At 36.3% G+C, this 273,735-nt stretch overlaps 35 protein-coding genes and 2 pseudogenes across 55 annotated transcripts; 24 read left to right on the forward strand and 13 right to left on the reverse strand.

Moving 5' to 3' along the window:
* Positions 1-27,929: 27,929 nt before the first annotated feature.
* LOC111788444 (Tetratricopeptide repeat (TPR)-like superfamily protein) lies at positions 27,930-36,861 on the forward strand. The gene is made up of 14 exons (XM_087121636.1): positions 27,930-28,205; positions 28,276-28,551; positions 28,637-28,788; positions 28,926-29,067; positions 30,717-30,833; positions 30,967-31,468; positions 31,924-31,962; positions 32,721-32,842; positions 33,627-33,773; positions 33,884-33,973; positions 34,973-35,097; positions 35,872-36,077; positions 36,369-36,493; positions 36,572-36,861. Exons 2-14 carry the CDS (start codon positions 28,339-28,341, stop codon positions 36,755-36,757), a joined length of 2,166 nt encoding a protein of 721 aa, XP_086977762.1. The 5' UTR covers positions 27,930-28,205; positions 28,276-28,338; the 3' UTR covers positions 36,758-36,861.
* Positions 36,862-38,727: 1,866 nt separating this feature from the next.
* On the reverse strand, positions 38,728-40,017 carry LOC111787033 (Late embryogenesis abundant (LEA) hydroxyproline-rich glycoprotein family). Its single transcript, XM_023667201.2, has one exon. It carries the CDS (start codon positions 39,603-39,605, stop codon positions 38,883-38,885), a length of 723 nt encoding a protein of 240 aa, XP_023522969.2. The 5' UTR covers positions 39,606-40,017; the 3' UTR covers positions 38,728-38,882.
* Positions 40,018-40,678: 661 nt separating this feature from the next.
* OTP51 (endonuclease) lies at positions 40,679-44,715 on the reverse strand. Of its 2 annotated transcripts, XR_002813606.2 has the most exons (4): positions 44,123-44,715; positions 41,950-43,914; positions 41,581-41,754; positions 40,679-41,179 (listed from the first exon to the last, which is right to left on the reverse strand). XR_002813606.2 is itself a non-coding variant. In XM_023665451.2 (2 exons), exons 1-2 carry the CDS (start codon positions 44,702-44,704, stop codon positions 42,058-42,060), a joined length of 2,439 nt encoding a protein of 812 aa, XP_023521219.2. In that variant the 5' UTR covers positions 44,705-44,715; the 3' UTR covers positions 41,907-42,057. The 2 variants fall into 2 exon arrangements, 1 of the variants encoding a protein (XP_023521219.2); XM_023665451.2 differs by lacking the exons at positions 40,679-41,179; positions 41,581-41,754 and having other exon boundaries at positions 41,907-43,914.
* Positions 44,716-45,655: 940 nt separating this feature from the next.
* RPT2 (Phototropic-responsive NPH3 family protein) lies at positions 45,656-48,043 on the reverse strand. Its single transcript, XM_023665445.2, has 5 exons — positions 47,903-48,043; positions 47,760-47,829; positions 47,295-47,672; positions 46,473-47,198; positions 45,656-46,391 (listed from the first exon to the last, which is right to left on the reverse strand). The coding sequence occupies exons 1-5, from the start codon at positions 47,965-47,967 to the stop codon at positions 45,912-45,914; spliced, it is 1,719 nt and encodes a 572-aa protein (XP_023521213.2). The 5' UTR covers positions 47,968-48,043; the 3' UTR covers positions 45,656-45,911.
* An 8,146-nt stretch (positions 48,044-56,189) lies between these two features.
* On the forward strand, positions 56,190-72,457 carry LOC111788446 (putative LRR receptor-like serine/threonine-protein kinase At1g06840). Of its 2 annotated transcripts, XM_087121379.1 has the most exons (20): positions 56,191-56,516; positions 56,800-56,950; positions 57,305-57,376; positions 57,517-57,588; positions 57,828-57,971; positions 58,068-58,139; positions 58,322-58,393; positions 59,276-59,350; positions 64,287-64,355; positions 64,481-64,549; positions 64,680-64,751; positions 65,199-65,285; positions 65,391-65,459; positions 65,820-66,325; positions 66,979-67,137; positions 68,727-69,010; positions 69,570-69,621; positions 69,832-70,082; positions 71,579-71,713; positions 71,880-72,457. In XM_087121379.1, the coding sequence occupies exons 1-20, from the start codon at positions 56,411-56,413 to the stop codon at positions 72,219-72,221; spliced, it is 2,859 nt and encodes a 952-aa protein (XP_086977505.1). In that variant the 5' UTR covers positions 56,191-56,410; the 3' UTR covers positions 72,222-72,457. The 2 variants fall into 2 exon arrangements, with proteins under 2 accessions (XP_086977506.1, XP_086977505.1); XM_087121380.1 differs by lacking the exon at positions 58,322-58,393 and having other exon boundaries at positions 56,190-56,516.
* Positions 72,458-73,266: 809 nt separating this feature from the next.
* Positions 73,267-81,188, forward strand: LOC111788447 (eukaryotic translation initiation factor 2 subunit beta-like). The gene is made up of 10 exons (XM_087121661.1): positions 73,267-73,431; positions 73,799-73,848; positions 74,705-74,813; positions 74,916-74,974; positions 75,047-75,101; positions 75,825-75,916; positions 78,067-78,212; positions 79,192-79,334; positions 80,087-80,172; positions 80,896-81,188. Exons 2-10 carry the CDS (start codon positions 73,804-73,806, stop codon positions 80,971-80,973), a joined length of 813 nt encoding a protein of 270 aa, XP_086977787.1. The 5' UTR covers positions 73,267-73,431; positions 73,799-73,803; the 3' UTR covers positions 80,974-81,188.
* A 2,019-nt stretch (positions 81,189-83,207) lies between these two features.
* Positions 83,208-88,866, forward strand: LOC111784867 (protein NETWORKED 4A-like). 6 transcript variants are annotated; one of them, XR_015419802.1, is made up of 6 exons: positions 83,208-83,368; positions 83,516-83,627; positions 84,875-86,212; positions 86,743-86,886; positions 86,997-87,058; positions 88,272-88,866. XR_015419802.1 is itself a non-coding variant. In XM_087121201.1 (4 exons), exons 1-4 carry the CDS (start codon positions 83,354-83,356, stop codon positions 86,766-86,768), a joined length of 1,491 nt encoding a protein of 496 aa, XP_086977327.1. In that variant the 5' UTR covers positions 83,208-83,353; the 3' UTR covers positions 86,769-88,866. The 6 variants fall into 6 exon arrangements, 1 of the variants encoding a protein (XP_086977327.1); XR_015419803.1 differs by having other exon boundaries at positions 87,006-87,058; XR_015419799.1 differs by having other exon boundaries at positions 86,743-87,058.
* An 871-nt stretch (positions 88,867-89,737) lies between these two features.
* LOC111784861 (protein NETWORKED 4A-like) lies at positions 89,738-93,537 on the forward strand. The gene is made up of 3 exons (XM_023665406.2): positions 89,738-90,074; positions 90,254-90,365; positions 91,191-93,537. Exons 1-3 carry the CDS (start codon positions 90,060-90,062, stop codon positions 92,915-92,917), a joined length of 1,854 nt encoding a protein of 617 aa, XP_023521174.2. The 5' UTR covers positions 89,738-90,059; the 3' UTR covers positions 92,918-93,537.
* A 136-nt stretch (positions 93,538-93,673) lies between these two features.
* LOC111784863 (trans-cinnamate 4-monooxygenase-like) lies at positions 93,674-96,251 on the forward strand. The gene is made up of 3 exons (XM_023665407.2): positions 93,674-95,113; positions 95,199-95,332; positions 95,421-96,251. Exons 1-3 carry the CDS (start codon positions 94,329-94,331, stop codon positions 96,017-96,019), a joined length of 1,518 nt encoding a protein of 505 aa, XP_023521175.2. The 5' UTR covers positions 93,674-94,328; the 3' UTR covers positions 96,020-96,251.
* Positions 96,252-99,112: 2,861 nt separating this feature from the next.
* HSI2 (B3 domain-containing transcription repressor VAL1) lies at positions 99,113-108,889 on the forward strand. Of its 4 annotated transcripts, XM_087121386.1 has the most exons (14): positions 99,113-99,255; positions 99,567-99,668; positions 100,872-100,953; positions 101,103-101,204; positions 101,862-102,526; positions 102,654-102,750; positions 102,879-103,053; positions 105,921-105,997; positions 106,091-106,175; positions 106,490-106,740; positions 106,855-106,904; positions 107,164-107,277; positions 107,392-107,459; positions 108,063-108,889. In XM_087121386.1, exons 2-14 carry the CDS (start codon positions 99,574-99,576, stop codon positions 108,764-108,766), a joined length of 2,565 nt encoding a protein of 854 aa, XP_086977512.1. In that variant the 5' UTR covers positions 99,113-99,255; positions 99,567-99,573; the 3' UTR covers positions 108,767-108,889. The 4 variants fall into 4 exon arrangements, with proteins under 4 accessions (XP_086977512.1, XP_086977511.1, XP_086977514.1 ...); XM_087121385.1 differs by having other exon boundaries at positions 99,123-99,668; XM_087121388.1 differs by lacking the exons at positions 99,113-99,255; positions 99,567-99,668; positions 100,872-100,953 and having other exon boundaries at positions 101,899-102,526.
* A 210-nt stretch (positions 108,890-109,099) lies between these two features.
* LOC111784864 (uncharacterized) lies at positions 109,100-110,955 on the forward strand. The gene is made up of 4 exons (XM_087121389.1): positions 109,100-109,254; positions 109,407-110,072; positions 110,162-110,265; positions 110,519-110,955. The coding sequence occupies exons 2-4, from the start codon at positions 109,527-109,529 to the stop codon at positions 110,814-110,816; spliced, it is 948 nt and encodes a 315-aa protein (XP_086977515.1). The 5' UTR covers positions 109,100-109,254; positions 109,407-109,526; the 3' UTR covers positions 110,817-110,955.
* Positions 110,956-112,248: 1,293 nt separating this feature from the next.
* Positions 112,249-116,080, forward strand: LOC111789408 (transcription factor RF2b). Its single transcript, XM_023670172.2, has 4 exons — positions 112,249-112,965; positions 114,346-114,478; positions 115,194-115,278; positions 115,391-116,080. Exons 1-4 carry the CDS (start codon positions 112,505-112,507, stop codon positions 115,765-115,767), a joined length of 1,056 nt encoding a protein of 351 aa, XP_023525940.2. The 5' UTR covers positions 112,249-112,504; the 3' UTR covers positions 115,768-116,080.
* A 3,905-nt stretch (positions 116,081-119,985) lies between these two features.
* On the forward strand, positions 119,986-126,602 carry LOC111788864 (UDP-xylose transporter 3). Its single transcript, XM_023669421.2, has 8 exons — positions 119,986-120,191; positions 120,502-120,663; positions 121,621-121,805; positions 122,055-122,122; positions 124,940-125,072; positions 125,477-125,638; positions 125,745-126,020; positions 126,127-126,602. Exons 2-8 carry the CDS (start codon positions 120,543-120,545, stop codon positions 126,241-126,243), a joined length of 1,062 nt encoding a protein of 353 aa, XP_023525189.2. The 5' UTR covers positions 119,986-120,191; positions 120,502-120,542; the 3' UTR covers positions 126,244-126,602.
* Positions 126,603-127,923: 1,321 nt separating this feature from the next.
* Positions 127,924-130,632, forward strand: LOC111787750 (superoxide dismutase [Mn], mitochondrial). Its single transcript, XM_087121245.1, has 6 exons — positions 127,924-128,323; positions 128,503-128,549; positions 128,649-128,774; positions 128,872-128,928; positions 129,187-129,264; positions 130,322-130,632. Exons 1-6 carry the CDS (start codon positions 128,032-128,034, stop codon positions 130,427-130,429), a joined length of 708 nt encoding a protein of 235 aa, XP_086977371.1. The 5' UTR covers positions 127,924-128,031; the 3' UTR covers positions 130,430-130,632.
* Positions 130,633-130,766: 134 nt separating this feature from the next.
* LOC111787748 (uncharacterized) lies at positions 130,767-139,949 on the forward strand. 3 transcript variants are annotated; one of them, XM_023667793.2, is made up of 10 exons: positions 130,767-131,004; positions 131,106-131,995; positions 132,229-132,414; positions 133,562-133,654; positions 133,759-133,941; positions 134,028-134,130; positions 134,202-134,387; positions 137,867-138,735; positions 138,880-139,364; positions 139,450-139,949. In XM_023667793.2, exons 2-10 carry the CDS (start codon positions 131,735-131,737, stop codon positions 139,520-139,522), a joined length of 2,439 nt encoding a protein of 812 aa, XP_023523561.2. In that variant the 5' UTR covers positions 130,767-131,004; positions 131,106-131,734; the 3' UTR covers positions 139,523-139,949. The 3 variants fall into 3 exon arrangements, with proteins under 3 accessions (XP_023523561.2, XP_086977370.1, XP_086977369.1); XM_087121243.1 differs by lacking the exon at positions 130,767-131,004 and having other exon boundaries at positions 131,080-131,995; XM_087121244.1 differs by lacking the exons at positions 133,562-133,654; positions 133,759-133,941.
* A 2,454-nt stretch (positions 139,950-142,403) lies between these two features.
* OFP4 (ovate family protein 4) lies at positions 142,404-143,780 on the reverse strand. Its single transcript, XM_087121006.1, has one exon. It carries the CDS (start codon positions 143,778-143,780, stop codon positions 142,623-142,625), a length of 1,158 nt encoding a protein of 385 aa, XP_086977132.1. The 3' UTR covers positions 142,404-142,622.
* A 3,535-nt stretch (positions 143,781-147,315) lies between these two features.
* Positions 147,316-149,560, reverse strand: LOC111785824 (protein GRAVITROPIC IN THE LIGHT 1). The gene is given in 1 exon segment (XM_023666205.2): positions 147,316-149,560. A coding segment is annotated over 1 exon segment (1,581 nt). The 5' UTR covers positions 149,201-149,560; the 3' UTR covers positions 147,316-147,619.
* A 3,155-nt stretch (positions 149,561-152,715) lies between these two features.
* CHAL (allergen-like protein) lies at positions 152,716-155,329 on the forward strand. 2 transcript variants are annotated; one of them, XM_023669578.2, is made up of 3 exons: positions 152,716-153,150; positions 153,237-153,283; positions 154,844-155,329. In XM_023669578.2, exons 1-3 carry the CDS (start codon positions 153,030-153,032, stop codon positions 155,132-155,134), a joined length of 459 nt encoding a protein of 152 aa, XP_023525346.2. In that variant the 5' UTR covers positions 152,716-153,029; the 3' UTR covers positions 155,135-155,329. The 2 variants fall into 2 exon arrangements, with proteins under 2 accessions (XP_023525346.2, XP_023525345.2); XM_023669577.2 differs by having other exon boundaries at positions 152,734-153,156.
* A 1,876-nt stretch (positions 155,330-157,205) lies between these two features.
* Positions 157,206-158,055, forward strand: LOC111789199 (Methyltransferase-related protein). Its single transcript, XM_023669893.2, has 2 exons — positions 157,206-157,569; positions 157,671-158,055. Exons 1-2 carry the CDS (start codon positions 157,414-157,416, stop codon positions 157,773-157,775), a joined length of 261 nt encoding a protein of 86 aa, XP_023525661.1. The 5' UTR covers positions 157,206-157,413; the 3' UTR covers positions 157,776-158,055.
* A 384-nt stretch (positions 158,056-158,439) lies between these two features.
* On the forward strand, positions 158,440-160,798 carry LOC111789200 (uncharacterized; annotated as a pseudogene). Its single transcript, XR_015420057.1, has 4 exons — positions 158,440-158,636; positions 159,276-159,412; positions 159,581-159,714; positions 160,166-160,798. The product of XR_015420057.1 is annotated as an uncharacterized LOC111789200 (transcript).
* A 1,443-nt stretch (positions 160,799-162,241) lies between these two features.
* On the forward strand, positions 162,242-163,274 carry LOC147793716 (uncharacterized). Its single transcript, XM_087121760.1, has 2 exons — positions 162,242-162,301; positions 162,407-163,274. The coding sequence occupies exon 2, from the start codon at positions 162,434-162,436 to the stop codon at positions 163,034-163,036; it is 603 nt and encodes a 200-aa protein (XP_086977886.1). The 5' UTR covers positions 162,242-162,301; positions 162,407-162,433; the 3' UTR covers positions 163,037-163,274.
* Positions 163,275-163,729: 455 nt separating this feature from the next.
* On the reverse strand, positions 163,730-165,084 carry LOC111789030 (peroxidase P7-like). Its single transcript, XM_023669645.2, has 4 exons — positions 164,862-165,084; positions 164,575-164,766; positions 164,346-164,514; positions 163,730-164,267 (listed from the first exon to the last, which is right to left on the reverse strand). The coding sequence occupies exons 1-4, from the start codon at positions 165,075-165,077 to the stop codon at positions 163,876-163,878; spliced, it is 969 nt and encodes a 322-aa protein (XP_023525413.2). The 5' UTR covers positions 165,078-165,084; the 3' UTR covers positions 163,730-163,875.
* Positions 165,085-169,143: 4,059 nt separating this feature from the next.
* Positions 169,144-171,664, reverse strand: LOC111787915 (cationic peroxidase 1-like). Its single transcript, XM_023668010.2, has 4 exons — positions 171,413-171,664; positions 170,412-170,603; positions 170,170-170,335; positions 169,144-169,706 (listed from the first exon to the last, which is right to left on the reverse strand). Exons 1-4 carry the CDS (start codon positions 171,620-171,622, stop codon positions 169,318-169,320), a joined length of 957 nt encoding a protein of 318 aa, XP_023523778.2. The 5' UTR covers positions 171,623-171,664; the 3' UTR covers positions 169,144-169,317.
* A 1,785-nt stretch (positions 171,665-173,449) lies between these two features.
* Positions 173,450-181,947, reverse strand: TIC110 (translocon at the inner envelope membrane of chloroplasts 110). Its single transcript, XM_023668009.2, has 15 exons — positions 181,282-181,947; positions 180,936-180,995; positions 179,754-179,877; positions 179,568-179,636; positions 179,362-179,460; positions 179,149-179,215; positions 178,556-178,620; positions 178,380-178,474; positions 177,662-177,789; positions 177,479-177,579; positions 175,819-176,035; positions 175,462-175,616; positions 175,135-175,260; positions 174,064-175,044; positions 173,450-173,956 (listed from the first exon to the last, which is right to left on the reverse strand). The coding sequence occupies exons 1-15, from the start codon at positions 181,797-181,799 to the stop codon at positions 173,714-173,716; spliced, it is 3,048 nt and encodes a 1,015-aa protein (XP_023523777.2). The 5' UTR covers positions 181,800-181,947; the 3' UTR covers positions 173,450-173,713.
* Positions 181,948-183,939: 1,992 nt separating this feature from the next.
* On the reverse strand, positions 183,940-185,831 carry LOC111789045 (protein NUCLEAR FUSION DEFECTIVE 4). Its single transcript, XM_023669668.2, has one exon. It carries the CDS (start codon positions 185,577-185,579, stop codon positions 184,059-184,061), a length of 1,521 nt encoding a protein of 506 aa, XP_023525436.2. The 5' UTR covers positions 185,580-185,831; the 3' UTR covers positions 183,940-184,058.
* A 2,333-nt stretch (positions 185,832-188,164) lies between these two features.
* On the forward strand, positions 188,165-192,118 carry LOC111785923 (RNA-directed DNA methylation 4). Of its 3 annotated transcripts, none has more exons than XR_002813725.2 (11): positions 188,165-188,367; positions 188,564-188,644; positions 189,083-189,171; positions 189,251-189,325; positions 189,412-189,456; positions 189,654-189,805; positions 189,903-190,024; positions 190,293-190,380; positions 190,476-190,546; positions 190,627-190,974; positions 191,847-192,118. XR_002813725.2 is itself a non-coding variant. In XM_023666301.2 (10 exons), the coding sequence occupies exons 1-10, from the start codon at positions 188,259-188,261 to the stop codon at positions 190,899-190,901; spliced, it is 1,107 nt and encodes a 368-aa protein (XP_023522069.2). In that variant the 5' UTR covers positions 188,165-188,258; the 3' UTR covers positions 190,902-191,232. The 3 variants fall into 3 exon arrangements, 1 of the variants encoding a protein (XP_023522069.2); XR_002813726.2 differs by having other exon boundaries at positions 191,853-192,118; XM_023666301.2 differs by lacking the exon at positions 191,847-192,118 and having other exon boundaries at positions 190,627-191,232.
* Positions 192,119-192,830: 712 nt separating this feature from the next.
* On the forward strand, positions 192,831-194,891 carry LOC111787677 (LURP-one-like protein (DUF567)). Its single transcript, XM_087121162.1, has 3 exons — positions 192,831-193,155; positions 193,736-193,945; positions 194,484-194,891. Exons 1-3 carry the CDS (start codon positions 192,931-192,933, stop codon positions 194,613-194,615), a joined length of 567 nt encoding a protein of 188 aa, XP_086977288.1. The 5' UTR covers positions 192,831-192,930; the 3' UTR covers positions 194,616-194,891.
* A 1,225-nt stretch (positions 194,892-196,116) lies between these two features.
* LOC111787844 (HEAT/U-box domain-containing protein) lies at positions 196,117-213,084 on the forward strand. Of its 2 annotated transcripts, XM_087121324.1 has the most exons (16): positions 196,117-196,591; positions 196,710-196,827; positions 196,944-197,006; positions 197,721-197,798; positions 199,909-200,000; positions 200,465-200,567; positions 200,741-200,893; positions 202,398-203,056; positions 203,240-203,708; positions 204,417-204,946; positions 205,677-206,400; positions 206,934-207,627; positions 209,211-210,256; positions 210,389-210,841; positions 211,932-212,162; positions 212,377-213,084. In XM_087121324.1, exons 1-16 carry the CDS (start codon positions 196,536-196,538, stop codon positions 212,602-212,604), a joined length of 5,697 nt encoding a protein of 1,898 aa, XP_086977450.1. In that variant the 5' UTR covers positions 196,117-196,535; the 3' UTR covers positions 212,605-213,084. The 2 variants fall into 2 exon arrangements, with proteins under 2 accessions (XP_086977450.1, XP_086977451.1); XM_087121325.1 differs by lacking the exon at positions 196,117-196,591 and having other exon boundaries at positions 196,768-196,827; positions 197,710-197,798.
* Positions 213,085-213,271: 187 nt separating this feature from the next.
* On the reverse strand, positions 213,272-218,774 carry LOC111789228 (mitochondrial 28S ribosomal protein S29-like protein). Its single transcript, XM_023669927.2, has 7 exons — positions 218,350-218,774; positions 218,115-218,275; positions 217,809-218,020; positions 217,191-217,445; positions 217,010-217,096; positions 215,099-215,271; positions 213,272-213,826 (listed from the first exon to the last, which is right to left on the reverse strand). The coding sequence occupies exons 1-7, from the start codon at positions 218,721-218,723 to the stop codon at positions 213,715-213,717; spliced, it is 1,374 nt and encodes a 457-aa protein (XP_023525695.2). The 5' UTR covers positions 218,724-218,774; the 3' UTR covers positions 213,272-213,714.
* Positions 218,775-221,862: 3,088 nt separating this feature from the next.
* LOC111788450 (senescence associated gene 20 pseudogene) lies at positions 221,863-222,599 on the forward strand (annotated as a pseudogene).
* A 2,516-nt stretch (positions 222,600-225,115) lies between these two features.
* On the forward strand, positions 225,116-228,264 carry LOC111789235 (U2 small nuclear ribonucleoprotein B'' 2). Its single transcript, XM_087121523.1, has 5 exons — positions 225,116-225,291; positions 226,082-226,254; positions 226,906-226,999; positions 227,216-227,295; positions 227,621-228,264. Exons 1-5 carry the CDS (start codon positions 225,219-225,221, stop codon positions 227,894-227,896), a joined length of 696 nt encoding a protein of 231 aa, XP_086977649.1. The 5' UTR covers positions 225,116-225,218; the 3' UTR covers positions 227,897-228,264.
* Positions 228,265-231,218: 2,954 nt separating this feature from the next.
* LOC111787621 (putative WRKY transcription factor 26) lies at positions 231,219-233,535 on the forward strand. 2 transcript variants are annotated; one of them, XM_023667639.2, is made up of 5 exons: positions 231,219-231,602; positions 231,719-231,886; positions 231,981-232,513; positions 232,607-232,771; positions 232,871-233,535. In XM_023667639.2, exons 1-5 carry the CDS (start codon positions 231,291-231,293, stop codon positions 233,340-233,342), a joined length of 1,650 nt encoding a protein of 549 aa, XP_023523407.2. In that variant the 5' UTR covers positions 231,219-231,290; the 3' UTR covers positions 233,343-233,535. The 2 variants fall into 2 exon arrangements, with proteins under 2 accessions (XP_023523407.2, XP_023523406.2); XM_023667638.2 differs by having other exon boundaries at positions 231,222-231,602; positions 231,981-232,516.
* A 1,702-nt stretch (positions 233,536-235,237) lies between these two features.
* Positions 235,238-237,952, forward strand: LOC111787716 (cation/H(+) antiporter 15-like). Its single transcript, XM_023667748.2, has 4 exons — positions 235,238-235,444; positions 235,510-236,514; positions 236,597-236,992; positions 237,092-237,952. The coding sequence occupies exons 1-4, from the start codon at positions 235,238-235,240 to the stop codon at positions 237,890-237,892; spliced, it is 2,409 nt and encodes an 802-aa protein (XP_023523516.2). The 3' UTR covers positions 237,893-237,952.
* A 5,247-nt stretch (positions 237,953-243,199) lies between these two features.
* LOC111788660 (exocyst complex component EXO70B1-like) lies at positions 243,200-245,602 on the reverse strand. Its single transcript, XM_023669088.2, has 2 exons — positions 243,438-245,602; positions 243,200-243,364 (listed from the first exon to the last, which is right to left on the reverse strand). Exon 1 carries the CDS (start codon positions 245,328-245,330, stop codon positions 243,441-243,443), a length of 1,890 nt encoding a protein of 629 aa, XP_023524856.1. The 5' UTR covers positions 245,331-245,602; the 3' UTR covers positions 243,200-243,364; positions 243,438-243,440.
* A 1,527-nt stretch (positions 245,603-247,129) lies between these two features.
* On the reverse strand, positions 247,130-254,600 carry LOC111788876 (sorting nexin 2A). Of its 3 annotated transcripts, none has more exons than XR_015419871.1 (6): positions 253,237-254,553; positions 252,931-253,140; positions 252,408-252,668; positions 248,442-248,528; positions 247,405-247,728; positions 247,130-247,277 (listed from the first exon to the last, which is right to left on the reverse strand). XR_015419871.1 is itself a non-coding variant. In XM_087121313.1 (6 exons), the coding sequence occupies exons 2-6, from the start codon at positions 254,290-254,292 to the stop codon at positions 247,648-247,650; spliced, it is 1,695 nt and encodes a 564-aa protein (XP_086977439.1). In that variant the 5' UTR covers positions 254,293-254,374; positions 254,446-254,600; the 3' UTR covers positions 247,372-247,647. The 3 variants fall into 3 exon arrangements, 2 of the variants coding, with proteins under 2 accessions (XP_086977439.1, XP_086977440.1); XM_087121313.1 differs by lacking the exon at positions 247,130-247,277 and having other exon boundaries at positions 247,372-247,728; positions 253,237-254,374; positions 254,446-254,600; XM_087121314.1 differs by lacking the exon at positions 247,130-247,277 and having other exon boundaries at positions 247,372-247,540; positions 247,670-247,728; positions 253,237-254,554.
* A 1,871-nt stretch (positions 254,601-256,471) lies between these two features.
* Positions 256,472-259,889, forward strand: LOC111789289 (laccase-13-like). Its single transcript, XM_023670008.2, has 5 exons — positions 256,472-256,602; positions 256,685-256,836; positions 256,918-257,162; positions 257,237-257,365; positions 258,740-259,889. Exons 1-5 carry the CDS (start codon positions 256,498-256,500, stop codon positions 259,810-259,812), a joined length of 1,704 nt encoding a protein of 567 aa, XP_023525776.1. The 5' UTR covers positions 256,472-256,497; the 3' UTR covers positions 259,813-259,889.
* An 896-nt stretch (positions 259,890-260,785) lies between these two features.
* Positions 260,786-266,882, reverse strand: CHX25 (cation/H+ exchanger 25). The gene is made up of 4 exons (XM_023668786.2): positions 266,456-266,882; positions 264,695-265,702; positions 262,907-263,412; positions 260,786-261,695 (listed from the first exon to the last, which is right to left on the reverse strand). The coding sequence occupies exons 1-4, from the start codon at positions 266,777-266,779 to the stop codon at positions 261,050-261,052; spliced, it is 2,484 nt and encodes an 827-aa protein (XP_023524554.1). The 5' UTR covers positions 266,780-266,882; the 3' UTR covers positions 260,786-261,049.
* Between the last annotated feature and the right edge of the window lie 6,853 nt (positions 266,883-273,735).

Genomic DNA, 273,735 nt, shown 5'->3' on the forward strand with positions numbered 1-273,735 from the left:
TTTTAAATTTTTAAATATATTCATTATTACTTTTTAATAAAACTTAAAATTAATTATTATCATGGCGAATTTTACAAAAATAAATTATTCTTTGAGTGTATTTCATGATTATTTAACTAATTTTAATAAATTCAGATATTAAAATACAAACAAATAAAATGAGTTCATTAAAATAATAATATATTTATAATAAAAAAATAGTCTCTCAAGAAAAGTCAGAAAAATGTTAAATAAAAGTAAAACGGAGACGACAAAGACGCGTGGGGCCGTTATACTTGGTCTTCGACGTGCAACCGACGCGTCTCGTGGACCGTGAAAGAATCATTGCGGGATTCAGGTTGAAGCCCGTGGGCGTGTGTTAAGCCACTGCGACGGCGCCTTGGCTTTGAAACCACAACCACTCGCGCCATCCGTACGCGCTTCCAACTGTTTTTTAAAATATATAAAATTAAAATATTTGACTTTGTATTAATTAAATGATTCATATATTAAAATATTTTATTTATATCAATATATCCATATAATTAAAATATTAATCTTTATATTTTAATCCTGATATGCTTTCTTAATATTGTCATAAAGTTCACGTAGCTATCGGGTGTCAAAGTCGCACTCTTACACTAGCGGGACAGCGATTGTGCGACACTTGTTCTAACCCAACGTACAAGTCAATCGTGAGAAATTCGGACTTTGTAGGCGTATGTTCGAGTCTCGAGTCATTTTTGAGAGAAATGCTTTAAAAACGTGCGCGAGGAAATACGTTGAAAACAAATTGAAAGAAAAAAAATGTTATAAGCTAAAAACAAATTATAGCATATAACTCGGGTAGGAAGAAGTGACAACTAGTCATATCCCATATAGTACATTTTGAGCGTTTTAGCCCTGACTAGTGTAGACATGATTTTGGTGAACAATCATACACTCCCGTTTTGATATAACATGAGATAGTTGTTGGCTTTTTGACCGTTAATCTCATTTTAATTAATTTTAATCAATTAATTAATTGATGTTTTAATGATAACAAACCTACCTTCAATTATTAACAATTTTCAGTATTTTGAACTATACACAATATAAGGTTGAGAATAAGGGTTTCAATGACTTTTCAATCACTTCAATCAGAGTTAAAATGAAGATATTATAGTTGAGACAACATACTCGATGTGATGATATGACAGCTAAATCAAAATGATGGCAAATCAAAGTACGACAGAGTAATAAATGGTAGAGTTTTTCTTTTTATTATATTTTTAAATAAAAAATTATTTTTATATAATATGATTTTGAATCTAACAAGTATCCAATTATTATTATTATTATATTATTATATTAAAAAAATATGAAATAAATGAATTTGAAAAATTTTCTTTTTTAATCTCCGCTTCCATTTCACTTCTATCCAATGGTCAATATTAATTTTTACTTTTTACCGCTTTTCTTCTCTATATAAATTTATCAATTTTCTCACATTTTTTTAATTACACAATTAGTGAATCCTCAATGGTTAAAAGCCTCAATTGTTTATTCCTCAAGCTTTCAATTTTATTTCTATCTTATTATTGAGAGGGATTTTTATTGTATTGTGAGTAAATAGTTGTGAGTGCTCCAAATTGTAAATCGTTGTGGTATGTCCCTACCAAATTCAAATACTTGTACTGGTTTGATCCGTGGAAAGGATTGAGTTTGCTCTTGAACTCGTAAAAAGAGCGGTGTTGCGGTTGGACTCTGATCCGTGGAAAGAGTTGAGAAAGTTTTTTTATTTAAATTCCCAAGAGACGATTGGGGAGTGGAGTACGTTGAATTTGACCGAACCACAGTAAAATTACGGTGTCATATTTTCTAACTCTTTAGGGTTTAATTTCAAAATTATTATTGTGATTTATTGCATGTTTTAAGTGTTATTGTTTTGACTTGAATTATTTTGTATGTATCAATTATCATTTTCTACCTATCTTTACAAAGTTTGTAACGCTTAAATATTTTTATCGTTAAAACCCTATTCACCCTTCTAGGGTTGTCATACCGATCCAACAATAGTAAAGGCCTATCTAAGATGAAAGCATGTAAAAGGGGTTTGGAATGGGCATGAGGTCATGGATAACACGTCCTGGACAAGCATGATCGGGACATCCGACATGCGGACATGGACAACACGTCTTGGACAAGCATGACCGTGACACCAAGGACTGTTTTTTTTCTCCCTAAATAAATATCCATAATAAAAAAAAAAACTCCACTTTTCGAGTGATTGAAATTATACGTATTATAATTAAGGAAAAGAACACAACTGATTCATGAAATTACGATGAGATTTGAGATTCAGTTCCTAGACGAGCTACCTATTCACCTGGTCAACCAACTTAGACGTTCGACGTATAAATTTTTATAATATAATTTAGATAAAAAAGATTATCAAACCAAAACATCGAAGACCGATCGAACTTAGCTATTATTTAATTTAGTTCAATTAGTACACTGTGATAACTGTGATAACGATCGATTTAACGGTCAAGTTGGACAAGGGTAGGTACAAAGACAATGACGAGGACCATCGCAAACGCCGTCAACTTCGATTCCCAATTTCTCCTTGCAATATGTCTGCCAATTAGGTGGCAGAGTGTTGTGGCAGGTTCCCGGTTTGAACATTGGCAACTGCCTCTGGCAATACCTTTGTCCTCCCACATTTTTAACCATAATTTCTTCTCCTACAACATAATCCAACACTTTTATTTTTAGTTATGCATAACAAATATTTGGAACGACTTACACTCTAGCAAATATTGTCTTCTTTGGGCTTTCCTTTTAGGAGAATGTAACGACTCAGACCCACCGCTAGCAGATATTGGGCTTTCCCTTTCGGGCTTCCCCTCCCTTTCGGGCTTCCCCTTAATGCTTCAAAACGTGTTTGTTAGGGGAAGGTTTCCACACCCAAAGACCGTTTTGTTCTCCTCCCCAACCAATGTGACACATCACACTTCAGATCTTCAATCTGACCTCTCTCAACTGAACTATCCACGCCCTTATAAGGGGTGTTTTGTTCTCCTCCACAACCAATGTAGGGACATTACATGCAGTTTTGTCGACGGGTATTTATAGGTTGGGTTGGGTCGGATCGGGTTGAGACTATTGGATGATGAAAATCCCACATCTACTAATTTAGATAATGATCATGTGTTTATATAATCAAGGAATACTATCTCTATTGGTATGGGGTCTTTTGGGAAGCCTAAAGCAAAGCCATGAGAGCTGAACAATATCATAAACAGATACATTTTTTATAAGTTTGAATAAAATAACTTTTAGTTATTTGAAAAAATTAAGTTGGATTAAAAGAGATTCTTAACACTAAGAATGAGGAGAACGATAAGGAACAAGGACTGAAAGAGAGCTCGAGACATTTTTCTTCTTTTAGGATCTTGCAAATTCTACTTCTTAACGTTCACAACTATGAATTTTTATGTTTATCGTGTGTGTATATATATATAAATAAAGGCATCATAAATTTGGTAACCTAATTAAGATACCTCGATCTATGTAATACTCTCTTAACTTATCATCCTTAATATCACATATTGTTGAAAAAATGTATTTTTTTTTTTATCTCATGTTAAAATCTAAATTATTTTATTTAGTCGGTATACTTTAAACTTTATTGTATTTTAATTTGTATAATTTAAAATATCTAAACTTAGTTTGGTTCGTACTATTATTTTAAAGTTCACTTTTAGAAGTGTTTATATGATTCGATAACTCAACTAATTCATATTATCAATCTCAGACCATTCAAGATTGGGTTAGGTTTCTCGAGTTTAGGTTGAGTTAGTTTTGTTTCCAGCTTGGTTGAGTTAATTTTTTTGGTTCGACTTAGAGTTTGACATTTTTTCAATTGGGTCAACTCGACCAACCCGGAAATAGAGTTATAACTTAACCTTTGACAACCTAACCCAACTAGAAAATAGAGAGTTGGGTTAGGTTAAGAACTCTATTTGGGGTGCTCGGATCACCAACCTACCCAACTCGAAATTTTTTATTAGTCTAATTTATTTTTCAACTCAACATAATAGGTTATAGGTTAAGGGAACTATTTTTTTTTTTTAAATAACAATAAATTAATGTAAGACCAATGTTAAAATTTATTAAAGTGAAATTAAAAAGGAATATTATAACCTAATCTTAACGTTTCATGAACGTATTTTACTCCTATCGTTACATTTCGTTTTGTGCATCCTTCTCGTATCCTATCTCAAACATATCCTTGAACACATCGTACCGGAATTATTATCATACAATTCACATATTATAACATATACATAACATATATGAACCATATCGATCCACAGACAATTCACACATATCAATATATATGACACGTGCAAAACTATGGGGCACGTGTCAATATCAAATATAATCATGCCGATAGTAAGGTCACTTACTTGACTAGCTTAAGTCGTTGTCACGAATATATTTTTAATGAAAGTTCGATTTCGTCCTTTGAAATCCGAGTCAACCTATATGAGCCCATGACATTAGTTTGAGGTTTAAACTCTACGACATTATTTCACTAATTTACATTGGTTCATTGTTAAAAGTCTTGGAATGTTATATATCTATAATTATATTTTTATTTAAAATCTTATTTTTCTTGGTACTGTTGTATTAAGAGAGTAGATACAGCTATTTCAAGTTATTCTCGGCTTTACTACTCTGTGTATTTACCCTCTCTATTTACCTTTCTCTCCATTAGTTTGTGGTTTTTAATTCCCTAATCTTTTTTTTTTTTTTTTTTTTTATCTGTTGCCTTTTTCTCATGTATTCCAAATTTTTAGTGGATCCTATTTCCAAAAATCTTTCATTATCTCAGTGTTTCCTAAGTTTTCTTCGCTCTTCTATCTTTAATCTATTCATTTGGCTACTCATGAAAATTTAATCTAATATTACTAATCTGGCGTGATTTACTAGAATCGTATAAATGATTGACATTTAGTTTCTAACTCATAGCTAGACCAGGGTAATAATTCAATGAAGATCTAACTATAACTGTTAGTGATTTCTTCAAAAAGTAGGATAAAAGAAAATGAAGATTTAATATATACCTTATATTATTGATCAGATGTATCTTCACGTAAATCTCCGGTGAATGGTAAAAAGTAATTGTTACTTTTTGACGTAAGGATGTGTAACGACCCAGATCCACCGCTAGCAGATATTGTCCTCTTTGGGCTTTCCCTTTCGGGCTTCCCCTCAAGGCTTTAAAACGCGTCTGCTAGGGGAAGGTTTCCACACTCTTATAAAGGGTGATTTGTTCTCCTCCCCAACCAATGTGGGACATCACAATCCACCCTCCTTCGGGGCCCAGCGTCCTCGCTGGCACTCGTTCCTTTATCCAATCGATGTGGGACCGCCCCCAAATCCACCCCCCTTTGGGGTCCAGCGTCCTTACTGGCACACCGCCTCGTGTCTACCCCCCTTCGGGGAACAGCGAGAAGGCCGGCACATCGTCCGGTGACTGGCTCTGATACCATTTGTAACGACCCAGATCCACCGCTAGCAGATATTGTCCTCTTTGGGCTTTCCCTTTCGGGCTTCCCCTCAAGGCTTTAAAACGCGTCTGCTAGGGGAAGGTTTCCACACTCTTATAAAGGGTGATTTGTTCTCTTTGGGCTTTCTTTCTTTCCCGGGTCGTTACAGGATGAGTTGAGGAGAGATAATTATGAGAAGGAATGAGAGGCTAGTGGAGAGAAGTAGGGGAAATTTTGTTTTTTTGTTTATTTATTTTTTTTATTATTATTTTTATTGTTTTATTTCATTATTTATTATTTTATTTTATTTTTATGTTTTTGGGCTATTACAAGCTGTCTCATCATAAACCCCGTTGTAGCTTAAACATTCTTCCCCGTTCCTTATTCCATAACCCGAGTTCAGAGAAAAAGACACGAGAGGGACCTACAGAGAATGTGGTCATAAATTCATACCATAAATTATAACTTATTAATCGATCACTGAGTTTTATCCAACTAAAAACTCCAGATTGAAGTGATAAACTTAAAATCACTATCGGAAAAATGACCGTAAGAAGATTTAGAAGTCCTTTACGATGTAAGCGAAGAGTGAATAACAGCGGGACAACGATTAAATGATTCATATATTAAAAAATATTATTTATATAAATATATGTTATCTCAATATATCCATAGAATTAAAATATTTGATCTTTATATGCTTTGTTAATATTGTCATAAAGTTTACGTAGCTATCGGGTGTCAAAGTCGCACTCTTATACCAGCGGGACAACGATTGTGCGATACTTGTTCTAACCCAATGAACAAGTCAATCGTGAGAAATTCGGACTTTGCAGGCATATGTTCAAGCCTCGAGTCACGTTTGAGAGAAATTCTTTAAAAACGTGCGCGAAGAAATATGTTGAAAACAAATTGAAAAAAAAAAATGTTATAAGCTAAAAACAAATTATAGCATATAGCTCGGGTACGAAGAAGTGACGACTAGTCATATCCCATATAGTACATTTTGAGTGTTTTAGCCCTCATAAGTGTAGACATGATTGTGGTGAACGATCATACACTCTCATATTGATATAACATAAGATAGTAAAGGCCTATCTAAGATGAAGGGTTCGGAACGAGCATGAGGTCATGGACAACACGTTCTAGACAAGCATGACCAAAGTATATGTAATAGCCCAAAATAAAAATAAATAAATAAATACGTCAAAAAAAATAACTAAAAAGATTACTTAAAAAAAAACCGACCCACCTCTCTCCACTGACCTTTCATCCCAACCCGGTTCTCTCTTCTCAACCCATAGCACAATATAACCGTACGTCCAAAAGTAAATAGAAAAAAATGTCATATTTGAGAAAAGAGTAAAATAGCTTTCAGCATGGTGATATGATGCAGATTTAATTGGGGGATGATTTTGGTCTGTTATTAGGTAAATCCTAACTCATATTTAATTAAGTTAGAAACAAATCTTTTTTTTTCTTTTATCATTTTTTCCATATCCCATTAATTAGATTTTGGTTAGCAATAATGTTAGAATACAATTTTATAAATATGTAAGGGATCAGTAGCATTAAAATGGGCCAATAATATCGGTTTACAAAATGAAAATAAATACAGAGTGAGAGGCCAATAATATCGGTTAACAAATAAATACAGAGTGAGAGGCCAATAATATCGGTTAACAAATAAATACAGAGTGAGAGTAATATCGGTTTAGGATTGAGGAAAGATTTGGTGAACAAAATTTAAAAATAATCCGTTAAATTTTTTCTAGTAACAATATATTTCCTACAACGGTAAGAATAGAAAAATAAGATATTTAGTGAAAATAACATATTATATATATATATATATATTATATATATATATATATATATATATATATATATATATATATATATAAATAAAAGACTTGTAACCCTGACCAATGTAAATTAGAGAAATAATTTGATAGAGTTCAAACTTGAAACTAATGTCATGGGCTCACATAGGTTGACTTGGATTTCAAATGACAAAATCGAACTTTCATTAAGGATAGTTTCGAGACATCAACCTAAGATAATCAGGTAAGTGACCTTACTATTGACATGGTTATATTTGATGTTGACACGTGCTTGTAGTTTTGCACGTGTCATATATACTAATATGTGTGAATTAACTGTGAATCGGTATACTTATATTATGTTTGTGTTATGTTATAATATGTGAATTGTATGATAATAATTATGGTACGACGTGTTCAAGGATAAGAAAAGGATGCACAAAACGAAATGTAACGATAAGAGTAAGATACGTTCATAAAACGTTAAAGTTAGGTTACATACCGAAGTGCTATAGATAGGGGAGATTGATTTGTGATAGATTGATAGAATGATAGCGTTAGGATACGTTTCTGTGATGATATGACTAAGATACGTTCACGTAATGATATGACTATGATAGGTATAAGAACGTTGAGGCTATAATAAGTTACGGAACGATATGACATTATTCTTATTATTATATTATTATATTTCCAATGAATTTTGAAATTTTAATTTAATCATTAGCCACATCACTTATTATTATTATATTTATAATAAATTTTGAATTTGTTACCTCTCACATAGAGTTTTATTATTTTTATATTATATTATTATTATATTTAAAATAAATAAATAAATGAAATTGAAAAATTTTCTTTCTTATTTAATCTCCACCTTCCATTTCCCTTCTAACACAATTCAATGGTCAATATTAATTCATACTTTTTGCTACCTTTCTTCCCGGTATAAACTCATCAACTCCCCACATTTTTAATACACAACTGATATAATTCTTCCATTCTTAATTGTTCAAAGCCTCCATTGTTTGTTATTCTCTCCAAACTTCCAATTTTATTTATATTTTATTATTGAGAGAGATTTTTATTGTATCGTGAGTAAATAGTGTCAGTTCCAAATTATAAATCTAAAGAGTTGTGGCGTGTTCCCACCAAATTCAAATAATTGTACCCGTTTGATCCATAAAAAGGGTTGAGTTTGTTCTTAAACTCGTAAAAAGAGCGGTGTTGCGGTTGGACTCTAATCCGTGGAAAGAGTCGATTTTTTTTTTTTATTCAAATTTCCAAGAGGTGCTTGGGGAGTAGAGTAGGTCGAGTTGACTGAACCACTCTAAAACTACGATATCATATTTTCTAACTCCTTACTAATTCATTTCAAAATTATTATTGTGATTTATTGCATGTTTTAAGTGTTTATTGTTTTGACTTGAATTATTTTGTTGTATCAATTATCATTTTCTACCTATCTTTGAAAAGTTTGTAACCCTTAAATACTTTTATCGTTAAAACCCTATTCATTTCTTCTAGGGTTGCCATATCGATCCAACAATAGTAAAGACCTACCTAAGATGAAAGCATGTAAAAGGGGTTTGGAATGGGCATGAGGTCATGGACAACACACGTCTTGGACAAGCATGATCGGGACATTCGACATGCGGCCATGGACAACACGTCTTGGATAAGCATGACCGTAACACCAAGGACTGTTTTTTTTTTTTTTTTCCTAAATAAATATCCATAATAAAAAAAGCTCCACTTTCGAGTCATTGAAATTGTACGTATCATAATTAAGGAGGAGAAAACAACTGAGTCATGAAATTAGGATGGAATTTGAGATTTAGTTCCTAGACGAATAAGCTATTCACCTAGTCAACCAACTTAGGTGTTCGACGTATAAATTTTTATAAGATAATTTAGATTAAAAAGATTATTGAACCGAACCATCGAAGACCGATCGAACTTAGCTATTATTTAATTTAGTCAATCAGTACAATGTGATAACTGTGATAACGACCGATTTAACAGTCAAGTTGCACAAGGTAGGTTATGGAGTCTGCTGCTTATTTATAGTCGGTTATATACTGTACTATATTTTGTAAAGCTTGGTAAATAGCTATATAGTATATGGTTAAATCGGGTAAAGCTATATATAGTAATAAAGAGAAAATCCTTTTAGCCACATCTCCTCGAACTTTTCTCTATCCTGTTTTTTGTGTTCATCTAGATCGAGCGTGTGCGTTGTTGTGTGATCCTAACAAGGTACAAAGACAATGACGAGGACCATCGCAAACGCCATCAACTTCGATTCCCACTTTCTCCTTGCAGTATGTCTGGCAGTTAGGTGGCAGAGTGTTGTGGCAGTGTCCCGGTTTGAACATTCGCAACTCCCTCTAGCAAAGCCTTTGTCCTCCCACATTTTTAACCATCATTTCTTCCCCTACAACATAATCCAACACTTTTATTTTTAATCATGCATAACAAATAATTGGAACGACTCGTCGAGATCGATATGTTAATATTGCAATTTTGTCGACGGGTATTTATAAGTTGGGTTGGGTCGGATCGGGTTGAGACTGTTGGAGGATGAAAATCTCATATCTGCTAATTTAGGGAATGATCATGAGTTTATAATCAATGAATACTATCTCCATTGGTATGTGTTGGCTTTTTGGCCTTGATCTCACTTAAATTAATTTCAATCAATTAATTGATGTTTTGATGATAACAAACCTACTTTTTAATTATTAATTATTTTCAGTATTTTGAACTGTCCACAGTATAAGGTCGGGAATAACAATTTCAACGACTTTTCAATTACTCAAATCAGAGCTAAAACGAAGAAATTACAGTCGAGACAACATACCCGACGTGATGATGTGGCAGCAAAATCAAAATGATGGACAAATCAAAATATATCAAAGAATGACATTTATGATTTTGGGAGAGTAACAAATGGTGGAGTTTTTCTTATTACTATATTTTTAAATAAAGTTATTTTTACAAAATATAAATTTGAATCTAACCGTTACTCACATCGATTTTTATTATTACAATATTATATTATTATATTATTATATTTTAAAATTTTGGTGGTTACTCACATAGTTTTTATTATTATTATATTATTATATTTATAATAAATTTTGAATTTCATTTGACCGTTACTCACATAACTTTTTATTATTATTATATTATATTACTATTATATTAAAATTTTGAAATAAATGAATTTAGAAAAATTTCTTATTTATTTACTTTTAATCTCCACCTTCCATTATTCCTAACACAATCCAATGGTCAATATTCAATCCTACATTTTGCCACTTTTCTCCTCTATATAAACTCATCTTCCCCACATTTTAAAATACACAACTTACATACATTCTCCAATCCTCATTTGTTCAAAGTCTTCATTGTTTGTTGCTCTCTCCAAGCTTACAAGTTTATTTCTTTTTATCTTATTCTTGAGAGGGATTATTTTTGTATTGTGAGGAAATAGTTGTGAGTATCCCAAATTGTAAATCTACTCTTTGAGAGAGTTGTGGTGTGTTATTATCAAACTCAAATACTTGTATCGGTTTGATCCTGCGTCGTGGAAAGGATTGAGTTTGCTCTTGAACTCGTAAAAAAAGCGGTGTAGCGGTTTGGCTCAGATCCGTGGAAAGAGTCGAGAAAGTTCTTTATTCAAATTCCCAAGAGGCGCTTGGGGAGTGGAGTAGGTCGAGTTTGACCGAACCACTATAAAACTACGGTGTCATTTTCTCTGACTCTTTTCTATTTAATTTCAAAATTATTATTGTGATTTATTGCATGTTCTACTTGATTATTGTTTTGACCTGAATTACTTTGTTATAGTAATTATCATCTTTTACTTATTTGTAAAAAGTTTCATCATTAGAAAAATTAATCACGTTTAAACACTTTTATCGTTAAAACCCTATTCACCCCCCCTCTAGGGTTGCCATACCGATCCAACAATTGGTATCAGAGCAGGTTGCTTTTATATATTTTTCATATAAACTTTATTGTTTGAGCATATGGCAAACCTACGTGTTAATAGTTGTTTTTGTGAAGGACAATCAATCTCTAGGCCCCCTTATTTTGATGGAACAAATTATATATATTGGAAAGCTAGGATGAAAATTTATTTGCAATATATTGATTATCAATTGTGGTTAAATGTTAGTAAAGGTCCTTACATACCAATAAAAATTGTTAATAATATTGAGGTGCCTAAAATAGAAGAGGAATTTGATGAGCATGATAAAAAAAAATGTTCTCTTAATGCTAGTGCTATAAATGTTCTCTATTGTGCCCTAAGTAATGATGAGTTTAATAGAATATCTATGTGTTGTTCGGCATATGAAATATGGAAAACTTTTGAAGTAACTCATGAGGGAACAAACCAAGTTAAAGAAACAAAAAGTAGCATGTTAGTTCATAATTATGAACTATTTAAAATGGATGATAGTGATGAAAGTGCAAGTGGAAGTGATAAAGAAGTAGCAAATTTTTGCTTCATGGCTCATAGTGACAAAGATGATGAACAAGAAGATGAACAAGAAGATGAGGTAACTCTTGAATCTCTTTCTTATCATGAATTATTTAAACTTGTTGATGAGATGACAATTGATTTAGAAAAACTTAGTTCAAAGTATGTTGTGCTTAAAAAGAAATATAAGACTTCAATTATTGAAAATAAGTCTTTACTGAATGAAATTTCTTGCTTAAAAGAGAAGGATCATAATATTGTTAAAATTGATGTACCTTGTGAAAAGCATGTATTTGATTGTGATGAGAAAAATGCATTAATTGATAAAGTCAAGTCTCTTGAGCATGATTGTTGTGAAAAAGATAAATCAATTAAATTGCTCAAAGAAAATGAATCAAATAATTTGCAAGAACTTGGTAGGGCTAAGGAGTCTATTAAAATGTTAACGATAGGTGCTCAAAAATTAGATAAAATACTTGAAGGAGGTAAGTCATATGGTGATAAAAGAGGATTAGGCTATATTGATGAATGCTCTACACCTTCAAATTCTAAAACAATATTTGTTAAAGCATCCCCTATCTTGTCTAAATCTAAAAGTAAATTTGTATCTAAGTATGATAAATCTAGATTTGTGCCTATATGTCATTATTGTGGTGTTGAAGGTCATATTAGACCTAAGTGCTTTAAATTGAAAAATTCTCAAAACATCCCTTTAGCAAGAAAAGTTTCTCAAAATACAAAATTTAACAATGTTTTAGAAAATAATTTTTCGAATAAAAATAGAATACACAAATTTAGTCTAAGAAATAAATTATTGCATAATGTTGTTTGTTTTTCATGTGGTAAGTTTGGACATAAAGATTATTCTTGTTACTTATCCAAATACAATATCTTTAATATGAATGCAAATATGAAATGGATTCCTAAATTTGTGAACACTAACTTTCTAGGACCCAAACAAGTATGGGTACCAAAATGTCAATTTTGAATATCTTTGTTTTTAGGTTTGTTTGAAAGCCTCCAAGAAAAATAAGTGGTACTTGGATAGTGGTTGCTCAAGACACATGACGGGTAATCCATCCAAGTTTGTGAATTTTTCCAAGAAGGATGGTGGCTTAGTAACTTTTGGTGATAACAAGAAGGGTAAAATAATTGGTAAGGGTACTATAGGTAATGACTCTTGTACTCTCATTGAAAATGTATTATTAGTTGATGGTTTAAAGCATGACTTACTTAGCATTAGTCAATTATGTGATAAAGGTTTTAGAGTTGTATTTGATAAGAATAATTGCATAATTGAAAATGCTAGTGATAGAAAAGTTTTGTTTGTAGGAAATAGAGATGATAACGTGTATACTATTGATTTGAATGATTGTCCTACAAATGATAAATGTCTTTCGGTTTTGCTTGATAACTCTTGGTTATGGCATAGAAGACTAGAACATGCTAGTATGTACTTGATTTCAAATATTTCAAAAAATTCATTAGTTAGAGGTCTTCCTCAACTCAAATTTGAAAAAGATAAAATTTGTGACGCTTGTCAAATGGGTAAGCAAACTAAGTCTTCTTTCAAATCTAAAAATATGATTTCTACTGTTAGACCTCTTCAACTACTCCATATGGACTTATTTGGCCCTTCTAAAATAGCTAGTTATGGAGGAAATTATTATGCTTTTGTTATAGTGGATGATTTTTCAAGATTTACTTGGGTTTTGATGATAAAACATAAGAATGATGTTTTGAAAAGATTTGCTAGTTTTGTAAAAAGAGTTCAAAATGAAAAAGGATTTTTAATTACTAAAATTAGGAGTGACCATGGAGGAGAATTTGATAGTGTTGCCTTTGAAAAATTTTGTGAAGATAATGGTCTTTCTCATGACTTCTCTTCTCCGAGGACTCCTCAACAAAACGGTGTGGTTGAAAGAAAAAATCGTACTTTACAAGAATTTGCTAGATCAATGTTAAATGAGTATGATTTACCTAAATATTTTTGGGCGGAAGCCGTTAATACCGCTTGTTATATTTTAAATAGAGTTTTAATTAGACCTTCATTAAATAAAACTCCTTATGAACTTTGGCATAACAAAATTCCGAATGTTGGGTATTTCAAAGTTTTTGGTTGTAAATGTTTTATTTTGAACAACAAAGAAAAGCTTGGAAAGTTTGATTAAAAAACGGATATTGGTATTTTTCTTGGCTATTCATCTGCTAGTAAAGCTTATAGAATTTTCAATAAGAGAACTCTAGTTATTGAAGAATCTATGCATGTGGTATTTGATGAATCTTGCAATAATATTTCTAATGAGTCTATTTGTAGTGATGATTTAGAAAGAAATTTTGGAGATTTACTCGTTAGTGACAACGGCAAAGAAATGGTTACGAGTAAAGAAGAGGTGAGCTTAAAGGAAGAAGGTTCTTCATCAATGCCAAAAGAATGGAGGTATGCCTTGTCTCATCCCAAAGACTTGATTCTTGGTGATCTCGAATAAGGTGTGAAAACTCGCTCTTCTATTAATTTATTTAATAATCTTGCTTTTGTTTCTCAAATTGAACCAAAAAGTCTTAAGGATGCCGAAAATGATGAGTTTTGGATTTTAGCCATGCAAGAAGAGCTAAATCAATTTGAAAGGAACAAAGTTTGGGAATTATTGCCGAGGCCATCTAATACTTCTATTATTGGAACCAAATGGGTTTTTAGAAATAAAATGGATGAAAATGGGAATATCATTAGAAATAAAGCTAGGCTTGTAGCTCAAGGTTATTGTCAAGAGGAAGGCATAGATTATGAAGAAACTTTTGCACCCGTTGCTAGATTAGAAGCTATTAGAATGTTACTTGCTTTTGTTTCTTACAAAAATTTTGTATTATATCAAATGGATGTGAAAAGTGCATTTTTGAATGGTTATATTATGGAGGAAGTTTATGTAGAACAACCTCCCGGATTTGAAAATGTAGAATTTCCTCATCATGTCTATAAGTTGAAAAAGGCTCTTTATGGCTTAAAACAAGCTCCAAGAGCTTGGTATGATAGACTTAGTAATTTTCTTATCGGGAATGATTTTAAAATGGGCAAACTCGACACTACACTCTTTATTAAGATTAAAGAAAATGATATGCTATTAGTGCAAATATATGTGGATGATATCATATTTGGTTCTACTAATCCTTCTTTATGTGAAGAATTTGCTAAATGTATGCATAATGAGTTTGAGATAAGTATGATGGGAGAACTTAGTTTCTTTCTTGGACTTCAAATCAAACAACTCAATGATGGTATCTTCATCAATCAAGAGAAATACACTAAAGATTTGCTCAAAAGATTCAAGTTCAATGGAGGTAAGATTGCAAGAACTCCCATGAGCACATCCACTAAGCTTGACAATGATGAAAAAGGTAAAAGTGTGGATATTAAAACTTATCGAGGTATGATTGGATCTTTACTTTACTTGACCGCTAGTAGACCCGATATTATGTTTAGTGTGTGTCTTTGTGCTAGATTTCAATCTTCTCCTAAGGAATCTCATTTACATGCGGTTAAGAGAATATTTAAATATTTGCTTGGAACTATTGATTTAGGATTGTGATATCCTAGAAATGTTGAATTTAAATTGGTAGGATATTCTGATGCGGATTTTGCCGGAAGCTTACTTGATCGTAAAAGTACTAGTGGAACTTGTCAATTTCTTGGTAGTTCCTTAGTTTCTTGGTTTAGTAAAAAGCAAAATTCGGTTGCCTTATCTACTACCGAAGCGGAATATATTGCGGTTGCTAGTTGTTGTGCTCAAATTCTTTGGATGAAACAAACTCTTTGTGATTTTGGATTAAAATTTCATAGTGTGCCTATATTTTGTGATAATACAAGTGCTATTAATTTAACTAAAAATCCTATTCATCATTCTAGAACTAAACATATTGACATTAGACATCATTTTATTAGAGAGCATGTGCAAAATGAACATATTGTTCTTGATTTTGTAAACTCTAATAATCAACTAGCCGATATTTTTACCAAGCCATTAAATGAAGAAAATTTTTGCAAAAATAGGCTTGAGCTTGGTATTATTCGTTGTGATATATCTTGAATTTTATAAATTTTTAATGCATGTTTTTAGGGGGAGCCATTACGTCTTTCTTAAATGTATTCTCTTTCAATTGTTGTTTTTGATGATTACAAAGGGGGAGAAAATTAAGAAAAATATGCTCTAAGTTTGTTGTTTTATTTATGAATCATTTACTTGTTTGATGTTTCATAATTTCTTGAGGTTGAGGCATTAATATAGGGGGAGAATATGCTTGAGTAAAATTTATGATAATATATTAGCATGTATTAGTATTATTACATGGATGGTGTATTACCTTGGTTTTTATGAATTTTTCTTGAAATGGTTTGTCATCATAAAAAAGGGGGAGATTGTTGGCTTTTTGGCCTTGATCTCACTTAAATTAATTTCAATCAATTAATTGATGTTTTGATGATAACAAACCTACTTTTTAATTATTAATTATTTTCAGTATTTTGAACTGTCCACAGTATAAGGTCGGGAATAACAATTTCAACGACTTTTCAATTACTCAAATCAGAGCTAAAACGAAGAAATTACAGTCGAGACAACATACCCGACGTGATGATGTGGCAGCAAAATCAAAATGATGGACAAATCAAAATATATCAAAGTATGACATTTATGATTTTGGGAGAGTAACAAATGGTGGAGTTTTTCTTATTACTATATTTTTAAATAAAGTTATTTTTACAAAATATAAATTTGAATCTAACCGTTACTCACATCGATTTTTATTATTACAATATTATATTATTATATTATTATATTTTAAAATTTTGGTGGTTACTCACATAGTTTTTATTATTATTATATTATTATATTTATAATAAATTTTGAATTTCATTTGACCGTTACTCACATAACTTTTTATTATTATTATATTATATTACTATTATATTAAAATTTTGAAATAAATGAATTTAGAAAAATTTCTTATTTATTTACTTTTAATCTACACCTTCCATTATTCCTAACACAATCCAATGGTCAATATTCAATCCTACATTTTGCCACTTTTCTCCTCTATATAAACTCATCTTCCCCACATTTTAAAATACACAACTTACATACATTCTCCAATCCTCATTTGTTCAAAGTCTTCATTGTTTGTTGCTCTCTCCAAGCTTACAAGTTTATTTCTTTTTATCTTATTCTTGAGAGGGATTATTTTTGTATTGTGAGGAAATAGTTGTGAGTATCCCAAATTGTAAATCTACTCTTTGAGAGAGTTGTGGTGTGTTATTATCAAACTCAAATACTTGTATCGGTTTGATCCTGCGCCGTGGAAAGGATTGAGTTTGCTCTTGAACTCGTAAAAAAAGCGGTGTAGCGGTTTGGCTCAGATCCGTGGAAAGAGTCGAGAAAGTTCTTTATTCAAATTCCCAAGAGGCGCTTGGGGAGTGGAGTAGGTCGAGTTTGACCGAACCACTATAAAACTACGGTGTCATTTTCTCTAACTCTTTTCTATTTAATTTCAAAATTATTATTGTGATTTATTGCATGTTCTACTTGATTATTGTTTTGACCTGAATTACTTTGTTATAGTAATTATCATCTTTTACTTATTTGTAAAAAGTTTCATCATTAGAAAAATTAATCACGTTTAAACACTTTTATCGTTAAAACCCTATTCACCCCCCCTCTAGGGTTGCCATACCGATCCAACAGTATGAAGCTTAAAGCAAAGTCACGAGAGCTTACGCTCAAAGTGAACAATATCATACCATTGTGGAGAGTCGTGTTCATCAAACAGAGACATTTTAACAGTAAAAAATTAAGTTGGATTAAAAGAGATTCTTTCCATTGAGAATGAGGAGAACGATAAGGAACAAGGACTGAAAGAGAGCTCGAGACATTTTTCTTCTTTTAGGATCTTGCAAATTCTACTTCTTAACGTTCACAACTTAGTTCGGTTCGTACTATTATTTTGAAGTTAAATTTTAGGAGTGTTTATATGATTCGATAACTCGACGAATTCATGCTATCCATCCCAGACCATTCAAGATTGGGTTAGGTTTCTCGAGTTTAGGTTGAGTTAGTTTTGTTTCCAGCTTGGTTGAGTTAATTTTTTTGGTTCGACTTAGAGTTTGACATTTTTTCAATTGGGTCAACTCGACCAACCCGAAAATAGAGTTACAACTTAACCTTACCTTACCCTACTTTTAAAAATATTTAGTGTTTGTAAAGAATATTAGTAATGCAGTGTGACTTCTAAATGTCTGATATTTGAATTTTATGATATTTTAATTATTAATATAACTTGCATGGTGAATAATTTTTTTTTTAAATAATTAAAAAAATAACAATCTGACAACCTAACCCAATCCGAAAATAATACATTGTAAGACCAATTTTAAAATTTATTAAAAGTGAAATTAAAAAGGTAAAAAATAACATATTTATTTTGTTTCCAATATTCCTAATTATTGGTAATATTCTCAATAAATATATATATAAAAAAATATCTAAATTAAATATTTTGTTATTAAAATTAAAATAGAACTTATACTATTAATAAATTTTGAATATGTATAATTTTTTTTTTTTTTTTTTTTTGTTATCCCAATAAATATTAATGAGTTATGAAGTGAAATTAGAGGACTAAAAAAACAAAACAAGGACATAAAATGAAAACCTAGTACATCCTCGAACAGACAACTTTACAAGTGAAGAACGAATATTGGGTGGAATAATGACGTTTTTCTTTTCTTTTCGGAGGTTAATTCAATATTAAATATTGATATCGAACAAAGTTACTCTATATAAATCCAGTATTTAGCAAAAAAAATTGAGCTGTCGAGGAATATATTAAAAATATTTAACTAACGAGAATTGATAAAATCAAAGAATTAGAATACCAAATGAACTCGAAAGGGACATGAGGCAACATCGGGACGTAACGAAATGACGTTGCAATGCTGAAAACCTAGAAAATTACACATCTTGCTTTGGTCGAGGTGCTATCAATTTTAAGGTAACTTCAATCATATTTCAAATAACCGAAGATCGATGATGTTGTGTGAATTTTGCTCGGCGAACCATCCTAATTACAACAATGTACGACCGTGAAAAAAATCACTTTTCCAAATTATTTATAACCTTTAAAATAAATAAAAAAATGCTCAAATTTTGATGAATAAATAATTTGCTCTTTAATATGATTCTCCAGTTACTAATAAGAAATATGGTGAAAAAAAAATTTATCCACGTGATTTTTTCTACAATTTAATCTTATTTTATGTTTCTAGTAAATATTTATGATTCTTCTAGAAGAAATGAAACAAGAGATACAGTAGAACGATGACGGTTATTGTACGAGATTTATCCAATACTAGATGCAAAAGTACCTAGTAGATCCATACGAACATCACGAGCTGTCTCATCATAAACCCTGTTGTTGCTTCAACTTTCTTCCGAGATCCTTATTCCATAACCTGAGCTCATAGGAGAAAGACACGAGAGGGTCCTACAGAGAATGGGGTCATAAATTCATAATAGAGTCCATAAAAAATTATAACTTATTAATCGATCACTCAGTTTTATCCAACTAAAAACTCCAGATTGAAGTGATAAACTTAGAATCACTAGCGAAAAAATGACCGTAAGAAGGTTTAGAAGTCGTTTTAATGATTCATAGATTAAAAAATATTATTTGTATCAATATATGTTATATCAATATATCCATAGAATTAAAATATTTGATCTTCATATTTTAATCTTTATATGCTTATCTTCATAAAGTTCACGTAGCTATCGGGTGTCAAAGTCGCACTCTTACACCAGCAGGATAGCGATTGTGCGACACTTATTCTAACCCAACGAACAAGTCAATCATGAGAAATTCGGACTTTGCAGGCGTATGTTTGAGCCTCGAGTCATGTTTAAGAGAAATGCTTGTTATAAGCTAAAAACAAATTAAAGCATATAACTCGGGTGGAAAGAAGTGACGACTAGTCATATCCCATATAGTACATTTTGAGTGTTTTAGCCCTGACAAGTGTAGACATGATTTTGGTGAACGATCATACACTCCTGTATTGATATAACATAAGATAGTAAGGCCTATCTAAGATGAAAGCATGTAAAAGGGGTTTGAAACGAGCATGAGGTCATAGACAACACGTCCTGGACAGTATATGTAATAGCCCAAAATAAAAATAAATAAATAAATACCTAAAAAAAAAAATCAATAAATAGATAACTAAAAAGATTACTTAAAAAACACTTACCCACCTCTCTCCACTAACCTCTCATCCCCTCTTCTTAACCCACGTCAGATATGATGCAGATTTACTCGGGAAGAGATTTTGGTCTGTTATTAAGTAAATCTTATCTCAGTCGGATCTCATTTTTTCCACATCCAATTAGTTAGATTTTGGTTAGCAATAATGTTATAATACAATTTTATAATTTAAGGAATCAGTAGCATTAAAATTGGTCAATAATATCCGTTACAGAATGAAAATAAATAGAGTGAGAGTAATATCGGTTTAAATGGGATTGATAAAAGATTTGGTGAACAAAATTTATAAATAAAACCGGAGATATCGAGCAAGGAACTTCGTTAAATTTTGTCTAGTAACAATGTATTTCCTACCATAGTCACTACAACAAACAATAAGTACGATAGCTTACGAAAAATGCTATCGTAGACTTTTTATAGCGTTTTTTTTTATGTCGTGACAGCCCATGTTATTAAAAGTCCGAGACTTTTTATAGCATTTTTTTATAGCTATAATGGATGTTATAATATAGTACGAATCTATAGCTTATATTAGTTGTCATGAAAACATTTTATAGAGATTTTTATTAAACAAATATGTTTAATATAGCTAAAATAGTATGTTATCTCAATAATTATTTTAATTATATGCATATTAATAACATTTATTTTTTCTATAATGAAAAAATTATTTCATTAATTTAAATAAATAAACTTTAAAAATTACATACCGATAATCACTCTGTCGGATGCCCAAGCAACTGTGCTACCTACAGCTTCTTCAATACATGTCATTTCTGATGTAGGCCATCACAAATAGGCATTGCATTTCCTTGGTATATCAACCCATACTCTAATAGCATGCGGTCCAATAGGGATGTGATGAACAAGAGCAGCTGGATCATTAGAAGACCATTGTCCTTCTGCAACAATCTCTCCTGAGTCATGCGAATCTAGTAACTTGCACTTAATTTGAGTATTGTTGTTGATGCTCTACAAGAAAAATAAAAGCATTGATACTTATATTCTCATATCGATTCAAATACAACCAACCTTTGTTGAACATTTTGAAAGCTCTCATATGCTTAATAGGATGACTAATTGGACCGTCGATAACTTGGTTCACAATCACTATTTAAGAAAAGAAGATATCGATAACTCTGGTATATTTGTGTTATCTTTAAATTTGGAGCATAAGATATATATATATATATATATATATATATATATATATATATATATATATTTTTTTTTTTTTTTTTCTTTCCTTCTGTATAATTGCATTAAATAGAAAATGCTATCTTCTATCAAAAGCCTCCATTCTTGTAGTGAGTAAGAATAGAAAAATAAAATATTTAGTGAAATAACATTTTATATATATAAAACTTTTAACTCTAGATCAATGTAAATTAGAGAAATAATTTTATAGAATTCAAACTTGAAACAAATGTCATGGGCTCACATACGTTGACTTGGATATCAAAGGACAAAATCGAACTTTCGTTAAGGATAGCTTCAAGACATCAACCTAAGCTAATCAGGTAAGTGGCCTTACTATCGGCATGGTTATATTTGATGTTGACACTTGTCTGTGGTTTTGCACGTGTCATATATACTGATATGTGTGAATTATCTGTGAATCGGTATGCTTATATTATGTTTGTGTTATGTTATAATATGTGAATTGTATGATAATAATTGTGGTACGATGTGTTCAAGGATATGTTTGAAATAGGATACGAGAAGGATGCACAAAACGAAATGTAATGATAGGAGTAAGATACGTTCATAAAACGTTAAGGTTAGGTTACATACCAAAGTGCTATGGATAGGGGAGATTGATGAAAGAATATGGTTAGAATATGGGTAGAAAGAGATAGGTTTGTGATAGATTGATAGAATGATAGCGTTAGGATACGTTTCTGTGATGATATGACTAAGGTACGTTCACGTAACGATATGACTGTGGTAGGTATAAGAACGTTGATGCTATATAAGTTAGGGAACGATATGACATGTTTATGATACGATATATTGTGATGTGATATGTTATTTTTAGATTATTTCATGTGATCATTGAGGTAATTGTTGTATGAATTGCACGTTATGAAACGACATGTTAAAAGCATGAAGTGTTATGTTATGTTTTCTAAATTGTATGTATACAACATGATATGAATGACATGATATCACGATAAACAAAATGAAATGTAACCCCGTTAGGATTATGTATGATACGTAGACTGAAAAATGAGAAATGACATGTTAAGCATGAAAGATGATAGCGAGGTTATATTCATTAATGATAAAAGTAGAAATGTTGGGGACCTCATGCATTATGTGTGCTCATGCATTTAGGGGATACTCCTATTCCATCACAAGGGTACGGATGCGTACATTCAATGGCAGGACAACGATCGTTATGTTTTGCATAGCGCTGTCGTGACGGTTACTAATTCTAACGGGTGTCCGACCTAGGGAGCGTCCCAGTGTATGCTCGCCCGACAAGTAAGGTGGCCCAGCGGTGTGCGAACTGACTGGTGAGCCCATACCCGCACGTATGGGCTGTGTGTAGAGTATATGGTACACGTCCAAAATTACTCGTTAGAACAGCACCGTAGGAAGACAAATTGACAGATAGGTCTCATCATCTCATTTGCATGTGATTGTTGCATTTAACCCCAACAGTGGGGTCACTTATTGAGTATTTCTTTAACTACGGAAGCCATGTGCTACTACATTTTTTTTTTCAGGGTAAGGCAAGACATTCATGTACGGTTGACGACGGCATCGCAACTCGAGACCATGGTACATGCATAGGATAGTGATATTTATTTTCTTAGACTTAGGCTAGAATATGATGTTTTTAACTTAAACGATTATTTATTTTATTTCAAGTCTTTTGTTGTGTCGTTTTAAAAATGTTTTCAAAACACGTAAGTCCATGACTCTATTTTAAGATAAATGATATATTTTATGAAATTTAAATGAAGTCTTCCGCATCCAATATTTAGGATATGTATACAATAGCGACCTTAAATTAAGTAGAAAATTTCGGGTCGTTATAGTATAAAGTTGGATATAGCGATTTCAATATTTTAATTATTAATAATTTTCAGTATTTTGAATTGTCCACTGTATAAGGTTGGGAATAACGATTTCAACGACTTTTCAATCACTCCAATCAGAACTAAAACAAAGATATTATAATCGAGACAAATCAAAATAATGGACAAATCAAAGTATGACATTTATAATTTTGAAAGAGTAACAAATAGTAGAATTTTTATTATTATTATATTATATTTTAAAAGTGTAGTGTTACTCACGTCCTTTTAATTATTATTATATTATTATATTTATAACAAATTTTGAAATTTTAATTTTAGTCCCTCGCTTTTATAATTATTATTATATTATTATATTTATAATAAATTTTGAATTTGTTATCTCACCTGAATTTTTATTATTTTTATATTATATGATTTTATATTTTTAAAATTTTAAATAAATGAATTTTTAAAAATTTCTTACTTATTTAATCCCATTCACTTCTCGCACAATCCAATGGTCAATATTAATTATTACTTTTTGCTACATTTCTTCCCCTACATTTTTAATACACAACTTCTATAATTCTTCCATTCTCAATTGTTCAAAGCCTCCATTGTTTATTGCTCTCTCCAAATTTCCAATTTTATTTCTATCTTATTATTGAAAGGGATTTTTATCGTATTGTAAGTAAATAGCTGTGAGTGCTCTAAATTGTAAATCTAAATACTTGTGGTGTGTTCCCACCAAATTCAAATACTTGTACCAGTTTGATCTGTGGAAAGGATTGAGTTTGTTCTTGAACTCGTAAAAAGAGTGGTGTTACGGTCGGACTCTCATTCGTGGAAAGAGTCGAGAAATTTTTTTATTCAAATTTTCAAGAGGCGCTTGAAGAGTGGAGTAAGTCGAGTTTGACCGAACCACTCTAAAACTATTTACTAATTAATTTTAAAATTATTATTGTGATTTATTGCATGTTCTAAGTTTTTATTGTTTTGACTTCAATTATTTTGTTGTATCAATTATCATTTTCTACTTATCTTTATAAAGTTTGTAAAGCTTAAATATTTTTATCGTTAAAACCCTATTCAACCCTTTAGGGTTGCCATACCGATCCAACAATAGTAAAGGTCTATCTAAGATGAAAGCATGTAAAGAGGTTTGGAACGGGCATGAGGTCATGGACAACACGTCCTGGACAAGCATGATCGGGACATCCGACATGCGGCCATGGACAACACGTCTTGGACAAGCATGACCGTGACACCAAGGACTGTTTTTTTTTTCCTAAATAAATATCCATAATAAAAAAAACTCCACTTTCGAGTGATTGAAATTGTACGTATCATAATTAAGGAAAAGAAAACAACTGATTCATGAAATTAGATAGGATTTGAGATTCAGTTCCTAGACGAGCTAGCTATTCACCTGGTCAACCAACTTAGACGTTCAACGTATAAATTTTTATAATATAATTTAGATAAAAAAGATTATCAAACCAAAACATCAAAGACCGATCGAACTTAGCTATTATTTAATTTAGTTCAATTAGTACACTGTGATAACTATGATAACGATCGATTTAACGGTCAAGTTGGACAAGGGTAGGTACAAAGACAATGACTAGGACCATCGCAAACGCCGTCAGCTTCGATTCCCACTTTCTCCTTGCAATATGTCTGGCAGTTAGGTGGCAGAGTGTTGTGGCAGGTTCCCGGTTTGAACATTGGCAACTGCCTCTGGCAATACGTTTGTCCTCCCACATTTTTAACCATCATTTCTTCCCCTACAACATAATCCAACACTTTTATTTTTAATTATGCATAACAAATATTTGGAACGACTCGTCGAGATCAATACTTTAATATTGCAATGTAACGACTCAAGCCCACCGCTAGCAAATATTGTCCTTTTTGGGCTTTCACTCGAGGGGAATGTAACGACCCAGGCCCACCGTTAGTAGATATTGTCCTCTTTGGACTTTCCTTGAGGGGAATGTAAGGACCTAGACCCACGTAGATATTGTCGTTTTGTGCTTCCCCTCAAGGCTTTAAAACGCGTTACGGGAAAGTCTCCACACCCAAAGAGTGTTTTGTTCTCCTCCCCAACCAGTGTTAGACATCACACTTCAGATCTTCAATCTGACCTCTCTCAATTGAACTATCCACGACCTTATAAGGGGTGTTTTGTTCTCTTCCCCAACCAATGTGAGACATTCCATGCAATTTTGTCGACGGGTATTTATAGGTTGGGTTGGGTCGAATCGGGTTGAGATTGTTGGACGATGAAAATCCCACATCTGCTAATTTAGGAAATGATCATGAGTTTATAATCAAGAAATACTATCTCCAGGTACGAGGTCTTTTGGGAAGCCTAAACCAAAATCATGAGAGCTTATACTCAAAGTGGACAATATCATACCATTGTAGAGAGTCGTGTTCATCAAACAGAGACATTTTAACAGTAAAAAATTAAGTTAGATTAAAAGAGATTCTTACCACTAAGAATGAGGAGAACGATAAGGAACAAGGACTGAAAGAGAGCTCGAGACATTTTTCTTCTTTTAGGATCTTGCAAATTCTACTTCTTAACGTTCACAACTATGAATTTTTATGTTTATCGTGTGTGTATATATATATATATATAAATAAAGGCATCATAATTTTGGTAACCTAATTAAGATACCTCCATCTAGGTAATACTCTCTTAAATTCTCATCCTTAATATCAATATATATATATATATATATATATCTTAATATCAATATATATATATATATATATATATATATATATATATATATATATATATTTTTTTTTTTTTTTTTTTTTTTTTTTTTTTTTTTTTTTTGTCTCGCGTTAAAATCTAAATTATTTTATTTAGTCGATATGCTTTGAACTTTATTATATTTTAATTTTTATATTTTAAAATACCTAAACTTAGTTCGTGTACTTTCAATGATTTAAAATCGGGTTACGAACTCTATTGGGATTGCTCGAATCACCAACTTATCCAACTCGAAATTTTTTATTAGTCTAATTTATTTTAATTTAGGTTAAGGGAACTATTTTTTTTTTTTTAAATAACAATAAATTAATGTAAGACCAATTTTAAATTTTATTAAAAGTGAAATTAAAAAGGTAAAAATAACATATTTATTTTGTTTCCAATTGTAGGAATATTATATTCCTTTCGGATTTAATGATTTAACGGAAGAAAATTATTTGTAATATTCTCAACAAATAATAATAATAATAATATATATATATATATATATATATATATATATATATATTAAAAGTGAAATTAAAAAGGTAAAAATATCATATTTATTTTGTTTCCAATTGTAGGAATATTATATTCCTTTCAGATTTAATGATTTAACGGAAGAAAATTATTTGTAATATTCTCAACAAATAATAATAATAATATATAATATATATATAATATTCTAAAAAAAGTATGTAAATTAAATATTTTGTTATTAAAATTAAAATAGAACTTATAATAATTATTTTTATTTTTTTTTTCGTGTTATACCAATAAATATTAATGAGTTATCCAATGAAATTATAGGACTAAAAAAAACAAAACAAGGACATGGAATGAAAACCTAGTACATTCTCGAAGAGACAACTTTACAAGTGAAGAACGAATATTGGGTGGGATAATGGCGTTTTTTTTTTCTTTTCGGAGGTTAATTCAATATTAAATATTGATATCGAACAAAGCTACTCAGTATAAATCCAATACTTGGAAAAAAAAATTGAGCGGTTGAGGAATATATTAAAAATATTTAATTAACGAGAATCGATAAAATAAAGGAATTAGAATACCAAATGAACTCGAAAGGGACATGAGGCAGCATCGGGACGTAATGAAATGACATTGCAATGCTGAAAACCCACAAAATTACACATCTTGCTTTGGTCGAGGTGATATCAATTTTAAGTTATCGTCAATCATATTTCAAATGACCAAAGATCGATGATGTGTGAATTTTGCATGACGAACCATCCTAATTACAACAATATACGACGGTTATAAAACCATATTTTTTAGAAAAAAAAAATCAATTTTTCAAATTATTTATAACCTTTAAAATAAATAAAAAAAATGCTCGTGTAATGTAAAAAGGGAACATGAAATTCATTTTATTCCGTCCAAATTTGATAAATAAATAATTTGCTATGGTTCTCCGATTACTAACCAGAATATGGTTAAAAAAATATTTACCCACTAAATTTTTTTTACAATTTAATCTTATTTTATGTTTCTCGTAAGGGTTTATGGTTGTTCCAGAAGAAATGAAACAAGAGATACAGTAGAACGATAACAGTTTTTGTACGAGATTTACCCAATACTAGATGCAAAAGTACCTAATAGATCGATATGAACATCACGAGCTGTCTCATCATAAACCCTATTGTAGCTTAAACTTTCTTCCCGGTTCCTTATTCCATAACCCGAGTTCAGAGAAGAAAGACACAAGAGGGTCCTACCGAGAACGTGGTCAGAAATTCATAATAGAGTCCATAAATTATAACTTATTAATCGATCACTGAGTTTTATCCAACTAAAAACTCCAGATTGAAGTGATAAACTTAGAATCACTAACAATGACCGTAAGAAGGTTTAGAAGTCGTTTTTCGATGTAATTGAACTCGAAGAACAGATCACCCATTTTTGTTTAAAACATTTGTTCTAAGGTTGGAAAAAAAACATATAACCTTAACAAAAAGATTTTAAAAATTTTGTTTTAAAAGACAAAAATCTCATAATTTGGGCTAAATTTTTAGGTCACCGTACAAAAAACCGGAAATTCGTACCGAGCATCATCGGAGTTTCTGTATGTTGGTCAGAATCCTGTGAAGTTGAACAAGGAAAATTCTATTGCAAATTCAAGGGATCCTGGGAGAAGCTGGGAAAAGTGTAGCCATTTCAGTTCCCAACGCGCAATCGAAGCTGAAATTGAAGCAGATTAGTTTGAAGAAGATTCATCGACATAGCCGATGTTCGATTTCCAGTAATTTGGTATGAACAATAGCTTTTGAGATTCTTGTTACTGTAATTAGTTTACTCCGCACCGACGATAAATTAGCAGCGATTTCATTGATGCCGCTGCTGTAAAGAATCTCTTTCGATTTGCGGCGGTTCATTTCATGATATGGAAGCAGTGGCGGAGGGATTGTGGAGGCTAGCAGATTATCACGAGAAGAAAGGGGAATTAGGGAAGGCAATAAAGTGTTTAGAAGCCATATGTCAGAGTTCCGTGTCGTTCTTTCCAGTCGTTGAAGTCAAGACTCGACTTCGAATTGCTACTCTTTTACTCACTCATTCGCACAACGTTAATCATGCCAAATCTCATCTTGAGCGTTCTGTATGTTAACGTTTTCTTTCTTACTCGTAGTTCTTCATACTATAATGATGTAGAGTGATGGTTTTTTGTTTCGTTTTCGCGGCAGCAATTGTTATTGAAGTCTATTCCATCATGCTTTGAATTGAAATGCCGGGCTTATAGCTTGTTAAGTCAGTGTTATCATCTCGTTGGGGCTATTCCTCCCCAGAAACAGATTCTTTATAAGGGTCTTGATCTCACCAATTCTGCTGGCCATGAGTGAGCACTCAGCCTATTTCTGTTCTTTCATTTCTTTCTTAAGTAACATAGCGTTGGTAATAATGGATTATCCTGCTACCTTAGTGTTACTTTATCAATTTTCCTTATTGGTTGTTTTCTTATTGCTTCCATTTAAGGCTGTCAGTGAAGCTATGGTCTTGCAACTTCAATTCACAGCTAGCAAATGCTTTGATCATTGAAGGAGACTATCAAAATTCGATTGCTGCATTGGAGTCGGGATACATATTTTCAGTTGAGATATGCTATCCAGAACTGCAGGTTGGTACCTAAATTTATGTTTTTGTGCTCATTGCCTGTGTTTCTGTGTTCTTCTGGAATCGTATTTTCTTGTCATTTATTCAATTTTTGAGTGGCATTGATTTGGGAATCTTTGGGTTCGTAACAGAATGCTGTTAGCTAAATAGCTTTGGTAGTTCCCTCTCGAGTTTAATTCCCATTGGTGTAGGATCATTGTGAGTTAATATGATCCTCTTTCGTCTGAGTGGTTGTATGGTCGGGTCAAAGGTACTCTTCATAGTCCTTGGAAAGAAATAGTCTTGGAGCTCTCTTCGTTTCTGATTTAATTCAGTATTTTTAGGAATATAAGTAGGTGGGGGATTTTCCCCTCTACTTTATGTTTCTTAGTTTGGTTCGGTGGCCAGTGTTTTGTCTTTTGATGGGTCCCTTTCTTTTTCGTTTGGGTTCCGTCGTGCATTGTCAAATTGCGAGACCACGGATGTTTTGACTCTTCTTTCTTATATTGAAGAGGTCGAGTTCAGGCATGGAAGGAGGAATTTTCGTGGTTGGAGTCTTAGTTCATCTGAGGGCTTTTCTTGTAACTCGTTCTCTCTTTGGATGAATATCTTTATTCGTTGTGAGTTCTTCTCATATGTGGAATGTTAAAAGTATCAAAGAAGGTCAAGTTCTTCACTTGGCATGGAAGAGTGAATACTCTTGATAGACTTATAATGAAGGTGCCTTCATTGGTTGGTTCGTTTTGTTGCATTCTCTATCGGAACACGGAGGAAGATCTGGTTCATATCTTATAGAGATGCGGTTTCATGTGGTCTGTCAGGAATTTTTTTCTTTGAGGTGTTTGTTTATTTGTCTGTCAAACATAGATGTTTTAGGGAGATGATCAAGAAGTTTTTTTTGTGAGAATGGGAGGTTTTTTATGGCAAGCGGGGTTGTGTTCTCAGCTGCGGGAATTTTGGGCTGAGAGGAACAATAGAATCTTTAGGGAGTCGAGAGGGATCCTTTTGAGGTATGGTCTTTAATGAGGTTCAATGTTTCTCTTTGGACGTTGATGACGAAGCTTTTTTGTTATTACTCTCTAGGTCTTATCTTGATTGAAATCTCCTTCTTTAATGGAACTTCCTTTAAAGGGATCTTTTACTCTTGAGGTTTCTGCAAAGTAAAATCTGGGTTCCTTTTCAGTTTCTGTTATTATAAGTTTAAATTTTTTCTTTTAATCTAGGGTAGTCCTTTTTGGTTGGATCTCTTGAATAAATTTCCTTGAATTATCTTTACCTCCATTCACTAGTGAAATTTATTAAAGAAAATTTAGGCTCCGTTTGATAACCATTCCGGTTTTAGTTTTTAGTTTTAAAAACTATGCCTACTTTCTCTCGATTTCTATAGTATGTTTCTCACAATTCTTGCTAACACATTTGAATTCCTAGCTAAACTTTAAAAACAAAAACAAGTTTTTAAAAACTATATATGTTTCTTTAGTTTTCAAAGCTTGGCTTGGTTTTTAAAAACTCGGTAAAAAGTAGACAGGAAAACAAAGAAGCTCATAGGTGGAAGTAGCGTTTGTAAACTTAATTGTCAAAAACCAAAAAACTAAAAGTCAAATGGTTATCAAATGGGGCTTTATTGTCTTGCTTTACACGTCTAACTAGTTGCCTTGTTGTCATGTGTGAAAGATGTTTTTTGCAACTTCGATCCTTCATGTGCACCTTATGCAATGGTACGATGATAATTCTGTTGAACAAGCTGTTAACAAGTGTGATGAGGTCTGGGAATCTATTGAACCCGAGAAAGTAAGTGGATTTCTTCCCTTTTTCTATATTATCTGTCTTCAAAAGTATATTTTTTGTTCTAAATATAATTATTTTTGTACATATTTACTTATTCTTTATTCACTGCTTGTCATGCCTTACTACTGCAATAAAGAGACAACAGTCCGTTGGCTTATTATTTTACAATGAGCTGCTGCACATTTTTTATCGACTTCGGATCTGTGACTACAAGAATGCTGCTCAACATCTAGATAAATTAGATGCTGCTATGAAGGCTGATTTGCAACAAACACAGTACATAGAGGATCTGACTAAAGAAATGAATGCTTTAAATCAGAGTCTATCCAGGTCTGATCTACATTATAAAGATAGGCTGGCTCTCACTGAAAAACATGCTCAGCTTCAGAGTCAGCTTAGAAGTATGACTGAACCAACTTCCGTAAGCAAAGAATCTTTAGAACCTGGGCAGTTTGGAAACATGAGAAGAAAGTCGAGAGACAAGCTTGAGTTGGCACCATACCCTATTGACGGGGAGTGGCTACCAAAAAGTGCTGTTTATGCACTTGTGGACCTTATGGTTGTCATCTTTAGCCGGCCTAAAGGACTTTTCAAGGAGTGTGCAAAACGAATTCAATCTGGAATGCTTACTATCCAAGGTAAATATTTTTGAATGTTCATGCTTTAACTACTACTGAATATAAATTTGTCGTTTGATTAACTCTAATGGGAGAGCTTTTTGTTAAGCTTCCATAGCTATCACAAAGTGGCAGAATTCTCGTCTTACCCTGTGTTAAATTATTTTCAAAGTTAGTGTAGCCTCCTAATTATTAAATTAAGAGATCGTCTTTTTTATTTTTGTAATCTTTTAGATCTTTTCAACTGACTTACGAAAAACCAAGAGAATGAACTGAGGCGGCCCCTCAATTTGCTTCATACCTGATGTTTCCGACATTTCAGTTTTGGAAGTACAATGATTAGACTAAAACTTTTTGTTCTTTTTTTTTTTTTTTTTTTTTTTTTTTCAAATTGAGTTCTTCGGTAACTCTATTATGCTTATAGAAATTTAGTTTAAACTGATTTTGACATTGAAGAAATGATATGTTTCTTGCAGAGGAGTTGGTGAAGCTTGGGATAACTGATGGTATGAGAGGTAAGACTTGGACGTTGGAATATTGTCCATACTTCTGCTTCTTAGTGTTGAACTTTGCTACGTTTTAATTATACTCTTAGACTTCGAAAATTTTCATTTTTACCTTTGAACTTAAGTTTTTCATTAAAATAAGGAAATTGATGCGACGATCAATATGTAAAAATTAGAATGTTCACGTGAATTGACTTGAGCTAACATGTACAAATGGGTTAATGATTTTAATGATTCTTTTGAGTTGAAATAAATGGTAATAATAATTTTAATCTTCTATGTGGCTGTAAATAATATCATGTACATAATTTTTATTCCTATTTCAAAGTTAGTGTAAAATGAAAATTTTCAAAGTTTAGGGGTTTTTAAATGATACGAGTGTAATCGAAACTAATCTCAAAGTTTAGTCATTGCGAATAAGTTAGGCTTGTATTTATCTCATTAAAATTTGATTGGTCTGTTAATTATTTTACTGACAACTTGTCAGGGTTAAATTTTTTTTATTACCAATTTAAGCTTGTTTCAGTGCTACCTGAGGGCTGAGAGAACAATATTTGCCCAATTACTTCATGTCCAAGTTGATTATCGAACTAGCTTTGAAAAATATCTTATCGAAGCAAAATGTTATAATATATTTCTCAACCACCACATAATTCCATATTTTCATCTTTTACTGCTTTTGTTATTTACCGTGCACAGTTTCATATGGTAAAAAGAAAATAATATATATATATAATTAATTAACTCTGAAACTGTGTGCCTAGCAGAAGTCAGTTTGCAACACTCTGCCATATGGATGGCTGGCGTTTATTTAATGCTTCTTATGCAGCTTCTTGAAAACAAAGTAGCCATCGAGCTGACGCGTTCTGAATTTGTTGAGGCACAAGAGGTAAGGACTAGTAAATTTTATTCATCCATTCTTGCACTTCTTTTCAATTGTGTTCCGTGTCAGCTCTGTCTCACTATCCATTTGTGCACGTGTTGAGTTAAGTCTTTGCTTTTGCTTGTGGCCTTATATCACTCTTTCATAAAGCCTAGCATACACTTTTCACTTGTGTTGCAAGAAGTATCTCCAAATGATGTATGCTGATGTTCGTTAGCTGTATTTTGCTTGTGGTTTTGTTGGAGTTTGTTTTGTTAGCTTCAGAATTTGATAACTAGGGTATATAGGAATATCCTTTTCTTTTGCTGATACAAATGTTTAACCAAAATAAAGAAATACGATCACCAGCTCATAAAAATTGGTTCCAGGGCTTTGTTTAGCGCTCATGGCCAGCGTAATGTGCCGATGGCAGCTTTGTGCAAAATTTTCTTTTGCTCAAGAACGCTTGGTCGTTATTGTCAAGTCTCATCTTTCTAAACCATGGTTTGAAAGAAATCTAAAGATCTTCCACGACAAGCGTTTCCCTTAGTTAGATCGTTTCAGTTGGGTTCGTCCCAAGGCTTCTTCTTGCTGTTATCTTTCTCAACAGTTTGCTGGCTATTCTATTCAAGATTTGAGTCTGGACTGGAAAACAGCGGCCTTAATACTGCTGATTTTCTCCAGCAGAAACTTCCAGGCTTTGTTTTAATGCCATCAGTATGTTATTTGTGTGTTTCGAAAATCCGATGTTTGCCTCCTTCTCAGTTGATTGTTGCCTGATTCATCTAAATACCTGTATTGTATTGCGTAGGCCTTGGTACAGATGAAGAATTGGTTCGTGCGCTTCCCTACAATTTTACAGGCATGTGAGAGTATGATTGAGATGCTTAGAGGCCAGTATTCTCATTACGTCGGTTGTTACCATGAAGCAACCTTCCATTATATTGAAGCCGCAAAGGTATTCGTACGTTCTCGCAAGTTTAGTTTCCACGATCGCGATACTGCTCAAGAAGTTTATGGTTTGTTGTTAGTGTCAAATTTTGTTAAGTCTCTTGCATGATTATACAGCTATCAGAGAGCAAATCAATTCAAGCAATGTGCCGAGTTTATGCAGCTGTCTCTTATATCTGCATTGGCGATGCTGAATCATCTACACAGGTAACACCTTTTCTTATTACAGCGTTTATATACGAGATGAAATATACATGCGTCTATGTTTGTTTGTTTTTTTTTTTTTTCGTTCGGACTGCTAAAAGAGATGAAGTACAAGAAAGAAGAGTGCTTAAAGGGTAACAAAAAGAACTACAATAAGAAGATGCTGTTAAAAAAAGAAAACTACATGAAAAACATGCCTATAATATTTAAGTGAATAAAGGCGTAGAAAAGTAAAAAGACGGTAAAAGACAACGTGTCTAAGATATTTACAATAATACAACTTTACTAATATAAGCCCGATAACTCTCCACCTCAAGTTAAAGCATATATGCTAATCATGACCGTGCTATATTTAATGCTTTCATGAAGATATCTCCTAATTGTTCTCCATTCTTCATGTATCATGTGGATATCAAACCTTGCTGTATTTTCTTACGTAGAAAATGGCAGTCGACCTTGGCATACTGTACACACATGATCAAACGCCCCCACTAACCAACTACATACTGCAAAATACCTCTTTTCCCTTCCTAGCATACGTGTGGTCAATCAGGGGTCTAGCATTTGCATATCGAAACATTGGATACTCGTTGAAGATCTAGCTTTTTCCAAGCTTAGCAATGGCAAACAAATCTTTTTTGGTATGCCATATGGTGGGGAAGTTCTCCCTTTAAAATCACTTGTTCATATCTCTATTGGGTGGTTTCACTGCCTAATGGATATGTGTTCAATTATTGGGATGGTTCTCATCGATCCTCGAAAATCGAGACTGAAAGAAATTTCAAGGAAAATGAATTGACGATTTCGGCCAGTATGACTCTGCGTTTATTCATGGAAAAGGAAGATGTTTAAGGCTGTAGAATAGATTCTTTTGAGAATCCTTTCCTTTGGTCAGGCTACACTACACCATCACAACAATTATTGTTAATATAATTAAGTTTTCATTTCTTTAGAGAAAAAAACTCTTATTTATCTATTTATTGATGGTAAGTAGCATTACAGGCGCTCGACTTGATTGGACCAGTTTACAGAATGATGGATTCTTTTGTCGGTGTTCGAGAGAAAACCAGTGTTCTTTTTGCTTATGGCCTCTTACTGATGAAGCAACATGATTTACAAGAAGCAAGGTACTTTCTTTCATTAGATAGGAGAATACAACAATGTTTTTAATCATAGTCTTAAAAAATCACCCTGTCCCAAATGCTCCTCTCCTTTCTCCTCTCTTCACATTTATTTAATTAATTTCAATAATTTGTTATAGTTCTTCCTTCTTTAACCATTTCTTGTATATTTTCTTACCTATTGTCTCTTCTGTTGTAAATCGTTGTCATACTCCTATCTTATCAATGTATTAGGTTCTAGTTAAAGTTAAGATGGTTGTGGCAAAACATTACTTAGGTACATGGTACTATAATTTGGGGCAAAATATGTTTTTGGGCTTATGTTTATTTGGTCCTTGGGTTTCGAAAGGTACGCTTTGATGAGATCCTTGGGTTGCAAAAGGTACACTGTAACAGCATAAGCTCACCGCTAGCAGATATTGTCAACTCAAATAGATCAATAAAGTTAGTGGGAAGATTGTGTGGCAGTTACTTCGAGGCAATAGTTAATTTGGGCCCTAGGACCGCCTTATGACCCCTTTTCAAACCCGAAGGACTAAAGCGTATCTTTTGAAGTCGAGCTTTGTTTCCCAACAATGGCTAGTAAACCCGATCAAAATAACTCAATATTTTTCTTAGGCTCAGAGTAGGCATACAAAAACTATATGTCACCATCTTAGAAATAAAACCAGCCTCACCTACCATATTCCACAATGGGTAGTTAAATATTATGTCGTTCATGTCGGGAAAGAAGCATGCTCGTCGTTAGCTAATGGTGTTGTTTTCTCCCTTCTTCCACAGAAATCGATTGGCGAAAGGATTACAATTGACCCACAATCATTTGGGGAATCTTCAACTCGTTGCACAATATTTGACGATTCTCGGGAGCTTGGCACTTGCTCTACATGACACTGTGCAAGCCAGAGAGATATTGAGATCATCTTTAACGTTGGCAAAGAAGCTCTATGACATCCCAACGCAGATCTGGGTGCTATCAGTTCTAACAAGTATGCATATCATAATTCTTCCTAGTTACTATAAACATTTTGGTAGATTTTCACAAGGCACCTAGACTGAAGAACACATGCTGCGAGCAACTGTCTCAGGACATTTTTTCTTGCATATTTGGATAAAGGTTACGAGCGTAAACGTGGGAATAAGGGAGCGAGTGTGTGAAGGGTTATTATAGGGGTGATGTTTGTGAGAGGAGCATATCATTTTTCTGCATTTTTCTGCACGAACATTCTATTACATTAGTACACATACAAATTTACCTTTTTTTCTTCATATATTTATAGCTTTATACCAAGAATTGGGTGAAAAGGGAAATGAGATGGAGAACGCAGAATATCAATCTAAAAAGGCAGATGATCTGCAAAAGAGACTCGTCGATGCTCATTCATCCATTCATCACATCGATTTAGTAAGCCATTCATGTTGCTCTAATCTTTCTTTCTGTTCTTTTTAAGAGAATGTTGTTCTAATCGTTTGATGAATACAGATTGAAAAAGTACGGCGTGAAATTCAGCAACTTAAGGAGGTCGATATGAAGCGTGCAATAGGTGGCCCGTCGCTTGGGGTTAATCTTGATATCCCAGAATCCATTGGGGTATCAGTTTCATTGCCTACTTCGTCGTTGAAGCTTATGGATATGGACACAGGGAGACGTGGGAAGAGGAAACTTTAGTGTGCTTGCTTGGGACGTTCTTCCAATTAAGCCTCTTGTTGTCATCTTGTTGTAACAACTGTGATTGACTTGTAAATATTAAATTTATTGCCCACTTTAAATTATTGTCCTTTTTTTTTTTTTTTTCCAAGATATTTTCTCTCAATTTAAGCATTTAAGCATAATTTAATTATAATTAAAAAAAAAAAAAGAAAAAAACTGAACCAGATAAATAACTGGATGATACCTTGCAAAGATGGCTAAAAATCTAAATTAATAAAAACTAAAATACCTTTAAAATATCTCTAAACTTTAAAAAAAATTGAATAGAAGTTTAAAAAATGTATTTAAAGTAAAAAATAAAAAAAAATAACATAAAAAATAAAAAAAAATAACATACCTCCTTTAATTTTAAAAAATATTTAAAATTTTTTATTAATATCCTTAAACTTGTTTTAAAAACTTTCATTAATACCCATAAACCTATTTTAAAAACTTAATAAACACAACTTTTTTTAAAAACATCCATAAACTTTTTAAAAAATTCAAAACTCAAACTTTTAAAAGTATATTAAAAAGTTTGAAAATTTTGAAAATAATCTAAAAGTATATTAAAAAGCTTGAAAATTTTGAAAATAATCTAGGAGGTGTCGGATACATTATTTTTGTCAATATATTAACTTTTTTTTAATTATTTTGTTATAAAGGTAAAAGGTCAATATATTAACTTTTTTTTTTTAATTATTTTGGTATAAAGGTAAAAGTCGCATAATACTCATTGTATATGTATTTTTTAAACTTTTCCGAAAGGATAGAATTAATGAAACTTTTTAAAGTTAGTGTTTTTTTAAATATTATAAAAAATTTAAGGGTTGTTGAAATAAAATTCTAACAATTTTCCTTCCAAACTAATTGTACCATATTTTTTAGACATTTTTTAAACAAAATACAAAGTTTAGAGATATTGTGCTTAGACTTAGGTAGATTTTTCACTTTTAACTCAACACAAAGATAGCTTAGGAAAATGGAGAACATGAAGTTGCCATAATAGAAAGTATGAAAACCTCATGCATAACTATATGTTCACGTGCATCGAAATACTTCCACATTATGATGAGTATAGACACTATGAGATTGATTATGACCATCATGTTCACCATGATGATACAACGACCGTCAGCGAGTGCTTAGCCCGACCAACAGGCCTAGAGGGTGTGCAAGTTTGCCTGGTGGTCCACGTTCGCACCTGTAAACCGTGTGTAGAGAAATACTATATATCTAATTTAGTCTGGATTGAAAAGTCACACCTATGAGAATGAAATGATGTTTTAAATGATAGGTCTCACCATGTTGCATGTGTTTGCATTTCACAGCCCCAAGAGTGGATCACTTAAAATACTCAGCCATTTGCTACACTTACATCTCAAATAAAGACAAGACACGTGTATACAGATGACTAAAGGCAAGGCACCCATATACGAATGACGGAAGCGATGCGTGAAGATCATGGAACCATTTTAGTCTTAGATAAAAAAAAAAAAAAAAAAAGTCACATCATGCTTATGATAAAGACTTTATTTCAATAGGATAAATAAGTCTCTTACAATTTAAATAAAATATTTTTATAATAGTTATTAATATTGCCCTACATAAATACTTTAAACTAATTATTTTTTATATTTGTTTATTTTATGATCTATGTTTACAAAACTTAGAACACAAATTAGATAAAAAAAAAAAAAAAAAAAAAAAAAAGGAAAAAAATGATGAAAATAGATGAAGAACAATATCCATAAATGAGAGGAAAAAGAAAGCAATGTGGAAAATGGTTGGAACTAAAAGGAGGATTCAAAATTAAGGCTTCCTCTTCATTGATTGATGAAGCTTCCAATAAGAAGCTGAAAGTGTAGTGTCAAAAAGAGCAGAGGAAAGCCATAAATGTCTCTCTATTAACAAACAAAAAAAAAAAAAAAAAAAAAAAAAAAAGTACAATAACTCAACTCACATTGTTAATCAAACTGTAAAAGAATTTGGAAAAAAGAAGGCAGAGAATTAGAGATCGATTCATGAATGGAAGAAAGAAAGAAAGAAGAAAGAAGAAAGAAATTGTTCTAGCTGAGAAGAATCATAGCTGTTTCGTGTTGAATCACCTGGTAGGAAACATTGTAATACTACACGGCGGCTCCTTGACGCGATAAAGAAGAAGATATTGCTGAAAATTACAGGTCACATGGATCGGCACCTTGTTGAGCTTGAATATACCAAGATGAAATCCAACCGAACCAACCATCGTGATCTTCACAACCACTTGAGCCTTTTTTCTGTCATCTTCAAGCAGCGATATACTGTCTCGATCTATTGAATCTCGATCCACATTCAGCGTTACATTTAACGATGTAGTGTTTCCAGGTTCTTGAGAGAAACTAGGTATCACATTCCTGCCTAATTCGATGTTTTCTGATACTAATTTCATATTAAGATCGCTATAACTCAACTCCAATTTCTCGTTCTTGTTCTTTATATCGATCGCCATACGTACCTTTGTGTTTAGGACGGCGACATTTTGATTTGTGGAGTTTTGAATCTGGATTTTGGAGAGATCGAGCATTTTGACGGTGATTTCAGGCAAACCGGATTGGAGGAATGACACGAAGATTACGCCGAGGATGAGAAGAGTGATGGCGATTCCGAACACGGCGAGGCAAATCCAAGCGCAGAAGGCGAGCAGATGGGAGAAGACGAATTTGGTGGCGCGGAGGGATGTGGAGCGGTGTTTGGGGAGGGAATCGGAGAAGGCGACGCGACGGGCTCCTTTGTCAGTGCTTGGAATTCGATCGAGTTGAATGGCGACATGATTGTTATCAGTCATTGTTCAAATTGGAAGGAGAGATGAAGATGAAGATGAAGATGAAGATGAAGATGAAGATGAAGATGAAGATGAAGATGAAGATGAAGATGAAGATGAAGATCAATCTCTCAGGAACTCTGAATCAGAATTTGTTTGAGCACTGGGAATGATGTTCATGGAGCGAAGAAGGGGCAAGTTATTGTGTCGTCGAAACATGAAACTTGGACAGTTTGAAATATCCATTTATGGTAAATTGATGTTTGTTCAAATCTACTAGTTTGACGGGTTTTCTTTTTTTTTTTTTTTCTTTTTTCTTTTTTTTTGAAACAGTAATCACCATGTTTTACACGTGTGTTCGTGTGCTCGCCAATGATCGTGGTAATATGATAGTTAAGAAAAGCTTGAATTTCGTTAATTACTGCTCATACTAGCTCGTTTACGCTCAAAGGGAGATATATAAGATGAATTGAAACTATATTGAGAACGATCGTGAGAATATGATAGTTAAGAAAGCTTGAAATTCATTAATTACTGCTCATACTAACGAGATGTAATTTTCTTTTCAATGGTTTAATCATAGAAACTTCAAATTTAAATGTGTTTGACTTTTAGCGATTCTATGTTAGCATGTGAATGGAGACAAAATATGTTAAAAGAACTCATGTTGGTGTTCGAGGATTATTGGGAGTGAGTCCCACATTGGTTAATTTAGTGAAAGATCATGAGTTCTCTATTGGAATGAGGCCTTTTTGGAAAACCCAAAGCAAAGGCACGAGAGCTTAGGCTCAAAGTGGACAATATCATACCATCGTGGGAATAATCAAGTAATGTAGTCATGTCGCATGCCCATTTACATTTCTTTAGGACATAAAATACTTTCCCTCGTTCGAATAAAAAGATAGGTACATGAATAAACTTGAGTAACGTGGTCACAACGCATGCCCATTTTACATTATTATAAAACATAATACATAGATAGATTTATACCTGAAAAATACTTACTTATGTGACGCTCAAATAAAATGATATGTATAAGAATGAACAAAGACCAGATTAAAAATAATCCAAAAGATATGATAGTTAAAACAAAAACATTTAAAAGGATCGATAATTACTATATATATACCAATAATACGTACTATACTCAATATCGACAAATGTTTAATAGAATAATTATTCGTCCCACGCATTCTATAGACTATGTCAACGTGTGAAATATTTAATATCTACATAAATAATTCAGTTCTTCTCAGTCTAATAATTATAATATTGCATTCTGAGTACAAAATCTAATGCAATCTAATTCAGTCCAGTGAACTTCACCAATATACCTCAATCAAGCAGCAACAATTTGGTATTAAGAGGTTGCACCTTCCTTCCCGACATTTGTACTCTAGACAGAAGTGAAGGAGCACTGTTTGTTGGATGATGGAAGTCCCACGTCGGCTAATTTAGGGAATGATCATGGGTTTATAAGTGAGGAATACTAACTCCATTGGAATGAGGCCTTTTGGGGAAGCCCAAAGCAAAGCCATGAGAGCTTGTGCTCAAAGTGGACAATATCATACCATTGTGGAGAGTCGTGTTCGTCTATACTGTTCAAGATGAATTTTAAGGTTCAGTTCTTACAGGGAACCCAAAAACAAGGAGGTGTAACAAGATACAAACCTTTAATTGATGTAATGAAAACATTATTACAACAAACATTATGACATGAAGCATTGCATTAATCGAAAAGAACACTATGGTCATGGAAAAACGATTCTTGTGTAAGATAACTCCAAGAGAGGGCATGAACCAAACATGATTAAAATAAATTATTTATAGAAGACTGTTCATCACCACAAAAGAAGTTTCTTTCTAATCAAACAAGTCGTAGTAAAGCTTTAACTGCACAACTCATAAAGGATTTCAGCTTTGCTTTCAATCACCAACAAAAGAACTTCACCAAAATAAGCTTCAATGCTCTTAGTTTTAGGAAGGCAAAGAGACGTACCAAAATGTCCGTGAAGAACAACCCTCTGGCCGCAAATGGATGATCGAGGAAGAGATGATTTGGAGTTTCCCCATCATGGAAAATTTAAGCTCCTGCTAAAGGAAAATTTAAACCTTCTTTGGTAGTTTGCTTTCCCAAACAAGGTTCACATGGAGAGGATTGACGCTGGAACAGCTGTGGTTACAAAATAGATATTAAAAAAGAACAATAATTAACATGAACATTCTGAGAGTTAACAAGAACAAAATATATAAGTGATTTTGTAAGACTTCCGAACCAGCATATAACCTATATTAAAAATAAGAAAAGAATGCTACAACAATACATAATCAGAACATAAGCTCATTTTATATCCATTTAGGTATTTACATCTTCCAAATTGGACAAGGAAGACTCTATTTGATTTACAAAGCCTCCCAAAACCATTCGACGTTGAAGGAATTCATCATTCGGCGAATTAGAGCCAAAATTCTTGTACTATCTAGACGCCTCCTCATCGGAATCAGATTGACTATCAAAGTTGATATTGTAAGTTTCATTTACAGCCTTCTCCATGTTAAGGCTGTCTGCCTGTAAACTATCTTTAAAATCATCCAGAATGAAAGGTTCAATTAGTTTCCAGAACCATGTGGCGTTGCTTCCAAGTAAGCCTATCCAATACACCCTGCCCTTCCTTTTGACCTTGCAAGACATGGACTTTTCTCCCAGAGATTTAACAATCTTCGCAACACCCTCACGACTTCCCTTTAGCTTCAGTACGAAATCCCCTGACGATATCCTGCAGCCTCCATACATATACCAGTAAGCAAGAACACGAGGTGAAAGCCACCGGTGAATTAGATTAGGGATTGCAGGATGGCCTCGTGGCCAAAACTGATCGGCATAGAAACCAAAATATGAATGCGAAACGGTGCAGAATTTATATGGTATATCTGTATCACTATCGCTTGACTTTGAAGCAGGATGTAACCACTCATGATATTGCTCATATATGTGTCTCCTCAAACGAGAGTGGGAGCTACAATCTCCGTGGAATTCAAATTGGATCCTATGATTCTTCCTCCCTTCATCAGATTCGATCTCCAGGCCACCTAATAACAACCCTACTAAAATCTCCCTTTGTTCTTTACTCAACTTCAAGCTTACTGGCTTCTTAATCTCCTTCCTACTCAAGCTTAGGACATAATCAAGTTTCTCCATTAATGGAGGATCAATGTCGTACTTTTTCTGACACATCAAATCATATATTTTTTCAGCCTTCAAATAATCCCCACTTAACAGGTACCCACTTAAAATAATGTTGCATGAACGAGCACTTACACCAATTTCTCCATTTGTTTGCATCTGACTAAATATTTCTTCAGCCCTGTCGAGATTACCAACTTTTACCAAAGAGTTCAAATATATGCTGTAAATAGTACGATTTGGTTTACACTTCTCAAGGCACTGGGAGAAGGTTAACTCTAACTTATCATGTAAGCTTAAATTGAAAAACATATTCATCAAATCAACATAAGCTGGCCTGAGAGGCTTTAAATTACTCTTTATGAAGCCTTCCATGACGGATTCTGCAAGTGTTACCTCTTCAAATTTACATAAAATCCCAATAATTGTCTGATATGCTGCAGCACTTACAGAGTTCAACTGCTCCATCTCCCTAAATATCTCGAAAGCTTTCATCGGATTACCCACCTTTGCATATACTTCCATTTTGTAAACAAAAGCCTGAGATGGCATGCTACCCTCAAAAGACTTAAGTTTAAGCCACGATCTTTCTGCTTCCATCACATCCCCCAATTTCGAGCTCGCTCTCAAGATGGATACAAGGACTTCTCTTTCTTCCTCAATTCCTGCTTGTTGCATTTCTTTCCTTAGTGACATTATCCTTTCTTTGTCTACAGTATCCTGATAACTATGTAGCCAAATTAGACCAGCATATATATCTTTATGCAACTCAAGTCCAGTTGTTACCAGATTGTGATATATGAACTCAGCCTGTTTAAGATGATGCTTTGACAAATCCCCTGGTTTGCTCAAGAGAGCTTTAAAGAGAGAATTGTGCAAGCTAAGACGTGGTTGGTAACCTCCTAACTGAATCATACGATTGTAAATGGTACTTGCTTCCTCTATGCATCCTTGGATAGGTGCACTAAGGTAGGCAACAATCAATATATGAAATGTGGATTCACTTGGCACACATCCCTGATTAATTATATCATCAAATACTTCCCGACACTTTGAGAACTTCCGTTCCTTGCCCATGTAATCAGCAAGCTTAGTAGCTAAAGCATAATCAAATCGGTACCAATGTTGTTGCATCATCCACTTGTACACCTAATCTCAAAAATGAAGAAAATTAAGAAATGGGAAGAAAACAATATCACAAACATAGATTCTAAAGAACAAAGCACAACAATATTCCAGAAATTGCACACTTCCAAATAACTTTCCTATCAATTGCATTCCAAGTAGCTATACTTAAACGAACGTGTATTTTGCGGGTGTTATAGTAGAACATAATAGAATCAAAACGAAAACTAACCCTAAAAGCAGTCTCATTTTCGCGAATACGCAAACAATGCACGATGACATAGGCCGCATCATCCTGCTTCATCCATTTCCTCTGAGCATTAAGCAGTCGTATCAATGTTCCCGGCTTATGTGCCGGCAATTCTTTACAAAGCCAAGCCAATTTGGATCTACGCCATTGCTCCGGCAACTCATCCAGCTCCTTGACTTCAAGCGCAGGCGCTCCCAAGTGTTTCAAATCCGCCGACGCAAACCCCTCAGCGCCAGTACTGTATGGAGAACACAAAGGCTCTTCAGATTCGGCCGGGGAATCCCGGTCATGCACCAACGCTTCAACGGAAGAACTGGAAGCAAAGGCAGGAATCCTCGTAAGTTGTCGTCGTCCTTTCGCTGAATATGTTGGGATAGAGAGAGAACGGATGACGTAGTTCCGGCAACGGAAGTGGTGGTGGCATTGAGGGAAGGAAAGAGTGAGAGAGCGGAGAAGGGTGACGGTGGCGAAGGCAGAGGTTCGAATGGACATGGAGGAACTCGAAGGAGAGTTCAGAAGAACTGTCGATGATGAAACCTTGGGCTTAGGGTTTACAAGGTTCATCTTTTACAGGGACGGCAACCAAGGGGAAACTCGGAAGTTTTACGACACAGATGAACCGGAAAAACCAAACCCTTCGTCGGTTCGGTTCAGCCGGATCAATCCGTTTTGTCTCCATGTAAGAGGAGGCCACGCCGTGCAGTGAAGTGCCGAATCAATTCGGTTTCCGAAGAATCGGGCCGAAATCCAACCGAACTTATCGACTTTTTTTCAAATGTTAAACCGATTTAACTAATAAACCGGACCAAACGGGCGGGGTTTCTCTCTTAATCTATTTTTCATTAATTATTTGTATTTTTATTTTGAATATACTTAATTAGTTAATTAATTATTTCATCTTCCTCTACCAAAATTAATATAGTTAATTATATTAATTAGAATATATCAGTAATGATTTATTACTTATTTACTAAAATTATTAATTAATTCTATGAAATTTAAATATTAAATATTTACAAGTTACAATACATCATTAATATTGATTACAAACTTTAAACGATTTTAATTTTTTTTTAAAGTAGGAATGGATTGTAACTTTATTTTCGAGATTGTCAGGTTAACTCGACCAAAAAAATCTCAATGTTAATTATATATTAATATTTCAAATATAATAAAGTTTTGTTTCCATTAAAGAAGATATTTTTCTTTTCATGGAGTATCTCATACTCAATTAGATAAGTAGGGACATTAAGAATTTTTTAAAATTATCATAATATAAAAAATTTTGTTTTTAATTTATTTATATATATATATATAATATTAAGAGAGAGAATGTTCTCCACGGCACAAAGAATGCAGGTCCATTAACTTAGGGAATGATCATGCAATTATAAACAAAGAATTTGAGGCTTTTGGAGAACACCAACCAGAATTGTTCATAGTTTGGCCAGGAATTCTCAAAGTGCATTGGATCAAAGCAAGAGAATCATTAAAGCAGATCCCAAGAAGAAAAGATTGATAAAATAACAGGAATCTTACTAAACCGTGGCTTTTAATTGCTACAATTTGTATAGTTCACAACACACATTCGAAACATGAACTTGAAAAGAAGCAGAAGGAATCAGCTTTATACAAACGAACAGTGAGCAGAATCAAAGATGAAGAAATCAATCTCACAAATAAGCATAAACGGATTTGTCTTTCCCTAAACAGCATGGGGAATATGTATAATATATATATATATATATAGAGAGAGAGAGAGAGAGATGATTTAGGATATAGAGAACCTTCTTCTTCTGGGCTTGGTAATGTCGACGCCGTCGTCTATGTTAGAAGTGTCTTTGGAGCCATGGCGGAAGGGGTTTAGTTTCCCGAGCGTTTTGGATACAGAGGAGAAGAAAGTGCCCTTGCTTCTGGAGGGTGCCTTCATGGAAGATGTTCCATGAGAATTCTTCTGCATATCGGATATGTAGAGCTTCATCTTCGTCAATTCCGACCTCAAAGCCTCGTTCTCTTTCACCAGAGACACGTCTGCCTGAACTTGAGTCCTTGTCATGGCAGCGTCTTGGGTGCTTCGGTCGTCCATGCCGCTTCTTAGCTTCAGCTGGTCGTAGTAGAGCGCATGGAGGACTATCTGCACTGGCAACCGCTTGTTCTGGGAGGCGTGTACCCGCGCTTCGTAGGACAGCTTCAATGGATCCATCACACTGCATACCTTCTCCCGTTCGATCTCATCAAGATTGGGGTGTGCCTGAGAGTTAATTCATTGATTGATCAAAGAAGAGGAGGTGATTTATTGAATGAATACCAAATTAAATGAATAGAGTAATACCTTGAGATAGATATCAATGGCTCGGTATAGATCATCGTCGACCTTTCGTGCGACTTTGGGGATGATATTGGCTATGCCGTTAAATTTTGATATGATGAGTTCGGGATAGGTGGCGATCTCGCCGAGGTAAGCGTCTACGGTCTTGGCCACTCTCTGGAGGGAAACGGAAGCAACGTCCTTGTAATCGCCGGCGTTGAAGACAGCCACGCTCTTCTCCCTTTCCACAAAACCAGAGATTATCCTCCTTACACTTTCCAGGTCGAAAAGCCTCTCCCCGTCGTAGGTGAATGATAAAACCAGAAGATCGTCTACTGTCACGTGTTCTAGAATCATCGAAATCCTCTTCTCAAGCTCGTTCTTGCAGGGAGATGAGGTTTTAAGGTAAATCGCAGATCGGAGAAGGCAGCAGAGGAAGTGAATAGGGAAAGCGGCTTTCTCAGAGGGCAAAAGACCGACAATCGATTCCAGTAGTTCACGTTGCCTGCTACTTCCGTCAGATTCACTGAAATCGCCCGATCTGACTCCGCTTCCGGAGTGGTCGCGGACTAGATCCCGTAGCGATCTTTCAGCGTATGTAATCAGAGCACCTGAGAGAGTTAACGTTTTCGCACCACGGTTCTTCATCGCAGCCATGATTTTGCCGAAGAATCCGATGTCAAGAACGGATAGCTCCTCAGTCCACCAATTTGGAGGCGACCGACTCGGATAGTTTGCTTCGTTACAGGCCTAAACATTCCAAAACTCAAATTACTCATGATAAACCAGAGCAGACAACATCACAGAAGCACTCAATGATCAATCGCTACTATTAATTTCAATTACCTTAGAACTAATAACTTCCACACATTTCTGAACAATATAAAGATCTTCAGCCATGGGAAGGAGATGGTAACAAGACTTCAGCACCGCTACCGCTCCAGACAGACTTGAGAGAGCCACCTGTGAGAGGAAATCCTCCGTCCGTCCGGCGAGGTTGTTGTCGCAGTACTTATCCGTCATTTGTAGATACTCCGCAGCACATCGTAGAGCTGCAACGTTGTGTACCGTAATTTCGAAGTTCACACCATAACAGAACTTCGCTGCCTTCTCAAAAATCTCAGCACCGCCAGGAATATCCGTCAGATCGATCCGCGTTAGGTCCGCCTCCGTGGATTCCACAATCAATTTCCGTATAAAGTTACTCTTCGCTACCAACATGAACTACAACGGAAACAGAATCGGAAACTTTCACACACACGCACATTCACAAATCAAACAGATAAATCCAAGGAGTTTTCGTTCTCATACCTTGTGAAGAGAAAAATGAGCTTCGCCGACTGCAACCACGACATCCGTCGGAATATCTTGAGAAAAAACCCTGAAAGAAGAGAGTTCAGAATCAGAAAATCTCAAAGCATCCGCTAGTCCCTGCGAAAGAGATGAACACATACCATTGTCCAGTTCTCTCCATGGCAATGGACAGCCTGGTGTTTCCCTTGACGGAGGAAGAAGCCATGCTTTAGTGGAGGGAGCTCTGTGTCTAAGGTTTTAACTAAATTCTTCTATAAAATGGCCACGCCGTTGGCTACAGTCTTGAGACCCAAATGACAATTATACCCCATCATCCACTGTTTCGGATCGACGTGGACCAATCAGCTTTAAGTTTAATCATCAACGAGGGAATGAGAAATTCCTCACTTTTGATTGGACAATTCTGTCGACAATTATAACAATAATATTCCTCATAATTATGTATTTTATCTTTACTCACGTACTTTTTAGTGGTTTCAGCCCAAGTTGAGGTCGAGCAGATGTTGTCATCTTTACGAGCAGATATTGTCTTTTTAGGGCTTCTCCAACCAATGTGAGACATCACAATCCACCCCCTTCAGGGCTCAACGTCTTTACGAGCAGATATTGTCTTCTTTGGGCTTCTCCAACCAATGTGAGACATCAAAATCCACCCTCTTCAGGGCTCAGCGTTTTTACGAGCAGATATTGTCTCAGATATTGTCTTCTTTGGGCTTCTCTAACCAATGTGAGACATCAAAATCCACCCTCTTCAGGGCTCAGCGTTTTTACGAGCAGATATTGTCTTCTTTGGGCTTCTCTAACCAATGTGAGACATCACAATCCACCCCCTTTAGGACTCAGCGTATTCATTAGGACTCTTTCCTTTACAATCTGAGACATCACAATCCACCCTCTTCAGGGCCCAGTGTTTTCACTGACACTCTTTCCTTTACAATCCACCCCTTTGAGGGCCCAACGTCGACACTCTTTCCTTTACAATCCACCCCCTTCAGGGCCCAACGTCCTTACTAACACTCTTTCCTTTACAATCCACCCCTTTCAAGGCCTAGTGTCCTCACTAGTACGCTCTTTCCTTTACAATTCACCCCCTTCAGGGCTCATGTCTTCACTGGCACTCTTTCCTTTACAATCCACCCTCTTCAGGGCCTAGTGTCCTCACTGGCACTCTTTCCTCAGGGCCTAGTGTCCTCACTGGCACTCTTTCCTTTCTCCAATCGAAGTGGGACCCCTGCCAAATCGATCTCCTTTAGAGCCAGTATCCTTACTCGCACCCCTTTAGGACCAGCATCCTTACTCACACACTGTCTCGTGTCTACCCCTTTAGGGAACAGCTCCTCGTTGGCACATAGTCCGGTGTCTGCCTCTGATACTATTAGCAGATATTGTCCTCTTTGGGCTTTCCCTTTCAAGATTCCCCTCAAGGGTTTAAAACATGTCTGATAGGGGAAGGTTTTCACACCCTTATAAAGTGTGTTTTGTTCTCCTCCCCAACCAATGTGGGACATCACACCATCTCATCGAGAGTTCGGTATTATTTCATCAAATGGATCAACCTTTTACGTAGAAAGAAAATGAGAGCCGTTTTCTTCTCATACTTAGGGTTCGATGAATGAATCGTTGTTATTCAATGTATTTAATAATATACTAGTGGGATCCACCAACTTGAGAATGTCTAAAGAAGAGTAATGTCTTTTATCATTGTAGGCTGAGATTTGCTTTGTTGGATCTAGAGTCTAGTAATAACTTTCGCATTATTAATTATTTTACAAAAAAAATTCTTTTATTTACATATTATTGTATTTTAATAATAAATAAAAAAAATCATACTGGTTTATTATTTTATTACATATACTTAAAATATATATATATATATATATATTATATATATATATATATTTTTTTTTTTTTAATTTATTTGGTTAAATAACTACTTGTGATTAGTAACTATATTCAAATCCTTGTGTACGGAAAACGAGTAAAAAAAAATATTTTAATAATAAACTTAAATTAAAATGAAATAAATATTAAAAAAACTATTATTTTATTGCAATGATCCAAAATCATAATAATTGATATTGTTTAGTCATAAATATTGACGAAATAAATATAAAAAATACAATTTTTTTTTTAATTAATTTGCTACATTTATTTATTTGAGAAAAAAAACTAATAAAAAAACGTGGGATTTAAATAAATAAAATATTGATTATTTTAAATTTCACTATTTTAATCTGGAAAAACGCATAATATTGAATAAAAACAAAATCTACAATTAGTCATTTAATAAATAAGATTAAATTATTAAATTTATTTTCAAATTTATTATTTTCTTAACTAAACAATTAGTCATTTAACAAAAAAAAAAAAAAAAAAAAAACTACATAATTAATGTTTTTATTATCAACAGAAAATTAAAAAATTAAAAAAGAAAAGGAAATAACAGTGATGGTGAAAGTAAATAAATAGATTAATGATTGTAAAATGGGGTAAAAAAAAAAAAATTTATCCACGTAATCATTGTGGGTCCCACTAATTGATTAGGGTTTGACGGAGATGTAATATTCTTGTGGGTCCCACAATGTCCTAAGCCAGCTTTGGATTGGATGAGATGGATATGGGTGCCAGCAGACATGATTGCGAGACCCGGCCCATTTTCCGGTCTCCAAAAATTTCTGGACCACAAAAACCAGTGGCTCTCCTTCTTCCACCTATTGGGCCCCTCGCTTCTTGGCCCTTCTTCTGCCACGTCATTTCACCTCTGATTTGACACGTTATCTCAATCTTACTCACATCTACAACCCGGGCTCCACTCTTTGTGTTATAATCAAATGGTTTTCTCACACGTGGCAGGTAATCACCTCACCCTCACCCACCATACCATGGTCAAAATTTCCTTTTGACCTGGTCGGGTTGGAATCCTTCTCGAATGAGGTGAAAATTTTATAGAAAATGAAGGATAATGTGGAAGATGTTTTTCTCGGTTAGCTTAATCGAACTGGAAACAGAGATTATATTCTATAATAAGATGTCTATTTAGTCTATGGAATCGGATTCTCGGACTTTGCATGAAAACTCCGAGAATCAAGAGAATGAGCTAAATAGGGTCGGAGATGGAGATCACGTTCCCTTGTCCGTTCTTATCTATGACTCTCTGTCAAATCTTCATCCCGCTCTACTCACTTTCAATATATTTTTTTCCTTTGTTTGTAAATAAATAAATAACGGTGTGAAATATACTTGATAAATAATATATATTTATATTACACGTAAAAATCCTCTCTTATAATATTAAAATTTTAATTTTTAGAAATTAGGTAATTGAATTTTTTTTTTATTTTTTTTATTTTTAACCGAACTTTCTACATATAGGAATTTGAAATAGGGACGTGAAAAGCTTTCCCGTCCTCATGACTCTCCACAATGGTATGATATTGTCCACGTTGAGGGATTATTCCCCTAAATTAGCTGATACGGGACTTTCATCATCCAACACCTCCCCTTAACCAATGCTCGACTTCTTTCCACTTTGAGCACAAGCTGTCATGGCTTTACTTTGGGCTTCCCTAAAATGCCTTATACCGTAGAAAGTATTCCTTGATTATAAACCTGTGATCGTTACCTAAACTAGCTGAGGTAAGATTTTCATCATCCAACACTCATAAACTTGCAAATAAATAAATAAATAAAAATAAAAATTTATCAAAACTATATTCTAACGTTCTTGTAACCACGAAAATTTCAACATTTTCTAATTAAAAATAGGATAAACCCTAAGTGAAACCGACCCGACATATCATATAAATAAGTCGTTTTCGATTTTCATGGTTAGAAAAAGTAAACCGAAACCGAACCAAGCCAAGGAAACATATCCATATAAGTAAATTTGAAAACCAAGCAATGAAGCACCATTGTTAACCGGGTCATAGAGTGGGACATATGCACGTGGATGATTGAGCCATGTTGGTGGCCACTAGGCAGGCAATAGCCTTTAGTGTTTCATGTCCCACATCCACCTAATCCATCTAACCTTTTTTACTCTTCTTTTTCCTCCTAAACCCCTATTCATACCTAATATCGTGTCGTAACGTGCAGCGATTCCTGACCATAGAATGATCGAAGACAGCAAAAGAATCTTAATTGAATGTAAGTCTTTATGCTCGATTTTTTTTATTAGCGTCGAGAACTCGAAAATACCTTTATTTATAGTAGAGATATCTATTCACCTTACGAGAATACTCAGTTTTTTTTTTTTTTTTTTTTTTTTTTGCTCGATTTTCTTACTAGGGTCGAGAACTCGAGAGAACACCTTTATTTATAGTAGAAATATCTATTCTTCACCTCGAGAAGTTGCTCAATTATTATTATTATTTTTTTGCTCGGTTTTCTTTTTTACTAGGGTCGAGATCTTAAAAACACCTTTATTTATAATCAGGGGCAAGGACAAGAATGGAAAAGGCTTCCTCGTCACTACTCTGTAGATATCTTTAATTTATAAGTATTTTAAAACAATTCAAGCTACCCAATTAATGTCGATTGAAATAATTGGTTTGAAATCAGGAAAATTACAAGTAAACTTCATCCGCCGCTCTTAATTTATGATTTTCAATAGCTTCTTCAACTTCCCGATCTTATTCGATGTTACGTCTTGTAATAACATGTTCAACTTTCATTGTGATGCTAATGGTGCATTAGTCTCATTAAAGTGAATGCCAGGCTGTTCGAAATAATCTTTAGCCAATATGCGAGCTTTACGCTTAATATGAACCAAGACATCAATCATGCAATATAAACTTCAAGAAAGATGAAAAGAAAATGTTGTTCAAATTATCACAAGATGTTGCAATTCAGTCAAATTAAAGAAGAATAACTTCATTATTCTTCGATGGTTACAAATTTTAGATGAATGATAATTTAGAGTTATTATATTTCTTTAATGTATTTTAAGACTTTTATTTACTTTTATTTATTTACTCTTAAAATGTCGGGCGTAAGGTCAAGCTTGAAGCTATATAAAGTCATAAAAGGTTCTATCTAGTTTAAGTTGTATGTTTATAATCATTCAAGCTAGACATGATCGATGTTACTTGTGGAGTGATTTGAATTTCAAACAAGTGTTTTTGCTTCGAGATATTCGATCAACAAGATAATCTGAATCTTACTTCCCTTGTAGTGATTCCTTATCAATGCTTCTCATAACAAATTGCAGACATCATTTCTTGGTCTGTCGAAACGAAACTGATTCGATCGATTGATAGACTCATTTCCGTTCTCGTTGGAATATCTTCTTCTAATTTAGACATGGAAGATCCATTTCAAGTCAATGTCATTCTTTTCCTCGATCATCAAAATCTTGTGGTTCACAAGCAAACATGGTCAACTCTTCCCTTCAAGCAAAAAAAAAAAAAAAAAAAAAAAAAATTATATATATATATATATATATTTTTTGCAAATATCTTTGACACTCAGTGTTGGTCGTATTTTCTTTACGAGCTCGATATCAAAAGTTTAGTTCAATAAATTAGCTTCGAGAATTGAGCAAGTTTCAATATTGTCCACTAGACACGTCTTTAGACTCGTCAATTGACATAACGAAATGATGATGGTACTACAGACTGTGAATGGGTTCGCCTCTAGCCTCTAGCCTCTGAGCCCTCCTCATCTTGACTGGGCTGACTCTCAAAGTCGATCTCCTTCGATTTGTGCTTGTAGGCTAGGGGGAATATCATAGACCAATGATTTGGTGGTCAATAATTGTTCGTGGACGAACGTTTCAGAAGAACCCTTAAGTTTCCAAATCATAGAATTGGGAGATATGTACCAAATAAGGTAGAAAATCGAAGCTACTAGAGGAAAAATTGTTAGTTTTAGAGAAATTTTAACCGTGTTTCGATAATTTTTTTTAAAAATTGTTACAATTAAATTTTTGTATAATTTTATTAACATTATTTATTTGAGAATAATTATTAATATTGACGACTAAACATATTATTTATAATATATTTATTAATAAATGAAAATTAAATTAAAATTGAAGTTCAAACTATTATTTTATTAATAAATTATTATAATAATATAAGATTTATAAGTATAAATCATTATATTATTAAACGAGCAGTAAAATTATTAAAAATACTCTATTTATATGAAATTTAATAACACAATTTCTTTTTTAATTTGATTTTATTTTGGCCTTTTATTTTGATTTTATTGATGGGAATCACTTGGAATGCCCAAAAAGGATGGATGACAAGAAAAATATCTTCCATTTTCAATTCTCGACTTTTATAAAGGTATCATAAATTTCATTAGAATAACGTTGGGTTCTGTATGTATAGGGGGCGGTAAACGGGAAACCTAACTCTACGAACTCGAAGAAATACTTTTATCCGTTGAGCGACGACCCTTCCACTCAGTATCATCGAACGTGTAGGCAGATCGACTCTTCAAATTCTCGTTGAAATAGGATCTACACAAGAAAAAATCACTCGACATTCATTGGTTATTAGGGACATCCCGAAAACGTCTGGGTCAAAATATGACTTTAAAATTCAGTTCCGAATTAGTGGAATGAGGACCGCCTTGAATTATTGGACTTACTTCATAGCCCAGATGGGAATAGAACTTTAATTATATAATTAAAAATTTTACACATCCTTCATTAAAATTAAATTTAATATAATTATTAGTTTATGATTTTAATTAATACAATTTTCAAATTAATTTAATGGTATAATTATTTTATTTTTATAAAAGAAAATTTATAATTATCAAATTAGTCGAATTAAATATTGTAATTTTTACTGTATATTCCTTTTTTTCACAATTTAAATACAAAAAGAAACAAAATAATTTTTTTAATGTAAAAATTAGTTTTATTTTTTCAATTTTTATTTGTAAATAATTAATTCCATTCAATACATTATTATAAAATAATTTTAATATAATTTGGTTAATTATAAAAATTAATTTTAATATAAGAAGTTAATATTATTCAAAAGAAGACATTGTTTTCACGCACACGTGTAGGTAAAATTCTAGAATCAATTATTTTATTATAAAGTAAAAATGGTTGAACCGTTCAATTATTTATTATGAAGATAAATTGGTTGAACCATTCCAAAAAAATACAAGTTATTTTTAATCAATATTTCAAAGTTACCCAAATTTATAATTTTTTTAACAATAAAATCAACCTTGTTTAGTTGAATAGTTGTGTTAGATGGAAATTTCGACAATTAGGTTAAGTTCCGAGGCTAGGGCTGATTAGGTATCAGTCTAGGCCCGAGATGAAATTAGACTCAAATAATTAAGCAAGAGGGCCCTAAAAAAAAAAAAAACCCACCTAATAACCGAGCATATGTGAGAGGGCTTTGTCCATAACCTAATTATTACTGGTCGAACCCGATTCACTCTCGAGCTAATTCTATTGAAAAAATAGAGGAAATCTAAATCATCCTAGACTGGGGTGACTTTTATGGAGCGGTTTGCTAGCTAATCTTCTGTGGATGATATTCAGATTAGCGACACTGTACTATCGCACTATAATATTATGAGGTAGCACCTCAACCCAGGACGCCGATTATTCATTGTGTAGACGAAACAAGCTACCTAAGTCGATGAATATCAATGTTGGAAAGTCTGTATAGATGCTTAAGGAGGTAGCACCTCAACCCAGGACGCCGATTATTCATTGTGTAGACGAAACAAGCTACCTAAGTCGATGAATATAAATGTTGGAAAGTCTGTATAGATGCTTAAGGGTATGCTCGAAACTTCGAGCCTCCTGAGATGCTTAGGTAGTAGTAGAGACTAGAGATCCAAACTTCTTAGAGCCCGAACATAAACCCGTGGATACCTAATGGGTCAAGAGATGCGATAAAAGCTTACAAGTAGGTTACTTATGTTTCAAGACCACGTCACAGATTCCTTATACATATTTTATCTGCACTCACATGCTTCTTAGAAAACTACTCGAGCAAAACCCACATGATCCAAGATCATTCGGTTCATTCGAGCAAAACCCACATGATCCAAGATCATTCGGTTCATTCATATACCTATTCTTTTACTCGAATAAGGTCCGGTTTGAACTCGTGTAAAGTTATTCACTAACTTTTCAAACTCACAAGGGAGCCGAACGAGCGAATATGAATGTTTGACGGTCTATAAATTTTATAATTTAATTAGTGAAAATTCAAACGTTATAACTACCCAACATTAAATAAAGGATGTTTTAAAAATTGACTATTAAACAAATTAACCACTCGCCCTCATGGATAAAAATGTCAACTAAAATTGATAAAAACAAGTGAAATACCCACTTTGACCTTCTAGTTGTTATCTTTTATCTTTGTATGACTTTGACGGAGTGCATGAAAAGGATGGCTTTAGTCGTCATCAGCTACGCGTTAAAAATGTCTACAACTATTGCTTTGGTGATCTGTACATCCACCGCCGCCACCGCCGCCGCCACCACCACCACCACCACCACCACCACCACCACCACCACCACCGGCTACCTTTCCTTCATCGCCTTTTCGTCTACTGAAACTCCGACGTCTCTTTTCAACTGTTATCTTCCTCTGCAAGCTATTTTTCATCCTCCCTAAATCTCTCAGTGCTTCCACTTAACGCGCACTCCGGGAATGTGTCGAGCACAGGAGTGGGCTTATGCAGCCCTTCTGCTCCTGTGCTTCTCGTCCTCCGTACTACTGGTCGGTGCAGCAAAGGCGGTAACTCGCCCCTCCGAAGGTAATTCTTCTTCTTCTCTCTGGCCTGAATTTTTCGTTAAACATTCCGTTCCCGCGCACAATTTCTTGGTTCATTTCGTGTACAGTTATGTTCTAATGCAATAGATGCTGTAGTTTAGTATTTATGGCTAATTCTTCCTACTATGTTGTGGATCCCGGTTCAATTCCCGTCAATTTCTGGATATACAGTCAATTTTTAGTAGAACTCAGAAGCTCATGGACCAATTATGATCTAACACTATCTCTTCGTTTAAATTTCGATCATCCTTTCTTTTTATTTTCAGTGGACGCTCTGCTCGAGATCAAGAGAAGTTTGTTGGATCCTAATGGGAATTTGAGCAACTGGAACAGAGGAGACCCTTGCATTTCGAAATGGACTGGTGTTCTGTGCTATAGTTCCACATTGGATGATAACTATCTACATGTTGCTGAATTGTATGATTTCTAGTATTTATGGACTCTTATAACCTATGCTGAGACGTATCTGCATCCATACTTGGATACCAGTTCAAAATAACAATTTGTAATTGTTACTATGAACAATCTGAGACTCATAATTTTATTATTCAGCCCCGGACGCGACGTAACTTGGGGCTTGACATGTATATGAAAGGGGTTATTGTGTAATTGATCAACTGCATACTCCAAAATTTTTAATTATTGCCTATCATGGTCATTTGTACTCCTCATTTTTTTGGTCAGTCTCATATATAAGGTGTAGATTATATCTTTCTCCTTATGCCTTTTCCTGAACAAGACTTAACGCTCCACCCTTATGATCCTTTGCAGGCGACTTCTAAATATGAGTTTATCAGGAAATTTATCACCTGCGCTTGGTCGTTTATCTTACCTGCAAGTTTTGTAAGTAACTAAAGGAGAGTAAATGAAACTTTTATTCAATTAACACTTAATAGGTTGATTTAGAATTTGATTTCTCCATATTGTGGGTGCCTGTGATTTCGTCTCTCTGCTAATGCAATTTTTTTGTATTTTGTGAAAAGGGACTTCATGTGGAATGAGATAACTGGGGGAATACCAGGAGAGATAGGCAATATAACGTCCTTAAAACTGTTGTAAGTCAATCTACTTTCTTGCTGGTTTACTTATTCTCTTTGATAAAGGTTGGCTGATTTTTCTAAAAATACATCATCCTACCTCCATTAGAATTTTCATTATGTTCGTAGTCCACGAATAAGTTTTCGAAGTGTTAGAAAATATAAACCACTTGATGTGTCTGAATATTTATTATTACAACTGAATAGTTGTAATATGAATCTGTCACTTCCTATTTACTCTATAAGTTGTTTTACAGGCTTCTAAACGGGAACCAGTTGTCAGGTTCATTGCCAGAAAATCTTGGGAATCTTGTACATTTAGACAGAATACAGATTGACCAGAACCATATATCAGGACCAATACCTAAGACATTTGCAAACTTAAAAGCAATAAGGCATTTGTAAGCACGTTTCTGATTCTGACACGAGAACAATATTCCTGCAACTTCCTTTTCTTCTTATAGGTGTTTTATTTCTCGTTTGCCCTTTACACTCAGCCACATGAACAACAACTCTATCAGTGGTGAAATCCCATCTGAGCTATCTGAATTGTCCAGTCTTATCCACATGTAAGTTGCTCTCCACCCTCACCACCACCAAACGCATATAATTTTTGATGCAAGCTATGTTTCCTGCAAGTTTGTTGTTTCTTGTGGCATTTCTATTGTACGTTTACACTGTTCTTTTTAATGTAAGAACTATTTAGATGCTTATACTTTTGGCTAATTACACAAAATTTTACACTTTGCAGCCTCCTTGACAATAACAACATATCAGGGAAACTTCCACCCGAGTTGTTTCAATTGCGAAACTTAGAAATACTGTATGCACTCATTTCCTGCGTTCATTCTTCTAACAAGTTTTCTTCTTCTATTTTTCCCTGCATTTTTTCTGATGCTAGATACTTTTTTTGAAGAATAAACTAGGATTTCTAAGCACTCAATCTTAGGTTACTTCTGTTAGTATTTCAATCTGTTCCTCCTGGGTATAAAACCATATTCAAACTCATTAATAGGCAACAGCTTCATTTAAGAGAGAACTGTGATAGTATGAATGATATACACTTTGGTCACAAAACCTCTGCCACCTTTGTCTGACGCTAAGATTCGAACTCATCCATTTTCATCATTTTAGAATCACAATGTGTCCAAGAAAATCTTCTTCTTGCTTTCAGCCTTGGGATCTGTTCTCTTTTAGCTTGCGTGCTTTTGGGAGATGAGCATTGTTTTTGGCTTTGGCTTTTTGCTTGGTCAAATTATGAGCTTCTTTGACGTTTCAGTGTGCTTTTATGGGTGTTGTTGTAGAGTTTGTTGTTATGCTCAAACCAAATAGCCCTAGAAGCAATTAACATGTTAAATTTTTTTCATAAAATTAGTCAATTCTTCTAGGGGCATAATCTCTAGCACACTTGTCTCTGTTTGCATTTCATGGGGCTTTTTGCCCAAGAGGATGAGTAGGAAGAAGGGTGGATAGGTCTCGGGAAAATGTTCGATCTCTTGTTAGGTTTAGTACTTCTCTTTCGGCATCAGGTTTCAAGGAGTTTTGTAATGTTAGTTTTATTTTATTATCTGAATGGCTGTTCATCTTCCTTCCCAGTTTCATTCATATGCTTTTCATTGTAGAATTTATTCTGCACAAGTAATCTTTCTGCATTTCTGCTTTTCAAATAATTTTGAGTTTCTTAAAAGCCTCATTTGATTTACAGTCAACTTGACAACAACAACTTCAGCGGGTCCACAATACCAGATTCTTATGGGAATATGATTACATTGCTGAAATTGTAAGTTATATTTAAATTATTGGTTTCAGTTGGACAATCAAACGGTGGTCACAAACTTGTGTTTTAGTTGTGAACTCGATGTGGTTATTTATATGTTTAAATAGCCTAACCAGCTTTCATTAATTAACACACATGCAGGCTAGACGAATCTAATTTCCAATTCAGTTAAAGTTAGAATGATAGGAATGGTGTTACAATAGCCAGCATCCTTAGAACAAGTTAGAAATTTGTGTCTGAGGAGAACTCAATTAACCTAAATAAATAGCATAATTTTGAATTGGTACTTTTATTTACTTAAAAGAGATGTGATTAAGGTGGCAAGTGGAGCTCTATTAAATAGGATGATTCCCAATCATAAAAGGATCTTATTCCGTTTTATAGTTGGCTATCTTATTCTTCAATCATGGGATTATTGTGGTTAAAGAAGCTATATTAAAAAAATGAAGATGTTTGGAATTCTTTTTGATGATATACAACTAATAATACACTAAGTTAAATACAATAGAGAAAACCTCACAGAAAGGTAAAAATAATCTATCCTAATCAAATCCCGACTTTTAGTCCTAAAAGATCACCAAACAAAAAGTAAGATAATTTTCAAATGGGCAAAAATGAATTTATACCCCTAAACTTTGAGTGGTATAATCAATTAAAATACCAAACTAAAAACTGTATTAATTTAAACTCTCAACTTTTGCAAGTGAACCAATTTATTTTGAACAAGAAACGAAACTTTTCATGGATGAAATGAAAAGAAACTAATGCTCAAAAGACACGAACTTAAAGGGAGTGAAAAAGAAAATAACAGAACTTACAAAGGAAAATTAAATGCATCCTAACTCAAGTAAATATCCGGTAAAGAAAAAATATCAACAAGCTTGGAGAGAGAGACACCATGAAGAAACTTTCGTTCTTTTGGAATTCAACTGATCACACCAAGGAAGTTGTTTGTTTTAGAAAAATCTCAAAATTTTCTCCATCCACAATTCCGAATGAAGAGACTTGATCATATTCATCCATAAAAGATGAGGTTTAATCTTGAAATAAGGCCCGATGATAATCAGTTGAAGGTTATCTTCCAAGATATATGAATACAAGTAAACTGAACAACTTTATTGAATATGAGCACCCAATGAATAACTTGTAACAACTTTAATCCAAGAAATATGTAATAACTTCAACAGTTTGTACCAATACTAAAATGAATATGAGCACTCAAAAAATATATGATTAAGGTAATCCCTGTTCTTACAACAAATGGGGCAAACCGAGTACAAAAAAAGGAAGTTTCCTTTGCAAGATCTCTGATGTATTAAGTCTACCATTTAATAAAATCCAAAGAAAAAGGTTGGATTATTGGAGTCACCATAACCCCTTTAGATTATTGGACTTCCAATTCTTTTGAAGCCATTGGAGTATACTTTGGAGGTTTAGTGAGTGTTTCTCCTGATACGCTTAGCTTGATTAATTGTCCTAAAGCTTGAATTAAGGTCTGACATGATTTATGTGGTTTCTTGCCAGCTACCATTGAAATAAAAGACAAATTTTAGAAACTATTTTTCTCATTTTAGGGATGCACCGGATTCTCATAATATTATTCACTCTCCTCCTAATATTAACCATCAAATCTAGAACTTCTTTCTATTTCCAGGCATCCGTTAATTGGTTTGAAGTGTTTTCATTCAAAGCCAGAGGCTAATCAGTCCAGGGTGTTTTCGGACTGTTGAAATCGTGATGAATTTTTTAATAACAATACTAATGTTTTAAGTATCCTCGTATGAGGAGTGTGGAAGGAAAAGAAGGAAAAAACGATTTTGTGGTGCAACTTCCTTTATGCTTTTTTCTAAAATCTTGGGCTCGAAAGGAATGCTTGTATCTTCTCAGATAATCTTTATTGAGTCTACTTCTTACATTGCTTTATCTTGGAGTCATCTTTTGCCTCCTTTTTGTAATTATAGTTTATCTACCCCACTATCTCAATGGAGATGTGTTTTGTGATTATCTCATACCGGATTATCTTTTTTTTTTTTTTTTTCTATTTCATACATCATTGTAATGGTTTCTCTTTCCTATAAAAAAACAGAGGAGGTTTGTGGAAAGTTTGGTGTGAACAGCCCATTGGTTTCAAAGGAGAAAAAAGTTATCGAGTGTGAGAATGTGACTTTAATTTCGGGTCTCGTGCTTGAGAAAGGAATTATTTCTGCCTCAGAATTTTTTTTCCCAAGACAACGATAATTGAGGAATTAGAATGTAATGTTCAATTTTACATTAAGACAAGGAAAGCTAATGAGGAATTAGGAATTGTGCAAGAGAAAGAGACTTTAAATGATGATGTCTTGCATGAAAAGGGAATTTATTCAAACTTTGTTCTACCTCCCAAGACCTTGATTATTGAGGAATTAGAAGTTAATGCCCAAACTGATATTAATACAGGGTTTATAGTAACTGTCGTTTCCAAGGAATCTTTTTTAGAGGAAGATACTCTTATTAAACCAGGTCTCCTTGATTCCTCGGAAGTCTTCTGAAAATCCAGAACATTCTTTGACAAGTTCTGATGCTTTAAATCAGAATCGGCCAAACCTTATGACTTCGACAGTTAGGTTTGATGAATTAAGAAATGGTGGCAAATTCAAGAAATTTTGCGGAGATTGAATTAAATGAGGCGATCAATGTTCCCAATGATTGTATTGGCAGATCTGCTGACAAGCTAGGTATTCTGAGTGTGAAGGCAGTGAAGGATAATTTTATGGTTGCATTTTCTAAATTTTATACAAGGAAAAATCCACATGACCCCTCATCCTCAAAAGTTCAAGATATATCTACTTTTAATAAAGATGTCATTGAAGAGGCTGCTAGATGTATTTTGATATCAGTTGATCAGCAAGAAAATGTTCAAATTAGTAGAGCAATTGATTCGTCTCTGTCAGTTATTCTTAAATGTCATATTGGTACCGGAGGTTTGGAATTTGTGCAAACTTAGGTACAGCCAAATGATATTATCTGTTCAGATCCATAAATTGACTCTGATTGATGATTCAGTGGTGAGTGTGAGCAGTGTTTTGTTAGATATCCAGCCTCTAAATAACTCTTCAAATGATGCTTTAAATGAAGACCGGTTTGCCCCAAAGTAAACCATCTGTTTCAGGATTCAGAAAAGACTCATTCAATTCCCAATGCAAAGCAAATTCCCTTCTCTTATTGAGCTTAGCGGTCTTCAAATGTGCGAAATTCATTTGCTTATCTCTCAAAGGAATTGATAATTATTGTTTGCAGTGAAATTTCTTGTGATTCAATGAAGATTTTATCTTGGAATGCTAGAGGTTTGGGGGATGCCTAAAAAAGAACTAGTTTGAAGAAATTTAAGCATAATCTTTGCTCGGATGTTGTCCTCATACATGAAACAAAGACGGGGTCTTTCAACCAAAGTTTCATTAAGTCAATGTGGAGCTCTAATGAGGTCAACTGAGTGCATATTGAATCTTTTGGTAGATCTGGAGGTATGCTTATTATGTGGGATGAAAGCTAGGGAAGGTCTTGGAAGTTCTTAAAGGAGGATACACACTGTCACTCGGAATATCTTTTCAAAATGAGAAGAGGTGTTGGATCTCAAATGTGTGGACCTAATGATTATCGGGAAAGGAAGCATTTGTAGAGTGAATGGAGTTCTTTTTATACATATTGTGACATTCCTTGGTGTACGGTGGGGACTTAAATATTACATGTTGGATCCATGAGAGTGTACCAGGTGGAAGATAAACTAAAGGTATGCGGTTTTTCAATAAATTTATTGAAAAATCTGGAGTTTACTTGGTCGAGACTTGGTGATGATAATCTTAAAGCTTTGCTGGACTGTTTCTTTGTTTCTAAAGCTTGGGAATAAGATTTTTGATGGCACAAGGGCTTTAAAATGTGTCTTTTTGGATCATTTTCTGATACTCTTGGAAGTCGGTAGTTTTGTTTGGGTCCATTTCAGTTTTTCAATTCCTAGATGAGCATGTCTGATTGTGTTAGCGTTATATATATTTTATAAGAGATAATATCATTGATGTTTGAAATTTACCAAGGGGTTGTGTTATCCATGATGCCTACAAAACAACTTCCCAATTTACAATGAGGGAGGTATGACTATAGGAAGTAAAAGCATTAGACAATTTAATGAGGTCTCTGTCTTCTCTATGAATACTCTTTGATTTCTTTCTTTCCATAGATTCCAAAAGAAAGCTGTAATGATGTTTGTCCATAGTAGAGCTTTTGCATTCTTGGAGAGGTGGTACGTTAAAGTCATATTCAGTTTGTGTGTAACTAATGGCTGAAATGAAACATGTGGTAGTGTTTCATATAGTTCCTCTTTCATCAAAGATCATGGAGCATAAGTTAAGTGACTCCAATTATTATGATTGCAGTCAGACGATTCGGTTTTATCTTATGAAGTACTAAGATGGATGATAACATTAATTAGGATATGCTTGAAGATGACACAAAGAAGGCTTGGCTTCACGATGATGCTCGATTGTACATTCAAATCAATAATTCAAGAAACAAAATGTGGTTTTAAATGGAGCAAGACTAAATTATATTTGCAACAAGCTAGACATGGTTGACGTATTTGCTTCATCTCCATCTCGATGGGTAGTGTTATAATATATATGTTATTATGTATGGTTGTTCTTTATTTTAATTGTTCATTCTTTACACAACTTATAAGCTCGTCACTAGAGTTACTGTGCAGTAACAATAGCCATATGTTTAGTGAAGACTAAATATTTAAAAATCAATCCGCCCGTTTTCCTACATCTGATGTATGATATGTACCAAAACCTTGTATGTATACTTGTGTATAAGCTTTATATGCTCTTATATTTGAAATAGCAGTTTGGACATGTACTATTTTTTATAAAACAATGCATTGGTTGTCTTTGTGATTGATTTTGCGCAGGAGTCTAAGGAACTGTAGTTTGCAAGGACCAATTCCTAATCTGAGCAGGATAAAGAACCTGGGTTATCTGTAAGGCTAAATTAGGTTTATTGAGATTGCAACATCTGGGCTATGCTGGCTTCATGATTATAAATTTGTGCATTCCTTCAAAATTGACCCTAGTTCGTGTTCTTTTCTGTTTCTTCGTATTTCAGGGATCTAAGTAACAATCAACTAAGTGGATTCATACCACGAGACAAGTTTTCTGAGAATATCACTACCATGTAAGAGTCTCATCTTTTGCAAATAAAACTTCAGTGTTTGATTAAAGAACTTTAAAGATTAAAAACCTGCCATAAAAATATGATGTTGAATGGTATGTTTGACATTTTCTTGTCTTTACATTAAATGCAGCATTTTATCGGACAATCGTCTTACTGGCACCATACCATCCAGTCTTTCGGATCTACCACTTCTTCAGAAATTGTGAGTGAATTTTTTTCACCAATTCTTTGTTGTTGGGTGGTGGTGCTGGATTTAGCTTGATAGCGTATATCATGTTTGTACATTTCCGAGAAGACAAACGTAATGTTATAGGGAACCTAATTATACAGAGAATGACAGAAAAAGGTTAGAACTTTAAAGGAAAAATAAAAAAATTAATTCTTGTTGTGCTCGGTCGTTACAATATATGCGTCATTTGTTTGAGGAGGAGTATTCAATTGTTTGTCTATTTAATTTGATACGGAATCTAACTGAACTATTTCAAATAGAAGATTTTAATTTATAAACTAATATCCTTACTGCTATTACTTCCCTTAGGATGTACATGAATTTTTCTCCAAACATTCACTTAGGTTTGAAGTTACTGATTAATCTATTATACAACTCAATGTACAAAGTAATGGTTAGTTTGTCAGTTTCACATGGCAGGTCAATTGCAAATAATTCATTGAACGGCTCAGTTCCATCCTCCATATGGCAAAACAGGACGCTCAAATTTTTGGACAGCCTTACAGTGTAAGACGTGAAGTAACTAAATTGCTATGTTGAGGGGTTGAAGGATTATAGACTGCTCTGCACTTCCTTTACCAAATATTTATTCTTGCCTCTTCTGTACTGCAGAGAGCTGCAGAACAATAAATTTTCAAATATTTTGGGAAGCATCGATCTCCCTCAGAACGTCACTGTCTGGTTTGCTTCTTCCTCTTAACTCTGATGTATCAAAATTAGTACAATATGGCTTTAATGAAGTTCTTTATCTTCAATCGGCATAATGCATGTGCACTACTCGATCCATTTGTGCAGAGTGAACCATCCCTTACATTACCTTTTTAAATCTGATGTTTGTCTTTTGTATAAATTTCTTTATGATAGGATATTTTGTATACATTTCACCATATGAATGAAATGGCTTTCTTTCCAATAAAAAAAATTGATGTTTGTCCTTTTGAATTTCTGGCTTAAAGTATATTTGTGCACAGAGTACAACCAAACTTGACAAATTGATGTTATATTCTTTTTTATGGATGTTTTTTTCCCCTTAAATTTCAGGCTTCATGGAAATCCTGCTTGTTCTAATAACAGCCTGGTGCACTTCTGTGGATCTGAGCGTGAGGATATAATTGACATTCCAACAAATAAAAGTCTTGGCTGTTCTGATTCAATATGCCCACCTCCTTATGAATGTTACTCGGCAAAATGTCCCTCATTTTGTGTCTGTTCTGCACCTCTTCTTATTGGATATCGTTTGAAAAGTCCTGGATTCTCACGTTTTAGTCCATATCAAAAAATGTTCGAGGAGTACCTGACCAATGGTCTTACATTACGTCTTGAACAATTGGACATTGGTTTTACTGTGTGGCAAAAGGGGCCTCGTTTAAGAATGAACCTGAAGCTTTTCCCTCTACATGTTGCCGATAACAATAGTTCTCACGTGTTCAATGACAGCGAGGTTGTAAGAATTGTTTCCAAGTTTACAAGTTGGAACATTTCAGATAGCGACATATTTGGACCGTACGAACTTCTCAGCTTGACAATATCCGATATTTATAAGAATGGTTGGTCTTTAAAACTTTTCTGATGAGTTTTTTTAGGATACTATCTCTTATATTAAATTGTCAGAGACTGAAGATTGTTGTGAAAGCTCACTTTTACCTTTGGTTTTCATGTTACCTGTTGAAGCAATTGGAAAAAGGCTTCCTATACTTGTACTTCCTAATTATTATCTATTGATAGAAACCCTGTCTGTGGCATAGTGGTAACCTTTTATGCGCGTTTATTGGGTCATTGCTACATAAATGCATGTTTTGATTATCTTTGCGAAATACTTTTTCATCAATGTTTATTTATATTATTTTCTCTTTATAATGATGATTTTTTCCTCCTTATGATGCTTCTATATTTGTGGTTTCGTTTGCATTTTTAGTTAATGAGGCTTATGTCAATTAGTTATTTACAATAGAAAATATTCCTGATGACATGACATGATATGTTCTATGATATCAACCCTGCTGACTAGTTAAATGTTTCCATTTTGGCACCATCATACCCGATACTGAGCAGATGACTGCACTTATTTTACTTATAACTGGAAGACTATAATCAACAATTAATGTTATTTTTGGTTGGAGACCTACATGTTTAGCTATTATGATTATCACAATCCTTCAAATTTGATTTTTAGCTTAATTTTTTTTTTCTCGTATTGCAGTATCTATTCCACCACCATCTGATTCTACTATGAGTAAAGGGGCATTGGCTGGAATAATATTAGGAGCAATTGCTGGTGGAGCAACGCTATCTGCAATTATTTTTATTTTTATCGTAAGATTACGTGTGAGGGGCCACCACATCTCAAGAAGGCATCGTCGTAAGTAGTTTATTCCTTAAAAATTAGGATGTAGTATTTTATGTGCCTCCTCTCTTGCAATGCCCAATTCTTAATAAGTGAACGATTATATGGGTGTGCTTATAGCTTCCCTGCAGAACCACATATGAGAGCTAAGGTTTCGATGCTAGTTTGTGGCCGAATATAAATCATTTTATGTTAAACCACCCATGAACCCAAGAGCTTAAGTTGATGAGTTATGATGAATTTACTCTTATATCACTACTTTAACACTTTTCCTCACATATTGGCTTGCATATTTATAGAAGGACAAAAGGTTGAAATCAATATTAATTGGAGAGGATTTTTGGGTTTCGAACATTGGACCTCCTACTCTGATACAATGTTAAATCACTAATCAACCCAAAAGCCTAAGTTTATGGGTTTTGGTGAATATAATCTTAAATCAATACTTTAATACGCTTTAATATGTTATATGCTACAAATGATGATACCTTAGTTTTGAAACCTCATGGTCATGAGTAATAAATGCCAAAGTTTTAAAAGAAACTCTTAGTGGATGCTGGTTCATAGGTTTGGAGGTCTGAATCTATATAAACTATGTTTGGAGGATTGAGTATCAGAGGCTTGTCCTAATCTGTACATTTGTAATCTGTAAAAGTCAGTATGTAACGTAGGAGATGATTTACAAATATGTTACCCATATAGTAAGTTCATATATCAAGTGTCTTGAGATACAAACTCAACTTGGATGTGTTAGTAGAAGTTAAAGGTGTACCCTTTTTTTTTTTTTTTTTTTTTTTTTTGTATTTATGAAGATTGTTTGACAGAAATGCATTGGGTAAAGTGGTTGATTGGCATGATGATCTTATTGCAAGATTAAGCAAGTTTACTTGGATATGTTAGATATTTTCATTCAGCTAACTTTTTGGTTTGCAGCATATTGTAAACTTGTAATGCATTTATTGATGCCATGTGGTAATAGCAGTTTCATACTATCTGTGGCTGTGTTTTTCCTGTGCAAATAATTCGAGATTATCCATCCATCAATCAAATTTTTGGTTCCCTTACATGAACCGATAATTTGATAGAATTTCCTATCTTATAATTGTGTATTAGTTGTCGATATTTAGTACTTATCGTTTTTTTTAATGCTGTACAAGGTCTTTCTCCTATATAAGAAGACCTAGGATGTGCAAATTTGAAGATAAAATAGAATTACCATTCACCCTAATTTAAGATCATCCATCATGTCTTGATTGAATGGCCTTGTACTTGATCATCAGGCATCTTAAAATAAATTTCAGTTAATTAGCTTTATCTCCATTTCCTTTAAATTCTTATGCTTGTATAATTGAGGCTATTACTTCTTCATTCTTTGTTAGAATTATAGTACATTATGGCTCATTACATGACATGCTATAATAATTTTGTCAGCCTTCATTTTTATTTCAGGCTTTATTATTCGAAAAATCAAACTTTCATAACTAGGTGACTGGAATATGATTAATCTCAGAGTTCTCTTGGTCACTTTAAATAATAAGAAAAGATCATATATTGTTCTTTAAGTATTGTGATTATATTTAACATTTGATCTTCATTTATACCAGTGTCAAAAACCTCCATACATATTGAGGGCGTAAAGGAGTTTGGTTACCGTGAAATGGCTCTAGCTACAAACAATTTTCACGAGTCCACGGTAGTTGGTCAAGGTGGTTATGGAAAGGTGTACAAAGGAATTCTAGCAGATGGCACTGCTGTTGCTATCAAACGTGCACAGGAGGGCTCACTACAGGGTGAAAAGGAGTTCCTAACTGAAATACAATTATTGTCAAGATTACACCACCGAAATCTTGTGGCTTTGATTGGATATTGTGATGAAGAAGACGAACAGGTAGTTTGAGGAATTCTTTATTTATTTATCATTTTCATAAAAAAAATTGCAAAAACACCCCTGAATTTGGTCTGGTATTTTATTGAAGTTCCAATATAGTCCATGCACTTAGGTTACACTTTAGTCCTTGTTATTTAAATTTGTGACGATTTAGTCAAAAGATTTTTAATGACAAACATCTTCTTGGAATGGTCATTTTGATTCAGCTCATCAAAAGACTTCTTCATGGCATTCTCTTTTTAAACCATTGTGGCTTATTCTATTCAAGATTTATGTCTAAACTAGAATGCATTAATCTTTGTTTTGTTCTCTTTCTCCCTCCCTTTTGGAGGTTGTTTCTTTTCATCATAAGTTTCTTTATATTATTTCACTGAAAAGTTTTGTTTCTTGTAAAAGCTCGAATTTTTAGGTGATACATTACAATATATTTAAATTAAAGTTTCTGTTTGTGATAGCTACTAATTTTATCAGCTCGCTGGACATTACTTTTTTGTTAATTCCTTGCACTGCCTTGAAATTTGGCCTTGAGCAGACTTCTTGATTTTTAATTTCCATGCAGATGTTGGTTTATGAGTTTATGTCAAATGGCACGCTGAGGGATCACCTTTCTGGTACATTTCAGCAACTTTCCTATAAATTATTTTTCGAAGATTCGGTTTCAGTTATGCAAATTGTGAGATGGTTTTTTATACGTTCCAGGGTTCTTATTCCTTCATATTTATGTCAACTGAAGAATAAGCTTTTTATTTATTTATTTGAGTTGTTGTTTTCATGTCTCTCTTTTGAGCATTGACTTGTTATGTTTCCTTGTGTTATCACAGTACGTTCTGCAAAACCTTTGAGTTTTACCACAAGATTAAGAGCTGCCCTGGGTGCAGCTAAGGGAATTCTGTACCTTCACACGGAAGCTGATCCCCCAATATTCCACAGGGACATCAAGTCCAGCAACATATTATTAGACTCCAAATATTTAGCAAAGGTTGCTGATTTCGGACTTTCACGACTTGCACCTCTACCAGATACAGAAGGCGATGTGCCAAATCATGTATCGACGGTAGTAAAAGGGACACCGGTAAAATTCTATCTATATTTCTTAAACTTTTAGAAATTTAATGAAAGAGTTCAATTTTTGCTTACAATCTCGTCACGATTTTAGTAGATTCTAGGATGTCTACTAGGTTATAGAAGGTAGGTATCCTTTTTTATAACTTATAATTGATCTATTAGGTTTTATAAAGGAAAGATCCTTTGTAACACTAATAAACAGAGGCGTCTATGGTGGGAATCTAAAGGTTTTATAGGATTATATTTCATGGGTGTGACGAACAATAGTAAAAGCAAAAACAAAAGAGATGAGGGGATTTCCATTTAGACGACGCCCTGTTTTCATAGACGCTACAAGTTCTACTATAATGGTAAATATGATAGCAAAAGGAAAATAGAGGAATACCCTTACTTTCATAAGCATCTCTTGCCTTTCAGAAAATGATAGAAAGGATTTCTCCTTTATTTGATTGATGTTAGAGATAAATGGCATTCTGCATTTCTTACAACTTTCTACAACCCTAATAGTCATGGATTGCTAGATCACGCAGGGAAATTATGGCCTATAAGGAAGCTAATCTTCGAAAGAAGGAAATACAAAAGTATTACAACAGATTGGAGCTCAGATGGAGTGTATGTGAAAGAAACTTAAGGATCACAATCAAGATTTTAAAGTGATTAGAAATTCAGACTAAATTCAAAATCCTAAAAGATTAGGGACCTAAGATAGAAATAGAAAAAAAAACATGAAAATTAGGGGCATTACCAAGCATGCATGGAGTGACGTCACTAAATAGTCTAAGAAAATTAGGGGTGTTACATTTGGTATCAGAGCTAGACATCGGACGATGTGCTAACGAGGAGGCTGAGCCTTGAAGGGGATGACACGAGGCGGTGTGCCATCAAGGACGCTGGCCCCAAAAGGGGTGGATTGGGGGGTCCCACATCGATTGGAGAGGGAAACAAAACATTCTTTATAAGGGTGTGGAAACCTCTCTCTAGCAGACGCATTTTAAAACCTTAAGGGGAAGCCCAAAAGGGAAAGCCCAAAGAGGACAATATCTGCTAGCGGTGGGCTTGGACCATTACACCATTAGATGAGAAACTAAGATATATGATAGTATGATCTAAATGTGGATAAACCTTGTCAAAGAGGTACTTCAGATCTGATAAGCTCTAGAGAAAGCCCGTTAAAGCGCTTGCACTCGGTGATGGGGCTGATCGCAACACTTAAGCTAGCACAAATATTTCAACATTTTCATGGTAAAATGGATTTGCATATTCAAAACCACTTTTAAAATTGTCCTATTGGGATAATTGAGATGGGATGTTGGGACACAAATGGAAATGTCAAACCTTTGCTCATTATACCATGGTACATGATATAGAGAAAGTGAATCTTCTGTACTAAAAATATTTCCTTTGTTTATTCTCAATGTTACTGTTTTTGGTTAGATAACTGTTACACTTCCTGGATTGAGTTTAGTTTATGTGCCTTTAAATTTGCATGCTTCCATTTTCCAGGGTTATCTCGATCCAGAGTACTTCCTGACTCGTAAATTGACAGACAAAAGTGATGTTTATAGTCTTGGTGTCGTGTTTTTGGAGATTTTAACTGGGCGCCACCCGATCTCACACGGCAAGAACATCGTTAGAGAGGTATTACATCCAAATAGCATTTGTTATGGCCTCTTTATTTTGGAATAGCACAACACCAAGTGCATGAACTGGATATCATAGTCGTATGCATAATTTGATTACAAAGGCCTTCTCTGTACTGCACTGGTATCTCTTTTAAATACTTGTATCGTTCATATGTCAACAGGTCGACCGTGCATATCAGTCTGGAAAAATTTTCTCGATTATTGATGGTCAACTCGGATCTTATCCCCTTGAAAGTGTTGAAAGATTTGTGACTTTGGCTCTGAAATGTTGCCAAAATGAAACAGATGCACGCCCTTCAATGGCAGAAGTCGTTCGAACACTCGAAACTATCTGGCTTATGCTGCCCGAGTCTGATACGAAAGTTGCAGAGCCTCCAGTGACGAACGTCGTAAAAATGACCAGTCCTCCATCTTCATCATCCAACATGAATAACTATTACACATCAGAAGTCTCTGGCAGCGACCTTGTAAGTGGAGTAGCTCCCACCATCACACCCAGATAGACAACATTATTTCCTTAATCGACACTTAATTAACAAGCTTAATCTCAGTTTGTATATAGTTTTGCAGACACGATTGTTCTTCAAATACATTAAATTATTGTATCTTCAGAGCATAATTTTTGGTTCACTATTAGGAAGTACTTTTCATGTGGTTCATCCACTTGCTAATGTAACTAGTGTGGTTAGATCTATTTACTTCTTGTTGTTATAAAGTTAATAAGATTGATTGAATGTAATCTTGTGTTTTTTAGGGGTAATTTTATAATTTTTTTTAACTTTTTTTTATATATATTATATTAATATTACGGTGAAAGCTCGTGTATTTTTTTAAATGTAGTACGTACAATTCCATCTATATACTAGCCGTAAGAGTATTTTGAAATTTTTAAGAACGTTTCTAAGAAAATTTGAATAAAACATTTAAAAGCTCTAATGATATATATATATATATATTTTAACTATTTTGAAAGTTAAAAAAATATTTTTATAAATAAAATATTAGCCGTTTTTTTTTTATCTAGAATTATTTTTAAATGTTTGAGGGTATATTTAAATTTTTAAATTAAATGTAAAATTTAAAAGTATTTTTATTAATTTAACACAATTTTATTAATAATTTAAAATTTATCCATGCATTAATTAATTTTTGAAAATCTAAACCTTCTATAAAAAAAATCACACCAATTATTATTTAAAGTTTTATGAACTTAATTAATATATTATAAGTTTGTGAAAGGTATGAATTGATATAGAAGGTTTAAATTAATACAAAGTTTAACATTTTTATTGACATAATTATATATTTTTTTTTTCAATTTTTTAAATTTAGATTTTAATTTAACATTAAAAAATTAATTTAAAAATTGATGATATTTATATATATCTCAAAATTTCGGAAAAAACTAATTATCTCTAGAATTTTCTTACATAAGTCATTATAAATAAATAAATAAATAAAAATAAATAAAAATAAATAAAAAAGAAAAAAAAAAAAAAGAAAAAAAAGAAAAAGAAAAAAGCTAAACCCTAGGTTCTTACCTGTTTTCTTTCTTCTCTGATTCTAACCCTCTCCCATTTCTGTTGAAGCAGCACAGCCCCACCGGCTCACCCCCTTCTTTCTTCTCCTCCTCCTATCTACCTTTCTCCTGCGACCCTACGCTCCCCCGTCTTCTGCCGCAGCCCCTCTATCTCTCAGGCGCCCTTAGTTCAGGTCCGGTTGGATCAATTGTTTTTCTGTTCTTTTTTTCTTTTCTTTCGGTTTCTTTGGTTCTTCCATCTTCAAAATAGGGTCAATCTTCGATTAGGTTAATTTTAATTTGAAGATTTTTTTTTTTTTTTTTTTTTTTTTTTTTTTTTTGTATCAATACAGGATTTCAAGTTAGATTGTATTTCATATATATGAAATCGGATTTTTTTTTTATTATTATTTTTTTTTGGCGAGCGGTGGGTTGAATTTTATCGCCGATCATTTGTTCGTGACCCCAATTTTGATATTTCCACTTGTATTACTAATTGGTTGCTTGCTGGTGTTAATGCTTTAACTCGGTTAAATTAAATCATTTTCTGCCTTATTGCAGGAATCATGGCGGACGAAGCTCAGCATGATGTGAACGATCAGGTGGCAGATGTGAGTTTTTGTCTTTTGCATCTGTTGTCTCCAAGCACATAGCTATTGTTTTTTCCTTACCTAAATCTGTGGGTTGGAACTCGACGGACCATGCACTTCTGTGTTTCAATACCCGGAAGGGAGGGTAATTCATTTCTAGCATGTATATCTGAGGAAGTCAATTGTACTATTACTATAATTCGTTTCTATAATTACAGGAAAGGTTTACAAACTGCGGCCCATAGATATTATTCGAAGTTAAATGAGAAAATCGTGAACCGTTGAATATAGTATACCAAATCGAACCAACAGAGCACCCAAAATCTAGTTACTTTAGGATGTAAACATAGCAATATAATTAAGTAGTAAAAAAACACTGATTCAGAACTCAAATGTCTAGACCTGGCTAAAATGCATCGAATGTAACCAGAACAGTTAGTGTATAAAATAGCTTTGTTGTCTAGCCATGCCCACAACTAGCAACTAACTTTGATGTAAGGGTTAATTTAACTCACTCCTTGAATTCCCAGCAAAATTGGAAGAAACATTTTCTAGGTTCGGATTAGGTTGTTGCCTCTGGGCCTTGTGTTCCAGTCATCAATGATTCCTCCAGTTTACTTAAATGTTATTCTAGTGGCTGTATGATCTTGTTTTGATAACAGTCGAATTCAGTTCTCGAGGATTTTTTCTATTTGATTGTTTACTGGTGCTATGGATAAAAGCTGCATTTTTCTTGGAGTTTCTTTGGCTGGTATCTTACCATGTGTCTTTATCCAAACATTTAAGTAATTGTAATCTAGTGCAGTTTCTGAACCATTGTTCATGTGCAAGTATTGGTGCAACACCATGATGAATGTGTATGGTTTATTCCTTGCAGATTGCACCCTTTGATCCAACTAAGAAGAAGAAGAAGAAGAAGGTTGTAATTCAGGATCCGGCTGACGAGTCTGTTGACAAGTTAGCAGAGAAAACTGAAAGTTTGTCAGGTATGAAAAGTTGACATTGCATGGTTGTTTTTTGATATTTTTATTTTGTTTGTATATAAGGATTATTGGTTGATGGTTCTATTTAAATATTTTGTCCTGCAGTTTCTGATGGCTTGGAGCCTACCACATTTTCTGGACTTAAGAAGAAGAAGAAGAAACCAGTATGTTCTTATATTTTTCTCTGTCTAAATGAAGCTCTATTTGGTGACTGATATCATTTGTTTCAATTGCAGGTAGAGGCCATCTCCTTGAACGACGACGGTGCAGATGCCACAGAGGATTTGGACGGTTAGCATTGCATATGTGAACTTTGTTATGTTTTATTATTTTCTTTTTCTGTTTCATTTTATTACTTTTTTTTTTTTTTTTTTTAATAACTTTCCCTATAAGCAGTAGGGACACTTTATCATTATAGTCATGTGTGACTTGTGCATGAGCTGCAAACGAAATGGAAATACATTTTTTTTTTGTGGAAGAAAATGGAAGGCTTTTTTTTCTGTTAGTTTTTTTTTTGGGGGAAGGGTTCTCTCCATCCCTTGCCTTTATGTTGTCTTCCTTTTGCTGTTTTGATATACTAGTTTCTGTTTCACATAAAAAAAATAAAATAGTATTATGAATCATAAGATAAGTAAAAAATAAGGGATTAGAGCTTTTACAAGAGTTTGTGGAGAAAAATGAACATTTTTAGAATATGTCTGAATTTCTTTCTAAAAGATTAAAAAAATGAAAAAAGGGTTTGAGATGGCTCTACATGCGCCTCAAGCCCGCTTCATTAAGGGAACCTTGCTTCAGAAGCAAGGCACCTAGGTGAGGCACACTTTTTAAATCACTGTGCGTAAGTGGGCATGTATTTGTACAAAGTTTCTAATTAAAAAAGGTTGTGTATGTAATCTGAAGCTAGTATAGGACATACTTTTCTGTTCAGCATTGCCTTCTCTCACCAATATTTTTCAGTTTCTTTGTCGATTGACTTTTTTCTTCAATTGAAAAGTGATTATCATGGCCTTCCAGATCAATCAGGGGAGAATGAGGATCGAGAGGGAATTGTTCTACAGTATCGTTTTCCTTGGGAGGGAAGTGATCGCGATTATGAGTACGAGGAGGTATTGCTATGCTTCACAATTGTCAGATTTTTCCATTATTTTATGCTCTCAATTAGTATATCATTTTGTATTGTAGGAAATTGATTTTTTGTTTGATTTCTTATTTAGTCATTCTTACAGTTGGTGTATGGCTATCTTTTTGCTGTTATTATGTAGTTTGTTATCTGTGGCCTTATACATTGATTTTTATAAGAAACTAAACTATGTCAATGATATCAAAAGGTGGGTTTGTTCTTAGGTTATGCCTTGGGGTGACTACGTCCATTTGGATTTAATGTAAAGCTGTGCATGTGCCATTAACAAGAATCCAAATTCTAATGTTAATTATTAGTCTAGCTTGTGTGTCTGTGTGAGTCATGAAGATATTAATAGTAGGCTATGTGAAATGTTCCCCATGATGCATGTTATGATAATCAAAATATGAATAATCTGACGTGGTTATGCTTTTTTCCTTCCAAGGTGTGGGGTTGCCTTTTTTAAGGAACAATTTCGTTTATATATGAAATTTACAGAAGGGATGTTTGATTCATGGTGATTACAAAAGACCATCCCAATTAATTAAGAGGGAGACATAGCTATGGGAAGTAATAACATTAGACAATTTACATGAGGAAATTGCACGGTAAATAGCAAGATCAAAGAGCTTAGCATGGGATTGTTCCTTATCTAGGTAGACCCTTCAATTGTGTTCTTGCCTAAGAATCCAGAAAAAAGGCCTTCTTCCATAGCAAAGCTTTAGCATCCTTGAAGGGGTCGTGCTACAGAGATATGCAGAGGAAATCTTTGACCTTCCAAGGAAAAGTTAAATACAACCAAAGGCTTTGAGAGTCCTATTCCAGAAATGAACAAATGATTATGTGATTCATCATTAGTTTTGCCCACAAGGCACCAACTTGGGGACAAAGCCAATAAGGTTTTCTTAGGTTTTCTTTGGTGTTTATGGATTTATGTGGAACTTCCAAGCAGAAAAATAATATATTTTCGGTTACCTCCCTTTTTCAGATTTCACAGGACAACAAGGATCCAAAATCGTATTTTTTTCTCCCATATTGGACCTTAAGTCTTTTATGGAGAAGGATCCATCCGCATTAGGAAGCCATTTCAAAGAATCGTCTCTTGTTGGGAAGACTATTGGAGCGAGGTCTTGGCTCAATTCAACCCATTCAATAACTTCCTTGTCCTTTAAATTCTTCTAAGATGTAAATCCCAGAAACTGTTCTCATTCCATATTTTGTTGACCAAAGCCAACTTGCAATGCTCATGCGATTAACCTTGGTGTTGGCTTTCATAAGATCAACTCGAGAAGATGTATTCTTTGCAACCTTGGCAAAGCCTCCACAAGCATCTTAGATTTTCTTCAGTGTTTCATTATTCCATTGGTTTAAGGGGAGATTTTTTATTTTAATCCAGCTACCATAAGATGGAATCACTGAATTTCACGAATGTGTTTCCTCTTTCCAATCTTCAAGTTTGATCTGTCAATCCCCCAAGTCTTGCCAATCTGAGGTGTGGAGTTGCTTTTGGTTTCTTTATTATTGATTACTTTGGTTTGTGAGCTGTGTTGTTATGTTGGGTCCTCCTTCTTAAGATAAAAACTGTTTCTGTGGAAAATTGTTTTTGTTGTTGACGTTCTTGTGTGGAATTATGTTTAGAAGATATAAGAGTATTGTTTCTTGTTGCCCCTATATTGGAAAATTCTTTTTGTGTGTATGTGTATGTGGTTTACTTTCTTCTTTAGAAACGTTGCTTCCTTTAGAAACAAATCATCTTGCAAAATGTAAAAAGCGGTAAGAACAATCTGATTACTGTTTTTGGTTTTGAAACAAATGGAGGCCTTCAAAGTTTCTAGACCCTCAAACAAAACTCTCGTATTTTGGAATTTCTTTGGTTTGTTGTTTCATCTCAAATGAGTTTAAAAATGTCAGATTTATATTGTTGTTTTATTAATATTCTCGTATGCATGGTATTCAGTAAATGTTGTATTGCTATGAATTCACGTTATTCTTTGCTTGGTACTAATAGTAATTGTAAAGATTGCTGGAGATTTGTTTGGTTTTATATTTTTTTTGGTAATTTTATTTGCTACAGATGTGTCGTAGATCTTGGTTAACATTTGATAACTGATGCCTTTTTGTTGTCTTGCTGTGCAGCTTCTTGGACGGGTATTTAACATTCTTAGAGAGAATAATCCAGAGCTTGCAGGTGATAGGCGTAGAACAGTTATGAGGCCTCCTCAAGTTCTTCGTGAAGGCACAAAGAAAACTGTTTTCGTCAATTTCATGGATCTATGTAAAACGTATGTATTCATTAGCCATATAACCATGCATTATTCTTACCAGATTTTTATCATATACAACTATAGGCTTTTTGCACTTCAGATTTTTTTTATTCATTGTTTTGTGTTATTCAATTCAACAAGTAAGTTTATATGATTATTTTATCATATGCGTTATGTTAATTGAACTCTTGTTTGCTGCATGCTTGCAATCTATAGTTTGATGTGATCTTTAGTACTCTTCTGTCTGTATATTCATCCAAAAAAAAAGCTATCTTTCTGTCTATAGTGGTTTTTTTTTATTTTCTTCTTGATTTTTTGAATGCTCCACGACATAAAAAGTACTGGCATGTTAGGTTCATATGTTGATTTCGTGCCCCAGAATCTGCCTTGTGATCTATATATTTTTGTAAGAGAGAGTTTGGGTTGTTATTGCATTAAGCACATTCTCTGCTAGTACAGATTGGAAAACACATTTCAAGTGCTTTTTTTTTTCAAAGCAATTTTTTATATTCAATCAAAGGATATGAAAATTTTGAAGTATTTCTATTATTTATTTTCTTATAAGAAACTGGACAAGTTGAAGTATTTTAGCTAGTTACATGCTTTTAAGATGCTACGAAAAAATGGCATGCTAATTGCCATTTGGAGTGGAAAGTTGCTTGTTTATCATTATGGCAAATGAATTTATAAGTTATCACTGTGATCATCGTATCTGTGTGCAGCGCTGAGTTTAGCTCTTTCGACAATGGTTTTGTGTACAATTTCTATCCATCAGTAGATCTACAATTTTTTTAAATTTTAAGTCCATCTAAGATCATCTATTGCAAAAATAGTCTAGAGCATTTATGTTTTCCTATAAAGGTGCAGCAATATGTATTTCTTCTATCTTCCCCGGCCCCTTGCTCTTTCTTTTTCTATGGTAGATCCTTGATGGTTTAAATTGAACTATTTGCTTATCTTTTGAACTTGACTCTCTCTACAAATGAAAATCAAATAGGATGCATCGTCAGCCAGACCATGTTATGGCTTTCTTATTGGCGGAACTGGGAACCAGTGGATCTCTTGATGGACAGCAGAGATTGGTTGTTAAAGGAAGGTTTGCACCAAAGAACTTTGAAGGAATTCTGCGAAGATATGTCAGTAAGTGGCCTCATTGACTTACTTCATTGTCTTCTGCTGCTAAACGAGACCTAAATTCAGACTTGATGTTTTCTCTTTATCCAATTTATTTTACTAAGTTAAAAAAATTTCTAGAAGGGAAACGAAATTGAAATAGAATGACCTCCAGCCCTTAAAGGTGTATAAAAGAGATATCTAATTGGAAATCAAAGAAAATAAACTATCATATATGACATGAAAATGTGTTTGTTCTAAAGAAGTAGCAAAGGTGGAGAAAGAGTCCTTGAATAGTCTTCCATTCATTTTGCTCGAAAGAAAAAAAAAAAAAGAAAATACATGGGCAGAAAGAGTCCTTGGATATGGATTATGAACATATCCTTTAGTTTTGCCTTTTCCCTCCATTTTATCGTTATCATCTTTGACATGTAACTTGATTTGTTTAACCCTTTACAATACATGGGCAGAACTTCTTTGTGACAATATAGGAGAGGGAATGCAAGGACTTATTTCTAGATGAGATAGGAAAAAAAAAATGTGAATGATTGTATAGCATTGAGAAAGTCAGTGGCAACTATGCAAATTCTTTATATACCGGGGGAAGGGGTTGGAATCAACTTATAAAAGATGGACTTATTTCAATTTCCACTGATGAATATGCTGATGTTTGTTAAGTAATTACGTTGGCAAACCTTCTGCTATTTACTGTCGTTACTAAATATGAGTGATTTTATTCACATTTTCCTCCCGATCCTCCCCTTGTGTTGTTCTTTCAGATGAGTATGTTATTTGCATTGGGTGCAAGAGTCCAGACACTATCCTTTCAAAGGAGAATAGACTGTTCTTTCTCAGATGCGAGAAGGTAAGTTATATATATATATATTTGCGTGTTTTAATTTTTATTTAACTAAGCTGTTTTCTTTCATTCATATAACTATCTGATTTAGTTCATTAATCCGAATAATAAATATAAAAATGAAGATATCTGTTCATCACCCTTTTTCTTCAAAGAACAAAGAAAAAGGGGGAGAAGTTTACGTCTCAATGAATCACACGTAGAGATATTGATAATACGTAGAGATATCCATCATGTTTATTGAAAAGTTGTGATTTATGCTTAAAGTTAGTTTGGCACTTGCGAATGGGTGCAATGGCCACACTCCCAGCATTAAGAAAGCTGGAGCATGATGGACTACCTTACCTCTTTATAAATTTTCGACAGTTCTTTCTTTTGCAATCAGTGTGATTTTCCATTGGTGGGGACATGATCATGGACCGGATATTTTCCTTCATTGTTAAATGAGATAGGATTTGACTTTTGCATGTGTTCGAAAAACAATTAATTAATTATTTAGTTCATTTTCACATTCAGGAATATGAGAAGACTTTCGTTATTCCATCCCATTTTTCAAGCTTTCCTCATTCTTTCTTTTGTTCATGGTTTAAGGCAATTAGTCAATTATTTATTTCATTTTCACATTAAGGAATATGAGAAGACTTCCAGTATTCTATTCCATTTTACAACCTTTCTCAATCTTCTTTGTGTTCATGGTTTAAGGCTTATGGCGTTTCGTGTGATTTACAGTGTGGTTCTGGACGATCGGTTGCTCCAATCAAAGCCGGTTTTGTTGCTCGTGTTGGCCGTAGGAACGCTGGAACATGATTTTTACTTGTTATATCGAAGCTTGGTGTTTTTTCGAGTTACCTCTTTTTTAAAACGTAGTTGACTATCGAATGATCGTTGGTGAATTTTGAAGTGAATGTGGTATTGTAATTCGGGTTGTTCTAGTAGCATTTAAATTTGTGAGGATTTACGAAGTTTGCTATTTTACTCGCATTTCAAGTGGCATGCTTATATAATATTGAGGCTTCCAACAATTCCACTGGATTGATCTGAACTAAATAATGGTCGTACAGAACATGTTTTGTTCTTTTATCTCACAATTTGGTAACTCATGACACGTGGCAGCCGTTATTGTTGTTGGCTCTATTTTTAGAATTTTTTCTATTTATTTTTCTGAGATTAAATTTCTTGTAAAAGAAAATCTGTTTTATTTTTTATTTTTTTCATAAAATATTTGTTTTAAATTCTTTTCATGGATGATTTTCAATTTTTATTTAAAAAGGCAAAATATTTTAATAAATCTGATAACACTTCATAAGCGAATATATATATTATAAAGTTTTAATATATATATATATATATATATATATATATATATATATATATATATATATATATATATATATATAAAAAGGGGATGGGGATGGGGATGAGGATGAGGATAAGAAATTTAATTTGTCATCGGAATTATTTAGCTAATTGAGAAAAATCTTTTCACTCCCTATTCTCGATAAAACAAAGGGGTAGTGTCAAAAAGTCCCGTGTAATTGACGGGAAGCTCCTACTCTCTTTTACGTTCTTAGTTTATGTGAGAATTCTATGTTCTTTAACTAATCTATTATAATAATTTTGTCGGTTATTAATTTAATTTATTGTTTGTATTTAAAATAATATATAGAAAATGTGTGTTTTTATAGTGAGGAAAACCACATTTTTCGTAAGGGTGGACGAAAAGCTTTAAAAAAACAAAACATAATTGTGTGTTCTGCATGTTCCATTTATATAATACTCACAATCCTAGTTTCGTGGAATGACAGCATGTAAAGTCAACATCCCAAGGGTATTATCGTCATTTAAGCTTCTTCTCCCCCCCACCTTCTCTCCTAGTTTTCTAGTTTAAATTAAATAAAAATACCCTCCTTCATATCAACTTTCTAAAATTTCAATAATACCCTTCAATTTTAAATCTCTCTCGGTCTCATAGTTTTTTTTAGTTTAAATTAAATAAAAATACCCTCATTCTAAATATTACTCGCATTCATTTTTTAAAATTCCAATAATACCCTTCAACTTAAAAAAAATATCCATAAACTTCTAAAAAAATTAAAAAGTAATTATAGATAAAAACCATCTATCTACACCTTAATATTATTTTTGGAAATATTCATATTTATATTTTTATAGTGTATGAACAGTTCCTTGTATATACTAAAATATATCTAATTTTAAAGCCATTAATGAAATTAACCATTTTTTAAACAATTTTAAGGATTTTTTTTTTTAACAAAAACTATATATTTATTTTAAGAATAGTATTTGAAAGTTGACAAAATTATTTATTTTTATTAATTTAGCTTAGTTTGTGATTATTGTTTGTATTTCATTTCCAATTATACCCTTCTGGCTTCAAATCCATGATCACATTAGGAAGGTTGGATGATGAAAATCACACCTAGCCTAATTTAGAGAATGATCATGAGTTTATAAGTGTGACGAATACTAATTCCATTCGAGATGAAGCACCATGAGAGCTTATGCTCAGAGTGGACAATATCATACCATTGTGGAGAGTTGTGTTCGTCTAATATGGTATTAGAGCCATGCCCTAAACTTAGTCGTACCAATATATTGGTAAATCCTCAAATATCGAACAAAGAACTCTAAAAGAAAAAGAAGTCAAGTCCCAATCCTCAAATATCGAACAAATAACTCTAAAAGAAGAAGGAGTCAAGCCTACTCGAAGGCAGTAAAAAATGACTAAGACTCCAAAGGGGTTGGGCCTCGATTAAGGGGAGACCCACTTTGTTCGAGGGGAGGTGTTGGATGATGAAAGTCTCACATAGGCTAATTTAGGGAATGATCATGGGTTTATAAGTGATGAATACTAACTCTATTGGTACAAAGCCGTGAGAGTTCATGCCAATAACATACCATTGTGGAGAGTCGTGTAACAAGGAAATGATAATTAATTAATTAATTAATTAATACCGTTATTATTAAAGGAGAAGACGAGGGAAGGTTGCAATGTGGACCAGAGTTGTACCAGTCGAATCCTCGCCCCGCCCCACTGCTTGCACCAACACCCTGCACTGCCGCTGCCGCCTCGATTTCTGATCGTATTTTTTCAGTTTCAGTTTCAGATTGCAGCGATCCTCTCTCCGAGTGAAGGAACGCCCAACTCCAGGCTTTCTACGGCTCCATGGCTAACCCTACGGTACGATTTCCTGTCGCCATTTCTCTTCTCCGACTGAAATTCGCACTTAAACGACCTAATTTTAGATTCTATTCCATGGCCTGCGATTGCCTCATTCGAGCGCTTCTATCTCATTGTGCTGCGTGTGTGCGTTTTTGTTGTTCTCAGCCTCCGAGCAATGGTGAGTTGACGAAGGCGGAGTCGAGGAAGTCTCATTCATGGTGGTGGGAAGGTCACATCAGCCCCAAAAATTCTAGATGGCTCCGGGAGAATCTCGAGGGTTAGTTACTTCTTTTCTCTTCTCTACTCAATTCTGTTTTAGGTCATTCGATCCATGCGTTTCATAACTTTACAGCATTTCAATTTGTTTCGTAATATTATGTTTATAATCTTAGATGAATGCATCTCTCCACCCTATAAGTACTCGTGACTTTGTTTCAGGCTTTTCTAAAAGTCTCATACCAATAGAGAGTGTATTATTTAATTATAAATTCATGAACATTCCATAATTTAACTGATAGGCCTTGGGGAGGCACAAAACAAAGGTACGAGAGAGCTTATGCTCAAAGCGAACAATATCATACCATTGTGAAGAGTCGTATTCATCTAATATATAATATTGTTTATTTATATTTAGAAAATGAGAACTAAATTAATAAAAAAATACCTTTAAAATTTATTTAAATTTTTTTAAAAAATAATATAACTGATAACCCATGTTTAAAAAATATTCATTGATATCCTTTAAATTTTTCAAAAAAAATTCATTTTTTTCTTTGAGAGTGCTAAAAATGACGAAGGTATTATTAGGGGTTTTCTTTCGGCTAAATTAATTAAAATACCCCTAATCTTCATAATTTAGTTCAAAAATACCTCTAAACTTAAAAAAAAAAAAAAAAAAAAAATACCATTGTCATTAATTGACAATTTTAAATGGAAACAGTTAAGAACTTTAAAAAGTTCCATTAATATTCTTGAGCTTTTTAAAATGTTCAAAAATACTCTTCCATATAGTACCATGTTTAAAAAGATATCTATGAAATTTTAAAAGTACACCTTTAATCTTTATGAAAAAAAGTTCAAAAGAAACCCTCTATGTATACTTCCAAACTTTTTAATCATAAGTATTTTTTAAGCATGGTACTAATAGTTTCGTAATAATGTGGATATTTTTTAACTATTTAAAAAAATTGGTGTTTTTGAAGCTTTAAAAAAGTTTAGGTATTAATTTTGAAAGCTCAATAGTGTTTTTGAAACACTTTTTGAAAATTAAAAGGTATTTTTGATGTGATTCAACCGTTCTCTCCATTTTCAATTCATATTTCAAAAGGGGTGGGGTTAAATCTGGGAAGATGGGGAGCAGTTGCAAAAATTTAGCTTCTTCCTTCTATCTACACGAATTTTATTTCGTTAGTTTTACAATCTCCATTTTTTATTATTGCAACTCAATGATTGGCGAAAGCCCATGTAAATTTTTCATCAAAATGCTAAGCAAAAAATTGACAAAACGATCATTATTGATGTTAGACATGGACCGCAGCATCAAACATATGTTGAGGCTAATAGAAGAGGATGCAGATTCATTTGCCAAGAAGGCTGAGATGTATTATCAGAAGAGGCCAATGATGATCTCTTACATTTGGGAGTTCTACACCACATACCGTTCCCTTGTTGAGCGTTATGATCATGTAACAGGAGAGCTCCGAAGAAATCTCCCTTCAGATCTACAATCCCACGGCTCTGATATCTGTGATCTTATCTCTGAGCCACGAGCTGCTGGCTTTGATGTCTTCCTTGGATCTGGTGGCAGCAACTCTGATACTTGCCAAAAGGAAGGATATGATTCATCTTTTTTCACAGATTCTGAACCTGGTTCTGATGATTCCTCGGTGTACAATTATTCAGATGGTGATCAAGGACTGAACAGGAAGATGATGGAATTGGAGAATGAGCTGAGAGAGGCTAAAGAACAGCTCCACATGAAGGAGGATAATGCAGAAGAATGCTCATTTCCATTCAAAGCGGCAACAGATGAAAATTCAGACATTCAAATTATGAGGTTGAAAAGTGAGCACCAGAAGAATGTGCTATCAGAATTGACCAAGGATTTGCAGGCTGAGTCAGTGTCCGCTACAATGGCAGATACTCAGAAGCATGAGGATGGGATTCTAGTGGAAGAGCTAAGAATTACAAAGGAAAAACTTGAGAACTCGCAGAAAGAACATTCTAAATTAAAATTTGAACTTGAGAACAATAAAGCACCAGAGAAAATCTGCCATTTGCCGGATGAGCTTGAAGCTGCTCGAAAAGATACTGACACATGGAAGGACAAGGTGAGTGCAGATAGAAGAGCGGTCGCCGAGCTCCAAGAAAGAATTTCAAGGTTGAAAGCTAGAGATCTTAAACTTGCAATATCTAATGCTGAGCATAAAATTTTTCCTGAGAATGTAACGATTACGGCTGAAATATCTCAGCCACTTAAGGAACAAGCTCTGTTGGAGGATGAGATCAGAAAAGTCAAGACAGAAAAGGAGGATCTGAAGGAGAGACTTAACCGCGAGATTGAGAATCTTAAAAGTGGCCACAACGGCTTCCAATCTGAAAGAGATCAGCTCCACGCAGAACTTGTTACTTTAAAAGAGAATTTGAGCTCTAAAGGCAAGCTTGTGCAAAAATTGGAAAGGGAACGTGTGGAACTAGAAGGGAAGGTGGAGAGGCAAAGAGTAGTGATAATGGAAGGAGCAGAGGAAAAAAGAGAGGCTATAAGGCAACTATGTTTTTCAATTGAGCATTACAGGAGTGGATATCATATGCTTAGAGAAGTTTTTATCAGTCAAAAGCGGGATCTCGGGTTCGCATCTCAAGGCAAGTCATGACTCTAGTATTTGATTTTGAAATTGTTAAATTCCAATCTTGAAAAGTCTGTTAATATAGAGTCTGCAACAGTCAACTGTATATTGGATCATGATAGGTTATCTGTTTGTTAAAAAATTATGTGTATGTAGTTGTTTAGAGTAACAATAAATGGGTGCTTGTCCAATGGCTAGCTGTAGATGGTCACCCTAGAAAGAAAGTGCATAATAGCTCACTGATCGCCCTTGCGCCGAATGTCCTACGTTTTGTTTTCACATGGTCCAGTGTCAAGAGTCGAACTCCTTACTTTAGAGCTCTACAAGCTGAGTTATAGACTCAAGCATTTTAACTGGCAGCATTGTTGGTTATTGAAGCTTTGTCCAACGCCTTCCTGTTGCTCTTTTATCTTTATTTAAAGCAGAATTATGAATATGGTATTCCATGCTTTGAAAAACAACGTTGTCTTGTTCAAGTATTGGTTTAAATTGAACTATTTGCTTATCTGTGGAACTGGACTCTCTCTACAAATGAAAATCAAATAGGATGCATCGGCAGCCAGACCATGTAATGGCTTTCTTATTGGCCTAACTGGGAACCAGTGGATCTCTTGATGGACAGCAGAGATTAGTTGTTAAAAGGAAGGGTTGCACCAAAGAACTTTGAATGAATTCTGCGTCGATATGTCAGTAAGTGCCCTCATGATAAACTATACATATTTAATATCCACATTTGTACAACAAAAATAAATAAATAACAGAAGAGAAGAAGAAGAAACTGACATGATTCATGAATGGAGGAACTTCAGGAAATTTTGAATTTTCTGAAGACTGTAATCGAGCTCGGGAAGTCGACATCCAAGTAAGTTGTCACATGGATTATTTTTCAAGCAATACTTCTAAAGGTCGATTAGGATATTAGGCTACTAATTAGAAGGCATGCTTTTAGGCCTAATTAACCAATAAATATGTTAGCTAAGCCTAGGAACTTGGTAATTTTTCAGTTTAGCACGATATTATGTTTTACAGCTTCTGCTTCACGTTTGAGAACTCTGATTAGTCCTGACGATATTTTTAGGATTTTGACATGTATTGCATGATTGTTAATCGTTTGATTGAGTATGTTAGACATCAACATATGTATTCATAGATGCATGTTATAGGGGTTAGACACCCACGTATGCCCTGTTAATGCTTTGGATATTCACTATGTGCCCTAGGAAGTTTGGAATGATATATGGATGAACATGAGCTGCTGTTTTACATTTCCTTAGTCATAGACTTTACGTTTAGGCCTCACACGCATTTTGGGTTGACTAAGTATCAAGTAGGGACGATTGGAAAGTAACCTCTAACTGTGAACTTTCCTAGAGGTCTACGTGGTACAAAGAGTTTAGTGGTCACTGATAGAGGGTCGCAGAAGTCGTATTTGGTATATTATTGGGGAGTACCCAGTAGACAGATACATATGGGGGACATACGGTCTCAGTACTTGTCTGTTTATAGAGCACAACTTACTCCATACAGACGAGACTTACCCCAAAGCCAGTTACAAGGGCAATTTGACTCACGCTCAAAACAAAATGTTGATGATAAACTTTGAAAAACGAAAAACATGGAGCTAAACATATCTGAAAAACCCTACATTATGGCCTTGAGGGGTTTAAGTATACACCCTAGAGTGGAGTGTATGGGGTTAAGATATGCATGAGCCTTGTAGGGCTAGCACAGACTACATCTCATGATATTGCCTAACATTAACGTTAGTACATGAGTATATAACTTACGAAACCGTCGTAAGGATTAAGTCTGATGAAAGCCTACAAATCTCCTTAAATTATTTTATATCTTTATTGACCTTGCGCTTCTTCGTGAAAGACAGCAGAAGATTTGACTTTTGCATGTTCTCGAAATTGACTTTTGCATGTTCTCGAAAGACAATTAGCTAATTATTTAGTTCCTTTTCACATTCAGGAATATGAGAAGACTTTTGGTGTTCTATTCCATCTTACAAGCTTTCTCATTCTTTCTTGTGTTCATGGTTTAAGGCTTATGGTGCTTTGTGTGATTTACAGTGTGGTTCTGGACGACCAGTTGCTCCAAGCTGGTTTTGTTGCTCCTGTTAGCCGGAGGAACGCTGGGACATGATTTTTACTTGCTATATCGTAGCATGATGTTTTTGACACTAACATGTGACAGCCCAAGTTTAACGTTAGTAGATATTGTCCGCTTTGGCCCATTACGTATCGCCGTCAGCCTCACGATTTTAAAACGTGTCTACTAGGAAGAAGTTTTCGCACCTTTATAAGGAATGTTTCATTCTTCTCTCCACTAAATGTGAGATCTCACAATTCACTCATTTGAAGACCCAGCGTCCTTGTTGGCATATCATTCAGTGTCTGGCTCTGATACCATTTGTAATAGCCCAAGTTCACTGCAAATATTGTTCGTTTTGGACTGTTACATATCGTCGATAGCTTCTGTTACATATCGTCGATAGCTTCACGGTTTTAAAACGCATCTACTAAGGAGAGGTTTTCACAATGTTTCTTTCTCCTTTCCAACTAACGTAAGATCTCACCTAACCTCTAATTAAAAACTTAATTGTGATATTGTAATTGGGATCTCACATAATGAATGTTCTTTTACTTTACCGTTTACATCCCTTAATAATGAGTTTAGTTGACAATATGGTAATTGCTGACACATGGAGCCAAGCATTGAATATGACACCTGATTAGATTTTTATTTCCCATGCCTGAGTTTTATAGATGACTTTTCTATTTTTATTTAAAATAATCTTGTCGAGATAAAACCCACGTCGACGTCTTTAGTGAACTTTTGATTGGATTTAGTGTTGAAAAGATCTTTTTAATCTGCTCGAACTTTTGAATTTATTGGATTAGTGATCTAAGCAATTCAAATAGAGTTTACTACTCAACCTTCTATTGTTGAGCTGAGTTATCGGGTTATTCTTTTCTTTTTTAATTGTTTCAAAGAATCTATCACTAACATCGATTACAAGCTGGGTTGGGTTGTAAACTTTATTTTGAGTTTGTCTTATTGACCCGACCAAAAAATATCGACTCGAAAATCGAACCAAATTTTTATTTTCAATTCAACCAACTCAAATTAGTTTAGGTTGGGTAGTTCGGATCCGTCCCCTTAATAAGAAAACTATTTAATTGACTCAAGCCCATTGATACATAGATATCAACGATCCTACGTTCTTCTCTAGACGATACTCAATCTACGAGTTACTTTGTGTTTTACTAGGATGATATGTGACCGAAAAACTTAACCAAAAACGAAATTATTCGATAAATTATTACGAACTCGTATTTAATTCGACAATAAGTGAAGTTAACTCAAGCTCATAAATTCATAAATAACCATCACCCAATGTTCATCCTTGACTTGACATTATTGATTCCGAGTTAAATCCCGGTTGCGTGGAATCCTGGTTTCGTGGAAAGAAAGCATGTGATGTGAATAAGGGAAGGGCAATATGGTCATTTAACCTTGTTCAAAGCCGCGCCCAGCCCCACCGACTACACCAACACACCACTGCGAACTGCTGAAACTGATCATATTTGTTACTTTCAAACCTCCATTTCCGCGCCTCGATTTTGAATCCCCGTCGCTAACAAACAAACCAAATTCCTGTTTAATGCGCCTAAAATCCCTTTTCTTTCTACCTGCATTCCTCCATCGATGGTCGATTTCGTTTCGTTTTTGTTCGGAATGTAAATTGGCTGTGTTCTGATCGTAGTTTTTAAAGTTTGAGTTTCGATTTCAGTATCAGATTGTAGGGATCTTCTCTCTGGTGAACGTACTCCGAACTCCAGGATTTCTTCGGCTCAATGGCTAACTCAGTGGTATGCGTTGCTTTTGCCACTCCTCTTCTTTGCCCGCTTCATCATTATGATCCCATTTTACAGTCTATTCGATTGTTTTTTGTTTTTTGTTTTGGTTTATTAACATCTCGATGAACTGGCGACTGCTTTTTTCGCGCTTCTCTCTCACTGTGCTGTGTATGTGTTTTTCTTGTTCTCAGTCTCCGAGTGACAGGCAATTGAAGAGGTTGGGGTCTGGGAAGTCTCATTCTTGGTGGTGGGATAGTCACCTCAGCCCCAGAAACTCTAGATGGCTCACGGAGAATCTCGAGGGTTTGTTACTAATTTTCTCCTCTCTGCTTAATTCTGTTGTAGGCATCGAGTGATTGCTAATTCATAGTATCAATGCCGGCTTAAGCAATCGTCTGATAACTTTACAACACTTCAATTTGCTTTTCCATGTATTGTGTTAATAATATTGTTTATGTAGTTTTAAAATTATGATTATAAATGTCACTTTTAGAGTATGAAACATTGGTGAACTACATATTTAACATGCCCTGACAGTGGCTTCCAATTCCCAAATTGCTTTATGCTGGCTTGCACAGATAGGGAACGTTTGTTTTAGGATAGTACTTCGATCTTTTGTGTTCCTTTTCTCTGGGAGTGCTAGAAAAGATGAAGGTATTATTAGGTGCATTGGTAGTTCTCCAATATTTAGAGGATCTTTTTATGGCATACCTTTCTTTTACTATAATTGGCTTTATGCGGTTTCTTGTAATCTTAACCCACTCAAATATCCCCTCCTCGTCTTGCCAAATAACGACTAAGGAAATTGTTCTCCAATTCTCTAGTGACATGACATCTGTTTCCTTTATGCTAGAATCTTTTCCTTTTATTCAACAGGGCTCTAAGTTGATATTCTAAAAGGGGTGGGGTTAAATTTGGGAATATAGGCAGCAGTTGCAAAATTTTAGCTTCTTCCTTCTTTCTACATGAATCTTATGGTACCTGTGTTTCAACTGCCCAAACGTTTGCATGGAATTAGTTCCTGTATGCTCCAATTTTATTACTGCAATTCAACAATAGGTGAAAGCCAATGTTAATTTTTCATCAAAATGCCAATCAAAAAATTGACAAAACGATCCCTTATGGTAGAGATGGACCGCAGCATCAAACGTATGTTGAAGCTAATAGAAGAGGATGCAGATTCATTTGCCAAGAAGGCTGAGATGTATTATCAGAAGAGGCCAGTGTTGATCTCTCATGTTGAGGAGTTCTATCGCATGTATCGTTCCCTTGCTGAGCGTTATGATCATGTGACAGGAGAGCTGCGAAAAAATATTCCTTCAGATCTACAATCCCAGGGCTCTGGTATTTGTGACCTGCCCTCTGAGCCATCCTCTACATGGCCCTCTCCTGATCAAAGGCTTGGACGTCGTAGATCTGGGCCACGAGCTGCTGGTTTTGATTTCTTCCTTGGATCTGGTGGGAGCAATGATATTTGCCAAAAGGAAGGAGATGAATCATCATCCTTAACAGAATCTGAACCTGATTCCGATGATTCCTCGGTGTACAATTATGCAGGTGGTGATCAAGGACTGAACAGGAAGATGATTGAATTGGAGATTGAGCTTCGTGAGGCCAGAGAAAAGATCCGCATGAAGGAGGAAAATGCAGAAAGTTCATTTCCATTCAAGGGGTTAACAGATGAAAATTCTGATGATGCTTTTGCTAGAAATAGAGAGGAAGAATTAAGGAATGCAAATGAGAAGTTGCGAATTTCAGACATCCAGATCATGAGGTTGAAAAATAAGCTCCTGAAATACGAGCAATCAGAATTGACCAAAGATTTGAAGGCTGAGTCTGTATCTGCTACAATGCCAGATACCAAGAGGCATGAGGATGAGGTTCCCTTGGTCATTAATCTGGAATCAGAGGTTGAAGAACATCGTAAAGGTTTGGAAGATGACCAAGTGATTAACGTTCAGGGATTGGTGGAAGAGCTAAAAATTACAAAGGAAAGACTTGAGAACTCGCAGAAAGAACTTTGTAAATTGAAACTTCAACATGAGAATAATAGGTCACCCGAGAAAATCTGCCATTTGCAGGATGAGCTTGAAGCCGCTCGAAAAGATACTGCCACGTGGAAGGCCAAGCTGACTGCAGAGAAAAGAGAGGTCTCCAAACTCCAAGAAAGAATTGTGAGGTTGAAAGCTAGTTTATCAGATCGAGATCATGAGATCAGAGATTTAAATTTAGCAGTATCTGATGCTGAGCAGAAAATTTTTCCTGAGAAAACACAGATTAAGGCTGAAATATCTCGGCTACTTGAGGAACGAGCTCTGTTGATGGAACAACTAAGAAAATGGGAACATCAAACTCGTCTTTTGGAGGATGAGATCAGAAAAGTCAAGAGGGAAAAGGTGGTTTTGGAGGAGAGACTTAATCGTGAGATTCAGCTGTTGGAAACGACCATTGTTAACAAAGTAGAAAGCATTGAGAATCTTAAAAGTGGCCTTGATGGCTTCCAATCTGAAAGAGATCAGCTCCATTCCGAAGTTATTACTTTGAAAGAGAATTTAAGCTCTAAAGACAATCAGGTAACCAAAATAAACGAGCATGTGCAAAAATTGGAAAGGGAACGTGTGGAACTTGTATCAGGTGTTGAAAAAGCAAATAGGAGGGCAGAGGAGTTAAGATTAAGAGAGAAGGAACTAGAAGGGAAGGTCGAGAGGCAAAGAGTACTAATAATGGAAGGAGCAGAGGAAAAAAGAGAGGCTATAAGGCAGCTATGTTTTTCGATTGAGCATTACAGGAGTGAATATCATATGCTTAAAGAAGTTTTTATCGGTCAAAAGCGTGCTCTCATGTCCGCATCTTAAGGCAAGTCATCGCTCTAGTATCATATTTAGAAATTGTTAATATTGGCTCTTGAAGAGTTGTTGGCCTGTTTTTGGGATGAAACAATCAGTTAATAGAGAGTCTGCAACAGTTGACCGTGGATTGGAACATAATACAGTTCTGTTTGTTAAAATAATGATGTATATGTAGTTGTTTAGAGTAACAATAAATGGGTGCTTGTCCAACGACTAGCTGTCGATGGTCACTCTTGAAAGAGTGTGTAATAGCTCACTGATCGAGTACTCTTGTGCAGAATGTCCTAGGTTTTGATTTCACAGCTCTGACATAATTCATGAATGGTCCAGTGTCGAGAGGCCAAACGCCTTACTTTAGCACTCTGTAGGCTGAATTATAGAGCTGCTTTCTCTCCTCACTAATCTTTGATCTTTTAACGTCTATCGAAGATGAATGTGAACCCGGCCAATCAAATGTGCTCCATATTCTTGGGCCTGTCTTTTGTTGTGTATAAGATGCAAGGATTGAAGCATTTTAACTGACATCATCGTTGATTATTAAGCTTTGTCCAAGGTCTACCTGTTGCTCTTTTATGTTTACTTAAAGCAGGATTATGAATACGATAAGTCTCTCCTGTTCAAGTGTTGACCTGTTCAAGTGTTGCCATATAAGGATTAATGATTGGTTACAATCTCTTTCTGTCTCGCATAGGATCTGGATTTCATTCGGATCTGAAGATGAAGGCTTTATTGTACTTGTTTGTTTATTCATATCCTTAATACTTGGAGTTATTTTATTGAAGGTGTTGGTGAAGAAAAGATGAGACAACTCTCACTCTCTCCCTCCATGACTGGTTTGGATTATATCATTTTGTCTCATCTATACTCTCTTACCTACCGTACGCTTAATTAATCCATATTTGATCATAATAGTCTATGTTCCAAAAGTCATAAGGCTTCCTTCACCGTCACACAATCATATCGATAACTTTGATGAATTAAGCAGCTTTGACCTTTATATTTATTTTTGTATTAAATATTAGGCATGTTGGTTTCATGTAATGCCCAATGTTATATTTTACAATCTCATGGCCCATGATTGCCCATCTTTCAATATTTTCTTGTCAGATCAAGCGTCTCCTGTTGTCCTACTTCTACGGTACTAATGTGATGCAAATTTCAATGTTATATTTTCTTTATTTTGATAGCTTCTGGGATGGATGAACAGACAACTTGATTATGTATAATATTATCTAATCATCTTTTCTTCAAGGGAGAATGGGTCGTGGAGATAGTTTGAAATCCAAACTTCACCTACCCCCATATCATGGCCAACAAATCCACTACCAGAAGTTTTGACTTTTGAGATTATATAAGTGAGCGCCAGAGCAAGAGCTTATACATCATCTGCTTCAATTTTAAAGAGGAGTTCAATACCATGGATCTTCTCCTTTTGGAGAAGGCTCTGCTGGGGCTGTTTGTGGCCATGGTTGTTGCTATTACCATATCCAAGCTCAGGGGTAAACGTTTTAAACTCCCACCAGGTCCCATCCCCATACCCATATTTGGAAATTGGCTGCAGGTGGGTGATGACTTGAACCACCGCAACCTGACGGAGATGGCCAAGAAGTTCGGTGACATACTGTTGCTCAGAATGGGACAGCGGAACCTGGTGGTTGTTTCTTCACCAGAGCTGGCTAAGGAAGTGCTGCATACCCAGGGAGTTGAATTCGGATCCAGGACTAGGAACGTGGTGTTCGATATATTCACTGACAAGGGTCAGGACATGGTGTTCACAGTTTATGGCGAGCACTGGAGGAAAATGAGACGAATCATGACTGTCCCCTTTTTCACAAACAAGGTGGTGCAGCAGAACAGGCTCGGTTGGGAGGAGGAGGCTTCCAGAGTTGTGGAGGATCTCAAGAACGATCCAAAAGCTTCCACCAGTGGGGTGGTTCTGAGAAGGCGCCTGCAGCTTCTTATGTATAACAATATGTATAGGATTATGTTCGACAGGAGATTCGACAGCATGGAGGACCCTCTCTTCAACAAACTCAAGCTTATAAACGCCGAGAGGAGTCGGCTATCTCAGAGCTTTGAATACAACTACGGCGATTTCATCCCCATACTGAGGCCTTTCTTGAGAGGGTATTTGAATGTGTGTAAGGACGTCAAGGAGAGGAGGCTGAAGCTCTTCAAGGACAATTTTGTCGATGAGAGGAGGTAATAATAAGTAACAATGTTTGCCTTTTTTGCTTAATTTGCTCCTTCTGCTACTACTAACGCTTACAACTTGCATAACATACAGGAGACTTACAAGCACGATGAGCAACAAGGAGGATAGTGTCAAATGTGCCATTGATCATATCGTGGAGGCTCAAGAGAATGGTGAAATCACCGAAGCTAATGTTCTCTTCATTGTTGAGAACATCAATGTTGCCGGTAAATATGATCTGTTCATGTCTTAGAGTGATATTCTTATGTTCTGAGATTAACTAAATTAGCATGTTGCTGATGTTTGAACATTTAGCAATCGAAACAACATTGTGGTCGATGGAGTGGGCAATTGCTGAGCTCGTGAACCACGCCAACATCCAGAAAAAGCTGAGGGATGAGCTCGATTCGGTGCTTGGACATGGCGTTCAAATTACAGAGCCCGACATTCGCAATCTGCCTTACTTGCAGGCTGTTATCAAAGAGACCATGCGGCTAAGAATGGCCATTCCTCTCCTAGTGCCTCACATGAACCTCCTAGACGCCAAGTTGGCTGGTTATGACATCCCTGCAGAGAGCAAGATTCTTGTGAACGCATGGTGGCTGGCCAACAACCCTGACCACTGGAACAAACCCCATGAATTCCGACCTGAGAGGTTCTTAGAGGAGGAGGCCGAGGTGGAGCCTAGCGGGAACGACTTCAGGTACCTTCCCTTCGGCGCCGGGAGGAGGAGTTGCCCCGGCATCGTCCTTGCCTTGCCCATTGTCGCCATTACTTTGGGACGTCTCATTCAGAACTTTGAGCTGCTGCCTCCTCCTGGACAGTCCAAGATTGATACCACTGAAAAGCCTGGACAGTTCAGCTTGCAAATATTGAACCACTCCACTATTGTGGCAAAGCCAAGGTCTTTTTGAGTTCTAAATTTCTTCATCTCCTGCAAGGCATTGAGTTGAAGATGTTATGATCAGAGCAAGCAGGTTCAGATGAAACGAAGATGTCTCTCTTTCTTTTAATCAAGAAATGCATAAATTGTGTGTGATCTGAAGCAATATTATGCAAATTTGTATGAAATTTCATTTCAATCTACTCGATTCGATTCGGCTCAATCTCTTACTTGCACGGAGAACACAACTTTTTAAATTAGGTGACTCGAGACTTGATCAACTCAACCTAATTCGTACCGTTTGGATAGAGCTATCAATTTATTTGAAGTGAGTTCGGCTGAAATAAATAAATAAAAAAATTTAAAAATTTATGAGTACAATTAGTTCGAAATGGATTGAACTAATTGTTAATTTAAAAAAATACATTTTTTATATTTATTTTAATTTTATTTAACTTTATACTTATTTTATATTATTTATTCCCCAACTTTTAAAATTAATTTTTAAGTTTTTGGAGTGTAATTTTATAAATGTATACGAAATTAAGTTGCAAATTTTAATATATGTATGTATTTGTGGGTATATATCAATACATTTTATTTTTATTAAAAACAAAAATTTAAATAAATGACATGAACAACTGACAACTCGAACGAACTGTTGCTTGAATTAAAAAAAATTAAAAAAAAATTTATAATCTAAACCATTAAATTTGATGTAAAAAATGTTTCAACTGGATTCAATCCATGAACACGACTCATTTTGTAAATAACTATAAATTGTGTTGTCTGCCAGTCTTAAATCTAATGTTTTCGGTGACTAAGTTCATGGGACTCGATCAACGAACGAGTTGTTTATTCAAAATCATGTGCAACAACATTTCTTGTTATTCTTATCATTATTATTATCATTAAATAGTATTCGGAGACCTTAATCATTTGACATTGTTAAAAATAGTTAATGTTAAGGTTTTTAAACATTTAAAATTTTCAATTATTCCCCTCCCTGAGATAATTAAAATGTTAATGTATTATTAAATTAAGATTCCCTTTTTAATAAAAACATTGCACATTTTCAAATCGAGCATTAATCTGAGTTTTAGTCACTAAGAAAACGAAAGTCAATCTAAATACTATTAGTGAAAAAAATAAAACTTCGAGTTCGAGGAAAACAAACACCTACGAAAAGATCGTTCGGATTTAAAGAGTCACTTGGCGGGGCTAAGCGATCTGACAAAATTGTGGGGACGTAAAAATGTGTTCACACTGCACAAGTGTATAACTCTCCACAAATTTTAATTATGCTTAAATTCAAAATTGAGCTCGACCTTTTTTTTACCCATTTCTTGTCGTGCCCTCGACGTATAGGACGGAAGTACGAGACGGTTCGAGCCCAAGTGGTTCCTTATTTTCTTATGTCTACCTATACCCTCTCTATTTTTTTCATAGAAATTTTGCAGCCAACGTTCATCTCGAGCAAAGATCGAACTCTTTATGAGCGACCCGACATTCAATACAAGTCAAAGCATATGGTTGCTAGTTCCTACAAAGGATCGAACTACCGAACTTTCTTGATGTAGATGTTGCATAATTTGTTCTCATCCTTAAAATCGGGAGACCAGATAACCTATTACATGTATGACTATAGCTTATCCAAAAGATTTGAAGGCCCGTAATACCAAAGTATCGTATTCCAAATGAAAGTACCATGTCTGAAGAAAATAGATACGAAAAAATTAAAAAAAAAAAAACAAATAATTTAAATAATTTTCCATATTTGCAAACCATTTTAAAAATGGTTATATTTGCAAATAAAGAAACCTATTTTCCTCCCATTACAACTACCAAATTACACCATGGTATATTAAACGGTCAACCCCTTTTAAATAGTCAACCATAATTATTATAACTGTGGAAGGTTGTTATATATATTATTTTTTAAAAAAATTATTATTTTATATAAATATTGGTAGTTATTTTATGTGTTGAAAAATACACTATTTAATTATTATAATTTTATAATTATTTATTGGTTAGATTTGATTTTATTGTTTAAAATTTATAAACTTTCCATATTTTAATACGTCATTATTTAATTTCGAAAATAAATTTTGTTCTAAAATTATTTAATTTATAAAAACGGGCGTGGCAGGAAGTACAATCTCGTCTTTAGTCCCATTTATACTCCCTTCAGTGCAGTAAAAAATCCCTACAGTTGCAAGATACCGAATTGTAACGACCAAAGCACACTGATAGCACATATCGTCTCTTAGGGAGAGGATTCCACACCCTTATAAAGAATGTTTCGTTCTCTCTCGAACAGATATGGGATCTCACACGAACCCAGTCCTTCCATGTTCACTTCGTTTGTGTCGTGGTTCACTGAACCAATCTGGAAAAAATCACTAATTTTATCGGGTATCCTAATGTATATAGATACAAATGGTCCAATAGGAGCAAGAATTTCATTATCCAGAGCTTCCCGATCTAAGGTTTCTCTGCTCCCACCTATCGGTTCACTACAGGTTTACAAAAGGACATGGGATTTTTGTGTCTCGATCCTACCGCTCCGAAGAAAGCAGGGATAGGTGCAGTCGACAAATATATATATATAAAAAAAATATATATATTAGTATTAATCATATAAATTTGAATAAAGTCAATAATAATACAAAATTAGGAAATTCCACTGTGTATGATGGCTCCATCTGCACCGTTGGATTAAAATAAAGGGTTTCAGCTACAATTTGGTTATTATTTTAATGAGCCATTATTCCAAGTGTTCATAATTGGCCGCATAAATAAAATATATATATATATTTAAATAATTAAAATGAATTTGCATAGTTGAGAAATGATAAAACTACAGTGCGCGTGAGCAGTTACCGAGACAGTTGATTTAAAAAATAACTGCCGTGGAGGTACGTGTCAGCAATGTAAGGGAAGTAGCAGGGAAAGTCCGTGACAGACGGGTGAGGATATCAGCGTGTGAAAAAGAAAAAAAAAAAAAAAAGAAAAAGAAAAAAGAAAAAACACAGAGAAGAAAAGAGACGAGAAGGTTTAGCTAAGGTGAGAAGCTGAAGGGGAGACGAGACGAGGACTTGTTAGCGCCGTGTCTTCAAGTGTCGTGCATGCATTTTATGCATCTGTTGCTTTGCATGCACTCTCTTTCTCTCTCCTCTTTCTTTCTCTCTCCTTCCGCCATTTCCACGCCTTCCTCCTCCTCCTCTGCAACTGCCATCGCCTTCCCCCTTCGCTTCCTCCTCGGTTCGATTCGTCTTCTTCTTCTTCTTCTTCTTCTTCTTCTTCTTTCGTTCTTACTGTTCTTCTTGTTTTCGATATCTTCTCCGCTCTGAAATTTTCTGTTCGCGTTTTGGTCAGACATGTTCTCTTTTGTTTCCAATCTTCATCGATGTTTTGTTCTTTCTAGATTTCGAGCTAAGCTTTGCATCGATTCGTTTTCCTTGTTTTCTCAATCGCGATTTCTTCTTCATTCTCTTGTGCTTTGGTCAAAAGGATTTTTAGGGTTTGATTTTGCTTCTACTTGCTTGATTTGATCTCTCTTCAATGGCATCTAGTCGCTGCATGAATACTTCTTGCGGAGCCGCTACGCCGCATGATTGGACCAAAGGATGGCCTCTGGGATCCGCTGGATTCGCGCATCTATGTCTCAACTGCGGGTGTTTTTCTTTTCCCTTTTGTTTTGATTTTGTTTTTCTTCGCCCTTGATTTGATTTTCCGCGGGTAATGTATATTGATCTCTTGCATTGGTTTGTTTCTGTTACTGGTTTATCGGATGTGCCGATTTTATTTATCACACTTGCTATTATTGGCTTTTTTTTTTAGCCTTTTCATTTTTTTTTTTCCTTTCCGGAAAATTAGTCACGTCCTCGAATCCAGATTTCCCATATGGATTTTTTGTTTGAGTAATTAATCATTTACGATTTATCAATTGGTAGTAGTAACGGTATTATGTCCTCGAAATCATTTTGATTGAAGTAGATGACCCTAGTGTCAATGTTATATCATTGCGCAACACCTCTACTGAATAACCGGAATATTCCTTGTCACTGCTTTGAATTGGGCTTGTAGCCTTGTACCATGCTTTGTCCAATTCGAATGTGTGAGGCCTTAGATGCTCCATTCGCATTGACCGATTTGATGAGAGTTCAGTTTCAAAGAATGGTCTTTCCTTGGATTACGCTTCCACATTCTCTCTGTAAAATGAGTTGTTCAAAGTGGAGGATTGAGAAGGATAATATGTATATTTGTACTCATAGAATTTGATTTTCTATTTTTATTTACCAATTAAAATTAAAGTAAATATTTCTTCTATCTTCTATTTCATAATTCTGTATTTGAAGAGGGATGTGTTTGATATTCATTGGCCGTGAAAATTCTATTACAGAATTAAAGAGAACTTTATAACAGAGTTCTACATGGTGCAGAGGTTTTCCCTTACCCTTCTATTGCCACCCATTTAGTTTATATCTCTTCATGTGAATCTCGTTATAGATATTGAAGCTTAACTTTTATCAATTAATAATGGTATTTGTAATTTGTCAGTTTTAAAGGGCTTCATGTTTATTTATTTATTGTAATTGCTTTTCAACTCCAAATTCTTATTTATTTGTTTATTATTTTTTTTTTGTTAGATTGTGCCCGTGTTATTTAGTGCCTTAGGCTTATTAACTTTTTATTTTATGCCATGAGGGATCTATCTTCACTTCTTTTTGTATGTTCAGTTACTTATCATTCTTGCGACAAGAAAATATTTATAAATTGGAGTGTTATGCTATATCCAATTGATGTCACTATCTTTTACCACTTCATTTTCTATCTTTTAATCTATTCACTGTTTCTTGATGCTGTTTGTGATTTAGATCTGCTTATGAAAATCTAGTCTTCTGTGATACGTATCACTCAGAGGAAACTGGTTGGAGGGATTGCAGTTTTTGTGGCAAGGTAAGAAAATGTACTGGTAATTCCCTTTTGTTTTGAGTGCTCTCTCTCAGTCTCAATATATATGTGTGTGTTTTAGTACATATGTACATATGTATATATCTTTATTTTCTTGTGACCTTATATATAAAACTTTTTTTTTTCTTTTTCAGAGAATCCATTGTGGATGTATAGCTTCTAAGTCTATGTTTGAATATCTGGATTATGGAGGTATTGGGTGTACTACCTGTGTGAAAAGATCTCGACTTGATGTGGTAAGATTGGTTTCGGAGTTGGCAAACTTCTGATTACACTTAGATCTTACATCAATTTTTGTGCTTGTTGCTTCTAGCATTCTAATCAGATAAAGTGAACTTTTAGTTAACATGAACCAAAATAGCTGCACGTTCACAATCAGTTAGTGGTTTTAATGATAACTTTATGACTGTTTTGACGATAACTTTATGACTGTCTTGGTGAAAATGTGAACATTACCCTTGCAGTGCAACCATATTCTTCACACATGCATTTTATGATTTGGAAACTTCCATCCTTCGGCTCTGAGAGATGATGATAGCCTACAGGAAATGAATGTGGGTTTGCATTCAACATTTTCCTTTCGAGAAATTCCTTTTCAAATGAATAGTTGCTCTAGGTTATAATGAATGGACAATGAGTGCATTGGAGTAGATCATCATAGATGTTACACAACTGTAAAAGCTTGTCCTCAGAAACTATATTTTCAAATTTTTGGGATGCTGCAGCTTTGCCATTTGGTTTTCTTTTATTATCACAAATATTCGTGTCCATTTAAAGTGGGTGAGCATGTACACATTGGCATTACAGTCAGGGTTCTCATATTAGTTCATTACTGTTTTTATATAATATGTGCGGCATGAATTCATCTGGAATTCTATTGCTTTTTATTGCAGATCCGAAGAGATGAAATTTCTAATGGATTTGATGCAGTGACAGTTGGAAATGTTGGCCTTCTGCGACCTGCTTCTGTTGAGGATCGAGTGGTCCGAAATGGCATTAAAGAGGAAAAGCTTTTACAGTTGTGTAACATCATGGAGGCTAATGAAACCGACCATTTTCAGCAAGCGCAAAGAGTTGACAGAAGTGCATCTCCAGCGCAAAACAAAGGAGAAAATCTCAGGAGCCCATTTGGGGAAGTTGGAACAAGCTTCTTTAATATGACTAAACTACCTGTTAAATGCCAGCCATCGGTTGGTTCGGTAGCATACTCCCAACTAGATACTAGACTAAAAGATATGCAGGAATCTCTTAGTCAGCCATCGTTAAATATAACTTTGGGGGTTCCATTAGGTACACCAAACTTTGTGGTACCCTTATCAGGAAGTGCAGCTGAAGAGGATGAAAAGAGCATTCTTCCATTTCAACAGGGCCAAAGATCTCGTCCAATTTTTCCTAAGCCCTTAAAAACTGGGACCACAGTTAATTCAGAAACAAGAAAGGGAATGACTCCTCTGGTGCGTATTGCTCGGCCACCTGCTGAAGGTCGAGGTAAGAACCAACTTCTTCCGAGGTACTGGCCAAGGATTACTGACCAAGAGCTAGAACAAATATCTGGAGAGTATCCTTTTTATATTTAGTTTTATTGTTGTTCATTAATTGTTTTGATGTTGTCTGCTTGTGCACTTATTCTTTTGCTTTCTCTTACCTATTACTCAAATTAATCATGTACCTTAACATATTTTAAGTTTGAATTCTACTATTGTTCCTCTATTTGAAAAGGTGTTGAGTGCTAGTGATGCTGGTCGAATTGGTCGTTTGGTTCTGCCAAAAGCATGTGCTGAAGTATGAATTGCTTCTTTTCCTTCTTGATCACCATCTTACGTTTTTTATTTTCATCATTCATGTTGCGACTATTTTATTGGGTATTCCCTGGTATAATATAGATCATTCTTAAATTAAACTGCATGCAGGCATATTTTCCCCCTATCTCTCAATCAGAGGGTCTCCCTGTTAGGATTCAAGATGTGAAGGGGAATGAATGGACGTTTCAGTTCAGATTTTGGCCAAACAACAACAGCAGAATGTATGTTTTGGAGGGCGTTACCCCTTGCATACAGTCCATGCAATTACAAGCTGGTGATACTGGTAATCTTTCTATTACATCTCAAGGTGTATGGTGATATTGGGAATTTTCTTAAGAGTAAAAGCATGTCCCTTGAGTACTTTGGTGAGAAACACTCATCTCACGCTCTTGAAGTTGTAAGAAGTGTTTTTGAAATTTCAAGTTCTTTTGTTTTTGTTCAACCACCAAACATGATGAAAAATGTCTTTGGCTTGTAAAAGTGTCTTTAGAAGGGTCCCAAAGCATTCCAAAATGTACTATCATCTTATAGAATGAAAAATCATTTTTCTAGAATATTACTGACTAAAGAAACGTTGTACAGTTGTTAGTGAGTTTGGGACACCTTTTCATAAAAGCGATTTTAAGTGAAATATTTAGAATAAAGTGTTTTTCTTTATGTATTTTAGGTATTCAAAATTACTTTTAATTATCTAATTGAATACTATAAAAATCTTGAAAATTGCCTTTAATACCCTTCCAAAAGAACTCCCAAATCCACCCTATGACTTGTTTTCATTGGATTATCAAGCTACAAAATACATTAGTCTATTTTACAATTAACTTGGTGCTTAGCAGAATGGCTAAAATTGTTTTAGTCAAAGTTACAGGGTTATATTTATGAGTTGTCCTTGGTAAATATTTTTATTTGCGAGTCTTTGCTACTCACAAGAAATTTCTTGGTATTGCTTGGGAGCATAGTTTTAAACGGGGTTGGCTGTGCTGATTTCATTCAAGAAATTAATTCCCTCGATATTAATAAAGAAGCTCCCGAGTCTGAGGCATTTAACAAAAATGCCGTTCTCTCATAGGATATGGAATAACCTTTTAAAATGTTGTTGAGTTGGCACTACCCTCCATTCTCTCATCAAGCAATGAAGGACTTTTCGAACGTTACTTCTCTGATTCCAAATCTTTCAGTTTCTCTTACAAGTAAGAAAGACCACAAATTTTATTGAACCATGCCCCTTTATTACACTCGGAAGCTTGGTAATGCCAATCACTGCCCATCATTTTTTGAACAATCCATTTTAAATTCAGACTCTTTAGAGGAATCTTGTTTGCACCTGCGTGCCACTTCTTTACCTCCATCAGATTCTAACCAGTTGAAGGCTCGACCAATTAATATTTTCAGTCATAACATGTTCAGAATTCTAAAGTCATCTTGACCGAAGGTGTTCTCATCTGAGGTATATAAAGTTCTCTAAACCATTTTGTACTCACCTATTGACTCAGAAGTCATCTTGACCAAAGGTGTTCTCATCTGAGGTATATAAAGTTCTCCAAACCATTTTGTACTCACCTATTGACTCAGATTCGGTTGTTAGTGTGAGTAGTGGAGAGACTGTTCCTATTTCCAAACAAAATCTTCAATTGGAATCTAGAAAGATGAAGACATTACAAATAGACACTTTGTCTGAGCTTTTGATAATCTTTTTATGGAAAATATCAGTGTTGATTTGGTTAAAGAAGCTTAGAATTAATTTCCCCTTCTGTCCTGACCAGGTTTTCTTCTCTAATTGCAACTTGTGGAATTCATTTACGGACAAATCCTCAATTGTCCCCTTCATTAAAAGCTTAATGGATCTTTTGATAAGTTCCAAAGAATTTGAGAAGTTCTTATCATGTGGAGGAGGCAATATTGGGAAATTTCGATCTCTTGGTGAGATGGAATTTGGTTTATAAAGTTCAAATTGATGGAGGTGTCGGATTTGGTGGTTTTAAGATTAGAATTATGGCTCTAGTTGCAAATTTGGGCTGGAGTTTTATCAAAGAATCAAGTTTCTTTTTGGTGTTTAGTTTTTAAGAGTTTTCATGGCTCTAAGGTTTGGAATCAGGTGAATTTTTTTGCAGCCTTCAGTCTAGGCATTGGAAGCAGGATTATTTTTGGCATTATTCTAGGTTTTTTTTTTTTTTTTTAAAAATTCCTTTGAAGTTTCAGTTTCTGAGTTTGTTTATCATCTTGGAATTTCCTTTTCTGCTGCTTACTGAATGTGGATCTTTGTTATCAATGCCTTTCGGATCTTTGGTTTGAAAGAATTCAAAGGACATTTCTTATCAAAGAACCTTCTTGGTTATATCATTTTGCCTCGGCTCATCTCATGGATTCTTGATGGTGTTCTCTTTCCATATTTGTTAATTATTCTATTCAGATTTATGTCTTTTTTTGGCTTGTGTTTTTTCCATTGTAATTTTTCTGTTTTGATTGTTTTTTTCTCTTCCTTCCCTTGTGGAGGTTTCCTTTGAGTATCAGCCACTTCTCATTTTATCAGTAAAATGTTCTGTTTCTTGTTTTTTTTTTTTTTTTTTTTTTTTAAGAAGGGGAGTTTCCTGCGAGTATAATCATCACATCATGAACCAAAGTGATTTGACCAGTAATATCAGTAAAAAAAATTTTGGGAAGTAGGGTATGATCATTTTGAGCCACCTCTCTTGTTTATGTATTATCTAGATTTTGTGTTCTAACGAATATTTTCCCTTCTTAAGTGGTTAATATTTTGAATCCTTTAGGTTCTAACTTTCCTCTATGAGTTACTGTGCACGCTTGTCCCCTTCACCCCTAGAAAACTCCCCTTCCTGGAAAAAATCGTAGTTAAATGTCGGGAATGCATTTCTGCCTTGTTCTTTAAATTCAATTGAGGTTAGAAAATTTCTTTGTTCCAGTCTGTTCGAAAATTGGATTTTGGCTCCGGGGAAAAAATTGACACCCTTATTTATGCCTTATAATTCTTTATGATTAAAGTGAAATCATTTTCTCAAAAGCATTCGTACTGCATATTTATTGGCTTGGAATTGTGGATTCAAATTTGAAGGATATGACTTGTAGATGTAAATATCTGAAGTTCATAGGAGAGAAAAATTGATTCTTATCAAATTTTATATTTTAATGCAGTTACCTTTAGTCGGATAGATCCTGGAGGCCAATTAGTCATGGGATTTCGAAAAGCAACAAATTCTTCTGATACACAGGTTAAGTTTTTCACTCATTATCGTTAATCTTTGCCTTTTCTTATCATCATGCTTTTTTGTTTTAGTGGATTGATGAAAGGGTGAAGTGAACAGGATGCCAAGATCTCTACACTTCCTAATGGCTCTCATTCGGGTGACGCCTCATTCTCTGGGGTCTTTCAGAATTTGCCTTTAAGAGGTTGTTCATTGCCCCTTATTTTATTCAGGGAAAAAATATCACTTTTTATCTCTATACATAGTTGAGTGGATCTATTTCAACCTTCAAATTGAACCCTAAAAGATGTCCAGTTAATTATCCGAAATTTCCACCCTATAGTGTAGTTACAGATTCACAGTACTTAAAATCTGACTACAAAAATACATAAACCCAGTGCTAAGACACCTTAAACAACTAAAAGGAATATGGAACACCATCACAGAAACCACCACCTTTGAACTAATTTTCCTAGGATGCAACCTCATCTATTTGTTCTGTGACCATTTTTGTTGTAGCTGGAGATATTAGTTTGCATAAAATCGAAAATTTTGGGGGTAGGATGACTTCAGGACAACAACCGATGTCAACCATGGACAAGAAGGGGACTCGAAACATTGGGTCTAAAAATAAGAGGTTGCTCATGCATAGTGAAGATGCTTTGGAGTTAAGACTCACATGGGAAGAAGCTCAAGATCTACTCCGGCCTCCACCAAGTGCAAATCCCACCATTGTCACAATCGATGACCATGAATTTGAGGAGTATGATGTACGATTTCTGTTCTTTTTCGAAACCAAGGCTTCTTTGTGTTGGTTTGCCTCTAAATGATATATGTTCATTATTCATCTGATTTTATCATGACCCTGTCGTAAAATTGTTCAGGAACCTCCAGTTTTTGGCAAGAGAACTATATTCACTGTCCGACCAACGGGGTAAGGTTTATGTTCATGAATTTGTATATACGAATAATGGAAGAGTTGGACTGTCAATAAGTATTGATATTTTATTAAATTTGGCTTATGAACTCTTCATTAGGCTTATCCAAGTCATCAAGTGTTATTGTAATGTTATTGAAAGCTTGTTGTTGAGTCTCGATCTAGCTTCAAGGATTTGTGGCCAATTTATGAATGTAAACACGTAGGGAACAGAAACAAGTCATCAATTATTGCTGATTAGACCGTTATAATCCAGGGAACAGAAACAATGGGCTCAGTGTGATGATTGCTCAAAGTGGCGGAAGTTGCCTGTGGATGTTCTTCTTCCTCCAAAGTGGACTTGTTCAGATAATATTTGGGATTTGAGCAGGTGCAATATTTGTCTGATTGTTTCTCTTTTCCAGCGGTTTATTGGTTTTCTATGCAAGTATAATTACCACAACTTGAAGGAGATTATATAACACTTCTAACCTTGTACTTCAAGGTGTACATGTTCCGCACCGGAAGAGATGAACACAAAGGAACAGGAGAATCTTCTAAGAGCGAGTAAAGGTACCAACCAAGCCTTCTAGTCATCCACACAAGCTTTTGGCTCATTTAAATTAAGGAGAACCTATATAATTCAGTAGGTGCATATTTTGTAATGTTAACATGTCTAGATGGGTGGTGAAATCTGGCAAGGAATGCTGTTGCATTTAGGTTATTTTATCAAAATTTGGGCAAGGAATATCAATAAGATTGTCTTCATATATCTTAATTAAATGCTTCAGTGTATTTTCATAGTAGTTTTAGCTGCATTTAGTCGCACCTGAATGTAGACATTGCATAATAGCTGGATGAAATTTCTGTGGTGTGTGTTTCCAGTAACTGAGGTTTGTTGAGAGTGAACGCCTTAGGTGACTGACTTGATTTTGTAAGTTGAGATGCGAGAAGTGTAGAGGCAGATAGTCTTATTGCAGATTACCCTTGACATCAGACTCGTTGTAAATCAGTGGAATGGTTGTGATGTCGATATTCACCATGTTGTTAATTTTCCCCTTCTTTTACTGCATTTCATTGAGCTGTCATTTGAAACTAAAAATGTTTTGGAAATAAAATGTCTATTAGGTAAATGTATTATATCGTGTCTGATTCTTTATGCCCTATGTATTTCAGATTTTAAGAAACGTAAAATCATGAAGAGCCAGAAGTCTGCTCAAGAACTCGAGCCTTCTGGTTTGGATGCACTGGCTAGTGCTGCTGTTCTGGGTGATAGTATGGCTGACTTGCAGGAATCAGGTACAACAACTAGGCATCCTCGACACCGACAAGGATGCACTTGCATTGTGTGCATTCAGCCTCCAAGTGGGAAGGGAAAGCATAAATCCACATGCACATGCAATGTCTGCTTGACTGTAAAACGCCGTTTTAAAACGCTCATGCTTCGCAAGAAGAAACGCCTATCAGAACGTGAAATGGAGACTTCACTCAAGGAGGGGAATTCACAATTTGATGAATCAGGAACCAGTGGGACACTGAGGGGTACATCTCTGCAAATAAACCATTCAGAGAACGAAAGAAGTCAGATCCGAGTAAAAGATGAGGAGGCTGCAAATAGCAGTGGCCAAATTGACTTGAACTGCCACCCTGACCGGGAGGACATGCAACTGGAGGTAGCAGGATTAAGCATGATGAGTCTTGTTGAGGCTGCCAGCCAACCTTTAGATAACTACTCAAAGCAAATTGGCGTCTCCAGCGTCACGAGTGAGCAACATTCCAGTCAACCAAGTAGCGCGGAGAGTGAGAGACCCCTGTCTGAGGAAGGATGCCATGGATCAGCACACGAGAGCACGAGTGATAGAGGCAGAGGGCCCCATTGAGATTTAAACATTTTTGGGTTTCTTTTTCTTTTATTTCTTTTACCATCTCTTTTCACCTGGTATATAAATAATATAACTGAAACATAAACGTTCTTTAGTTTATCATACAAGTTCATTGATTGATCTCTCAGCCTCACTTCTCGCTCCTATTAGCAATGAGGAGTCATTGTAATGTATGTTGTAGCTTCTCAAGTCTACAAGTGATATGAAGAACTTGTCTTTGGATACTTTCAATTGCAAAAGCTGTTTGCAAGAGTGACAAAATGCATAATATTGTAATCTAAAGCTTCTGAGTGAATGACATGATGCGTCATTAAAATTGCAGCTTCGGTTATTGTAATTCTAGTTGACCAACTTTCAGGAAACGCGTCTTCAAACAACAGGTTGAAGACAGAGTAGCAGTGGAATTTGTGGTTATTTAAATAGTCCGGCCGAGGAGCTCTTTTCGATCTTGGCCTAGTGTTCTGAAGAGATTCCCAAGCACACAGGTTTTGTCCTTTGACCTCTTCCATTATTAGCTTTCATTATGAGTTAGCCAAATGAAACATCATTCATTTCTTTATTCATTTATCTTTATTCATCGATAAGATCGAGATTATTGATATATTTTATCTTGTTTGAGCCGAAGAAAATGATGCAGGAAATAGTCCAGAATGGCAGATACCGGCCAGGTTTTTGGCTTTAATCCATGGAGCCGCCAATGGTGATGATTTATAAAGCAGACCCTTTGAAGTCCCAAGTATTTGGAATCTAATCCGCCATGGATGATGGAGGAGGGTTCAGAAAGGCAAGAATGGAGCTTGAAGCACTCTACGAGGGAGTGCCAGATGAGTCTGTGAATCTCACCTTCCGACATCTCACAGACGTCAATGTTCAATCCAGAGCCAACCCATCAATCCAAATCCAAATTCCAAGAGACAATCAAAGCACCCCATTAACCAAACTCCCCAGCCTAGACTTCAACAGAGCCCTCCAAGCAGCCAACCAATACTCCCGCCCCGACGCCAAAATCAGCCTCCATCCGAGTGCGCAGGTCGGTGGGAGTAGTAGTGGGTCGCCGCTTGCCCCTGCCGGCCACAATCAAAGCCGTCCAACTTCGGAGCATGAGTACATGCATGCCCATGTTGGGTTGAGGCCGGCTTTGGAGTACAGTGCAGCCTACGAGGAGGCAAGCCGCATCAGCGGCATGGGTTCCATGTATCTCCATCACAGAGCCACGCCGGGGAGACGCCGCCCGGGGATTCCTCACTCCAATATCTGCACCAACTGCACCACCTACATCTATGTCTTCCGCCATCGTTGCCTGGTATGCATCCATTTCATTTCCAACACAAAAAAACATATTTACAGTAACAATCCACTGAAAGCACATGCATATTGCTATGAATCTGGCAGGTCTGTGGAAGAGTTTACTGCCGGCAATGTGTGAGAATTGGGATGGGGGAGATGACGGAGGGAAGAAAGTGCATAGAATGTTTGGGAAGAAAATTCAGCCACAGGTTAATCATTGAACCCTCTAACAGAGGAATACGACTCTCCACAATAGTATGATATTGTCCACTTTGAGCATAAGCTCTCATGGCTTTGGGCTTCCCCAAAAGGCCTCATAGCAATGGAGTTAGTATTCCTCACTTATAAACCTAGTTGACGTGGGAATTCCATCATCCAACACCCTCCACCTTCATAGGAATTGATTTAAAAATTTATTAAACATTAGAGACTAAAATTGAATGGGGTATCATCCTTCATCAGGTACATAGGGGAGGCAGGAGATGTGGGGTGCTTCGGTTGGAGGTACTCAACTGCGGTGAAGCATGCAGAGCTTAAGTGGGCGGAGAAAGGGCCTCGCCGGAGAGGAGAGAGAGCCCCACGGAGAGGGTGCGGCGGCGGTGGCGGTGGGGTAACGAACTCCATGAGTATGATGTCGGCAAGTCAGAGCCCATGGGCACCGGCCACAACCAGTGTGGATATTTCCGCCGTTTACAGCTCTCGTTTCGCCGCCATGTCGTCCCCTCATTCTCCGGCTCACCGCCACCATTTACCGTTTTAGTTTCATCGTTTCGCCAATTCCTTATATTCATATTGTATTATTTTGACGTTTAAATCTATTTATCCGTTTTATGTTAGAATTAGATATTGGAGGATTTAGTCGGTGTCTCAAATAAAATAATTAAGTTAGCTAAATTTAAGATTGGAGGATTAGTTCATATAATTAATAAGTGATACAAAATTAATCTATGTAATTAACACATCAAACTTTTTTTTTGTCAAGAATGGGATTCGGACCAGTACCTGAAACTGGCGCCTTAGACCAACTCGGCCATCTTGACCTTATGCTTGGTTTGGAGTAATTTTATATTGACTCATCCCTTATAATGTTTTTTTTAGAAACACATTAATAAGGATTAATCATCGTAAAAGAACCTGTGTTAGTATGTGCGGATAGTTTTCATTCTTAAAAGTAAAAAATAAGTAACTTGATCATGTCACAGGAGAATGTCGGGACCATTAGGTGTTGAATCAGACATAAATTTTATTGTTTATTTAAGTTTCATGGATGAAATTTAAATTTGGTGTATGTTTAAAGCATTGGAAAACAAAAATTATCTACTAAAATTTAGCTATGATAAATCACCGGCTCCGATAGCTCGTTTTTACTTAACTCGGCCTGAACAATATTAAAAGACTTACATGCCCCATTTCCGTCTTTGTGAATTGGGAGACAATAAGAATAATAGTAGGAATCATACAAATTTTAGATAGAAATAGATGTCTTATTCATTAATCTATACTTGAATTGATATAGCAACCTTATTTATTAAACTCAACAATAAAGGGTCGTTACTACAAACATACATGACATGGACTTTTGAAAACAAATGAAAGCTCAAGCAAAGTGAAATTGTGGGTCATTTCGATAAAGACAAAATACCATTAGAAGTTGACTGACGATTCTTTAGAAAAACCACCTGATTTTTCCCACCATACATAGTACCGCATATAAACAAATACAACACGTACGTAAATACATAAATGTCACTAACAATCTCATAAACTTGCAAGCAAGAGACATTACATGTGGCTTAAATATTTTTTTTCTTTTCTTTTTTCTCATAAACATTACAATTAACCCTAATAAGCATAAAATTAATACAGTTAATGAATTAAAATGGATAAAAATCAAACCTATAATTAGATTAAATTAAAAAATTTATCTGGTTATTGAGCTTCTGAGTTGAAGTTTGAGTGGATTTACCTTATCTAATATCACATCGAAATAATTTTTCTATGTAATGGATTCTCCCAAACAAAAAAAAATCTAATCCAACCTAATTTTTATAATTTATGTCGAATAATCTAAATTAATCTATTCCAGTGAACAGTTATGTTCAGAGTTATTAAGTCATATGAACTTGTCTAGGTTATGCAGAAAAAAAACTTTAATTTTTTGATAAATAAAAATTAGTTAGCATTATCCACGAACAAGAAAAGAGGTTGTGGATAGAGAATTTTAGTGTCTACTACAGTAAGAGTGGCAGTTGACGCCATTAATAAATTAAGCAATTTCTACTTTCCTCTACTGTCGCCATTGCTAGCGACGCGCAAAGAAGAAGAACAAGAACACCGAAGAAGATGATGAAGAAGAAGACGAACCGCCGGACTAATTGCTTGCACTAATCCAACGGCAGCGCCATCTTCCTCGCAGTCACAGCCCAACAATTTACAGTAGCTTCGGAAATGCAAGATCCGGCGTCAAATCCCGATTCCTCCATCTCCAACAATGCTTCTACTCCCAACACTCATCTTCCGCCGCCGCCGCCGCTCTCTTCTACCAGACCCCACCACCGCAGGGCCCACTCCGAACTCACATTTCGGTTCCCTGATGACATCATGGATCTCTCTTCCTCTGATCCCTTCACTGCCGGATCCGCCGCCCTCGCTTTGGACGAGATCGGATCTGAGGACGACCTCTTTTCCACCTACATTGATGTAGACAAGCTTGGCCCCGGCACTTCTTCTGCAGATCACACCGCTAATGCTGAACCTGAGAAGACTCCCAGACCGAGGCATAGATATAGCAACTCTGTCGATGGTTCCACCTCTACCAGTGTGTTTGGGGATGTACTGGACGCCAAGAAAGCTATGCCTCCTGATAAATTAGCTGAGCTTTGGACTCTTGATCCCAAGCGCGCCAAAAGGTCTCTCTCTCTTCCTCCATTGTCTTCCTTCTTAATGCGTATTCATTCTTGATTCAACTGATTACTGGTCATGGTGAATAGATTTAATGAAACTGGACCTCTTTCTGCCTCCAAAATTCAAGCAACTTGAGCTCTAAGCATAAAAATAACCCTCACTGCACTGTTCCCAATAACTTCAGCGCTACTTCTGATATACCCTCTCCTTTAGAGATTTGAACAATGAGCCCTTACTTTTAAGGGTGGACCCATTGTAGCGTATAGATGTGGCTCAAATCTGGTCAGAGTAATGAAGGAAGAGAAAGGGACGTGCTCAATTTAGGTTCATATCAATTGAGCAATTGCTAAACTAGATTCTAGGGAGAGTTGAGAAGGGAATTTAGAAAGGGTTTGAAGAAGCCCAGATCCTGCAGGTAGTCATATTAGAGAAGAGGAAACAATTATCAAGGGAAAGGAGAAACTTAAGGGATATGGGTATGCTATAATTCTTGCTTTTTGACCAGAAAAACTCTCTTATTGATGTCATTGAAGACACTTACCCTAATTAATGCCGCCTATGCAAGTCTAGTGATGAAACTCAGAGCTATCTTTCCTTGTCGTTATGTCTGGTGGTTCTGTTGTATTATTTTCAGCTCCTTTGACTGGACCAATCTTTATGAATGGCATCATGCTCTTTTTACTCTCATTTTGGATACTCATCCTTCAAAAGGGAGACAAAGATTAATCTGTCCAACTTTCTTGAGAGATTTTTTTCCTTTTTGTCTGCTTGGATGGAGAGGATAGAAGAATGTTCTTGAGGTTTTCTGGGAGACTTTACTTTTTCCTTGTTGCTTCTAGCAAATGGAATTATAGGTATGGTTCTTTTTACACTTGTTGGAAGACCTTTTGGAGATTTCCTTAGCTTGGGTTTTTTCTTTTTAATTTCATTATGCCGATAAGTGTATCTTATGAGAAGCTGAAGGAACGGCGTACCTTTTACATGATGGGTCAGCGAGAAAATGGGAGCAGCGGCTTAAGCTATTAGGTGTAGGCGCTTTCGACTAAGTTTGGTTTTCATGGAAGTAGAAATTTTGAGAATGGGATGGTTTAATAATCAAAGGTTTTGGGAAGTTGTGTGTGGGAGAGATCAAAAGACAAAGCATAGAGGAAAAACATGTATCCACTTGCATCTATGGTCTACACACCTATTCAGTCAAATTCTTGCCTCTACACACATTTAAAGCTTCACTTTTGCACGGATAAACAATAATGATACCAATAAATAAGTAAATTGAAGAGATATAAGAAGTTACCAGACATGTCTTCATTTTACGCATTCAGCACTTTCAACCATCTTCATTTAGGAATCTGTTCAGTGCTGTTCCTTGTGTTGTTCTTGTATAGGATTTTGGCCAATCGACAGTCTGCTTCCCGTTCTAAAGAGAGGAAGGCACGATACATGCAGGAACTCGAGCGCAAAGTTCAGACCCTTCAAACAGAGGCGACAACTCTTTCAGCTCAACTCGCACTGTTCCAGGTATGTGTTGCTAAATCAAAATTAAGCTTTCATCTTTAAAAGCTTTGGGAATTCTGAGCAAGAACCTTTTTTGAGTCTACTTAGCTCTTGGTTTATTTAACATATCAACTTATTCTCAATTCTATTGCTACTTTTTGGCTTGGAAAGTTTGATTCTGATGCATTTGTCTTCTAGATTCTTTCTGGGCTTGCATTTTAATCTCAAGAAACCAAAAAGTTACATGGTTTTGTGAGATGCTTCTACTTATGATTTCTTGTTGTTTGAGGAACTGAACTTGAACAGATTGATCCATATTTTCATAACTAGAACTTCGTATAATTTGTAACCTCATATGACTTTCTTTTAGAATACGTGGAAAAAAAGAAATCAGAGAATATTTGCAGACCAAACACAAACCTATATAAAACTTTTCGACTATATTTTGGTGTAAACTATCTAATATTTTTACTTCCTATAGTTACACCTCCCTCCTTCCAAATTGAGAAGGTCTAATTTCAATCCTCAAGAACTTGTCTCTTATCGAAAAGAATAAAAAAAAAAAATAAAAAAAAAAAAGACAAGATTTTGATTTGAACAACACTAGTCACAAGCAAGAAATTTTATTACAGTTTTCTTTTTGTCCATGCTCCTTTTCAGTTCAGACCTGCGCCATCTTAAGAATGTGTAGCCTTTCTTATTATCTAACTTAGTATTAAACATGGGGCTTTTTGTATAGAGGGATACGACAGGTCTTAGTAGTGAAAATACAGAACTTAAGCTTCGGTTGCAGGCAATGGAGCAACAGGCTCATTTGCGGGATGGTAAGCACTTCCTAGATCACTTGTATCACCAAATTATCCTAAGAATTTTCCTTTCTATCATCACATGATCTCGCCTTGGTTAATAGAAATCATCACTGTCTATGTGACACAGCCTTGAATGAAGCACTAAAGAACGAAGTTGAGAGGCTCAAAGTAGCCACTGGAGAGACATCTGGCGCCTCCGATTCCTTTAACTTGGGGGGAATGCCTCATATGCCATATTTAGCATCCAGTTTCTTTCCCCTTCATCAGCAGCCAGGTTCTGCCGGCACCCACAACATGCTGCAGATGCCATTATACGGCCATTCCTCATCAAACATGTCAATACATCCTCTGCATCATCAGCTGAATTCACATCAATTCTCTGATACCATGCAGAGTGATCCACTTGGGCGATTACAGGGTCTGGATATCAGCAGCAATGGATCTCCTCTGGTGAAATCAGAAGTCCCTTCTCTTTCTGCTAGTGAAAGTAGCGCCACATTTTGATGCAGACTGGTAGCCGGCCTGCTGATTTGCTCATGTCCAGTTCATGAGCTTGGTGTCAAGTGTATTATTGTTTATAGCTCGACTTTTAGAGGCCATTTGGTGCGCTGGTTCGGAATCAGAAACACATAGGGTGGGTTGATTCGTTGGAATCCTTGAGTTTGATTAGTCTGTTCTTTGTTTTGATTTTTTTAGACTGGTTTTTCTTATCTCCATTTTTTGTGACTTGCTAATTGTTTTTGAATTGCGTAACATTATTTTGACCTATGAATCATTTGTCCCAACCTTATTCAAATCAGAATTATACTATGAATTAGTAGTTGTTCAAACATATTATTAGATTCATCATACAAAAAATTTCTATAACCTATATGAAGAGAAAGGGAAGAAGGAGTGTGTGTTTTACTTGATCTTGTAGGGAACAGTGGCGCCGCATATCTCTGAGATCGTAGTTGATTCCAGGCATTGCGGAAACGCCATTCGTAATGCAGTTCTCCGGTCAGCGGTGGTGGTGGAACCGATCGAAATCAGGCTCTTTATGGCAGAGCAGCATTCCGGAGCCACCTCCCCTCCGTAATACGCGTAGCTGATGCACGGAGTTAGCCACTCCGTCACCTGGCTGCAACTCACCGCCGCCTCCGCACCGGCCACCACCACCACCACCACCACCATCTTCCACACTCTTTCCCTTCCCCGCCATACCTTTACAGTTTTCACTCCACAACTGATTAATGCACCCTCCTCCCGCTCGCCTCTGTTCGCCTCTTCTATTTATAACGTGGCTATGGAAACGATAAATTATGGGGGCAGAGATGTCTTTTCCCCCTTTTTATATATATTTTAAAATATATTCAAAAAATTAATGTAAAATATAATTTCTATTAAAATTTTAAAACATTATAATATATTAATAATATTTTATAAGCAAAAAAAAATTAAAATTAAAAATTTTAATTTTAATGTTATAAAGTGTTTTTTTCTGAGGATTCTAACTTAACATGAATGGAGATAGAGAATATAATCTCAGTCTCGGTTCTCATTTAACTAAAGGAGAGAAATTTCACATCACTCCCTCCCTCATGAGTTAAACGAGCATGAGAGTGGTAAACGGATAAACGGGAGTCTACTAAAAACCCAAATTTTATTACGTTCACTTTTGATCATTGTCTATTAATCTTAAATTATTTATTTAAATAATTTTGAATTAACGATTACATTTCAACCATGATAGCTTGTATTAGAATCATGTTTATTGGTTGAGATCGAAGAAAATATGCTTTATTGGTAAGAAATCTTTGGCAGTGTTCAAAATTTAAAATATTGCTCGGATGAGATTGCCAACAAAGTCTACGAGATTGATATGGTAGCTGGCTGCTTAGACAAGATACCTCGTCCAAGGATTGATGTTTAAGGATGAGAACCCTAGAAGATAAATTTACACGATTTGGTGGCTTCAAGTGTGGGGATAGCTCGATGGACTATGTTGCACAAATGCTCGAGCGTGTCGAAGGTTGGACAACTTCCAAAATTCGATAGTTTAGATGATCTTAGACTTCTATGAAAATGTTTATTTTAGAGTCGTTCATAATTTCATGACAGACAAAAACGAAACGACTGGATCTATTTTGGCATAGAGATATACCAATTCGACAGCCTTACTCATTATGGTTATAGCAAAGAGAGTCTCGGTAAAGTTGAGAGACTAGAGTGGACAAGTTGATTTTGTCACGGTCACGATGGACGACGTTGACGTGGTATTGAAGATGAAATTTCTCCTCGAACACAGAGTTGTATTGATAAGCCTTAGTAGATATTTAGTGATTAAGGGGTCAAAAATAAGAGCCATACCGACTCTCGAAGTATGGTCTCGTTCGTAAAAAACCAACGTTGATTTTGAAATTATTACACATTATTCTTTTCATGCTTAAAATGATTAAAAAAAAAACATATCATTATTTATTTAAAATTAATTATTATTTAATTTTACATTTTTAATGTTTTTAGGTTGGGTCAAAATAGTACTTTCTTACCAGGAGGACAATAATTGTGCAATTCTGACCTAGTGAACAAGTCAGTTCTATAAAAATCATACTCCACCAATAATTTTAACCTACAACATTCATTCTTGAGCGGGGAGCGAGTTCAAGACCAAAGAAAGCCCGAGCATCTCTTCCTTTTCGCCTTGCCTCGAGGGCTTATGGGTCCGTGGGCACAGTTGAACAAGGCTGGTCGAACCTCAAATAAGGTTTCGAGAGAAAATGTTTTATACGGCATGACATGAGTGACAAATTAGTTGAAAATAATTTTTAAAAAAAGATTGAATATCAATTGCATTGAAAACAAGTTGCGAAAAATTAAGTTTGATGACTACTTCTATTGTCGGTCATAAATAGACATAATTGTCTTTTTTTTTTTATTTAAAATTTTAATTTTCATAAATATAGGTCTGGTAAATATTTTTTATTATTTCCTATTTTGTAATATATATATATATATATAATTTATTTATTTTTATTATTATCGGAAGAAATCCAACGCTATCGTCAATCGCTCTCGTCCACGAAAACCACATTGGAAGCGCACTTTCCTTCCTCGCCAGCGGGTAATCGAGCACTAAAGCCCTTCCGTATGCCTGAAGAGTCTTCCTCGCCAGCGAGTTAACGGAAGACTTTAGGTTTAGTCCCTAAATTTTAAAATTTTATATTTTTATTTATTGAATTTTTAATATTTGGTATTAAAATTATTAATTAATTTAAAATACTATGATGTATAATAATTTAAAAGAATTAAATGTAATATTTAAATATCCATATATCACTAGAGACTAAATTCAAAATTTAAAAATATCAATGTCGGAATGTTTTTGTGCTTTCGTCGTTGATTTTCTTTCCGACCTTTGTATATTTCACCACTCAATTGAAAATTCCTTCTGTCCCTATTATCTCAAGTTTGTTAGTTTTTATCGTCGGTCTGAAAATGTATGTTCCTTCGTTGTTGGGCCCAAAATCTTCCTTACACAGACTTGACTAATAGTTTGTAGGATTCTGCACTTAATTGTTAGAGAAAGAGATGAACCGGTCGTAGCCCAAAGCTTATTTACCAAGAAAAAGAAAAGAGATGCGAATCAAAATGGGAAAAACACAGATGATTCTCAGTATAGAAGAGATTTGTGATGTCCCACATTAGTTGAGGAGGAGAACAAAACACCATTTATAAGGGCGTGGAAACCTTCCCCTAACATATGCGTTTTAAAGCCTTAAGGGGAAGCTCAAAAGGGAAAGCCCAAAGAGGACAATATCTACTAGCGGTGGATTTTGGACATTACAAATGGTATTAGAGTTTGACACTGGACAATGTGTCAGTCTTCTCGCTGTTCCCCTAAGAGGGGTAGACACGAGGCGGTGTGCTAGTAAGGACGCTAGGCCCCGAAGGGGGGGAGGGTGGATTTAGTGGGGCGTTACAAATGGTATCAAAGCTAGACACCGGACGATGTGTCAGCCTTCTCACTATTCCCTAAAGAGGGGTAGACACGAGACTGTGTGCCAGTAAGGACGCTAGGCCCCGAAGGGGGTGGATTTAGTGGTGGTCCTACATCGATTGGAGAAAGGAACGAGTGTCAGCGAGGAAGCCTTCTCGTTGTTACTCGAAGGGGATAGACACAAGGCAGTGTGCCAGTAAAGACGCTGCGTCCCGAAGAGGGGTGAAGTGTGATGTCCCACATTGGTTGGGGAAGAGAACAAAACATTACAACATGTCTCTTAAAAGGTCAACAAACGCTACAACTAAAATTTCATTAAAGAGCGTTCCATTCTCATGAAAATTTGAAGTATAAGCCTAAATAGTAGAATTATAATTTAATAAATATATGAGTGGGAATTTAAATCTAAAAATATTTAATCAAATTAATAATACTTTAATTAATTAAAGAAAACCAGAGAAGAAAATGGAATTATTAAAATAATTAGAAAAAAAAGACTACTGGGATGACGACGTGGGAAACGCCTCTCTGTTACCTCGACCGTCTAATTATTACTTTTTAATTTTTAAATATTTATTTATTTTAATTATTTTTTTTAAAAAATTAATATATTATTCCAATTTTCATTTGGTGGACATCCTCTCCGTCTCCGTTGTACAATACGATCAAAGAATAGCGACTAATTAAAAATTAAAAAAAAAAAATTAATAATTAATTAAATTCTATGGTTTTGTTATTATGATTCTCATACGTTTTTTCGTCTCTTCTTCGTTCTATTTCTTTTCTCCATTGTCATAACTGTTAAAGCTTTCTTCGTTCGCCATTAAAGCTCACGCATACTGCTCCAATCAATCTTCTCTGCATTTTCTATGTTACAGAGATTCTTCTCCTACCGCACCGCATACGTCTACGCCCTACGCTTCTCAATCCTTCCATCTGTCGGTCCGCGGTATGTCTGTTTCTTTTTCCTCACTTTTCTGTCCGCCTAGTAGATCTGTGCTTTTCACCGCCAATTTTTCTGTAGATCTTATTCACTGTATTGTTTAATTACGTTTTCTTATCATTTTTGTGTATGTGTTTCTTTCTGTTTATTTTCCAATTCTGATGCTTCATGCTTTCGTGTTTAATGAATCAATTACGCTTGAATTTGGTTATTCTTGATGAATTTCTATTTGTTCAGCTATCACCGCCATATTTCGTCGTATGTTCGGAGTTTATGTGCTTTTTTTTTTTTTTGACGGTGGTGAGTGGAATTGCAGAATCTAGATCGAGGCAGGACGAGATATCGAGGAGGCTGAAAATGAGTGACGGCCAGAAGTTCCAGCTCGGGACTATCGGCGCATTAAGTTTGTCGGTGGTTTCTTCTGTCTCGATTGTCATATGCAATAAGGCACTTATTAGCACACTCGGTTTCACGTTCGGTGAGTTGCTAAATATCCAAAACCTTGATTTCACGTCTTTCAATTGCGTTATTTTGAATAGATTCCATGTGCGATATTGACGTATTATATTCTCCTCCCAACTGAGGCACGATCATTTACTTTTCTAAGAATTGGAGATCTATATGGATTATAGGCTCCAATATCTTGCATTAAATTTTAATTGAGCGCAAGATTTTCCACCAGAGCTTGGATTTGGTGGACTTAGATGTATTCTTGATTGAACACTTCAAGCCGAACAGAGAAATATTATTTGTGCTTCCAATTTTCCTGTCACAGAAGTGCATTGCTACTCTTTAACGAACTTTCGTTCTATGTAAATTTATGTATTACTTCATCTTGTGTTAAAAGATCATTGAAAAGATCAATAGCCTTATCTGACCTAAGCTTCTAGCTCTATTAATAATTTAACGTGATATGATGTTAGGAGGTCTTGTTTTAAATTCTTATAATATCATTTTCTCTCCATTTCATATTAATAATTGATTTGTAAGATCTCGTGAATTAAGATTAATATAAGAAACTACATGTGAGGAGGGATGTTAAAGAACGAGTTGAGAAGACTAAATTTGTCCATATTCTTATCTTGATAATAAAAAAAACGTACTGTAGATTTTTCTGCCTATGAGCAACTCTCTTTTGTGTTTTGTCTGATCATAACATTATTTAATTTCAGTACAAAATGATTTAGCACTCACATTATCAACTTATCACATGCCTACAGAAAAATAGTAACCTTCTGAAACTAGATCAATATATAGTTCTGTTAATTTTATCACGAGAAGAGTGACCCTCCCTTTTTGTCTACTATCTATTTTTGCTAAACTATGAGCAGAAGCTACCTGTTGTCACTTGGATCTGTCTTTTTTTTTTTTTTTTTTTTTTTTTTTTTTTTTTTTTTGTGAACTGATACATTAACGGAACTTGGTTGATGCGCAGCCACTACATTGACAAGCTGGCATCTGCTTGTTACATTTTGTTCTCTTCATGTGGCACTATTGATGAAACTGTTTGAACATAAGCCTTTTGATGCAAGAGCTGTTATGGGATTTGGAATACTAAATGGAATCTCAATTGGGCTTCTAAATCTTAGCTTGGGTTTCAACTCTGTTGGCTTCTATCAGGTAAAATCACATCTGTGGACAGAGCGTGTTATCCTTCATATGGTTTTATAACGTCTCCTCTTTTTCTAAGATGCAATGTCAAGTATGAATTCTAAAATGTTTGTGCATAAATGTCTTTGAGCATGTTCCTACTTATATTACATTAGTGATTGTATTTTCTCAAGAATTATTTTTAATTATGAAACCAAGTAATGATTTATTTTTATCTCCCGGCTCTTTGAATAAGGAGTATATTGATTGCTATTCCAGATGACGAAACTGGCAATCATCCCCTGTACTGTTCTTTTGGAGACTGTTTTCTTCCGGAAAAAGTTCAGGTAAGTCTAATAACGGCTGAATTCTTCATGTATAAAACTATTTTATTTTCCTTTTTTCAAGCAAGGGGCCTCTTATTCTTATGTTTTTTTTTTAAGTTTTCTTTTTAATAAAGATCTTTACCTGATTATCGGTAGTGCTTTTGAAATGTGAGAAACGGGATTAGTGGTAATCTGTCGTCATCAGGCATGTTTCCCCCCACCTTTGTTGTTACTATTTTAGATGAGGTTATTACTTGATTCGGCAAGATTTTGTTGTGATTTTAATATGACCCATATTGAGGCACAAAATTTTGCTAAATCTCAAGCTCATTGCAGTAGTGTTAGAGGCCATTGATTTCAATATCTTTTTTCTTTTTTTTTTGTAAGCTCTTGTTTCTTAAGATATACAAGAAACAATGACAACCCGAAATGCAGAAACTGGTTTTTCATATGCTTTCAGGTCTTTCTACGCCTTTTCTTGATATTTTAATAAGACATTCGTGATAACATGAGCACTTACATATGCATGGTATTCTTGGGTGATTTTTTTTTTGTTGTTGGTGTAGCCAACGCCATTGTCAAGGACCTAAATGGTCTACTTTTCTTCGAAAGGATGTTGGACTATATGAAAAGCTCTGAAACTTTTTCTTGGGTTACAAATAATAGAGTTACAGAAATATTTTCTCATTGAGGGTCATAAAGAAGTTACAAAGTGGATCCTACACTGAACATTTGAATTATAGAGCTGTTTAAAAACCTTGACCACTTAAAAAGCCAAACGGCCCAACCCAACCTTAAACTGAACTTGTTTTATTGGGGTTGAATTATGGTTCTTTCAAATCAGTCGGTGTAAAATTGGATCAATATGGATTCATAAATAAAAAGATACATTTTATTAAAGGGTAAATTCTGTATGTCTATATTTCATTTCACTTGGGGCATTCTTTGAACCATTTTCTCTTTGCTAACTTTTGAAACAATTGAGTTAAAAATTGGAACTGGAACTTTGCAAATAGCATAAATTACTGAAATGTTTTTTTATTTTTTTATTTTTACATTTAAAATAGGACAAATAGGTTTCCGAAAGTATTTGTCTTTTATTTATTTTTCTACTTTTTTTCTAAAATAAACAACTCAAACAACTTTAACAAACTGGTCCAATGATTACAAGGGGAAGTTGGAATAAGTCTGGAAGTTAACTAGAATTATTTAAGTTAAACAAACTCGTTACTTGAATACTCGAGTTTGATCCAAAACTTCACTGAGCCGATTGTCCTCTAAAACACCTTTATATATCTTTAGCTACTTTTTCTGGAGAAGTAAATAATTCAACTCCTTTGAACTGAAAGTTCAAGTGCTTATAGCCTTGTATTTGTAATAATAGGTCCAAAACTTCACTTAGCCGATTCCCATATAACACCTTTGTTGAATTGAAAGTTTTTCTTAGCCTTCTATTTGTAATTAGAGTTTTAGTTCAATATGCTTTGTGCTAGTTGATAATCCCTTCTATAATCTCCTTTGGAATGGTGTTTCTTTTTTTCTCCTCGATATTTTGTATTGCCAATGAATTTTCTTCTTTCCAAATATAAATAAATAAATAGAAAGAAAAAAAAGGAGGAATCTCAAGTTGTAACATATGCATGATGTCCTTTGTTTTTTTAGCATGTTCACATTTTCATCCATCAGATTAATAATTAGATCATACATCCTGAAAACTTAATGCCTTTACGTTGTTCCTTGATTTCTATTTTATTTTTTTTCCATCTGTGAAGCATCTTGTTGTGCTGTACTGATTAAGCTGAAAATGGCAAATGTATCAATTTGTCATTTGCCATTGAGATTGTGTTTCTTAAAGAAGTTCCACCCCCCCCCCCCCCCCCCCCCCCCCAAAAAAAAAAAAAAAAAAAAAGGTGCTGTGATGCTGCTCGGTAGAAATTTTATTCAACCCTATATGTAGTTGGAAACCTCTTACATGCACCACCAAAGACTCTTAACTGTCGTATTTTGTGTAATCACAAAGATAATAACGATACCCATTATATTTCTTTCCACTCTTCTGGAACCATTTTTCAGATACAAATTAAACAATTGATTTGGAGATTTGTGCAGCTATTTCTTAGAAAATCTTCCAACATACCATGCTGGTGTCCTGATGAAAAAGATTAATGGAGGGTAAAATCTGAAATGTTATTTGATTGGATTCTGGAATTAACTGAAGAACCTTTATTATCCAGACTTTTGTTAACTCGAGTATACCTCAAGACAGGATTTCTGTTTTTTTTATTCCTTCATTTCACCTCTTTCTAATGGTTTCACCGTTAAATAAGCAAAGAAAAATCATAAGGAGAGGGAATAAGATTAGAGAGAAGGGTACTTCAGATTGATGGATGCAAATAGAATCCCCCTGTTTTAAGAAGGAATCACCTTCTGCCTTGAATGATTCATCCTGAAAAGTGAAGTTCCTCCAAACTATTCATCCATTTTTCTTTTACTATTACATAGACAGATTCGAGTAGGAAGGAAACAGGGACCGGAAAATAAACCATAATTGGACTAAAATATCCCACTTAGAAAAAGTTTTTTTTTTAATTACTATTATTATTTTTAATTATTATGATAAGTTTCTTTTAAATATTTATATGTAGCTTGACTTCTATGATAATTTCATTAATCTTTTCTTGGTTGTTGGTCAATTGTGAGAACTTTAAATGATAATTATATTTTTCAATTTTGTCTATTAGATGGATGGTTCGCTGCGAGTGTATTAGGTTTTCATTATTATTATCCTGTCTAAATATATTATCTGGCAGCATATTGACATCTATGATACTATTGCAGTAGAAGCATCCAGTTTTCACTCACGATCCTCCTCATGGGTGTTGGAATTGCAACTGTGACGGATCTACAACTAAATGCCCTTGGCTCTTTCTTGTCTCTCCTCGCAGTTCTTACCACATGTGTTGCACAAATTGTATCCTAAGCTAAGTTACTTTTACTCTTGGTATTCACTTTGCATGCCCTTTGATGACTGGCTATGATGTGTGGGCTAAAAGCTAGTCTTGTTGAAGCACTGATTTAATTTTCTCTTTTTTTTTTGTTTTTCTAGTCTATTTATTTGCGGAGTGGAAAACGTTTTTCATGAGTCCACCAGTCACAATATTTCTTTAACAAGTGTATTTTTTTAATTAATTAATTAATTTGGAAGCATATGATTAGTTGCTAGCACCTTTCTCCTTTCTTAGTTAACGTGAATATTAAGATTTATTTATTTATTTATTTTAGTTACTTTAATTAGTTGAGTGAGTGAGTGGCTTATTGCTCTAGTTTTTCTGCTCTTTTCCTTTTCCGTTCAAGACCTTGACCAGTTAAACGTAGATGACAAACACCATTCAGAAGAAGTTCAAAGTTTCTTCAACACAACTTCTATACCAGTCTTGTCCCTATCAGGCATTAACTCTGTTCATCGCTGGCCCATTTCTGGATTGGTGTCTGACTGATCTAAATGTTTTTGCTTTCAAATACACTCCCCAAGTGCTGGTGAGAGTTCAACAACAATTTAGCTTCCTGCTGACCTCTTCCCCCTTCCCCCTTCCTAACTATATATCACTTCTGACATGAATTATTTTTGTGCTTCTCTGTACAGTTCTTTATTGTTCTCTCCTGCCTTATTTCTGTCTCAGTCAACTTCAGTACGTTTCTAGTTATTGGAAAGACTTCTGCAGTTACATATCAAGTCCTAGGACATCTAAAAACATGTTTAGTTTTGGGCTTTGGCTATGTTCTACTTCACGATCCATTTAGCTGGCGCAACATTTTGGGAATTCTGGTTGCCATAGTTGGAATGGTTCTATATTCTTATTGTTGCACCCTCGAGAGCCAACAAAAGTCCAATGAAGTATCATCAGCACAACTATCCCAGGTACTATAAGTAGTATAAGTAGTAGTAGTAGTAGTAGTTCTGCAATTGACATGTTATCTCTTCCTCTACTGCCATGGAACTTAAACGATCTACATGTTATTTATAGGTGAAAGAAAGCGAATCTGATCCCCTAATAAGCGTCGAAAATGGAACGGCAATCTTAGGCGACGGCGTGGGCCCTAAAGCTCCGGCGTGGAGTTCAAACAAGGACCTGCATGCATAATAACGTCGTCGCCCGTCTTTTCAGACGAATTTTGTTATAGCCCAAATCGTTGAATCAAGATATCCCCCCCCAGCAATGAAGAGATTGCTGGCCAGACGGCTTCTCATGCCGATTGCTGCTGTTGTGTTGTATCAAGAGTGCGACGACATCTATTATTGAAGTATAAAAATTAGAAGAGAGGTAGAGGAAACTCTTTCTCATTTAGCAGTTATATGAGTATTGTTAAAGTAAATGATTCTGTCAGATTATTGACGACGCATATCCAAATGTTTTTGAAGATCAGAGAACATAGACTGTTTTTACAACGTCTTGAAGAACAATATTTTTTCATAAATTGCAATTTTGGTGATTTATAGCTATTCCTCGTTTGACTGTCAGTGTAGTGGAAGATGATGGGTGCGTGCAGGAGAGTAAAAAGTGAATTTCCATTAATTTTACTGCCGTATTGAGAGATGATACATGGATAGATGCTGCCTATACTCCTCTCTTTCCTGTCTTTTTGATACGGCTCAAGACAAAGGTTAACTGAAACAGTTATTTATAGCTGTATTATATATAAATGAAAATCAATAAAGCTCATGAAATATATATATATATATATATTTACATCTGCTAGAATGTGATGTTTGGTCATAGAATCGAGTCCTTGTGAATAGACAGAGCTAGGTGCTCTTATTTTACGATGGTAGGGACGATTGCTTCCATTACTGACTAGAAAGACACCAAATTCATCTTTAGGTGCTTTCACTGCGGTATAGGTAGAAGAAGTTGTTACGGAAAAACTTTATGTATAAAGTTCGAAATGGTGAATTGAGGTAGAGTAGATTGATGATGATCCTGTAGTCATTTGGCCGGCTATTGAAACAAAAAGCTTGCATTTGCTCTCAGTATGAGAATATAACCGGTCTTATCTCTCTCCAAACCTAACTTGGTATTTCATGAGCTTTATTGATTTTCATTTGTTTAAAGCAAAACCAACCTTAATTATTATTGTTTTTTTTTTCTCAATGAAAACAATGCTTTGAAATGGGCCCGGAAGTTCTTTTTTGAAAAAAAAATATATTAATAATTAACAAGCATGTTAAAATTTTAAAACAACATGAGTGTGAGGTATGAAGTTCAAACATAGGATTGCTACGCTAAGGAGAAAAAAATAAAAGAATAGAAGCATCTAATTCTCGGGATGTAGCTTAGTTGGTAGAGCTATGCTCTTGCAATTAGATTGTTGCGATTACGGATTGAATTCTAATTGTTTAAGTGGTAATGATAGTATTTTGTACTTGAACTAGTGGCTTACGTTTTTTAAGTAATGGAGAAGAGGACCGAAACATGCCACTGAAAGACTCTAATGAAATAAAGATGGATTGTCGACCGTATATGAACTATAGTTGGAGTCGAGAACCTCTAAGGAACAAGAGATGTTGTTCAAGAATTGGTGGAGGGGATCCGAGCTCAAATTGATACTTCTAATTAAAATAAAAAAATTATTATTTTTAATTCAACAATATAGGAATGGTATCTCACCTTGGAGTTTGAGTTATACTAATATTAAAAAAATTATATTTTAAAAAAGTTATTGAGCTAATTTTTATAATAAAAAAAATAAAAATAAAAATAAAAATAATAATAATAATAATAATAATAATAAAAGAGTATTGGTGTAGCGAGCACTAGACCACTTGAAGCCGCCTGTGTCGAGCAGCTGAGGTCGATATTGTGGTGTGTGAGAGAGAGAGAGAGAGAGAGAGAGAGAGAGAGAGAGAGAGAGAGAGAGAGAGAGTATCGACAATGGCTGTTCGAATTCTAAGCAGGAAAAACCTAACGCCGACAATTTCTGGAGCGATAGGGTCTGGACATTTTCGCGGCTTCCGGACCTTCTCCTTGCCCGACCTCCCTTACGACTATGGCGCTCTTGAGCCCGTCATCCATGCCGAAATCATGCAGCTTCATCACCAGAAGCACCATCAAGCCTACATCACCAACTACAACAAGGCTCTTGAGCAGCTTCACGAGGCCATCAACAAAGGCGACACTTCCACTGTTGTCAAGTTGCAAAGTGCCATCAAATTCAATGGCGGAGGTTTTCTTTTTATTTCTCGATGTCTTTTGATTTCAGGCTATGATACATGTTCAGTTTCTCATTGTATTGTAATTCAAATCAGATCGAGTCGCTCAATTAGGGAATCTTACGATATTCATTGAGTAAATTGAGTTCGTATATCGTTTCTTAACATATTAACCGATCGTTTTCTTTTTAAGGTCACGTCAATCATTCGATTTTCTGGAAAAATCTCGCTCCTATTCATGTAAGTCTCAGTCCTTGTGTCGATGATTTGGTTTCTAGGTCAATTCTCAATTTCTTGATGTTTTAATCTATCTATGTATCTTGTGTAATATATTTACAGGAAGGGGGTGGTGAGCCTCCAAAGGGATCTCTAGGATGGGCGATCGACACTCAGTTCGGTTCTCTTGAAGCCTTGATTCAGAGGGTCAACGCAGAAGGTGCTGCTTTACAGGGCTCTGGATGGGTGGTATGTTTTCTCCCCTATATGTATTTGGTTTTTCGTTTTTGTCCACCACCTGATATAAAATAGACGTTTAACTGATGCTTTTTAACGTTCTTTCTAGTGGCTTGCTCTGGATAAAGAACTGAAGAAGCTGTCGGTTGAAACCACGGCCAATCAGGTATAACTCTTGGTTTATATGTTTTTAAAGCTACAAACATGTTGCATATGCAGTCGTGTTCTATTTCTGTTTTCGTTGATGCCTTCTGGGATCTCTTATTTATTTGTCCAATTATTTTGTCTTGAGCATTTTATGGAGTCTGTTTTTTTTTTTTTTTGTCCTTTTATCACTTGTTTGTAGAATTTGTAGCGTGTTTGGTTACAATTGAATTAAAAGGTTGAAATTTGAAAGTCATGTGGCTGATGCAATTCTTTGCAGGATCCTCTTGTGACTAAAGGGTCTGCCTTAGTTCCTCTGCTTGGGATCGATGTTTGGGAGCATGCGTATTACTTGCAGGTAAATGTTTTCTACTTTCTTCCCTACAGTAGTATGATTCTCTCTCTCTTTTCCCAAGTGTCTATCTGGATAAGATCATGTACTCTTCTGAAGATTATTCTCATTTAATTTGAGATTGCACATTGTTGGGGAGGATAACGAAACATACTTTATAAGGGTGTGGAAACCTCTCCCTAGCAGACACATTTGAAGGGAAGCCCAGAAGGGAAAACCCGACAATATCTACTAGCGGTGGCCTTGGGTTGTTCCAAATGGAATGAGAGCCAAACACTGGGGATGTGTCAGTGAGGAGGCTGTCTCCTGAAGGGAGGTGGACATGAGGTGGGCCCCAAAGGGGGTGGATTGAGGGGTCCCACATCGATTGGAGAAGGGAACGTGTGCCAGCGAGGACGCTGGGCCCTGAGGGGGGGGGGGGGGTGGATTGTGAAATCCCACATCGGTTGAGGAAACATTCTTTATAAGGGTGTGGAAACCTCTCCCTAACAGGCATGTTTTAAAAACCTTGAGGGAGAGTCTGGAAGGGAAAGCCCAAAGAGGACAATATTTGCTAGCGGTGGGCTTGAGTTGTTACATTTAACTTGCTGAATGTTCGTTTACAATTTACTGCGGTGGTTGGGATACTTGGTAGTGATGCTTTTTAAATGGATGGAATTTGGTGGTGATGCTTTTTAAATGGATGGAATTTGGTGATAAATAACTTGTGGAGGAAATGTGCGTTTGATTTTTTGCTTATTGTGGTGAAGATTTTCGTACTGAAAAGCTATAATGTAATATATGTTATACATATATAACATCCCCAAGGGATAGCCTTGTTGGCTAAGGCCAGCAGTCTCTGAGTATCACTTGTAGCATCTACCCTAAGGTCGCATTTTTCGAATCTATGGGCGAGCTTAGTACCAAAAACCTTTGATGTTTCCATGGGTCTTGTGGCGGGTTTAGACTTTTAGAAAAGAAAATGAATGTTATAATAGGCATCCATCATATTTGGCCTGCAATTATTAACTGCCTATATTTTGCTGCCTGCTTATTTAATGTTTTCAATTTTTCCATGATACAGTACAAAAATGTCAGACCAGACTATCTGAAGAACATATGGAAAGTCATAAACTGGAAGTATGCTGATGAGATTTTCGCCAAAGAAGCTCCCCTAGTTGAGAGTCGTTAAGAAAAAAGTCCCTTGGGTCCGTTTGTTGAATCTTCTTTTAGCTGTTTTCTGGTGAAATATTGAATAATGAACATCCTTGTATGCATGGATGTTCAAGCCTTGTAATGAGATGAAATGTATCTTTCTTTGGCCATCTGGGTTCAGTTTTTCCCCAGTCATATGCCTTTTACAGTTCATGTTCTTGTAATATCTATGTTCAAATCCTCTGTTATTGTTCACAATTTTGCCCACACACGAGCACACACGGGCACACATGGCACGAACATTAATATTGAATGGAAGAGGGAAGGCAGGTTGTATCTAAGAGAAGAAGAAATCATTGTTGTATGTGTTAATTAGGAAGGTTGAAGTCAGGCACATTGGAAAGAGACAAAATGAAATGAGTTACGTGATATGCGTAGACTTTTTGTAATGTTCTATGTATGCAATGGTGGTGAAGTAATGAACCATCTTTTCTTGTAGACTGCGTGCGGCAAATGCGGAAGAAAAGCCAAAACTATAATGGGTCGGTCAATCGCATCAGATTGGAAGACGACGACATGGGAAAGGATGGAGTTTTTTGAGTTGGCTGTTTGGTTGGCCATCCTTAACCATCTAAATCTAATTCTAATTCTAAATCTTGTATTATAGCTCTTGACAACCTCATAGCCTAATGATTTTGTTTAATGATTTTCAGTAACCGAGGGCGGTTTATGCCAAACCAATAATTACCATAATGGGCAAAGAGAAGGATCAAAATAGAGCTCACAATCGCCGCTGCTGTTTTAGTTTTACCTGCTGCGAGATCATTCACAGCAAGGGCGCAAGCGCGGGGAGGGGAAGGCCAAGCCAAGCCAAGCGAAGGGCACAGCGGAAGAGGGAGGCTTTCTGTTTCCCCCCATAAAACGACGTCCGCGAACCCACAAACCGAGACTTTTTCAACAAATCAACGCGGTGAGGTTTGACGTTCCATTTCTTCTTTTCCATTGCGCGCTGTGTCGCATTCCGTTTCTTCCACCCAAATTTGTGTATCCCATACGCCCACTGGATACTACTCCGCCACCCACCACCTGGGTCTCCGATTCTGGGATCACATTGCCATTTCATCCAACTCTTTGTTCTTCTTCTTCCTCTTCCTCTTCCCTCCTTCTCTTGATTCTTTTTCTTTCTTTTATTGGGTCGTCGGTTAATTCTGTCCTTCGCATTATTAATGGACCCGTCTTGAAATTCCCATTTTCTTGTTTTTCTCGGCGCTTCCTTAAACCTGGATAATGCCCTTTTCTTGCTGCGTTTATTAGTTTCTTCGATTTTCTCTTGATTAATTACATGAGTGATCTCCAAGTCTGTTCGCCCCGGCACCATGGCATCTTATTGGGTGGCGATTATTCCTGCCCCCATTTGTCAAGATTGCCATTTCCCACATTGAATTCTGATCCGTCGTTAATTACTTCTGAAAATTGGTTAAGAGCCGAGAATACTGCTGGTTGTATCCTTCGTAGAATTCAGCCCACTTGCGTGGCCGAGCAGAAGAGACAGGAGATTGTTGATTATGTTCAAGGATTGATCAGAACTCGTATCGGATGTGAGGTAACTTTTCCTAGTGAATTTTGTTTATAGATTTATATTTGGTTACTTTCTTAGTTTTGTAATGTGATGGCTGTTTCTGTTTATCTTTGTACTTTGAATTGCTTACGCACATTGCTTGTGATATACATTAAAAACATTGATTTTTTCCGTTGAACTAAAGATGAATTGTGTTTAGCTGATTGTACTTTTGATGGGTTTTCAATTCAATATGATTCATTTGGCTTCACTAACAGGTATTTCCATATGGTTCTGTGCCACTCAAAACGTATATTCCTGATGGAGATATAGATTTGACTGCCATCTGCTGTGCAAACACAGAGAGTGCTGTGGTTTCTGACGTTCATACTGTTCTTAAGGAACAAGAAATAAATGGGGCTTCTCAGTTTGAAGTGAAGGATGTTCATTGCATTGATGCTGAGGTTCCACCCTACCCTACCCTCTAGATAAAAATAAATAGATAAATAAAGAAAGAAACAAAGAAACAAAGAAAAACGCAAGGAAAGAAAGAATTGAACCATGAAATTATGGGGGTTTTTTTTTTTTTAAAAAAAAAACTTTCGTTTGACTTAATTTTTCTTATGATTGCCTATGGCTTTATATTAGAAATTTGGTGAGACATTATTTTAGTTCTCTTATAGATATCTTCTGAGATTTTTTATGCATGGTAGAGCTGGAGGTTGTATGTTCTGTTTCTACATATTATTCAAAACCTGCAGTAGCTTCAAGCTCGTCTCAATGGGTGGTCGATATTTTCTTGGGTTAAACAATTTATTTCATAATTCTTCCTAGGGAATATGATATTGTATTATTATTGGTTCAAACACTGAAATAATCAGTTCAAAGTGTAACTGTATTTCTAACGTTTTTTTTTTTTGTTTTTTTGTTTTTTTGTTTTTTTGTTTTTTTTTTAACTGATCCATCCATTATAAAAAAAATTGTTAAAAAAAAGAAGAGAACATTCCTGTTGTTATTCTGGCTTGAAAAGCTCAAGAAACTCTTAAATGGTTTGTCTTGCTTTTAGTGCTCTTGATATATGCTAATTGGGCTTACAAAATATATAACTTATACAAAAAGAAAAAGTAAGAATGCTTATTTGGGTCAATCAATCATGACCCTGTGACAGCTTTTTAAATTGATTCTTTACCCCGTTTAACATGCTTTCTTTGCGTCTTACGTCTGTTCAATGCCTGGTGAGCTCAGATAACATGAGCTTGAACATTCTAGTCCCTGTATGTTGTGGAGGGTGAAGTTTAAAATCCACGTTGAAATTTCAAAATGTACAATTATCTTCTCTGTGTGATGGATTTTGAGCATTTAAATTTCAGTTGTGACAACCTTTCCCCTCAACCATCGTTAAGATCATGGATATAAGGTATCATGGAACTTTGAATTAAAAACCAATTCCGGTCTAACCTAGGTGATTGGTCTTCAATGCATTGATGTAAATGGATGTTACTACTTTTATTTCTTGATTGAAGTCTCTGGTGTTTCTTGTTAAACTGAAAAAGTTTTTACTAGTTCAGGTTGGATAAGATTTATTTTCCCTCTTTGTACTTCTGTTGACAGGTTAAGCTTGTGAAATGCGTAGTTCAAAACATAGTAGTTGATATATCCTTTAATCAGCTGGGAGGTCTCTCCACCCTGTGTTTTCTTGAACGGGTATGGTTGGATGTTAACTACTATTTTTTAAAATTCTAAGCTTTCACACCTGAATTACAATATTAGGTGGCTTAATTTTATGCTTTGATATTGGCTATAATTAGGTTGATCGTATTGCTGGTAAAGATCATCTTTTCAAAAGGAGCATTATTCTGTTAAAAGCTTGGTGCTATTATGAAAGTCGAATTCTTGGCGCTCACCATGGATTGATATCAACATATGCTTTGGAAACACTTGTCCTGTATATTTTTCATCTCTTTCATGGTTCTTTGCATAGCCCTTTGGCAGTGAGTAACCATTTAAAGTCGAGATTTAATTATCTACTTGCATAGGTCAGTTTCACTATCTAATTCTGCTTTGCTTGTTCAAATAGGTCCTCTATAGGTTTTTGGAATACTTCAGCATATTTGATTGGGAAAATTATTGTATCAGCCTGCAAGGACCCGTTAGCAAATCTTCCTTACCTGATATAGTGGGTAAGAATTATTTTGCTGTAAGATTGGATAGGTTACTCTTTGCTTTCTTGACTTGTGGTGGGTTTGCACAGCTGAAACACCAGAAAATGGTGGCCATGAGCTATTGCTGAGAGATGACTTCCTTAGAAACTGCATGGAAATGTACTCAATTTCATCTGGGAGGTCTGAGCCAAGCTTGAGGGGTTTTACCCTGAAGCATCTGAATATAATTGATCCCCTAAAAGAAAATAACAACCTTGGGCGCAGTGTTAGTAGAGGTATTTACCTGCTTTCTATGTGTTTATTGCTGTTGCTGTGTGAATTGGTTAATGGTACATATAATTTTATTGCAGAGTAAACCCCTTCCCTTCTGGTGCACCCCCAACCCCACCCCAAGATCTTAATGCAAAAAAGTTTCTATAGTTTCTCTTAGTATGATGAATTATTTCATTTCTTTCAACATCGATATAAAAGAGTTTGGTAAAAATTCAAATGAACGTTGAAAGTTGAATTGCATGGAATTTGAGAAGCTTTACGAAGTCTTTTGTTTTATTTTACTTTTATATTTGACATATTTGTTTTAAAAGTTTCATAAAATATTATCGTTTGTGAATGTTTTTTTTTTCATCCTTTCATGAGATACAAAATTCATTCATTAAATGAAATTACCGAGGGGGAGAATCTTAAAACCCTGAGCAACAACTTATATGCTAGAAAGAGGGGAAAGGGAATAAATCCCTGGCCAGTTGGCTATGCCTTGTATTTGTTGGTGGGTGGGGGAACATCTGTTTGGAGTGAATTTTCGTTAGGGAAAGCGAGCCAGCCCACTCAAAGGCTGTGGTTTTTGTTTATGAGCTGTCAGCACCATTTTGTGCATCTTTCAAAGCAAACAATTGGAATATACCTAATATATTGGAATTAGAGCAAGCTCGGGGAAACTAGGAAAATGGTGCAGAAGAAATGGGAAGGGTAGTTGGACCTTAGCAACAAATTGCAAGGGTTATCGAAAGAATAACTCCAGAGGATTTGAACCCTAGAACAAACAATTGAGCATATCTCTGCACCTCGTGGAGAATAGAGCGTACCCACAATGTTATTAGAATCTTTTCCTAGAAGGTGAAGTTCACCGGAGATGAAGCTCTGTGTGAGCCAAAAATATTAGAAGATCTGTCCCAACCAAAGGGGAAACAAGTTCAATGGACACACGTTCAAATAAGTGGAATATCAGTATTCACCGAAGTGGATTTCTGATTCTTGGTTGTTCTGAGGAAAATTAAGTTAACAAACTCACATGAACTTTCTTTCTTTTACCTTTTTAATCAATTGTTTGCACTCATCATCTATGCCCCATGTAGCTTTGAACTTTCAAACGATTGGAAGCCAATTCTTGCATAATCAGGTAGTTAAAACTTTGGCAATGAAATCTTGAAACACGCAACCACAATAATCAAATAGAAAAACTATGACAAAAGCAAAATGATGAGTAAGATGAAGGAAAAAACAAATACAAGGTTAATAACAGGAGAAAATGGAATTCTATTGAATCACCTGTATCAAAAGATTGAACAAACTGAACATCTAGATCTGCACCTGGAATTAGCTGGTGATCCATAAAAGACTATTGAGTAGTGTCAAGGGGATGGGGCCTACAGAATGCAGTTTGATGTCTGCAGGTAAAGAGAGACAATTTAGTCACAACCCAATTCTGAAGCATGGCTAGGCAATCTTACTCACATTGGCCTTGGTGCCCATGTCGTTTGGCTAATAGTGGGCCAAAAGATATTGAATTGTGATGGAAGCAATGGTTTTCAAGGAATACAAATAACCTCTAGTATTTTTGAATTATAACTCACGTGCTGTACATTCAGCACGAAACAACCACGAGTGTGTATTTGTACCTTAGAAAATCTGCATTTCCATCTTCTTGAATTTGCTTTGATCACTACTTGCCTCATTCGCCTACCTTGGATCAATTCTTTTTTCCATCTCGGAACACTCCCCCTCTTTCATATGCAACAAGGATTGGCTTGTGGTCATAACTGATGATTTTCATTTCTCTATTGTTTTCTCAGCAATCATTAACACCATCGGTCTTTTATTCTCCTTCGTTTCAATAGACAATCTCTCCAGGTTCTTTTCAAGAATTACTAAAACCTATTTTATCCAAGTAATTTCTTTCTTCTCACCCTTTCTAGTCTCTCTTCTACTTGCCTCGACCCATTTGTTGTGTTTTCCTCAGGCTGAAAAAATGTGCTTTGGTACCAGTTTGTTAGATATCTGATACCCAAATTACCTCTTAAATACACAGAAAAATGCACAAAGACATAATTCAAGAATCCAACACTATTTATTGAGAGTTCTATTGAGAGTTCCTCAATAGGCAGTGTGTTATTAAAGCTTATTTGTGAAATATAGCTATAGTCTCAAACACAAAATACCACCCAGCTATTCGAGAGAGCTGGTACTCTCCACAAAGACAACTCTTCCCCAAAATCAACATACCCCCACAATGCTCCACCAAACCCCTACTAAACCACACCTTCACTACTTTTCCGTACAGCATGCACACTCACAACCCATGGTCCCCACCTCATGGTTTACAATCCATTTTCCCCCAACTACCCTTTCTAACATAAGTATGAATGACAAGAGGTCCTACAGAGGCATCCTTGAGTTCAGTCACCCTGCTCGACGAGACCCAACCCAGATGGCCTCCACCTCTATTGATCTCCCATTCCCTCTAAACCATGTTCCACCTCCAGGAGAGCCTTCCTTCCCATCGTGACATTGAACATCATATTTAGCTGGATAGTCTCTAGTTGATGTTTGCCCCTACTGCTACCCATGTTTAGAAAGTAGAGATTAAGAGGATTGAGGAAATAATGACAGCTGCAATCATTTATAGTAGCAGCAACCCTTACTCTAGCCCAAACCTTTTGTATATACTAAGAGGGCTAATAAGAGAAATACATCTCAGACAAGTAAATTATGCCTTGTACTTTGCAAGCAATAGTAGTGAGGTAGGCTGTAGGCAAGTGTCATTTTGGAGTGAATTTCCATGAAGAAATGTGACTGCCATAGGCCAAATCATGAAATAGTAGTGAGGTAGGCTGTAGGCAAGTCAGATGGTAATAACGAAAAGAAGCATGAAATTTACCACCATAGGCCAAATCATGGTAGTCACCTACTTAGGATTTAATACCTTGCAATAATAAATAAAAGATCATGAAATTCACACCAAGAAAGGGTTTGAAGAATGAGAGAATCCGTAAAGATACAGAAGCCAAATTCATTGACAAATTGAGAAACTCCCAAGGAAGTTGTCTTCCAAATTTTGTTTATACTATGTATCATCGGTCAAATGTTGGCTTGTCTTGGCTATTTAATTTTATTTATAAATAGCTTGCAACCATTGGAGTAGATTGACATATGCACATATTTTCTTGGAAAAGCTTACTTTTGGTCGGTATTATATATTATCAATCGATTGTTGGCTTGGATGTTTATTTTTATTTATAATCTTTTATGTATTTAGAAGCTTTGTAACCATCAGACATGTGCATATATTTCTCCTGAAAAGGCTTACTTTTGGACAATGTATCTTTACCAAGTTCAAAACCTAATCTTTTGAAAAGAGAAAAGGTATTGCAGCGTTCGTGTCATGTTCTGCCATTATGTTTGTACTTGGATTACAAGTTGCAATTATCCTTAGTACACACGCTTCATATTCTGATCATGCATCGTTGGTTTGTTGTAGGAAATTTTTACCGAATACGCAGTGCTTTCAAATATGGAGCTCGTAAGCTAGGTTGGATTCTTTTATTACCAGAAGAAAGAATGCAAGCTGAACTTAAGAAGTTCTTTGCCAACACTTTAGACAGGCACTGTTGGACTAATGCAGAATTCCCTACCTCGGATGCTCGCCTTGGGGTTTCAGTGCAGTCATCTGCACCGTTGAAGACATATTTTCAAGACAAAGCATGTTTGGAGCCAACATTACGCATCGGGGATGAAAAGGCACTAGTAATTGAAAGTTCTTTCACAAAATTATGTTTGCTAGGGCGTAAAGTCGCAAGGAACGTCCAGAAGCCTGAGACTGCTGTTGTTCTGGATACAAGTGGCACTAACGACACACCTAAATCGTCTTCCTCACTTTCCAACCAGACTAATGCGGTCTTAGAGAACACTTATCGTGCCCCACAGAATGGGTTTCTAGGCTTGTTAGGCAGTCAAATGACCAAAGATTGCTTTAATAATGATGGCGTAAAGGGTTTTAACGAAAGATGCAATGGAGGCCTCGGAAGCTTAGATGATGTAGGAAAGTTATTAGACCTTTGCGGGGATTATGATAGTTGCTTTAAGAACCTTAGATATAGTCAGATTTGTGACAGGTATAACATTTCCCCTCCAACACTACCATTAAGTCCACCGATGTCACCCCATAGGCAGAGGAACTATCCTTGGCCAGCCACCCATCAATCCCAAATACGCAATCCTAATGTACCTGCTGGAATTGAACAAAATGGGTTTGCCATGGGACTACAGTCGAACCCGGTGAATAATTTTGGTACTGTTTTCGAGGAAAAGAGAAGGCCACAAGGAATTGGTACTTACTTCCCTAGGACGGTATTGCATGAAACCTTCATCTTCTTTTTATAACCATTCTCCTACGTTAAAATTTTCGTCGCTTTGTTTGAAATCATTGTGCTCCTTGCATATGTTGTTCAGAAATCCAGGATATTGTATGACGTTGTAGTTGATTGTTTGCAGAATACTTGTACATATAGAGACAGGCAATCTCAAGCAAAGGGAAAGAGTCAAGGACAGATGACTCGGAGTCAATTGCAACGGCTAGATTGCAGTAATAATCAATCATCCGCAACTCCACAAGAACTGAGCATATATACGGGAGGCGGCCTTGAATTTTCGGAAGCTGAATTTCCAGTTCTTGGTAACGGCAAAACGGGATCATCAGGTTCACCACCACCACCCTTGTCTTACCTTTCAAGATGGAAAACTCCGCATGGTAGTAGTAGTAATGATTCCTGGCCACACGATGAAGTTGTTGAACCTTGGCCGATTAACCCCGAGCCTTGTGATGCAACCATCCCAGAAGCAAGCAGCAGCAGCAGCAGCAGCAGCAGCAGCCCATTAGAGCAAGTTGTTACTTCAGACCTTCAGGGCTCATCATCATCTGGGATTGGGTCGTCAGCTACAGAAGGTCTTAAACGAGACGACGAAAACAACCAAGAAAGGTCTGATTTAACTTTTAAAAAGTTTACTAAGCTGCTCTATGGACTCGTTTTAATTAAAAAAAAAAAAAAAAAAATGGCATTTCAGGGTTGTTGTTGTTGTTGCTGAACAAGCTTTCCATTTGAAGAACGATGAAGATTTTCCCCCACTCTCCCATTGAGTGTCGTAGTAGAGGTGAGGTGAATGCAGCAGACAACAATGAAGTGTAGGACTTTTTACCTCTGTCTCTAGCTGCTGCTGGTCTGGTAGGTGCGGCATCCAAGAAAGAGCTGTGTATATTTGATAGAATCAATGGCCTCCGACACTTCCTTGACCGTTTACTGGAAAATGGAGGTATTGGAGTGAGTAGGTGAACTTGTGTTTAACTGTGTGAGATACCACCACCACCATAGATTGCATCAGTAGTTATGTGCTTTCTGCTCTGTAAAACTGCCTATGTTGAATGCACAAAAGTCACACACAACTGTGTTGAACCTAAAACCTATTTCTTGTGCTTCAATGTTTGAGACAGCCATCCAATGTGGACTGTGCACACACAGATATTAACTTCCCAATTATGCTCTAGAAAACCACTTTGTTTTCCTTCACTTTGCTTCATAATTCTTATCTTTTCTCTTTCTTACATAAAAATTACATTTTTTTTCTAATGGTCGATACATAGGTATGCACATTTGATACATAGGTATGCACGTTTACTAGTTGGTTAAGTTTTCACACATAGATTTCTTTCGATTTGGTTTATCTTTGAAACTTCTTCCAAAAGTTCATATTTAATTATGGGAAACTAAGGTTAAGGTTATTGTCTGTGATTGACTTTTTGGGTGGAAAGAGTCTGCGTTAGAACTGATCCTCCGTAGTAGAACGAATTCAAAATTAGAGTCTAAAATGATAAGCATAATTTGAAATGAAATTAGAAATGAAAATAGAGAAATGTTTTTTTTATGAGAAAAATACATGTTTTTTAGATTTGTTAGATTTGATATAACTCTACTTTTGAAAAACTATCAATGCACGCCTATGAAGTTGGAGTTACGTGTCTGTATTCTCTAAATTTTTGTCTTTGAAGTTGGAGTTATGGGTCTTGATTTTCTAAAAATGTAACATTTTCTGGAGTTACGGTCTAGATTTTCTAAATTTTTGTCTCTGACGTTAGTATCAACATTGTAACCTTCCCAACCTTCCCATGACATATAAGCTACTAATACATTTCTTCCAATGCAAGCAAGTTCGTCACTAACTATAGTAGCATCCTTACATTTCTTCCAACGCAAGCAAATTCGTCACTAACTATAGTAGCATCCTAAAATTTACTCTTTTTCTATGCATTTACCCCGGTTAAATTTGCCCTTTTTTAATGCATTTACCATGGTAAAATTGGCCATTTTTTAATGTATTTACCACCGTAAGTCTCTAAATTTTCTTTTTTTTTTAAAAAAAATATATCTATTTGTAGTAGGTCAATTTTGAAAAATAATTTTAATTAGTTATTAAATAAATTAATATTGTGACTTTTTTATTTATTTATTAATTTTAATAATTTTTTTTAAGGTGTAATTTTTAGTTATTTATTATTTTAATGGTCTAGTGATTGAATGGTAACCCTGTCATGGTACTGGCCCGGGTACGATTCCCGGTCACTGTAAATTCAGTTTTACGAATTGCGATGAAGAACTCCGCGCTGGATCTGATGATGTGTGGGGTCTCATCCCTATTCTCTGATACATTCCGACGACGATAGCAGCAGATCGGAGCTTGACCTTTCATTTTTGTTGTTTTATTTCCGCATTCGGAATATGGATTGCTGGCATTGGGACGCTGAGAAGAGCTTGAATTCTCCCTGCATGTCGTACAAGCGTTCGGAGAATTTCCTTCTTCAATTGTTCCCAATGGCCGATGAATTCGTTCTGTATGTATTTCGTATCATTATGCTAAAAAATGTTTTGGTTCATGTCTTTGATTCTTTTACCCTGCACTTGTTCATCTACTTCGGCTAATTCGCCCCACTATTAATCATAACTTCCTGCTTGCTGTGCTTTTAATCTCCAACTTGGCTTCTTAACATGTGATGTAGTTAATCGGATTCAAAAAGTTGTTTGAGTGGATCATAAGCAGAAATCATGATGCCTGCTTCCACCTTTACAAGTACTATTTTCTAATTCTTGATTCTATTGGCTTTTTAACAAATTTAGGTTGGCTTTGACAAGCTTTATGAGACAGTGACAGAAGCTGAATCCCAGTTTTTCTTGACAGAAACAACGCAAACGAGTTGTGTCTATCTGTAAGAAATCGTAGAAACTGTTAGGTTGGGTCACTGATTATAGCCTCACTGGCTCCCTATATAAACGTTTCTATCCTAAATTAGCTCTGGTCCGGCCCTCCATTATTGTCCACCTTCTGAATTTTATTCTTTCCTTGTTTTTTAGGGTTAGCTCTGGTCCGGCCCTCCATTATTGTCCACCTTCTGAATTTTATTCTTTCCTTGTTTTTTTAATCATATGATCCTTGAGAGCAGCTCGTTGTCTCCCCGACCACGAAAGAAGAAATAAAGAAACTGAAACAAAAGATTTTCTTTCAGATAATATACATACGCCATCTTTGAAACATTGGTGCAATGTCCATCTACCTAAACATACTTCCTTAGAAATAATTGAACAACCTTTTGAAGAGCAAAGAAAATACTTTCTAGAAAGAGCAGAAATTCAACTTTAAGAAGGTTTGAGTTAGGATAATAGGTAAGCTTTGAATTGTAATTTGGAACAGATAAATACATTTAGGCCCTACCCCAAGCTGATTCTTTACTGTACGACCAAATTTTTACATTGTTAGAAGGGTAAAATGTTTTTAATACATAGAACATTTTGGTTAAAATTCATTTACAAACTTGGATCTAAAAATAGTGATATATCAGATCAATATATAGATATAGAGAGGGAGCAAGGCCTGCAAAATATGACATATGACATTTCCAGGAATTGGAGTTCTGAAAAACTACCTTGCTTTTCTTGTCCACAAACAAACCAAAAAGAAACCAAGAAGCAAAGTCATGTAGAAAAGGCCACATTTCTCATAGATTTGGTAATAACACAAACATAATATACTGGCTACAGCTCGAGGTTGACAACCTGCTTTGATAGAAGTTTGATATTACTTATTAGCAAAAGCCACTTAAGAAGTGGAGGAAGGGAGAAACAAACCTACATGTGTCTTATTTTAGCAGATAGAATATACGTATTTCTAGTATTTCATTATCTGAGATGCTTTCAGATATGAAGTTCAGCCATATCAACCCAAATTTGCTCAAAAGTCTTGATGATGAGATTATGATATTCGTCAGAGTTCAGAATGAGGTAGCAAGCAAGAAGATCTTCTAAATCCTTGGAACTCCTGATGTTATTCTCAATAATCATCTCTACCATTGATTCCCTGAAGTCCTCTTGAGGGTTATGTGATGTCTTGACCATTGCAACGCTCTCCGAAAGGCAACTATTCTTGCTCTTCAGTTCACTTCTGGATGACAGATTCCTTCTTGCATGTCCCTGAATCCTTCTCCTAGCAATCCTCGGCGAATTGGCTCTCAGTTTTACACTTATCGAACTTGCAGATGACTTTCGAGCAACAAAACTGGTTTTTAGTTTCTCCACATTTCTGATGTTTTCCTCCTCCGTTTTGACATAGAGGGATTGGTTTTCTTGTATTTCTTTCCACTTGGATGAACTTCTTAAGTTGGCGGCCTTACTAGCCTTTTGTTTGATTGACATTGGCTTCCTCAATATTGGAGGAAGCTGATTCATCTCTCTGACCCAGTTGGACTCATGTAGATGTAGCTTTTCAGTTTTTCTTCCAACCAATTCATCATTCATGTCTATGATGATATCATTGTTTGAAGATCTGACCGTGCATTTGCAGGAGCTGGACCATGAGGCTACATCATCGAAGGAGTCCGAAGAAAATGTGTTGGCACCTTCTGATTCAGAGGCCTCAGTTCCAGGGGAGCACTCTATAGAAGAAAATGAGGAATCTGGAGAACGAAGCAGAGTTCCAACTGAATTGGGAGAGATGTGACAAATGCAGGTAGCTGAGACGGGGTTGACAACCCTTGGGGAAGGCTTGTAAATGGTTTTCCTCCTGGATCTTCTCTTCGATGATTTTCTGGCTGGATCAGGAAAATGGGTGCCTGAGAAGTTCTGGTTAACAGGTGAGTTGTCTAATCCACGAAGTTTTGGGATGAACTCAGTGAAGTAAAATGGCTGCAAGACTTGAGGTTTCTGCTGCGACATGGTCCTAGACTTGAGATTTTTCTTGGAGGTGGATTGAGATTGAGAGGAGTTATGCTTTGATCTGTTGCTGCCCATGTCTTTGAGCTTATAAAACCAGGCATTTGGTATCATACCTGACAGCCTAAACTTGTACTTCCCCATCCCACCCAACTCTTCTCGTTCCTACTCAAGTCGCTGCTTTGCGTTCCCTTTATATGAACACAATACGTGTAGAGAGTTAAGCTGACATGAAAAACTGAAAGATTGGGTTTGGTTTGTCAGAGGCAAGGGAAAAAGGAAACGGGCCCCGAAGAAAAGCTTGGCAACGAAAAACTATGAGAAAACTTGCATTAACCAAATGACACATACCAAGGATATGGCCACTTGTGTCACTGTGACAGAACAGAGTGATTTCGGCTGTTTCTTTAAGCATAATTGGGTTTCAAAGCTGCATTATCATTCATTAGGATTTGGAAAATGCAAAAGCGTGGCCACCAAAATATTACCTCATTCATATTGGTGAGATTGATTTATGTTGCTGAAATTTCAAGAATTTACAATCTTTTCCTGTTGATCAATGAAATTTTGGTTGCTTGGTTACAAAAGCTGCAATAAACAAGAGACCATCAACCCATCTGTCTGCTGAGTGCTGTATAGCTTTCCATAATTTGATGCTTTATGCATAATGATATGTACCTTTCCTTCCCGACTGCTTGATGTACAACAGGCCCACCTGCCCAGCGCATGCTCAGAAAGATCACCAATCATGCCCACAACAAAAATTAACACTCACTAATCTTCCTTTCAAAGGTGGGTGTTACTGAAACAAGAAGAAATAACACTCAACCATACAATTCATTTACATTATGGCGTGTGAAACTTAGATCGAGTTAGTTCAGTTGGTTAAGTTTAGTCTACTGAGTCCATTCTTTTTCCCTTTATCTACAGTTCTACTTCAGGCTTTTAATTTGAGGGACACAACAAGGTGCTAGCTCATGCATGTGTAAAATGACAGTTGAGAGTTTCAATGGTGGCAGTGGATTTACATATCTTATTGAGAATGTGGGGATGGGAATTGCTCGTGAGTTCCGAGCAAAGGAAGCCACTGCCTGTCATGTGAACCATTGTCATTGTTTTCATAGTAAATGCAGGCTTCTCTTTCTTTGTTTCTGTTATAATTTCTATCAACTGACGGAACAGAACAACAATTTTCTTGTGGTGATAAATTGGCATGTTTTGTGGCGAATTTTCAGGGTTATTAATTATGGAACTGCTATGTCTACAGTTACAACGCCCGAAAAGAAGTGTTGAGGGAATTGATGATGAGTTTATAAATAAGGAATACATCTTCATTGGTACGAGGTCTTTTGGGCAAACAAAAAACAAAGATATGAGAGCGTATGCTCAAAGTGGACAATATCATACAATTGTGAAGATTCGTGATTCTTAACAGAGAATCGTTGGAGAGAGTCCTACATTGGCTAATAAGTAAGGAATACATTTCATTGATACGAGGCTTTTTGAGGAAACGAAAAGTAAAGCCATAAGAGCTTATACTCAAAATATGATATTCCATTGTGGAGGGTCGTGATTCCTACACTTTTTATCTTCACTCTTTATGATACCGACCATCATTGAATGCATGATCAATGTAAAATAATCTTCTGAACTCTGCAAAAGCATGCATGAGAGTGAGGTGGCGTGCAGGTTTAAACTTTCCAAAAGCATTGATTTTTCAGTTCAATTTCAGGGGCTCCCGAGAAGAGTGGTCACTCTCGCAATATCCTGAGCAGGCAAATATGTTGAATGCAAGCATTTATGGCGGGCGGAAAATGGACTGATGGCTAACTCAGAGTCATTCCCCCCTTTGTACAAACTGTGTGTTTGGAGGGTGACTTCATATTCCCAGAAACAGCGGATCTAAATTTGACAGTGTTTGAGATTAAAAGGCTGCCTGCCCCATTTGCCTTTTATGTGAGGGTTCTCTTGTTCTCCAGTAATCTTTGATCTTAACAAACTATTTATCACAATTAGATCTTCTCTTTCTAAATGATTAGACTTACAAATTACTCCAAGGTTGTCTTGATTTCTTTAGGTTAACCTAGAAACTTGTATTCCGTTCTAGCTTATTTTTTAGTATGTTTGGGATGACAAATGTGAGACATTGGCTCAATGACAATGGAAAACTATGTCTACATTGTGAGATTGAATAGATTTATGAATCCCGGGCATGCTTGTGTAGGACAAGATCGTTCATGACTGTTCATGACTGCTTGTGAAGAATAACAAATGTCTGGACATATATTCATGTTCAATAAACTTTGCGATGTTAAGTTCCTGGGCATGCTTGTGTAGGACAAGATCGTTCATGACTGTTCATGACTGCTTGTGCAGAACACCGCCATGTAAATAAGTTTATTTTCATTTCCAATCCTACCAAAGTGAAAATGCACTATAATCTCTACTTAAGAGAGACTAAGTAGTCATCAAACCTCCCTCTGACAAAGTGTTGTAAACTCACTTGCCTACATGTTTTCATACAATTGGCATCTACAATGTTTTCAACTCGTTTTCTCTCTCACGTTTTATAAAACTATTTCTCTCAAAACGTGAGTGGCATCTACCATTAGTGAGCACGGTGTCACGGTCCTGCATTCTTGACCGTGCGGCGTCGTGATCTATACACGCTCACGACCAGCCTTAAGGGGAATTAAGCCCCATATATATTTTTCGCCCCGGCTTTGTGGCTTCGTCGGACCTTAGGCGAGGTTTGTCTTCTCCAATCGAACATCGCTTGTGCGAAATCCAAGCTTGTTCAACCACACACGCCGCCTGTGCGTGTATGTTCAATCGTCTGCGACACATCCGACTTGCCTCTATGCTAGGCCAACTCATTCGACTCGACCTTGCCTCTACTCGGGCCAAGGTCTCTCAATACAACGTCGCATCTCATCTTGCCATCTCGATCCCCATCGATGGGGTCTATATGTCTTGACGCCATCCCGAGTCTCGGGATGTCGTCGGTCATCATAACTCGTTCAATCGTGCCATCGAGAATGGGCCCGCATGTCGTTCATCTCATCGGGACTTCCCGAACATCCATCCATCCGGGTTCACACGTATGTGCCACAGGGTAGCTCACTTAGGCCACAGGGCCCAGGGGTGGTGGAGAGCTAACACCATGGTACCCCTATAGTACATTTGGAGCCATTTTCATTCTACCACGAGTAGACATGATTTTTGTGAGGTGTCATACGGTGTCGTGCATTGTCCGTCCAATGTCCGATTGACACCAAACTTGGCGAGCATTCATATTTCATATGGACGGACTTAACTCCCGAATCGCATGCCCAAATTCCTTCCGAAACCCCGACTTTTGAGGTTAAGGCCCGGGGCCCTACCCGGCCCTTCAACAAGCCTATCTTGTCCTTCATGTCTATGCTGATGTCTCTGTTATGCTTGTGTCTCAACATGTCTTCGATGCCCACTTTGCGTGGTGGTGTGTTGGATGATGCATCGTACTCCTCGATCGCATCATGGCATTCTTCTACGTTGGCCTGCATATGGCCGGATGGGCGTCTCTTGAGGGACGCCCCTTTGCTTGTCCTGGCGTGAGGGTCACAACCTACTCTCTTCATAGTAAGGTAGTGACACACGACATACTATAGGATGGTTCACACGTTGACCTCGAAGCCCAAGAAAAACAACACATGCCAAAGGGCTGTAAACCAGACCAAAATGAAAACAATACTCCTTAAGAGGAATGAGTATTTAACTTAGAGACCCTAAACATGATCTCCAATCTTTTAAGTATCAACCAACACACCTCCACCCTTGAAATTCAAGCCATGCTAACAAGAAAACAAACAGTTCATTACAGATTCTGAGTTTCCTAGTTATATCACAATTCTAATGTACAACGTTCGATCCACAATCTTAGTTTCACTCGTGGTCAAATTTGATACAATCAAGTTACCAGTTAGTCCGACGTCACGGTATCATCAACTCTCTAGTTTACTTGTCGAAACATAAACCCGAGATTTTATCAACGTCTTCCCCACTCTAAATCCAGGCATGACCATAAACCCAACAGTGTAGCTACATCTCCCTTCTAACACTCCCTCATCTCCTTTGACAGATTCCATGAAGGTATCTAAGAACATGCTATCACTTCTAACCACAAAAGCCTCTGCCTTTGTAGAAGCTGCAATGCCTCCTAAGATCCAAACCCATTTCGCCATTTTTGCAAATATTTGATAGAACAGTGTTCTTGGATGCTTGCCACACTGCACGAGTGTTCTATGATCCAAATTGCCAAAAAATGAAGCTTCCATCACTGGATGAACAACTAAAAGGTACTTTCTCTGACAAAACTTACCAAATTCAGAGTTTGGATTCATTAACAAGAACTCTATTGGATCATCAAACTTCTTGACATCTTCGATATTCCATGGCTCATACGACATTTCGTAGAACATTCTTCTAGCTATGTAAGCTTCAAATGCATATTTCTTGTCTGATCTTTTGAAGAAAACAGCTGATTCTGCTATAGATTTTGCTGCAACATCAAGATCCCACCCTGAAGCTTTCATCAAAGCTATTAATGGTTTAGCAAAATCATGAATGGATTTGTAAGTGGCAATGAATGTTTCTTCAAAACCATTGATGGATGAAGAACTTGCTCCCCTTTTCATAATTTTCTCACCCAACATTTCATTCCTTGAATCCAAATCTCGAAGCTATTGCTTCAAGCAATGAGCTTCGATGTTTTGAGCTTCCAACTTAGATTTTAACTCTTCCAATAGCTTCTCTTGATATCTAACTTTCTCCTTAAGAACATCATGTTGTAAGCTTTTGGACTCAATTGCATTGAAATGGTTCTGTTTCAATGCACGTTTGATCTTCCAGAGAGCTTCCAGCTGAGTTACAATAAGTTCATCAGCAACAATGATCTTCTTTGGCTCATAGGGTATATGAGCTTTCTGAAACTGCAAATAGGCAAATTTCAAAGAAGAAAGTATGTCAAAAAGCTTCAAAATCTCATCACCATCGCTGTTATTGCTATCATTAGCAAACCCAAGTGGCTGAAAATGGACTCCTCCACCACCATTTCCTTCACCCTTTGAAGTGGGCTTGGTATTAGTGCCATAGAAGTCATGGCAACGGGGATTTTCAGAAGAACACAAACCCATGATTCCATTTTCAGAAGAACACAAACCCATGATTCCATTTTCAGAAGAACACAAACCCATGATTCCATTTTCAGAAGAACACAAACCCATGATTCCATTCTCAGAAGAACACAAACCCATGATTCCATTCTCAGAAGAACACAAACCCATGATTCCATTCTCAGAAGAACACAAACCCATGATTTGATTTTCAGAAGAACACAAACCCATGATTCGATTCTCAGAAGAACACAAACCCATGATTCGATTTTCAGAAGAACACAAACCCATGATTCGATTTTCAGAAGAACACAAACCCATGATTCGATTCTCAGAAGAACACAAACCCATGATTCGATTTTCAGAAGAACACAAACCCATGATTCGATTCTCAGAAGAACACAAACCCATGATTCTCAATGAGTATTAATTTAGTAAATTTACGATACCCAACAGAGTTCTTGAGTTGTAGAGATCAGATATTAACCAAAATACAAAAAAAATCAACAGGGAAACAAGAAATCCAAAAAGAAGAGCAAGAACAATGAATCGCTTACAAAGAGGGAAGGGGAGCTGAGCAAGTCATCTTTGAAGGAGAGTAAAGGAGGCCGTTAGAAAGCGATGGCGGCGGCCAAGGGTTTCGAAGTTCAAATCTTAGGGAGGGTCGCTTGGATTTAAAAAAATGGAAAAGAACAGTCGGTAGCTCCTCCCCCATTGTAGGGGTCTGCAACGGACACTCCTTGGAAGCTTGAAATTTGAGTGCCTATAAAATAATTATATTATAAAAATGATAAATTTTGTAATGAATTCCAATTGTTTTGAATTTAATGGATGGGGATGGATGAATGTATTAGCACCATACCCCTGCATCATGGGTCAATTTGTTCATTTCATAGACTGAGAACATGTTGAAGGAGGTAATTAGTTAGAGGTTGATATTTGAGTCCGTTCTCTCGGGATTGAGTGAATGATCTTATAGCCTTCCCCCGAGATTGAGTGAACAATCTCATAACCCTCCACTTGTAGCCTGTTCATTAAGAATATTCTAGTGTCGATGAGGGTGAAGATGGCACTGATATAAGCACGAGCTTTGGTGAGAGGTTGTAGATAGAAAGAAGGGTCATGTGGAATAATAGCTTATTTGAAGAAAATGATGTCGAAAATGTAGACGAGAATAATTCACATTATAAGGCTCTTTGAGGAAGACTCGATAAATTTATAACGTACCTGTTTTGTTTTATATATAAATTGTAACTTTTTTTCCTTAGTTTCGATTTTCTATACTAGTGTCTAGAAAAAACCTCAAGTTCGAAAGAAAGAAATGGTTCACTCTGACAATATAATTCATCTATAGACTGTTCGTTTGATCGAAAATGTCAACCGATCTTCTTTGTCAATCTAAGCATAACTTAATTTATAAAATTTATGCTCCGTTCAACTAAGATATCAAAAGTTCAAATTCCCGCCCGCCCGCCCGCCCACCCGCTCCGTGCAAGTTTCAGGTTGAATAATTGAGAAACAGATCTCATGTCAGAGTTGGCCCCAGTTGCTTCCCCTTTGCATTATTTGTCCCCTCCCCCAACCCCGTCTCTCTCATTCTTCTAACTCTTTTTCCTTTTAATATCACTACTTACACTCATCTTTTCACCTCTATTAGCCACATTGTAAGCTTTACCATGTAATTCATTAGGGTTTACTTAGCCACCCTAACATAGTTTAACGGGCTAGGTCACAAGTTTATATGACTTTATTGTCGTAATCCCATTTGAAATGGCTCGAAGTAAAACTGGGACGTTGTCCTTAAGTTTGAAAGTGTAAGATTTTGCATCGGTTGGAAAGAGGAACGAAGCATTCCTTATAAGGGTCTAGAAACCTCTCCTTAATAGACACGTTTTAAAAACCGTGAGCTTGACGACGATATGTAACGGGTCAAAGCGGATAATATCTACTAACGATAGATTTGGGCTGTTACAAATGATATTAGAGCCAAACACCAAGCGGTATATGCCAATGAGGACACTGGACCCCAAAAGAGTAGATTATGAGATCCCATATCGACTAGAGAGGGGAACGAAGCATCCCTTATAAGGGTATGAAAATCTCTTCCTAATAGATGCATTTTAAAAACTATGAAGTTAATAACGATACGTAACGGCCCAAAGCGGACAATATCTAGTAGCAGTGGACTTGGGGGCTGTTACAAATGATATCAAAGTCAGATACCGAGCAGTATGCCAGCGAAAACACTGTGCCCCCAAAGGAGGTAAATTGTGAGATCCCAAATCGGTTGGAGAGGGGAACGAAGCATTCCTTACAAGGGTATGAAAATCTCTCCCTAATAGCCACGTTTTAAAAACTATGAACCTAATAACAATACGTAACGGCCCATAACGGACAATATCTACCATCAGTGGACTTGGGCTGTTACAAATGATATTAGAGTCAAACACCGAGCAGTATGCCAGCGAAAACACTGTGCCCCCAAAGGAGGCAGATTGTGAGATCCCAAATCGGTTGGAGAAGGGAATGAGGCATTCCTTATAAGGGTATGAAAACCTCTCCCTAATAGACGCATTTCAAACACTATGAAGCTAATAACAATACGTAACGGCCCAAAGCGGACACTATCTACCAGCAGTGGACTTGGGCTGTTACAAATGATATCAAAGTCAGACACCGAGCAGTATGCCAGTGAAAACACTGTGCCCTCAAAGGAGGTAGATTGTGAGATTCCACATCGGTTGGAGAAGGAAACGAAACATTCCTTATAAGGGTATCGAAACCTCTCCTTAGTAGATACGTAACGGGTCAAAACGGACAATAAATTACCGAAAGAAAAGTGAGGAGGGAGTAAAAAAAGATGTGGGGATGGTTTAAAGGTGATGAGTGGGGGAATCTAGTTGAAAACAAAGGCTTAGCAACAAATATGAGAAAGCAAAGGTTTTTTCCTGTTTTGTTTTGTTTTAACATATTTCCACATGTTTGCTCAATCAATGGCCTGCAAGGGCTCCCCCTTCCATCTTATTCATCTCTCCAACTGACTCCTTCTAGTAAAAACCAACTGCTCAAGAAACTTCCCCCATTACTCCAAACATAAAACAAACAACCCTTCATACCATGATTCAAAACCTTTCCAATTTTTGCCCATAGGGACCATACGAAGGGTTACGATAACCCCGATCGTTTTAGTTTAAAATAGACAGTATCATACGTGTGATGAAGATATGTTCGAGTCGAGTAAATAGTTTTAGGAGTCGGTACGAGGTTCGTTGAGGGTATGTTTTATTGGCTTTATAACCGTGTTGGATGAATCGAAGTGATATATTTGGTGGTTTTTTTGAGTTTGGATTGAGTGAGTTGAAATGTTGGGATGAGTTGATGAAGAAAAAAAATAAGAGAGGAACGGTTACATGGGTGTGAGATCCCATATTGGTTGGAGAGCGGAACTAAACATTCCTTACAAGGGTGCGAAAACCCAAGGAGGACAATATCTGTTAGCAATGGACTTGGGCTGTTACAATGGTATCAGAGCTAGACACCAGGTAATGTACCAGTGAGGAGGTTGTGCCTCGAAGGGGGGTGGACACGAGGCGGTGTGCCAGCAAGGACGCTAGGCCCCGAAGGGGGTTGGATTATGAGATCTCACGTTAGTTGGAGAGGAAAACGAAACATTTTTTATAAAGGTGTGGAAACCTCTCCTTAACGAACCCATTTTAAAAACTTTAAGGGAAAGATCAAAGAAGACAATATCTGCCGTGGAGGGCTTGAGTTGTTACAATGGTATCAGTGCCAAACACTAGACGATGTACCAGTGAGGAGAACAAATCATTCTTTATAAGGGTGTGGAAACCTCACCCTAATGGACGCGTTTTAAATACCTCAAGGGAAAGTCCTAAAGGAAAAACCCAAAGAAAACAATATCTACTAACAGTGGGTTTAGACTGTTACACGGGGATCCCGAGAAATTAGCTTAAAAAGGGAGTGAGGAGAGGGAAGGTAGAGGTTTTTAGAAACAGGTGCAGGCAGTGGAGGAGGTAGAGCAGAGATAATCTCAGCAGCAGCCTGTGCGTTGTTTTTGTATTTCTTCATTTGGAAATCATTGAAAGAAGGAACACCAAAACCCCTGCAAAAGTTGGACATGGCAGTCCTAAGCCATCCACAGCCAAATCATATCAGATTCTTCCCCTTCTTAAACTTCATCTGATCTTCACCTCACTCAAAATTTCTTGATCCTCTGCTGATGGAGCTGAGTAGAAACACACTCACCGAGACCAAAACCGCTCATAAATCCTTCTCGTTCTCGTTCTCGTTCTTGTTCTTGTTCTTGATATCATTCTGCTGCAGCATGATATCTAGTGCAGGTCCAGGTGATATCTAGTTTTACCTCTAAACCTCTATGGATATCTCTGATCTCCTCTGATGGATATCTGTTCTTATTTTTCTTCAGATAATAGGTGCTGTTCATCTGCTAAAGCTGGCCATACAAATCTCCAGGTAAATTTCTACTTTACTTTTAATACAGTACTACTTCATATGATGATCCTATGATTTGTGTTTATGTTATGCAGTAGCTGTTTCTTCAATGATAATTACAAAATAGCCATCCCCCTGTATTGGTAGGTAGCCAGCTAGAAGCCTTGTTTGTAAATGCACACAAAACTCATAATTCCGGCCCTTCCAAGGCTGGCGCTGAGCCACTGACCCTCCTCCACCTTAGAACCTTGAAAATGATTGTGTCAGCTGGCACGTCACGATCCATCGATATAACACGTCTCTCGTATTTTTGTAATAATATGATCATAATGTAACAACTCAAGTCTACCACTAGCAGATATTGTTCTTCCTAGGGAGAAGTTTCTATACCCTTAAAAAGAATGCTTCGTTCTCCTTAGGATCTCACAATCCACCCTCTTCGGGGCCCAACCTCCTTGCTGTCACACCACCTTGTGTCCACCTCCCTTCGAGGCTCAACCTTTTCACTGACACATCGTCCGGTGTCTAGCTTTGATACCATTGTAACAACCCAAGCCCACCGCTAACAGATATTGTCCTCTTTGGGCTTTTCTTGTGTCCACCTCCCTTTAGGGCTCAGCCTCCTCACTGGTACATCGTCCGGTGTTTAGCTCTGATACCATTGTAACAGCCCAAACCTACGACTAACAGATATTGTCATCTTTGGGCTTTCCTTTTATCCATCTCTTTTCGGGGCTCAGCCTCCTCACTGGCACATCGTCCGGTGTCTAGCTCTAATACTATTGTAACAGCCTAAGCTCACCGCTAACATATATTGTTCTCTTTGGGCTTTTCTTGTGTCCAGCTCCCTTCGGAGCTCAGCCTTCTCACGGGCACATCATTCAATGTCTAGCTCTGATATCATTGTAACAACCCAAGCCCACCACTAACAAATATTGTCCTCTTTGGGCTTTTCGTTTCGGGTTTCCCAAGTTTTTAAAACGCGTCTGCTAGAGAAAAGTTTCCACGCCCTTATAAAGAATGTTCGTTCTCCTCCCCAATCAATGTGGGATCTCACAATCTACCTTTCTTCTGGACCCAGTGTCCTCGCTGACACACCTCCTTGTGTCCACCTCCTTCGGGGCTCAGTTTCCTCACTGGCACATCGCCCAATGTCTAGCTCTGATAATATTGTAACAACCCAAGCCCAATGCTAATAAATATTGTCTCTTTGGGCTTTCCCCCACGGTTTTTAAAACGCTTCTGCTAGAGAGAAGCTTTGTTTACTTTAATCAGATAAGTATCTCACGTGAAATAATTATGCTCACGAGTCCAAAATGGTCGTGTCATGCTAGCCTATCTTTGTCTCCATAATAATATGATATTGTTAGTTAAAGCCGGTAAACACTTATAGATCATTCTTCTTAGATAATTTAATGTTCCAAGTCGTGTGAAGCTATGGTTTCTTGGACGAGCAAAATACGTGGACATGATTATATTCGACACCTAAGGATTCTATTTCCATGTCATCTCGACAGCTTACCAATCGCTTAATAATGAATAAACATACTGTGCTTTAATATTGACATTTTTCACTACCAGCCCATCACTAGTAGTGCAACATGGAAGCTGCCAGCCGACGGAAGAAGGGTGGCGCAGCCCGCCACGGCGGAGGTGGTCGTAGGAGATCAGGAAGATCAAGAGTTGAGGACGTTGGCAAGAAGAGAATTGGGTGGGCCTGGATCGTCACCGCCACGGTGCGCGTCAATGTGTGGGAAGTGCACGCCGTGCACGGCGGTTCATGTCCCGGTGCCGCCGGGAACTCCGGTGACGGCTGAGTATTACCCGGAAGCTTGGAGATGCAAATGTGGGAACAAGCTTTACATGCCCTGATCGGAAAATGCATGCGCCGGTCGCCGGCAGCCGCCTTTCTGTTGCTCGCCGTCGTTTACTTATGTTAGCGTATTATTCATCCGCCGATGAACCGGCGTGAAAAACCATGAATTTCCCTATGCTAATATATGATGAAATATGTAATATATGTGTGTGTTTACTTAATTAATAAATTAAATTGCAAATTACAAATTTAACCTTTTAACTATCATAACCGTTGGTCGATCTCTTCAATTTAAATATTTTTTTTTAATAAATTCATAAATTCAAATGGGTTGATGAGATCATCTAGAACTATCCGAGCACCAAATAGATATTCACCTTGGTTACACTATTGGTTGGAAACTGACGAAGGAGAACCAGAGTTCTTTGATGAGGTTCTACACGGGGAAGATTCAACCAAGTGGGAGCAAGCCATGCATGATGAGATGAACTCACCTGAAAAGAAAAAATACGTGGGTGTTGACCGAGTTAGGAAAGACAGCTATGTTGAACAAATGGGTGTTCAAAATCAAGGTTAAATCAGATGATTAAAGGAGGTTCAAGGCTCGGTTGCAGATCCAGGCAAGAAATACATGGTGTAAGCTCAATAGACGCTTTTATAGACTAAAACAAGCATCAAAACAATGATACAAGAAGCTCAAGCTTGCGGTTGAAAAATGTAAGAGCTTCAAAAGTGGTGGCAAACGGTTCATTTTAGCTAATAAGGACTCTCCAGGTGTGTGATGGATCTTCTTCTCATCCGCTGAAGTTTGGCCATGGAGCTGGAAAGAGAGTGAAATCCCTATCTCGTCGATAGTGTCGATATTGATGATAGTAACGATATCGACTGTGACCTTAACAGTGACAATGGGGAGATGGGATGACCTATTACATACTGCAACAACTTGGCTCGACATGTCTGGATGAATGTACAAAATTGTGCCGAACAAAGAAATATGAACTATTGTGTTTTTTGGTTTACAATTCAAAATTGTGCCGGACAAAGATATTCCAAATGGTCAATCTTGTTTGTCCTTGTGGCGTGCCTCAACTGCTTTAGAATATTTTCCGAATTGCCTGTCGCTGGTGTTCTCACAATGCCCAAACTTTTCCAAATTGTTATCTATTTAAGATTTAAGATTTTACCGGTTAGATGGACAGTTACCTTAATAGGGTTTGTTTGGTTTAGAGTCTCTAAGAAAATGTTTAGATCGTCAATAGGTCAAAACACTGAGAACCTCTATAACGATGAGAAAAGATAGTAATGAGCGGCCCGGTGTTAAAATTGAGAGATGAGTAGAAACTGAAAAATTAAAATTTAATACTAGTGGGTAGATAAATATTGTATATTAATTATAAGCTAAATTAATAAAGTACTCTCGAATTCAGTAATTTATCTATAAAAAATACCTTAAATTTTCAAAATTTTCAATAATATCCTCGAACTTAAAATAAAAAATACCCTTAAACTTTTAATAATATTTCCAACCGAGTTTCAAAAATACCTTTTAACTTTTAAAAATTTCATTATTATTCCACCGTTTAAAAAAAAAACACAAAAATCGTCTATCGATACATCTACAAACGTTTTAATTTTACTTCGAAAAGTTTATCAATATTTTTGAAACGTGATACTAACGGTAAAAATATTTTTAAATGTAAAAAAAAAAAATTAATAATATTAATTTTTTTTTTTTTTTTTTGAAAACTTAAAACATTTTCTTAAGTTAAAAGGGTATTAAAAAGAAAAAAAACTATTTTGAATGTCAATATAATTTTGAAATAAAGTATTTTTAGTAATTATATTTTAATTTTTTTTTAATTTAAGGATATTTTTTATATTTTAAAAAATTAAATAATATTATTAAAAGTTTTAAAAGTTTATAAATATTTTTCAAATAAATATAAAATTTTAAGGATATTTTTCCAATAATAAATAAATAAATAAAGAAGCAGCCAGCCAGCCACTATTATTATTTATTTATTTATTTATATTTTTTTGGTATAAAATATGATGGTTGTGGGTTACCACTAACCCAAACTCTAACCTTATCTGATAATTATTTAATATCCCTTAATAGAAAATGAGTGGTTGGGTTAGGTGGAAAAGCAAAGCAAAGCAAAGCAAAGCAAGCTTGCTTCCATGGCGTCCATATTCCCCAATTTTCAAAACTCCATCACTTCTCACCACTCCCTTCATTAACCCTAAATCATTTTCAAATCTCTCTCTCTCTCTCTCTCTCTCTCTCCATCATTCAGATCCAGAGGTTACCGAGGAAGCCAGGGCGTTGAAAAATATGTGTCCCCTGAGATTTATTCTCATATTTCTCTCTGCGACTCTTGCCGGCTTCTTCGTTCTCCGTAACCTCAAATCGCAACCTCAAGATTTCGAAGCCGACGATAATTCCGATGCGCATTCCAACGATTTGTCTTCCAATTCTACCTCCTCCAAGGTTCTTCTTCTGATTCTTTCTCCTTTTTCCTTTTTGTTTGATTCTTCGTTTGTTTGTTTGTTTGTTTGTCTGAATGGAATGATTGTGGATTGTTTGAACAGGTGACTTCGGCTATGCAATCTGGATTCTGGACGGTGGTTGACATGGCCAGTGGCCGCTACTTGTGGAGGCATTTGTTTCCGTCGTCTCAGAAGCGTTCTGATTGATGAGAGATGACGATACGATCGGATTTGCGATTGCGTTGAACCGAGACGAGCCTTGGGGTTTTGTTTGGATTAATTGTATTGTTCAGGTTCGCCATTGTTGTTGGATAGTGCTATGAATCTCTCTTGTATATCTCCGTCGATCAATAATATCTCTCTTCCCACTTCTTCCCCCTTTCCTGTAAATTTTGTAAAACCTCTCTTCTTCGTTAACATCCATGTCTGTACCAAAATAATACAATGTGTTCAGAAATTCCCTATCGAAAAACGCTTCTGGTCTCAATTGATTCCTCTTTTGTTCTTCCGTTTTTTTTTATCGAATTTGTTCCGTGAAAGTGAAGTAATGCAGGAAGATCAAGGTCAATAAATTTGAAATCAAGACTATAAAGCCGATCAGCTTTAGGAATTGAATCGGGAATCGGGATGTGTTTTCGTCGGCCGGCGATAACCAGATCGGAACCCTAAGAGAGATTCGTTTCAGATTTTTAAAACTAAATTTAGGGCAACGCAAAGTTGACTAAAGCCTTCCGGTGAGATCGAGACGGCGAATTTCGATGCGAGACTGACAATGGGATTAAATCAATTAGGGCTAAACGACGAATTCATTTATATAAGCTAATAAATTCCCTTTCAAGTTGTGCGCCAACCGTCTAATTGTATTATTTGAGCAGATTTTCTTCTTCCAGAGAGAGAGACGAGGAAGCGGAAAGAGAAACCGGAGATCTCTGAAGCTACGGCGGTTGCAGAGGAGGAGGAGAAGGAAGACGATGAAGATGAAGGAAGCGGCAACGAATCGATTGGCTTCTTTTCATGCTATCTCTTGGCCTCTGTCTGCCCTCGTTTCAAAGGCCATACCTATATCGGGTTCGAATCCTTTCCTTCTTCTCAATCAAATTTTCTGCTTCTCTATGAAATAATGGCTTGAAATCCTCCATTTTCACGATTTCTTGATGCTCGAATCTGTTCCTCTACTCCGATACTCGAAATTGTTTTACGATCTTTGAATCTGCAAATCTCTCGCTCTCTGCATAAATTGATCTCTGGATGCTCGAATCTGTTCCTCTACTCCGATACTGGAAATTGTTTTACGATCTTTGAATCTGCAAATTTCTCGCTCTCTGCATACATTGATCTCTGGATACTCGAATCTGTTCCTCTACTCCCCGATACTGAAAATTGTTTTACGATCTTTGAATCTGTTCCTCTACTCCCCGATACTGAAAATTGTTTTACGATCTTTGAATCTGTTCCTCTACTCCCCGATACTGAAAATTGTTTTACGATCTTTGAATCTGTTCCTCTACTCCCCGATACTGAAAATTGTTTTACGATCTTTGAATCTGTTCCTCTACTCCCCGATACTGAAAATTGTTTTACGATCTTTGAATCTGTTCCTCTCTCGCTTTCTGCATAAATTGATTGAGGGAAAACATCAGGAAATATAGGAAATGCGTAAATCAATCTGCAGTGAACTGATGGATTACTGTTTATATTGAATTTCAGATTCACAGTGAACCCTAAACGCAGTATCAGGCAGCAATGGTGAAATTAGATGCGGTGCGTGGCGAACTAAGAGGAAGAGACCATGGGAGATGATGTTGTGCATCTATGGCTTTCCCACTCAAGTCTCTGCTCTTCAGGTTACATTTCCAGGCTTTGAGCTATACATCTTTTTATATATCTCGATTGCCTTCTAGGATAAACATTTTAGGGATTTTTGGCATACAGATTACCAAACCATGCTAGGATTTCTGTCTTGACTAACTTTCCAGCAATGCTAGAATTTGATGTTCTAAGTATGGATGCAGTTTGAATGGGCCTGGCAGCATCCGAATGAGTCGTTGGCTGTAAGAACTGTTGCTGCAACTTTCAAATCTCTCTCTGGCGTTGCCAACAAAGTTAAACTTGCATACACAATGCTCACACTTCCAGCTTGGTGTAGGTATGAACAAACGTATATAAATCTGTCGAAATTGTTGGAAGCTTTGTTATTGAAGTAAATGTGAGATCCCACGATGGTTGGAGAATGGAACGAATCATTACTGGTGTGGAAACCTCTCTCTAGTAGAAGCGTTTTAAAATCGTGAGATTGACGGCGATACGTAACGGGCCAAAGCGGGCAATATCTACTAGCGGTGGGCTTGACCTGTTACAAATGGTGTTACAGCCATATACCAGGTGACGTGCCACCAAGGATGTTGGGCCCTCAAGGAGGGTGGATTGTGAGATCCCATATTGGTTGGAGAGGGGAACGAATCATTTCTTATAAGGGTGTGGAAACCTCTCCCTAATAAACTCGTTTTAAAACCGTGAGACTGACAACAATACGTAACTAATTTAGTTTCCTTTGTCTGTCAATCTCCCTATTCACTTTTCTTCCTTGATCTGTGCAGTTTGAATGTCACTGTAAACTAAATCTCGACAAAGTACATGAAGAACGCGGCCAGTTGCCCGAGTTTGCCCGAGCATATGAAGGTCCAAGTTTCTCTCATCAATGAGCTTCCATGCTATTGTCAAGGAGATCAAGGTGAGCTTGAAAACAAAGAACTTGAAGAAATGTGTCATTTCCAAGTATATGGATCGATGAAAGTCGAAAGTCGAAATTCCTCGAAAGTCGATGGATTACCAGACAGCAGGTACACATGGAATACTTAATGAACTGCATGTTTGCGAAAAAGAACTCAAGGGCAATGAACGAGTGTCGCCTCATTCATGTACTCCTTATAATGATGCAGATATGTCTTATGACCTACATGGATGTGGTAAAGAACTCGAGTCTCCTCCGTGTTCTCCATCTTATATCGTTGCAGGTATGTCTGGGGCCGAAATGATCATCGAAGACGAGGAAGACCGACTAGAAGGTATTGGTATGAACTTGCAGCAACAACAACCTGATAGAAGGAGGAATTTAACATCATCTACTGAAATGACCAATTCTCCTACGTTTATCCAATTGTAGAACAAATGGATGGATTTGGATTCTGCTTGGAATTATAACTCACAATAGATATGTGAGCTTTATTGCATATATTTCACATACCAAACTATGGCTTAAATTATTGGGTCCGGGAAATAAGACCAAAAAAAGACAATATCGAACCAATATTGAAGAAGAACCGGACTACTGTGAAAAAGAGGAGAATTGGGCCCTGATTGGCTTTGTGGGCTCACAACTCGCGTGATCCTTGTTAACCTAGAAGAAATGTCAACACGTGACAATGTCGAATCAATATTGAAGAAGAACCGGACTACCAAGAAAACAAGAGACGAGGAGAATCGAGCCCTGATCGGCTTTGTGTCCACAACTCGTGTGATCCTAATTCGGTCCATTTTTAACCTAATTTGCCAACATCGAACCAATATTGAAGAACCCGACTACCAAAAAAGAGAAGAGGAGAATTGGGCTCTGATCGGTCTGTGTGCCCACAACTCGTGTGATCCTAGTTTAGTTCGTTTTTAATCTAATTCATAAAGGAATGGATGAAAAATCTTAAATGGGTCATAAAAATACCCTTCTTCAATCTCGAGAAAGTAAACCATTGTTACACTTAAATTTAATACAAGTAACGGAGCTAATGTGACAATTACAAACCCCTCATAACCGGTGTATAGTTTTTCATTCTTTTAAGAAGAACCGGACTACTGAGAAAAAAGAGAAGAATTGGACCCTGATCGACTTTGTGGGCTCACAACTCGTGTGATCCTTTTTAACCTAGAAGAAATGTCAACATGTGACAATGTCGAATCAATATTGAAGAAGAACCGGACTACCAAGAAAACAAGAGACGAGGAGAACTGGGCCGTGATTGGCTTTGTGTACCCACAACTCGTGTGATCCTAGTTTTGTCCATTTTTAACCTAATTAAAGAAGGAATATAAAAAAAAAAAACCGTCAATACATACCAATATTGAAGAAGAACCCAACTACTTTGATCGGTCTATGTGCCCACAACTCGTGTGATCCTAGTTTAGTCCATTTTTAATCTAAATGGATGAAAAATCTTAAATGGGTCATAAAAATACTCTTCTTCAATCTCGAGACAGTAAACCATTGCTACACTTAAATTTAATACAAGTATCGAACCTAGTGTGACAATTACAAACCCCTCACAACCGGTGTATAGTTTTTCATTCTTTTACCAGTCAACTTTTCTCTTCAAACAAACTTTCCCGTAGAAAACAAGGCTCATACCCGATCCAATCCGATCCGATCCAATCTTCGTCCACTAAAACTTCATCTCCCAACAAGACAGGAAAACAGGAAAACCACAAAAAAAACAAACCTTTTTTCCTCGTACTGTCATCAACATTAGTGGTAGAAAACCAATCATCATATTTAGCCACGGATGGTTCAATCATGCCATTACTCTTTCCCCCCAAAAACAAGGCAAAGGCAATAATAGCATTATTGAACAATTCTCAGCTACCCTCTGCAATATCAATGGCTTAAATGGATACTCAACCAACAACAACAATGGCAGCTCCACAATGATTTCTTTCCATTTTTGACGACTACCCATTAGAAACAGGTACATTTTCTCACATGGGTTCACCTCAAAATCTCTTCTTTTTACCTCTTTCTCCTTTGATCGTCTAAATATTATGCTACAAATGACAAACATTTGAAGTTGCAGATCATCATCGCTTCAAAATCAAGAACAATGTCAACAAATTCAGGGGATTTTGGTGGCAAATTTGGGAAAATGAGGCTTAAAAGCCTCAAAACAAGGGATGATATATTAACAGTGGATGAAGATTACCACACAGGAGTATCAGCCACAGTGCCATTCATATGGGAGTCCGAGCCAGGCACTCCCAAGGCCAATTTCAGGGACCATGGCTCACTCCTTTCACCTCTCACACCCCCACCATCCTATTTCTCCTCACCCTCACACACACCCTCCAAGCATAAATATAACACCAATCCACATTCCTCTCGAGCCAATTTCCTCACCTCGGTTTTCAAGAAGCTTTCTATGAATAAGGCTCCTCTCCATCCGCTCTCTCCCGGCTCGTCGTCGTCGTCGACGACTTCGTCTACGACACTGACAAGCTCTGAAGGAGAGAGAGGAAGAAGCCCGAGGAGATTGTCGTTTGATTCGAGAGTGGACGAGAACGAGCACGAGGACGAAGAAGAGGAAGAGGAGAATTTCGACTCGCCTGTTTCGACTTTGTTCTTTGGACGTGGCGGAGGATCGAGTGATAAAGGATGCTATTGCTATCCAAAGTTGGTGAAGGTATTCTCCAAGCATTGTTCTAAATGAAATGTGATATCATTTCATGGTGTTGTTATATACAGAGATTAATGTAATGTATGAGTTGTTGTAGTTTACTCTCTCTTAATGAGAAGAGCTTCATGTTGTTCACAATGTTCTTGTTTTTTCTAAAGAAAAAATGCATACGTGCACATATTCTCGTTTTAACGATGTTTTACTTTTTTCGTTGAAAAATACGCTCGGTTCCTCTCGACTTTGCATCATCAAGTCGACGTTTTTCTATTAATCCGACCCAAATTGTATTAGTCAATTAATACATGATTGATTTGTCTCTTGCCCTAAGCTTTCCTCGATTAGCTTCGTATTTCAAGAGTTCGTTGAGTTTCATGTGGATCAACGTTATTAATATTCAATGCATCGGTTACTAAAATTAGTAACCTTGTCAGGAGCTCGATCAACGTTATTTCAAATATCAATCCATTTTACTCTATTTATTCCAAGACGATGATTCGAAAGGTACCTAGGAAAAGAATAGCATTAAGAAGGAGAGCAAAAGGGGTGACGGGGCGAATAGTTCGGTTTATGAGGCAAAAAGGGTGAGAGAGTTGAAAATTTCCCGAGCGTCGAATGGTCAACCTAGGATTGGTATAGTTGAAAATTCATTTTTTTATACGTTAGTTTGACTTTTAAAATGTTTGAGATATTTTCTTAAAAACTTAGATATTTAAATTACACGTGACATGTATGTAACAACGGTCGAAACAAAATATTATTTCATTTATTGAACGATATTAAAAAAACACATCTGTCACATAAAAGAAAATACGAACAGGAACAGGAACACGATGGATCATATATTAATCAGGAAATGAGAGTGGAGAGCGATTTCAATTGGGTCTTCCGCAGACTTTTCTAATCTCGTCGTTGGACCCAGTGAGGGGTTGGATGTGAGCCATCTTAATCATGGCTCGAACGAAGTCTCGATTGAAGGCCTCACTGTCTCGGCTGTACTTTTTAACTAGAGAGTCAGTGGAGCCGCCAGAAAACAGCACCTGGTCGGAATGTAGCAGACCTTTCTTCTTAATAAGGTTGTCGAAGTATTTGTTGTCGAAAATCATGGGCGTTTGGATGTCGAATGGAGCAAGATTGTCGATACCTATGCGTTGTTCTTTGGGACACTGTCGCTGTCTCTTCTTTGCAAATCCAGCGTCGATATTGCTCTTCTTGTATATGCGGGTTTTGAATTGACTGCATCTCGCTAGTCCAATAGTGTGACCTCCTGTAACATGTTTAAAATATTTTAATAATACTCTTTTTAAAACTAATGAATTTTTATTTATTTAGAAAAGAGAGCAACCTGAGAGGGCAACCATGTCGGTGGTAGAAAGGCCTTGTTTTTTAAACGTAGAGATTAGAACGGAGAGATTGGAGTTTGGTGAAGGAAGCAATCCGCTATTGGCATCAGAAAAGCTTGCTATTTTCGAATCTCTTCGTCCAAGTTTAACATTCCAAAACGGCCCTCCAAGCTGTATAATCATAACAATAATTAACACTAACTCAACTCGACAAGACTTGAAAGAACATACCAATGCAACGGAATCCCGAGCAGCAATAGTCAAGATATCAGCACACGACACTACGCCAGGACACGACTTCTCAACTCTAGACTTGATTTTATCGATCACATTGAAACTTCTAAGCGAGTTTTTGTTGGGATTTGCATTTTGCTCGCCTACGAATGACCCGTGATCGTCTAGCAATACCGATGCATCGCATCCCTGATAATCATTACTCAACTCAAAAGCTTAAGCGGGCAATCGGGTTATGAACAAAAGTTTGATAATATATGTGGAGAGAGTGAAAACGAACTTACGTTGACGAAACAGTCGTGGAAGTGGAGACGGAGGAGAGAAGCTCCGATGCGTCGTTCCTTTGAGATTTGACGTTTAAGGATGGATTTGACGATGGGGAAGAGGTTAGGACAGCTGGTGTGGTAGAACTTTTTGGAGAGATGAGAGGAGGAGCTGCCGGCGGCTGCCGTGCCGGAAACCGCCGTGAAAAGCAAGGCCGCGAATATTATAATATTCATCTTGTCTATAATTATCAGACAAGGCCTATGCAGCTATATATATATATATATATATATATATATATATATATATATATATATATTTTTTTTTTTTTTTTTTTTTTTTTTTTTTTAACTGAACATTTTTTTTTATTTGCAAATTTATTATTTTATTATTAAAAAGATATTAACTTTTTTTTTTGTTCTTTTAACTTAAATAATTTAGAGTTTTATGTCAACTAAAATCATATTATTTTGTAAAGTATTTATATCGGAAGTAAAAATAAATAATATTAGAAATGAAAATAAATAAAAGGTTAAATTAATAAAAATATCTTTAAACTTTAAATTAAAAAAAATTATTAATTTATTTTTAAAATATTTTTGAACTTTCAATTTTTTCATTAATATCTTTAAATTTAAAAAATAATAATAATAAAGAATACTCTCATGGAACTTTTTAAATTTTTTTTAAGAGAATTAATGTTAGCTTTAAAAATTTTTAAAAAAATAAAGATATTTTTGAAATTTTTTAATAATAAAACTTTTAAAAATTGAAGAATATATTTTTTAAATAAAGTATTATTAGATTTTAGTTTTTTTTTTTTTTTTTTTTTTTAAATTTTAAGGGTATTTTGAATTATTTTTTTAATTTAACCTAAATAAAATTATTTTTTAGTTTTAGTATATTATTTTTTTAAAATGATTAATCACATAAAAATAAAGAATATATATATTGTTATTTCAATTTCATTCTTCTTTTATATTTATATTAACATTTATTTCTACTTTTGTTAAACAAATTTAATTTGTCATTAATTTTTAATTTTATATCTAATAATTTACCATTTTAATTTAATACTTAATTATATTTTAAAATTTTAAAATTATTAAATATAAAATTAAAAGTAAAAACTTTTGAATTCAATAACATATTAAATACAAGATCTAAAGGTTTAGGACCAAAATTTTGACTTAATAACATAAAGTTTTGGACCCATCGTTGAAGCGTTCTTCAACGAAAATTCTAGATCGGGATGGTTGATAGCTACTTGAAGAAAATAGGGTTAAGTTATCTTCAATCAACATCAAAAATCGTATTTGCTACTCCTTTTGTGCATATAACTGAAGTTTTGACTACGTGGAAATATGGTATCGAGACGTATATTTTGAGCTCTAAATTTGTTTTTTTTTATAATTATCGAGTATCATTCCAAACGTTTAAATTAATAAAAATATCATTAAATTTTATATTTTGTCTAAAAAAAATATATCAAATTTTTAAAAGTTTTAATAATACTCTCTCAACTATCAAAAAAAAAAAATTAAAAATTAAACTGATGAACGAAGTAGCTGTCATCTCATAATATTTTTGTATTTTGTAATTAAATAATAGTTTATGGATAATTACTAGTGATAAAGATTGATATCCAAATGACTTAGAATGGGTCAAGGGTAAACTAAACGACGATAATAATCTATAACGACTCATCATTTTATAAGACTCTCGTAGTTATCGTTATTAAAATATCAAATATAAAAAAGAAATAATTTATATTATAGCTGATTGACAAAATCTATATTGCTCTGAAGTCTTTTGAATGGAAACAAAAATATTATCGTAAATAATTAATTTTAAATTAGATAATATCAGGTCATACAGAAATATGTGGGTGACGTTGTGAAAGGTATGATTTTGATGGGTTTGTAGCAATGTAAAAGTATGAACTAGTCGTCCACAACATTTGGTTAAACAATGTCATTGTAGCGAGAGAGATGGCACGATGTTACAATTATACCAAGACTAGACCAAGGAGACTTTGTGGGAGAGTCGTTGCATAATTGATATATACTCGTTAATTTTTCGATCTTAATTACGTCTTTACTCTCTAAATCTTAAAAATAAAAAAATAAAAAAGGGAAAGAGGACGGTGACACAAGAAAACCGATAATTTTGCAGAGTTAAATGTACGAGAGATGTAAAAGTATCTCGTATTTTTATCTAATAATTATTAATATGAGTATTCATGGGTTCGGTAGGGACTTTTTTAGACCCGATTTGCCCCAACACAATTACTCGACTTATAAATTTTTTCAACTAAATACAACGTCAATTTTAGGTTGATTTGAATTTTTTTCTATCGTTTGTTTAAATTTTTGTTTTAAATAAAAGTAAAATATGTTAGTTAGTAATATATATATATATTAACTTTTATTAATCTTATTTTTAAAAAAGAATAAACAATCAAAAAAAAGTTGTGAAATTAAATAATATATATATATATATATATATAATTATATCGTATAAAAAATATTTAAATTTAACAATAAATTTAGGTCGTTCGTTCAACTAAATCTAGTTTTAGGAGAATTTATGGACGGACTTAATCTATAAAATTTTTATTTATTTGAACTCAATCCAGTCCAAATAAATTTATGGTACAACACAAATCATAAGAGTTGGGCTCGGGTTATCGAATTTTTTAAAGTCCGATAAAAATTTTAAGATTTCAATTTTAGTGTGGGGCGAATGTGATTATTACGGAGAGAGTAAATTGTGACCATCAATGTACGACCGTGATACCCATCATCCTCTTACCCGTATCATTATGTTCTAGATCAATTCCAATTCTCTTTTGTCTCAACTATCAATCAATTTTTCTAGTACCGTTAAATATCAACTTACCATATTCAAAGAAAGAAAAGGTCGAGTCCAACTTGTGCTCGGTGGCCAAGTCTATGGCCAATGAACACTTCTGGGTCGAAGTTGAGGCACATTAATGCCCATTAATTAAGGTGAACTGGGTTATTTTAGCTACAAGACTGCTTAAAATTCCATATAAAAAAAAAAAGGAAAACACGTCAAGAATATGAGTCAAGCAAAACTCATATTGGTCAAGTTTTCGAGTAGTGAAATTGATCGAAAATCTATATTTACGATAGACTATTAATGTCTGAGCATGATCGAGTTAAATTTAAGTTAAGCAACGTCTGGTTTAAAATATACGTCATTAGATTTTAATAAATGATTAGCGTATCAAGATTTAGGTCAAGATGTCATAACTTTAGCATACTTCATTAGAGAAAGATGGTTCATCCCACTTAGTTGAAATAACTGAGAACTGTTGTTCGGTGGCAAAACTGCATTAAACGAGGGGCTCGTGTCTCCTTCAACTTGTTGAGAGCGATAGTTTTGACATTTTCAAGCGAGAGTGATATCGAAATATAGGCAAAGTTGTAATGACCATGAGTGTCAATCGTGTCCCACCAACGTTGTTCTCTTTGACTCTTCTTCTTTCCGGTTCGGCAAGTTCATGAAATTTTATAATTTTATAATTATTCTTTTTTTATCTAATAATTATCATATTTATCATTTAATTTTAATTTAAGTTTATGAAATTTAAATAAAATAAAGAGTCTTTTATGTTCGGGTTTCGTTCCAACAAATTATGTTGTTTGGGGATTTGTCAGAACTAACTAGTAAGAGGCTCAAAATCGGAAACGATCTTAAAAACCAATCACGTTCCGATAAAAAATCTCAATATCGTCTTTGTTAGAGATGTCCACGGGGCTGTACGAGGACAGGGAAGCGTTCCTTGTCTCTATTCCCGCCTCCTATTTCATCTTTTGTTCCTTAAAATTTTTCATTTATTTTTGCTGGAAACTGACCGGGGACTTCCCGTGGTAAATTTTTTCTATCTTTTATAAATGTTTTTTAAAAAAATAATAATAAATTCAACGAAAACTCAAATTTCAATATTAAAACTTAATATTTATTTACTTACTAAGTATATATATACATACACAGCAGAGCTGGGTGAAGATTGAGACGAGGAATATAATTTCCGTCCCTTACCCTGTTTAGCTAACGAGAAGAAATTTCTCTCCATTCTGTCCTCATTCTTCATTTAAATTGGAACTTTTCACACCGTTTCGAGTGGGTCTCTACAGCGTCCCGACCTCACAGGTTAAATAGACATTTTTAAATACCGTTTTTTTAAAATATCTATAACGAAATGTCGGGAATTTCAAAGATTCTGATAAGATTTAGAGATATATTCATTTTATTAATAATGATAATCCAAAACAAACATGCAAAAGAAAGAAAAAAACAGAACAAAGATTACTCGATAACCAAATTATTGGAGTAACAAACAAACAAACCTAAAAAGTAGTTTTTACCGTTGGTCGCCACTCATTAAAAGCAGCATATATAGGTAATTCAGTTAAAGCCTTTGTGTGTTACTGTTGGAGATTCAATTCAGGCATTGATCTTCCGGCAGTCGGAACGAATCTCGCCGTCGGTTCCAGTGAGCGGGCTGAGATTAGACATCTTAACCATGGCGGCGGCGAAGTCGGAGAAGAAAGCAGAGGGGTTGGAGGAGTAAGAGGTGACATGAGAGTCGGCGGAGCCATTGTTGAAGAGGGCTTGATCGGAATGAAGAAGACCTTTGTTTTGTATCAAATTCTTGAAATAAGCCGTGTCGAAGGAGGAAGGCGTGCGGACGTCTAAAGACGAAAGCTTGTCGTCGTCGCCGGAGAAAGGGCAGTTTGATCTTAAAGAAGCTGCGAAGTCTGAATCGATAGTCGTTTCGTTATGAGCCCTTACTCGGAACATCGAGCACCTCGCTTGCCCTATTGTATGCGATCCTAATCCAATCATTCATCAACAAACAAACCAACCATTTTAGCCGACCCATAAACACTTAGTATCCCAATCCTACAGTTAAAAATGCTGTGATACCCAATTGTTGTCACACCCACAGATATTTACGTGGTCCGGAGAGAAATTTTCCTACATCCCCGACTGGTAGCTAGTTATTATAACCAAAGTGTTTACAAGTGTATCTCTCAAACTCTCACGCTACAAAATCTTTCAACTGACAATGATTTCATACCTCAAAACAATGTTAGAGGACCATTTACTTTATATAGGCATAGTAATACTAATTTCCGTACATGAACCAAATAAGTAAGAATATGAACCAAAAGGGTTTAAAGGAATGAGAGTTATGAACCAAAATAAATAAGAACACGAACCAAATGGATTATGAACAGAGAGATATGACAATACATTTTCATGACAACTTACAACAGTAGGTCAGTATAGTACCTGAAAGAGCGACTAATTCTTTGGTATCGAAGCCTTTGTTGGAGAAGGCGGAGACGAGATCAGGGAGGTCGAGGAAGGGAGAAGGAAGGTCATTGTTTGCGCGGTCGAAGCTGGCGGTGGTGGCGTCTCTCCTCCCAAGTGCCACCACCCACGACGGCCCACCGAGCTGAAAATTAAGCACAAAAGCTCAAAACCTACATACCCAAATGGTGTTCAGCTCAAGAAATGAAAGGAAATCTTACAGCAACCACTGAGTCCCTGGCTGCAATCGACAGAATATCAGCACATGAAACCACTGAAGGGCAGCTCGCCTCCACCAGCGTTTTTATCCCGTCGATCACTTCAAACCCTCTCAACGAATCTTTATTTGGGATTGCTGTCTTTTCTCCGGTGAAGTTCGACGTGTCGTCTAGCAGCACCGACGCGTCACATCCCTGCATGTACGTATACTATTCGTTATATCATTTCATCACTCGTGAAAACGACGAGTTAGAGCCATTATGTTTATGGTTGTAACTCTCAAACGTAGATCTGAGTTCACGTGGGCATGCATGCATGTATTTAAAGATTTGGATAGGTAGCGGTTTAAGCCTACCGCTAGCATATATTGTTCTACGCGTTTATTAGGGAGAGGTTTCCTCTCCAACCACCGATGTGGGATCTTACAATCTACTCCCTTGGGGCCACCGTCCTCACTGGCACACCGCCCAATATCTGGCTCTGATACCATTTGTAACAGCTTAAGCCCACAAGTAGCAGATATTGTCATCTTTGGACTTTTTCTTTCTGATTTCCCCTCAAGGTTTTGAAACACGTTTACGGAGAGGTTTCCACACTCTTATAAGGAATGCTTTGTTCACCTCTCCAATATGGGATCTCACAATCCACCCCCTTGGGGGCCAACGTCCTCGCTAGTACACCATCCAGCGTCTAGCTCTGATACCATTTGTAACAACTTAAGCCCACCATTGTCAAATACTGTCCTTTTTGGGCTTGCCCTTTTGAACTTCCCCTCAAAGTTTTGAAACACGTCTACCAGTGAGAGGTTTCCACACCCTTATAAGAATGTTTTGTTCCTCTCTCCAACCGACATGGGATCTCACACGATAATACTAAGTATTTTTTGTTATCCACTACTAAATTTTTGTCGGTTAGAAAATTCAATAACGAACAAATAGGAGGAACGAAAAAAAACCATAGTAAACTAAAGAACTAAAAAGGGGTGAATTTAAAAGAGACGTGCATTAACAAAGCAGTCGTGAAAATGAAGACGAAGCAATGAAGCCCCCATTCGATACTCTTTGGCCACTGCTTTCACGACTTCACGTCGGACGGTGGAGAGTAGCTTGGGGCATGAGCTCTCGTAAAAGTTTGCAGATAAACTGCCAAAGTTGAAAGGTATCAACGAAACAAACACGAAAAGACACCACAAATTTCTCCCCATCGAGTCCATTGTCCCAACAAACTTAGAGAAACTCGAAAATTTTGTGAGGAATGTTGCTATCTAAAACCAAGAACATATATATATATAGAGAGAGAGAGAGAGAGAGAGAGCCCAAGAAGGAGGTAGCTGCTTGCAACTGGCTGCTTACCTTTTTAGAAGGTCAGCTTCAAAGGTTGAAAATTTGTGAAAAAAGACCCAAAAAAAAACAAAAAAAAACCAGAAAAGAATGGATTTCATAAGCGTAAACCCACTATAGATGTGGGTGGGTGTACCGAATCATTATTTTTTTTTTTTTTTTTTTTTTAAAGTTAAATTTTGAAAAATCCATTGAATAGTGATTTGAATATTGAACACTTTGGAGAAGAGGATGTTGATGTTTGGCACATTATTGAATTGGATCAACTTTTTAAGTAAGATAGATTAATGGGTGTGTGTCGATCTCCACCGAGCTAGAAGACTCTTCGTCTCCGTAAAAAATTTCATTTATTTTTATAAGAATTGAAATGGGATTTTCAGTGAAAAATTTGGGGTCGAGTTCTATGTGAGTTTTTTTTTTTTTTATAAATAAAAGGTGAGGTGGGACGGAGTGGGATTTGAGTAGGAATAGGGAGGGGAAATACAATCTTCATCCTAACCCGTTTGTCTAACGAAAAGAAATCTCTCTCTATTCCCTTCCCATTAGGGGTGGGTCCTTGCGACCTTTAGTTCCACAAGTTAAATGAAAATCGGAGGAGATGTGAACAAAATGCATTCGGAATCTTATAGTTAGTCAAATAACGAATGCTAATTTTAATTGAATAATATAGCATTGGTAAATGGTAAGACTTGTAAGGAGGTATTGAAATTCATGTTGTTTTGGTAATCCCCCAAACTTAAGAATCTTCCAATTGGGTTTGAATTATGAAGTTTGGAAGTGTGTAGAGTTTTCAAATGCAATGATGGAGGGCGAACGGCGAGGGTCTCAAAGATTCATACAACTCTTAGTTTGATGTTAAAGAGTGGTAAGGTCGTCTAAGTGGAAGGCCGTCTGTAATGGCCTCAAGAACTTTCTAATCATCAGTCCTCTGCTATCATTATGTCAACACAATTCCCTCTCTAATTTTCAATATCAATCATGTAAACTGCCCCTCTCCCCTCCCATAGAATAATCAACACCAGACTACTCAATTTCAATGAGGGTAATGAGAGCTTAAAGATAATAGTGACTTAAAAGATCCACGGCCGAGTTTCGAGGAACTTTCAAATAAAAAATTCTAATTTTGGGATCCTCGACCCTCTCCTTTACAGTCGAGCAGCTTCGCAGCTTGGGCTTTATTCATGAGACTTACATGGCTGAAAGACAAGACCACGTTATACTGACCCAAACAACAAACAAGTATTTTACCGAAAGGCTAGCCAAAGAAAAGCACTTTAAAATGACGTTAGCCTTAAAGTTAAGGGCAAGGTTCAAATGAATAACACCAGAGACTAGATTGAAAGTTGAGGCATTGTTCCGAGAAGCCCATCAAAACAAAAATTTTATTTTTAAATAAATAAATAAAAGAAGAAGAAATACAAAGTAATTTCATATCGATTAAATGAAGCTAAACAAAGTGTTGAAAACTATGCTATAATATTAAAATTTTAAATGTTTATAAGTTATATCGAAAATCATAAGATATTTACAATATTATTAAATACCAAAATAATGAAAATTACCTTTAAGAAAATCTTTTAAAATGAAAAAAAAAATCTTCTAGAATCCGATCAGCAAATTCTCGATAGAAAATCCCTACTCGATCCCCATGAAAATAAACAAAAAAAAAATACAAAGAAACAAAAAAAAAATCATGAAAATGAGAACTAATATAGGAGACATTTCCTATCTCCTCTGGTGGACTTTCCCTAGAAATGAGAGCAAAATGGGCGGTGGCAGTACAGTTATTAACCAAATATGTGGCTACAATCATCACACCAAATTATATATCTCAATCTATCAAATAATGTTGCCTCTCGTCCTTCAAACTAGGAAACTTATGAAAACAAAAATTAGCCCCACCAAGGCCAAACTTCACTTCCTATCCCCAGGGTGTGCCTGTTTTATTATCAATTGCAACAAAATCAGAACACAAAGTTTTCCTCCTCCGCACCAAGAGGTTGTAATCTATCTCCCATCTCTCGGATAGCATCTGCGGTAGAGTCATCTATGCCCAGCAAATATTGCAAACGGGACACCTTTTCGGGTGCCGCTTCACTGTTCACGTATACAGAGAACAGATCAGCGAGTTCTTCAGGCACGTCCCAGGATAAAGGTTTCGATGGAACGGCTTTGTCACATGCGAGAAGATCATTGAGAGATGATATCTGGAAAATAAAAACGCCATAGGACACTTAGAATCACTGATATCTGGCATCGGGTCAATTCTAGTTACCCTACAATGGAGAAATCATTAAAATGAAACATATCTTACCACCCCCTGACGGTTTCTCTGCCTCAACAGTGCCACAGCCTGAATTAATGAGTTTGATAGCCTGCTTTCTGCCAGCTCGTGTACGACACCCTTTGCCTTCTCAGCATTAATGTTGAGGTCCGATGGGATTTTCTCATAGACCTCTTCTTCATCGAACTCGCCAGTGCCAGACGAGAAGATGTCATCGACGGTCTTTTTGAAGAGGGTCTCTCGCAATCGCTCTGATATCATGCTATCTAAATCAACATTTGCTTCCTTGAGTTCTCTAACCTGCTTAATGTTGAGTCGCCCTTGACCAACAGCGGTTTCAATGGCAGCAGCCATTTTCGTTGTTGTTATGTTCTTGATGATCTTATTGGCATATTCAGAAGGCAAGCCAACTTGCTTCTGCAACTCATTAAGCTGTTCTACCCTAGCCTTTGTAAGTTGACCATCAGCCAAAATTACTTCAGCTTGTTGCTGGAAGGCCTGCTCAGCTATGCTCCTATGTACTTCAACAGTCTCCTTAGTGGTTAAACCCAAAATGTTACCAAGCTGATTTAGAAAGACATATTCAGAATCGTCCTTCTTTGTCGTAATCTGAGCACCGAACGGAATTCTGACGACTTCGCCGGTCAAACAAAAATGCAAATATGTCTTGTAAAGGTCAGTTCGTTCTCTTTCAGGCAGGTCATCCTTCAAAGTTATCTCTGTCTGACCAGATTTCCCCAATTTCGCAGAAAGGTCTTTGTTTGGTCTTATTTTCCTCAAACTCTGAAGTGATTCCCATTCCTCATCCTCATCGTCAAGCTGTTCCTGTTCCTGTTCCTCTTTGATAGGATCTTCCGGCGGGGCATCAGAAGATTCCCCTTTTATATCAGCCACCAATTCTGTTACAACTAACGTATTGAAAGCAATCATCTTCTTAAGTTCTTTTGCAGATTCAGTACGATTTCCAATCGCACGAGCTCGCTTTACGTAGTTCATGAAAATTTTCCGAACCTTCATGGGTGGTAAAAAGGGAATTAAGGTGAGTGCAACAAAATTTTATCACAAGTAATTGAAATAACACACTATAAGATGATTACTCACTGCTTTGCTTGCTATCGACATGGCAGCCTCCCTTGTCAAGCGCAAGCCATGAGCTGCCTTCCTCACAGATTTCTTTATATCTGCGTCATAACCATCAACACCTGCAGCAATGGCCTCCTTTACAACCTGAGAAGAATTAGGAATATTAGTCTTGACACGATAGAGCTGGAAGTTCAAGCGGATAGTGTGTCAAATTATAGAAAAAAAACAAGTCCAACGCCTTAATAGAAAACCCATAACCAGGAACTTAACAAGTGAAAATGAACTGTTAGACACCAAGGTACTAGGCATAATAGACAACAAAATGAGATGCTAAAATATCATTACCTTTTCAAACAAGGAACCACAAATATCTGTATGTGCCGCTTCGACAGTTTGTTGAGGTATGCAAAGCATAACCCTTAGCTTCAGTAATGCAGATACATCCTCATCACTCAGCTCTCCATCAGCCACACATTGCTGAAGCTTTTGACGATAAATCTCTGCATAACATAACAGGTGATTCAGAAATAATCGTGAAAATGGTAGGTTGACTTGTATATTGGCACATACAAAGATGGATAAAGATGTCATAACTGGCTGCATGAATATTTGAAAGCTCAAAACGGAAATTGATTGTTGCCAGCACAGAACTAACATAGGGAGCCAGATCCAACAAACGGTGCAATCAGCTAGATAGCATACCTTCATGAATCTCACTGGCCTTCAGTGGATTAAAGTGAAGCTCCTCGCAGAGATTTTGGAGAAAGGCTGCTTTACTATCTGCCATCTCCAAATCGCCACTACTTACAGACTGTGCAAGACGTTTGCGATAAACCTTTGAGGTAACGTCAAGTGTAATGTTTTCAGCTTCTCGCTTGCCTAGACCAAATATATTTCTCAACTGATTCAAGGCAGCAAGCTGAGGAAAAAAAGAAGAAGAAGAATGTTTACTATCATTTTATTGGAGAGAAAAGAGATTAGTAACAATCAACTACCAAAATAGAAATGGACAAGCATTGCATCGGACTCAAAGGTGGCTTCTCGAGAAAATGTTTGTAACAATCATTAGCCAAATGAATACGGTTAATCATAATTTTAAGCTCGGGAGCATTGCAGATGTCAACTTCACATAAAATTTTGCTTCAACCGTTCAACGTTAGCCTGCTTTTATTCAGTGAAATTATTTCTTGAGACAATCAATAATTTTTTTGTTTTAAGAGGATGCCTAATCCACAAATTCTTTAATAGAATTTTCGTTAACTCATATCAAGGGAAAAAATGAAACAATAAGATAAACGATAGCCTAACACAAACCTAAATTATAATAACATACACCGCTTCTGGTATACAAAGAGTGAAGAATTACCATGAAGAAAGTGTAATCTCAAACGATGCAATGATAATAGCTTATAAACCCTTTAAAAAAACATGTGTTTTGATGATAGCTTATAAACCAACAAGGCTGCCAATTTCATAACAGTAAAAAGGCATAGCAGTCTTCAAAGACTGACTAATGGAAATTCAACAATATGCGTTAACAATTTAACATAAATTAAAAAATTAAAAAACAGGTACAAAATCTGACATCTTAGGCTCTGAAGTAAAAACAATTATATTTAGAGAATGCTTAAGCCTCAAAGAAGAACTAGAAATCATTGGGTAACTAAAGCAGTTGAAACAATGGTATTGAGTCCAACTGTGCATAGGACTATATTATCATTATTGTTTTTATTTTTATTAATAATAGGCCAAGCTAGTTGTTTTGGAGCAACGCAGACCTCTCAAAAGACCAGGAGATTTTCCTTCAAGCTCAATCAATGAAAAGTCCATATTTCAGTTGCTAGTCTTTCAGGTTTCCCGATCCACTATAGCCAGCACCCATGGCCACGAATAACTTATGAGTCCTTGGAAATGTGAAATTCTATATCCAGGCTCAAACCTTTCATGGTAAAAATCCCTTCTTTCAAAAAATGAAATAGCTTTACACTCCTTATTTGAGAGGGATAACTCGCTACAAAATTCACCTCTCGCCACACACTTCCTGGGTATCTACTCTTTCCTCGGGCCACCTTCCATCTATCACAAGTGTCTTTAAGAGTGCAAATAGTTAATCCTATAGGACAAGCGGAAGTGGAGAGGTCTCCTAGAATTGGCGTTTATTGCATCTCAGAAAGATACAATATTAAAGAATTTTTCAATTGGCACCTTTATTTATTCTGGCTAGTTGATTAGCATTTTTTCAACTCCCTAGCTTGGGTTTAAATGTAAATGCCAATCACTCCTCCCCTATTTTAGCATGTTCATTTCTTCAATAAAATAAAAGTTAAGTCAACAGCATGTGTTTGGTAATCATAAAATTGACCTTATCTTCTTCCATGCGGCCATCAGATAAAGAATCTGTAACATATGCTCGATACAGAAGCTTCAAATCATCAATCTTCCGGTCACCATCATACTCTCCACCTAACCCAAATGATGCATAAAAGCAATTCATATGTGATTCATCCACAAAATTAGAAATGAAAATATGGAACTTAAAACCTACCCATAAGAGAAATTGGACCAACTCCAGGAGCAAAGCGATTGGCATCTGGATGGTTCTTTAATGAAATAAGCAAACTGTTGAACTCCAGTAGCTTATCAAGCTCTTCCACAACTTCTATGACTCCCCTGCTGGAAACCGAAAGTTATTATCAGTTACACAGAAGACAAATGAATGAAGTAAAGAACCAAAAATACGTACATAAAGTCATAGAACTATAAATATCAAAAATGAAACACTACTTTCATCTACAAGGACCAGAAAACATTTTTTCGGAAATTAGAGATTGTTGGTGGTGGTTGAGTACAGATGCTTGAACTACCTTGGTCTGAAAGAAATATTCCAACCTTTAAAGACAATTTTTCAAATCCTGAAGAAAATATTGATAGAATTGACTTTGGAGTTTTAAGAGAGTCTATCCAATCCAAAGATTTTGTTACTTGTCAGGTTTTGACACTCAAATCAATTGGAGAGTTTTTTTTTTTTTTTTTTTTTTTTTTTTGTAGCTAATAGGTAAGCCTTCTCTTCTTCCACTGTTCTATACCCTTTTTTGTCTTGTGAATAAGAAATTTTCTTTCTTTAAGACAGGGGGGAGAGAGGATCCATCAAAGAAACTTTCATAAAAAAGAAATCTAATGTACAATGTTATGATGAAAGTTAACAGAAAACTTTCTGGCTTTGATAACTGACAGAGAGTAGACTGAAGGAAAGGTAACCATACACTGCCCTTGTTCTGGACTTGAGTATATTCAGTGCTACTGATATATTTTCCTCGGCCAGCTTTCTCGTACGCTCCCTAAACAAATCATCTGCCATCTGCAAGTAAATAAATTATTATGTTGGAAGAAACAATAATGAACTTTTTCAAAAAGCTCTTGAAATGAAAAGTTAAGATACCTCATCAGAAAGTCGAAACAAACGCTGTGCATCTTTGAGACTTATGAGTTGCTCCGCGTTAACATCTAAAAATATCGCACCAATTATATACTGATCAGGATAGAAATGGGCACAATATATCTGGATGATGGAAGTCATTTTACAATAATAATTGACTTATGTATTATTAAGTTACAAGTTTAATTAAGCTTCAAAGCTGAAAAAGATTGCATCAATTACATACTGATCAGGATAGAAATGGGCACAATATATCTGGATGCCAAAACTCATTTTACAATGATAATTGACTTCGTACTATTAAGATTTACAAGTTTCATTAAGCTCAAGAGCTGATTATTCCCATATAAAATGATAAAACTGAATTTTTTAGCTGAAATATGTCGTTGAAATTATAATAAGATACTACGGTTTAGTTACTTTTAACCATCTCTCAACAGGGAAAATGTACTTTCAAGAGAAACCCTTTGTGTAACCCAGAAAATGAAACTTTTTTTTATGAGAAAGCAAAGACCGAGGCAAAGTCAAACCCTTCAATAAATGCATATGATTTGATGAGATAAGAACCTATGTGTATCCATGAAAATACTGTTTACCTCTTCCAACTGATTTTAGCTCAGAAATATACAATCGTTCAGCATTTTCGCGGATGGCAATCTCAACCTGAGCAAAATATTATAAAACAATTAGTCAAATCAGATATGCTCAATCAAGCATTGAGCAAACAAATTGATTAAACAGCATACCATTGTATCTAACTAAAGATAACAAGAACAAATGGAAACTGTAATTAAAATAATTAAGTTTACCTGAGAATCAGTAACCTTAAATACCCGCTTCCAAGGTAATAGGAAAGAAGACGCTTCTCCAAACACAAGGGTTGATACATATATAAGTTTCTGAAATGCCTGCACTGGAGTATCACCCTTAATGGTCAAGCTCCATTCTTCAAGACCACGGAAAATGTTCTCAACTGATATTTATAAGCTTAAGGAAATAAGCACAAATGACGTACCCGACGTTGTTCTATGTCACCATCACGATCTCCAGTTTCAAGTCGTTGCCTAAAAATTCTTCTACCAATCTAGAAACCCAAGAGAATGATCAATTTTCATTAAAACCATGCAGAATTAGTTTTAACCAACAACCACAAAGCTCATATCTGCATGTCACGACGCAAAGACCAACGTAGAATACTTACCTCCATATGCATACCAGCAGCATCAGGGTCATCAATGCCCAAGGCGCTTTTGAACTTGATAATTGTGTCAACCTCATCACCATTAAGATCTTGACTTCCCGGTGGAAGAACAGAAGATACAAATCTGAACATATTCTTTTGTTAGTGAAAAGCAACACGTTGCATAAAGAAATTAGAATCTTCTAAAAATGCAAGGATTATTGAAGCTGACAACTGTGCTGACATCATCATCTTGAAAATCCTTACTTCCCAGAGGCTTAGAAGATAAAAATATGCACAGGGTTTTGTTTTTTTTCTTTTTTTTTTTTTTTTTTTTTTTTCTTCTAGGATAGTCAAGGAATTGTATTGAGAAAGTTGAGAAAGATGAAATTATAGAAGTTCACAAAAACACACTTCAATTAGCATGAATCCAAAAGGGGAAAGGTCGTAGAAACTTTTAGCTAGGGAACTCCAAGTACCGACACCATCTCCCACAACTCATGTATGTCCTCTCAACTCCTTATAAATATTTCTGTTTCTTCCTACTCAAATTTTCCAACACAAAACCTTGAGTGCAAACAAGGAGAAAAATCATAGCAGGTGATAAACAAAGATTAACTATCTGAAACCTCGGACCTAACAACGGGTTAGAAAATATCTCACTTCTCTTCTTATAAGGATATAAATGATAAACTTGATTGCATGAAAGAAAGAAGCTTACAAGGAGATGACCTAGAAAAGTCAAAGGAGTGATAGACAACCTCTCGAATTCATAGAAAGCCTTATTTATTGAAACCCATATGGAGGATTCAAACCTCTAACCTCTTGGTTGAGGGTACATGCCTTTCACTAGTGGACTAAAGCTCAAGTCTTATATAAACCCATATGGATAATACAACTGAACACAAAACACCGATGTCCCTGAAGAACCCAACCAAAATCTCCTATGCTTCAAAGATCCTTCAATTTCTTCCTAACTCACTTCTCATGAAAGGGTTCTTACAAGTTATGGCAACGAAATGCAAAATCATAGCAAACATTTACCTTTTAAAACAGGTGTTCACAAAAAAAAAAAATGTAGTGGTTGTCTCAAATCAATGGGGACGGATAAAGGCAAGTTGAAATCTACAATGCTAATGTATTGAGTAGACAACCGATAATTCCAATAGTTGATTATGCAGTTGAAGTTCATTTGGGACTCACCGACAATACAAGTCACATAGCTCTGCGTTAAACGCCTCATCTTGCTTGCTTACTCCATATCTGAAGATCAATGTGAAAAAGAAAAATTACAATACAAACAAAACCTACTATTGCAACAAAAATGTCAATTCTTAAAAGCTTGGACATTTTTTTATCCGAGATTTCCTAAATAATGATGACTATTAGCAGTTAGTATATTACGCACTTCGTATGCTAACAAGCCGCCGGTACTTAAACCAATAACTTCCTATCAAATTAACCCTCGTCTTTTCACCAAGTCTGTGCAATCGTAAGAAACTAGGCAAACGAAAAGAGAAATAGAAACAAGAAAAATAATAAAACCAACTTTGCAGCAATGCTTTCTATTTCCTCCTTCTTCACATTCGCAGGATCATCAAATCCAGCCACATAGTTATGCAAATCAACAGCCGCAACATCAGGAACACATGAATTTAAGGAATATACAGCAGCTCCACTTGCGGCAGCGAGAGCAGCAGCCCCACCCAAAGCTGCGTTACGGGACTTACCAAACCGCAACCCTAGCCCATAACCAGCGGCTACAGCTCCAGCAACAACAATGGCCGAAGTCGCTAATCGTAAAGGCGGAGATAATAACCGAACAACAGGTTGAATCCCAGTGAGCTCCTTCTTGCCACCAAAAATATCAAGTGAGGAAGGCGACGAGGACGAGACGGTTTCTTCCGTAACCTCCGATGAACTACGCGGAATTGAGACTCTAAATTGACGTCGTTTGGAGAGATTGAAGCTTGTGGCTGTTCGAAGAGGGAGAGGATTGAGAAAAGAAGAGGAGGTGGGGCAGCGGCCGGTTGAGAAATGAGAAGCGAGGAGGGTAGAGGTGTTCATTTCTCCGTCGCGCGCGCTGTGCTAAGGGATAACTGAGGACGCTGGCAGATAAGGCAGCCTGCCTAGGGTATGATTCACAGAGGCTTTTATAGGGTTTACAGAGGCGAGCGAGCGAAGAAGACAATGCGCATTGCCACATGGACGCCCAATCTTCAATTCAACAAACCGGAAGGGAGAGACTGCAGAAATGCCCCTCAACTTATATATATTTTCAGTTTCACCCCGGTTTTAAGGAGAGAATTTTATTATGGCACAAAAGTTATATATTTAAATTTGTATTTTAAGAAATTATGTTCTATGTTATATTCTATTTTTATTTATAAAATATTATTGATTTTTTCACAATATTTGCTAGCAGTGGATCTGAGCCGTTACAAATGTTATCAGAGCCTGACACCAGACGATGTGTCAGCTTTCTCACTATTCCCCGAATGGGGGTAGACACGAGGCGGTGTGCCAGTAAGGACGTTGGGCCCTAAAGGGGTGCGGATTTGGTGGCGGTCCCACATCAATTAGAGGAAGGAAAGAGTGTCAGCGAGGACATTAGGCCCCGAAGGGGGGTGGATTTGGTGGCGGTCCCACATCGATTGGAGGAAGGAAAGAGTGCCAGCGAGGACGTTGGGCCCTAGAGGTGGTGGATTGTGATGTCCCACATTGGTTGGGGAGGATAACAAAACACCATTTATAAGGGTGTGAAAACCTTCCTCTGGCAAACGCGAGGACAATATCTGGTAGTCGTGGATCTGGGTCGTTACAAGGAGTTTCAAGAAGTAGTTTAAAGTTGTATAAATGATACGTACCTTATAACCCCCGAACGTGTCATATTTGTATATGTTATGTTATGTAACGGTTTATGTTATGTTACAATATGAATGTTATATGATGCATAAACCACCATATGTCACGGCACGTATATTATGATAGTATATGTATGCACGTTTCATAGGAACACTATGACATAAAAGGATATGAAGCTATGATTTGCATCATAAGTTTATACAATGATTTGAAACTATGAGATCTTATGCATATTGTATGTGACGTGCATCAGGATACTTTCTCATTATGATTAGAACGGAGGCATACACCATGATATTATGCACGGTCCTTTCACTCTGTGGTTTCTAGTAGCATGACCGTGTGTTAGCTTGTAGTGAAGCCCAATGGTATATACGAGCCTGCCCACTGGATCCATATGCGTGTATATGGTCCGTATACAGATAAGTACTATAGGTCCGACCATGATTGTCTATGATTGCATTTTCCGATCTCAATACTGGGACTACTTACTAAGTATTTTAAATACTCAAGCTACATGCTACTTCTTTTTCAGGTAAATGTAAGATATCTATTACGCATGACAGCAACGTTAAATTTCCTTATATTCTTTCGTCATTCATTTAATTGCAATTAAATGAGTACCAACGGCATCTATTATTTAAATCAAGTATGTTGAATCATTAATACTTTTTTTTTTTTAACTCAACTTAGTAATCTCTCACATGGGTTCAATTAAATCACTTTTCTTTCCCCTTCTACTAAATTCATTACATATCCACACGAGACTCGAGAAGCATGTCCTATTTCAATTCGGGTTTCTACGAAAGTTTTCATTCATTTTTTAGAATATGTGAGTCTGTGTAGTATTAGGTCATTGGTCAGGTAAAGGTTGACCAAGCGAATGATGCTTCGTTGATCTTTCGAGATGATCAGTTACACTGGAACCGAGACACGACCCAGACTCCCACAGGAATAACGGTAGAGAATCTTCAACAATGGTCGAAAACCCAATCCAATAATCTCTCGTGCGTGAAGACGGGGAATGCCGCTTGTAAAGCTCTTTCATCCAGTGCACGATCATAATAGGACTCGAAGAAGCCCTATCTAACTTCATGCCATCAACCACAGTAAGACAGGGAGTTGGACAAGTGTTCTTCAAAATAACTGGACGTAAAGGGCACATAGATGGTGAATCGGGTTGAAAGTGAATATCACAAAAAACCAGTGAAACGCTATCGAAATCCATTCACTTGAGTGCGGTAGAGAATAGTAGAATGTCGTGAGGTGATTTTATCAAGACAGGTTAAATGGGATAAATGGAACGTCGGTAAAACTTAAAAATTTGACCTCTTAGCTAAAAAAAACATACATTTTAATCGATAAACTATGCTCGAGTTTGCCAACTTCAATTAATTAATTTTTTTCCAAACAATTCTATAAAATAATTCCTAATTTCTTGCATTGCAATATCCTACTCATCTATGAAACTATTGATAGTGGCAAAACGTGCAATGGCGGAGCGTCTTCAACCATCCGCCGCTTTGTAGAGTAAAAGCTTCTGGTCCGAGCGAACAGAACCAGCGCCAGCAAAGTTCCGACCAGACACAGGCAGCCCCAAATGAAGAAAACGGCTCTGTAGCACTCAACTCCGATGCATTTTCCGGCGCCCGCCGGCACTTGCATCCGGTAAAGAAACCCGGCGAGAGACCCAAAAAGAAACGAGCCAAGAGGAATATTGGCAACCACCAGGTTATGATTTATAGAGAAATTATCAGCACCAAATAACTCTGTTGTTACCGACACAGCAATCGACGTAATGGCGCCCGTACACCCTGCAATTATGGCCGTGCTTGTACACAAGCTCATGTCCGTCGGCCATAAAAGAAGGAAGAAGCCGCCGCACATCGCTCCCAACAGCGCCACCATCCATCCTGGCTTAGACTTCATCAACTTCCCTGGGAAGAAATGGTCGAGAAGCGACGGTGTCAGGCGGCCGAAGAAGCCGAACGATGCAGACAGAGACACCAACGATGAAACGCCGGAGCTCCGGCGAGACTCTGCTATCTGTCCCAAATTGTTTAAGAACACCAACCCAAGTGTTGCTCCGAAGAAATAAACCCCAAAATGTAACCAAAAGTTCATTCTTTTCAACATCTCTTTCGCTCCGATCTCCTCCATTGCCGTCTCAACGGCGTCTCTCTGTTTCTCCGGTTGCTCTGTTTTTCGTTTTACATTTTCCGCTACTGCAACCGCCAACGGCAGGAGGAGAAACACCAAAATCCCGACCAAACCAGTCAATGGCGACAGCTTTGTCGAAATCGATCCCAAGCTCGTAAAAACAGCAAAAAATCCAGTAGCTATGGTTATCATAAAGATAAAAAAAACCCCAATTTCCAAACCTCCCTGTTCTTCCACGACATGAACTCTAACAAACGGCGACACCAAAACACAAACACCCAATGGCAAAACAGAGTTCAAGAGAAGAAATGTTTCTGTTCTTTTGGACGACCGTTTAGAAAACATTGATTCGACAATGTCTGTATAGATCTTAGCGCTTAATCCTTGGTAACTAGTTGATATCCCGACAGCAACATGGCGATGAGCTTTAAAGTTTCTAATGGCGACAATGTAACAGACAGTATTGATCCAACAAATGCTGTTTCCGGCAAGAACAGTGAGCAAGAAGATGACCCAATAAGAGGGGTCGTGTAATTTGTTGATAATGAAGAGATATTGGACGCCATAGCCGACAAGACCAAGAGAAGAACCAATCACGAGAACCAACCAAAGGGGTAAAGAATTAGCAGCAAAGCCAGAGACGAACCCGAAAAGCTTGCCGGCGTCGGAGGCAAATGCGAGATTATTGAGCTGCAGCTGCGACATGGAGAGCTGATGCTTGAACTGAGATGAGTACGAGGGGAAATTGAAACTGGTTCCGTTGATGGATTGAAGCCATATGATTCCGACAAGACTCAGCCATTGAAGAGCTCTGGAAGACATGGAACAGAGTGGAACAGAGCAATGATTGTTCTGCAATTTCTTCCCGGAGACAGGAAACAGGGGCGGCGCTCGTTTAGGCTATGTATCCCTCTTTGTTTGAGACGAACATGGAATTCGAATATTCAATAAGAACTGTTCTTGAGATTTATGGAAATTTTATTGAATTTTATTTGCAGAAAAGGTATGTTTTATTTTGTAATTATGGTGGAAAAACATGTTATAAGACAGTAAATAGCTGTTTTTTTTTCTTTTTTTTTTTAATAAGATTTAGCCTGTTTTGGAATTTGTTCAGTGAAAAATAATTACTGAGGTAAAACTATTTACCACTTTCACCTTCTACTTTACTATTTATGTTGAAATTTAGTTTATTTACTTTTTTTAGTATTTAAATTTAAATTATATAAACTTTTAATTTTAGTTCAATAACTTGTTGCGGTTGTCGAGATGTTCGTAGGACGAGTGAAGATAGTGATGCCTCGTGTCACGGTTGTACTTTGTGCGGCGTTGTGATTCTGACACGATCATGACAAGGCTGAGAGGGAAACTGAAGTTTTATTGTATGTTTTTTTTTTTTTACATCTTTGCAGCTTTGTCGAATCTTAAGCGAGGTTCTCCTTAGCCGACCAAACACAACTCGTGCGAAAACTAAGTTTGTTCGACCATACATGTGTGTTCACTTGTTGCAATTCTAGCCGACTTGTCTTTATTCTAGATTAAGTTTTAAGACTCGACCTTGTTTCTATTCTAAGACAAAGTTATTCAAGTGTAACGTTGCATCTCAACTCGTTGTTTTGATTCTCGACAACGTAGTCTACGCTTCGTGATGCTATCCCAAGTCTTGAGATGTTATCGGCCTTTCTGCTCGCTCGGATATGCTTATTGAGATTAATCCATGAGTCAACTTTAAAATCGCTAAGCCTCGGACATCCATTCATCTTAATATTATCAAGGCGTGAACTCTTTCATGTCCATGCCAAGTCATTTATGCATCACTACCGAAGAACGACCCTATATATTGACATTCGACTCAAGAGATGAAGCGTAATATTGACATACACATGTCATCCGACACTATTCTTAAAGCCTTATTTCCATAGGAAGACGTACAAGATACTAGTATTGCCATGATGCACGTGTGTGCCCTAGAGTAACTCACTTAGGTCACATGGTATATGGGGAGATGGATACCTAATATCATGTCTCCCCTATAGTACATCTTGAAACATTTTAGGTCTCGCAAAAGTAGACAGAACTTTAGTAAACAATCATATGATCTCGTGGTGTGATGTCCCACATTGGTTGGGGAGGAGAACAAACTACCATTTTATAAGGGTGTGGAAACCTTCCCCTAGCAGACGCGTTTTAAAGCCTTGAGGGGAAGCTCGAAAGGGAAAGCCCAAAGAGGATAATATCTGTTAGCAGTGGATCTGGGTTGTTACAAATGGTATCAGAGCCAGACACCGGACGATGAGCCAACCTTCTCGTTGTTTCCCGAAGGGGGGTAGATACGAGGCAGTGTGCCAGTAAGGACATTGGGCCCCAAAGGGGGGTGGATTTGGGGGCGGTCCCACATCGATTGGAGGAAGGACAGAGTGCCAGCTAGGACGTTGGGCAGCCCCGAAGGGGGGTGGATTGTGATGTCCCACATTAGTTGGGGGAGGAGAACAAACCACCATTTATAAGGGTGTGAAAATCTTCCCCTAGCAGACGCGTTTTAAAGCCTTGAGGTGAAGCCCGAAAGGGAAAGCCCAAAGAGGATAATATCTGCTAGCGGTGGATCTGGGTGATAATATCTGCTAGCGGTGGATCTGGGTCGTTACACGTGGTGTATCTGTATGTTGTCCTATCGACGCCAAATTTGGTGGGCTTTCATATTTTATATAAAAGAACTTAACTCCAGAGTTGCTCACTAAAACTCATGCAGAAACTCTAACTTTTGAGGTTATGGTTCAGGGCCATACTCGATTCTCTTTGAGCTAGTCTCTAGCATTCACGACGACATGTTGTCTCTAATTTTGTTTATATCTCAGCTCTGTTTTTATGCACACTCTTCTTGATGTATTAAATGTTACACCATACTCCTCGATCACATTATGACACTTGTTTATCTCGACTCTCACGTGGCCAGATGGGCGCCACTCGCATGTTGCCTCCTTGTTTGTCTGCATGTAAAGGTCATAACCTATTATCTTCTAATACGATTGTGACACCCTCCCCCATTTTAATCTTCATCTTATGAAATTTCTTGTTAAGAACGATAAACAAAAATGAGATTAAAAGTTTAATCTTTATTAATGTTCACACCATCTAAAAACAATACACGCTACCAACTAAATTATAAAAATAAAATAAAATATACTATTAACTAAATCTTGAAAAATAAGATAAAAATAAAGGAAAAAATCTAACCTCCTGTATAAAATATATTTCATAAACTAAATTAATATTTTAAATCAAATAGTTAGTTCTAAAAATAAAGAAATAAATAAAGAAATAAATAAATAAATAAATATATATATATATATATATATTTTAAAGATAAAATTTTTAAACCCAAAAAAATTAATATTTCATATTTAAAAGCGCAACCCTCTGTTGTTAGGGAACACAAGAAGTTCGTAGTTGTTCTCCGGCTCGCATGTTCTAGAGCGTCGATCGTATTCTCCGATCGCTTAGCATATGGCCAGCATCGGCGAGAGTTCTTCTTCTGCTACCAAATTCGCGGACGAAAAGCCAGTCTTAGTTAGGGTTAAGCGCAAAGCTTCCCAGTCTCGACTCGATGCGTTATGTGAGTTCTCTTCGGACGCTCTTTTTCATTCACTTCATCAAGGCCTTCATCTTGCTGATTTTAGTTGATGAATCGCCTTTACATTTTTGTAATTTTTGGATATTAGCCGTCTCTTTTGATTTCTAACTATTCACGTATCAAATGGAGTTTGAATTGTTCGTTTCGAGTTGACGTTCGGATAATTTGTATGTTGCAGGGCTGGAAATCAATGAGAGGCCACTGAAACGACCTCTTTTGGATTTTGATAATTTGTCTATTTCTGAAACGTTCCAGAAAGGTCTGATAATTTCTGAACCTATAATTGCGTTCTTTTCTTTTCACCAATCACTCTATAATGTACATAGGTGAAAAGAGGAAACAGCAGTTAGCAGCTATCTATGATTCTTCCACAAGAATATACAGTAACTGCTCCTGATTATACCCTGGTGTTTGCATGGCTAGTGATTTTAAAAAAAAAATACAAACATGGATTCCTTGTCCCTTCATAAGAAAATTAATTGGATGGATTTCATTGTTGTTATTGTTTCTTCTTTTTCTGTGAGGGAGGGGTGAATGGATTTATTTACTTTACTGTTCTTGCCAATTGATTAAATGTAAATTTTGATAGTTCGATCAAAATTGTACTGGATTTCTCAGTTGCATGGGTCAATGAAGTATATTTAAATATGGCTGTGTATAACTCCGTCCCTGATGGAATAGCTTTCTCTTGCATCAGAGGAACTTAAAACTAAGAAGATTTTTGTACAGCATGTGGAGACACTGAGAAGCTCTGAGGCCTCAGTTGACATTATTCAGTCTTTCGTGGTTAGTATTGTGGTCAGTTATTAATCTCCTTCTTGGACATTTTAACTAGCATCTTCATCCCCTGCTGTTTTCCCTTTAGGCACCTGATGCTGCTGGCAACATTGAAAATAACCTAAAGAATGAGGAGCGCAGAAGAAATTTTAAGAGAGAGAGTGTATGCTGTCCTGTCTGTTGTTTGTTTGGTTCTTAGTTGTGCGGTACTTGTTGAATAATTTTCTCACTTTATCTAGTGTTCTGCAGCCAAGACAAGAACAGCTGTTGGTTAAAACTAGACAAGAACAAGAGGTCTGGTCTATGATGACTTTTCTTTATTGCTTTTTTTTTTTTTAAAATAGATATAATCAATGTTCTACCTGAAGCATTTGTCAGATTAGATTATAGATGGCATTCTCTAGTCGGACCAAGTTTTGTTCATATGTTGAACTGGTTATATTATGTTGGTAACATGGGTTCTTTGTGCTACTGCTTTCTCCTTTTACTAGGTTTTGGCAAAAAAAGCTAGATTTGAGCAAATATGGAGAAGTAGGAAAGGGATTAAAGATCCCAAAGACGACCAATTACATGATGCATATCATATTTATGATATTGTTCGTCTTGATACAAATGAAACATCAAGTGAAGCACCAAAGGCGGAGTTAGTTCTTTAGTTCTGTCATTATGATATTGTTTGGTCATGATATTCTATAAGATCCTCATTTATGTGGCCAAATTTTCTTTCGGTATTAATGCAGGTGTATGACTCTGGAGGATCAAAGTATGTTATCAAGTTATCTCCCTTTACTAAGAGAGTTTATTCCAAGTGCTGCTGAAGAGATTGAGTCAGATATAAATGCAAACACAATGAAACAAGATTGTAAGTTTCATTTAATCCAGCAGTCACTTAAGGTGTTTTGTCTTACAACTGTAGTGGTAGATAATGCAACTGAAGTCCTAGGCAATTCGAAACAGATTTGCGTTGGATGAGGAGAATAGTTATCCTCCATTTTCCATTTGTTTTCCAGTTCTTGCCTTGCCTGAGTTTCCTTCCTAGCTCACCCTTTTGTTATATCATTTGTATGTTCATAGGGCTGTCGTTACTGTAATTTCTTATTGTTATGTCTGTGTTTTCACTTGTTCTACAGTGCCCGTAGATGATTATGTATATGACTACTATACTGTGAAGAATAATGTTCTGATTGCCGAGGACGATGCCTCTAATCCATTTCCTTTGTGCGTTATTCTCTCGCTCTCTCTCTGTTTTCCCTCTCTTCTCTGGGTTATACTTTATTTTATTTTTTTGGAAATCATTTCACATATTTTTTCAGGATACAAGTCGACGACTTGGATCTATATGATGGGCCTGATGACTCGGACTATGAAAGTGATGATTCAAATGGTAAGTAGGTTTTTCCCTCTAGTTTAGAAACCTAACTTATAACTAATGTCTGTTGTTTCTAATATCTTTTTTGGTTTCAGCTGAAAACAATCCACACTTCGATTACCCGGATGAGGCGTCTGAAGAAGAAGAGTTGGAAAGTGAATCTACAAATGAAGAATCAGAAGAAGATGATGAGGACAAGCAGTCCTCAGAATTTAATGGTCTAGAAGAGGACGACCTGTCAGAGAATGGAGTTCAATTAGACGAGGATGAAATATATGGTGATTTTGACGAAGACGATGGCGATAGTTTTGATTACGATAGTAATGGTGGTCACGAAGAGGGTGAAGATTGGAGATGGTCCTACCGTTGAATTTTTGGTATTATAGGACAGCTTTTTTCGTCTTTGGAGAGGGATGTTTGTTCTACCGCTTGTCCTAAATCAGGTATTACCATTTTCCTTAAGTGAGTTGCTTAATAGGGAGAGGAATGTGTTTGTAATGACTAGGGATGTTCCTTTGGAGATTTAGAGGTCAAAATACACTTTGCTTTGCTACTTCAATAGAAATTAAAAGCCCTGTAGGCCTCCTTTGGTAATATATTCCCGTTCTCTGTTTCTTGTTGAGAAACAGATGTGTCGGGTTCTTGTTTCTAAAACGTTTCCAAAATAGACCAAAATCTGAGAAACTTTCTTTGTTATGTTCCTTCCCAAACCTTCCTATTTTCAGCAGATTTCTTCTCTCTCACACTCACCAAGCCCTTCGGTGATCTCTCTGGTGAGATCCCACATCGGTTGGGGAGGAGAACGAAGCATTCTTTATAAGGGTGTGGAAACCTCTCTCTAGAGGGGAAGCCCGAAAGAAAAAGTCTAAAGAGGACAATATCTGCTAGCGGTGAGCTTGAGTTGTTACAAGTGGTATTAGAGCCAGACATTAGACGATGTGCGAGCAAGGAGGCTAAGCCTCAAAGGGGGTGGACTCGAGGTGGTGTGCCAGTAAGGACACTGGGTCTCGAAGGGGGTGGATTGGGGGGGTTCACATCGATTGGAGAAGGGAACAAATCCAGCGAAGACGCTAGCTTCGAAGGGGGTAGATTTTTAGATCTCACATCGGTTGGAGAGGAGAACGAAACATTTTTGGAAGGGAGTGTGGAAACCTCTCCCGGCGGTGACTTGGGTTGTTACATCTCTTCTGTCGATCTCGAGACGGGGCCTAGATTTTGATTGTGGTTAGTGTAAGTAAGAAGAACAAGTGTGTTTTTTAGCATAATTATCATCCAATTATGTTATTTTGGTACCTGAAAGAACAAGTTTTCCAAGTGGCAGGCGGGCAATGAAGCAAGCATTCGGATTATTTGATATCTGAGTGCCACCAACATTCAATCAGTTGGGGGTTCATAAGGAGCTACACAATTTGATTGATTGGTGGGCACTGGCAATATTAGTCGTAGATTATTACATTCTTGGAAGTCCCTCATCTCTTTAGTTAGGTCTTGTGTAATTTATATAATCAATGAATGAAATTTCATTCAAATTCTTCTACGGTCGACAGCTCGATGACGCGTACAGTAAAATGTCGTTCTCAGAGAACATATGTCCACGCATTTTCTATCAAATTTCTGCTCCACTCTGCCTCACCTTATATATACATGAGAATTGTTCACCAAATTGTAGGGTAGGCCTTTGGATGAGGGCTTCCAAAAACATCGTAAGCTAAACTCGTGTTGACAAATAACCAACCTGCAATGAATAGAGATGCTATGAATGATCCAGTATCAAATATGGGTGATGATATCAGCAAAAGAACGTTCTCCTGTGGTTTCAGACATGCAAAAGAACGTTCTCCGGTAGTTTCGGACATGCCGAGCTTCACATATTTTTATACAGTCAAAAGGGGATTGATTCCCTGTCTCCACTTCCGACACGGTCAACTCCGCCTCACCCTATAATTTTATATATATATATATATATATATATATATATATATATATATATATATATATATATATAATTATATTGGGAATTGAAAATTATGTATGGAAAAGTTGTTTGGAACAAATATTTTTATATTAAAAAAAAATATATATATATATATATATAATTATATTGGGAATTGAAAATTATGTATGGAAAAGTTGTTTGGAACAAATATTTTTATATTAAAAAAAAAAAATATATATATATATAATTATATTGGGAATTGAAAATTATGTATGGAAAAGTTGTTTGGAACAAATATTTTTATATTAAAAATAAGAAAAAATTGACAGCTGAAATAATATATTCTGCGTTTTTCCTTCCTTCCATTAAGAAAAGTAAACTTTATTCCGACATTCTTTATTTTCCTCTTCTCTTAATTTTCTTCCAAAATTTTCATTTCATTTTCTTGCAAATCTAATTGATTATGGCTAATTCTTCAGATCCCGCCATCTGCGCCGCACCTCTCCCCATTCCCGTCGATTTGTTCCTATCCAAAAAACATCCCGACCACGTAACTACTTCCTCCGGCGATATCATTTTTCGACTCAGTCGTCAATCTTTGAAATCGTCGTCAATTGACAAGATTGTGCTGCACGACGCCGCCGCCGCCGCCGCCGCCGGTCCTCTCATTTCTATTCATCGCGTTAACGTGAGTAATTCAGTCTACTTTTATCCTAACTTTCACTACTATTGCTGTGTTTAGTATACTGCTGTGATTCACAAGTTCCTAATCATGTGAAGAGTTGGAAGCTTCCAATTCTAGGAAGCTCTGTATTATCGGTTAATTTTGTCTCGATCGTATGAATAAACAATTAGACAAGATTCAGCATGACAACAACATTTTTCCTTTTTTTTACTCTGCCTTCAGGAATTAGATCCATTAAATTAATACGAAAAAATTGGGAGAAGTTTTGCTAGTGTATAGGTTCTAGTGTTCTTGTTCGTGGCTGTTACTGTTACAGAATGCTTTAGAATTTTAGGTCATTCAGTTTGTCTATCGATCCTTTCTTGTACGGTTTTTTACTGTTATGTTCCTTATTCTTGTTTAAGATTTTAGGATTGTGATCGCTGGGACTTGCTAATAATTACTTTGCATTTGGTCATTATCATTCCATATGAACTCGTGAAATAGTTGCAAGATAGTATTCTGCTAGAGTTGTTAAAGCGCAGGAAGGCTTCCTTTTTGCTGTTTTTCTGAAATAATGTGAACAAGTTTGCGTTGGTCACAGAAAGAATCTTGGCAAGGCTTCAAGGGGGATATTGGCGAGCAGGACTTGCTCTTCAAAGTGGAAAGAACACTCAACAAACTTAGAAGAACTGAATTCAAAGTCTTCCTTGTGGGTGAAAATTCAGACGACTCAAATGCTAGCTTGGAGATGAAAGGCTTTCCTTTCCAGAGATCCTGTACTATATATAAAGGCAACACTATAGTGGCTCAGGTACTGTATAGCAATAAACATATGGAAGAATGTTCTTATAAGGCTGTTCATTTCATCCCTAAGCATGTTGCTAACTTGATGCTTGCTAATTGCTACAGCCTAGTTACTATTAACATTCAAAGAGTTATAATTGATTAGATCATTTTTAATTTTGGTTTCATATTCAACTAAACACCAATGCCCATCAGAAGCTCATAATTGTTTTGTTACTTAATCACCAATGCCATTCAAATTAGATTGAGCATTCAACAAAGATACCAACACTTTCAAAATAGTGTGCAACTTATGCAAGGTGAAAGCCTTATGGATGGTGAAATCTGTAAATAAATCATCAATACCTCTCCTCTGAGTCTATGTTAGTGTCTTTCATTTGACACATCTTAGAAAGCTATGGTTCATTGGCAAAAAGGGGGGAAATTCTTGTGAAATAAACTGAATTCTTATTGCATTGACATTGCATTCCTTCGTGCATAAACTCCAAAGGGTCATTTGCATTGGTAACTAAAGAGTTGTGGTGATTATTGCTTTTTTGATGCAGACAAGCCTGATGCACAAGCTTCACCAAATTTGCGTCAGAAGAGGAAGATTTCGACTAACCATTTTTCCTGGCACTGTAGATCCATCCTTGATCGTGGCTTTGATTGTAATATTCTTTGATGGACGAATATAACAGAACTGAGCCATAATTCAGAAGATGCTCATCTTTATGATGTTTGAAAAGGAAGATTGAATGCAAGAAGAAAAGAACCAAAATCTTGCCAACTAAAAAGGCAGCTCCAGAATAAAGATGCAAAAAACAAATATCAGGCAAGATTTTATTGATGAATTAAAGAGTTGCTATGTTTGTAAATGCTTTTTCTCAATAGGGAATTTGTAAACAAGATTAAAGATTTGCATGTGGATTTTTTTTTTTTATGATATAAATATCTTAGATTTCTTTTTTTTATTGGAACTCAACTTCTCCTCATGGACTAGCTTTATGGTAAAGAACACTTGCACATTTTTTTAATGGTCTGACCCGGTTGCCTATAATTTTGAGGGACTTCGAATCGCAATGAGTTCTAAATAAATTTGTTTGTGTCAACTAAAATGATTGAATTTCATAGGATTTCTTCGATTTTTAAGAATGTGTATTTGGAACGAAAAAATTCAATGATATTTGTTATGGTTTGAGTGAGTACGAACTCCATAGGCATGATTCACTAAATGAGGGGAATGCCACAATGCCTCAATCATTAGCTCATTGAGTTGAAATAATGATTGGACCATACAAACCAGATATCAATCTCTCGGAAAGATCTACTTGTTTGTCTCATCACAAAGCATATACATTCATACCAGAAAAGCAATATAAGCATGAGATCCACTCTTTATAAAGGTAGGTGAAATCGTACATCTGTTTTGTGTTACGATCCAAAACGTGTTACATGTGACCGCGTGTCAGATGTTCCAATCATACTTATTCAGGACGTGTTGTCCATGGCCGCATCCCGGTTCCAAACATTTTTTACTTGCTTTCATAGTTTAGGTCTTTACTATTACTATCATGTCAATACGGGGTGTATGACTCTTCACCCAAATCGTGTTTGCACTTGTCAATGTTAAAATGCCCCAAAAAGATGTGATTAGTTGCCAACTATTTCTACTCGGTTATACGCTATCAAAGTGTGGTGGTAGCTTATTCACTTTTGGCTTATAACATTGATATCTTTCAAATTGTTTTTCAACGCATTTCCTTGCTCACGTTTTCTAAAATATTTCTCTCAAACGTGACCAGAGACTCGATCTTATGTCAAAATTGTCCGTAAAGTCCGACTTCCATACAACTAACTTCTTCACCAAGTTAAAACAAATGTCATACAATGGTTGTCTCATTGCCTCAATAGTGCAATTGTGACACTTAGTTGTCCACTTCTCCGACCTTATCATTGACTTAAACATCAGAGTACGTTAGACACGATATCATATGATGCTCAAATTATCCTCTTGCAGGTTGCTTCAAATCGTCGTCGTTCGGCATTGCCCAAGGACAGTAGACCGAGATCCAACACGGGCAATAGTCATTTAAAATTATTATTATTATTATTATTATTTGTGTTCAAATAAGGAAATAAAATATTAGAAAAGGCAAGGGAAAAGTGAGAATTAAACCTTTGGCGTTAAGAGGGAAATACGAGTCCGACATAGTTTTCAGCCGTGTGCCCTTAGAACTCAATGAGGGTTGAAACCTATAAATTGGAATTGCATTCTCGTCTCCCAGCGAACGAATACAACACAGAAACCCATTTGTTTAGCCGATACGCTCTCTGATTCATAAGCTTTTCGCCAGGAGGCGGCGTTTCTCGTCTCGTCGCTGTTACTCGAGGCGGAGCTGAATCCGACTAACCGATTTCAGGGGGAAGGCGGCGGTGGCGGTGGCGGCGGCGTATCGTTACTCCTTTACCAGACCTCTGAACCTCATCGCGTTTTGAGAACTTCCCCCTTTCAATCGGCGGACTTCCAATATAATCCGGATTTCCATCTCTATTCTCAACTTCTCGGATTCTCAATCCCTCTTTATTTTTCACCTGTGCTATTGCCTGTAATTTGAATGGGTAGACCCAAGGGAGACGGTGCTAGAAGCAAGGCTAGACCTTCAAGCAGCAGGTTGTTAACTTCTCTTCCATATTTACGAAGATCGCCGCTTTCAGTTATTCCATTAGCTAAAATTCTTTTCTTTTTGTTCATATTCCTTTGAGAAATTCAACTTTTCTTTTGCACACAGTTTGGCAGCGTCACTTCTGCCATCGGATTCCGCCGCTAACGCTGCTGGATTCGGCGGTTTTCTTGGTAGTTACCGGCTCGATTCTACTCTCACTGGGGATGATGCAGCATCTTTTTCGGTATGGTTGTTTGGATTGAGAGTTGAGACATGATAGATATTATTGTAACGCTGCTTGATTAATGAATTTGTAATCATTGATAGGACCGTTTTTTTATTATATTTGTGTGCACGCAGGATATTGATGGTGAAGTTGCACAGCACTTGAAGAGGCTTTCAAGGAAAGACCCAACCACCAAGGTAATTTATATGTAGTTATCTGTTGTCTTTCATCTACTGTTAAGCAAGGCTCTTCACTAGGAAATAAGTAGTTAAGAGTTCCTGACGCACGGCTAATAAGAAGCTCGTCAATGTATTACTCTTAAGCGAAAATGCGCTATCTAATGTTGAGTACTGGTCGACATATCTCTTCCAATTTTCAACATCACTCCAGAGCCTCTGCCTCCAGTTTAATTCTACTATCAAACTACAAAACTGTCGTGCGTTCAGAATATTAGTAGGATACTAAAAACTTGATTGGGATTTCTGAAAACGGGCCTATTGTTATTTTCTTAAAGGAAAAAAAAGTTACTGGCTTGGTGTATTTTCCCCCCCTTTTCTATCTCAACAATTGCATATCTAAATTCAGTATTACACTTGGACAACTTCTCGTTGTTTAAAACTATCTGAATGTTATAATAATCATTGATTAATTATAACGAGTACTCTTTTCCTGTAAAAGGTGTGGAATCGTTTAAGTGTAGAGTTAGTTGTAACAGTCATACATTTGAAAGCACCATTGTGAGCCAGAGTGTTGGTTAGGACCATTGCATCAAAATTTTACTTTTTGTACATACTGTAGAGGAAACTCGTTGAGATCTTACGAGTGAATAATATTCACATTTACTATTTTTTTTCAGTTAAAATTTTAAGGGTTCTTTAATAGGAACTAATTTGCTATTAGATTTTCAACAGCTCAAAGCATTGGCCTCTTTGTCCGAGTTTCTTAAGCAGAAGTCTGGGAAAGACGTTGCGTCAATTATTCCACAATGGGTACCTCTCTTTCCTTCTCCATGTTCAGCTAATCTTGGCTTTGCATGGATGACTTATGAATTCATTCATTTTCATGTTTAATATCATTTGTTGTTGGGTTGCATACATATACATTAGTGATTCTCCTTTAATGTGGTATAGTCATGAGAGTGTTAGGGTGATTTGATATAGAAACCATAGGGGAAGGGGAATTGAGTTGTGAGCTGGAGTATATAATTCCTTGAGATGGGCCTTGTGCATATTATATACTAATTTGTTTCTTATGGAATAAATGTATGTATGTATGTATTATGTCTGTATATAGACATACTATATATACTTTATTTTTTTGTAAAGAAACAATTTCATTAAAGTTCCGTATGATAATATAAGATGTTACTATATACATACATTCATTCATATATTTGTTTTTTGGTTGAACTGTCTTTAGATTAGGTTTTTATTGTTGGTTGTTTTTTTTGGATGCCACTGTTTGCACCTTTTTTATATTCCTAAATGGAAGCCTTCATTTTTTGTTGGAAGGAAAAAAAAAAAAAAAAAAAGAAAGAAGAAAAGAAAGAGCTATTAGATTTATGAGGCTATTCAAGGAAGCTTTAAAGTTATCTAGAGTTTTGAATATAATTAATCCATTCTTATGAAGCCAAAAACACCATGACCTTCACTGAAACCCATGATGTTTCCAGGCTCTCTGTATGCTACAAATACCTGATATAAAAAATCCTTCTAGGTTCTATAAGCACACCTCCACAACTTTTAACGACCTGTGAAGTTTCTTTGGATTCCTTAAAATCAACACCTCTCAAGCTCCTAATAGACTTGACAAAATCCTTGTTCATTTTGGACAGTTATTACTATTATTTTCTCTCCCTCTCTCTCTCTCTCTCTCTCTCTCTCTTACAGAATCACAATTCAATTCCTCAAGAATCCTCTTTTTCTTCTAGTCTTCAATCTTCTCATGTTCCCAGACAATATCATGGACCACTAAGATTCTCTTCGAGCTAATCTGGATTCCATTCGTTTGTGACCAAAAGCTATTTCTTGATTGCCTTATTATTATTTAGACTATTGCTTGTTTGGAGTTTTGGAAGGTGTGGGCATCATTTCTTCACGAACTACATGTCCTATAGTCCCTGTGTCCCATGCAAGCTGGGGCATTCTAACTTTGTTGGTCTTGCCACACTCAGTGGCTGACAACCCCTTTGATAACTGAAGTTGTCTTTGCAATCTTTTCAATTGTTGGGGGTTTACTTTCTCCAATGATAAGGGTATATGATTATGGCTCGAACATTGTTGACTGAGTAACTCTCTATGTAAGATACTTTTTCCCATGAGTATCTTCCTCCATTGAGCTATCCCCAAAGTGACTAATTTTTTTCTGCTAAGTCTTGACAAAGAAGCTTTTGAAGTAGGGTAATATACGAAATCCTTACTATTTAGTCCTTTTATTTCCCCAATTTACTTCTTGTGTTCTTCTTGCATCCTTTCTCACCTATTTAGCATTTAGTAATGCAGCCTGGTCAGACCACTGTGCAAAATATGATGGATCTTCATGGACGCTTATGCTTCCTTCCAACAACTTTGTGTTGTATTGTAGTATAATTTTGAGCCACGGCTTCACTACCATCCGCTTTAGGGTATTGTCTCACACTTCTATAGGAACAAAGCCTTTCGGCTTGTCTTTAACCTAAGGAGGAGTGTTGAAATGTATATGTTATGCTTGAAAGATGACCGTTTCCTTCTATAAAGAATTTACCTTTACTTGTTCTTTTCAAAATTATTCTCTTTTGCTCATTTCTTTTCAGCCATTGCATATTATGTGGATAAGTTCTTTCTTGTTTCCTTATGGTTTAGCTGGATTTATAGGAAACTCTAATTTATCTTTGCTCCCAAGTTTTTATGTACACTATCCAGGGTGCATAATTAACTGAAGTTCTAGTCTAATGTTTGATTTGATTGCTTTCTTCTTCTTCTTCTTCTCTTTTAACTATTTAATATTTTGTCTACCAGCCAATTTTATTTGTTGTCATATTATGACTTTAGTTATATATCGTGCTGCATTTTCTAAATGTTTGCTCTTTTTCAATGATAGCTCTCTCCATTTCTTTTATAGGTATTTGAATACAAGAAACTGTTGATGGACTATAATAGAGATGTACGACTTGCTACACATGAGACAATGACCAATCTCGTCATTGCTGCTGGGTACTTTTTGGCCCTTCCCAAATCTGTATCACTCCCAATTCTGCACGAGTAGCATATTGATCTCAGTGCAACTTTTGTTTAGTTTGGTGGTTAAGCTTCTAGATCATATGTAGAGTAATGATGAGTTTGACAACATAAGCTATTTTTTGTTTGAAATGCATTTATTGAATACAAAGATACTTCCGAAGATTATAGATAAGTCTCATACTATACTATAAGTAGACATCTGATATATACTGATAAAGAAGTCCTTAAATTTTCTTAAACCTTTTTGTTCAATTACTTTCTGGCTTATTCTTGTTGGATTTGGATATTTACACGTTCAAGGATTGGCAGAATTCAATTATTTAATATGTTCAATGGTTAGTTGCCAGGTCTCATTAATGTAATATAGCCAATCAATTCATTTTGTCATTAGGCTTAGGCACTAAATTAGCTTGTGGGATTTCTTTCATGTTCCTCAGGAGAGAGATAGCTCCGCATCTGAAATCTCTGATGGGGCCATGGTGGTTTTCTCAGTTTGATTCAGTTTCTGAAGTCTCTCAAAGTGCAATGCAATCATTGCAGGTATGTTATCAATTACCAAACTGATTAGCATTTTCATTTATAGTAGAGTACTGGTGATGACTTGAGAGAGGGGGGCGGTGATCATTATTGCCAAAAAATTCCCAACTCCAGTTGAATTCATTTCTTATGGAACCTTTTAACACTTTCCGCTTTAAATGAATTGTGAACAACAGGCAGCATTTCCTGCTCAGGAAAAGAGAGTAGATGCTTTAATTTTATGTACAACTGAGATATTTATATACCTGGAGGAAAACTTGAAGCTCACACCAGACACTTTGTCAGATAAAGTAGTTGCTAAGGATGAATTGGAAGAGATGCACCAGCAGGTGTGCTTTCAAATTCTCCCTCTTGGATTCTGCTTCATGTTTGTCTATTACTAGGGTTGACTGTATATCAACGATCATGTCTTTTTATTTCTCATAGCACAAGCGTGCGTATTAATTTTTTCTCTTTTCTTCTTTTCCCTATTACTTTTCATTAAATCTCTATCTGCATTATGGTAGTGGCCAACAGTAGCAGTAGTGCTATTGCAATAACGGGACTTCGCTACCTCAAAGTAATAGCTTCATGTCCCAAATTATTCTTGAACAGGGATGGTTCCTAATATTTACATTGCATGTTAGATACTCTCTCGATATGAACCACGACCAAGAAATTTTCATACCTCAAGGTTCAATTACAAGGACAAGAGCCAAGAAGTTACAACAAACCTTGTATACATATATTCAAGCTATGGTGAACTCATCAAAGGAAATTCTAGAAGACGTTGGAGACCTCCCATATATGTTGTGCAAAGTTAAGCTTCAAGAAAGAGATGCACTAAATGCACTTTAAGTTGCATTTAATGAATTCAGCTAAATTTATGGAACTAGTCCAAAGATGACTAATAAACACATTTCATTCATTGCACTATTTAATTATAATTTAAATATTTGTTTGTCATATTTAAGCTAGTTTTTAATATAAGAGTTAAGATTATATTGTAACCCACATAGGTTACCATATTCCACCGTTAAATAGTCATTTTAATATGGAGGTTATGGGTATTTCTCATTTACTAGCCAATTTAATTTGGGAGTTATGTGTCACATAGGTTAAGGTTGTAAAGGCTAATAGCCTTCTTTTTTTTTATTAGAGACATCACATTTTGGAATAAAAAAAAGAATAGAAATGTGATGTCTCTAATCAAAGAAAAGAAGGTTTTATATAGCCTTTACAACCTTAACCACACATAACTCCCAAATTAAATTGGCTAGTAAATGAGAAATACCCATAACCCTCCCTATTAAAATGGCTAGTTAATGGTGGAATATGGTAACCTATGTGGGTTACAATATAACCTTTAACTCCTATATTAAAAACTAGCTTAAATATGACAAACAAATATTTAAATTATAATTAAATAGTGCAACTAATGAAATGTGCTTACTAGTGATCTTTGGACTAGTTCCATAAATTTAGCTGAGTTCAATAAACGCAACTTAAAGTGCATTTAATGCATCTCTTTCTTGAAGCTCAACTTTGCACAACATATAAGGGAGGTCTCCAACGTCTTCTAGAATTTCCTTTGATGAGTTCACCATAGCCTGGATATATGTGTACAAGGTTTGTTGTAGCTTCTTGGCTCTCGTCATTGTAATTGGACCTTGAGGTATGGAAATTCCTTGGTCGTGGTTCATATCATACTCCCTCCTTTGACTGAATTTCCTCTTCATGTTGTATATCAATTTTCCAGTTGCCTAATTGGAAATACTACTACTTTCTGCTTGAGGATTTTATTTTTGTTTTAAGTTGTGCTGTTATGCTGTTTCTTGCTGTCTTCAAACGCAGGTTATCTCTTCATCACTGCTTGCTCTAGCCACATTAATTGATGTCTTAGTGAGTGTTCGGACTGAAAGATCAGGGACTGGGAAAGGCAGTGGTGAAACAAAGCATGCTTCCAAGTCTAGGGAAACTGCTATTTCATTTGCTGAAAAGTTGTTCACCGAGCATAAATACTTTGTACACCTGTTGCAGTCCAAAAGTACCATTGTCCGATCTGCTACCTTTTCAGTCTTAAAGAGCCTTGTGAAAAACATTCCTCATGCTTTTAAGGAACAGAGCATGAAAACTATTTCCGGTTCTATCCTTGGTGCTTTTCAGGAGAAAGACCCTTCTTGCCATTCATCAATGTGGGATGCAGTATTACTTTTTTCTAAAAGGCTGCCCAACTGTTGGACATATGTGAATGTCCAGAAAACTGTACTGAATAGATTTTGGAATTTTCTTAGAAATGGGTGCTTTGGATCCCAACTGATTTCCTACCCAGCTTTGATTTTATTTTTGGACACAGTTCCACCTAGTGCTGTGGGAGAGCAGAAATTTCTCCTCAACTTTTTCGAGAATTTATGGGTTGGAAGGAACCCATTCCATTCTTCAAATGCAGAAAGGCTTGCATTTTTCCAGGCTTTTAAAGAATGTTTTCTTTGGGGGCTACAGAATGCATCAAGGTGGGCGTAGTTTCTTGACCTTGTTTTTCTCCTTTTTTTTTTTTTTTCTTTTTTTTTGCTAGTTTAGCATGGGAGATTATTTTTTTCTACGAGATTCTTTGCTGCCACTTTATTCAGTACTGGACATAATTGAATTAAGCTTTAACCTTGGGTTTGTAATTTGCTTTTGTTTTTTGCTCCCAGGTTCTGCAGTGGAGATGACTTAGCTCATTTTCAAGTTACCCTCGTTGATGTTATTCTTGTTAACCTTTTATGGAAGGATTACTTACATGACGTTCAATGTTTAAAGAATCAAGACAGGGCCTTGTCTGGAGGTGCACCTTTGAATAACAAGAGGACCGCAGAAACACCAAGTACAAAGTATCCGATGAGCTACTTACAAGATTTGAGAAAATGCATTGTTGAAATTCTATCCGGCATCTACCTAGTGGAACATGATCTACTTTCTGTTTTTGCTACGGAATTTCAGAAGAATTGTATTAGTATGTTCCAGTTGACAGATAATACAGAAGTAGCCTCGGGAACCATAGAACAGATTATAGGATTTATATTAGAATTGGAGCAACTTTCTATGGACAAGGATGATATCTGGCCCTTGGCTCTCTTGGTAGGACCAACACTGGCAAATGCTTTCCCGATTATAAGATCGCATGTAAGGCAATATCTCATACTTCTTGGAAACATTATTCAAAGTGTTTCTTCTTTGCACTTATGCTTTTTCTATTTTTGGATGTGGTGGTTAAATTACTATAGAAACCAAAGGTTTATACATTTAGTTAGCTAGTATAGTTGCATTATCAAATTTTAGTCTTCCCTTTGGAGTACAAGTCTGAACATTATTCTGAAGAGAAGGAATACATGAATTTTCGTTCTAAAACACAGAAACAACGTGCTCAGGTTTGCATGACTTGAATTCATTGAACTCCTGTTCCAGTAATTCTTTAAGAAGCTATTTTGAACTTCTTTACCTAATTATCAGTTATCTTACTTATGCCTAGCTGTACTGTGGATAACCTGCGTGCCTCACAGTTTCTGTGGCTTCCCTTTTGGTCCCACATACAATCACTCCCAAAATGTATAAAGGTCTAATATCTTATGCCTTTTCCCACAATTGAACTCTTGTTCCAGAAATTCTTTAAGAAGCTATTTTGAACTTCTTTACCTAATTATTAGTTATCTTACTTATGCCAAGCTGTAATGTGGATAACCTGCGTGCCTCACAGTTTCTGTGGCTGCCTTTTTGGCCCACAGACTATCACTCCCAAAATGTATTAATGTCTAATACCTTATGCCTTTTCCCAATATTGAACTTCAAATATTTCTAATTCAAACTACATTATTCTTGTTTCATTGACATCAGGAATCTTCAGATGGTGTGAGGCTTCTATCTGCTGCTATTTCTGTTTTTGGGCCTCGCAAGATTGTTCGAGAACTATTTATTTGTAATAATGGAATGTCCTCTACTCATTTGTCTGGTGTTGAGGCCCAAGATGTGGAGGCAAGACAATTCATGCAAATATTTAATGAAGTTTTTGTTCCTTGGTGTTTGCAAGGGAATAATAGCTCTGCTGGTGCTCGATTAGATCTCTTGCTTGCACTAATTGATGATGAACGTTTCTCCCATCAATGGAATTCTGTTATCAGTTACTCATTTAATCTAGATCATACTGGAGTTGTGCTTGAGTCCATTAACTCAGAAAGTTTAGCCATGTTGGCAAAGCTTTTAGACAGAGCAAGAGGAAAAATTACGAATAGTGACGCAAGAAATGTCACCAATACTTGGCAGAAGGCTAACCTTGGGAACTGGCATCATGAGCATTTGGAATCTGCTGCTGTTGCTATAGCGCAATCCCAGGCTCCCTTTAGAAGTTCATTTACAGAGTTTTTATGGTATCTAAACTATAGATCTCTTGTCTTAATGATTATACCTAATTATATTTTAAAAAACTGATACATTTACGATTTAGAATCACACATGGTACACATTTTGAACCATTTCATACTTACTAGTTTTCTTGATTTAATCATTTATTTCAATTGGAGTGGCCCATGAAAACTAGTATCTTCATTTCACTTGCTTTTTAAACTGTGGTATTTTTATACATTAGAAACGGTACATTTTACTTCCAACTTTTTCTCTTCCTCTTCCCTTATTAACTGCATAATCTTACAATTATGAGTTAGAAAGTTGGATACATTACATCTCGGGAAGTCCTTTAGTGGGAATTGAATTTCATGATTCAGATTGATATAGTGCCATGTTTCTTGAAAATGACTCGATCATCTTTCACCTCTGTAAAAGAAGTATATATGTATATGTATATGTATATGTATATGTATGCATGTATCTATGTATGGATGTGTGTATGTATGTATGGATGTGTGTGTGTATGCATATATATGCGAGCACACACACACCAACAGGAAATGGCTAGACAATTTCCATTTTCCTACCCTTTTCTTTTGCATGTATCCAAAGATTGGTGGAAGGTTGCTTGTTTTTGAGAAATGAAATAACTCTTGCAAACTGAGTCCTAGCCTTAGTAGAGTCCTATTTAAAATATTAGTCCGCAGTTTTGATGTGTTATGTTTTAATCTTAATCATCTCTCTTCTTTGCAGTTCTGTTTTGGGTGGTTCAGTACAGAGTGATTGCTCTTCTTTTGTGTCAAGAGATACATTGATTGCTATATTCGAGGCGGTATTTCAGAAATTAGTTAGTTTCTTATTGCACTCTCCTTTAAGTTGGGCAAGAAATTCTTGTTCTTCATTGATACCTAAGCCAGGAAATTCTTTCCCCAATTCCATAAGTTCTTCAGATGTTGCGATGGCACATTTTTCTCTAGAAGTACTTGACCGCTGCGTCTTTTGCTTATACAACCTAGGGGAAGAAAATTATCTACTTCCTAGTATTTTAGCTACTATATATGCTATTGACTGGGATTGTAGTATAGAAGAAAGACAAGATGATATGCTTGATGACAAATTTAAGGAAGAAAGGAGAGAAAGGTTGCTTTTTGGTGGACGTGTGCGTGTCCTACGCCAAAAGATTTATCAGTTTTGGAAGAACTGTAAAACACACAACAGAAAAAAATATGGAAGTATCCTGATTCAGTTTATTAGGTCTGCCATCTTCAGTGACGATACTGAAGAAATTGTGTCTTTGTGCTGCCAATGGATGCTTGAAATTAAGGATCAAATCTCTCAGGATCACTTAGAGGAACAATATATGTTAGACCAGCTTTTGATCAAGGGTGATACATGGCCTTTCTGGATTGCTCCCAACTTCATGGCTCCAAATGAATTGGCCGCTTCAAATACGAAAAACATTGGCTTTGATATTCACGTGAGTGGGCTTTGTTTAATTTATACCATTTCTTTCTTCATGACAGTTTAATACTATTGTGGATGCTGAAGTTTGACAATTTCTTTCTGTATTTTCTGATAACGATATAAATATATATCATTCTTTGGTTTTTAATAAAAATATAACTATCTGAATGTGTATCTGCATGTTTGGGTTTTCCTTGTAATATTGGGTTAATCACCCATATTAGAGAGCGGGTATCTACCATCCATTGTTTTCCTTCTATGCTGCTTGGTAGATGTTCTATGCTCGATAAAATAGCAATAACTGCTCAATTTTACTGTCGGCCCGAACAAAGTTTGTCCTTCTAGGAGTACGTGATAGTCGTACACTGCCTAGGCAACATTCTGTCAAGCATTTCTTCTTTGATGCATTCTGTTTCCATCCATTTAATTAATTAAGTCATTGATAACTGTGTTTCTAATCTCTGACTGAAATTGTGTTTTCTGTTGTAAAAGTTCCAATGAGGCGTTGCATACTGAATGTTAAATACACCGATGTTTCATATGCAGAAATCTGGAAATCACAAGCTTATTTCTTTAGCAAGCATGCTTATGTCAAAGATTGGACTTGAGAATTTTTTTTCTGGCCAAGTTGAAAATTCTTCACCTTGCCTTGGTGAGGCGACAAATAATGAGGTTACTTGCCGTGCTTGGCTGGTTGCTGAAATATTATGCACATGGAAGTGGCCAGGAGGTAATGCTAGAGGCTCTTTCCTTCCTTTATTTTGTGCTTATGTCAAAAGGAGCTGTTCACATGAAAGCTTGTTGGATTCCACCTTCAACATATTGTTGGATGGGGCTCTTCTCTGCGGTAGCAGGGCTGCTCAAAGCATCGTCAATATTTCGCCTTATCCAGATACCTTACTAGAGGATATTCAAGAACCATTCTTGAGAGCTCTCGCATCTCTTCTTTTCAGTATGTTAAAAGAGAACATATGGGGGAGAGACAAAGCTAGTTCACTGTTTGAGTTGCTTGTTAGAAGACTTTTCATTGGTGAAGCAGTGAATATTGACTGTTTAAGGATTCTTCCACTGATTGTGAGTTTTCTTATTCGTCCGATGTGTGAAAGAAACACTGTGTTTGATGATTCTGGTTCATGCTCTGTGGAGGGCTCAAAGGAAAATATTATTCAAAATACAATCGAGGGTTGGCTCCAGAGAGTCCTTTTGTTCCCATCATTAAGTCAATGGCAGGCTGGGGAAGGTATGCGTCGAAGTAGTTGACATTAATTGATGGACCATAGATAGAAATCGTTTCTGACTATTTTGATCATATTTAATTTGTGCATGTGTTTCCTTTTGTTGAATTGTTCCTAACATATCTCATTTAATTTTTTCTTATATCTTTTATGACTTTGCATTTGAAGTAGCATTCAAGTGGATGCCATATCACCTTCTTTCGAAAACAGATGTTGTGAAGGGAGAGCATTGTGAAACCTATATATGTTAGATAACATGTGTACAAGGGACGTGAAAAGAGAGCATTCATTTTCTACTATTAGAATATTCTAATTTATCATTACGAGTTTCATTTTCTTCATCAAACATATAAGGCTCAAGTGCAGCTGTTTTCTTCATATATATAATTACAAAAGAGGGGGATCGGTAAATAGGGTTTTTTTCTATATAATAATCCTCAAGTCAGCCCAAATTATACTCCTCTTATTCCTTGCTCTTTATCTGGGGACTTTTGATTAAAGGAGTGATGGGTGCAATTTTTGGTATGAATGCTTATTGATAATTACAGCTTTTCATTTTATTTATTTATTTATTTATTATAAAAGAATTGGTTATCCATGATGTTTACAATAAAACCTTCTCAATTTACATTGAGGGAGGTAGGACTATAAGAAGGAAAAATATTAGGCAATTTACACCCAAATATAGTGAACAACATTGTCGAAGAGCGTTGTATAAGTCGGTGTCTTCTCCATGAAGACTCTTTGGTATCTTTCTTCCATAAATCTTTTACTTCCTTAGGAAAAGTAAGATGTCGTCTGATGATATTGAGAATCCTTGTCCATAAATTTTGAGCATATGTGCATTGCATATATAAGTGGCTTTGTGCTTTGTTGTCTTTCTTGCATAATGTGCACCAACGTGGAAATGATCATTTGGTCTTTTTTTTTTTTTTTTTTTTTTTTTGTTGGTAGATTTTCACTTTTGCTAATGACTTTATGCACTATTTCCCTGGAAAAACTTCCTTTCCAACTTTCATTTCATATTTATGAATATTTCTTTTAAGAATCATGACTGAATATATGTCCTAGTCCCTAGTGTTTGGGTAGGTTTCAAAATCTAGTCTTTAGTTTTTAAAAAGCTTCAATTTAGTCCCTTACGTATTAACATTTTAAAATTTAGTCCTTCTGGTTGGTAAATGTTCAAATTGATTGATAATAGATTTACATGACATAATATAAAGAAGAAAAGAAGCTACATAAGATAAGAAAACTTAAAATTTCTATCCATTTAGAATTTTGGGGAAATTAGAAGCTTTATCTTTCCTCTATTAGATTATCTTTTTTCTCTAAATTTTATTCAACTCACTAAATTTTATATCACCAACCCATTTTAGCAGTAACCAATAGGGGTACTGATTGAGATGTTAAAACATGAAGACAAAATTGAAACTTATTAAATGATAGGAACGAAGCTGAAAAAAAGGCTAAAAGCACTAGGGACTCATGTATTCATTTAACTTGACTTTATCATGTGTGATTTGTGGTCTATTTATTGTTGCGTGGACATTATTTGTTATCCTTGATGGGTTTTGATTTCTTCTGGCAGATATGGAAGATTGGCTTTTGTTGGTGATATCTTGTTATCCCTTTAGTAGTTCCATGGGAGGCTTACACACGTTGAAGCCGGACAGAAATATAAGCACTGAGGAGAGCAGTCTTTTATTGGAAATATTTCGAAAACAGAGAAATATATCTGGTAGATCATCTACAGTTAATCATGCACCGCGGGTACAAATGTTATTGTCCGAGCTTATGGTTGTTTCTGTCGGCTACTGCTGGAAGCAATTCAATGACGAAGATTGGGAGTTTTTGTTGTGTCAGTTAATGAGTTGGATCCAACCAGCCGTTGTAGTAATGGAGGAAATTGCTGAAAGCGTGAATGGTATTATCGTCAATAGCTCTACTTCAATGAATGCAAATGAAATTTTAGAAAAGCTTGAGCAAAGTGTTAAGATTTCAGACCCAATCCCGTTTTGCATTTCGAGAAATGCCCTTTTGTCATTTTCTTTGTTTTATGGTTCCTTTGGGCTACAAGGACTGAAAGATATGGAAACTTTAAACCCTCAGCGATTAGATAAATTGAACCATGTCAATGATCGCATTGTTGAAGGAATTCTTCGCATGTTCTTTTGCACTGGAATTTCTGAGGCCATTGTATGCTCCTACGGTGATAAAGCTACAACCATTATAGCATCCTCAAGAATTGAACTTCCTCATTTCTGGGACTTGATAGCTTCAAGTGTTACTAAATCCTCAAAAGATGCTAGAGAGAGAGCAGTAAAATCAATTGAATTTTGGGGACTCAGTAAAGGCCCTGTTAGTTCTTTATATGGCATTCTTTTTTCCACCAAACCGGTTCCTTCATTGCAATATGCAGCCTATTTTATGCTCTCAACTGAACCAATTTCTTACTCTGCAATTATTAGAGAAAATACTTCATGCTACCTGGATTATGATACCACGACTGAACAGGGCTCTACTCAAGTTGATTTTTCATCAGAATATAATGTGCTTTTGAAGGAAGAAATTGTATTTATGATTGAGAAACTCCCTGATGATGTTTTTGACATGGAGTTGATGGCCCAAGAAAGGGTGAGTACATTGTCTCTAACATTTACTTGCCAACTGCCATCGAATTGTCAAAACTTTAAATATCAAATTCAAATTTCAGTTGATACTTGTTGCTTTAATAGGACCTGATTACTAACGATTTAATTTTTGTAGGTGAATATATTTCTTGCTTGGTCTTTGTTGCTGTCACACTTATGGTCATTGCCCCCATCCTCATCTGCAAGGGAAAGATTGGTTCAATATATCCAGAATTCTGCTAGTTCAAGGATATTAGATTGCCTTTTCCAGCATATACCTGTTGAAGGCATGGCTCTTCAGAAGAAGAAAGATACAGAACTTCCAGCTGGGCTATCAGAAGCTGCAACTGCAGCAAACCAAGCCATTACCACAGGTTCATTATTGTTTTTGGTGGAATTTCTTTGGCCCGTTGAACCAGTGAAACTGGCATCATATGCTGGAGCAATATATGGCTTGATGCTCCGTGTTCTTCCTGCTTATGTTCGAGGGTGGTTTTGTGATTTGCGTGACCGTTCGAAGTCTTCTGTCATTGAATCCTTTACAAAAGCATGGTGCAGTCCTTCTCTCATTGCAAATGAACTGTCCCAGGTATGTGTTCTCTTGTGGCGAAGCTCATTTATTAGCTGTATACATATTGTTACTTTTTTCAACTTATCCAAGACAATGAAATTAAGCTCCTTGAATTTACTCGCTTAATTTGGATTTCATTTGGGTGCTGCTCAGTATTAGTTTGCAAAAGTATGCCTAGAGATGGGGGTGAACCAGGTGGGTCATTCAAAACACAACATAGAACTCTTTAGCATCTGGTTCTAAGTCTGTACTGTTGCTTATTTTGTCAATTTCAGTAGCTCTAGCAGACATGGCAATTCCCTTTACTAACTAACTGCTTAGCTTTTAATGCCCATTGCTTGGATCACTTCTATGGGTGGTACCAATTCCTCTTGAATGTGACTTCCTTTTGGTGATAGTCTATGTTCACGTGGTTGGTTTCCAGCCAAACTGTATCAAATATCTTGTAAAGATTGCTTGTATCTGTAGAACTCAAGGAGTCCAGGACACTTTTGTACAACCTATAAAATAGATCCTGTTCAAGTAAGGTAGTAAGGTTGCTTGTATCATGAACCATAGGATTTGGTCAAACTAAATGAGTGGCATTGTACTTTACATGATTTGGCTTGTTTGATGAGTTATGCTCCTCTCAAAGAACATACAGACAACACAAAGTCAAAGGATACTAGCCTTTCTCCAGCTTGATTCACAATTATTAGATAAATGAACAACTTGAACCTAACGATAAGGGCCGACAGGTTAGTCGATTTCCCATCAAATGTGGTAGAGTTATTGCTCTTAAAGTCTTCAAATGAGGTAGTGTAAACGGCCATGCTCCTTCATTCTGGTTCTAGCCATGAATAAGCATTGAAATCCTCCAAGCTCAACATGATAGATACTACATGCCATGAGCTTGGGAGATCAGTTGGCAAGGGTACCTGCACTGGAGTTCAATCGCGTTGTGTTGGCTCTTGTTGAGGTACCCTTATAACACTTCGTAAAACTGGTCAATCTACCAAAGCACCGTGCTGAGGTGTCATTTAGAGGCACAAAGCTACAACTTCATGTGGATATTATTTTTGTGGGGTACAACACTATCATTCTCTTACAAAAATATTCTTTGCTGCAGATAAAGAAAGCTGAATTTGCTGATGAAAATTTCTCAGTTGTTGTAAGTAAATCAGCCAATGAGGTAATTGCTACGTATACTAAAGACGAGACGGGGATGGACCTAGTAATTCGCCTTCCTTCATCATATCCACTGAGGCACGTTGATGTTGATTGTATGAGGAGTTTGGGAATAAGTGAAGTTAAGCAGCGGAAGTGGTTATTGTCCATGATGTCGTTTGTCCGTAATCAGGTAACTTTTTTTCTTTTTCTGTACTGAAAGGGTGTTCAGAATCTTAGGCCTAATCATCTTAAAACATGAAAAGAGAAAAACCCCCGAATCTGGTAATTCCTGTATTAGGTTAGCTGTGACGCGTGTAAGATTCGAGTGGACCTGCACGACTAGAGGTCGGTATATAGGGGCATTAGGGGCAATGGATGATTTAGATTTTTCTTATGTGATGCAGAATGGTGCTTTAGCTGAAGCAATAAGGATATGGAAGCGTAATTTTGACAAGGAGTTTGAAGGAGTTGAAGAGTGTCCCATTTGTTACAGTGTTATCCACACAGTCAACCACAGCATTCCCCGCTTGGCATGCAAGACATGCAAGCACAAGTTCCATTCAGCATGCCTTTATAAATGGTTCTCCACTTCACATAAATCCACCTGCCCTCTGTGCCAGTCTCCGTTCTAATCTGGACTCAAACTCGACGATAAGTTTTGACGATACTTCTTGCATCAACTCTGAAACAATGGAGCTGTAAGGTACACAAGCAGACACTTAAAGCGTGTTTCTGTGCTAACCGTGGCAACGAAAATGAAGGGCAGAACGTAACTACGAACTCATCCACTTTTTGGCACGATATATTGGTGTTTAAGATAGCTGAGCAGTTGATACGGTTCACTTGGAAGAATGTTTTCTACTTTCTATATGTATTTCTTTTCCCCCAATTATAACATAGCCTGGGTAGAGTATGTTTGTTTAATTCAACTGGATTTGTATATAAATTACCATTTAGGTTTTTGTTATTGCTTTTTCTGGAGCTCTAACCACATGAAAGTGCAAGAACTCTAACCTTTGAAGTTTGAGTGTTAAAATTTTGTATGTTCACCAGTTTCTTTTGTTTACTCTAATTCTATGAATTATTTGTCCTCTGAGACCTTTAATGTTGCATTTCATTAGGTTTATTTGGTTATGGCTGTTGGTCTTGATTCAATACTCACTTCAAACATCTTATACTATGCAAATACGTACCCACATTATCATATAACATAAAAGTAAACAATCGATAAGTTCTAAACCAAAATAAAATAAACTTCAAAAAATTTTAAAAATGAAATAAATATTTAGAAAGTTTAGAGATCAAAATAGAATAGTCTAATACATTCACGCCATCGGTAAAATACAATATATAAGTACTAAAGAGTATGGACGTGGCCTGCAAAACTAACGGCCTAAATTGGGCATCTCAAGTTCTTCCTTAAAAGATAACACCTTATTGAAGAATGTATTTAGAATATATATTAATGAAAGAACACACAAGATGATAAGTGTAGCCCAAGTAGGCAATAAAAATTGTGCCGTAGAAAAGGTCACTTCTCCGATGTGCGTGCGCTAAACTTACAAATACAAACACTCGACTCGGTATTTTAGGCCAGAATGCCCTATGATATGTCGCACATCTTGTGAGGGTTAGGGATATCTAATTCCAAGTGAAGAAATATGCATGAGTTCTAAGCGATGGTACCGTGTCCAGTCGATGTGAACAGGCAAGGAGGACACTTAGCCCCATTGGTGTCATTGTCACCGCATCAATGGTACCAACCACCGCATTTCTGCTCCATTTCCATTTGACAAATAGTATACCTTTTTCCAGGCATCTTCTGAGAAGGCTTCGCGGCGTATCAGTCTTTGTCTGTCAAGCAAAATGATCAACAACTAACTGAGCAATGCATTCTACAGTTCGTTTTACGAATAGAATCACAAACTTGGGTAACAATCTCAAAGCACCCCACACAGCAACATTCATATAAACGACCAAGCAGGTATACCTTTGCAACTGAAGATTGCAAACTACATTGCGATGAGTGACATTCATGTTACAGTTCAAGAATTTCAATAAAAAGAAATAAAGAAAAAAACAATCCCCTCAAAAGTACTGAATCTTGTTCATAGGAAAAGACTCACATAAAAGATCAGACTGTACTTAACCAGACGTCAATTACTATGACCTTTTACAGTTAAAAGAGGTCCTGTCATGGAAAGTACCTACCTACCTATTCAATTGGCCAATGAAACTCTCATCTGAAACAACAGAATCTCCAAAGGATTGATAGAACTCTTGATAGTTTTAAGACAGTAGCTTTTCTTTCTTCTAGGAGCATTTCATACTCTTCCTTTTCAAACTATTCGCAAAGCACCACATATTGTAGTAAAGGATCATATACTTCCCTTGACTTCACTCCCTTGTATACTTCAGTTTTTCACTGAAGTAATTTTGTTTCTAATATTATAAGCTGTTATCCCGACCACTGCAACAAATTAGTATTATGACTTCTGAATTTGCGACACAAGTTTCTGAAGAAAAATTAGTTATACTTAGATTTTCTGGAGGCTGGTTTTATCTCTAGAAGAAAATTAATAGACATATGATGCCGAAAGGATGTCCTACCCACCAGCATACCGATACAAAACATGATCACTTGTTTCTTCCATTGTTCTCTTACAAGGAAGTGTACTAGAGAAATTTTGGACGGTTTTAACCTGTAATAGGTTGCTTTCAACTGAACGAGTCTACAGGACTCTCCTAAGTAGGTTGTGGTCCCCCTAATAAACAAGCCTAGTTCATCAGGTATTGTTAAGTCAAGTACTGCATTTATATCTTATAAAATTACAGAACTTCAAAAGAAATTTTTATTTACGATATAAATCAAGAGATGGGAGTTGGCAATGCCATCCAACAGCTAACTCTTTCTGCAACTTACTATCGCCTCTATAAGATTCGATGAGAGGAGCTTTTCGTTTCTAAATGCTCCATCTCCTCTAATAGCCAAAGAGGGGCTTATTCTAAATCCTTAACTAATCAAAGCTTTTGTAAGGGATTCCTTTTTCTCTTCATGTAACATTCTTAATTTTCTTTTTTCAATGAAATCAGTGTCTTCTCAAAATAACAACAAAATAAGCATACCTGAGGTAATAGTGAAAAACAGAAGCTGCTTCATCAAGATTGTAGCGAGGGAAATTAACACGTGCACCTAAAGGAACATCTGGCAAGTCTTGACGCAACTTTCCAACAGCAGTTGAATGAGAGAAAGCACCAACCATCATGTCGTCATGCATCATAGACCTAAAAGCTTTTACCTGTGAAAAAAATTGTAATTCTTATCATTGATTGAGAAACAAAAAAACCAAGGCAGATAAGAATTTAAGAATCATTTCAAAATCATTATACAAGGTAAAAGCTTCAACATTCAACATTGTATCTAAAAGGCTCCTAAAGTTTCAATGTTATGTCTAATAGGTGCCCGAACTTTAAAAAGCATTTATAGGTACTTGAACTATTAATTTTGAGTCTAACAAGTTCTTTGAAACTAATAAATATCTCAAGGATTAGATATCTATTAAATACAAAATTAAAAGTTAAAAAGAGACTTTTTAGTTACAAGAGTTTAGATATAATTTTTAATTTTCAATGACTTAGAAACAACACTTGTGTTAAAACTTGTCTAACCTAAAATTTTGGACCTCCAACCATCTCAATCCAAAATTCTGAACTATTGGCATTGTAAAGGTACCTTCTTCTTTGGCTTTCTTTTTCATTTTTTCTTTTATGAATAAGCTTCACTTTTTCATTTGTAGCTAGGGTGAGTTGTGCCCAGCCAATAACATACTATTCACTAAATGAGTCATCAACATTCTATCTTTACTCCCGGATTCAGAATAATCTTTTTTATATATAAATCCATGAGTGTTCGAGTCATCTTGTACCTTGACTAGTCTCACAAGTGAACTGCCCATCTATGAAGACATGAATTTATTGAGAACAAATAAAAGGAAAGCTTAGGAAACTCATAGGATAATAAATATTAGCTCAATGGTCACCGTAGTTTGAAACTATTCCCTCTAAATATTTAATCACTTACATCAACCCTTGTTCGTCACTAGGTCAACTCATTTTACTCCATGATTCTAAATACTCCCAACTGCCTTGAACCCTTTTTAGCAATCTAAGACCTATTAGATTTCACATCAAATTGAATGGTAGGTTTCAAAAACTAATCTAAATGATATATAGGAAAAAGAAAGGGATAAAAAAGAGAAAAATATGGAAGAAAAAAACAAGGCTGAAACCAAATGTGCCGTCATAACAAATAAATACTCCCAAAGAAAGCTATCTAACAAACAAGAGAGAAGAATAAATCCTAAGCCCAACTATTATATTTCTTCATTTGAATTCAGAAAAATTGTTAATTTAATCGTTCTTTTTTGGATCAAATCATTTTTGGATCAAATCATTCCATTTGTTGTTTTTAAGTCCCCGAACATTGAACCAGAAAAATAAATGAGGGAAATGAGTTTTACCACAAAAGTTACATTTTTTTAGGCAATGGAATCAAAACTATAAAAAGGCTACTGAAATGATGGAAGTATAAAGGCTAGCTAATTTAACTGTAGGTAACAGGGAAAAATGTTTAATTCCAACTAAACTAGAAGGCCATGGACCCGATAATCAAAATTTAAAAGTCTGAAGTTCCATGAGCAAGGAGTATATGCTGAACGCTGAAAATGCAGTCTACCTAAGATTTCCATGAAAAGATGTTTGTTTTCCATTAAAAAAAAAAAAAAAAAAAAAAAAAGAACATTTCACATTTAATGTATACTCTCCCTTGTTTCAAGACAGGAGATAGGGACCAGTTCCAATGCGATGCTTAAACACACAAGGTAATTTTGGTGGAAGTAAAAAGATGTTGAACCAAGAAAAAACACAAACACATACAAACTGAACAAGATATTCCAGGAACATCCAATGTATTGCAATGAATGTTAGCGAGTAGAAACAGAAAAGAAAAATCAATCCAAGCAAGTAGTTCGTACTAACCATTGCGAGTTCTCTAGCGTGTATTGGTCGAGTAGAACGAACGGTCACTGGTTCTTCAAATTCACTGAATGTAAACCAGTTGTTATACTGAACAAAAAGAAACAGCCACGAATAAGCAATCAAAGAAATGGAACTTGATCTTAGAAATCAAAGAAATGGAAGATGTAGTTTTGTGTCTCACTTGATCAATAGCAAAAAGCACAGGAATATCTTTCACAAGCGATAATTCTTTTCTTAAACGAACTACCACCCCAACAGCTGCATGAGTGTGCTTGATTCCAGTATCAATTAAGTCATATAAAGTTGAACCCTCAGGCATCATCATGGAATCAGCGCCTTTCTTCATCCTGACACCAACACCCTCTCCCAATGGTATAGGATCAGATAATTGACATGGCAGTTGTCTTAAGCGGGTCTCATTGTATTTCAGAAAATCCTGGTCAAAACCAGTCCGCCAATGAAAAGTAAATATGTCAACTGTTTCAGCTTTACATATTATCCACAGTCCTCACTTGATCTCCAGAAAGCTAATCACAAAATAGTAAACACTATGCATGAAACATTTCCCAGTCAAATAAAGAATCATGATCGTGAACATCATTTCCCTTGTCAAGATTCTCAATGGGGTGTGTAAGAATTAACATTTATCAATAGAATTAGAAAACAACCCCTTAAACTGGCATTCGATGCACATACAATGTTCGAGACCTGCATATTCATGACAAATGCACTAGAAATCCTGAAAAACACACACGCACACCATACTTCTAACTCTTAATTAGCAGGAAAAGGTCCTCACTCTCAGAACATCTTCGGCCTGAACGGGTGTATCCCAAAGTCCTGTTTCAGCGTTTTTATAGAAGAATCCTCCATGAGTCCACCGACGCCCACTAGGAACATAAAAAACTAGCCAACCTTCATCGCGAGCCCAGTGAACAAGCATGGCGAGTGCAATGCTCTTTCCACTATTGACCGGACCATCCAATACGATCTGTTTTCTAATATTTGAACCTGAATGTTTGAATTGAAATAGCAGCAAGAAAAAACATGAATACATTTGTTCGACCCCACCGCGAAAGAAAAGATAGTAGAAGAAAAGCAATACCAGCCGGCGACAACAATGAAGGATCAACCACACGCCTGAAATTGTCGCGAAGATCCAAAAAATTTTGCCGCACAAGCAGAGCACTTCGCATAGAATCCTCGAACTCCTTGACCATTCCCAAAGGCAAACCCTCAGGCAGTGCCTCATTTAGTCCTTCCATACTTCCATTTCGTAAAGAAACGAATAAATATTCCAATAAACATTCACTCATAAACAATGTAGAAAACATACGTACTTGAATTTGAAATAAGTGCCTGCATCCTTGCGAGTGAGCTGTGAGAGTGAAGATGCGGAGGTAAAGAGAGGGCGGCCATTTGGGCCAACGTCGAGTGAGTGATCATTTTCCTCGGCAGCAAGACGTCGGGCTCGAGATTTATCATCAAAAAGCGCCGCATCTAAGTCGTCGGAAGCAGCAGCGGAGGCGGAGGGATCATCGGCGGCTTTGCCGTCGCCCTTGGACTTGCCCTTCTTGGGCGCCTTCTTAACGGCGGATTTGGTTGTCTTAGCTGAGTAATTTGAAGTAAAAGATAGGATCGGAGAGGGATTCCGATTGTACGGCTGGTGTCTAGAGGCTGCGGCGGCTGCTGCTCTGAGAATTGATCGCAACATTTTCCGCCAGTCGGAGATGGGGACGAACTTGAACGCGAGGTTTTGGGTTTTGCAACTATCGCTTATACGCCAAGCGGCGGCAGGGGTATAAGATGTCATTTTTCCATGTTTCAGGGGTATAATGGTACTTTTCCATTTGTGGAAGACCGCACCCCAATGAAATTGGGCCTTTTGTTGGACCATGTGGCCCAAAATGTAACGGCCCAATGATGGGTTGAGTAGTAGTTTAATTTGAGTTAAATTATTATTTTCATTTATTTTTCAAATTCTTTAAATTTACCTATTCTTTGGGTTTATATTAGAAATATTTATTTTACTTAAAAATTTATTTTTTAAATAAATAATAATTTTAATGTCATTGAAATCCACGTCATTCTTAAAAGATGCTAATGTGAAACATTCTTAAAAGATGCTAACGTGAAACCACGACCATACAAGAAAACTGTCACACGTACGTACTATGTAGTGACGATTGTAGCTGCTTGTTTGTTTGTTAATCGCAATAAAGATTTTTTAAATAAATAATAATTTTAATGTCATTGAAATCCACGTCATTCTTAAAAGATGCTAATGTGAAACCACGACCGTACAAGAAAACTGTCACACGTACGTACTGTGTAGTGACTATTGTAGCTGCTTGTTTGTCGGTTAATCGCAATAAAGATTTTTTAAATAAATAATAATTTTAATGTCATTGAGATCCACGTCATTCTTAAAAGATGCTAGTGTGAAACATTCTTAAGAGATGCTAATGTAAAACCACGACCGTATAAGAAAACTGTCACACGTACTATGTAGTGACTATTGTAGCTGTTTGTTTGTTGGTTAATCACAATAAAAATTTTGATGGGATCGACTAATTGTTCATGTATCTTTATCTTTCGAAGCTCGAGTAAAATCTTGGATTCAAAAAATTAATATATATATATATATATATATTTTTTTTTTTTTTTTGGGTGACGTGGAGCAAAAATAGTGGCATGTATAGTAGAATCAAATAAAAGATGACAAAAATATATTTAAAAAAATGCATTATTGCAAAAGTTGGCATGCACGAATTAATACATATTTACGTGCTTTAATTAAAATTTACTACACTAACCCATATAAAACAAATTAGTGATGTTTTTTTTTTTTTAGTTAAATTATAATTTTTTTTGTCAAAGTTTCGTATTTATTTATTTTATAAACTTTATAATCTAATTTTATGTCTAATAAAATCATAAAATTTCGATTTTGTGTCGAGTAATTTTATAAATTTATTAACATTTATAGACTAATTTTATAATTTTGACGGTTTTGAGACTAAATAATATAAATCATTTTGTCCGTACATAAATTGAAATAACAAAATATGATTTATAAATTAAATTCTAAAAGCCTAAATAATTTCGTTTACTAAAAATGGAATAAATTTTTAAAAAATATTTTTTTAATTAATTTTTAATTCAATAATGAACATAAAAAAATACATAAATAAAATCATGTGTCTATTTTGGTAATTTCAGGTAAACCACAATAATTCTATTTGGATTTATCAAATACTTTGATCTATTATTATTTTTTATGTTTAAAATTGGAATTTACCAAATATCTTTTAACTATTTAAACAAAAAAAAAAAAAAAAAAAAAGTTAAAAGTGAAATAGTTATAAAAGTAAATTAATTATTTAAAATAATTTTCAATAGGAAAAGGAAAAAAAAGCCAAATAAAACAGAAAAGAGACCCGACCCCCTAATAAACCGTCCATTCATCTGTTCCAAAGGGCAACGTCAGCCTGTCGGCCGACCATTTACTTTTTCAAACACCAACTTTATCGACCAATAATTATTTAAATTATACTAAATTAATAAAAATACTTTTTAACTTCAATATTTGAAATTATACTAAAAATACAAATTATTAGAAAAAATACCCTTCTAAAATATCAATTTCATTTATATTTTTTTAAAAATACTCCTGAAATATCCTTTTAAACATTTTTAAAAATTTTAAAAACACATTTAATTTTTTTTTATATATATATATATACTATTACCCGTAATTCATAAATTTATAAAAGAGATAATTTATTAGGTATTGTATGTTAACAATTTTTTTTTAAAATTTTCTTGTACATTTTTTTAAATATAATCCTATTTTAAAAAAATAAAATTATTTAAAAATATTAAAGAAACTTTTTAAATTTTAAGGGTATTTTTGAAACTCCATTAAAAGTTCAAGAATATTTTTAAAATGAGTATTTTTTGAGATTTTTTTTTTTTTTTTTTTTTTTTTTTTTTTTTTTTGTAAAGTTTAAGTTATTATTGAAAATTTTGAAATGTTGGAAGTATTTTTTAGACTAAGTACAAAGTTTAGGGATTTTTTTATATTAATTTAGCGTAAATTTATTATGATAAAAAAAAAAGTTTTTTTTTCTTGCTTGCTTACCGGTGTTAAGGACAATTATTTTATACTAATAATTAATAGGTTTAAATTTATATTTAAAATATCATGGTCGACCATAACCATAGTCTCTAATAGGGGTTATGGTAGTTATCGACTCTGGTTGAAGTAAAGATGGGGATAAGATGATAATTTTACCATAAAATATCATGGTCGACCATAAAATATCATGGTCGACCATAACCATAGTCTCTAATTCAAATTTTAATATTACAATATAATTTTACCATTAAAAAAATAATTAAAGTGTCTCGTATATTATTTGGAGTATATAATATTATATCGTAATATTCTTTCTTTTATAATTTAATTTGTAATATATTTTATTTTATTCTCAATATCTAATTAGTTTATAATTGGAATTAGTTGTTAGTTTCTATGTGTATGAATATCAATGAGAATACACACCTTTGATTATAATTCTATTTCTATTTCTCATTCTTAACCGTTTCAAATGGACAAAAAACACGTATCTGTAGCAAAATCGAGAGAAAGGAATATAGTCACCAAATTTGAAATATAATAATAATAATAATAAACACCATGAACTTGGAAACAATATATATATATACATATATATATATTCTATTTTTGTTTTATTATTGTCAAATTGACAAATATCCTTGTCGTGTAGCGAAACTCTTGGCTATAAATGCTTTGGATTCAATCTTTAGAGCATAGAACCTCTCTCGAACACATGCACTCCAACTCGTTATAAAAGGTCACCCGAGGCCGAAAAAGTTTCAACTTTAATTCACTCCCAACACTATCGTTTTTCCGGCGAGCATAATTCAACCGGCCTCCGGCAGCACTCGTCGGAAACACGAAACTGGCAAACTCAGAGTCGCCATCGGAGCAGAACGAGATCAGCGTTGCGATAGTGACGGCACTTTACGACGCGTTGAGTTCCAAAGACGTGGAGACGGTGCACCGCCTTCTGGCGCCGGACTTGGAGTGGTGGTTCCATGGTCCACCGTCGCACCAATACTTGATGCGTCTCCTCACCGGCGTCTCCTCCTCTTCCTTCGTCTTTGCGCCCATCTCCATCGTCGCATTTGGGCCCACCGTCCTCGCTGAAGGCTACGACACGAAACGCGCCGTTTCGTGGGTCCATGCTTGGACCATTACTGATGGGGTTATAACGCATGTCAAGGAGTATCTCAACACTTCTGTTACTGTCAAGCGTTTCGCCACCGCCGCTGATGAGGAGTCGCCGTCGTCATCTCCGCCGTATGCGGAGGCTGATACCCTGATGACGACTAACTGCCAGAGTGTGTGGCAGAGCAAGGTGTGCGGCGAGTCGGTCCCTGGTCTTGTTTTGGCACTTCAGATGCATATGTTGTGAACCATGTAAATTTGTCTGTCTCAATTCCGGCAACCTGCGCTGGTTTAGTACTCCTACGTTAATTTATAAAATAAAATGGTTTTATATACGATGTTCCAAATATATATATATATATATATATATATATATAGTTTATGAATTTGACTCGATATTCCACGTAGGTCCGAAATAGCATGCAATTTAACTAAATAGTTCAACAATCAAAAAATTTAATAAGAAATATATTCACTCGATGTGAAAACGTCATAAAATATAAAAACATATAAACATTTAAGAGTGTTACCCGTGTTAGATGAAGATCTCACATCGGCTAATTTAGGGAATGATCATGGGTTTATAATCAATTAATACAATCTCTATCAGTATGAGACTTTTTCGGAAGCCCGCAAAGCCATGAGAGCTTATGCTAAAAAGTGGACAATATCATACCATTGTGAAAAGTCGTGTTCAGCTAACATGGTATTAGAGCCATGTCAATAGAATTCTCAAATGTCGGACAAAGGGTGTACTTTGTTCGAAGACTCTAAAAGGAGTCGAGCCTCGATTAAGGGGAGACGTATTTTGTTCGAGGGGAGGTGTTGGATATTCTCTATTGGGATGAGGCCTTTTTCGGAAGCCCAAAGCAAAGTCATGAGAGCTTATGCTCAAAGTTGACAATATCATACCATTGTGGAGAGTCGTGTTCAGCTAACATGGTATTAGAGCCATGTCAATAGAATCCTCAAATGTCGGACAAAGGGTGTACTTTGTTCGAAGACTCTAAAAGGAGTCGAGCATCGATTAAGGGGAGACGTATTTTGTTCGAGGGGAGGTGTTGGATATTCTCTACTGGGATGAGGCCTTTTGGGGAAGTCCAAACAATGTTATACCAGTGTGGAGAGTCGTCGTCGTGTTCATCTAACAGCCCCATAATCAGTTTCTCTACCCTGTTTTTGAAATGACTTTTAGGTAAGGATAAGGTCGTAGCACGGGAGTGACTAACAGAGTTACACTCCTGACAATAAATAATAAAATAATCGTGTTTCGTCAGATTTTCAAGAAGTTACTTAATATCGATTTTTGTATCATAAATAAATAAATGACTAAAAGGGCATGGAGGAAGCTTCGTCTAAACTTTTTGGGATTTATATAATGGAGTAAAATAATAAAAATATTCAAATGATTTATTTATTTATTAAATATATTATACATATAAAAAGGCATAATAACTTTAATTTATTTAATAATAAATAATTAAACTCTCTTGATTATAAATATATTAATGTCACCTTAATTATTTATGTGAATACTCCACTAGTGTGGCATTATTGTCGCTAATGCAACAAATTGCTATAGGTACGTAAACTCCCTAAAAGCAACAACATTTGTTTATCCTTAGTGTGGTTGGTGGGTTTGATAATCCTATGTAGTGGACAACATTCGCTCGTATATATTTAATTTGATAGAAAAAAACGTTAGCCTAGTTATTATACTCGATCTATCAGTTATAAGATGATATTAGTAGGGTATCTGTATAAAGATTTGATCGGGAGTTCAAATATTAACTGACCATCTTGAAAATAGAGCTATAACTCGAACCACAACCTGACCCAACCCTACTCGACCATCCTGAAAATAGAGCTATAACTCGAACCACAACCTGACCCAACCCTATTAACTGACCATCTTGAAAATAGAGCTATAACTCGAACCACAACCTGACTCAACCCTACTCGATCATCCTGAAAATAGAGCTATAACTCAAACTACAACCTGACCCAACCCTATAACTGACCATCTTGAAAATAGAGTTATAACTCGAACCACAACCTGACCCAACTCTACTCGACCATCCTGAAAATAGAGCTATAACTTGAACCACAACCTGACCCAACCCTACTCTCTATCTTTGGGTAGGGTTGTGACCTTATTTTTCGGTTCGATTTTAAAAAAAATTCAAACCAACCCCAGAAAATAGATCTAACCCAATCCAATTTTTATGATTTGAGTTGGGTTGGACTGATTTAGATTATTAGGTCATATGAACACCTCCTCTCCACAGTGGTATGATATTGTACATTGTTCACTTTGAACATAAGCTATCATGGCTGTGCTTTAGGCTTCCCCAAGAAGCCTCATAACAATGGAGATAGTATTCAATGATTATAAACCATTATCGTTTCCTAAATTAGCCGATATGGGACTTTCATCATCCAACACCTCCCCTTAATCGAGGCTCGACTCTTTTTTTTTTTAGAGTCTTAGTCATTTTTTATTATGTCTTCGAGGAGACTCGACTCCTTTTCTTTTGGAGTCCTTTGTTCGACATTTGAGAATTTACCAATCTATTGACATGACTAAGTTTAGGGCATGACTCTGATACCACGTTAGATGAACACGACTCTCCACAATGGTAGTTCCCTATCTACGTTTTTTTTTTTTTTACTTTCCAATATTATTAGGTTATATAAATACTAAGTAAAATTTTTAAATATTAGTATTTTTTAAAGGGAATATCCTAAAAAAAGGTTGAATGACCCATTGAGAAGCAACTCTTTTGGGCCTGGGTTGAATATTGGAGGCCCATTAGCAATTTTGCTATTCTAGGGCTCTATCCTGCTTCCGCCGAGTCTCCTTCGTCCTGCTACATTCGAAGAACCAGATTTGTGTTGGGTGCTCCGTGATTCTCTGTAAGCCGAAGGCGCTGAACGTGAACGCGAACCACCATGTTATTGGGGGATATACCACCTAACCAGACCATATACATTAAGAATCTCAATGAGAAGGTCAAGAAAGAAGGTAATTCTGTTCGCTTTTTGCTTATCCCTTGTGTAAATGATTTTTTCTCCTGTTCAATGAGTAGATAGCTTAGTGAGTTGAACTGATCTGCGTGACATTTTATTATTTTCATTTCGCTTTCAGCTCAAAATTCAGCTACTGTCTTGCCTGTTTTTGGGCGAAGTTTTGCTTGTTTTTGTTACAGTTTTAAATATTTCTGATTGCCACACAGTGATTACTCGAGAATGTAGATATTACAGTTGGAATTTGGTTTTTAGGGTGAGGGACCTGATGGCTTGAAATTTTAGTTTGGATAATGCGACGGCTGCTTGCTTTACCATTTCCCATGGCATTTTGAATTTTGTTTACTGTCTTGGTTGATTAGCCCTCTTTATATATATATATATATATATATATATATATATATATATATATATATATATATAATAATTTGGGCTTTAGTTTTTGGGTTCTGAAAATTAAGCTGGTGAACACTACTTCCATATTGTTTTCTTTGTTTTTCGAAGTTCAAGCTAAAATTTGGTAACCAAGGAAAGGTTCTTTTTAAAAACGTGTTTTTGATCTTGGAATTTGGCATGTATATTTGGAAATATGAAAGCCATTATAAGGAAATGATGAGAAAACAGGCTCAATTTTCAAAAATAAAAAACTAAAAACCAAATGGTTAATTATACATGACCTTAGTGTTCAGTTTTTGACAATGTTGCATCACATGTGAAGCGTGGCTTTCAATCCTATGGCTTCTTAATGTTGGGATTTGATGGTAGACTGAATTTCTCCTGTTTGACAGAATTGAAGAGATCCCTCTATGCTTTGTTTTCTCAATATGGAAGAATCCTTGACGTTGTTGCCTTGAAGACCCCGAGGCTTCGAGGGCAAGCATGGGTTGCATTTAGTGAAGTGACTGCAGCTAGCAATGCTGTGCGGCAGATGCAAAACTTCCCATTCTATGATAAGCCTATGGTTCGTTTCTAGCTGATCACATTTTTTGAACTTGCTTTTCATAGTCTTTTTGTGGACTTTCATCTATGGTCTGTTCCAGTACGCTTTGAAGTTCTTTGGATAACTGTGGATAGTTTGCTGGTCAGGGAATTGAAGTGATCCTGAGTGTTATGTGTGAAGAGCGTCATGTGAATATCTATACCCAACAACACTCAACATTATGACAGTTTAGCTGCTTTGCATATCCAAAATTATGTCTTTTATCTTTTTGAATATGTAGGCTTATTATATTGGCTATATGCCTTCTTTGATCATTTTGAGATCTTCATTTGCAACTCCTGTCTATTGACATCTGTCAATGTATGCCATCATACTTATGTAGTGTTTAAAATGTTGTTGACACACTAAATCTTGATATTGATTGTAAACTATGCGAAGCGATTTTTTTTCTCGTTTTTCTAACATAACCACAGACGTATCCATAATTCTATTTGGTACAAACAAGTATTGTTACTATCTTTTCTTCTAAAAAAATCAGTTAGTTTTTGTTTCATCGTGAAAATTTGTGTATTGTCTTGTTGCCCATTCATACAATTTTCCGATATTGGATATGTAGATGACTTTCTGTTGCCTATCCCAAAAGTTTGAAATGACTATTTTTCTTTTGTGCAGCGAATTCAATATGCCAAAACCAAATCAGATTGTGTTGCTAAAGCTGATGGAAGCTTTGTGCCAAGGGAGAAGAAGAAGAAGCAAGAGGAAAAAGGTGATTGTAACACCAACTACTCTTTCTAAATTTCTTTTGAACTTCGTTGGTGGACATAATCTTGAAGTTGGTGGGGGGACAGTTATAATTAAACTATGAAACATTGTTTCCGGGAACTGGTTGGAAATAACCTCTCATTTTCCAATTGCATTACTTTTAAGAAGTTGCAAGGTTTCTAAACTGTGTTCCTTATTATCTTTTAATTTGCATATCCAGCTGAGAGAAAGCGACGTACTGACGAAACACACCAGTCTGCGATGCCCAATGGAGCAACCGCTGAGAATGGAGGTTCAAATGTAAGTTTCTTCACTCTTCTTTTTTTTTTTTTTTTTTTTTTTTTCTTTTTTGCTTTCGTTTTTGTGATGTCAAATGGATCTTTTTCTTCTTCATATGAGCTGTATTGTATTAATTGCTACTCTATAAGTGGTCCTGAGCATTAATTGTATGAGTCTTTTTGGATGGCGTGGTTCTCGGGTTAGTTGTTTTTTCTTCTCATCAGTTTTTAAAGACATTGGTGTCTATTTCAATTAGATTTCATGTTAGTGCCCCTTAGATCAGGCAATGTTATTCAACTTTTTTTCGCAATTACTTGTGCTAAGAACGCGTCTTCATTGTGTGCAGGCCACATTCCGTCATGCAAATCCAAGCGCTCCAGAAGCTACTCCAAACAACATACTATTTATTGAGAATTTGCCTCATGAAACTTCGAGTATGATGTTGCAAGTCCTCTTCCAACAATATCCTGGATTCAGGGAAGTCCGAATGATCGAAGCAAAGCCGGGTATTGCTTTTGTTGAGTTTGAAGATGATGTTCAATCCTCTATGGCGATGCAGGCTCTTCAAGGCTTTAAAATTGATCCCCAACATCCCATGGCCATCTCTTTTGCAAAGAAGTAACTCAACCTTTGTTCTACTCTTAGTTTTAGTAACGTGCAGCGGGATTATGTTAATGTCGGAGCATATTAGTATGAGTCAGAAGTTTTTATGTAAAGTTCAGATATCCTTCCCCTCCTTCCAACGATAAAAGAGAACGAACGAACGAAAACATTGGGATAGGCAGGCCACTGATTCCAAAGGATGAGGATATCAAACCAAGGGGCTCAATGAGTTTGCCGGCCGTGTTCATTTCAGATTCCAGCGGTAGCAAGAAAATAGTTTTATGTTAGGTTGTCAAAATGGAAACAGAAAGAACCAATCAAAGACTTATTTCTAAATGTGTTCATGTACTACAGGGAGCTGAAATTCAGGAAAACAATGTTCGATTACATTTTTGCATGAATATTTCGTTCTTGACAATGAAGTGTTGATAAACATTTCTGTCAAAGTCTCAGGGACAGAGCTGCTTGGTGCGTGCATTATCTTCCACTGGTCGATTGTGAGCAAGATTTGACCCAAATTTAGTTTGAAAATTGTGTCCTTAACCGGATCAAATGCGCAGCTATTGCTTGTTTTATCATTCTTAAATGTTGGGCCACTTGATATTGTGTTTCATAGGGATCAGTGCTCCATCAAGTCTTGACTGCTGACCATCATCAGACTTTCAGTGCTGAATCTGACATTGCGTCTCTCTCTGGGCATATCCATTCAGACACATCCGACCACGTCGCCTGTAAGTTTCTTTTTTCTTGTCTTTTTCATATTCCTGCATATTCTCCATGAAATATTCAAAGATATTTAGAAACAACCATGATATGGATATAAATATTGATTAGGTGAAAAAGTTATGGCTGTTTTCTTCTGTCTTATTATTTTGTTGCAAACCCAATTCATTCCCATAAATTAGGCTGCCTTCCACATGGATTGTTTCATTGTTTTATGTCTGTTCTCATGTTTTTTTAATCGAAGTGATTCAATAATGACAAAAGTTAGATGTTCCTACAAGGGGCATGAGACAACGAATGGATAAAGGTGAATAATTGTCTCTTTATTTTAGGAGTATTTTAACACTCTTTTTGAAGATTGTAAAATTAATTAGATCTTAGAGAATCTTTGACTTATGGCTTAGTTTATGTGGTCTGTCACTTTAAAAATTATGAGTTTGACATGTTTGTTCGATATTGAGAATCTATCAACTTCACTCTAGCTTTAGTTAAGGTAGCATACTTTTTTAATCAAAAGTTAGAAATTCGAATTTCTACCGTTCACATGTTAAACTTTTGAAAAAAAGGAAAGTTTAGAGAATCTACTACAATGAACTGAATTGTCTCGAACTTTATTATTATCCGTTCTGCATGGTTCGAACATTTTACAGAATGACAAAATCAATCAATTTATCTATCTAATCAACTAACTAGATCGACTTATTCCCTTTTGTGTAGGCAAACAGAAGTTGGGCTTTACGACCTTAAATTTGTACAAACCTAACCCGAGTCAAAACGTTGTGAATATGTTCATATCAAAAGGAATAAGGAATAATAAATGTGTGTCGTGTAAAAGAAGAGGAAATAAGGATAATGGTGCAAAATTCAAGCTGACCCAATGTGCAGTTTGCTTGCAAGCTCTTATTTTTAAGCATGTGGATGATGTATATCCGTATGACCCAACAACATACATGTCATATTTAATATTTTTAATAATTATATTAATTAAAAAAAAATCTAAGCCTTTTTTTCCTGGCCACGTGGAACTTGGCTGCTTTCTCTTTTTTCTCCTTTCTCGCGTTATCGTTGGGTTCTAGAAATGATGACGTCAGGCATGTAAACCTTTGAGAGAAAGCCCAGTTGGGTAGGAGAACAAAACACCAGGCATGTAAACCTTCTCCTTTGAGAGAAAGCCCAAAAAGGACAATTTCTGCTAGCAGTGAATTTGGGTAGTTACAAATGGTATCAGAGCCTCTGGGTCGTTATAAATGGTATCAGAGCCAGACATCGGACGATGTACCAGCCTTCTCTGTTGCTTTGAGGGAAAGCCCAAAAAGGACAATTTCTGCTAGCAGTGGATCTGGGTCGTTACAAATGGTATCAGAGCCAGACACCGGACGATGTACCAGCCTTCTCTGTTTCCCGAAAGGGGTAGACACGAAGCAGTAAAAATGTTTGTTAACCCAACTCAATTTTTACGATTAAAAACTTAACCCAACTCAATTTTTACGATTAAAAATAAATAAAAGAAATGAATAAACTGATGCAATGTATTCTAACCAATAAAAATGTAAATCCCAATTTTGTTATAAATTTTCATTAATATTTGCATTATTCATGTTAATAATTATAGATAAGATTTATTATAAGTTGGAGAAAATGTTTGTTATTATGAAAATAGTAATAATTAGAGCTCTCATAACTTGAAAATTTTGTCCAAATATTTATGAATATTATTGTAAAATACAACTCATGTTCATGCCAGCTTCATTAATATTCTTTTTTCCTATTTTAAAATAAATTAATATTCTTTTATAATCTTTCTTCAAGAGTGGACTATTCCCAAAGTATTCCTTTGAAGAACATCCCTTGGATTTTAAGATACTTAATTTTTTTTTAATTAAATTATTAATTTGATTCGTACCAATTTAGTCGTGTATTTGAATATATATTTTTAATTAAGCTTTAAACGTCCAGCGTTAGGGTTAGAGTTACGTAAATTTATCATATACAAATCTATGTATATTTAAACCTCTCTGCATTTTGAGTCAGATACTTCCTTCGTATGAAGCAGATTTTCTAGCGTTTGCGTATGCTTCTTCTCTTGAAACATGACCATGTTACCTGTTTATCGTTTCTAAAATCGAAGCCTACTATCCTTACGTATCAACACGACACCCTGAAATGACTTGTGTTGATATATGAGAATAGTTTTTACTCTTAAAAGCAGTTGTAGACGTGTAAATAACGTAGCTATATTGCATAGAATGTCAAAGCCATCGAGTGAGATCTTGATTCCAATTTTGAACAACTGGGTGTTACTCTAAATACGGAAAAACATATACTTGAGAAAAAAAAAAACATATACTAGAAGAATTCGGGTTGGTCTGTAGCGATTTTAGACATGTTACGAATGAGGTGAAACATGAATGGAACACGACAACAAACAAGTGACATAAAGAGACAAAAGGACCAATCTCTCTTAATTTGAGCAAGAAAAAAAGAAATGGAAAAAAAAATAAAGAAATTAAGTCAGCCGCCATTCGGTCAAACCCACGAGGTTTGACCAAAACAGAGTCAACAATAGACTCGCCTTCCTGGAACCATCCTCTCCATCTTCTTCATTACCCTCTCTTCCTCTCCTTCTTAAGCTTTCTCCTTCCGCCATTTCTCCTTTCAATCTCCTCTGTTTCTCTCTGCTCTGTTCATTCATGGCCTCCTCTTCCGGGAGCTTAGACACCTCTGCTAATTCCCATCCTTCTTTCACTTTCTCCACTCATCCTTTCATGACTACTTCTTACTCCGACCTTCTCGCCGCCGGCAGCAATGATCTTCCATCCTCCGCCGCCGCCCACGGAGCTCACCGAGGCTCTGGAACTGGAGTTCCTAAATTTAAATCCCTCCCTCCTCCTTCTCTGCCTCTGTCGCCACCCACTCTGTTTCCTTCTCCCCTGTTCTCCATTCCTCCTGGTTTGAGCCCCACCGAGCTTCTTGATTCGCCGGTTCTCCTCAGTGCTTCTTATGTGAGATTCCATTTTCTTTATGGGTTTTCGATTTTACTTAATGTGTCGGTCTTGTTTTGATGAAATTCATGTTGATTTTAATGGGATTTGGTTTTTTCTTGTGTGTTTGTGTTCAGGTTCTGCCGTCGCCGACCACCGGGAGTTTCCCGTCGCAGTCACTGAATTGGAAGAACAATTCTGGGTATAATCAACAGAGCATCAAAGAAGAGAACAAATTCTTGTCGGAATTCTCATTTCTAACTCAATCGTCTCAGCCGCCGACATCTTTTCAGCCAGCTCCGACGGTATGTTAGATCGAAACAGAGGACTCTGTTTTCATTTTCAAAATTTGAATTGTTCATTTCGTTAAATCTTTGAATTTTTTGTTTTTGAATATAGACTGAGGGAAAGAAACAGGACGGATCGATGCAGAGTTTCTCACCGGAATATGGGATTGTTCAAAACCAGAGCCAGAACAACGCCGGCAGGGATTACCCTCAACAATCTCAGACGTTGAATCGGAGATCCGACGACGGTTACAACTGGAGAAAATACGGCCAAAAACAGGTCAAAGGAAGTGAAAATCCGAGAAGCTATTACAAGTGCACCTTCCCCAATTGCCCAACGAAGAAAAAGGTCGAAAGATCCTTAGATGGACAGATCACGGAGATCGTTTACAAAGGCAGCCATAACCACCCGAAGCCACAGTCAACGAGGAAGTCATCGTTGTCGTCCGCCGTGTCGGCGTCAAATCCAGCCGCCAACGATATGGCGGAGCAGTCATTCACAACCCAAGGAAGCGGTCAATTCGACGGCGTTGCAACGCCGGAGAATTCATTGATCTCGGTCGGCGACGATGACTTCGATCGGAGCTCTCAGAGGAGCAAATCTGCCGGAGACGATAACGACGATGACGAACCAGAGGCCAAGAGGTGGTGAGTGGAGCTAAACCCAATACTCTGTTTTTGCTAAATGACTCTTGTTTTTGTGTTTTGTTAACTAAGAATTTGGTTATGGATCTTCAGGAGAAGGGATGGTGATAACAATGAAGGGATTTCAGCTGCAGGTAACCGGACTGTGAGAGAGCCGAGAGTCGTTGTTCAAACCACCAGCGACATCGACATTCTCGACGACGGTTACCGGTGGAGGAAGTACGGCCAAAAAGTGGTTAAGGGAAACCCAAATCCAAGGTAAATAAACTATTAACCGTGTGAAGTTAAATTTTTTTTTTTTTTTTTTTTGTTAAGAATGAGAAACAGAAATGACATATATATCATAACTGATTGCAGGAGTTATTACAAATGCACAAATCCGGGATGTCCTGTAAGAAAGCATGTAGAGAGAGCCTCGCATGATCTACGAGCAGTGATCACAACCTACGAAGGCAAACACAACCACGAAGTCCCACCGGCACGCGGCAGCGGAAGCCATTCCCTAAGCCGTCCATTTCCCAGCAATGACTTATCGGTCACCGCAATCCACCCATTGGCGGTGACCCATCGAGCAAACAACGACGCCGGAGGCAACAACAACGACGACAACTTTCTTCATGGTCTGAGGCTACAACAATCTTCCGACAACCAAACACCATTCACACTGGAAATGGTGCAAAATCCGAATGGAATTTCATTCCCGGAATTTGGGAACTCCATGGGGATGGGATCCTACATGAATCCAACACAATCCAATGACAGTTTGTTCGTTAGAACAAAAGAGGAGCCAAGAGATCATGACATGTTCATCCAATCTCTCCTATGTTGATTGAGACAAGGAATTTTCATGGGATTAACAAAGAAAAAACAGACAGAAAAATAAGGTTCATTCATTCTTTTTTTTTTTTTTTTTTGTATATTTTTTCATAGGATTGGTTGGTTTTTTTTTTAATGTTTTTTTTGTTATAGTGAGCCACATATTACAATTATATCTTAATTATTATTTTCTATTCTAATTTTTATTGAAGAACTTCATTTTTATTATTTATTATTGTTTTATTCTAAATTTGAATATAAAATTTAATAGAAATTAATAAATTTTGTTCAAGTTTTTTTTATTTTATTTAAAAAAATTAATTCGAGGAAGAGATAGATACGTGTCCGGGGTTGTTGAGAGGTCTATAGAAGGGGAGTCATTGCTGACGTAAGCATGAAGTTTGAACGAGTCAAAGAAAGCGGCCGTGATTACGTGGCGGATAAGTCAACTTTGGTGGAATTAAGGGGTAAAATGACCGTTTTACCCCGACTTCACACGGAGGGTATTTTGGTAAAATATAGTAAGAAGATTGGGTCGTGAATGACACGGAATAAATAGGGAAGATACAGTGACACTTGGCAGAAGCTTATTGGATTTCGGAGTTTGTTCAACAACCGACTTGTCGTAACTAAGTTGGCATTGATTGTGTGTGGGGTATTTCCTAGTCCCTCCGTTCACACCCCGACAGTACAATTAATATTAAGATTTTATTTCAAAAATAATCATTTAGTTTCGGTTCAATTTACAAATATCTAAAGGTGGATCGGTTGCAGATCATATAAATAATGACCGTAAGTCAACTGATTTCTAGTACCCGTTGTTAGAATCTCACAACAACACACACTCGATCTAGATAAAGATCACCAAGAACAACAGAGAAAAAAATGTAAGGAGATCGTTGATAGTCCTTTGTGCCTGATCGGGTTCCTCTCGTGCTTCTAGTTCATATGATTCCTCTACATTCTCCATATGATACAAATATCGTTCATGCTCTCCACATCCACATCCGTGAGAATGTATTCATGAGGGACCGACATCAAATGCATTATACAGTGGTGTTTATAAAATTATCACGAATCACGAGTCAATATCATATTAGTGACGGGACACATCTCTTCAACATCATTTGGTATAACTCGGAACAACTACTCCTCTACTAGAATGTCCTCCCGTTGAGCACACTTTATACATCAAGTACGAAGATGAAAAGTAATAGAGAGGTTATACATATCTCACATTTTTCTCGAGACAAACTCTAACAATATTTAATCATGCCACTTGACCATAAGACGTTCTCTCGAGTGATGTATCACCTAGTAATATTCTAATACCAATCCGTAAATTGGAGTTTACATCCATTGACATCAACCAGAGCATCAACTATATAAAAAATCGGAACAACAAACGAACAAGGCTCGAGCCAAAGAGCTAAAACAAAAGGCCACCAAACTCGTTAGTGATTCTTAACCGTTCATAAATTATATCAACCTTGTTTTTACATAAAACGACTCAAAATACCATAAAATATAATAATATACACGTGTAACTATATCAGATAGATACATGCATAGCTGACCTAACACGCAAAATCAAGTGTGTCTCTCCCCTTTCTTTCGGACGAATCTACACCAACATTCTTTTTCCAACTAACGTAGAACACATTGCATCTGTTTATCAAATTGCATTTGAAACGGGACGTGGGATGGATTTTAATAGGTCTACTTATAGAACGAGCGCGGATTAAGTTAGAACCAAACATATGGAGAGAGGCCAAAAGAAAGGCTGTTAATTTGAAGTTAGCAAAGGGAAAATACGTGGTTTAGAATGATTAAACACAATTAACCACAGATTATTGAAGCAATTTTGCAATACAAACAGATACTTTAAACGTCATGAAGGCTAAAAAAATGAGTACTCAAGCTTCTCAAAATGGAAGCTGGGTATGCATGCCTAATACCAATTACCAATCAAGAGGCATCTTCTTTGGCGACACCCCTTTCTCCTATGGAAGCTCCATTCTTCTTGCTCAACTTTCTCTCTCCTCCCTTCTCACCTCTCTTTTACAATGCATTCTCACTCCTCTCGGGGAAAGCTCGTTCATTTCGCAAATGCTGGTAAGTTCACGAACAAACTCAATCCTTTATGTTCTTTGATTTTGACATCTGGGTTTTGTTTTTAGGTCGGTCTTATGCTCGGGCCGTCGTTTTACGGCGGGGATAGTCCAGTTTTGGAGGCAATATTCCCATTCAAAAGCTTCTACGTTTCTGAAACGTTTGCGTTCTTCGGGTGCTTAGTGTTCATGTTTCTCGTTGGAGTTAAAATGGATTTAACCATAATTCAAAGATCGGGACGAAAGGCTATGGCGATTGGAGTTTTAGCGTTTATATCGCCATTGTTTATCAACTTTATATTAGCATCATATCTAAAGAACTCGATTGACATGGACTTACAATTGAAAAACTCCCTCACCGCGATTGGAGCGTTTCAAGCCTCGAGTTCTTTTCATGTTATTGCTTGTTATTTAGCCGATACTAATCTTCTAAACTCGGATATCGGTCGTCTTGCTCTCTCGTCTTCGATGATTAGTGGGATGTTGAGTTGGTTCGCATTGGTTGCCGTGTTCATGGTGCAACAAACGTCGAACCGACAACAAGATGCATTGCCATGGATGGCTCTTTGCATGGTTTGCATGATTATTCTTGTGATTTACATTTTGCGACCTATTATGTTATGGATCATTGAACAAACTAATAACTCCGGGAGAGTCATCAAAGAAGGGTACGTGCTTTTGGTGTTTTTAATGTTGTTGTTTTGTGCTTTGTTTAGTGAGTTTGTCGGACAGCATTTTATGTTGGGGCCCATGATTCTTGGGCTGGCTGTGCCTGATGGGCCGCCGCTTGGCACGGCGTTGGTGGATAAACTTGACTCGTTTGTGTCATCCATTATGCTGCCGTGCTACTTTGTCATAAGTGGGGCAAGGATCAATCTTTCGGAGATAAATATGAGGAGTGCTTGGATTGTTCAAGTGTTGGCATTAGGGAGCTTTCTAGGGAAGTTGATTGGGACCGTGCTGCCATCTTTGTATTGCAAAATGCCTTTGGTCGATTCGTTATCGCTCGGACTCATCATGAGCACGCAAGGCATCGCCGATATTCTCATTCTCCAACATGCCATGCTCCTCTTTGTAACTCTCTCACGACTACCCTGTTCGTTAAATTAACAAAAGTATCGTTAGTACCACGTTTCAAAGTGAAATTTTTGTGCAGATGATAGATCAGAAATCGTATGCTATGATGGTGGTGGCGATGATGGTAGTAACAGGGACGATATCACCGATAGTGAAAATTATATATAACCCATCAAAGAAATACAAATCGACTTCGAGGAGGAGGACGATCGAGCATGCTTGCCCTAGCGGGGAGCTGCCGTTGTTGGTTTGTATCCATCACCATGACAACACTCCCTCCATAATCAACTTGCTTGAGGTCTCCAATCCCACCATCAAAAGCCCTATCTACTTCTACCTTCTCCATCTCCACCAACTCACGGGTCGAGCCTCTCCGCTCTTTATCGATCATCAGAACGGTAGTCATCATGACTCCCAACGTTTCAATCCAATCATCACCGCCTTCCAAATCTACCAGAAATACAATTACGATAAAGTTGTTTAATTTATCATGACCCATCAACTTATATTTTTAAATTCAATTTTGACTCGATGTTAATTATCTAATGTTGGTTTTCTTTTCGGGTATGATTAGGTTTCAATGAATGCCTTCACATCCATAGCTCCTTACGTTAGCATGCACGACGATGTGTGTATGTTAGCGTTGGAGAAACGGGTGGCAATGGTGATTGTACCGTTTCACGAGTGGAGGACGTTGAATGGTATCGTGGAATCAATGAATCAAATAAGGCGAGTGAACAAGAATATTTTGTCAAAGGCTCCTTGTTCGGTTGGGATCTTGATCGATCGTGTGAGCTTGCAGAGCACGGCGACGATGTCGATGATGAATAGAGCGGATTTGTATAAGGTGGGAATGCTTTTCGTGGAAGGAGCGGACGATCGAGAGGCATTGGCTTATGCCACTCGCATGGCGGAGCATCCGATGGTGGCGCTCACGGTGGTGCGGTTGATGCTACCGGAAAGTAAGACCGAACATAGGGCGGAATTGATTCTCGATTCGGAGATGTTAAACGAGTTCAAGAGGATAATGGAAACCTCAGGGATTCAGCATTGTGTTTATGAAGAGGAAATGGTGAAAGATTGCGTTGGGTTGATCAACGTGATAAGAACAATGGAACAGAATTATGATCTCATGTTGGTGGGGCGGCGGCACGACGGCGAGTCGGAGCTGTTCCAGGGGTTGAACGAGTGGAACGAGTACCCTGAGCTGGGCATCATCGGAGACATGTTCGCCTCCACCGATTTCAGCGGCGCCGTCGCAATGCTGGTAGTTCAGCAGCAGACAATCGGCGACGATGAGGATCTCCTCGACGATTTCCGATGCCTCATGGAGGAGTCATTTTCTGTGGATATAAAGCCCTACAACAACAATTGAATTTTTCTCCCTTGTATATAATTTTTTGTAATAAAAAATTTCATTTCAATTAATTTTTTTAATAGATAGTTTCTATTTATTAATATAATTTTTTATTAATAAATTCACGCATATATCATGTGAGTAGGACGGGGATTTAGGGTGGACAAAGACGAAAAATATAATTTTCGTCCCGGTTTAGTTAATGGAGATCTCACTTCAATTGTAGAGTGGAACCAAACATTTTCTTATAAAGGAATCGTGAGGCTGAGGGCGATACGTAATGGGCTGAAGCGAACAATATTCGCTAGCGATGAGGTTGGGTTATTACAAATGAAATCAGAGTCAGACGCTGGCGGTGAGGACACTAGGCCCCTAAGGGAGTGAATTTTGAGATCCCACCACGGTTGGAAAGGGGAACGAACCATTTCTTATAAAGGTGTGAGAACTTTTCTCTAGTATACGCGTTTTAAAATCGTGAGGCTGAGGGTAATACGTAATGGGCTAAAGTGAACAATATTTGCTAGCAATGAGATTGGGTTATTACAAATGGTATCAGAGCTAGACGCGGGAGGTGAGGACGCTAGGCTCCTAAGGGGGTGAATTCTGAGATCTCACCTCAGTTGGAGAGGGGAACGAAACATTTCTTATAAAGGTGTGGGAACTTCTATTTAGTGGACACGTTTTAAAATCGTGAGGCTGAGGGCGATATGTAATAGGCTAAAACGAACAATATTTGTTAGCGGTGGGATTGAGCTATTACAAATGGTATTAGAGCTAGACGCGGGCGGTGAGAACGTTGGGCCTCCAAGGAGGTGGATTCTAAGATCCCACCTTGGTTGGAGAGGGGAATGAAACATTTCTTATAAAGGTGTGGGAACTTCTCTCTAGTAGACGTGTTTTAAAATCGTGAGGCAGACGTCGATATGTAATGGGCTAAAGCGAACAATATTTGCTAGCGATGATGTTGGGCTATTACAAATGGTATCAAAGCTAGACACGGGCAGTGAGGATGCTAGGCTCCTAAGGGGGTGAATTCTGAGATCCCACCTCGGTTGGAGAGAGGAATGAAACATTTCTTATAAAGGTGTGAGAATTTCTCTCTAGTAGACGCGTTTTAGAATCGTGACGCAAAAGTCGATACGTAATGGGCTAAAACGAACAATATTTGTTAGCAGCGGAGTTGAGCTATTACAAATGGTATCAGAGCCAAACGTGGGTGATGAGGACACTAGGCCCCTAAAGGGGTGAATTATGAGATCCCACATCGGTTGGAGAGGGGAACGAAACATTTCTTATAAAGGTGTGAGAACTTCTCTCTAGTAGACGCATTTTAAAATTGTCAGGCAGACATTGATACGTAATGGGCTAAAGCAAACAATATTTGTTAGCGGTGGGGTTGAGCTATTACAAACGGTATCAGAGTCAGACATGGGTGGTGAGGACGTTGAGCTCCCACGGAGGTGAATTCTGAGATCCCACCTCAGTTGTAGAGGGGAACAAAACATTTCTTAAAAGGGTGTAGCGTTTTAAAATCGTTTAGACGTAACGGACTAAAGAGAACAATATCTGTTAGCGGTTCAGAATCTTATAAAGTTCGTTCCATCTTATCCATTTTATGGATAAACATAACTTTGACGAGGATACCCACTTCACTTCAATACCATCATAGTTAGGCACCGAACTTAGGAAGGGTCATTTTCAGTCATTTCAAAATTATAAATTTTTTTTAATGATTTAATTAAAATTTAAAAATTACAAATACATATATACATCACTGGAAAATATATATTTAAATTAGATTTTAAATTATTATTTGAATTGGAAAGTAGAAAATAAGTTGAGAATAATTTATATATTTATTTATTCATAATTTAATCTATATTTTAAAATTAGAAACATGACCATGTTATCGGGTCTTCCATGTATTAAGTTTCTGGATTGACGAGTTGAAGCCATGCATTTAATTATAATTATTTGCGTAATAAAATAATTATATAATTATTAATTATTCGACCATAACTATGCATTTTCATTTAATATATTTTATTTTATTAATAATTTATAATAATTTTTTCAAGTTCAACGACGGTAACGTGAAAGGTCGAATTATCGAACTTTAAGCTTTATTCACTAAAATATGTTTGAACGTTTTGGCCATTTTTAAATTTGGTAGTGATTTAATATATTTTTATTTTTATTTAAAAAAAACATTATTTTATATCGATAAAAATTATTAAAATAATAAAAATAAGCATTAAAGTTTAATTTGGAATAAACATTACTAATTACAAATGAATATCAATGATTAATAAGAGGAGGGTGTTTTGGGAATTCATTGATCTTCACTGATGCTATGTAGATGAGGTTGCCACGCGCCGCCACACGAACGGCTTCTCCGGCGATTCCGGCTGCCGGATTTGGGCTTCTTCAAGACAATGACATCGACGTTGGAGTCCGGGAAAGCGGCGGAGTTGGGGGAGGAGAGGTTTTTGGGAGGCTTCCGATGGTCGGAATTGGCCGGAATCAAGAAATAAATACCGCCACGTCGGAGGTGAGATTGAGGGGAGAGAAGGGTGAAACGGCGGAGGAGGGAGTGGTCATCGGAGGAGGGAGTGGTGAGGACGTGGCCAGGATTGGAGTTGAGGATCTCTCCGGCGAGGAGCGGCGGAGAGAATCGTTGGACATGACCGTTAAGATGAACCACTCGGATTAAATCCAAAGCTCCACAAGGAAGAACACAACCCAAACAATGCATTAAACTATTGCCCATTTCACCAAAACGCCGCCGTTTTTGGGATCGAGCTCTGGAAGAAAATTATGAAGGGGAAAGGAAAGGAAAAGGCCGAGATTTATATAAATAAATAAATAATGAAAATCAAATGGCGTGGAAAGTGAAAGTACGAAAATGTCCTTTTGAAGTGGTGGGTTCGGAATTAAAATAATTAGATTTTTTTTTTGTTTTATTATTTATTAATATTTTATTAAATTATTTTAAAATTTTAAACTAAAAAAGATACCATAAAAACCAAATATTAACTTTCTTTCAAAAAAAAAATATTTTTAATTATTTATAAGTATATATTGCGTTATAAATAAAAATATAATAACTCAATTTACTTTAATAAAGTTTAAAAAGATAAGATAAATTAAAAAAAAAAAAAGTGATATAATATTAAAATAAATAAGAAATTATGAAAGGAATAAATAAATAAATAAATAAATAAATAATAATTAAAATATGGATAATATGGAGACATGACAGCGTAAGGAGTGAACGTGAATATAGGCATCCAACAAAGTGATTAAAGCTCCTTTACGTACGGAATTATTATTATTATTATTATTATTCAATTTTTGCGTCTACTTATCTATTTATTCCTGCCTTTTAAATATTATTTTTAATTTTTTTTTATAGCTATCCAAAAAAAAAATTTAATTGGATTTTTTTATTATTTATATTAAAAAAGATGAATATATATTTATGAGTATTAATTATGACATGTTAAACTATATAATAAAATAAATTTTGCATTTTGTTAACTTTTTATTCAAAATTTTCATTGAAATTTAAGAATTAAATTAAAAATGAAGATTTTTTTGGGACCAAAACTATATTTTAATTTTTTAATATAACCTATGAGCAAGAATATTTTAAAGAAATTTAATTAAACTATAACATAAAGCATCTCTTTGGATTAATTACTCTAATCTTTAATATAATATAATATAATATAATATAATTTGATTAATTAAGGAAACCTAAGCCCAAGAGATAACCCAACTAATTAATGTAATTTAGTTTTAGGTTAATTATTTGTTTAATGATTATGATTTTTGGGAAGTTTCAATTAAGGGTCTCGTTCCCCTCTCAACCGATGTGGGATTTCACAATCCATTCCTTTTTTAAACCTAACGTCTCGCTAGCACATCGCTCGGTATTTGACTCTGATACCATTTGTAACAGCTCAATTCTAAAGTCAGCAGATATTGTCCTTTCCGAGCTTTTCCTTTCGAGTTTCCCTTCAAAATTTTAAAACGAATATGTTAAGGAGAGTTTTACACATCAAGAAATGTTTCGTTTCCCTCTCAAAACTACGTAAGAGAAAGAATCGACGTGACGAGAATTCTCAACACGAAATAATGAAAAGATTTTGACACAAGAAGAAGAATACAGAGTTGCGTTCTGATTTATATTCGTTTATTATTATTATTATTATTATTATTATTCTATTTTTCTGAATTTGTTCTGATTCCTTCACTTTCTTTGCACATCAAATGGAGTTTCAGTTCAGCTGTACATCACAAAGTATGTTCTTTTTTTCCAAAATAAATATTATATCTATATATATATATTTAATTTCAAAATGCTTTTAAGATATTTTTTAGCAAATTAAATTAAATGCTTAATTAATAATAAAAAAACTAATCATTTACTTTAAAACCCAAATCAACTGTAAGACAACATTTGGGCCACTAATTCTTGGCCCATCTGCTTGCTTGTTGGGCCATTTACTTCAAAAGCCAATCCAATCGTTAGGCAACATTTGGGCCACTAATTCCTGACCCACTGCTTTCTTGTTGGGCCATTTACTTTAAAACCCAATCCAATCACTAGGCAACAGTTGGGCCACTAATTTTTGGCCCTTCTGCTTTCTTGTTGGACTATTTACTTTAAAGCCCAATCCAATCTTTAGGCAACATTTGGGCCACAATTCCTGGCCCATCTGCTTGCTTGTTGGGCCATTAACTTTAAAATCCAATCAAATCGTTAGGCAATATTTGAGCCACTAATTATTGGCCCATTGGCTTGCTTGTTTGGCCATTTACTTTAAAGTCCAATCCAATCGTTAGACAACATTTGGGCCACCAATTCTTGGCCTATCTGCTTGCTTGTTGGGCCATTTACTTTAAAAACCGATCCAATTGTTGGGCAACATTTGGGCCACTAATTGTTGGCCCATCTGCTTGCTTGTTGGGCCATTCTTTTTAAAACCCAAATCCAATTGTTAGGCAACAGTTGGGCCACTAATTCTTGGCCCATCTGCTTGCTTGTTGTTAGGGTTGCTACAAATCTAGAAGAATTTAGATAAATTAGTATAAAAATAAAAACTAAAAAAATAATTGTAAAATAAATATATAAAAAAACAAAAGTTCATGAGATTCTCGAAAATATTTTGTTTGTAGAATTAAACATAAATCTTAAGAGTGATCAATGTAATATAACCATATAGAAATATAAGCTAAAGTTAAAATGTAATCAATTTATATATTTACGCTAGTGTGTGCATAAGAACAATCTAAACAGTAATTTTAAGAGTGATCAAAGATTTAAACGCCCAGAAATTTTGTTCTAATCCGCCATTGCCAATCATTCAAACTTTCAACAGCAAGGCTTTGAGATCTAATCATATTCAGAATGGCCCAACATATCATAGTTGCAATTGCAGTCGCACCCACAGATCAAATCAATTACAACTTGGCCAAGAATTTCTGTCAAGGATTTATGATGAAGATGACATTTGTATAGATATACAGGCAATGTTCAACATTATTTATGGCTTACCCTTTACCTCCTTCCGCCGCCTCCTTGGAACAGCTGGGTGATCTGAGCCTCCACATCCTTCGCCGTGTACATCAAATGCCGGTCTGTACGCTTCGACAACTCCGGCAAACTCTGGTACCTTTCGATGAAGTTTTGATATGCAGGCATTAGGATTTTGGTAACTGAGATTTTTGCTTCTTCTCTAAGCTGATTCTCGAATATCACCCATGTAGATTGGGTTTGGCAGATTTCTTCGAACTGTATGTTGAATGATTTCAGCTTCTCTTTCATTGCAGCCGGAGCTATGGAGCCACTGTCAATTTTCAATACTCCGACCACCTTGCTCCATGAACTTTTCAGGAAATTTCCGAGGTATTGCCGGCTTTTAACCGAGTGCTTTCGAATCCAATCGTCCCCTAAAACTGATCCTAATTCGCTGTCTTTCACTTTCTGAACAATGTATCGGCCATTGTTCATCAGAAACACAGAGCTTAAGGAAAGATCGTTGTATATCTTTGATTTTGCCTCTAAATTGCTCTCTAAAAGCTCCATAATCCAGTCCATTTGAACTGATAATGAAGACGATGCTGTTGCTCTGTCATCGAGTTTGGTGTAATCCTTCGAAGGAAGAGCGGCTTCTTCGAAAATTTGCTCCAAAGTCTGCCGTGATTTACAGGCTGCTTTAAGGTAATTCATCACATACCGAGTAATTGGATGAAGGCCGCCCCCCGGAACTGGAGTTTTAGCCGGATCACGACGGATCAAATTCTCGAGCTCCATGAAGATCCCCTTGATTGTTCCGCCTAACCTTTTCCAGATTGCGATTGCTTCGTTTCTAAGTAACAAGCAGTACTGATCCGAAAATACTGAATCGAAATCCAGCATCAAGTCTCTCAAGGTCTCGAACATGTCGAGGATTTTGAACAGCCGTTCCGGCGCTCGCGAGCCGATCGCGACCGCATCTGCAAAATTCAGTAGCTGAATTGTTGATCCTCGGCAGACCTCCATGAAAGAGAGATCAGCGGCGGAGGAGAGGCCGACGAAGACTCGTTCGCAGAGCCGTCGTTCGCTTGGGAAGAGGATTCGAAGGGATACGGTAATCGCTTTCATCCAGCGCTCAATCTCCTCTTCCATGTCCTGCCATTGCATCTTTTGAACTTCATCGATGCTAAGCTTCTGTAACCCCAACCTAGAAAGACTCTCCTCTAAGAACTCCCTCCTGCAGCTACTGAAAGCGTGCGAACACTCCTTCTCGTACCCAGCCGCCACCATGCGCTTCGCTATCTCATGGAGATCGCTGATAGTCCCCGACGGAAGCGCATCGATTACAACGTTGTAGTCTGTCACCGGCTGCGCCACCGGGATCTGGAGGCCGTCACCAAGAATTCCTTCCGCACCTTCCTCATCTTCCTCAGAATCGAAGAAAAACTCGCCCGTTGACTCACGGTTCCTGAAATGCCGAGTAAGTTCAAAAGACTCACCTCCACGCTCCATCAACGACCGAAACTCTTCACTTACACGAAACATCGCCTGCTGCATCAGATCGTCGGCGCGAGCAAGGTAGGTACCAACAGACTTATCCCTAGCCATCGGCGTCCAGTCCCTAATCGTAGCAATCAACTCATCAATAGCGTCAAGAAAAGCAGATGAATCGGCGGAATCCGCCCAAATCGGGTGGTCAGCCGCCAAATATTGGGAGATCCGGCGGTCCAAAGACTTGAGAGAGCGCTGCAAAGCGACAGAGCTTCTAGGATCAACCTCATCGGATTTATCAGAGAGCTTGTCAAGGGAAAACCTAGCATCAAAATTGGAAAAAATCTGGAGAATATCATCAGCCATGGACTCGTTGCGGCCCATAGTCTTGGCTATGTGGCGAGCCATAGCCAGCAATTTCTCCTCGCCGTTGTCAACCATTGAGAAGAGAAAAGGGTTTTCAGAGACAAATCAACAGAACAGAAGGAGAAGATGAAGAAAATGGGACCGCGGAAGAATCAAAGGAGGAGAGAAGACATTGGAAATGGAGCAGTGGGCCGAAGGAAACTGGAAATCGGAAACGGCGAGAGAGAGACAGAGAGAGACAGAGAGAGAAGAAGAAGGTGAGGAAATTGAGGAAGCTATTGGAAATTGAATTTGGTTCAACAAAATGAGAGGAAAAGTATTTTCTCACTTCTTTTTTCTATATCAATACAAATAAATAAGGCCAAAACCATAAGTACCATCTTCTAAACCTATTTTCGTTCGACCCGACCATACCTAAACTCGACTCCTCTTCTCTCGAAAAATTAAGTTATTGTGTAATTTGTTTAGTTGAACGAGAGAGAATTGTACTTTAAATCCGTTCAAAGGTGCAAACTTTCATATCCATAAAACTCTCACAATTGAGATGCTCGTGGGATCTGTCCTAAACAATGTGAGAAATCCCGTCTCTTTGTTGGCTAAATGAGGACAGGAATTGCCCGTCTGACCCCACCTTGCTTTCGTTTTTGTCGAGAAATGTGACATTTTGTTTCTTGAAATTTGAACGAGATGGGGTCATTTCAATATAGTTCGTCAATGGTAAATTACATTTTTTACTTAATTTATTTTAATTCAAGAGATCTCTCCCTAATCTGCCCACTTAATCCTGTGTTCTCTAAGAGATTTGAAGAACATGAGAAGTCATTTAACACAGGGTTGCTTCAAGCCAAGCATGTTTAGTTTTAGAGTTCTTTGTGATTGAGCCATCGAAAATGAATGTGCACATTGTTGGTAAAGGTAATAACTTTCATTCTTTTAAGCTATTATCAATGATCATATCCTCAGGATCACTCTCCTTCGAATGTTGTTTTGGTTCATTTATGTATTTCTCATTTACTCATACGTCACAGTTAATGTGATATTAGTATAATTATCTAATAAAAAAATAAATTTTTGAACTTCATTAATCCATTTGTTCTAATTTAGTTGTTGATGGATGGAAGGGAATAGGATAAAGTTATGTGTAAATTTGTGATGGAAGTAAAGTGGAAGAGGAGGAATGGTCAAAGTTGGAAGTACACAAAAAATGAGAGTTGGTTGGAGAGAATCAAAGGGGGAGAGAAAATGAAAGGACAATTCAAAGGCAGATAAAGAGACATTCAAAAGGAAGGAAGGAAGGAAGGAAGGAAGGAAGTTCTAATGCCTATGGGAATAAATAAGGAACCCATTTCACTTTTTGGTGTTCTTTTTCAGACTGCATCATCATTATATTATGCATTACCTTACCTTTTCAATTCAATCAATACAATAATAAATTCATTAATTCAATTCACCAAAAAAAATAAATAAATAATTCAATATAATTGTCTCATGATAACCCTCAAACCTGCTGTCGAATGTGTAAAATTGTTCAAAAGACTGAAAAGAGAGAGTAATCTTATTTAAAAATTAGTGATAAATTACCTTTTTACCCCTAGTTAAGGGGTTATTGATCAACTGTTCAGAAGACCGAAAAAATTACCTTTTTACTTCTAGTTAAGGGGTTATTGATCACTGAGTTTATAAGTAAGAGAATTTGCTCGAGTAGATAATATAATACTATTTTTGAAGAGTACTAATTCTTAATTAGATTAACTATAATAGAAAATTAAATAAACGTGAAAGTAATAAATAATTATTAGGAATGGTCAGAAATGGGTCATATGTGACCATTTCTATGTAGAATATAAAGCAAAGGATAAATGGAAATTTGACCAAAAAAAAAAAGGAAGAAAAGATATTTATTGAAATTAAATAATACCCATATTTAAGGGGCAGTTGGGGGAAAAGTTTGGCATTATTGATTGGGGCACCCAAGAAAATGGCATTGGGATATGGTCAAAAGAACGACTTGTCGTTTTCAAACTGCACAGAACGACAGAAGAAAATGTGTGGCCAAAATAAACGAATCTGCTTAACTCAGAAGTTTCAACTTTCTAGGATTAAGACAAAGAAGAAGAAGAGATGAATTTACAATAATATATCATCAAACCTCAGTTTTCACATGAACTTCATCAGCAGCTCAGTGTGTGAATCATTCATTTCGTGAGGACACCAACAACTTGGGGAATGAGATGCTGAAAAAATCCCTCCTCCCCAAGTGTTCTTCCTCTTTTATGTTTTATTACCTTAACAATGGTAAAATCATATCAACAAAGTGGGTGAAAAATGAATCTTGTGGGACCAAAAATAGAACAAACAAAGAAAAAAATGATCTTCTTAAGCCACAAAAACTTCAATTGTTCTCCTTTGAATACCTTCTCGTCTCCTCTGCTACCTTTGCCCATACGTGCGACATTTTCTCTGCATATCCGACCTATTCAACAAAGACTTGCACATTTATTGTCGAGGATGATGAATGAATAATTTCATCTTTCACAAAGACCATAGAATCTAGCTTAAGAGGAATCAGAGAATTTCATAGTAAAACGTACTACTCTTTCTTTCTTGAAATTTGTGAATGTCTAGGCTAACTTATATGCACCTTGACAAATCTCAGGAGACAGCCGTCTAACTATACTACATTTAGTTAACAAAGTAACTCGTAAAGAATTAAATACTAAATGGGTGCCGACCATGATTTGAACTCATTTCTTTTTTTTATCATTAGTTTAAGGTGGTTTGTTCACCTAGTTTTTTTTTTTTTTATTATTATTATTTTTTTTTTTAATGAACGATTCTGTTCACATATTCATATCAATTCCAACAGAAGTCACAAATTCTACCTCTTTTCATGTTCTTATTCTCGCGAAATCCAAACCCCACTTTGACTAATCTAATCGGACCCTGGAAACTAAAAAAGCCTTCGTATGTGAACTTACAGAGCTATTCTTCAGTACCAAGTTAAAAAGATGAAAGAATATGTACTTTAAGAATATTTGACAGCATAGTTTTCTCTTACTGAACGAGTCTGAACTTCCATTACTTGATAAAGGTGAGTAAAAAATCAGTTCATGCAATCATACAGAACATAATGAATTATGGACAAAGAAAACCTGAGCATCATCTATTAGATGGGACGGTAAGTACCTGATTTGTTACAAACCCTTTCATCATACTCAAGAAGTCGGCTTGTCTCTCTCTGTCAAATCTTTCCAGCTCGCTCCTATTGTTTTCCTGAATTACAAACATTGTCATCAGGCCATGCTTATTTTAAGCGTAAAAAATGACTGAGAAACCCAAGCAAGTAAGAAAGGCATAGAAGAATTAGCATTGTTTTATTAACAAATTATGATAACTGAGTCAAGAATTTGGTAAGTTGATCTGTACAACATTCAGTGCCTTCTTCTCAGTCCTTTACTCACAAACATATCCAACATGATGATAATAATTGATTTATGAGAAAAGGCATCAGGAACAAACATGAAGATGGTTCTTCTAGACCCGACACCTTGAAAAAAGTATTATGCTGTTCGGAAAGAAGGGAAAAAAAAAATCCCACAGCTTGATATCTCACATCAGATAAGCAACAAAGTAAAACTTGTTCCCAGCTATGAATCATCATCATTAAGAGCGAATTTTTTCCCCTTTGACTAAAAGTGGTATTACATGAGTCAACTTAAGCGTACCTAGCAGATAATGTACTATTTAGCTAGCTACCATGGTTTAGTCCAACCTCAAAGACATCTGAATTTACACCTTTCTCCTTCGACTATTGACCAACTCATGATAGTTTACTTTAAGTTTCCTAAAAGATCGTGAAGCCATTTTCATATCTTTTGACATCACTCTTAAAGCACAGTGTCATGACATCTAATATGACCCAAACAGATATTCAATCTCCTACGGGCTCCAAGAATTAGTCTGTAAAGGTATTCCCTTCCAATATAGTGCTATCTAGAGGAAAGAACATTTACCCCAAGGGAATACATACTCCCAGTCAATTAGAAAGGACTGGTAAACACTCTTTTTCCTCACTCAAGCCAAATTACTCATGAAAAGCATAAGAAGAAAAGAAACAACTGAAACCACAGTCTAAATGCCCTACACCCCTCAATTCTCCCACAATCCTTCCACCTTAAGTGGTCCCTATATAAAACGTTCTCTAACTAACTGATCAGAGGTGTATTGACAACCTTGCCCCTTCTCTGATAATATTTCGTAAAGGGGGTCCTAACATCACTTCTCAGCTGCAATAAAACCTTGTCCTCAAGGGTTGAAACTCAAAAATTGCTTCTGAACTTCGCTGACAACTTCCCAAGTAGCTTCATCTTTTGGTAACCCTTTCCGGCTAACTAAAATTTCCTCTAATCCTGTCTGGTCATTAGTGTGAACGGCAGATACTTGATTGGGCTCAGCAATCCATTCAAACTCGTCATTGAGTAATGGCAGGTCATAGTGCTTCTTGATGAATTCCCCAAACTTTCTTCAATTGTGAGATGTGAAAAAGAGGATGGGCATTTGCTTCTTTTGGTATCCGTAACTTGTAGGCCATGGACCCAAATCGTCTGTTCCACGTAACAAGGCCCAAAGTACTTAGGAGTTAACTTCACGTTCTGACATTTAGCTAACAATGCTTGTCTATAGGATCAATTTTTTAAGAACACCCAATCACTAACCTCCAAACTCAGTTCCATATGCTTTCGATCAACAATCTTTTTCATTTGGTCTCATGAAGCTCTTAAATGGTTCTTCAACACGTCTAGAGCTAAGGTTGCATTCGAGTCTTACTTTCAACATAAGAAAGTAATGGTAGAGGTGGACAGTCGTACACAGCTTGAAACAGAGTGATCCCAATGGAGATATGAAGGGTTGTATTATACCTAAATTCTGCCTAGCTTAACCATGTGAACCGCTGATTTGGCCTTTCCCCACAGAAGAAACGTAGACGTGTTTCCACAAATTCACAATTTCAGTTTGGCCATCTGATTGAGGATGATAGGATATACGCTTCGGCACAATTTGGTACCCTGCAATCGGCATAACTCTATCCAGAAGTGACTGATAAATATTTTATCAAGATTAGAGACTATCGAATGAATATAACCATGGAGTCTTACCACTTCTCTTATAAAGACATCAACTACTGACTTGGCTGTAAACGGGTGCTTCAAGGCAGTAAAGTAGGCTGCTTTACTCAATGGATCCACCACTACTAATATCACATCCATCCCAGTTGATTTTGGCAATCCCTCCCATGGACATCACCTCCTGTGTCAAAGTCCCCTCCCCCTCACGTATTCCCCCTTCCTCTATAAATTTTGACTCTTCCCCATTGACAAGGACCACCATAGTTCGCAATTTCTTCGTCTTCACTTTGTGCCCAACAATATATTTTTCCTCACAAGAAACACAAATGCCTCTCCTTCCTTGATTGAAATTTGGCATCAGACAACCACTTCATCAACCCTTCTCTTCATGGCACCACAACATTGTTACTAGACAAAGTAATCATACACATGGGAACCATGTCCGACAACTTCGTGCCCTCTTTCCCTCCACACATGTGCATTATGGAGTTTGAAATGAGCTTTTCCTTCCATCGACCCTTCTCTTCATGGCACTACAACATTGTTACTAGACAACGTAATCATACACATGGGAACAACATCCGACGATTTCGTGCCCTCTTTCCCTCCACACATGTGCATTATGGAGTTTGAGATGGGTTTTTCCCTCCATACAAATTGGACCTTAAAGCTTCAAGCGTAGCTTGTTCTCTATCCTCAAGTACCAGTGATGTCTTAATCATATTAGCTACCCCAATACGCTGCCAACACATCAAGTCAGCTTTAATCATTGGATCTAGTCCGTTCTTGAAAGTATTTTCTTATATGTCATTAGACAGATGGAGGAATGGTGCCATCAACAACTCAAATAAGTCGCAATATTCTGTCACCATCTATTCTTGCTTCACAATGAGAAATCAACCTAAAATGCTACCCTTCTTTGCTCTCCAGAATCTCTCTCTAACAGTTGATTTCAGGTCATATCCATCCATGAATGGCTCTCTCTCCTCTTTCCCTCGATACCCATTCAACACTACCCCTTCAAAACTAATAACCACCACAATCATCTTCTCAAGACCCATTAGTTTATGAATTTGAAAATACCTATCGGCATGAAATAATCATGAATAGGGATCGTTCCCTCCAAAAATAGGTATCTTGACTTTATTGAACTTACTTTGGTTGCTGGTTGGCTCCTCCACCTTCTCGAAAGTCGGTTTTCTTTCTATGACCATAGGATTGAAAGTTAATCGGATTTTCCTCATTCCTTCTATTTTTTTCCAAAGCTATCCTCACCTTCGATTGATGTTGTTCGTGGTCACCATCAAGCCATCCAAGTGGCTATCGTTGCAAACATCTTCTTATAATCGATAGTTGGATTTGGATGAAGATGCCATCGATTCTTTGACTCCATGTATGCATAGCACTTTCGCTTGAATGGACCCAACTCTGTTTTCACCCCTTCCATGTCCTAATCCACAAGTTCCAAATGTTCCTTGATGCCTTTTTTAGACATTTTTTCTAAAATATCCCCAAGTTGCAATTGTTTTGACGTCAATTTGTAAGGTATTCCCTTACAATATATATTGATATTCAGAGGAAAGAACAGTCGCCCTAAGGAATTCCCAGCCAATGAGCCTCACTCAAGAAAAATTACTCACAAAAAGCATAAGAAGAAAAGGAACAGTCGAAACTGCAGTCTAAATAATGCCCCAACCCCTCAATTCTACCACAATCCTTACACCTTAAGTGGTCCCTCTAAAATGTTCTCTAACTAAATAGTCAAAGACGTATGGACTCCTTTGCCCCTCCTCTGATAATATTCATAATTGGGAGCGTAACATAGTCATTTGCTCTTTGGGTTTACCCTAATCTCGATCACATATAATAACAAAAGTCCCTATCCTACAACATACAACAATACTCTGGATAATAAGAGCAATGGATCATTCAAACCAAGGTGAGAATTTTCCATCACATACATCTCACTCTCACGTACTACAGTTTAAAAACATATTAATGGAAACAAGGTTTGATGGGAAGGCACCTTTATGCGCTCGTATTCACGCATTGCAACATTTTTAGCATCCTCTGTAGTTCTTATGGATTCTTTTAACTGCTCTAACTTCTGAATCCTTGCTATGTCACCACCAAATACTTTAGATGATGCAGCTTCAAGCTTTTCTGCCCTTGATTTCAAAGAGGACAAGTCAGACAATAGAGTTTGCTCAGTCAGTAAAGCACTTGAGCGTTCTGAGAATGCACCATGAACTGCTAGCATTAACCCCAAATAGTCGTGAAGAACATCCTGAAAATATATAAATAAATAATTATAAGACTATGATGAAATGCAAGAGTGTTGTGTTAGCTGCTATTATTCTATCAGTACATGAACAACTATGATGTTCATAGTCCACATACGTAAATAATAAACTGAAGAGTGTATGGTGGGTTTGAGCTTCTTCTGCAATACTAACCAGCCCAATTTATTCTTTAAAAGCCATTTTCAAAATAACTTGATCAAATTGCAATATTTCAGATATAATTTTTGAGGAAGATTAAAAATTTACCAAATGTTTCACAGTTTGAGCATTTAGTTCCCGATAGCATCGGCTTGCTTTAACAGCAGCAGTTGCTACATTTTTCGTATCGGCAGCACGAACTCTTTGACAGTTGAATACAGCCTCCTCATGTTCAAATTTTGTCAACTTAATCAAGGTCAAACCTAACTCTCCTAATGTTTCTGCCATATCTTGCTGAGCTTTAACCAATAATTCAGCCTGATATAAGTTTTACCACAATTAAGACGAAGAGAAAATAGCAAACACATTCTCAAAGGCAGTTTAATTAATGATAAAGTATAACACGTATGTCACCTGCTGAGATGCAGCACTGAGCTGCTGCTCCAAATCACGCAACTTTTCTTTCTTTTCCAAGAATTTCTTATCCTCCTCAATGACTGCAGGCTTTGAACTTCCCCAGTCATTCGTCACAGATTGCTTCAACTCCTTGAACAATCTTAACAAATCCCTTCCACCTTTTGCAGGCTGTACCACCTCCTGAGGTGCCATTGCGCTCTCACTGAGCAACTGCTTCGGGAGTTTCACTGCACCATCAAGCATCCTAGATGCAACATCGGTTGTCGTTGGCAGTGGCAATCTCCCTTGAACCTGGAAGAACACCTTAAACTCATCGCTCTTCCTGATCACTGGATGCCCTGCTAGTTTCCTCAAGTACTTCTCCAGTGCCATCCTCCTCTGCTCCACAAATTCTTGTTTATGCATCACTTGGCCTTCCACCACACTCTTATCCGGGCGTGGGGGTATAAAGAACCCTCTATAAGACTCCGCCAATCGTTCTGATAGCGTCACCACATCCTTAAACCTCCTTCGAACACTATATTCTGATCCCCCAAACTCTGCCATGTTAGTCCTGGTAGTGATCAGATAAGTTATGTACGAATTACCACCAGGCACTATCGAGTTTGAAACATCTTGCTCTTTCTGAGGATTCGAGACTGTTATTTGTATATATTCCGAGTTTGAAGACGAAGATCTGGATAAACCCCCAGAGCTCTCCGAACTCTTGCTGGGGCTTTCAACGCCATTAACATCACTAAAATTATTCCCATCAAACGGAACAGAATTCACATCAGAAAAATGAAGTGACTCGGAGAATAAACGATCGGACGTTTTAGGGTTTCGGAGATCCCGATCTATCGTCGGAGCAAGCAGGGGATCCGAATCAGCCGGTGTAAGAATGGTCGGCGGGGACAGAGGATGATGCGTTTCTGAGAGCGAGGACATGGCACTACGATAATTAGAGAAAGATTTGGAGCTTAATTGCTCCTTGACAACCAAATTTTCCATCTGGTCACGAGAGGAATACAACTGGGCTTCTTCAAAGCCCTGGTTCTCAGAATCCATCATCATATTATCCAATCCGCAAAACAAAACCGGTGAAACAACAGAAGAATTCAAGAATTACCACCACTAGGTTGATCAGTTCAGCAATCTACAAAACGAATAAACACTCTAGGGTTCAATTCGACCGTTTGGTGAGAACAAAAATCTTCGAAAACTTACCAAGAGAAATGCGGAGAGGCCGAAGGGGTTTCAGAGAGCGGTAGCTGAGGACGCCACCATTCGGCGTGGCTGAGAGAGGTAAGCCGAGGAAGAAGAAGACTGAGCAACACAAGCACGTGGCAAATACAGAAACCCACCCTTCACAGAAATCTCCAGACCTCCAAAACGGTGCCGTTTAGTGATCTTCTAACGGTTAAGGGTAGTATTGACTTTTCAATAGATTAAGGGTAGTTAACCTTTATTTTATACGTCTAGTTCAAACTCACCAAAACTACCATTGAAATTCTTTTAAGAATAATTAAATTATTTAACGATGAATAAAAACTATTCAGAAGCCCATGGGCTTGTGTTTCCCAAGCCCAACTATACCCTTGGGCCCACTAAAAGCAAATCCCATTGGCCGGCCCATAAGTCAAGTTGGAAGACCGAATATGACCTGCAAAAGACTGGAGACACGTGTCCCTCAACTATGTATTTCCAACCAACTCTGCTTATGACTCAGCTTTTCTCGACATCAATTCGATCTAACCATTGATCTATGCATTAAAACGTGTTGGCCAATAGCTTTTCTCGACATCAATTCGATCGACCCATTAATCTAAGCATTGTGTTGGATGATGAAAGTCCTACATCGGCTAATTTAGGTAATGATCATGAGTTTATAATTAAGGAATACTCCCTCCATTGTAATGAGACCTTTTGGGGAAACCCGAACCAAAGCCATGAGAGCTTATGTTCAAAGTGGACAATATCATACTATTGTGGAGAGTCGTGATTCCTAACACATTGAACGTGTTGGGCAATAGCTTTTCTCGACGCCAATTCGATCTACCCATTGATCTAAGCATTAAAACGTACTGCGTAATAACTTTTCTCGACCTCGAATGATCTAATTATTCATTTAAGTTTGAAATTAAATTATTTTTTGTTTTAAAAAAATAAAGATAATCATAGTGTCAATGGGCAGACCAACTAATTTGATATCAAATCATGACAAAACAGACATCCCATTGACCTAATTCATTTCAACCGTTGAAAATATTCCAAAATGTCAAACCACTACACTCTTCCCAATCAGTGGCTTGATTGATGTTTAAATACAACACTAACTACTTCTGACTTTATTATAAACCAAATTAATTATAAATAACGCTTAATAAAAAAAAATTAATAAACTAACCTAAACGTCTATACCGGAGAAAAATATTTTATAATTCATTAAAACGTAAAGTTACTATAGTAACAACTTAAGCTCATTGTTAGTAGATATTGTCAGTTTTAGTCGATTAAGTATCGTTGTCAACCTCACAATTTTAAAACGCGTCTATTAGGGAGAGATTTCGTTTACTCTCCAACGAGATCTAACAATCCACCTATCTTAGGAGTCAAAAAAACTATTTTTTTTTAGTGTTTTTAATCTTTTAATCCATTTAGTATCTAAGGTACTAATTTACAACTAAGTTTTTTTTATTAAAGATAATGGTGTACTCGTTCTCGTTTATATTTTCACAAAGTAGACATCGAATTAACTTGAACCAGCTCCTCTATTTCTAGTCCGGTGGTAGTATTACGGTACCATCTATTTTACTTTTATTCAAAAGTTTCATACCCATAAAGTTATCGTTCTTAGCTCACCGAAGCTCATCGAATAAAGATTTCACAAGTTTCATATCAATAGAGTTATCGTTCTTAGCTTGTCGGAGCTCTTCGAATGAAGATCTCACTAGTTTCATACCAATGGAGTTATCGTTCTTAGCTCGTCGGAGCTCTTCATTCGATCTCACTAGTTTCATTTGTTCTTATGAAACAGAACAGTGAACAGAACAGAGAACAGAACAGAGGGAGTGGGTGCAACAAATCCCCATTATGGTTGCACCAAAAAAACAACCTTAAATCCATAGTGTACCAGTTGACTCTCCAAACCTAATTTTCCAACAAATTTGTTGTGTTGTACTATGTTATATTGAGCTCATTCTTCCCTCTTCCCTCGCTTTCTCTGCCTATAAATACCTCACTCACTCAGCTCCTCCACCACCAACAAAACAGAGGAAAATGGAACATCTGTTAAAGACAAAATCTTTGTCTTCTTGCTTCTTGTTAGCCCTTTTGGTCTTGATTCCTTTCGCCATTGCAGAAACTCACTACCATGAATTCATCGTAAGCTTCCAAAATCTCCATCTTCGCTTAAAAATTTCACAATTCCTCTGTTTTTCTGACTCTGTTTCGCTGCAAAATTCAGGTTCAACGCAAACCAGTGAAGAGGCTGTGCAAAGTTCATAACATTATAACAGTGAACAGGCAGTTCCCTGGGCCAACTTTAGAAGTAAGAAACGGCGATTCTCTGGTCATCAAAGTGGTCAACGCTGTCCGCTACAATGTCTCTCTCCATTGGTAATTCCTTACGCAAAACCCATCTCTGTTTTTTACTGACAGAGACGTGTAATGAACTGGTTGTGGGTTTGATATGATTAGGCATGGGATCAAGCAGCTGAGGAACCCATGGGCGGATGGGCCGGAATTTATAACGCAATGCTCTATAAAGCCAGGGGGTAGCTATACTTACAGGTTCACTATTGAAGATCAAGAGGGTACTCTGTGGTGGCATGCGCATAGCCGATGGCTTCGAGCTACTGTTTATGGCGCGCTCATAATTTATCCCAAGATGGGTTCTTATTATCCGTTCTTAATGCCTAAAAGAGAGGCTTCTGTTCTTCTTGGTAATTGTTGTTTGATGTTGTTATGGGTTGGATTAGTGATGAGATTTTGACTGTTTGATGGGTGTGGAAAACAGGGGAGTGGTTTGATAGAGATCCGATGAGTGTACTGCGGCAAGCGCTGTTGAGTGGAGCGGCTCCTAATGTGTCTGATGCTTACACCATCAATGGGCAGCCTGGTGATTTCTATAGCTGCTCGAAGAAAGGTCGGTGAGAGTTTAACGCTCTTAATTTTATAAATATGTTTCATGACGAGAACATGAAATTCAAATAGATAAAATTGAAATCGAGAGAAGAACAAAATACACTTAGGAAAGTTGTCCATTAGCGTTTTAAAATTTTTGAGGGGAAGCTCAAAGGGGACAATATCTGCTAGATTCTGCTAGCGGTGGGCTTGGGCTATTACAAATGGTATCAGAGCGGGCTGTTACAAATGGTATCAGGGCCAAACACCGGGCGATTTTCCAGTGAAGAAGGGTGGACACGAGGCGGTGTGTTACCCACATCGATTGGAGAGCCTCAAAGGGAGTGGACACGAGGTAGTGCCAGTGAGGACACTGGACCCTGAAAGGGAGTGAATTTTGGGATCTCTCATCTATTAATGTAATGGCCAAGATCTATCGCTAGCAAATATTATTCTTTTGGCTTCCCCTCAAGGCTTTAAAACGTGTCTGCTAGTGAATTTGGGGATTCGTACCAGTGATGACACTGGACCCTGAAAGGGAGTGAATTTTGGGATCTCTCATCTATTAATGTAATGGCCAAGATCCATCGCTAGCAAATATTGTTCTTTTGGCTTCCCCTCAAGGCTTTAAAACGTGTCTGCCAGGGGAAGGTTTCCACACCTTATGAAGGGTGTTTTGTTCTGCTCTCCAACCAATGTGGGACATCACAATCCACCCCCCTTCGGGACCCAGCATCCTCGCCGAAACTCTTTCCTTTCTCCCATTGATGTGGGATCCTTACCAAATCCACCCTCTGTAGGGCCCAGCGTCGTTACTGGCACACCGTGTCTCCTTTGGGGAACAGCCTCCTTGGTAGCAAATAGTTCGGTGTCTGGCTCTAATACCATTTGTAACGGCCCAGATCCACTGCTAGCCGATAATGTCCTCTTTTGGTTTTCTCTTTCGAGCTTCCCCTCAAAGCTTTAAAATACATGGGAAGGTTTCCACACCCTTATAAAGAGTGTTTTGTTCTCCTCCCAACCAATGTGGGATATCACAATTGAAGGAGGAAACGAGTGCCAACGAGGATGCTGGCCCCAAAGTCGGGTGGATTGTGAGATCCCACATCGGTTAGGGAAGATAATGTTATAAGGGTGTAAAACGAGAAAGTCTAAAGACAACAATATTTACTAGCAATGAGTTTGGGCTGTTGCCGAGTGCTTCTTTTTAATTTCGACACTTAAAAGTCAACCAAACAAGTCAACCGAACACAAACAATATTTATTAGCTATGTGGTTGAGGGGGTTCTATTTTATTTCAACACTTAAAAAGTCAACCGAACGAATTCCGGCTAGACTGTGGATTAAATTGACCACTTAAAACGTCAACTCAGCTGAAATTAACTTGATTTTGCAGAGACGGTGAGAATCCGAGTGAATTCCGGCGAGACAATCCTTCTCAGAATCGTAAACTCCGGACTGAATCAAGAACTCTTCTTCTCCGTCGCCAACCACCCATTGACAGTGGTCGCCGTCGACGCATCTTACACCAAACCATTCAAAACAAATGTCATCATGATCGGACCCGGCCAAACCACCGACGTCCTCCTCACAGCCAACCAACCTCCAGCCCATTACTACATGGCCGCCACCGCTTACAACACCGCCATGAACGCCGCCTTCGACAACACCACCACCACTGCCATTCTCCAATACAACAAGAATTACCAACAACAACCAAAGCCCATCCTCGCCCAGCTCCCCTTTTTCAACGACACACCCACCTCCACCCGCTTCACCGCCCAACTCCGCAGCTTAAACAGAGCAAACGTCCCAACCCAAATCGACGAATCCTTACTCTTCACCGTCGGATTAGGCCTCATCAATTGCACCAACCCCAACAGCCCCCGCTGCCAAGGCCCCAACGGCACACGCTTCGCCGCCAGCATCAACAACAACTCCTTCGTTTTCCCCAAATCCAATTCCATTATGCAGGCCTTTTACCAAGGAATTCCCGGCGTTTTCACCACCGATTTCCCCCCTGTTCCGCCCCTGCAATTCGATTACACCGGAAATGTCAGCAGAGGACTATGGCAGCCCGGTCGAGGGACCAAAACTTTCCGGCTAAGATATGGATCGAGTGTGCAGATCGTGCTGCAGGACACCAGCATTGTCACAACGGAAGATCACCCAATGCATCTCCATGGCTACCATTTCTATGTCGTGGGTTCGGGTTTTGGTAATTTCAATAGCGCGACGGATCCGGCGAGGTTTAATCTTGTTGACCCACCGCTGAGGAACACCATTGGAACGCCGCCCGGTGGTTGGGTTGCGATTCGGTTCGTCGCTGATAATCCAGGAGCTTGGTTGATGCATTGCCATATAGACTCGCACCTTGCTTGGGGATTAGCGATGGTTTTTCTTGTTGAAAATGGCGAAGGGGAGATGCAATCTGTTCTTCCTCCTCCACCCGATCTCCCACCTTGTTAAATTTTATGCATTGTTCTTACTCCTTCATTATGTTTATGTATTGTTCTTGAATTAAGGAAAAGCTTCAAATCTGTGGATCGAATTATTTGAGCCCATGGGGACTACTCCCGACTCTTTCTCTAGAGCCCTTTAACAAAATACACCCTTAGTATTGTTAAACGAACACGACTCTCTACAATGATATGATATTATCCACTTTGAGCGTAAGCTCTGGTCCCTTTGTTTTGGGCTTCCCCAAAAGGTTTCGTACCAATGGAGAGAGTATTATTTGTTTATAAACCCATGATCATTTCCTAAATTAGCCGATGTGGGACTTTTATCATCCAACAAATACGACACGTGAGTTATTTTATACTACACCTTCGAAGCTCACAACCTTTTTGTTTGACACTTGAGAATTTGATTGACATACCTAAATTAAGGGCATGACTCTGATACCATATTAGAAACCACGACTCTTCACAATGGTATGATATTACCCACTTTAAGCATAAACTCTCATGGTTTCCCGATATTACCCACTTTAAGCATAAACTCTCATGGTTTCCCCAAAAGCCTAGTACGAGACAGTATTATTACTTATAAACTCATGATCTTCCTCCTAATTAACCAACGTAGGACTACCCCTCTCAATAATGCTCATCAATTCTACACTCGAACAAAATACACCTGGAGCTCTCGAACAACCTCCTTCTCTAGAGCCCTCGAACAAAATACACCCTTAGTACGACATCTTCGAGGCTAACAACTTCTTTGTTCGACACTTGAGGATTTGATTGACATAGCTAATTTAAGGGCATGACTCTGATACTATGTTAGAAATCATGACCGACAGTACCATAATATTGTCCACTTTAAGCATAAGCTCTCATGATTTCATACCAATTGAGATAGTATTCGTTATTTAGAAACACAATATTTCTCTTTAAACATGTAATTACTAACTATTTATTAATATTTGAATGCATAACTATTACATCCAACGACTTCAAGATGGACGCTTTTTAAACAAGTCTAGCATAACTATTACATCCAACGATTTCAACGTGGACGCTTTAAACAAGTCTAGCTTATCGACTCAACATGAATCGAGTGTTCACATGGACGCTTTAAACAAATCTAGCATAACTATTACATCAAACGATTTCAACGTGGACGCTTTAAACAAGTCTAGCTTATCGACACAACGTGAATCGAGATACAAAATTACAATACATACAACAAATTAATAGAACCCCTATCGAAAATCAAACCTAAACTTCTCACAAATCCCAGAAGAAAAATGGCTTTGGCCTCTCAAAACTTGCTGCTGCACGACCAACACAGAAGCGGCGGCTCCAAAATCCTCGGAGGACACATAATCTCCAATGATACCCAATTCATTGTCTTGGCTCCAATTGGACAGCCCTTCAAGCAACACAGGGTTGACCCCTCGTTTTCTTCCCACGATCACAAGATCATAAGAATCATCGTTCATTGATTGAATGGCTGCGATTGTCTCTGCTCCATTTCTCACCACCACTTCTCTGTAAATCACTCGCTCGTTGGTCTCGTTCTTAACCCAGAACCATGTCACCATGCCGTCGTCTAGCTTCTTCTCGAACTCGTTGTCGCCTCTTGAATTGTGTGATAGGAAGCGAACCACCGACACGCACACGTCTTCATTGCCGAGGATTCTGTCGGCGTAAGCGAGTGCTTCTCGTGCGTCTGCTCCTCCTAGAAATAGAACGGCGAATTGCTGCGCTGAGTTCCAGAAGGATTGTCCGACCACTGGGCTGTGGAGATTGCACTTGTCGACGAGGATTCCGACCGAACATGGAGCGTGTTCTAGTACGCTCTTGTTCACTTGATGCAACCCCACAGTTGAATCTCCCCTCGACGGCCTACAGTTACAACCGTAAACACAAATTTATAATTTTACTCTCGAAGATTGTTGGGAGGAAGTTCCAAGCCAACTAATTAAGGAAATAATCGTGGGTTTATAAGTAAGCATGAAACCAAAAGCACAGCGATTAGAGTTTATGCACAAAGTAGGCAATATCATATCATTATAGATATCAGTGATTTAGTCATGCCCTATGACAGGAGAACAAAACACCCTTTCTAAAGGTGTGGAAACTTTCTCCTAGCAGACACGTTTTAAAGCCTTGAGGGAAAGCCCAAAGAGGACAATATCTGTTAGCGGTGGATTTAGGTCGTTACAAATGGTATCAGAGTCAGACACCGGATATTGTGTCAGCCTTCTTGCTGTTCTCCGAAGGGGGTAGACACGAGACAATGTGTCAGTAAGGACGTTGGGCCCCAACGGAGGTGGATTTGGAGGGGGTGCCACATCGATTAGAGAAAGGAACGATTCAGCAATGACACTGGGCCCCAAGGGGGGTGAATTGTGATGTCCCACATTGGTTAGGGAGGAGAACAAAACACCATTTTAGAAGGATGTGGAAACCTTCTCCTATCAGACGCATTTTAAAACCTTGACGGGAAAGCACAAAGAGGACAATATCTGTTAGTTGTGGATTTTGGTCATTACATGCCCTCTACTTAGTCATGTCAATAGCAAAGCTAACATGCCTTTAACTTAGTCAAACAAAGGGTCTATTTTGTTAGAGGGGGAAGGAGTCGAGCCTCAATTAAAGGGAGGTTGTTCAAGGACTCTATAAAGAGGTTGGGACCCTTGAAAGTGTTGTCAAAAGTGACTTCAAACAAAGGGTGAACTTTGTTCGAGGGCTCCAGAGAAAGGAGTCGAGCCTCAATTAAAGGGAGGTTGTTCGAGTCCGAAGTTGGGACCCTCAAAAGTGTAGTCAAAAGTGACTCTAAGTGTCAAACAAATGGTGTACTTTGTTCGAGGGCTCTAAAGAAAGGAGTCCAACCTCAATTAAAAGGAGGTTGTTCGAGGGTTCTATAGCTCTGAGGAGGCTCTATGGTGTACTTTGTTCGAGAGGAGGATTGTTGGGAGGGAGTCCCACATTAGCCATCGTGAGTTTATAAGTAAGAAATACATCTCCATTCGTATGACACCTTTTAAGGAAACAAAAAGTAAAGTCACTAGAGTTTAGGCTCAAAATGGACAACATCACTATAGCACAATTACCTGCCAAAAGGGAGGACAATGAGATTGGTCTTCTTAATCAAAGCAAGCTCACAAATATCCTGGTTCATGGATCGTTTAGGCGCCACAGCGGTGTAAGTATGCAACTTCACGAGCTCACCTCGAGCCTCCTCGTAGATACGAAGAGCATTATGGATGGAGTCAGAGGCAGTGTACTTAGAAGGAATCTTACACTTCTTGTGATCAATGAAGACAGGGGCAGCTCGACCCACCAGCTCAATAAGATGCAGCGCGTAAATAGAGAACGGGCTGCTCGTCGTCGGGTTCGACATGTCCAGCAAGTTCACCAGTGCAGCTACGTTCTCTTGGCCTTCAATGCACAACACAACGCGCAGCTCTTTCCCTGGCGGTAAATGCTGGATGGTTCTCCTTTTGTTGATCATATATGGCCTTGTGGGATCGTAGAGCAAGCTTATCAGTGGCGTTGCTATGCTTGTCACTGCTACTGTCATGAGTATCATCATGGTGAACTCTGGTATAGTTATTATCTGCATTTTGATCCAACAACGTTCAGTTTAATACTCATTTAGTGTCGAGAATTGTTGGGAGTAAGTCCCACATTAGCTAATTAAGGAGATGATCATGGGTTCATCTCTTGGTATGAGGCATTTTGGGGAAACCAAAAGCAAAACCACGAGAGCTTATACTCAAAGTGGACAATATCATACCATTGTAGAGGTTTGTGACTCCTAACATGGTAATAGAGTCGTGCTCTTAATTTAGTCATGTCAATAGAATCCTCAAGGGTCGGAATCAAAAAGTTGCTAGCCTTTCAGGCCTAGTCAAAAGTGACTTGTGAGATCCCAAATTGGAGGAAGAGAACGAAACACTCTTTATAATGGTGTGGAAGCCTCTCACTAGTAGACGCGTTTCAAAAACCAAGGGGAAGCTCGAAAGGGAAAGCCCAAAGAGGACAATATTTGCCAACATTGGGCCTGGGTTGTTATAGATGGTATCAGAGCCAGACACTAGGCGATGTGCCAGCGAGGAGACTCTTCTCCGAAGGTAGACACGAGGCGGTGTGCCAGTAAGGATGCTAGGCCCTAAAGAGGGTAGATTTGGTGGAGGTCCCACATCATTGGAGAAAGGAAAGAGTGTCAACGAGGACGCTGGGCCAGATACTAGGCGATGTGCCAGCGAGGAGACTCTTCTCCGAAGGTAGACATGAGGCGGTGTGCCAGTAAGAACGCTAGGACCTGAAGAGGGTAGATTTGGTGGAGGTCCCACATCATTGGAGAAAGGAAAGAGTGTCAACGAGGACGCTAGGCCCCGAAGGGGTGGATTGTGAGATCCCACATTGGTTGGGGAGGGGAAACTCGAAAGTGAAAACCCAAATAGGACAATATCTACTCGCAGGGGGCCTAGGCCGTTACAGATGGTATCAGAGCCAAACACAGGGCAATGTGCCAGAGAGAAGACTCTTCTCCGAAGGTAGACATGAGGCGATGTGCCAGCAAGGACGCTAGGCCCTAAAAGGGGTGGATTTGTTGGGGGTCCCACATCATTGGAGAAAGAAAAGAGTGCGAGCGAGGACACTCAGCCTCAAATAGTGGATTGTGAGATCCCACATTGGTTTGAGAGGGGAAGCCCGAAAGGGAAAGTCGAAAGAAGACAATATCTCCTAGTGGTGGGCGTGGGTCGTTACATGACTCAAGTGTCAAACAAAAGGTTTACTTTGTTCTAGAGAAAGGAGTCGAGTCTCAATTAAAAAAAGGTTGTTCGAGGTACCCGTAATTCCTAACATTTTGTTGGAAAGAGAAGCGAACGTACCTTTTTGTCAATCCAATGAATGAGGAGAACAATTTCGACTTGGCCTCTCAAGCACATGATAAGGCTAACCGCAAGGCTATCTCTAAGCGGCAGCTGAAAGAAAAGCGAGGCCACCAAAGTGGAACCAAATTTGAAGAAATGACCAGCCAAAGCCAAGAAAAACAGTGGCGCCAAGTTGGACCAACCAGCATTAACCATTTGAAAAACATCAGTACAAAGCCCAACAAACGCAAACGAAAACGGCAACAAAAGCTCAGATATTATGGTCTCACTCCTCTCAACCAACGTAGACCCCAACGGTGGCCCATCAGGTATAGCCATACCCAACCAAAGCGGACCATTAAGAATCGCTATCCCAAACAAATCCGTCAAGAACCCCATCACCAAAACCGCCAACAAAATCGCCACAATGAACCCTTGCTCCACAGCCTGCCCTTCAGGGGTTCGCCTCACAACCCAACGCATTACCCTTCTAACACACACCACTATAAACCCCACCAAAACAAACAAAGAAATCAAATACCAAATTGAGCTCTTCCATTCAACTTCTCCTTGTATGGCGGCCTCGAACGCGACCAGCGCGTTGATGCCGACTGCGTCGCTGATTATCGATACCGACATCGACATCCGACCCACCTCGGAGCTTAGAAGGTTAAGCTCGTGGAGAATTGGGTGGACGACGGGGAAGGCAGTGATGGCTAAGGAAGATGTTATGGCTCCAATTGAGGAGAATTTGGCTAAGGATTTGTTCATGGTTTTACGGATGAGTAAAGCAAATGTAATGTTCAAGATTAATGGAACAATTACGCTGAATGATGCAATGAAAAACTCCTTTTTGCCCGATTTTTTTGTTAATGAAAGATCTGTTTTAACTCCCGAGATGAACAGGAAATACATGAAACCGATTAACCCGATGTTGCTTAACAAAAAACTGATGTCCTCCGGGAACATCTGGTGCCGGAAATTCTTGTTGTGGCCGAGAACTGATGGCCCAATGATGAAACCACCCTTCAATCAAACAAGAACAAACCGTCAAATGGTCAGAATATTTGCTAAAAACACCCCGGAAAATTCTCTATTTATAATCCTTGTTTAATAAAATAAAATATCAAATATCATAACTTTTTTTTAACGTACAAATGATATTTTATAATCATTTACGGGAAAATATGATAAATTAAAACAATAGAGAACGAACAAAAATAATAAATAGATACAAGATATTTGACTATAATAAAATAAAGTGGCAAATATGATAACTATGATGAGCCGTACTGGGAGTCAAATATCTATAGCAAACATGATTATAAGAAATATGATAATTATGGTGAGCCGTAATGAGAGTCAAATATCTATGACAAATATGTTTACGACAAATATGATAATTATGGTGAGTCGATAATGAGAGTCAAATATCTATGACATTATGACAAATATGATAAGTAAGCCGTAATGGAAGTCAAATATCTATGACAAATATGATAATTATGTAAGCTGGAAGTCAAATATATATATGACAAATATGATAACTACGTAAGCGGTAATGAAAGTCAAATATCTATGCAAACATGATTATGATAACTATGATGAGTCGTAATGGAAGTCAAATATCTATGACAAATATGATTAGATAAGCTGTAATGGAAGTCAAATATGTATGACAAATATGATAACTATGATGAGCGGTAATGGAATCAAATATCTAGATATTTGTTTATTGTAATAAACGGTGAAATATGATAATATAGGAAAAATACTGACGAGGATTTGGGAGACGATTTTGGGCTGGTGGAAGGGGCGGAGGAGCAAATGGATGATATGAATGAGGAGAATTACGAAGGAAATGTCCAAAATCAAAGCGGAGAAGGAATCATCGAGTGGGTTTGCGCCGTAGAAGATGCCGGGAGTTCTAGGGTGGTTGAGTCGGCAGGCGACGGGGGCGGTGGCGGCAGGTGTGGCGTCTTTGAAGCTGGTGAGGCCGCCGACGACCTGGAGTCTCTGGATGTGGCGGAGATCGAGGGCGGTGAAATTGCGCCAATTGTCATATTGGGCAAAGCGAGAAGGTAGGTGAAAAAACCTTACCATGCAATTAGTGAACGAATCTCTGAAGCAGAAATGGGAGAGAAACAGAGAGAGATAATGGCGTTGCGATGAATAGGGAGTTTTGGAGTTCTTATAGTTTATCGTCTTTCAAGCTCAATCCATCGTTTATCTGTGTGGTCTTATTCAAAAACTTTAAAATAGTCAATCACACGTTAGCCTGTTGACAAAATTAGATAACTTTGACTTCAATTCAATTAAATGCAAATTTTTCATGTTTTTTTTTTGTTCCAGTTTGTTGGATTGTTGGATTGGTGACCCGAACAACCCAAACAAAGTTCAAATTGAACTCAACCCAATCCAACCCTCTCGAGAGGTTGAATTGGGTTGGATTGTAAGTTTTGCGGCCCCAGAAATTCAATTCACCCACATCGAAAAATCGATAGATACACTCCTTTTAGGAAGTATGCGTGTAACGGCCTAAACTCACCGCTACTAGATATTGTCTTGTTTGGAGTTTTTCTCTTTCGAGAAAAAGTTTCAACACCCTTATAAACAATGTTTCGTTTTTCTACCCCAATCAATGTGGGATCTCAATTCCACCTCCCTTTCAATCGATGTGGAATCCCCATCACCCCCCTTTCGGAGCCTAGTGTCCTTACTGCCATACCGCCTTATGTCCATCCCCTGCAAGACTTAGTCTCCTCACTGGTAAATCGCCCCGTGTCTGGCTCTGATACCATTTATAACTGCCCAAGCTATTGTTCTCTTTGGAAAAGTTTCCACATCCTTATAAAAAATGCTTCGTTCTCCCCCCACTATTGTGGGATCTCACATCCCATCTTCCAAGGAGAGGTTTCCACATTCTTATAAGGAATGCTTCATCCACCCCCTTAAGGATATAGCATTCTCCCTGACACACTGCCCCATGTCTAACTATAATACCATTTGTAACAATTCAAGTCCACAGCTAGCAGATATTATCTACTTTGACTCATTACTTATCGTTGTCCACCTCACGATTTTAAAACTCGTATACTATGAAGATGATCTAGCCCTACTCTAACCAATGTCTCACACCATCCTCTGATACCATTTGTAACAACCTAACTCCACCGTAAGCAATTATTATTCGCTTTAGCCAATTACATATCGCCGTCAACCTCACAGTTTCAAAACACGTCTACTAAGAAGAGATTTCACATCATTGTAAAGAACGTTTCATTCTCCTTTCCAACCAATCTCAGTCCCAACATATCATTTTTTGGTCAAATAATATTGATTTTGATTTTTTGAAAAAAAAAAAAAAAAAAAAAAAAAAGTAATATTTGGTCAATATAATTGGTGAAGAAATGAAAATAAAAAGTAAGTAGGGTCAAAAGTAAGAAAAAGGGATAGTGTAGGGACTGGTAGTGAAAAAGTAAACATAAGAAGGAGCCTTTTTCTGCAAAATCTTATGGATAGGTTATTAGGTCAGACCTCTAATTAATGTCACATAGACCAAATTCAATTCATTCATTTCCTTCCCATCAATCACCAACCACACCCTTTCAAATCCATTCCAACTAAATTTAATAACTTCTCGGTTCTTGACATATTTCCACGTTCTCTGCCACATCATCATGTTACCTAATTCTTTCGATGCCTTCATACTCAATCTCGGACCGACGCTTTTCAGCATCCCTACACCACACGGTCATGTAACCTAATTCTTTTCTTGCATCTTTACCGTGTTTGGCCCTGACTTTTTTCTGCATCCCTGTGCTACATTGGGTCATGTAACCTAGCTATTGACCCTAGCTAGAGTTCGTTCTGTATTGCTACAACATGTTCGTATTTCTTAATTATCTCGAAGTATTTATATGTTTAAAATGACGTTTTAAATATTAAAATTAAATTTTTAAATATTTAAAGACGATTGAATGCACTCGAGAATTTTGTACTTTTCGATTGGTTCATTGAAGCATAAGAAAGGAATGATAAATGGAAAGAGAAAAATGTGAGAAAATTAGTAATTTAAGTTTATTAAATATTTTTAGTGTGTTGAAAATAATGATAATTATTAAAATTAGAATTTGTAGTTAGAAAACAAAAAAAAAAAAGAGAATATAATTAAAAGAATAATAAAATTGTTATTTAAAATACTTTAAAATAGTTGAAATTAATAATATTAAATTTGGAATATAATTAACATTAAATATTGTGAAATATTGAGGATATCGATTCCATTATTTTAACCGATGTGACAGGCGGGCAGGGGCAGGGGCAGGGGCAGGGCCTTTGCCGACATTGTAAAGTAGCCTTTAACCGCTGCCCACTCACGACCCTTCATTTGACTTTTTCCCTTTCAATTCATTAATTTTTCTCTTCTAAACTTTTACACTCTCGAACGCACTGTTCGGTGGTTAGCTTTGATACAATTTGTGATAACCCAAGTCTGTTTACTGCTAGTAGATACTATCCGTTTTAGTCCGTTATGTACTGTCGTCAGTCTCACAGGTTTAAAACGCGTCTATTAGAGAAAGATTTATATACTTTTATAAGGAATGTTTTGTTCTCTCTCAACCCAACGTGGGATTTCACAATCCACCCCTTTTGGAGGCTAGTGTCTTCACTGTCGCACCGTTCGGTGGCTTGCTCTGATACAATTTGTGATAACCCAAGTCCACTGTTAGCAGATACTATCCGTTTTGGTCCGTTATATACTGCCGTCTATCTCACGGGTTTAAAACACATCTATTAGGGAAAGATTTCCACACTCTTATAAGGAATGTTTTGTTCCCTCTCCAACCAATGTAAGATTTCACAATCTACCCCTGTTGGAGGCTAGTGTTTTCACTGTCACACCGCACAGTGGCTTGCTCTGATATAATTTGTGATAACCCAAGTCCATTGTTAGCAGATACTATCCGTTTTGGCCTGTTACACATTGTCGTAAGTTTCACGGGTTTAAAACGCATCTACTAGAGAAAGATTTTCATACTCTTATAAGGAATGTTTTGTTCCCTCTCCAACCAAGGTGAGATTTCACAATCCACCCCCTCAGAAGCTAACATCCTTGTCTGCACACCACCCAGTGACTAACTCTGATACCATTTGTGATAGCCCAAGTCGACCACTAGTACATACTTTTCACTTTGACCCATTACGCATCGTTATCAATCTCACGAGTTTAAAATACTTCGTTCCCATCTCCAACTAATGTGGGATCTCACATCAGTTAAAAGAAGTTGGGTATTCTTAACCACAAAACGAAGCATATCTAGATACAAATCGAACCAGAGAGTAACCATGGTTAGCCAGCAGTTGGGTTAGTTCAGAACGTTTGACTAGCGAACAACATGAGGTGGTGGTAGTGGCTGAAATCCAAGTATGATTGTGAAATGAAATAGAAAAAGTAACAAAAAAAGGGGAAAAATATAGAGACTAAAAAGGTGAGAAAAAGAGAAGTAAAAAGGGACAGAAAATCTAAGACAGTACTGAAAAAGTTTGACCTGTTTGGAAATGGAATTGGAAGCAGCACAAACACACCCTTTTTCTTTAATACACATATGTTTTGGGGTTCAGATCACACCTTAAAGTGCGGTGCAACACTTCAATGCACAATTTCTTTGCAGCCAAAAAGGGTCTGTCTGAGGGCCCAAGGGACCTCAATTTCAGACCACACTCTTCCCCTTGCTTCTGTTCTTTCACCTTCCTGTGATTCATGTTCTTACCGAGTAAATGAATGAACCGATTCTACATTCGAGTAACACTAAATTTAAAATTACATTAGAAGGAACGGAGACCACTTTCTGAGAATTTTCCTAAAAATCATTCAAAAAAAAAAAAAAAAAAAACTGAAATGACCTGTCGTTGATTTATGAATATCGATTCTTGATCTAAATTCTAGGTTAGACATAAGGCGTTAGAGTGAGATATTTTATACGATCTTTGATATTTGGCCCCGATAAAGTTAAACATGTTTTTTTTTTTTTTTTTACTCTAATTTATTTTCATAGAAATAGGAAAAAATAAACATGACAAGAACAGTAAAAAAAAAAAAAAAAAAAAAAAAAAAAAAAGAATTCAACTACTCCCCTCTCCTATTCAGTAAAAATTCATAAATAAGTTACTGACAAAGTCTTCACCTGATCTTCTTATGTAAAATTTGATATGAAAATAATAATAATAATAGTTTTAAAAAATAAAAATAAATGCAACTTAAATTAGTTTCCAAATTATCTCATTTATTTCGTAGTAAAAAAATATAGTACGAAACTAAAAAATTAACGAGACTAAATCGAAACTTTATTAAGAGACTAAATTTATAAAGTTCTCATAATAATTTGATTTTTCGTTTTTTATATTTTTTTTCTCAATATTAATTTAAATAAATAAAAAAAATAAAATAAAATAAAGGTTTAGGGCTATAAATAAGGGTTTGGGGTTAGCCTGGCTGTGTGCAGCCAAGCCAGGAAAGCAAAAGAAATGAGAGACAGAGAGAGAGAGGGTTTAGTATGGGAGACTCTGTAAAGCTCAGGAGGGATAGCGCCATGGTTCGTTGATTATGAGTATTATTGCACCTTTCAATGGCGCTATCCATCTTGAGTTTCATAGCTTCTTCTTACTCGCTCGTCTTCTTCTTCCTCTTCCTCTTCTTTTCATAGTCTCTCGTTAACGTTTCAATAAAAACCGTTTTTTTTTTTTAAGCACTTGAAAAGTTATTCTAAATGGGTCGACGATTATGTCGTTGCATTTTTCTTCTTATGCTCGTAATCCTTAAATTTTCTATTGTAACGATTGAGATGTTCTATGATCTTGATTATCTAACTCAAATCATAAGCGTTGAATTGGGTTTGATTGAATTTTGAAATGAAACGATTTTGGTCGATTTACTAACTAATGCAATGTTTGATATTTGAATTTTATGAGATTTTAGTTTTTGAAGTGAAGTATATCGTGAATAATTAGAATTTTTGTAGCGATCTGATGATCTAAAGGTTTGCGTTTGATTGTTAACTAAGTTACTTAAGTCACTGACTCGACCAACCCGACCAATACAATGGAGGTTCAGAGATGGAAGCTGACGCATGAAGGAAGAGAGAAGGGGAAAGGCCTTATTTCTCTGTAAAAAAGAGCACTTTCCAAGAATTCTGTCAATCCACTGCATGCCTTAGCCTCTTTTTTCTTTTTACTTTTTTACTTTTTAATCTTTTTTACCTTTTACAGATTTTTGTTTACCCTCACTCGTTTTATTTACTGTATTTCTCTGTTTACCTGTCAGTAAAACCCTCTCCCACCAAATTTCTGTTGACTTTATTTAATCAATTTTAAATTATACTTTTTATTAGAATTATCAATAAAAGTAAATTCTCCTAATATATATATATATATATATATATATTTATTTATTAAAAATATAATTGTATTTAGTAATAATAAATTGATTATTATAAAAACCCACGTTTTTTTGTAAATTAGGTAATTTATTGATTTTATGAATAATCTATTTTCTAACCTTCAATTTTGGCCGTATTTATCATGCATTTCTCGTACCAAAACCCTTAAAAACAAAAATTTATAGAAAATAATTGTTAAATTCGATTGAAATGAAAATTGGATTCATCTAATAGATAAGCTTTTTTGGCACGTGAAGGTCAATCTTCGTCCGACCCCATCCACCACTTTTAAACAAAAAATGCCTTCTATCCGTGCTTCAAATTATTTCATTGGTATTTGATTTTTGATCTTATTGAGTATTTATATTAAATTATTATGGATCTTCAAACAAACTCAAAAAGTTTAGATGGAATGAAAATTAAATTAAAATTAATTATTATAATAAGATTGATGAGATATTAAACTCGGCAACTCTAAATATTTATATAATTTTATTAAAATCATTTAGTTGAGGATAATTATTATAATTTATTAAAAATTAAACTAAAAACGTATATTAATGAAAATTAAATTAAAATTAAATTTGTAAAGTAAATTATTAAGGTAATTGACGATTAAAAGAAATTACATCACATATTTTATCGGACACATAAACAAAATCTTGAAACAAACAACCTTTAAATGTTAGAGTCGTTTGATTTAAAATTTTGATTAAAATATTTAAAAATAAGATATTCGTGAATAAAATATCTAATAATTATATTTGACGGGGCATGATAATATTATTAAAATTTCATATAAATAAATAATATATATATATATGTGTGGTTAATTTCTCCCTCCCTTCTAAAAAAATTTAATTATATTTAATTTTAGGTAATTAATTATGTTAGTTATTTTATTTTTATTAAATTAAATTATTTAAATAGTTTTAACTTATTAAGTTTTAAGTATACTTCAATAATAAATTTTAGGTTAATTAGTAACACTATTTAATTAATTAATTAATTAACATAAAAGTATATAAAAATATTTAAAACGTGATTAACTTTTTAAATTTTTTACAAATAAGTAGAAGATGATAATCACTCTAAGAAAATAATTCAGGTCAAAATAATAATCAAATAGCAATGAATCAAAATAATAATTTTGAAATTAAAAAAGGAAAAAGTTAGAAAATATGACACTGTAGTTTTATAGTTATTCGCTTAAACTCGACTTACTCCACTCCTCAAACGCCTCTTGAGAATTTGAATAAAAAATTTTCTCGACTCTTTCCACGGGTGAGAGACCAAGTGCTACACCGCTCTTTCTACGAGTTCAAGAGCAAACTCAATCCTTTCTTACTACTTGGAAGTTTAGTTATACTGTTTAATTTTAGGTAATTAATTGGGTTAGTTACTTTATTTTTATTAAATTAAATTATTTAAATAGTTTTAATCATTAAGTTTTAAGTTTACTCTAATAATAAATTTTAGGTTAATTAGCAATACTATTTAATTAACTAATTTAAGTTAATTAGTAATACTATTTAATTAATTAGTAAGTTAACATTAAATTAAGGCTATATTAAAATCAATAGGTAGTAAAGTACTCAGTTAATATAATTAAATATTCAA

The sequence above is a fragment of the Cucurbita pepo genome, chromosome 2 (assembly GCF_057944985.1).
Source record: "Cucurbita pepo subsp. pepo isolate OVF chromosome 2, ASM5794498v1, whole genome shotgun sequence".
NCBI lineage: Eukaryota > Viridiplantae > Streptophyta > Magnoliopsida > Cucurbitales > Cucurbitaceae > Cucurbita > Cucurbita pepo.

Excerpts from the sequence above, each read along its gene's own strand:
- TIC110 (XM_023668009.2), bottom strand. The coding sequence starts at position 181,799 with ATGAACACCTCTACCCTCCTCGCTTCTCATTTCTCAACCGGCCGCTGC. Across the intron at positions 179,637-179,753 it reads CTGCTGGTATGCATATGGAG|ATTGGTAGAAGAATTTTTAG; the intron begins GTAAGTATTCTA and ends TTGGGTTTCTAG. Across the intron at positions 178,621-179,148 it reads GCTAAAATCAGTTGGAAGAG|ATGTTAACGCGGAGCAACTC; the intron begins GTAAACAGTATT and ends CGATATTTTTAG.
- LOC111787033 (XM_023667201.2), bottom strand. The coding sequence starts at position 39,605 with ATGACTGATAACAATCATGTCGCCATTCAACTCGATCGAATTCCAAGC.
- HSI2 (XM_087121385.1), top strand. The coding sequence starts at position 99,556 with ATGGCATCTAGTCGCTGCATGAATACTTCTTGCGGAGCCGCTACGCCG. Across the intron at positions 99,669-100,871 it reads CATCTATGTCTCAACTGCGG|ATCTGCTTATGAAAATCTAG; the intron begins GTGTTTTTCTTT and ends TTTGTGATTTAG. Across the intron at positions 106,176-106,489 it reads TCAGAATTTGCCTTTAAGAG|CTGGAGATATTAGTTTGCAT; the intron begins GTTGTTCATTGC and ends TTTTTGTTGTAG.
- LOC111788660 (XM_023669088.2), bottom strand. The coding sequence starts at position 245,330 with ATGGTTGACAACGGCGAGGAGAAATTGCTGGCTATGGCTCGCCACATA.
- LOC111789199 (XM_023669893.2), top strand. The coding sequence starts at position 157,414 with ATGTGTCCCCTGAGATTTATTCTCATATTTCTCTCTGCGACTCTTGCC. Across the intron at positions 157,570-157,670 it reads CCAATTCTACCTCCTCCAAG|GTGACTTCGGCTATGCAATC; the intron begins GTTCTTCTTCTG and ends TTGTTTGAACAG.
- LOC111787621 (XM_023667638.2), top strand. The coding sequence starts at position 231,291 with ATGGCCTCCTCTTCCGGGAGCTTAGACACCTCTGCTAATTCCCATCCT. Across the intron at positions 231,887-231,980 it reads CTTTTCAGCCAGCTCCGACG|ACTGAGGGAAAGAAACAGGA; the intron begins GTATGTTAGATC and ends TTTTGAATATAG. Across the intron at positions 232,517-232,606 it reads GAACCAGAGGCCAAGAGGTG|GAGAAGGGATGGTGATAACA; the intron begins GTGAGTGGAGCT and ends ATGGATCTTCAG.
- LOC111785923 (XM_023666301.2), top strand. The coding sequence starts at position 188,259 with ATGGCCAGCATCGGCGAGAGTTCTTCTTCTGCTACCAAATTCGCGGAC. Across the intron at positions 188,645-189,082 it reads TTCTGAAACGTTCCAGAAAG|AGGAACTTAAAACTAAGAAG; the intron begins GTCTGATAATTT and ends CTCTTGCATCAG. Across the intron at positions 189,326-189,411 it reads GAAATTTTAAGAGAGAGAGT|CCAAGACAAGAACAGCTGTT; the intron begins GTATGCTGTCCT and ends AGTGTTCTGCAG.
- LOC111784861 (XM_023665406.2), top strand. Across the intron at positions 90,366-91,190 it reads GCTCACGGAGAATCTCGAGG|AGATGGACCGCAGCATCAAA; the intron begins GTTTGTTACTAA and ends CCCTTATGGTAG.
- LOC111789045 (XM_023669668.2), bottom strand. The coding sequence starts at position 185,579 with ATGTCTTCCAGAGCTCTTCAATGGCTGAGTCTTGTCGGAATCATATGG.
- LOC147793716 (XM_087121760.1), top strand. The coding sequence starts at position 162,434 with ATGTCAACAAATTCAGGGGATTTTGGTGGCAAATTTGGGAAAATGAGG.
- LOC111787750 (XM_087121245.1), top strand. The coding sequence starts at position 128,032 with ATGGCTGTTCGAATTCTAAGCAGGAAAAACCTAACGCCGACAATTTCT. Across the intron at positions 128,929-129,186 it reads TTGAAACCACGGCCAATCAG|GATCCTCTTGTGACTAAAGG; the intron begins GTATAACTCTTG and ends AATTCTTTGCAG. Across the intron at positions 129,265-130,321 it reads AGCATGCGTATTACTTGCAG|TACAAAAATGTCAGACCAGA; the intron begins GTAAATGTTTTC and ends TCCATGATACAG.
- LOC111788444 (XM_087121636.1), top strand. The coding sequence starts at position 28,339 with ATGGAAGCAGTGGCGGAGGGATTGTGGAGGCTAGCAGATTATCACGAG. Across the intron at positions 28,552-28,636 it reads AATCTCATCTTGAGCGTTCT|CAATTGTTATTGAAGTCTAT; the intron begins GTATGTTAACGT and ends TTTTCGCGGCAG. Across the intron at positions 31,963-32,720 it reads GATAACTGATGGTATGAGAG|AAGTCAGTTTGCAACACTCT; the intron begins GTAAGACTTGGA and ends TGTGCCTAGCAG.
- LOC111787915 (XM_023668010.2), bottom strand. The coding sequence starts at position 171,622 with ATGGACTCGATGGGGAGAAATTTGTGGTGTCTTTTCGTGTTTGTTTCG. Across the intron at positions 170,336-170,411 it reads CCAGGGACTCAGTGGTTGCT|CTCGGTGGGCCGTCGTGGGT; the intron begins GTAAGATTTCCT and ends CTTAATTTTCAG. Across the intron at positions 169,707-170,169 it reads AGAATTAGTCGCTCTTTCAG|GATCGCATACAATAGGGCAA; the intron begins GTACTATACTGA and ends TGATTGGATTAG.
- LOC111789030 (XM_023669645.2), bottom strand. The coding sequence starts at position 165,077 with ATGAATATTATAATATTCGCGGCCTTGCTTTTCACGGCGGTTTCCGGC. Across the intron at positions 164,515-164,574 it reads CTCGGGATTCCGTTGCATTG|CTTGGAGGGCCGTTTTGGAA; the intron begins GTATGTTCTTTC and ends ATGATTATACAG. Across the intron at positions 164,268-164,345 it reads CGACATGGTTGCCCTCTCAG|GAGGTCACACTATTGGACTA; the intron begins GTTGCTCTCTTT and ends AACATGTTACAG.
- LOC111788447 (XM_087121661.1), top strand. The coding sequence starts at position 73,804 with ATGGCGGACGAAGCTCAGCATGATGTGAACGATCAGGTGGCAGAT. Across the intron at positions 75,917-78,066 it reads GCGATTATGAGTACGAGGAG|CTTCTTGGACGGGTATTTAA; the intron begins GTATTGCTATGC and ends CTTGCTGTGCAG. Across the intron at positions 80,173-80,895 it reads TCTTTCTCAGATGCGAGAAG|TGTGGTTCTGGACGATCGGT; the intron begins GTAAGTTATATA and ends TGTGATTTACAG.
- LOC111787677 (XM_087121162.1), top strand. The coding sequence starts at position 192,931 with ATGGCTAATTCTTCAGATCCCGCCATCTGCGCCGCACCTCTCCCCATT. Across the intron at positions 193,156-193,735 it reads TTTCTATTCATCGCGTTAAC|AAAGAATCTTGGCAAGGCTT; the intron begins GTGAGTAATTCA and ends CGTTGGTCACAG. Across the intron at positions 193,946-194,483 it reads GCAACACTATAGTGGCTCAG|ACAAGCCTGATGCACAAGCT; the intron begins GTACTGTATAGC and ends TTTTTGATGCAG.
- LOC111788864 (XM_023669421.2), top strand. The coding sequence starts at position 120,543 with ATGAGTGACGGCCAGAAGTTCCAGCTCGGGACTATCGGCGCATTAAGT. Across the intron at positions 120,664-121,620 it reads CACACTCGGTTTCACGTTCG|CCACTACATTGACAAGCTGG; the intron begins GTGAGTTGCTAA and ends GTTGATGCGCAG. Across the intron at positions 125,639-125,744 it reads AATACACTCCCCAAGTGCTG|TTCTTTATTGTTCTCTCCTG; the intron begins GTGAGAGTTCAA and ends TTCTCTGTACAG.
- OFP4 (XM_087121006.1), bottom strand. The coding sequence starts at position 143,780 with ATGGGGAAGTACAAGTTTAGGCTGTCAGGTATGATACCAAATGCCTGG.
- CHX25 (XM_023668786.2), bottom strand. The coding sequence starts at position 266,779 with ATGGTAAGGTTTTTTCACCTACCTTCTCGCTTTGCCCAATATGACAAT. Across the intron at positions 265,703-266,455 it reads AAATCGTCTCCCAAATCCTC|GGTGGTTTCATCATTGGGCC; the intron begins GTCAGTATTTTT and ends GTTTGATTGAAG. Across the intron at positions 263,413-264,694 it reads TTCATTGGATTGACAAAAAG|ATAATAACTATACCAGAGTT; the intron begins GTACGTTCGCTT and ends ATCAAAATGCAG.
- LOC111789408 (XM_023670172.2), top strand. The coding sequence starts at position 112,505 with ATGCAAGATCCGGCGTCAAATCCCGATTCCTCCATCTCCAACAATGCT. Across the intron at positions 112,966-114,345 it reads GATCCCAAGCGCGCCAAAAG|GATTTTGGCCAATCGACAGT; the intron begins GTCTCTCTCTCT and ends GTTCTTGTATAG. Across the intron at positions 115,279-115,390 it reads ACAGGCTCATTTGCGGGATG|CCTTGAATGAAGCACTAAAG; the intron begins GTAAGCACTTCC and ends TATGTGACACAG.
- LOC111787716 (XM_023667748.2), top strand. The coding sequence starts at position 235,238 with ATGAGTACTCAAGCTTCTCAAAATGGAAGCTGGGTATGCATGCCTAAT. Across the intron at positions 235,445-235,509 it reads CGTTCATTTCGCAAATGCTG|GTCGGTCTTATGCTCGGGCC; the intron begins GTAAGTTCACGA and ends TTTTGTTTTTAG. Across the intron at positions 236,515-236,596 it reads AACATGCCATGCTCCTCTTT|ATGATAGATCAGAAATCGTA; the intron begins GTAACTCTCTCA and ends ATTTTTGTGCAG.
- RPT2 (XM_023665445.2), bottom strand. The coding sequence starts at position 47,967 with ATGGCTTCTTCCTCCGTCAAGGGAAACACCAGGCTGTCCATTGCCATG. Across the intron at positions 47,673-47,759 it reads CTCATTTTTCTCTTCACAAG|TTCATGTTGGTAGCGAAGAG; the intron begins GTATGAGAACGA and ends TTTCCGTTGTAG. Across the intron at positions 46,392-46,472 it reads CCATTGATATCTATCTCAAG|GCACACCCCAATCTTGATGA; the intron begins GTATTACTCTAT and ends ATTAACTCTCAG.
- LOC111789228 (XM_023669927.2), bottom strand. The coding sequence starts at position 218,723 with ATGTTGCGATCAATTCTCAGAGCAGCAGCCGCCGCAGCCTCTAGACAC. Across the intron at positions 218,021-218,114 it reads TTCATTGTTGTCGCCGGCTG|GTTCAAATATTAGAAAACAG; the intron begins GTATTGCTTTTC and ends TCAAACATTCAG. Across the intron at positions 215,272-217,009 it reads ACGCTAGAGAACTCGCAATG|GTAAAAGCTTTTAGGTCTAT; the intron begins GTTAGTACGAAC and ends TTTTTTTCACAG.
- LOC111789235 (XM_087121523.1), top strand. The coding sequence starts at position 225,219 with ATGTTATTGGGGGATATACCACCTAACCAGACCATATACATTAAGAAT. Across the intron at positions 227,000-227,215 it reads GAAGAAGCAAGAGGAAAAAG|CTGAGAGAAAGCGACGTACT; the intron begins GTGATTGTAACA and ends TTGCATATCCAG. Across the intron at positions 227,296-227,620 it reads CTGAGAATGGAGGTTCAAAT|GCCACATTCCGTCATGCAAA; the intron begins GTAAGTTTCTTC and ends CATTGTGTGCAG.
- LOC111787748 (XM_023667793.2), top strand. The coding sequence starts at position 131,735 with ATGAGTGATCTCCAAGTCTGTTCGCCCCGGCACCATGGCATCTTATTG. Across the intron at positions 133,942-134,027 it reads CTTTGCATAGCCCTTTGGCA|GTCCTCTATAGGTTTTTGGA; the intron begins GTGAGTAACCAT and ends TTGTTCAAATAG. Across the intron at positions 134,388-137,866 it reads TGGGCGCAGTGTTAGTAGAG|GAAATTTTTACCGAATACGC; the intron begins GTATTTACCTGC and ends GGTTTGTTGTAG.
- LOC111788446 (XM_087121379.1), top strand. The coding sequence starts at position 56,411 with ATGTGTCGAGCACAGGAGTGGGCTTATGCAGCCCTTCTGCTCCTGTGC. Across the intron at positions 59,351-64,286 it reads ATGATTACATTGCTGAAATT|GAGTCTAAGGAACTGTAGTT; the intron begins GTAAGTTATATT and ends GATTTTGCGCAG. Across the intron at positions 65,286-65,390 it reads TTTTTGGACAGCCTTACAGT|AGAGCTGCAGAACAATAAAT; the intron begins GTAAGACGTGAA and ends TCTGTACTGCAG.
- LOC111787844 (XM_087121324.1), top strand. The coding sequence starts at position 196,536 with ATGGGTAGACCCAAGGGAGACGGTGCTAGAAGCAAGGCTAGACCTTCA. Across the intron at positions 210,257-210,388 it reads AGTTGATGGCCCAAGAAAGG|GTGAATATATTTCTTGCTTG; the intron begins GTGAGTACATTG and ends TAATTTTTGTAG. Across the intron at positions 212,163-212,376 it reads TGTCGTTTGTCCGTAATCAG|AATGGTGCTTTAGCTGAAGC; the intron begins GTAACTTTTTTT and ends TATGTGATGCAG.
- OTP51 (XM_023665451.2), bottom strand. The coding sequence starts at position 44,704 with ATGAACCTTGTAAACCCTAAGCCCAAGGTTTCATCATCGACAGTTCTT. Across the intron at positions 43,915-44,122 it reads AAAATGAGACTGCTTTTAGG|GTGTACAAGTGGATGATGCA; the intron begins GTTAGTTTTCGT and ends TTTTGAGATTAG.
- LOC111784864 (XM_087121389.1), top strand. The coding sequence starts at position 109,527 with ATGGATGATGGAGGAGGGTTCAGAAAGGCAAGAATGGAGCTTGAAGCA. Across the intron at positions 110,073-110,161 it reads TCTTCCGCCATCGTTGCCTG|GTCTGTGGAAGAGTTTACTG; the intron begins GTATGCATCCAT and ends TGAATCTGGCAG. Across the intron at positions 110,266-110,518 it reads GGAAGAAAATTCAGCCACAG|GTACATAGGGGAGGCAGGAG; the intron begins GTTAATCATTGA and ends ATCCTTCATCAG.
- LOC111788876 (XM_087121313.1), bottom strand. The coding sequence starts at position 254,292 with ATGATGATGGATTCTGAGAACCAGGGCTTTGAAGAAGCCCAGTTGTAT. Across the intron at positions 253,141-253,236 it reads TCAGTGCTGCATCTCAGCAG|GCTGAATTATTGGTTAAAGC; the intron begins GTGACATACGTG and ends AACTTATATCAG. Across the intron at positions 248,529-252,407 it reads GTGAATACGAGCGCATAAAG|GAAAACAATAGGAGCGAGCT; the intron begins GTGCCTTCCCAT and ends TTTGTAATTCAG.
- LOC111789289 (XM_023670008.2), top strand. The coding sequence starts at position 256,498 with ATGGAACATCTGTTAAAGACAAAATCTTTGTCTTCTTGCTTCTTGTTA. Across the intron at positions 257,163-257,236 it reads AGAGGCTTCTGTTCTTCTTG|GGGAGTGGTTTGATAGAGAT; the intron begins GTAATTGTTGTT and ends TGTGGAAAACAG. Across the intron at positions 257,366-258,739 it reads CTATAGCTGCTCGAAGAAAG|AGACGGTGAGAATCCGAGTG; the intron begins GTCGGTGAGAGT and ends TTGATTTTGCAG.
- LOC111784867 (XM_087121201.1), top strand. Across the intron at positions 83,628-84,874 it reads GCTCCGGGAGAATCTCGAGG|ACATGGACCGCAGCATCAAA; the intron begins GTTAGTTACTTC and ends TATTGATGTTAG. Across the intron at positions 86,213-86,742 it reads TCTCGGGTTCGCATCTCAAG|GATGCATCGGCAGCCAGACC; the intron begins GCAAGTCATGAC and ends AAAATCAAATAG.
- CHAL (XM_023669577.2), top strand. The coding sequence starts at position 153,030 with ATGGAGCTGAGTAGAAACACACTCACCGAGACCAAAACCGCTCATAAA. Across the intron at positions 153,157-153,236 it reads GATATCTAGTGCAGGTCCAG|ATAATAGGTGCTGTTCATCT; the intron begins GTGATATCTAGT and ends ATTTTTCTTCAG. Across the intron at positions 153,284-154,843 it reads CTGGCCATACAAATCTCCAG|CCCATCACTAGTAGTGCAAC; the intron begins GTAAATTTCTAC and ends TTTCACTACCAG.
- LOC111784863 (XM_023665407.2), top strand. The coding sequence starts at position 94,329 with ATGGATCTTCTCCTTTTGGAGAAGGCTCTGCTGGGGCTGTTTGTGGCC. Across the intron at positions 95,114-95,198 it reads AATTTTGTCGATGAGAGGAG|GAGACTTACAAGCACGATGA; the intron begins GTAATAATAAGT and ends CATAACATACAG. Across the intron at positions 95,333-95,420 it reads TGAGAACATCAATGTTGCCG|CAATCGAAACAACATTGTGG; the intron begins GTAAATATGATC and ends TTGAACATTTAG.